This window comes from Odocoileus virginianus, chromosome 6 (assembly GCF_023699985.2).
Source record: "Odocoileus virginianus isolate 20LAN1187 ecotype Illinois chromosome 6, Ovbor_1.2, whole genome shotgun sequence".
In the NCBI taxonomy this organism is placed as follows: domain Eukaryota; kingdom Metazoa; phylum Chordata; class Mammalia; order Artiodactyla; family Cervidae; genus Odocoileus; species Odocoileus virginianus.
This window is the reverse complement of record NC_069679.1, coordinates 63041372-63329729: the sequence shown is the minus strand read 5'-3', so window position 1 is coordinate 63329729 and position 288358 is coordinate 63041372. Positions and strand designations below refer to the sequence as shown.

At 39.5% G+C, this 288358-nt stretch overlaps 3 protein-coding genes, 1 long non-coding RNA gene and 1 pseudogene across 10 annotated transcripts in view; 3 read left to right on the top strand and 2 right to left on the bottom strand.

Moving 5' to 3' along the window:
- WDR89 (WD repeat domain 89) overlaps positions 1 to 34664 on the top strand; it is a 43308-nt gene extending 8644 nt beyond the window's left edge. For 2 of the 5 annotated variants that reach the window (XM_020914291.2, XM_020914293.2), the window contains exon 2: positions 33351 to 34664. In XM_020914291.2, the coding sequence (XP_020769950.1) occupies positions 33381 to 34541 (1161 nt within the window). In that variant the 5' untranslated portion in view covers positions 33351 to 33380 and the 3' untranslated portion in view covers positions 34542 to 34664. Of the gene's footprint in view, positions 1 to 7723; positions 7849 to 32712; positions 32790 to 33350 lie in introns of all 5 variants that reach the window. The other 3 variants (XM_020914290.2, XM_020914288.2, XM_020914289.2) reach the window with 3 other exon arrangements.
- On the bottom strand, positions 34020 to 41680 carry LOC139035657 (uncharacterized). The gene is made up of 2 exons (XR_011488338.1): positions 41538 to 41680; positions 34020 to 34425 (listed from the first exon to the last, which is right to left on the bottom strand). It is a non-coding gene; the product is annotated as an uncharacterized lncRNA (long non-coding RNA).
- Positions 41681 to 74608: 32928 nt separating this feature from the next.
- On the top strand, positions 74609 to 224876 carry PPP2R5E (protein phosphatase 2 regulatory subunit B'epsilon). 3 transcript variants are annotated; one of them, XM_020914283.2, is made up of 14 exons: positions 74609 to 75228; positions 77439 to 77599; positions 151488 to 151684; positions 179547 to 179648; positions 185887 to 185979; positions 203320 to 203450; positions 203603 to 203662; positions 206105 to 206213; positions 207860 to 207913; positions 208017 to 208067; positions 209737 to 209856; positions 213197 to 213324; positions 215358 to 215459; positions 220174 to 224876. In XM_020914283.2, exons 2-14 carry the CDS (start codon positions 77443 to 77445, stop codon positions 220271 to 220273), a joined length of 1404 nt encoding a protein of 467 aa, XP_020769942.1. In that variant the 5' UTR covers positions 74609 to 75228; positions 77439 to 77442; the 3' UTR covers positions 220274 to 224876. The 3 variants fall into 3 exon arrangements, with proteins under 3 accessions (XP_020769942.1, XP_020769941.1, XP_020769944.1); XM_020914282.2 differs by having other exon boundaries at positions 77436 to 77599; XM_020914285.2 differs by lacking the exons at positions 74609 to 75228; positions 77439 to 77599 and adding an exon at positions 139909 to 139996.
- LOC110151047 (Golgi apparatus membrane protein TVP23 homolog B pseudogene) lies at positions 188471 to 190248 on the bottom strand (annotated as a pseudogene).
- A 49055-nt stretch (positions 224877 to 273931) lies between the features above and the next one.
- On the top strand, positions 273932 to 277821 carry GPHB5 (glycoprotein hormone subunit beta 5). The gene is made up of 2 exons (XM_020914300.2): positions 273932 to 274135; positions 277633 to 277821. The coding sequence occupies exons 1-2, from the start codon at positions 273932 to 273934 to the stop codon at positions 277819 to 277821; spliced, it is 393 nt and encodes a 130-aa protein (XP_020769959.1).
- Positions 277822 to 288358: the final 10537 nt, after the last annotated feature.

Sequence of the window (288358 nt, the reverse complement as noted above, 5' to 3'; positions counted from 1 at the left end):
TCTCTGCTGTTTAATATGCTATCTAGCTTGGTCATAACTTTCCTTCCCAGGAGTAAGCGTCTTTTAATTTCAAGGCTGCAATCACCATCTGCAGTGATTTTGCAGCCCAGAAAAATAAAGTCAGCCACTGTTTCCATTGTTTCCCCATCTATTTGCCATGAAGTGATGGGACCGGATGCCAAGATCTTAGTTTTCTGAATGTTGAGCTTTTAAGCCAACTTTTTCACTCTCCTCTTTCACCTTCATCAAGAGGCTCTTTAGTTCTTCACTTTCAGCCATAAGGGTGGTGTCATCTGCATATCTGAGGTTATTGATATTTCTCCTGGCAATCTTGATTCCAGCTTGTGCTTCTTCCAGCCCAACGTTCCTTATGATGTACTCTGCATATAAGTTAATAAAGCAGGGTGACAATATACAGCCTTGATGTACTCCTTTTCCTATTTGCAGCCAGTCTTTTGTTCCATGTCCAGTTCTAACTGTTGCTTCTTGACCTGCATACAGGTTTCTCAAGAGGGAGGTCAGGTTGTCTGGTATTCCCATCTCTTTCAGAATTTTGCAGCTTATTGTGATCCACACAGTCAAAGGCTTTGGCATAGTCAATAAAGCAGAATTATTGTAGAAGGTGGGTCAAAGAGGATCTTGCTGTGATCTATGTCAAAGAATGTACACCTATGTTTTTCTCTGAGAGCTTTATTGTTTCTGGTTTTACATTTAAGTCTAATCCATTTTGAGTTTATTTTTGTGTATGGTGTTTGGAAGTGTTCTATTTTCATTCTTTTACATGTAGTTGTCCAGTTTTCCTAGGACCACTTATTGAAGAGGCTGTCTTTTCTCCATTGTATATTCTTGCCTCCTTTGTCAAAGACAAGGTGCCTGTAGGTGTGTGGGTTTATCTCTGGGCTTTCTATCTTGTTCCATTGGTCTATATTTGGGTCTATATTTCTGGTTTTGTCCCAGTACCATACTGTCTTGATGATTATGGCTTTATAATATAGTCTGAAGTCAGGAAGTTTGATTCCTCCAGCTCCATTTTTCTTTCTCAAGATTGCTTTGGCTGTTTGGGGTGTTTTATGTTTCCGTACAAATTGTGAAATTGTTTATTCTAGTTCTGTGAAAAATTCCGTTGGTAGTTTGACAGGGATTGTATTGAATCTGTAGGTTGCTTTGAGTAGTATAGTCATTTTGACAATATTGATTCTTCCAATCCAAGAACATGGTATATCTCTCTATCTGTTTGTGTCATTTTTTATTTCTTTCAACACTGTCTTATAGTTTTCTGCATACAGGTCTTTTGTCTCTTTGGGTCGGTTTATTCCTAAGTATTCTTTTTGTTGCACTGGTGAATGGGATTGTTTCCTTAATTTCTCTTTCTGATTTTTCATTGTTAGTGTATAGGAATGTAAGGGATTTCTGTGTATTAATTTTATATCCTGTGACTTTACTGTATTCATTGATTAGCTCTAGTAATTTTCTGGTGTCATCTTTAGGGTTTTTTACGTATAGTATCATGTCATCTGCAAATATCACCATTTCTTAAATTTCAGCAGAGCTAGTGAGGTTAAGAACACAGATTCTTAAACCAAACTACCTGAGTTGAATACTGGCTCCAATTATAAGTACTTTGTAGGCTGTTAGGAGAGTTAAATGAATAAATATTTGTGAAGTGCTTGATGCTTGAAACAGGGCCTGACACACACTAATTTTTTAAATTTATTTATTTTAATTGGAGGCTAATTACTTTACAGTATTGTAGTGGTTTTGCCATACATTGACATGAATCAGCCTTGGATATACATGTGTCCCCCATCCTGAACGCCCCTCTCCCACCTCCTTCCCCATCCCATCCCCCAGGGTCATCCCAGTGCACCAGCCCTGAGCACCCTGTCTCATGCATTGAACCTGGACTCGCAGTCTGTTTCACATATGATAATATACATGTTTCAGTGCTATCCTCTCAAATCATCCCACCTTCACCTTCTCCCACAGAGTCCAAAAGACTGTTCTATACATCTGTGTCTCTTTTGCTGTCTTGCATATAGGGTTATCATTACCATCTTTCTAAATTCCATATATATGCATTAGTATACTGTATTGGCTGATGCACACTATTAAGTAAATTCCTTCCTTGATAATTTTATTCATATGTCATTCATCAAGTATTAATGTGAAATAATAGCAAGAAGAGAAGAAGCTCTAAATGATGGCTTATATTTTAAATTACATCTTGTACCTGACATTTCTTTTTCTGACATTATTTTTAATCTTTCTTTAAGCCTGTAAATACTTGGAAATGTGCACATCTAGGCATCTAAAATTGGCACTGCATTTCACATCATTGATATTACCACTGTCTTTTTAAAAACTTCCTTAGTATGAAGACTTTCCACATACATATGCTTTAAATATTTTAACTATATGTCACTTGGTTGTATGAATTCATTTTTCTTAGTGCCAATAAGAATTATAATAGCACCACTTTATATTAGACTGTTTATTTTTAGTTTGGCTATGCTGGGTCTTCATTGCAGCATGCAAGATCTTTTAGTTGCAGCATGTGGGATCCAGTTCCCTGACCAGGGATAGAATCCGGGCCCCCTGCATTGGGAGCACAGAATCTTAGCCACTGGACTACCAGGGAAATCCTGAATGGCCATTTTAGAATGCTTTGTGAAATATGTTCTTTATATCATTTGGGAGGTAGTATAAGGAAGTATTTAAGACTGTGGACTCTGAAGCCAGATTTGAGTTCCAGTCCCTGTTCTACATTTGTGAGCTGAGTGACCTTTGTCATGTCACCTACCCTTTCAAACTTTACTTCCTAATTATAAAATAGGGAAAGTAAGTGTATCTACATTGTAGGGTTGTCTGGGAGGTTAAATGAGATATTCATATAAGACATTTAGAACAGTGCCTGGATTATAGCACAAGTTCAGTCCATCCTTAGTTACTGTTAATGTCACTGATGTACACAGAAGAATCAGTAAACACAGTAAGTAGAAATGTGAGGAAACTAAGAATCAGACCGAATCTGTGATTTACTGAGGGTCACATGCAAAATCGAAAAAAGTAAGGCCCCCCCTCACTTCTAGTGCAGATGTTTTCCCATGAAAAGAGTGTCTCCTTTTCTACCATTAACACCTTTTAGCTCACTCATAATGACTAGGTACATCCCAGAGACATGTTCCTTCATTTTCCATTGTGTTTCCAACTTTTGGCTGCTTGTTAGAGTATTTTTATCTTGGTTCTAATTCTGTCAGACTGCTCTTTCTTCATGAATCCTTCTGTCCTGCAGCATGCATGACAGGCATCTATTTTCAAGAAAGGAGAATAGATATTGAAGCTAGATTTTTCATAGTGGTTAGTTTATTTTAAAACATTTGACTTCATTAGCCTATGGTTAATTTGTATTTCATGTAGCCCTGAATTATTTTTGCAGAGCTATTTTATTCTTTCTAAACTTACCCTCCCCGACCCTGCCCTGCAATTGTCAAGTCGAACTGAAGTTATTTCTTAGGAACTAAGAAAGGAGCTTGAAAATCACACAAATACCCTGAGCCATTCTAAAAATAGGAAGGATGCAATTTGTGAATCATTAGTTTATTTTTGAAAATTTTGAAAGATTATAATTTGGATGTATTTTTTTGGCATCAAAAACATGTTTATATCATATGAACAAAGCAAGTAGTATTTAGTGCTTTATACTGGAATTTTGAATTTTTTTGATCCTGTAACATGTTTTGTGAAAGAAGAGTTGCATTTTGAACATATTTGCTCCGAATTTGGGTGTGTAGGACTAGTTATTAAATTACATTCAAATCATCAGGTGTTTGTTTGCTAAATACTTTCTGCATATGGGGTGATGTTCCTAAATCTTAGCCCATTCTTCAGTTGTGCTTTCATGGTGCTTTCTAGGAGGTCGAGTGAATTGATCTTCTCAAAACTGTGGTTATGGGTTATTGTTGTTGTTTATAATCAATATTGATAAGATTATTACTATTTAATTTCTCTAGAAAGGGGATAGCTGCTTCTCAAGGTTGGTCTGTGTGTGCGTTTCCTGTCTTTGGCTGTCATTGTTTTACATCTGTGGGTAGTTCCTTATCTTTGCCACCTTGTCTCCCTCTCTAGTGTGTTTCGTATGTGTTTGTATTTTTACACTCCTCTTATGGGAGGTAGGATTTCCTGAGGCATGCTGTGGAGTTAGTCTCCAGCTGATAGAAGATTGATATTAGAGAACTGAAAAATATAGTTCCTGTCCTTAAGAAATTTCTACTTTACACTGGGGAGAGAAACAAATATAAATATATAACACATACAACTAGGGATAAATAACGTTTTAGTATATTTAGCATGTGATTGCTAAATGAGTAACAGTTGGTATTTTGGCATTCAGAGTAAGTAGAAACACTTTAGGTTGAGTTAAGGATTTTGTAGTACTGGTGAACTTTTAGCTAGATCTTAAAGCATGGGTATTATCTAGATAACTCAAGAAAATGATGTAGGATTCTTGGGAAGAGTAGCAACTCTTTTAGCAGCTGTATTGTGGAGAAAATATTTTGCTTATTAAAATATTGTTGAGTCTAGGGATGCTATAAAATGCACTGTGTAATTCACATGTTCAAATGTCTGCATGTGAAACAACAATAGAATGTATGTCATTTTTATGGAAATTATTTAGTTTTATGAACTTAAGAATATGTTCGTGAAATCATATATTTGCTTTTATTTCTGATACACTGAATGTCAATATTTTTTACAAGATGAAGTTGGCATCTAAGAATAAAACTCTTACATGCTGTTTCTCCTGTGAGAAGTAAGAAATTTTCCCATTCTTGCCATCTTTGTTCAGGAGTCAGTTAACTGTTGAACCAAGTGTTTCCTATCATGCTCCATGTCAGACGCAGAGGAAGTTATTATAGTTGCAGATTAGAGGTAATGGAAAACAGGAAGACAGTGGCAGGATAAACAGTGAAGAGGTGGATGTGAAGGGCGATTTTCAAGGTAGGCTTTATTAGCTAGTGGAATCTTGTCCTTGGCCTCCCTTTAATCAAAGGTAATTCTGAGATTTTGAGTCTTGGTGACTGAGAAGACTGTGCAGTTAACAGAGATGAAGAATATATGTTTGAGTTACATTTTCAGTATATTTAATTTCAAGTTTTAGCAGCATGTTCGGGGTAGAGGTCTAGGCACATTAGAAAAACAGGATTAGAATTTTGAAGAGAGATCAGTGTTGAGGATAAAATCTAGGAGTTCACATAGAGGTAGTAATTTATATTGCCAAGGGAAGAGAGGAAAAGAACAACTAAGAAAGTCCTAGTTGTCCTGGAAACAGTTTAAATTTCTTCTGTTTAGAGACTTTGTAGTTAAGTCCTGAATGATGTTTTTGTCATTCTCTAATTTTTGCACCTGTTGCTTAATGGCTCTAGTCATTGGTGCCAATAACAAAGTAGGCAAGTATTAAAAAAGAATTTGAGAGTTTAAGTCCAAGCTAAATGTTTTCATGTTTAGTAAAGTTAAAATTGACAGTACATTATTCTCAGTCCTCTTTATCCTTCACATCAGATCTATATAGTAAGTGTGGAATTTTTTTTCTCTTAATATCCGGCTTTTGCAGGATGGTTCAAGAATTACGCCTTTTGTTGGTTATTTCTCTGATATCAGGATCTTTCACTGTGTTCAGAGGAAAGGAAATGAGTTTAGAACTTAACTACGTTCTTATCTTCCTGTGATATGGCACAGAGTGATTAAGAGCACTGCTCTGTCCTATTGAATCTTTACACAAACATAAAACTATAAATATTTATGTTTAAGGGTTTTTACCACTCTTTTGATTTCTATTTCAACAGATCTCTTTGGCTATTCACCTAATTTAGAGTAATAAATAGTGAACCTAGACTTTGAAATGTAAAAGATGTCTTTAACTATCAATTTATAAACATTTATAAAATACAGCCTTTTGTATGAGAGATATGGTGACATGATCATAGGTTCTCCAGTATCAGGAAGCCTCATTCTGGCTTAATCTTATTTTAAGTACTGATTAACAGTGGAAATTAAAAGAATGTTAATACTTTTATTATGTATTTAGTATGTATGTTAATACATACTCCCCACAGTATGTATATTCAATTTGATGTCAGTTGTCATGGTTAATCATGGGCTTCCCAGGTGCTGCTAGTGGTAAAGAACCCACCTGGCCAATGCAGGAGACAAGAGACACAGGTTCCATCCCTGAATCTGGAAGGTCCCCTGGAGGAGGGCGATGGCAACCCACTCCAGTATTCTTGCCTGTAGAATCCCATAGACAGAGGAGCCTGGCAAGCTATGGTCCATGGTCACAAAGAGTCAGACACAGCTGAAGTGACTTAGCACGAACACATTGTTAACAGCATGGGTGTGTGTGTGTGTGTGTGTGTGTGTGTGTGTGTGTGTGTGTGTGTGTGTGTGTGTGTGTGTGTAAAATCTAATAAGTTATTCTGCAAGTTTATCATTTGACGCTTGCATTTCTTTGAAATTTTCTATGCTGACACTTACTAGTCTTATGGGCCAGCCATCATTTTGATCACTTAATATGTAGCAGTTAATTTGTATCTTATAACAACCCTAATAGGTTGTCTTATAACAACGCTATTAGGTTGGAACTGTTAACCCCTGTTTAAAGAATAGAAGCTGAAACACATAGCTAGTGAAGCCAGAATTTGAACCTTGACAGTCTGCCAGTATACTCATCCTCTTAACTATTGTACAGTATCTATTTCTCTAAGTCTCAGTTTCCTCACCTAAAGGGCAGTAATAAAAAGATTGTTTTTTAGGGTTACTGATTGGTAGGACTAAATAAAGTAATGCTTGTGAAGAGACTGATTCAGGATCCTAGATATTAATGATAATACTTATTTGGCTACTTTTTGGGGGGTCCTTCTGTTTCTTTTTTCTTTGTCTCCGTTATAGTTTTTATTTTTCCTCTGCCCATTTCTTTTAACTGGTGTTTCAAGGTTCCATTCTTGACCTGCTGTTGTATGTCATTCCGTATAATTCCCCTTCAGGAGTTTCATCCACTTCCCTAGTTTTTAACCACTGCCTACTTCCTATAGGTCAGTGATCCAATTCTGTACTTTCCTCCCGAGTTGTAAGCTGATGTATCCAAATGTCTGCTGTACATCCTCCTTTGCCTGCCACCACATGTCCCTCCAGCTTGATGTGGATAAAACTAGAAAAGGTTTTAATCGGAGTTGAAACTAAAGGATACGAAATGGAGAAGCTCACACTTTAGCTCTCAGAACAGTGAAACTTCAAGACTAAGAGACTGATATTCCATAAATGCCTGATGTATAAAAGATTGAAACTTAACCTCTGGCCAATGAATTGCTCCCCATCTTTGAGCCAGTTAACTCTGCATGGCCGCTAATTGGGCTCTCCCCTTTTATACTCCTTGCCCGTGAATGCAACCCATTCTTAACCTTCTTCAGTGGACTCACCTATAGCTCACTGCAGCTGCATGTCCTGAATTACAGTATCTCTGCTACTCCAGAATAAACTTGATTTTTGGTATCTTGTGAAGAAGGAATTGGCAATCCAGTCCAGTGTTCTTGCCTGGAGAATTCTATGGATGGGGAAGCCTGGCAGGCTACAATCCATGGGATCACAAAGAATCAGACCTGACTGAACGACTAACATACACATATGTTTGGTATCTTGAGTTTGCCTCAGCTTACCTCTTTTCTTTTAGGTTGACCTTACATGGTATCATAAGTGGGATCTGAAGGCACCAACCACTTGAACCTCTGGAATCAAGTGAGTTTCTTGTAGTTGAGTCCTTTGCACTGTTAACTTCTGTGAGCCATTCTATTTTTGGTAAGTCTCCTCAGAGCTCAAGCTGCCTTCTTTTGTTTGAGCTCTCCTACTTTATTCAGGATCTAGATAGAGACAGATTGCCCTTCTGGTAAGTACTCTTGTTTCTGATAATTGTATCCAGTCATCTGAATGTACTAAAGTACCCCCCACAACCACCACCTTGAGTGATCCTAGCTGGTTTTATGTTAAAAAAATGTATGGCCTTTCCCCCTGTGCATGTTTGACTAAACAGACCAGTCTTACTTAGGATAGCACAGAACTCCAATGGCCATTGTGTGGAAATTTGATCTCTCCAAACTTGTTTTCTTTGAACTAAGTTAGAAGACCATGGCTACCATATTAAGCAATCTGAGTAGGATAGTTATTTTAATAGGTATCTAGAGGCTACTAAATGTTCAGGGTTCTAAAATTGCCTCCTTACTGTTTCTAAATTTCTGAGGCAAATAAACAACCAAAGATGGATTAAAAAACCCCAGGTCCCTTCCTCAGTGCCCACTAAGGGCCTTTCTAACCCCGCTGTTCCACCTCCTCCTCATCTCCCTTTTCCCTTCCTGAGTCTCTTCTCTGGATTTACTTTCCTTACCAAACGGAACCTATTAAGACCTTCTTTTTCAAAATTAGACCCTTTTAGGATCCTACTAAAAACTGCCCTGGGTTTCCTACACCCCATGGACAAAGGGCAACATAATGGCTATAATAAAGGATTTCCCCTCAGTAACTGAAGGTCCCAATATATTTGCTGAAGAATTCAGTGCTGTAACCCAAACCCACCAACCTCATCTTTCTCATCTCTCTTAATAGTTTACTTGCTTGTTGGAGAAGGTCAAGTCCCACAGTGGATTGAAACTGCAGCTTGGGGAAACCCTGAACAATTTCTAGGGTTTCAGTTAAACCAACCATTAGTCCTTTTATATGGTTAACCTCATGGCAGAGCCAAACGGCTACACAAAGCCATCCTTGGAGCCTTTCCAAAACCTGTGGACTAGAATTAAAGTCAGGTATGCATCCAAAAGCCTGCTGAATCCTTCCATGACTATTACAACAAACTCCAAACCATTTCCAAAGGAAATTCTGGACTCCCTGTAGATGTTGAGTCCTCCCAGGCGGCTTTTAATTCCATATGTGTAAATGGCCTACATAAGGACTTATCCTTGTTGGTCAAAAGAACCTGTATCAAAGGGGAGAGAGTGTTCACCCCTGACCTTGTCAATCTGGCTATATATAGCTCACACCATATAAGATGACTCCAGAAAGAAAGAAAAAAATGGTAACTAAGATTTTGAATCTACAGCACCAATACATGGAAACTCCAAAGCAAATCCATCCTACAAGAAGGTGTCCTTATTATAGAAAACCTGATCAAGGGGAAGGATTGCTACAAATTGAACTCCAAATAGTTACAACCTTCTCAGAACCATGGCCAAATCCAGGCCAACGATGGGGCATCAAGGACACACAGGAACTGTTCCTCTTCTGCCATTAAATAGGTGGAAACTACTCTCCAGATCAGGGACAAATTCCTTACAGTTTTAAGTGACACAGGGGCTGCTCCTGTCAGTGCTCCATCCCACTGCAATTAAACAGTCCCTTCCCTGGAGTAGTAGACTTATTCAAATAGTGGGAGTCTTAAGTAAACTGCAATGTGTCCCTATTTCTCAGCCCATATTTTTTGGTCTGGACCTTTTGTAAGGCAAATGTCTGCTGCTTCTCAGTGATTTGGGTCCCAAACATTTATTGGGATGAGATTTTCTGGAGAAACACAATGCTGCCATTGTTTTCTCTTAAAAGGTGGAAGTAAAAAAAAAAAAACAAAACAAAAAAGTGGAAGTATCTCGAGTTTAAGTTCAACACTCAGGGAAATTCAACCCCCATTGCCATTATTTGCACTCTACAAACCAAGGCAGTCCAAACTTTGCACTCATCTGCTCTACTAAACATGGAATTCCCTGATCTTTGGGTAAAATCCTTAACTGAAATAGGCACAATTCATAGTGCCCCTCCCATTATGATCCAGGTGGACCCCACAAAACCTCTCCTAAGAATAAACAAATACCCTATAAATAAAGAAGCTTACAGGGCATAAGGCAAATTATAGAGAACTATAAAGCCCAGGCACTTAGAATCCTTTGTACTATCCTTGTGTTAATAATACCCTTATTTTGCCTGTAAAAAAAAATACCAGTGGCTGAGAATGGAGATTTGTCCAAGACCACAGGGCAATAAATAACATTGTAATTCTCTGCCATCTTGTCGTTTCTAATCCCTGCATGCTGTTAGTATCCATCCATGCTGGAAGCACCTTTTACGTTTTGATCACTTTAGGCAGTGAGTTTTTAGTATCCCTGTTGAAAGGGATAGTCAGTGTCTCTTTGCCTTTACCTGAGAAGGACAGCAGTACATGTGGACAGTCATGCCTCAAGGCTCTACTGAGGCCTTCTTACTTCTCACAAGTTTGACAGGCTGATTTAAATGACATAAAGCTCTCTAGGGGCTCCACCTTACTACTACATTTGGGTGAGCTTCTTTTTTGTTTGCCCTCCTAATACTTCTTTCAAAAAGAAGCATTTGCTGAAAATCTCAGCCCTTAAGGGACACACAGTCTGGAAGGGGAAATTACAGTTTGTCCAAACTCAGGTTCAATCTTGAGGACATTTAATCTCAAAACAGGTGCTACACCTAGATGCTGATAGGCTTCAAGGTATTTTAAACTTTTCAAACCATAAAAGCAAATGTTTCTTGGTTTTGGTTTTTTGGCCATGCCATGCAGTTTGTGGGATATCAGTTCCCCGACCAGGGGCTGAACCTGGACCTTGGCAGGGAAAGCCCAGAATCCTAACCCCGAGGCCACCAGGAAACTCCTGAAAGCAAATGTTAATTGTGAGGTTTTCTTGGGCTAGCTAGCCATTGTCATAATTGGATCCCAAATTTCTTTTTGTTGGTTCAGCCCCTATATACCCTGCTAAAGAACACCAGCCTGACCCCATAGTTTGGGATGATCAAGATGGCTTGGCCTTTAAAATCTTGAAGGAAAGCTTAATAAGTCTACCTGCCCTTGGACACCTAAATTATCGGCTACCCTTTTCCCTTTTTGTATATGAGAAGGAAGGGAATACCCTCAGATTACTTACCCAAAACCATGGGGCTATCAGCAACCTCTAGGTTGAACAGCCAACAGTTAGATTCAGTGACCTGAGAATACCTCCCTCCCTCCCATGCCCTAGAGCTATGCTTGCTTCCACTCCTTTAGCAAAGGCTACTGAAGAAATCGTTATAGAATCCTGTTTAATCATCTTTGTATCTTAGCCTGTTGAGACTCTCTTAAATTTCATGCCACACTCAACATCTTTCAGCGAGCCATCCTACCACCTATGAAATCCTCTTACTTACCTCCCCTCATCACTCTTATTCCCTCTAACAGTCTCAACCCTGCTGTCCTTCCCTCTTGCACTAATGAAATTCCCCATGTCTCTTTGACTTTTATGGATCACCTCTTGACCCCTCATGATGACTTACAAGAAACCTCCTTGGTGAATGCTAATCTGGTTTATTGATGGCTATTTATTGCCTAAAAAATGAGAAGGGCAAATTTTGTGCCAGGTATGCAGTGTCAGCCATTTTCCAGGTCAGTGGGGCTGCACTCTTGCATTCAGCCATTTCAGTCCAACAAGCTGAATTATATGCTGTCACTCAGTGTGTTTTAGCCAAAGGCAAGATGGCCAGCATCTATACCGATAGTTGGTAGGTCTTTGGGATAGCCCATGACTTTGTAATATTATGGAACAATGGAGTTTCCTTTCTTCTAATGGAAATAAAATTAAGAATGGCTCTTATGTCCAGAATTTGTTGGCTGCCAGGCTGCTGCCAGCACCTCTAGCTGTCATTAAAGTCCCTGAGCATTCCAAGTCTGATTTCTTGAAGCTAAAGGAAATGACCTCACCAATATTCTTGCAAAAAAAAAAAAAATGCCACCCTTCTGGAGATATATAAACCAAATCTCTATCATGGTCCAGAAGGCTACTCCCCCTGTGAAGACCTAAGGGCACTAGTCAGGAAAGTACAGCAGTTGGCCTCTGAAAGGAAAACAGAATTGGAAATCTAGAGGCTATTGGTCCCGTCAATTAAAGGGACTTTGGTTTGGACCCAGTAATAAGTTGGTCCTGCCAAGAAAATCTAAGATTTCCCTTATTAGACACCATACATGAATTAAACCATTGGTCCAATGAGAAAACAATAACATTTATGAAAGAATATTGGTGAAGGAACATTGGCAAGGCTACAGAAAGCACATGTCTTGTTTGTTCTACCTGCCCTAAATTCAACTCAGAGAAGACTCTATCTACGCTGCTGGGGACACATTGATTTACCTAAAAGACTGTCTGAGGTCTGGCAGATGGATTTCATACAATAGTGCCTGTCTCGTGGATACAAATTTATTAGTCTTGCAGGTTTGGAGGTTTTCACAGGGACTAAAGCATTTCCATGTAGAGAGGCAAGTTCCTCTTCTATAGCTAACGTTCTTTTAAGAAAGATTATTTCCATTTGAGGAGCCTCCCTGGAACTCCATGGTGAACCCACTTTACAGAACAAGTACTTTGACAGATCTGTGCCTTTTGGCCAGTTCTGCAACATTTTCATTCTGCTTATCATCCTCACTCTTCAGGACTAGTTGAACCTTCAAATGGAATTATGAAGATCCATTGGCTAAATTAGTTAAAAACCTCCAAATACCTCAGCCAAAACTTTTTCTGCTGGTTCTTCTAAATCTTAGACCCGTTCCATTCAGGATTCATAAACTCTTACCTTTTGAAATAATTACAGGACAGTCCCTGCTTCCTTTGACCTATAAATAATAAAAAGGGGATATATTTCAGTTTTGCAAAGGTGTAATTAAGTCCACTGAGAATAATAATGCTTTGGAAAAATAATCTTTCCATGGCATGCTCCCAGGAGACAAAGATGTCAAATACCACATTTGCAGCTTGGTCTATTGGAAAAGGCATCTCCGTAAAGTTTGCCTCTAACCTTGTTGGAAGGGCCCCTCGCAGGTGTTGCTGACTAACACGCGGGTTGCCAGAGCCTGCCGGCAAATGAACTGGTCGAGAACGCAATTACCAGAGTACCTGAGAAAAATAAGACTTAGACAGACTTAGAAAGACTTAGACAGACTTAGAAAGATGGGGTTGAGAGGGACAGAGTCAGCTTGCGTCTGACTCTGCCAACTTTATTGAAGAATACCACACCTATATATATGCTAACAGGAGTTACTAATAGATCAAAGGTTTGCATATGTGCAGAGCTACAGGCACAGATGTTTTAAATTCCTCCACTTAAGATCAGTAAAGCATCACCCTAGCGCCCAACATGATTAAGATCAATAGAACATTAACTAGATAGAAAACAGGCTTCAATCATGACGAGTTTATCAGCACCAGGAAAACAGGTGAAAGATCGCTACAGCAATTTCCTTGAGGGAGGTGAGAAAGGCCAACCTGTGCTTTAATAAATCAGGGGTGGCGGGACAGAGAGGGACCTCTTGATCTCTCTCAGAGCCAAGGAGCCTGAGCAGTCAGGCTGGCTCCCCGCAGCGGGTCACTAAGCTCCAAGGGTTGGACTCCAGAATTCATGCGTCTCTTCTATAAAAAGTGGATCTGCAACCTAACTGGTGATTCAAAGGTAAAATTTTCTAATGACTGAAGCAGATGACATTAGAAATAGACCGCTTCCCCAAGATAACCAGACCAGGCCTGTGTCATGCTGCTTAAAGTTCTAATGGTCCTTTCTCTGGATTTTTTGCTGCCCCCTCATTTAGCTTTAGCACATCCCTTGGTCCCCTGCTTAGAAAAATTACCAGTTTCTACCAGCCTTACTGATGGTTTGATTTGTGCCAGAGCTGCTAACGCTCTTGATGAACCTGAACTGGTAGCCTGGCCATTATCCTTAGGAGGATGGCAAGGTCTCTCTGGCAGAGATGGAGTATTTTCCTTTGGTCCCTTTGAACTGTTACACATTCTTCCTTCTGGCAAATTGGCACCAGACATTACAACATTCCATTGGGTGCCTCCCACCCACAAAGGTATACCCCTCACCCAAGCCTGGACTCTTACTCATAATCTTCCTTTGTGTTTCAGAAACGTTAATGGGACTGGTAAAAACTTTATGGTGGGGTAACAAAAATTATAATGGTACTGGGGGATGGACAGCGGATGTCATTCCATTCAATGGTAATCCTGTTGATAAGAAATCTAGTAAGTGGTGGGAAGGTACCTTCTCCCTGGAGATTCCCCAGACCTCCATCAGCACCTCACCCACAACAATCCAACTCTCCCATTATTCCAAATATATAGAAATTTAAGGTGTTCTTATAGCCGTTTCCACCATGCCAACTATCATGTGCTATATGTAAATGACTGTTTTTGGTCATGAGAACTCTTCTTTTATCAGAGGAAAAAAAATACTTGGGCTAAGGGGCCCACTTACGCCCCTTCTTTAGAAAACACTGGTTAATTCTTTCTGTTTAGAAGAAATACGCATTCCACATTCCCCCTGAAATGGAAGGGACCCTGCAGAGTTTTTTCCCTCACTCCTGACACCAGAGTCAGGAAAACCCTCCCTTCCACTGGAAGAACCCACGTGGGTTCTCCTCACAACTTACAGGAGCACGTGAACCTTTTGTTCAGTTAAAGTTGTAAAGCAGTCGTTGTGGATTTAAAATATATCCATAAATTCTTAGCTATTCTTCCTTTCAATAGGTGGAACTTAATTGTCCTACCTTAAGTGGGCTGTAGTTAGTGACTCTCATCTATCAAGTAAAATGTGGCAAAAGTGATGGTGTGGTTTTCAGAACCAGATCATGAAAGGCATAGTGGCTTTGTGTGTGTGTGTGCGCGTGTGTATGCATGCTTTCTCTCTCTCTCTCTTGGATCACATCTTCTGGGGAAAGTTGCTACATCTTGAAGACACTTAAGCAGTTCTATGAAGAGGTCCATCTGATCTGGAACTTAGGCATGCTGCCAATGACCAGTAAAGAGGTGAGGCCTCATCCACAGTGAGGAGGCATTCTGGGGAAGGAAGTCCTCCAGCATCAGTCAAGCCTTCAGCTGACCGCAGTCTTCACCACCATCTTGACTGTAGCTTCATGTGAGACCCTGGGTCAGAAACACTCGTCTAAGCCCCTCTCTTACTCTCGGAAACTGTGTGAAATAATGAATGCTTATTATTTTAATCTGCAAAGTTTTGAGTAATTCACAATGCAAAAAAAATAACACACCATTTATCTTTATCATGGGGTTTAATTTTAATAAAATGTGAAAACTGAAAAATCAATGTGAAACTAAATGTGGAAATCAATGTGAAAACTAAAAAAAAAACTAGGATGGATATAGTTTTGGATGGATGCCCTCTAATAACCCTGTAGTAGTTAGGAAGGGATTTGAGTGTGTCTTTGGCTGTCTTTTCCCTCTTGGGTTAGAGTAATAGACTGTGAAAAAGCAAGTCAAAACCTCTCCATAGACATGGGAACTACCTTCAGTGCTTCTCTTACAGCTTTTGAATAGCAGCAAACCCAGATAGACAGCCTAGCAAAAATAGTCTTACAAAACCACAGAGCCCTAAACCTCCTTACTGCACAGTAGGGAGGAACCTGTGCGTTGCTCTGGGAAGAATGCTATTTTTATGTTAACAAATAGGGAAGCACAGTGCACGAACTAAAAATGATGGACAGTATAAATCTCTTAACTGAAATATGCCAAGCCCTAGGATTTAAGACATTTTCAAGCTATTAAGTATAGGTAGCTGGGGAAACTGGTTGAGAAGCTTGTTACAGTTGGTAGCTATAATTGGACTTCTGACCCTGGGTATAATCCTTCTAATGAAATTTCTACTGTCATGTTTCAATAGGCAAATGCCTTTCTCTCAGATATATATACAGAATAAAGTTCCTAAGGCTTATCCTGAGGCTTAATTGACCATGAAACCAAATTGACTCCCTTAGAGGAGTGTGACTGAGATTCTCCATGTTGAAATGAGGCAACAAATCAACTTGCCATGCCATCTTCTGTGGGACAGAGCATCCCAGGGTGGTCCTCTGCAGCTTCAGGGGATACACAGCCCAACATCTAGCAACAGCTCAGAGTAAACAAATACCCAAGGTTGATCAGCAATACTTTTCTATGAGAGATCTTGCTCAAATGAGGAGAAAATAAAAGGATGTTAGTCTAAAATGGATCCAGAGGGTATGAAATGGAGACCCATGCATGTGCCCTCAGAAAAGCAGAACTTAAAGATTGAGAGACTAATTTCCCATAAATACCCAACTTAGAGAATTATCAGTTCAGTTCAGTCACTCACTCATGTCCTGACTCTTTGTGACCCCATGGACTGCAGCATGCCAGGCTTCCCTGTCCATCACCAACTCCCGGAGCTTACTCAAAGTCATGTCCATCGAGTCAGTGATGCCATCCAACCATCTCATCCTCTGTCGTCCCTTCTCCTCCTGCCTTCAGTCTTTCCCAGTATTAGGGTCTTTTCCAGTGAGTCAGTTCTTCACATCAGGTGGCCAAAGTATTGGAGCTTCAGCTTCAGCATCAGTCCTTCCAGTGAATATTCAGGACTGATTTCCTTTAGGATGGACTGGTTGGATCTCTTGCAGTCCAAGAGACTCTCAAGAGTCTTCTCCAACACCACAGTTCAAAAGCATCAATTCTTCGGCACTCAGCTTTCTTTATGGTCCAACTCTCACATCCATACATGACCAGTGGAAAAATCATAGCTTTCACTAGATGGGGTTTTGTTTCCATACATGACTACTTGAAAAACTATAGCTTTGACTAGACAGACCTTTGTTGGCAAAGTAATGTCTCTGCTTTTAATATGCTGTCTAGGTTGGTCATAGCTTTCTTTCCAAGAAGCAAGTGTCTTTTAATTTCATGGCTCCAGTCACCATCTGCAGTGATTTTGGAGCCCAAAATATAAAGTCTGTCTCTGTTTCCATTGTTTCCCTATCTATTTGCCATGAAGTGATGGGACCAGGTGTGATGATCTTAGTTTTCTGACTGTTGAATTTTTAAGCCAATTTTTTCACTCTCCTGATCTTTCACTTTCATCAAGAGGCTCTTTAGTTCTTCTTTGCTTTCTGCCATTAGGATGGTGTTATCTGCATATCTGAGGTTATTGATATTTCTCCCAGCAGTCTTGATTCCAGCTTGTGCTTCATCCACCCCAGCATTTCGCATGATGTTCTACTGTGCGTATAAGTTAAATAAGCTGGGTAACAGTATACAGCCTTGATGTACTCCTTTCCCGATTTGGAACCTGTCTGTTGTTCCACGTCCAGTTCTAACTGTTGCTTTTGACCTGAATACAGGTTTCTCAGGAGGCAAGTCAGGTGGTCTAGTATTCTCATCTCTTTAAGAATTTTCCAGTTTGTTGTGATCCACACAGTCAGAGGCTTTGGCGTAGTCAATAAAGCAGAAATAGATGTTTTTCTGGAACTCTCTTGCTTTTTCGATGATCCAGCAGATGTTGGCAATTTGATCTCTGGTTCCTCTGCCTTTTCTAAAACCAGCTTGAACACCTGGAAGTTCACAGTTCACTTACTTTTGAAGCCTGGCTTGGAGAATTTTGAGCATTCCTTCACTAGCGTGTGAGATGAGTGCAACTGTGCAGTAGTTTGAACATTTTTCGACATTGCCTTTCTTTGGGATTGGAATGAAAACTGACCTTTTCCAGTCCTGTGGCCACTGCTGAGTTTTCCAAATTTGATGGCATACCGAGTGCAGCACTTTGACAGCATCATCTTTTAGGATTTGAAATAGCTCAACTGGAATTCCATCATCTCCACTAGCTTTGTTCATAGTGATGATTCCTAAGGCCCACTTGACTTCGCGTTCCAGGATGTCTGGCTCTAAGTGAGTGATCACAGCAACGTGGTTATCTGGGTCATGAAGATCATTTTTGTATAGTTCTTCTGTGTATTCTTGTCACCTCTTCTTAATATCTTCTGCTTCTGTTAGGTCAATAGCATTTTTGCCCTTTATTGTGCCCATCTTTGCATGAAATTTTCCCTGGGTATCTCTAATTTTTTTGAAGAGATCTCTAGACTTTCCCATTCTATTGTTTTCCTCTGTTTCTTTGCATTGATCACTGTGGAAGCCTTTCTTATCTCTCCTTGCTATTCTTTGGAATTCTGCATTCAAATGGGTATGTCTTTCCTTTTCTCCTTTGCCTTTAGCTTCTGTTCTTTTCTCAGCTATTTATAAGGCCTCCTCAGACAACCATTTTGCTTTCTTGAATTTCTTTTTCTTGGGGATGGTCTTGATCACTGCCTCCTGTACAGTGTCACAAACCTCCGTCCATAGTTCTTCAGGCACTATGTCTGTCAGATCTAATCCCTTGAATCTGTTTGTCACTTCCACTGTGTAATCGTAAGGGAGTTGATTTAGGTCATACCTGAATGGTCTAGTGGTTTTCCCTACTTTCTTCAATATAAGTCTGAATTTGGCAATAAGGAGTTCATGATCTGAGCCACAGTCAGCTCCTGGTCTTGTTTTTATTGACTGTATAGAGTATAGAAGATTATCAGATGTAACAGATTTATTGAAGCTTAATCTGTGACCAATGAGCATCCTCCAAAACTTTCTTCCCATCTTTGAGCCAGTGAACTCTCTGCATGTCTCCTACCTGGACTGTCCCCTTTTGCACACTTTGTTCATAAAAGCAACCCACCCTTAACCTTAACAGACTTGTCTGTAATTTGCTACAGCTTGGTATCCCGAATTGCAGTTACTCTGCTGTTCCCAAATAAACTTGATTTCTGGTAACTTGAGCTTCACTTCTTTTAGACTGACATTTTATTATCTTAACCAATTTTCAAAGAGTAAAAGTTTTAAATTTTAATTAATTCAGACTTTTCTTTGCTGGTTTGTGCTTTTTATACTAAGAAATCTTCGCCTAACCCAGGGTCATAACTTCCCTACTTCTTTGCTAGACGTTTAGTAGTTCTTACCCTCACATTTTGGTCTATGCCAATTTTAAATGAATTAATAGTCCTTATTCAGACCTCTCCTTTATCTGATATTAATAAGCCACTGCAGTGTTGGGTTGTAAGTTAGTATGTTGTTGTTGTATTTAGTCACTAAGTCTTGCCCAACTCTTTTGCAACCCCATTGACTGTAGTCCACTAGGCTCCTCTGTCCATGGTATTTTCCAGGTGGTTCAGTGGTAAAGAATCCGCCTGCCAAGGCAGGAGATGCAGGTTCAATCCCTGGGGTGGAAAGATCCCCTGAAGGAGGGTATGACAATCCATTCCAGTATTCTTGCCTGAAAAATGCTGGGACAGAGGAGCCTGGTGGGCTACAGTCCATGGGGTTGCAAAGAGTCAAGCACGACTTAAGGGACTGAGCCTGCAGTGTTGGGATGCTGGAGAGCTTGCCTCGTTGTCCCTCCTCCACTCACAACTTTAGGCAGGCACTGCTGTGCTGTGCCAGATAGGGGATTTCTCACCTCACCCTTCCTCCTCCAGCGGTAGACTTGTTCCTTTTTACTCAGAATGAGAATCTTGATGGAAGCAGAAGGTCATTCTTCATGGTGGCCTGTTTTTTCAAATTTGTATACATCTGTGTATAATCACCACTCGGAAGTCCTCTTGCTCTCTTTCTCAATCTGGATCCCACCAAAGGATAAGCAGTATTCCTATTGCTACCATACAGATTTGTATCAGTGAAATCCTGTAGCACCCTGTTGTGCCAGACTTCTATCACTAAACAGTTCTGAGGTTCATCCAGAGGTTCATCCACCTTGTTGCATGTAGTGGTGGTTTGTGGCTTTCTGGTTTCTTTGCTGTGTATAATTCTATTATATTAATAGATCAGTACCACAATTTATGAGCTTCCCAGGTGGTGCAGTGGTAAAGAACCCGCCTGCCAATGCAGGAAACATAAGAGATACAGATTTCCCTGGGTCAGGAAGATCCCCTGGAGGAGGGCATGGCAACCTACTCCGGTATTCTTGCCTGGAGAATCCCATGGACAGAGGAGCCTGGCGGGCTGCAGTCCACAGGGTCGCAAAGAGTTGGACACTGCTGAAGTGACTTAGCACGTACGTAGGCTTCACAGTTTATAAAACCTGTTTAAACAATTGGATGATTAATTATCTAATTAATCATCTTGTAATTGTCCTAAATGCTTATAATTATCCTAGAAGTAACATACCAATGGTCTATTCACCTTGTCCCTGAGGCCAGAAACCTAAGAGTCATCTTTGACACTTCTTCGCATATTCCTCTTGAAGTCTAATGAGAAAATTCTGTTTATTCCTCTTTCGTAATTATGGCCACAATCCAGCCACTTCTCCCTGTTTTCGTATCTCTTGTCCACAGTTGTGCACAAGGCTTTTCACTGCCTGATTCTTACCCAAAGGTGTGTTCTCCAGGCTGGAACCGGCCAAGGAATCGGTCACAAACGTATCTCACCTGCCGTCAACCTGCAGTGGCTTGCTTCCTTCCCTGAGAGTAAAAGCTGAAGTCCTTACCATGGCCTGCAAAGCTCTTCTCTGACTCCAGCTACCTCTTCAACCATAATTCCTACGCCACTTTCTTTCCCTGACACAGCTTTAGCTGCTCCAGCCCACCTGCTGTTTTTCTTTGCCCAGGATGCTCTTGGCTCACATGGTCCAATACTTTGCTTCCGAATTTTTTTCTGGTGTCGGCTCAAATGTCACCTCATGAGAGAGGCTTGCCTCTAATGACCAAATCTAAAAGACTCTTCCTGGGACTCCCCTGACTGTCCGGGGGTTAGGACTTCACCTTCTAAGGCAAGGGATTCAGGTTCCATCCCTGGTCAGGAAGCTAAGATCCCACACGCCATGTGGCCAAAAAAAACAAAACATAAAACAGAAGCAATACTGTAACAAGTTCAATAAAGACTTCAAAAATCATCGACATAAAAAAAAAATCTAAAATAAAATAAGTAAAAGGCTCTTCCTGTCTCATGTCTTGACTTACACATTATTTTTTTATAATACTTATCACTGTTTCCATTAGGACTTCCCAGGTGACGCTAGTGGTAAAGAACCTGTCTGCCAATGCAGGAGACAGAAGAGATGCAGGTTCCATGCCTGGGTTGGGAAGATCCCCTGGAGAAGGAAATGGCAACCCACTCTAATATTCTTGCCTGGGAAATCCCATGGACAGAGGAGCCTGGCAGGCTACAGTCCACAGGGTCTCACAGAGTCGGAAACGACTGAGGTGGCTTAGCATGCACGCACAGTTTCCATTATAATCATCTATATATCTGTCTGTCTCCTCACCACCCTGTTTTGAGAGCAGGGATTTTGCCTGTGTTCTTTGCTAAATCCATTGTGTTTTAGGCCTGTCAGGTCAGCCATTCGAGAATTATTTCTGAATTATTGAATAAGGATTTAATGATATTTCTTATCAGTTTCTAACTGTAACAGTATTCAAATAGCTGGTTCTTTGATGTTAACATCATTCTATTATAAGCCATGATTCTTTTTGTTATCCCTCCTATCTTCCTTTTTCTTTTCACAGTGATTAAAGAGAACGTTAACTTAATTTTTAAAAGCATCTATTGAGAATTATAAAAAGAAGTAGTAAACATAGAGTACCAATTCAAGATTTGAACTCTTCCACATTGCTACTGTCTGTTCCAAATTAAGACATCTGGTGATTGGGGAAGTTTGGTTCCTCTCTGTTTGGTTCACCAGCTGGTTGTTCTGGAAAGGCAAAGGCAATTTATTGTTCTTGTTGAGAGAAGCTGGGTGTTCATAGACTTACTATAAAGGATGGATTTGGGGTGGAAGATTTACTGGAGAAGCTGGACACCTCAAGATGTTACTGGGGGAAATGTCTGTTTTTTTTTTAATTTTTTTTTTTGTTTTTTGTTTTTTTTTTTTTTTCCCATTTATTTTTATTAGTTGGACGCTAATTACTTTACATCATTGCAGTGGTTTTTGTCATACATTGAAATGAATTAGCCATGGATTTACATGTATTCCCCATCCCGGTCCTCCCTCCCACCTCCCTCTCCACCCGATCCCTCTGGGTCTTCCCAGTGCACCAGGCCCGAGCACTTGTCTCATGCACCCAACCTGGGCTGGTGATCTGTTTCACCCTAGATAATATACATGTTTCGATGCTGTTCTCTTGAAACATCCCACCGTCGCCTTCTCCCAGAGTCCACAAGTCTGTTCTATACATCTGAGTCTCTTTTTCTGTTTCGATATAGGGTTATCGTTACCATCTTTCTAAATTCCATATATATGTGTTAGTATACTGTAATGGTCTTTATCTTTCTGGCTTACTTCGCTCTGTAAAAATGTCTGTTTTTTAAAAGGTACTTTGAGTGTTCTATCTGGAAGCTGAAGGGTAATCTCATACTGCTTGAGAGAGTGCATGTGTATCATTCCCTCCTACCCCCTCCCCGCTTTCCCTCGGTAACAAATTCCTGCACTTTGAACACTGCTCTCCCTAAGAATCTTAGTGTATTTAATGCATGAAGTACCATATGTTGCTGCAACCCGTATCTTTAACATTTGTGTGAGTAAGAATAGCATATTCAGCCTCACTAAGGAGGATTAATTTACAAAGACATTAAGTCTCAGTCATTAATGAATATGATATATGAAATTACACTGAAATTGCAGCAGATGTCAGTTTAGCATACCTTCCATTAAATATGTAGCACTTCTGCCCAATTTAAAACAAATGGTTCTTTGACAACCTTGAGGGTTGGATGGAGTGGGAGGTAGGAGGGAGGTTGAGGAGGGAGGGGGACGTATGTTTATCTGTGGCTGATTCATGTTGACAGGTGGCAGAAACCAGTATTGTAAACCAGTTAGCCTTCAATTAAAAATAAATTTTTAAAAAATTTTAAAAATAAAACATGATTTCTTGATAAATTGTTTTAAAGCCAATTCTCTGTTAGTTTAAAACATACACACAAATTTCTCTATATTTGTTATATAAAAGTTTTCTGAGAAACGTTCAGCTGACGTTAAGCCAACGTTTGCTTTTTATCCCAAGATATTCTCTAGGACATATTGGTAATGCATATGAGTGACTAATCTTTAATGTCCAGTATAGAACTTTTGTAACTACCATTAGATTTTTCCCGTTTGCCATTGACCTTGCCAGTAACACATGTCATGAGATATCAGCAGTTACTTCTTCCAGATTCTCTGCTAACACCCCTTCTCTTGAAAAAATAAGTATAGTGTATGTTTATTATACAGATAACATAGCCTACAGAGAAGGAAATGGCAACCCTGTCCCGTATTCTTGCTTAGGGAATCCTGTGAACCGAGGAGCCTGGTGGGCTGCTGTCTGTGGGGTCGCACGGAGTCGGACACGACTGATGCAACTTAGCAGCAGCAGCAGCAACATAGCCTACACCTATTTCTAAAAAATACGCTAAGTGCTTACGATAGAGACAGTATAGTATAGGAGTTAATTGTATGTGTATGGGCTCTGGAATGAGAATACTTGAGTTCAGAAACCAGCATTTTCAGAACCTCCCTCCCACCTCTCACCCCATCCCACCCTCTAGGTTAGCTGCATGTTAGCTGTGTTTTTCTTATCAGTTTAATGAACATAATAGTACTTATGGGATTATATCATCATTGTTAAAAATTTTAACAATATAGAAAACGTACTGAAAAGGCAACATATTCCCTCCATACACACACACATACACACACACACTCCAGATAATTGAAATACATTTTATGAACATTATTCCAAGACCTTTCTTATGTATATACAGATAAGCTAAACAGAAGCATGCATGAATAGGAATAATTTTATTAAATATAATATTTATATATTTTATATAATATTTATTAGTATACATTTTCTCTGAATAGTATTGCATTTAACTTGGGTTTAATTAACAAAAACATAAAATGAAAGAAATAGCTAGAATTTAGGTGTTTCTTTAATATGAGTTCCTTTGCAAATTCCCTTTGAGTTAACCCAAAGAAAAGATGAATGATATTAAAAAATTGGAGTCATTATGCTGTGGAGTTTTTTAAACTACATCTTTCAGGTAGCATCTACACTGCTAATTAACTGATGCAGTCAGATGTAGGTTCTTCTGTTCTGCAGCTAGCCTTTCATGTGGCGATGGGCAGAATCAGACTCCTTTCACTTTTTGACTCAACCATCCCTTTTCTTTGCTCACACTGAGTCTTCCGTGTAGTGCTCAGGTTTCTCATTGCGGTGGCATCTCTTGTTGCAGAGTACAGACTCTCGGTGTGTGGGCTTCAGTAGTTGTGGCACTCAGGCTTAGTTGCTCTGTGGCTTGTAGGATCTTCCTGGATGAAGGATCGAACCCGTGATTCCTACACTGGCAAGTGGATTCCTATCCACTGCACCACCAGGGAAGTCTGACTCAACCATTCTTTTGGGCCTTGGAATCCTCTGCATCCAGCCAGCAGATGGGTGAAGAGAAGGTGAAGAAGGCATCACCTTTTGATCACCTGACCCAAACACAACCATTGCTTCACTATTACTGGCAAAAAGTCATCACAGGCTAGGCTGAGGCAATCTTTGCTTGGGGACCTGGACTCTTTTCCCTTCTGGGATACCATGAATGTCGTATACCAAATCCCAGGTATATCTATTCCTGTGGGCTGCTTCTCATGTCCTAAACTCAGTGTGGAGACCTTAGAAACATAGTGGGCAGCCCTCCTTTACCCTTCTGTACCCTTCAGGTGACCATGATACATTAGTCAGAACCAGAATTAACACTGGTATGATACTATTGACAAAAGTACAGAATTTAGCTGAATTTAACCGGTTTTCCCACTGATACTCTCTTTTTGATTAAGAATTTAATCAAGAATATCACTAATTTAATCAAGAATACACACAATCACAGACAGCTAGCCAATCTGATCACACAGATCACAGCCTTGTCTAATTCAGTGAAACTAAGCCATGTATGTGGGGCCACCTAAGACAGATGAGTCATGGTGGAGAAGTCTGACAGAATGTGGTCCACTGGAGAAGGGAATGGCAAACCACTTAAGTATTCTTATCTTGAGAACCCCATGAACAGTATGAAAAGGCAAAAAGATAGGACACTGAAAGATGAACTCCCCAGGTCAGTACGTGCCCAATATGCTATTGGAGATCAGTGGAGAAATAACTCCAGAAAGAATGAAGGGATGGAGCCAAAGCAAAAACAACACCCAGTTGTGGATGGGACCGGTGATAGAAGAAAGGTTCGATGCTGTAAAGAGCAATATAGCATAAAAACCTGGAATGTTAGGTCCTTGAATCAAGGCAAATTGGAAGTGGTCAGACAGGAAATGGCAAGAGTGAACATCGACATTCTAGGAATCAGCAAACTAAGATGGACTGGAATGGGTGAATTTAACTCAGATGACCATTATATCTACTACTGTGGGCAGGAATCCCTTAGAGAAATGGAGTAGCCATCATAATCAACAAGAGAGTCCGAAATGCAGTACTGCATGCAATCTCAAAAACGACAGAATGATCTCTGTTCGTTCCCAAGGCAAACCATTCAATATCACAGTAATCCAAGTCTATGCCCCAACCAGTAACGCTGAAGAAGCTGAAGTTGAATGGTTCTATGAAGACCTACAAGACCTTCTAGAACTAACACCCAAAAAAGATGTCCTTTTCATTATAGGGGACTGGAATGCAAAAGTAGGAAGTCAAGAAACATCTGAAGTAACAGGCAAATTTGGCCTTGGAGTACGGAATGAAGCAGGGCAAAGGCTAACAGAGCTCTGCAAAGAAAAAGCACTGATTATAGCAAACACCCTTTTACAACAACACAAGGGAAGACTCTACACATGGACATCACCAGATGGTCAACACTGAAATCAAATTGATTATATCCTTTGCAGCCAAAGATGGAGAAGCTCTATACAGTCAGCAAAAACAAGACCGGGAGCTGACTGTGGCTCAGATCATGAACTCCTTATTGCCAAATTCAGACTTAAATTGAAGAAAATAGGGAAAACCACTAGACCATTCAGGTATGACCTAAACCAAATCCATTATGACTATACAGTGGAAGTGAGAAATTGATTTAAGGGACTAGATTTGATAGACAGAGTGCCTGATGAACTATGGATGGAGGTCCGTGACATTGTACAGGAGACAGGGATCAAGACTATCCCCAAGAAAAAGAAATGCAAAAAAGCAAAATGGCTCCCTGAGGGGGCCTTACAAATAGCTGTGAAAAGAAGAGAAATGAAAAGCAAAGGAGAAAAGGAAAGATTATATCCATTTGAATGCAGAGTTCCAAAGAATAGCAAGGAGAGATAAGAAAGCCTTCCTCAGTGATCAGTACAAAGAAATAGAGGAAAAACAATAGAATGAGAAAGACTAGAGATCTCTTCAAGAAAATCAGAGATACCAAGGGAACATTTCATGCAAAGATGGGCTCAATAAAGGACAGAAATGGTATGGACCTAACAGAAGCAGGAGATATTAAGAAGAGGTGGCAAGAATATACAGAACGTACAAAAAAGATCTTCATGACCCAGATAATCATAAAGATGTGATCACTCACACTCACCTAGAGCTGGACATCCTGGAATGTGAAGTCAGGTGGGCCTTAGGAAGCATCACTGTGAACAAAGCTAGTGGAGGTGATGGAATTCCAGTTGAGCTATTTCAAATCCTAAAAGATGATGCTGTGAAAGTGCTGCACTCAATATGCCAGCAAATTTGGAAAACTCAGCAGTGGCCACAGGACTGGAAAAGGTCAGTTTTCATTCCAGTCCCAAAGAAAGGCAATGTCAAAGAATGCTCAAACTACCACACAATTGCACTCCTCTCACATGCTAGTAAAGGAATGCTCAAACTTCTCCAAGCCAGGCTTCAGCAGTCCGTGAACCGTGAACTTCCAGATGTTCAAGCTGGTTTTAGAAAAGGCAGAGGAACCAGAGATCAAATTGCCAACATCCGCTGGATCATCGAAAAAGCAAGAGAGTTCCAGAAAAACATCTATATCTGCTTTCTTGACTATGCCAAAGCCTTTGACTGTGTGGATCACAACAAACTGTGGAAAATTCTGAAAGAGATGGGAATACCAGACCACCTGACCTGCCTCTTGAGAAACCTACATGCAGATCAGGAAGCACCAGTTAGAACTGGACATGGACCAACAGACAGGTTCCAAATCGGGAAAGGAGTACGTCAAGGCTGTATAATGTCACCCTGCTTATTTAACTTCTATGCAGAGTACATCATGAGAAAGGCTGGGCTGGAAGAAGCACAAGCTGGAATCAAGATTGCCAGGAGAAATCAATAGTTTCTAAATAGGTATAAAATGTGTGTTTTCTTTTTATACTTTTTTTCATCTTGTTTAAATGAGAAAGCTACTTCCTCTTCCATTATCGGCTTCCCTTGTGGCTCAGCTGGTAAAGAATCCTCCTGCAATGCAGGAGACCTGGGTTTGATCCCTGGGTTGGGAAGATCCCCTGGAAAAGGGAAAGGCCACCCACTCCAGTATTCTGGCCTGGAGAGCTCACAAAGAGCTTAAAATGACTCATCGACTTTCACTTCCATTATGGAATTATTTAAGCTAGCTAGGCTGTCCTTCAGATTTCATATTCAAACTTGGTCAATCCAAGAATAAGAGGAATGCCTAGTTGCAGTTAGATGTATTTAGAATGTACTTTTTGTATAGAAATAGCACTTTATTGAGTTTATTTTAATAGGAAGTAAAATAAAAGAACATTTTGATTGATAAAGATAATATATCTTTAGGCAAAAGCCCCAGAAGAAATACTTAATATTTAGGGATGTTGTTATCAAGTAAATCAGCCCTCAGTTATCTAAGGACTGTTCCTCAGATTAGAGATTAATGAGCATTTTCCATCTAATGTGTTTCAAGATGGCTTAATGAAAACATTTTAGCCAACATAGCTTTAGACTCTACTGAACTTCCTTTATCTGGACTTTTCTTCCTTGTCTCAGTATTGGGGAAGTACAAAGTGCAGTGTGATTTTTTTTTTTTTTTACAGAGAATTTTTTAATGTAAACACAGTACATAATTTTAAAGTGAACAAAGTATGGGTATACATTTATTCAGACAAAATATATAAAATGAAAATTGGTACATTAAAAGATGCTCAATATCATAATTCATTAGGGAATTGCAAATCAAAACCACCATGGGATATCACTTTTTATGCAGTAAGATGGTTATTTTTAAAATAAAATATTTTGTAGAGTGAAAGTGCTGGTCGCTCAGTCATGTCTGACTCTTTGTGACCCCATGGACTGCAGCCTGCCAGGGTTCTCCCATCTATGGGATTCTCCAGATGAGAATACTAGAGTGGATTGCCATTTCCCTCTCTAGGAGATCTTTCCGACCCCGGGATCAAACCCCCGTCTCCTGCATTGCAAGCAGACTCTTTACCATCTGAGCTACCAGGAAAGCCCTTTGGTGAGTATCCAGAGTAATTTAAATTCTCAGAAATAGCCAATCAGTCTATAAAATGGTACAACTACTCTGGGAAATAATTTGGCAGGTCCTCAAAATATTAAATGCAGAATTTCCATGTGACTCAGCAATAACACTTGTAGGTATCTACCCAAGAGAATTGAAAGAAAAATAGTGACACAAAAAGTTGCATGCAAATGACTATTCATAATAGATAGTAAATGGAAACAAAAGAAATGACCCTCAATTGATTAAAGGATAAACAAAATGCATTTGTTCTTATAAAGAAATATTATTTAGCAATAAAAAGGAAAGACACACTACTGCTGCTGCTGCTGCTAAGTCACTTCAGTTGTGTCCGACTCTGTGATCCCATAGACGGCAGCCCACCAGGCTCCCCCATCCCTGGGATTCTCCAGGCAAGAACACTGGAGTGGGTTGCCATTTCCTTCTCTAATGTGTGAAAGTGAAGTCGCTCAGTCATGTCCGACTCTGAGCGACCCCATGGACTGCAGCCTACCAGGCTCCTCCCTCCATGGGATTTTCCAGGCAAGAGTACTGGAGTGCAGTGTGATTTAGAAGGTAGTGGCAGTAACTCCATTCCCTTCTCTTTTCTGTTTTGTCCTCTTTAGGCTTATCTTCATTTCTCTTCTTTTCTCCTCCCTATTCTTTGCTTCAGTATTCTTTTCTGTTCGTGCCCTTTTTCATTTGTGTGTGTGCATTAGTATAAGAAAGGCGTCCTCAGCTCTCACTGGCCTGTTGAGATCTAAAATGCTAACTTAGCTTCCTTTTATGTATCTAACAGAAACAAACAGAGAAAATATTAAAATTATGGTTAGTCTTATTTGTTCCCTTTATACATTTTTGTTAGGTTGAACTATATGCAGTTGTCAATATTATTTTGATCTCCAGAAATAGATCGAACCTTATACTTCAGTTACTAGCCTGCAGCAAAAGATTTGAAAGGGATTGGTTGAGAGCCCTGAGTAGGAGAATTGGATTTTCCCCAGAGATTCTGGCTTAGGTAACTGGGTAGATGAGAGTGCTGTCGTGATGCCAGTACCATCAACCAACATGGAGAACACCGAAAAGCATAATTTGGTTTTGTTTTTAAGGAGAATGTTTCATGGAGGGGAAGCATAAATAATCAGTTTAACTTGGAGTTGTAGTGGGATTCAAGGAGAGATGGCTAGTTGACACTTGGAAATATGGACTTGTAATAGATAAGCTCATTGGCATGTAGGTGGCACTTAAAAACATGAGTTTCAATGAGCTTACTGAGTGAGAAGAAAAGGGAGACCATGGCTTATCTTGAGGAATGGGAAGAGGATCATGCCAAAAGAAAAAAAACTCAGATAAGGGCATACATAGAAGTAAAAAGGCTTATTTATCATTTTACAATGATTCATTAGTATGTAAAATTAAGATTGTGTAACCTTGGAAGTTATATTTCAAATGTGTCTCGTTTGCATATGCATATTAGTGTGTTAAAGCGTAAGTCAGAGGTTTTCATCTTTTCCCAAGGAGATTAAAGTAATATTTTACTATTTGTATCTGTGGACGAATGAATATAAGCTCTATAATATGAGAGAGTTGTGGGATCTGCCTGTCTTCTAACATCTTTCTCTTTTTTTGAAGCACTATACTGCATTTAAACAGTAGGTCAGGTGGAACACCAGTGAGATTGTTACCATTACTGCCGTCTTAAAATGTTGGTTTGCTGTAGCATTCCCTCTGGGGCCCACTCTGCCTGCATCATGAATCCCAGAATCCTTTGGATTAAAGCCTTGCAGGGGACTGTTCCAATGTGAAGCCGACTCTCTGGGCAGCACTGTTGGGGGGAGCAGTACAGCACTGCTATGTTGCTTGAGGGGAGCAGTGCACAGCCATAGTCCTGTAACTTACTGTTAACTTAAAAGTCACATTAAACTTTCTTATTGTTTACAGTTCTCATCAATCTGATATTTCATATGCAGAGATCAATATGAAACAGTAGCAAAGAATTGTTTCTTTTGTAATCTTATTAACACTTTGCTTATTTCAGGAATGGGTAGTTGATTTTTGTCTGGAATTAAAAAGGATTTTTTCCTTGAAGTGTGTAGGCAGTATACTCTTAAGTGAACACACATTTTAGAACATATTTGACTAGCTTGTAGTAAAAAAAAAAATTATGTTAAATAATGTTTCTTTCACAAATAAAAAGTCTTTATATTTCCTTTTTGTGTTTTATTTAAAACACAAAGAATGCCATTATGTTACTAATTTCCATAAGCAGAGCTCTCCGTGCAAACATACAGACATATGACATATCATTTTAGGTTTATTCTGCTTTTCCTGGAGCTCTTCAGCTCTTTATGCATGAAAGCTGAATCAATTATTCGTTCATTTATTCAACAACCGTATTGATAACAACAGAGCAAGAAAGTCAGGTAAAATCAAGTTTTTCAAAAATATTGAGTGAAAAGAGCAAATTGTAGCAAAGATACATATAAATGTGATGCCATTTTTAGAATTTCTTAATGATAGAAGTTGTATCTATCATTTCATTTCTTTAAATAAAAAACTGAGGCAAATTTGGCAAAATGTTAACATCTGTTAAATCTAGGTAATGCATACAGTATTTGAGTATGTTTCCTTTTTTCTACACTTCTTTGTACATTTGAAATAGTTCATAAATTAAAGCATTTCTAATTTTTTATTTAACAAAATGGGCAATATGATTGGGAGTGACCGGCCGCTTTAGGTTGGTTGATCAGGGAAGTTCTCTCTGGGGAGGTAACATATTGAGACCTGAATAACAGGCAGGAGTTACTCACAAAAAAAATGTACAGATGGTATTCCAGACAGAGAAGCAGCTACTGCCACAGTTCTGAGACAGAAGCATGACGCGTTCAAGAAGAGAAGACCATTTAACCTATCTGGTTGTAAAACCAACAGTTACACTGTGAAGGTAAATGGTCTTTTAGTCTCTGAATACTTAAAGGAAGCTCACTATTTTCGTACTTAGCTTATTCTTATACAGAGTTGTTCTGTGTAGGGACTTAACAGACTAATTGTGATAATGACATATCAAAAGCACACAGAAGCTGGCCTGAAGAGTTTCTCAGTGGTCAGGTCAGAGACAGTTTGAGCACCAAGAACTTAAGGAAGTGACCAAAGTTGTTATGAGCCTCTATGATGTGATGCAATAAGTCCTCAGCATCACATAAATTGTGTCCCTGATAACAATGTTAAACTGGAATCTAATCCCAAAGAGGAGACAATTAGAAAAATCTAGAATATAGGACATTTTGAGACAACTGGCCGGACTTTTCAAAAAATTCAGTGTTAAGAAAACAGAAGATTGGGGAGGTTCTCTGTGTCAAAGTATTTAGAAGTGAAATGATATTTTGTCCGCAGTTCACTTTCAAATAGCTCATCAAAAATGTGTGTGTCTGTGTTTATAGAGCTAGAAGAAAGCAAGTTGGTGATCCTCGGAGGTGAAAGACTGTGTGTATGTGTGTGGGTGTTCATTGTACTAGTCTTTCAACTTTTGTAAGTTTTAAAATATTCAAAATTTAAAGTTGGAGAAGATGCTTATTCTTCTTTTGAACCTCAAGCCAACTTTTAATGTTTTTTGTCTGTTGGTTTAATTGTGCTGTGTGGAGCCACTCTGATAGATTTAAATTCTCCACCATGTGGTGTTAGTGGTATTAGTAATGGTAATCCTGGTCATTTTTATGTAACATTGGTTGAATGTGTACAATGATATGCCAGACACAGTATTTCAGTTAATCCTTCTAACCACTCTTGAGTTCATATTCATTCCTCCTTGTAAAGATGAAAACACAGACAGTTAAAAAGCTATCACTAAAGCAACAGAAAAAAAAAAAAGCATTTCAAAGATGAAAGAATGAAAATGTGAATTTGTGAGGCTGGCAAGAATACTCATTTGGTGAAAGCAAGATAGAAAAACTTCTGTGATAAAGTCACTGGACTTTATGCATATTTTTCTGGCCTGGAACTTGTTCTGTATACCATTGAGAAGCAATCTATTGTGGTGGTGAAGATCACTGTTCCTGAAGCCAAAATGCCTGGGTTTAAATTCCAGCTCCACCATTTGCAAGCTGCTCCTGCCTGAGAAGCACATTTCTGCAATTCCTCCTGGGTACCTGTATTAGTTTTTTTTTTTTTATCGCTGCTGTAACAAATTACTGCAAAATTGGTGGCTTGAAATGACATAAATTTTTTCTAGCTCTGGAGGTCAGGAGTTCAAAGTGGGTCTCACTGGGCTAAAATCAAAGATTAGCAGAGTTGCACTTTCACATGGAGGCTCTAAAGGTAGCTATTTCCTTGCCTCTTCCACTCTCTAGAGGCCACCCAATTATTGGTTTCCCTCATCCGAACCAATAATGTATCTCTCTGAACCTTTCTTCCACAGGAACATCTCCCACTGATTCTCATATTCTGCCTGCTTCTACTTTTAAGGGCACTGGTTTTTACTTTGGGTCCACCCAGGTAATCCTCAATAATCTATTTTAATGTCAACTGATTAGCAACCTTAATTCCATTTATGACCTCAATTGTCTTTGCCATGTAACCTAACATATTTATAGGTTCCTGGGATGAAGGCTTGAACATCTTTGAGGGACTATTTTTCTGCCAACACATCTGTGTTTAGATTCTATAGCTGTATAAGGTAGCTGGAGCCAGGAGAAAATGATCCCGAAGTAGAGATCCTGGCTAATGCTGAGGACCATGAGTAGGACCAATAACTAGGTTTGAGCTGAAAGGAATTACTATGCAATGTATGTACATGTACATACATTTTTATAATCTCTTACTGACAGTAGATTCAGTATATAAAAAGTGGTTGAATTAGAAGGAAGCAGCTGAGTTTTAGATACATCATGGTAGGTAGGGGAATGATTAAAATATTAGATTTTATTTCTATCTTCTTGTGCCAGCTCTCAGAGGGAAATGTTCTTGATTTAATTACAATGTAGAGATACTTTGGGTTTAATTTCAATTTTTGTTTTTATTACAGATTTTTAATTTCAATTTTTGTTTTTATTACAGATTTTTACTACCCTTGAATGCACTCCTGATATGGAGAAGATTGAAGAACAATTTGCCAGCTTGAACATTGTTAAACGTTCCTCAGAAACTAAAGAGCCTACTTACCTGCTTGGCATAGACACGTCAAAGACTGTACAAACAGAAAAAGGAAGCTTGGTTGCTGTTTTATGTTCTAATGGATCAATCAGAATATATGACAAAGAAAGGTTAAATGTACTACGAGAATTTAGAGGGTATCCTGGACTTAATGGAGTCAAGTTTGCGAATTCCCGTGACAGTGTGTATTCCTCATGCACGGATGGCACGGTTAAGTGTTGGGATGCTCGACTGGCCAGTGGAAAACCTGTCCAGCTGTTCAAGGGTTACCCTTCCAATACTTTTATCAGTTTTGATATCAGCTCTAATGATCATGTCATTTGTGCTGGTACAGAAAAAGTTGATGATGATGCACTGTTGGTATTTTGGGATGCAAGAATTAATTCTCAGGACTTGTCTACTGCCAAAGAGCCACTTGGTGCATATTCAGAGACACATAGTGATGATATCACTCAAGTATGTTTCCATCCCAGTAATCCAAACATGGTAGTCTCAGGATCAACTGATGGCCTGGTAAATGTATTTGATATTAGCGCGGATAATGAAGACGATGCACTGGTCACAACCTGTAACTCAGTTTCATCAGTAAGCTTTATTGGTTGGTCTGGGAAAGATTATAAACAGATTTACTGCATGACACATGATGAGGGATTTTGTTGGTGGGATCTTAATCATCTGGATACAGATGAACCAATTACATGTTTGAACATTCCAGATGTCAGAGAAGTAATTAACGTGAAAGAAGGGAATTTGGACTATTTGATTGGTGGCCTATATAATGAAAAGATGGACAAATTGTTTGTTGTTGGAGGGACAAACACAGGAATTATTCACATAATGAGCTGTATGACATCAGGATTGGTCCATGTGACCAGCCTTCAAGGAGGGCATGCTGCTACAGTCCGGTCCTTCTGTTGGAATATGCAGGATGATTCTTTGCTAACTGGAGGAGAAGACGCACAGTTGTTACTTTGGAAACCTGGAGCAGTAGAGAAGACATTTACAAAGAAAGACAGCATGAAAATAGCATCCTCTGTATACCAGCGCGTTCGCGTTCACAGTAATGATTCTTATAAGAGAAGGAAAAAGCAATGATGTTACATCGGGCATTTACTTGATAGGTTTTATAGTTGCAAATGATTATTTCTGTGTACTACCTGTGGTAGACATGTTAAAAGTTCATATATAAATAAAACAAGCCAGTTAGCAAACAAGAAATGCTGAGAATGGTTTAATTCAAGTCTTCATGTATTCTAAAATTATTTTTTTAAAGCTGCCAGTTGAGTATATAATCAGTGAGTTGAAAGTAAAATTACATTCCTCATTTAAAAAACCCATCTGTTGAATTAGTAAATGTTGGGTTTGAAGAAATAGCTTTGATAAGGGTTTTTTAGAAGTATATGGCTGGTGTGACTTTTAAAAACAGGTGGTTTGGGTTGTGTTTTTTAAGCTCAATTTTTTACTTTTTTAGTCATCTTTATTACTTATAAAACCAAATCAGACTGTTTTTTCTTTATTTGAGAAGCCCCTACTTGCTTAATACATGTAGATTACACTAGCATTGTAGTTGAGTCCCAAAATCATGTTCAACTCTTTGCGACCCCATGGACTGCAGCACGTCAGCCTTCCCTGTCCTTCACTGTCTCCCAGGGTTTGCTCAAATTCATGTTCATTGAGTCAGTGATACCATCCAACCATCTCATCCTTTGTCATCCTCTTCTACTTTTGCCTTCAATCTTTCCAGCATCAGGGTCTATTCCAGTGAGTTGGTTCTTTACATCAGGTAGCCAAAGTATTGGAACTTCAGCATCAGTCCTTCCAGTGACTATTCAAGGTTGATTTTCCTTAGGGTTGACTGGTTTGATCTCCTTGTAGTCCAAGGGACTCTCAAGAGACTTCTCCAAAAGCGTCAGTTCTTTGGCACTCAACCTCCTTTATGATCCAACTGTCATATCCGTACATAACTACTGAAAAAACCATAGCTTGACTATACAGACCTTTGTTGGCTAAGTGATATCTCTGCTGTCTAGATTTGTCATGGCTTTTCTTCCAAGAAGCAAGTGTCTTCTAATTTAATGGCTTCAGTCACCATCTGCAGTGATTTTGGAGCCCAAGAAAATAAAGTCTGTCACTGTTTCCACTTTCGCCCCATTTGCCATGAAGTGATGAAGCTGGATGCCATGATCTTAGTTTTTTGAATGTTGAATTTTAAGCCAGCTTTTTCACTCTCCTTCCTCCAGCCTGGCATTTCACATAATGGACTCTGTATATGGGCTTCCCTTTGTAGTTCAGTCAGTAAAGAATCTGTCTGCAATGCAGGAGACCCGGGTTCAATTCCTGGGTCAGGAAGATCCCCTGGAGAAGGAAATGGCAACCTACTCCAGTATCCTTGCCTGGAAAATCTCATGGACAGAGGAGCCTGGTGGGCTGCAATCCATGGGTCGTAAAGAGTCAGGCGTGACTGAGCAACTAACACTTACTTATTCTATATATGTTAAGTAAGCAGTGTGACAATGCACAGCCTTGTCTTACTCCTGCCCCAATTTTGAACCAATCATTTGTTCCATGTAGGATTCTTACTGTTGCTTCTTGACCTGCATACAGATTTCTCAGGAAACAAGTAAGGTGGTCTGGTATTCCCATCTCCTTAAGTGTGTGTGTGAGTCACTCAGTTGTGTCCAACTCTTTGAGATGCCTTGGGACCATAGCTCACCAGTCTCCTCTGTCCATGGAATTCTCCAGGCAGGAATACTGGAGTGGGTGCCATTCCCTTCTCCAGGGGATCTTCCCGACCCAGGGATTGAACCTGGGTCTCCCTCATTATGGGCAGATTCTTTACTGTCTGAGCCACCAGGGAAATATTTTCAACAATTTGTTGTGATCCCCACAGTCAAAAAAAAGCAGACTGGTGGCACTAGTAGTAAAGAACCCTCCTGCCAATGCAGGAGACATAAGAGATGTGGGTTCGATCTGTGGGTTGGGAAGATCCCCTGGGGGAGGAAATGGCAACCCACTCCAATATCTTTTCCTGGAAAATCCCATGGACAGAGGAGTCTGGCAGGCTACAGTCCAGGGGTCACAAAGAGTCGGGCACGACTGAAGTGACTTAGTACCAAAGTCAAGACTTTAGTGTAGTCAATGAAGCAGAAGTTTATGCTTTTCTGGAATTCTGTTGCTTTTCCTATGATCCAGTGAATGTTGGCAGTTTGATCTCTGATTCCTCTGCCTTTTCTAAACCCAGCTTGTACATCTGGGAGGTTTTGGTTCACATGCTGCTGAGGCCTAGCTTGAAAGATTTGAGCATAACCCTACTAGCATGAGAAATGAGCGCAGCTGTAGTTTGAACATTCTTTGGCATTGTCCTTCTTTGGGATTGGAATGAAAACTGACCTTTTCCAGTCTGGTGGCCACTGCTGAGCTTTCCAAATTTGCTGACATATTGAGTGCAGCACTTCAACAGCATCATCTTTTAGGTTTTTAAATAGCTCAGCTGGAATTGTATCACGTCCACTAGCTTTGTTTGTAGTAATGCTTCCTAAGGCCCACTTGGCTTCACACTCCAGGATATTATATTTAAATATAAATACTCTAAATAGAATTAAACTTTTTCAGAAATACTGATTTGCGTTTTTGAGAAAAATATATTGAGTAAATTTGCATCAATACTTTTAATATCATTGGTTAAACAGGTGTTTCACTGATGAAAAGGAAAATATCTTACAAAATTCATTTTGAAACTAAAAGTAAATATACAAAAATTAAAGTGTTTATAATAGCAGAATGACTTTTTATTTTCAAAAGATTCCAATATTTTGCTATAAAATTTTCTTCTAAAGTGTTTCCTTCATCTGTAATTTTAAACTTGAATTTTTGTTTACTGCTAATTTTTCCATACTTCCTTTTAACTATTTCTCCAAAGAATCTTAGTTAAAAAGTTGATCTTTCTAAAGGTTTGGTACCTTATCTATGAGACTGTAGCACTGGAGAAATTTTTTTTCTATGGAACATTTGTAACTTACATTTAGATATGATCTAACTTAACTCAAGTGAGACTGAACAATAGGTGAAAATGAAAGTTCTCAGTCATGTCCGACTCTTTGTATGGTTTGGATAATACCAAGCATAGTTGAATTTCTTGAAATAAGAATTATGTATTTTTAGTATGTTTAATAGTTACTTACGTATTATTTGGGCTTCCCTTGTGGCTCAGCTGGTAAAGAATCTGCCTGCAATGCAGGAGACCCAGATTTGATTCCTGGGTCAGGAAGATTCCCTGGAGAAGGGAAAGGCTGCCCACTCCAGTGGTGGGTGAAAATGAAAGTTCTCAGTCATGTCCAACTCTTTGCGACCCCATGGACTATAGAGTCCATGGAATTCTCCAGGTCAGAATACTGGAGTGGGTCCCAGGTATTATCCAAACCATACACCTGAGGGTAACTTAGTACTTTCCCTTTTTCTCTTAATCACTCACCAAGTCCTGTGCCATTCTACTTCCTAATAGAAGTAGGAACTTGTCATCTTTTTTTTGCTTTACCCCCTACCACTACTGCCTTAGATAAGACTTTCATCGTTTCTCTCCAAGATTATAGACTCTTATCCACTCCAGTTCATTTTCTCTACTCTTCTTGACTGAACATCAAAAACACAGGTTTGATAATGCCTCATGCTGCTTAAAATCTTTGATACATTTTGATCTTTTGATAGAGGACTATGTAAAAATGAAAAGCCATGTTTTTAACATATTTAGTATATGAGGTAATGCTGACTATGTTGTAAGTGGGAAAAAATTAAATTATTAAAATGACACAACTTAAGAGGCTATCCCAGAACTTCAGTCTTGAGGTTGAAAGGCCCAAAAAGAGTGTCAAGTGTAATGACAATAAGACCGCCCAATTTTTTTCAATGGTCAAAGGTTCTGAATAGACATTTCTCCAAAGAAAATATACAAGTGGTCAATAAACACACAAAAAAAGATGTTTAATATCATTAGTCAGTAGGGAAATGCAAATTGAAACCACAATGAGATACCATTTCACACTCAGTAGGATGGCTATTTTTTTAAAAAAGTATTGGTGAGAGTGTAGAGAAAGTTTCACACGCTGCTATTAGGAATATAAAATGGTATAGCTGCAGTCTGGCAACTCTTCAAACAGTTGCTTTGATACAACAGTTTCACTCCTAGGTTTATGCTGAAGAGAATTGAAAACAAATCCATACAAAAACTTGTATATGAATATTCATAACAGTATTCACAATAACCAAAAGAGGGAAATTCAAATGTCCATCAGTTGACGAATGGATAAAAGTACACATATGATGGAATATTATTCATCCATGAAAAGGAAAGAAATATTCATCCATGTAGTATTGAGTGCCACAACTCTGATGAATCTTGAAAACACTAAGTAAAGATAGCTACAAAAGACTACATATGTATGATTCCATTTACATCAAATGCTCAGAATAGTCAAAAATCTATAAGGAGAATCATATATACAGTATTTGCCTGGGGCTGGGAGGTGGGGGGAAAATGAGGGGGTTGATGGCTGATTGCTGATAGGATTTCTTTTGGGGATGATGAAAATATTCAAAAATTGATTGTGGTTATGGTTGCATAACTCTGGGCATATTAAAAACTATTAAATTGTACACTTCAAATATATGAATTTTATGTGAAGTACATCTGAATAAAGCTGTTGCCAAAAAAAAAGATACACCAAACAGATATGAACCAAAAAGCTAGGGGGCAATCTTAATTATTGACAAATGGAATTTACAGATGTAATTATTGACAAATGTGGCATTGATTCCAAAATCAGATGAAAATGAAGAAAAAGGTTTATTTTGTTTGTTATGAATATATATTCACAGTTTAAAATGTTGGCTACCAAATCCAGTGGTGTATTTTTTAAAAACTTGACAAATAGGGTTTGTCTCAGGGATCCTAGGGTGACTCAACATCAGAAAATCTATTGGAGTGATAGACAAAGAGTGACAGAAAAACATGTGGTAAGACTTAATACCTATTTATGAAAAATCTAAACCTCAAGCTATCAATAGAATAATTTTAACTTGGTTAAAGTTTATATATAAAAAAATATGCACTAAATATTATTCTTGTGGAAAAATGTTAGATTAAAATACGTTTTCTTTGAGAAATTGAGACTGGAATGCAATGAGGAAGCCTATTGGAGTAGTACAGATTCTGGCTAATACTATAAGGAAAGATTTAAAAAAAAACTATAATGTGTAAGGATTGGAAGAGAAGAGGGAAAAAAACTCCTTTGTAAATTAAAAATACTGAAAAATCCAACAGTCAGCAAACTATTCGAACTATAAAGAGGTTCAGCAAAGTTGCCAGATGACGGTCAGTCCACAAAAATCCAAACATCATGTAACAATAGCAAAAGTTAACGACTATCCCAGAATTGACCAAGATTATAGGATATCTATTTGAAAGTGAAAGTCGTTCAGTGGTGTCCGACTCTTTGCGACCCCGTGGAATTTTCCAGGCCAGAATACTGGAGTGGTAGCCTTTCCCTTCTCTAGGGGAAATCTTCCCGACCCAGGAATCAAACCCAGGTCTCCCGCATCGCGGGTGCATTCTTTACCAGTTGAGCCACAAGGGAAGCCCAAGAATACTGGAGTGGGTAGCCTATCCCTTCTCCAGTAGATCTTCCTGACCCAGGCATCAAACCAGGGGTCTCCTGCATTGTAGCTGGATTCTTTATCAGCTACCAGGGAAGCTACTGTATGGCCATAGAACAATGCAAATGAATAGAACTCAGAAATAAAGCATGGATATATGGCAACTTAATATTTTATAAAAGCGACATAATGAAAAAGGAAAGTTTTTTTCATTAAGTTATTTAGAGGATACTAGCTTACTATATTTGAGAAGGAAATGACAACCTGCTTCAGTACTCTTGCCTGGAAACTCCCATGGACGGAGGAGCCTGGTGGGCTGCTGTCTGTGGGGTCACACAAAGTCAGACACGACTGAAGTGACTTAACAGTAGCAGCAGCTTACTATATAGAGAAAAACAAAACTAGATTCCTTAAATGATAAATGTTGTTCAGTTGATAAGCTGTGTCCAACTCGTGTGACCCCATGAATTTCAGCATGCCAGGCTTCCCTGTCCTTCACCATCTTTCTGAGTTTGCTCAGACTCATGTGCATTGAGTCAGTGATACCATCCAACCATCTCATCCTCTATTGTACCCTTCTCCACTTGCCCTCAATCTTTCCCAGCATCAAGGTCTTTTCCAATGAGTCAGCTCTTCACATCAGGTGCCCAAGGTATTGGAGCTTCAGATTTAGCATCAATCCTTCCAATGAATATTCAGGGTCGATTTCCTTTAGGATTGACTAGTTTGATCTCCTTGCTCTCCAAGGGACTTTCAAGAGTCTTCTCCAACACCACAGTTTGAAAACATCAATTCTTTGGTACTCAGCCTTTACAGTCTGGCTCTCACATCTGTACATGACTCCTGGAAAAACCATAACTTTGACTATATGGACCTTTGCCAGCAAAGTGCTGTCTCTGCTTTTTAATATGCTGTCTAGGTTTGTCACAGCTATTCTTTCAAGGAGCAAGCATCTTTTAATTTCATGGCTACTGGGACTGTCCGCCTTGATTTTTGAAGGCCAAGAAAATGAAATCTGACACTGTTGCCACATTTTCCCCATCTATTTGCCATGAAGTGATAGGACCAGATGCCATGATCTTAAATGAGAATAGCTCTAATTTAGAGGTGGTAAATGCCTTCTTAAACTTCAAAAGTATACAGTATAAAGCAGAAAAAAAATTATTATATCAAAATTAAGCACTTCTGGTCACAAAAGATCTGTAGATAAATGACTGATGGAAGAAAAGATATTTGGAATCAATGAGTGGTTAATGTAGACTATAGAAGGAATTCTGCAAATCAATAAGGGAAAATACCAATGGAAAAATTAGCAATGAATATAAAAAGGCAAATTTCAGGTGAAACCCACAAAAATTGTCGAACTTCATAGCAATCAGAAAAATAAAGACTTAATCACCTTATATATTTTAGAATTTTAAAAACTAGGAAATTAAATGATACCAAAATGTTGGAGACATGTGGGCACAGAGGAACCCAAAGCACTGCTGATGGGAGTGTAGACACACAGATACAGCTATTCTGGATAGCAAAAACACGTGTTCATGTACCCTCTGACCTAGCCATTACACTGCGCGATGTGATAGCCCAAAGATATTTGCATACAGGTTCATTATTGGGCATTGTTTGTGATGTCATAGAGTAGGAGACAACCTGGATATGTATCCCTGGGAAGCAGGTAAAAATGTGATGGATGTACACCATGAAGTATTCTGCAACACTTAACAAGGCACAAACTAGATCTATATACTTTAGACATAAGGCTTAATCATAAAAATATAGTACCCAATGAAAATAGTAAGAAATGGAATGCATGTGTGGGAAAACCATTTATATAAATTTAAAATATACAAAAAGCAATTCACATTTTGCAAGCACATACAGATAATTATACATGTTAATCACCATAGAGTGGTTGCCTAGTATGGAAGGAGAAAGTAATGGAAGAGGGTTTAGAAACAGGGAGAATGAGAGAGAGAGGAGAGAAAGCAAAGACAATAATTTTAACTGGAAAGAAAAAGATCACATTGATGGGATATTACAACCCCATTTCTACAGTTTGTGGGTCATCTGCTTGGCGGCTGTATGGTGGGTAGGGTTAATGGTGACCTTCTCCAAAGGGGTTATGCCACAGGCTATGTCACCCAGGTAGCTGCATCCTTCCTTCCAAGGACATTGCTATTCTATACCTATGCCCCTCATGACTTGCAGAGCTTCAGGCTCTGGTCCTTTCATCAATCTCTAGCTCCATCAGAACCCCATTCTTTGCAATGAAGCCCCATCCAAGCCCAGAAATGCAACTGCAACCCACACAACAAACCACATACATGTAAGTTTTGCGTCTACTGCCCCAGACTTCCTCGACCTCTGCCTCACCTTTCTGATGACAACCACACCCTGAACCGAAGACTCCTGCAACAGATAGCCATGGCTCCTGCTACCACACTGATTATATTCTTTGCAGCCAGAGATGGAGAAGCTCTATACAGTCAGTATAAACAAGACTGGGAGCTGACTGTGGCTCAGATCATGAACTCCTTATTGCCAAATTCAGACTTAAATTGAAGAAAGTAGGGAAAACCACTAGACCATTCAGGTATGACCTAAACCAAATCCATTATGACTATACAGTGGAAGTGAGAAATTGATTTAAGGGACTAGATTTGATAGACAGAGTGCCTGATGAACTATGGATGGAGGTCCGTGACATTGTACAGGAGACAGGGATCAAGTCTATCCCCAAGAAAAAGAAATGCAAAAAAGCAAAATGGCTCCCTGAGGAGGCCTTACAAATAGCTATGAAAAGAAGAGAAGCCAAAAGCAAAGGAGAAAAGGAAAGATATATCCATTTGAATGCAGAGTTCCAAAGAATAGCAAGAAGAGATAAGAAAGCCTTCCTCAGTGATCAGTGCAAAGAAATAGAGGAAAACAACAGACTGGGAAAGACTAGAGATCTCTTCAAGAAAATCAGAGATACCAAGGGAACATTTCATGCAAAGATGGGCTCAATAAAGGACAGAAATGGTATGGACCTAACAGAAGCAGGAGATATTAAGAAGAGGTGGCAAGAATATACAGAAGAACTGTACAAAAAGATCTTCACGACCCAGATAATCATAAAGGTGTGATCACTCACACTAACCTAGAGCTGGACATCCTGGAATGTGAAGTCAGGTGGGCCTTAGGAAGCATCACTGTGAACAAAGCTAGTGGAGGTGATGGAATTCCAGTTGAGCTATTTCAAATCCTAAAAGATGATGCTGTGAAAGTGCTGCACTCAATATGCCAGCAAATTTGGAAAACAGCAGTGGCCACAGGACTGGAAAAGGTCAGTTTTCATTCCAGTCCCAAAGAAAGGCAATGTCAAAGAATGCTCAAACTACCACACAATTGCACTCATCGCACACGCTAGTAAAGTAATGCTCAAAATTCTCCAAGTCAGGCTTTAGCAGTCCGTGAACCGTGAACTTCCAGATGTTCAAGCTGGTTTTAGAAAAGGCAGAGGAACCAGAGATCAAATTGCCAACATCCACTGGGTCATCAAAAAAGCAAGAGAGTTCCAGAAAAACATCTATATCTGCTTTCTTGACTATGCCAAAGCCTTTGACTGTGTGGATCACAATAAACTGGAAAATTCTGAAAGAGATGGGAATACCAGACCACCTGACCTGCCCTCTGAGAAATCTGTATGCAGGTCAAAAGCAGCAGTAAAATTGGTCATGGAACAACAAACTAGTTCCAAATCGGGAAAGGAATATGTCAAGGCTGTATATTGTCACTCTGCTTGTTTAACTCACATGCAGAGTACATCATGAGAAACGCTGGAGTGGATGAAGCCAAGCTGGAATCGAGATTGTTGGGAGAAATATCAATAACCTCAGGTATGCAGATGACACCACTCTAATGGCAGAAAGTGAAAAGGAACTAAAGAGCCTCTTGATGAAGGTGAAAGAGGAGAGTGAAAAAGCTGGCTTAAAACTCAACACTTAAAATACTAAGATCATGGCATCCAGTCCTATTTCTTCATGGCAAATAAATAAGGAAACAGTGGAAACAGTGACAGACTTTATATTTTGGGCTTCAAAATCACTGCAGGTGGTGACTGCAGCCATGAAATTAAAAGACACTTGCTCCTTGGAAGAAAAGACAGAATATTAAAAACCAGAGACATTACTTTACCAAAGGTCCATCTAGTCAAAGCTATGGTTTTTCCAGTAGTCATGTATGAATATGAGAGTTGGACTATAAAGAAAGCTTAGCGCAGAAGAATTGATGCTTTTGAACTGTGGTGTTGGAGAAGACTCTTGAGAGTCTCTTGGACTGCAAGGAAATCAAGCCAGTCAATCCTAAAGGAAATTAGTCCTGAATACTCTTTGGAAGGACTGATGCTTAAGCTGAAACTCCAATAATTTGGCCACCTGTTGTAAAGAACTGGCTCACTGGAAAAGACCCTGATGCTGGGAAAAATTGAAGGCAGGAGGAGAAGGGGACAACAGAGGATGTGATGATTGGATGGCATCACTGACTCGATGGACATGAGTTTGAGCAAGCTCTGGGAGGTGGTGATGGATAGGGAAGCCTGGCATGCTCCAGTCCATGGGATCGCAAAGAGTCAGACATGACTGAGCAACTGAACTGAACTGAATAGCCCCACTGGAGGGTTTGAGAACTAATCATAGACACATGAAAAACTATGCAAATAAAAGAGGTGGGGGGTGATTTGTAATTCTCAGGGGTGGGGGGGATTGTATGAGAAAAGAAACAGAATTATAGTATACTGCTTGACCCAGTGGTGAATAATATTTATGTAGTCATCATGGAAGCACAATGTTGATTTAATCAAAAGTTGTAAAACTATGTTAACAGCAGGGAAGGGAAGTGGAAGGGGTGTACAAATGCTTAGTTTCCTTTTCCATAGTAAAATGTTGGCATTCTTTCTATGGATAAATCAAGAAAATAGCAAGATAAGCGTATTATCAATATTTAGAAGTATGTAAGTAAATCATCTGCCAAAACAGTTAAAAGTTGAAAGTGATCCCCTCTAGAGAAGAAAGGCAGAAGAGAAAGGAAAGGAGATTTCTGTTTTTATTGTTCTTTGATATTTGTTATATGTGGGCTTCCCTGATAGCTCAGTTGGTAAAGAAGCCACCTGCAATGCGGGAGACTGGGTTCGATCCCTGGTTTGGGAAGATCCCTGGAGAAGGGAAAGGCTGCCCACTCCAGTATTCTGGCCTGGAGAATTCCATGAACTGTGTAGTCCATGGGGTAGCAAAGAGTTGGACACGACTGAGCAACTTTCACTTATACCTTGTTGTAGAATATCAGGATAGTTTTGGCTGCAAATAACAGCTCAATTCAAATTAACCAAACGAGGACCATGTTACCTGGCATAAGTTCAGAAGTAAAGCATTGCCAGGGCTGATAGCAAGAATGCAAATTCTTTCCATTTTTCTTCTCTACTGGTTTTCATCTTGTCAGGTTCAAGTTCACAAGATGACTACAATCAGCCAATGAGCACAGCTATACTCAACAATGTTTAGTGGGAGAGCAGCTGCTTCTTTGCTTGTGATACTTTTTAATAATGTTTACAAACATTTACTGAGAAGCCTTGTAGGAAGTGTCATTGGCTGAAATTTCATTGTGTGCCCAAGCCAAAAATAGTCACTAGCAAGAGGAATGCAATCACCACCAACTGGCCCAGTTGTGATTCACTGCCTGTGGGGTTGAAGATAGCACATGCCCCTTGGAAGCACATGAGTTCAGAGAAGGGTATGAAAAAGTAGGTTGGGCTTGATGAATAAGTTGTTCTTCGACAAGAAGACTACTTCAATTCTGTGTATGTGTTATTTCAAAACAATTTTCATTTTATCACTGAGTCAATATTTGTGAGGGAAGAATTAACTTGCACGGTTTAATCAACATGCATTAAATGCAAATTATTACATCTTTATTGGACTATTGTTTAGAGGAGAGGTAGACATTAAAAAATTAAAAGGAAAACTACTACATATAAAATAGACAGTGTCCAACTATATAGCACAGGGAAATATATTCAGTACTTTCTAATAAACCATAATGGAAAAGAATGTGAAAAACAATATATGTAAAACTCAGTCATTTTGCAGTACACAATAGACTGACAAAACACTGTAAATCAACTATGTGTGTGTGCTTGCTACGTAGCTTCAGTTGTGTCCGACTCTTTCCGACCCTGTGAACGGTAGCCTTCCAGGTTTCTCTGTACATGGGATTCTCCAGGCAAGAGTGCTGAAGTGGGTTGCCATGCCCTCCTTCGGGGATCTTCTCGACCCACCAGATCGAGCCCTCATCCCTTATGTCTCCTGTGTTGGTAAGTGGGTTCTTTACCACTAGCACCACTTGGGAAGCCCATAATACATAAATGAAATAAAATTTAAAAGATAAACTGAAAAATATGTCAGATGATTTTTGTGGTCTTTTTGGCAAAGTTTACAATACTGATTGCTTCTGAAGTTGGTAATATTATTTGAATTAACTTATTCAGTTACTGACTCATTAGTAAATACATCTCTCAGATCCACAAACTAACTCTCAGTTATCTAGCTTTGAGATTACTCATGCTATATTTCTTCTGCACTTTAGTGCTGCCTGGGTTTTGTGCTTTTCACTACCCATTACCTTTTTGATCATGTGACATGTCAGAATTAAAATCATATAAATTTGCAGCCTCATCACCTTTCATTCCTCCCACTTTTACACTTGTGCATCAGCCAAAAGAAACTACTTGAAATCCCTGAATGCACCATGAAAATAATGTAACCACACTTTGCATCAGTTTTATTATATGAAAAATGAAGATCAGTTCAGTTCAGTCGCTTAGTCATGTCTGACTCTTTGCAACCCCATGAACCGCAGCAAGCCAGGCCTCCCTGTCCATCACCAACTCCTGGAGATCACCCAAGTCTATGTCCATTGAGTCAGTGATGCCATCCAACCATCTCATCCTCTGTCGTCCCCTTCTCCTCCTGCCCTCAATCTTTCCCAGCATCAGGGTCTTTTCCAATGAGTCAACTCTTCGTATCAGGTGGCCAAAGTATTGGAGTTTCAGCTTCAACATCAGTCCTTCCAATGAACACCCAGGACTGATCTCCTTTAGGATGGACTGGTTGGATCTCCTTGCAATCCAACGGACTCACAAGAGTCTTTTCCAACACCACAGTTCAAAAGCATCAATTCTTCGGTGCTCAGCTTTCTTTATAGTCCAACACTCACATCCATACATGACCACTGGAAAAACCATAGCCTTGACTAGATGGACCTTTGTTGACAAAGTAATGTCTCTGCTTTTTAATATGCTGTCTAGGTTGGTCATAACTTTCCTTCCAATGTGATAAAAACTTAATTGTCTCCCGTTATCTATTCTTCCTTTCCATAGTATGGAACCCCCACATTTAGGATGGGGATGTAATGTCCAGAATAAAGATTGTATTTTCCAGAGTATTCCTTAACTGTTTGTGGTTATAAGATTTCGTTGAGGGACTTCCCTGGTGGTTCAGTGGCTAAAACTGCACTCCCGATACAGGGGGCCCACATTCAATCCCTTGTCAGTGCACTAGATCCCACACATCACAACTAAGAGTTTGCATGCTACAACAAAGATCAAAGATCCCATGAGCCTCAGGTAAGACCCAATGCAGCCAAATAAATAAGAAATAAAAATAAATATTAAAGAAAAAAAAGACTAGTTTGGGTTGGGAGTTCCCTGGTGGGCTGGTGGTTAAGATTCCAGGCTTTCACTATTGTGGTCCAGGTTCAATCCCTGGGGAGGGAACTGAGATTCCATAAGCCGTGTGTGGCATGGCCAAAAAAAAAGACTAAATTGGGTTAATGAAACATATGTAGAACTTCCATAAAATGACAGTTGAGTTCCTTTGCTCCCTTCTGCCATCTGGAATGTGGATGTGATGGCTGGAGCTCTAGTCAACATCTTGGACCCGGAGGATGAAGGCCTAGGGTAGTTGGCTAAAAGAAACCTGGGACTCTGAGGTTTTGTGGAGAAAGGACCTATTAAACTATCATTTAAGCCACTGTTATTTTAGGTCTCTGTTATAAGCAATGGAACTTGATAATGTTGTATCAACTCTAAGATTGTTCAAAACATTACATGAACTGACATGTCAAAGCTTTTAGAGCAGTGTCTGAGAATAGAGTGAGTGCAAAGTAATATTTATAATATTTTAGACTGCAGGGAGATCAAACCAGTCAATCTTAAAGGAAATCAACCCTGAATATTCACTGGAAGGACTGATACTGAAGCTGAAGCTCCAATACTTTGGCCACCAGATGTGAAGAGCTGACTCACTGGAAAACACCCTGATGCTGGGAAAGATTGAGGGCAAGAGAAGTGGGCAACAGAGGATGAGATGATTAGATAGCATCACCAACTCAATGGACATGAATCTGAGCAAACTCCCAGAAATAGTGGAGGACAGAGGAGCTTGGCATGCTGCAGTCCATGGGATCACAAAGAGTCTGATGCGACTGAGTGACTGAACAAGAATAAAACTATTTCCATGATTTGGTAAGGTTCTTCTGTCTGCCTGGGGGTTTATTTGGCAAATTTGTATTTGTTCTTAAGCCCCAGATCAATCATTTCTCCTTCTGAAACTTTTTCTGATCTCCACCTGGGGAGGTAATCATTCCTTTGCTTTGTACCAGTTCTTAATCTTTTTTTTCTCAATCTTGTGTATACTTTTATAGCAGCTTGACATTTCAGTTTACAAATTTATCTCCCTACTAAATCACTTTTTCTCATTCAAAACAAAACAAAAACAATTGGAATCCTCTCTCAATAAACATAAAAATCTCATGGCTCATGTAGATTCCAATACTGCCCATAAACCTATTACTGCCCCTAAAGCTTTCCTGGTGGCTCAGACCATAAAGGATCTGCCTGCAATTCAGCAGACCTGGGTTTGATCCCTGAGTTGGGAAGATCCCTTGGAGAAGGAAATGGCTACCCACTCCAGTATTCTTGCCTGGAAAATTTCATGGACAGAGGAGCATGGCAGGCCCCAGGGCATGGGGTCACAAAGAGTAGGTAGGACACGACTGAGAGACTTTCAATTGCACTTTCAAATCTATTACAGTATTACTATTCTAATCCTGCAACCCCATCCCCACTCCCCACCACTGCTGCCTAAAGACCCTGATGCACCACTTAGAGGAGACGTATCCCTCCTCCCCTCTCCTGGCTGACTCAGCTGATGAGTTAGGATGAATGCCTATTGAACTGGACACTGTAGCAGTTGATACTGGAGGAAGAGATTTGGTCTTATCCTTGTAGGGCTTGCACTGTGCTAGACAAGACAGGGTCTCTAATAAAAATAATACAATGTACAGAGTGAACAAGTAGGCGGGATGGGAGTGTGATTCATTCTGTTCTCAGGCACAGGTTAAGAAAAGATGATGCCTGGACTGTGTTTGGAAAGAAAAATAGTTTACCGGATAGACTGGAGAACGGGGAGAAAAGAGCAAGGAAGATAAACTGGGCAGAAGGAACAACATGTGCACAGGCGCAGAAGCATAAAATTCATGGTTAATTTTAGTCATGAGCATTGGACTCAGGTCTTTCTGAGACTCTGTGCAAACACATTCACAAAATGTTTCGAGGGGTGAGCTACCTCTGCAGATGGTTCATCACATCTCTTCTGTCTTGATTTTTCACTGCTTTAGTCTGAGAGCTGTGTTTCCCTGAGCCTCTTTTCTGGACTCAATAACACTATATAATAGCTGAAATTGTTAATTTCTTTTCTGGAGAAATATTCCTTGGTGCCAGTTCAGGGCCTCACTGTTGATTCATCCTGCAACTGTGCGTATTCAGAAGCCCTTCCTTCTAAGGCTCATGCTCTTCTCTGACATTCAGAACATTTGCAAGATTACTTCGTAGAAACTTACTGGTTAGTGCTTAGCTTTCCTTTTCTAGTTAACAGCAGGTTGGTTAGTTTTCTACCCTCTGTCTTTAGACCCTAGCCTAGGGACAATACTGTGCTCATTTAGCCTTAGTCTTTCTGTGTTTTTTTTTTTTTAATTCCAGTAGCCTCCTCGTTTATTAAATTAGACTGTATTTATAAAATTGCTCTCTGTGCCTTGATTTCTTTTCTCTTGGAAGGAACAAAGGCTACATATTTCCTTAAGGGATTTACAAATAAGGTAGCTTGGTTCAGGTGTTGAATGAGCTCCTAAAAGGAGGTTTAACCCAGGACTTTTTCCTTGGAGACCTTCAGTGGCTGTGAGTCTCACAGTGCACTGGACCTGGCATGATTTTACTGTCACCTGGCTGGATAGAGCTGCCACACTCCACCTGGCAACTCCTTTTAAATTTGGATTGAGTTTTGTGAGCCCTGAAGGCTGTTTTGAATCCAGGCACCAACTGTAAGCACCCGCCAGTACGGGGTTCTCTCTGCTTCCTTTGTGGTTTGCTCACAACCTCAGCTGTTACATATAAATAATAGTTTACATTTCTAACTGTACTATTAACTGCTGCTAACATTTGTATTGGTCAAAGCCAAAGAACTGAATTATTAAGAAGTGAGTCTTGGGATTTCCCTGGCAGTCTGGTGGTTAAGCCTCTGAGCTTCCACTGCAGGGGGCTCGGATTCGATCCCTGATTGGCGAACTAAGATCCCACCTGCTGGGCAGAGTGGCCAAATAAAAGAAAAAGAAAAAAAGAGGTGAGTTTTGTGAATGCTCTCTTCCCTTCACCAAGCCTGGTCACTTGGCATGGAGTCATTGATAGGCCCAACTTTGAGTACTGTGTTCTCGGCATCATCAGGACCACACAAATGTACCCATCAATAGATTTTTAGCTCTTCCTAGATTCAGAGTACTTATTCCCTGCAGCAGTGTGGTCCTTTTGCTTCTCTTTCCTGACAGATCTGTTTTGATGCAGTCAACCACTTGCTCTAGGCTCTAGGTCTGATCCCCAACCTGACTTTGCTTTCTGAAGCAGTTTTAGAGAGAGTCCTTCAGGCAACTTTGTGCAATAGCAACCACTAATCCCAAGAGGAAACACAGGACACAGGAGAAAACAGAGATTTGCAGAGGTAAAGTTAGTTATGGTTCCAAGATAAGAATAGGAAGTAGCTGGCTTATGTTCTGACCTGGTGACATTCTCAGGATTGTAGGTAGGAGGCTGTAATGTGATCTATGTGGTTAACAGTGTGGACTCAGATGTCAGATTGCCTGGGTTTAAGTCCTGGCTGTATTAATTGTTGCTTCTGTGGTTTGAGGGGCAAGTTAAATAATCTCTCTGTGCCTTGGCTTCCTCATCTGAAAAAAAAAAATGGAGCAATTAATAGCCTTTACCTTTTCAGTTGTTCTAAAATTTTAATGAGTTGATACAATTGAAGCATGTAGCAGAGTGCTTGGGACCTGAAAAGTCCTTGATAAATGTTATCATCATCATCATTGTCATCAGTGGAACTGAGTTTGTCAGGTAGTAGAAGTCAGATAAAATGAGGCCCATGGCTGTTTGTCACTGATCACACAAACTTGTTGCTTCCACAATGTTTTTCAGTGTTCAGAGAAGTTTCACATTTATTATCTTGTGTGATTCCATCACTATTGACTGGTGTAGTCAGTTATGCCATCTTCATTTTATGGAGATATTCCCAGGCATTTATATGCCAGGCACTGTTATGTTCTAAACTCAAAGATAGAAAGATAGCATGGTTCCTGCTCTAGGTCAGTAAGAGTTATCTTTGGGAGTGGGTTTTGAGAGGCCTTTTCTTTTTCTACACTTAATTTGAATTTATATGATAAAAATATATTAATTTTATGTTCAAAAAAGTAAAAGCTGTGGCATAGAGGGTGTGTCTAATGGGGATACAGGGGTGCAAATTACTAATTATAATACAATTGTCACAGTGGAGGTGCAGATAAGGGTCAATGGACATGTAGGAGTTTCAGGAGGAAAGTCAGAGGAGTGGCGTTTAACCAGGGACAGGCACTGTAGGAAGTTTGCAAGTAAATGAAGAGAGGAAGGTATTCAAGCAGAGGAAGCATGAATGACTGTGCTATAGCTTGAGGAAATTATGAACCATTCAGTGTTGCTTGACGTGAAGTGAGCAGCAAATGATATAAATTGGTGCGAGCTACACAAGCAGGAGGAGTCAGATAATGAAGGAATGTACTAGGACAGAAGTGTTCAGAATTTGCCCTGTAGGTGATGGATTTTGTGTTGAATTTTGTGTTGGAGAGTAGCAGGATGAGAATTGCTGGCAGTGTGGGGCTTCCCGGGTTGCTCAGTGGTAAAGAATCTGCCTGCCAATCAGGAGACACAGGTTAGATCCCTGTGTTGGGAAGGTCCCTTGAAGGAAATGGCAACTCACTCTAGTATTCTTGCCTAGGAAATCCCATGGACAGAGAAGCCTGGTGGGCTACAGTCCATGGGGTCACGAAGAGCCAGACATGCCTTAGTGACTAAATAGCAGCAGTGGCAACAGTTGGCAGTGTAGACAAGGTGGCTGATTATATTCTAAAAGGTTAAAACTGTCGGATCAATACCAATATCAGAACTCAAGTCTTTTTGACCCAAATTTAGCATATTTTCCATTAAACTATGCTGACCCATCTAAAGAGCAGTTTATCAAAGTTCTCACTCTTTATTGATTTGCTAGTGTGAATTTAAATTCTGAACTAAGAGAATGGGAAAAGATTTCATATAATCAGTAAACAATTTAACCCCATCTTTCCTCTCTTTGGGGAGACGTGCCTATTAGAAGATAATTTTCTCTTGAATTCCATCTGTTCATCTGACAGGAAGAGAGCTACAATTCATTCATTCTTCAGATATACACAGAGCATAGATTCTACCAAGCAATTTGTTCTAGTGCACATGTCCTTTAAAGTGTAAATTTAATTTTCTTTGATACATCGTAATCCCACTTATCCTTTCATAAGATATATAAAGTCCAAAGATGTATGGACAGCAGCCTTTCACAGGAAAAGCTTGCTTTCTCCATGTCACAATAACTATCCTCACTATGTTTAACACTCTTTGCTTCTACACCCCTGTCCCCAACAGAGGGCATCAGTCAGCCTAATGCACAGCAAACTGGTCATCATGAATTCTTCCATTTGGGGTGACGATGCTTTTGCTTCTGATGCTCTCTACCCAGGGATCCTGCTATCTGGCAGGAGAAGGGAAAATACAGTCCTACACTATTAGCACCCTCTCTTCGCTTTTCCTACCTAAAGCACTATCCTGTCAATTTGGCAGGACTTTGTTAGTATTCCAAGGGCTTCCCTGTTGGCTCAGATGGTAAAGAATCTCCCTACAATGTAGGAGATTTGAGTTTGATCCCTGGGTTGGAAATATCTCCTGGAGAAGGGAATGGTATTCTTGCCTGGAGAATTCCATGGACAGAGGAGCCTGATGGGCTATAGTCCATGGGGTCACAAAGAGTAGGACATGACTTAGCAACTAACACTTTCACTAGTTTTATCAGAATACCAAGGGTTATCTGAGCTCCCCAAATCCTCGTGGTTAGTATGATCCTATGTTATCAGCAGAGATTTAGTCTGAATTCATCCTAAGGGTGGTATCATCGTCTGGCAAAATTCATTGAGTGTTTCTTTGCCATCTGTGTTCTACTTCCTGCTTGTTGGAACAAGAAGTGCTAAACTATTCTCTCTCATCAGTGACAACACCCACTTCTGGGGTTAAGTTCAATCTTTTAAACTATACCCAGAAGCAAGGTCTTTTACTCATATACTCGCTCATTCATTTATCCATTTTTTAACTGCTTATTCAAAGCCAGCCACTGGCAGCCTTAAGTAACTACTTGAGGCGCAGTGCTGGACAAAACAGAAAGATCCTTCCATCATGAATCTTCTGACCTAGTGACCCTGATGTGGGTGGGGAGGGTATTAAAAGTGAGGAACACTGGGAAGACCCAGAGGGAACGGGTGGAGAGGGAGGTGGGAGGGGGGACCGGGATGGGGAATACACGTAAATCCATGGCTAATTCATTTCAGTGTATGACAAAAACCACTGCAATGATATAAAGTAATTAGCCTCCAACTAATAAAAATAAATGGAAAAAAAGGAAAAAAAAAAATACCAATATCCAAAAAAAAATAAATAAATAAAAAATAAAAAATAAAAGTGAGGAACAGATTATTAATTGAGAATGGGAGGAAATGGAAGCATTTACATTTACCATCATTGTAATTGGTGCATTTTAAGTAAAAAGTTTAAACAAATTTTAATTGTTATAGATGAGCATGGATTGCTATTTTCAATTTAATTAAAGGGAAGGCAATATACTGCCTCTTAACATATTGCAGGAGAGTTCATGAGAATGGGGCTATTTGTTTAAAAGGTAACTGCTTCCTTAAAAAACTAAATATGGTCCATAAGATCCAGCAATTCCACTTCTGGGTATATGCTGTTGTTCAGTTGCCCAGCTGTGTCTGACTCTTTGCGACCCCATGGACTGTAGCACTCCAGGCCTCCTGTCCCTCACCATCTCCCAAAGTTTGCCCAAGTTCATGTCCATTGCATTCGAGATGCCATCCAGCCATCTCATGCTCTGATGCCCTCTTTTCCTGCTGCCTTCAATCTTTCCCAGAATCAGAGACTTTTTCAATGAGTTACCTGTTCACATAAAGATGACCAAAATACTGAAGTTTCAGCTTCAGTATCAGTCCTTCCAACAAGTATTCGGGGTAGATTTCCCTTAATATTGACTGGTTTGATCTCCTTTCTGTCCAAGAGACTCTCAGGCATCTTCTCCAGCACCACAGTTCAAGGGCATCAATTCTTCGGTGCTCCACCTTCTTTACAGTCTAGCTCTCACAACTGTATACGACCACTGGGAAGACCATAGTCTTGACTATACGGACCTTTGTTGGCAGAGTTATGTCTCTGCTTTTCAACACACTGTCAGGTTTGTTATAGCTTTCCTGCCAAGAGGCAAAATCTTCTGATTTCATGGCTGCAGTCACCATCTACAGTGATTTTAGAGCGTGAGAAGAGGAAATCTGTCACTACTTCCACCTTTCCCCCATCTATTAGCCATGAAGTGATGGGACCAGACGCCATGATCTTGGTTTTCTGAATGTTGAGCTTTTAAGCCAACTTTTTCACTCTCCTCTTTCACTTTCATCAAGAGGGTCTTTAGTTCTTCTTCACTTTCTGCCATAAGGGTGGTGTCATCTGCATATCTGAGATTATTGATATTTTTCCTGGCAATCTTGATTCAGCTTGTGCTTCCTCCAGCCCAGCATTTCTCATGATGTACTCTGCATATAAGTTAAACAAGCAGAGTGACAACATACAGCCTTGATGTACTCCTTTTCCTATTTGGAACCAATCTATTGTTCCATGTCCAGTTCTAACTGTTGCTTCCTGATCTGCATATAGGTTTCTCAAGAGGCAGGTCAGGTGGTCTGGTATTCCCATCTCTTTCAGAATTTTCCACAGTTTATTGTGATCCACACAGTCAAAGGCTTTGGCCTAGTCAATAAAGCAGAAATAGGTGTTTTTCTGTAACTCTCTTGCTATTTCGATGATCCAGCAGATGTTGGCAATTTGATCTCTGGTTCCTCTGCCTTTTCTAAAACCAGCTTGAACACCTGGAAGTTCACAGTTCACGTATTGCTGAAGCCTGGCTTGGAGAATTTTAAGCATCATTTTACTAACTTGTGAGATGAGTGCAATTGTGCGGTAGCTTGAGCATTCTTTAGCATTGCCTTTCTTTGGGATTGGAATGAAAACTGACCTTTTCCAGTCCTGTAGCCACTGCTGAGTTTTCCAAATTTGCTGGCATTAAAGTGGTATCATCCTCATATCTGAGGTTGTTGATATTTCTCTCTCCTTATCTTGATTCCAGGTTGTAATTCATTCAGCCCAGCATTTCTCAGAATGTGCTCAGCATATATATTAAACAAACAGGGTGACAGCAGACAGCCCTGTTGTACTCCTTGCTCAATCTTGAACAAATTAGTTGTTCCATACAGGGTTCTAACTGTTGCTTCTTTACCTGCATACAGGTTTCTCAGGAGACAGGTAAGATGGTCTGGCATTCCCATCTCTTTAAGAATTTTCCAGTTTGTTGTGATCCACACAAAGGCTTTACCGTAATCAATGAAGCAGAGGTAGTTTTTTTTTTTAATTCCCTAGCTTTCTCTTTGATTCAGCGAATGTTGGCATTTTGATCTCTGGTCCCTCTTCCTTTCTAAACCCAGTTTGGACATCTGGAAGTTCTTGGTTTGCATAATGCTGAAGCCTAGCATGCAAGATTTTAAGCATGACCTTAGTTAGCATGGGCGATGAGTGCAATTGTCTGATGGTTCCCACATTCTTTAGCACTACCCTTCTTGGGAATTGGTAGTACTAAATTCCCAAGTCCTGTGGCCACTGCTGGATCTTCCAGATTTGCTGACATATTGAATGCAACACCTTGATGGCATCAACCTTTAGGGTTTTGAATAGTTCTACTGGAATTCCATCACATTCACTAGCTTTATTAACAGCAGTGCTTCCTAAGGTCCACTTGACTTTGCTCTCTGGAATGTCTGGCTCTGGGTGGCTGACCACACACCATCATAGTAATCCGGTTCATTAAGATCTTTTTTGTACAGTTCTTTGGTACAGTTCTTCCATGTATTCTTTCCATCTCTTCTTGATCTCTTCAGCATCTACTAGGTCTCTACCATTTATGTCCTTTATTGTGTGCATCTTTAGGTAAAATGTTCCCTTGATATCTCCAATTTTCCTGAAGAGATCTCTAGTCTTTCCCCTTCTGTTGTTTTCTTCTAGTTTTATACACTGTTCATTGAAGAAGGCCTTCTTGTCTCTCCATGCTGTTCTTTGGAAATCTGCATTTAGTTGGATATACCTTTCCCTTTCTCCCTTGCTTTTGCTTCTCTTCTTTCTTTAGCTATACGTAAGCCCCCTCAGATGGAAGGGCTTCCCTGATAGCTCAGTTGGTAAAGAATCCGCCTGTAATGCAGGAGACCCGGGTTTGATTCCTGGGTTGGGAAGACCCCCTGGAGAAGGGATAGGCTACCCACTCCAGTATTCTGGCCTGGAGAATTCCATGGACTATCCATCGGGTTGCAAGAGTTAGACACGACTGAGCGATTTTCACTTTCAGATAACCATTTTGCCTTCTTACTTTTCTTTTTCTTTGGGATGGTTTTGTTTGCTGCCTCCTGTACAATATTACAGACTTCCATCCGTAGTTTTTCCGGCACACTGCTTACAAGTTCTAATCCCTTGAATCTATTTGTTACCTCCACTGCATATTCGTAAGGGATTTGATTTATGTCATACCTGGTTGGTCTAGTGGTTTTCCCTGCTTTCTTTAGTTTAAGCCTGTATTTTGCTGAGATACTGAGCCACAGTCAGCTTTAGGTCTTATTTTTGCTGACTGTATACAGCTTCTCCATCTTCAGCTACAAAGAATGTAATCAGTTGGATTTTGGTATTGACCATTTGGTGATGTTCATGTGTGAAGTTGTCTCTGGTGTGGTTGAAAAAGGATATTTGCTATGAGCAGTGCATTCTCTTGGCAGAATTCAGTTAGACTTCGTCCTGCTTCATTTTGTTCTCTGAGGCCAAACTTGCCTGTTACTCCAGCTGTCTCTTGACTTCCTACTATTTCATTCCAATCCCCAATGATAAATAGAACATCTTTTTCAGTGTTAGTTCTAAGAGGTCTTCTAGGTCTTCATGGAACTGAACAACTTCAGCTTCTTCAGCATCAGTGGTAGGGGCATAGACTTGAATTACTGTGATGTTGAACAGTTTGCTTTGGAAATGAACCGAGATCATTCCGTCATTTTTGAGGTTGCACCCAAGTACTTCGTTTCAGACTCTTTTGTTGATTATGAGGGTTACTCCATTTCTTCTGTGGGATTCTTCCCCACAGTAGTAGATATTATAGTCATCTAAATTAAATTTGCCCATTCCTGTTCATTTTAGTTCACTGATTCCTAAGACGTTGAAGTTTATTCTTACCATCTCTGGCTTGACCACGTCCAGTTTACCTTGATTCAGGGACCTAACATTCCAGGTTCCTATGCAATACTGTTCTTTGCAGCATAAGATTTTACTTTCATCACCAGACACATCCACAACTGAGCATCATTTCCGCTTTGGCCAAGCAGCTTCATTCTTTCTGGGGCTGTTAGGAGTTCTCCTCCACTCTTGCCCAGTAGCATATTGGACACCTTCAGACCTGGGGACTAATTTTTCAGTGTCATATCTTTTTGTCATTTTATGCCATGAGATTCTCCCGGCAAGTATCCTGGGGTGGTTTGCCATTCCCTCCTTAAGTGGATCACATTTTGTTAAAACTCTCCACTATGACCCGACCGTCTTGAGTGGCCCTAAATGGCATGGCTGAAAGCTTTATCAAGTTACACAAGCCCCTTCTCCACGACAAGGCAGTGATCCGTGAAGGGGGTGTATTCCAAAAGAATTGGAAGCAGGATCTTGAAAAGGTATTGGTACCTCTATGTTTGTCACAACATTATACAATTGCCAAGAGGTGGAAGCAGTCCACCATTCATCTGTAGACAGATGAATGAATAAAAAAATGTGATATAAATATACAGTGGGACTTCCCTGGTGGTCCAGTGGCTTAGAATCTACCTGCTGATTCGGGGATCATGGGTTCTATCCTTGATATGGAAAGATTCCACATACTTCGGGACAACTAAGCCTGGGGTGCCACAACTACCGAGCCAGTGCACCCTTGAACCTGTGCTCTACAACAAGGGAAGTCACTGAAATAAGAAGCCCACACACCACAACAAAGAGTAGCCCTGCTTTCCGGAACAGGAGAAAACCCTCACGTGGCAATGAAGATCCAGCACAGCCAAAATTAAGTAAATAAGTAAATAAAAATTTTTAAAAGATCCTGCCTCTATCTCCCCAAATACTTTAAAGAAAATACCGTACAATGGGATATTATTCAGCCTTAAGAAAGAAGGAAACCCCATCATATGCTACAACATGGACAAACTTTGAGGATATTATATTGAGTGAAATAAGCCAGTCACAAAAGGATAAATACTGTATGATTTCTCTTATATGAGACATCTAGAACAGTCAAAGTCATGGAAACAGAAAGTAAAATGGTGGTTGCCAGGGACTGAGGGGAAGGAGAAATGAGGTGTTGTTTGATGGCTAAAGAATTTCAGTTTTACAAGAGAAAAAAATTTTAGAGATCCATTACAGAATAATGTGATCATGGTTAACATATTGAACTGTACAGTTAAAAATCATTGAGGGAGAGTTTTATACTATGTCAGTCTTTTGCCACAGTTAAAAATTTTTTAAAATAATTTTTAAAAGTTAACATGGTTACAAAGGAAACAACTATGGGTATGATAGAAGGAGTGGTGAGTTGGGGTCAGTTAGAAGACTGGAGTTGTAGACCTAGCCCCACCAGTTCCTAGCTGTGTGACTGTGACCTTGGACTTGCATTTAACCTCTAAGTCATAGTGTCCTTCCTGATAAAATGGAGATGACATCACTACTTCGAAGAGTTTTGCAGATAATCATCTTACAATTTTTAAAATTGCACTATTTAATTTTCAGTGTTTATAAAAAGATGAGTTTTTCCCAAAAAAACTCAAAAAAAAAAAAAAGTTCTTCAGGGTTAGGTGAGATAGTGGGATGATGTGTGTGCAAGTTGGCAGACTTAAAGCACTGCTAGTTGGTATGATGATGAGTTTCTCTATTACCTGGCTTCCCCACTGTGGCATCTGGCCATACCTGGACTTGGGAGGATGTTGAGGCACTGTGTGAGATAACTGAGCATCTCTCTTCCATTTGTCCTGCTATTTTCTTCAATTCCAGGTTACAGATTTTAAAAGTAGAGTTCCTAACCTGGTTGCTGATCCTGTTACCAGAAACCATTTTTTTTTCCTGGCTGCACGAGGAAAAAAATCTTTGTTCCACAATCAGGGATTGAACCTGCACTCTCTGTAGAGGAAACACAGAGTCTTAACCACTGGAACACCAGGGAAGTCACTCAACAACTGTTCTTACTGACTTCTCTCCAGGCAACTTCTACTTGCCTCCTTTTTCTTATTTTAGTTAATCCAGTCATAGAGTTGGAGAGATTAAGTACAAACATGAGGAAATAGAATTGCAATGCAACATAGTGGGATAACTAAAAAGACTCTTAAAGTAGCTAGGACCCTTTCTTTGGGGAATGGAAGGAAGGGCTGGCATTTCTGGTGGGAGGAAACCTCATGAGCAAAGTTTGGAGATAAAAATAGATGAGAAAAGTTTAAGGGACAAAGAGGAAACAAGTCTGCTTGAAATAATAAGCTTGAATGATGAGAAAGAGGTATAGATAATGGGAGGGACTTCAGTAGAAGCTGAGGGTACTGGATTTTGTGCAGTGAAGAGTTTAGTCATTTCAGTTTGAAAGTGGAAGTTTGGTCTGTTTAGTGTGGGTTTTAGACTAAAATTATTCTTGGACCTAATGCAATTACAATAAAATCTAGATAACCTATTTAGGAGAGCTACAACATGATTCCGAAATTCAAGTATGCAAGTTATCAGGTGAGAACAAGGCAGAAAAAGACTTAAAAGTATAATGAAAATGGACTTGTCATGACAATAAATGATGGTGGGAAAATTGGTTATTTATAAAAAAAAATAAATTTAGGTTCTTATTTTATACCATATGCCAAAATTAATTCAAGCTCAATTAAAGGGTATAGTATAAGAGAGAAATAAAAATTAGAAGATAACATTGACAAATGACTACTTTCTGAATGATAAAGGATAATTTTGGACATTAGAATCTCCTGTATGCTGCTGGTGAGGTTGTAAATTGGTATACACATTTAGGAAAGCAGTATGCCCCTATCTTGTTGAAGTTGAAGAGGACATAACCTTTGACCTGATGTCTCTTCTAGATATGCACACTGGAGAAACCACAGCACACAAGGAGATGTGCCCAGGAATGTTCACAGCACCGCTCTTCAAGACATAAAACGCTGGGAAACAATCCAAACATCACAAAATAAGAGGATGAATAAATGGCAGAACATTTGTAAGCAGAATGCTATATAGCAGGGAAAGTGAATGATCCAAAGCATCTCTATCAACATGGTTAATATCATGTTGAGTGGATAATTATGTTACAGAAGATAATGCACAATATAATACCAATTATATGCAATCCTAAAATATGAAAACTAAAGAGCCTCTTGATGAAAGTGAAAGAGGAGAGTGAAATAGCTGCTTTAAAACTCAACATTCAAAAAACAAAGATCATGGCATCTGGTTCCATCACTTCATGGCAAGCAGATGGGGAAACAATGGAAACAGTGACAGACTGTATTTTCTGGGGCTCCAGAATCACTACAGATAGTGACTGCAGCCATGAAATTAAAAGATGCTTGCTCCTTGGAAGAAAAGCTATGACCAACCTAGACAGCATATTAAAAAGCAGAGACGTTACTTAGGCAACAAAAGTCTGCCTAGTCAAAGCTGTGGTTTTTCCAGTATGGATGTGAGAGTTGTACCATAAAAAAGCTGAGCACCGAAGAATTGATTTTTTTGAAATTGGTGTTGGATAAAACTCTTGAAAGTCTTTTGAACTGCAAGGAGATCAATCCAAAGTCAATCCTAAAGGAAATCAGTCTTGAATATTCATTGGAAGGACTGATGCTTAAGCTTAAGCTCCAATACTTTGGCCAGCTGATGTGAAGAACTGACTTATTGGAAAAGACTCTGATGCTGGGAAAGATTGAAGTCAGGAGGAGAAGGGGATGACAGAGGATAAGATAAGATGGTTGGATGGCATTACCGACTCGATGGACATGAGTTTGAGCAAGCTCTGGCAGTTGGTGATGGACAGGGAAGCCTGATGTGCTGCAGTCCATGGGGTCGCAAAGAGTTGGACACATCTGAGTGACTGAACTGAACCGAAAATATGAAAAAAGTACTATGTGATGTTTAGGAACATGTAGTTAAATATGATGTCATGAGAATAAACGCCCCCCAGATTCAGGGTCATGGTAACCTCTGAAAAGAAAGGACGTGATGGGAGACCATTACATAAGAGACTTCCACCATAATTTTTTTTTTTACCAAGTCATGAGGCATGTCGGATTTCAGTTCCCTGACCAGGAATTGAACCTGGACCCTCAGCAGTGAAAGCTTGGGGTCCTAACAACTGGACCACTATTTACGAGAATTCCCTAAAATGTTTTGTTAAATAAAATGTAAGATGATACCTATTATTTATAAAAATTAAAACAATATCTCAGTATATAATTTAAACTTTACCATCTTCCTCTGAGCCATGCCTTCAAATGTTCACTGTTAATAGTTCTAGGTATATTCTTCCAGATCTTTTCTAGATATCTATATATCTATTTATACATCAGGTTTCTCCTAATATAAACGGGGGACTACCTTATCTAAAATTTTATGATTCTTGCTTTTTTCACCTACTGCCATAGACACCTTATCACATGAGGGTATATACATCTCCCTTATATTTAATAGCTACATAGTATTCCATAGTATGAATGTACCACAATTTATTTTACTATCCCTCAACTGATACATATTTAAGTTGTTTATATTTTTTTGTTATTAAAATTCTGCAATGAGCATCCCTGGTAAACCTTAGGAGTGTTTTCGTTTGAATTATTTCCAGAGGGAGGAATTTTTAAGGCAAAGACTTTCTAAGAATTTATGCTTAGCAATGAAAGAAATCCCAAAGGAAACCTGGTATATTCCTGTATGTAAATTGATATGTAAAAAATTCATATAAGTAGATCATAAAAGCATTAAAGCTATAATAGAAAAACAAGCAATGAACACTAACAAACAATTTGCAGGAAAACAAATATAAATGACTACTAAATATGGAAAATATTTTAACTATTCTAGCTCTATAATTAAAAAGATGGAAGTTATAATTAGTTTCAAATTTGGGACCTATCAACTTAGACAAGATGGACAAGGGAGTAATAGTTTTGGCAATGTGGCAGAACTTAATCAAGGACTTAACGAATACTCTTTTCCCTAGACCATTAACTCCACTGTTATAAATTTATTATGAGGAAAAAAATTAAAGATGTCATAAGCAGACAGTCATTGCGTGTGTCTTGGGGTAGTGGCTCCTTTTTTTTTTTCTCAACACACATGAAAGCAACAGAAAACCTCATTGCTCATTTTGTGCAACAATCCTCTGATGTCCTGACCACAGCTGACAGGACCAGACATGGGCAGGACCTAGGTTGGACCAGAATCCCCTCCCCAGGGAGTCTAGCTTCACTTCTGGATGCTGGTAAATGGAGACAATGAAAGCGTGAGAGCTTGATCTGCCATTTTGCACCATGTAACCTGGTCTTCAAAGAAAGTGCCTCTTTAATGAGAGAAAAAAATAGAGTACAATCACAGCAAGGGACAGAGAAAAAAAAGACCTCAGGGCTTTCCTGTCCTGCTGCTAGTCCCTGTCTGCTGAGGCTGTATATCCCTGCCCAGAATTTTAATAACAATTCATCCCTTTTTACACCGGCTAAATCCCTGATAAGGCTCCTGCTGCTCTTTTTTTTTTAAATTATTTATCTTTATTGAAGTATACACTTTGCTGTACAGTAAAGTGAATCAGTTATATGTATACATATATCCACTCTTGTATTTTAAAAAGATTTATTGATTGATTTTATTTTTTGGCCGTGGTGGGTCTTCGTTGCTGCATGCGGGCTTTCTCTAACTGCGGCAGGCAAGTGGCAGACTAGTGCAACTCACTAGGTGCAGCGCATGAGCTTCTCATTGCGGTGGCTTCTCTCATTGTGGAGCATGGGCCCTAGAGAACTGGCTCCGTAGTTGTGGTGCATGGGCTTAGTTGCTCTGTGGCATGTGGGATCCTCCCAGACCAGGGATTGAATTGGTGTCCCTTGCATTGCAAGGCGAATTCTTAACCAGTGGGCCACCATGGAAGCCCATATCCACTCGTCTTTAGATTTTCCTCCCATTGAGGTCCCCACAGAGCATTGAACAGAGTTCCCTGTGTTATATAATAAGTTCTCATTAGTTATCTATTTTATACATAGTACTGTGTATATGTCAATCCTAATCTCCCAATTCATCCCACCTGCCAGGCCCCTGCTGCTCTGATTCAAGAGAGAGAACCTAGTTTCTACCTTGTTCTGCAATATCCCAGCACACAGAGAGTAAAGGGAAATGAGTATCCTAATTCCTAACTCTGAAGGTGGACTGGGGAAGAGGAGAAGGAATGGAAGGAAGAATTCAACATCCGTTGAGCACTTATTAATAAAATGAAAATAATTTATGTGACTCATTTGGATATTTCCTGGCTATAGCAAAGAATACTTTAAACAAACAAGCAAATAAATAAGATGCCGAGCCAGGAATGAATGAGAGCTCTGAGTGTCACAACGTTTAGCTTATATACCACGTCCTCTCTTTCTTTTAATTTTTTTTCCCATTTGCCTCGCCTGGTCACAAGATTTTACACTGGACTCAGATGGTAAAGAATCTGCCTGCAATGAAGGAGACCTGGGTTTAGTTCCTGGGTCGGAAGATCCCCTGAAGAAGGAAATGGCAACCACTCCAGTATTCTTGCCTGGGAAATCCCATGGACAGAGGAGCCTGGTGGACTTTGTACACAGAGTAGTTACTTAAATATTTGGAATGAATGCACAAGGCAATGATTAAGTAAAATAATTGAAATTTTGTTAGGAACGTTCTCTGATATTAAGTGTTTGAAAGGCTTATTGAAATGTACTGACTTCGATGATAATAATGATTTCTCTTGAAGCTAAGCATTTGCCTCCATCTGCCTCCAAAGCCAGTGATTTTTAGTTAATTTTAACTTTTTCTCTCTAAAGGTCAACACAGCTGGAATTTTATATTTTGAATGAGTCTCTTCCAATGCTTGTTCTTCAAAAATACTTTTTCATAAATAGTTTGTTCCAGTTGCCAACTGATTTGTTAAGCGGGTCACTAACCATCGAAATCTGAGAATACAAGCTTTACTGACTTTGAAACCCATCAAACAGAACGTTTTCAAATATTAGAGGTGGCTGCTGCCATTGTCCCTGTTTCAAAGCTCTTTAAGACTAAGGTCTCCAAAGCAGATCTCTTCAATAAAAAGGTTGATTTGGATCCACACTGCAACCTAACTCCACCAGCAAAGTGTGCTTCTCACTAAAGACAGAATGGGGCTTCTTTGTTGTTTTGGAAAAAGGCTTGAATATCAAGGGAAATGAGTGAGAGAGTTTTCATGTTTTCTATATATTCTATAAAGCACTACATACAAACCAGATTGTATAGACCACTTCCTAGGGGAGACAGGCAGTAAAACAGTGCATTTCAGTGCCTGTCTTCTAGTCTTAACTCCTGCCCAAATTCTGCCACCTGCTAGATGCATGATTTTTGAAAAGAAACTGAACGTTTCTGTGCCTTAATTTCTGTATCTGTAGAATAGGATAAAAGTACTTGCATTAACAGGTTATTTTAAGAATTAAGAGAATACATGTAAAGCATCTGTTGTAATTCCTGGCTTATAGAGTGGGAGTTCACATTGATGATGATGATGGAAGACTTGATCCATTGTTTATGCCATTTTTTTTCTATATGACATTGTATAGGATATTTAATCTCTGTGTCTTATTAGTCTTTCCTTCTGTAAGATCAAGAAAATAGTAGCCTTGTATTCAATTACTTGGCCCTATCATTAGCAAACAAGGATTTAAAAATAGAGGTAACTTGGTACAGTGTGAAAAGGCCTGGCCCCTGGAAGAACTGGATACAAATTGTGGTTCTATTAGTTACTAGCTATGTGGAACTGGACAACTTCCCCATCTCATCTTTCTTATTTATAAAACGGAAATAATATACATCTACAGAGATAGGATTCAAATTAAGTAGTGCACAGGAAAGTGAGCTAAATTGCTATACATGTGTTTGCAGTTATTATTACCAGTACCATACAAGATTGAGTATATTGTCCTTATTGTTGTTTGTTTTGATAACAGTGTATTCAGATTTAACTTCTCACCCTCTTGGTTGTCTTGCCCACTGATAACATTTTAGCAGTGATTTACCATCTGTTCATAGGTTTTACCCAATTTTATTGATATCTCAGAAGCAATGCTTGCTCTCTATGACAGGTAAGAATCCTGGATGCAATATTCAACCATAGGCTACACTTTCTAAAACATAGCCTGGTGTCTTAAGTGATACAGTAAAAATAACCTACTGAAAAGCAGCGGTTTGCTAAGAATAAAGCTTATTTTCGTGTTTGGTAGGTCACTGCACTTTCTCCTCATGTAGGTGTAGTCTAAGGAAACTTAACTCTATAGGTATAATTCTTAAAGATATCTGCTTTTAATTTTAAAAATAAAACCCAACAAATAAATTTGACTTGATAAATTACATCATGAAAGAATTTCTGGCAAGGTCACTTTAAATAATTTTCTCTCACACATCGGATCAGAGTTCACCTAAAGATTTCATCCCGTAGAAAACCCCAGATTCAGGGACTAAGAGTAAATTGAGGCTTGGAGAGGTTAAATAACTTGGCCTTGCATTATTATCCAGGATTCCTTTGGGTATAAGTTATAGAAATTCAATGCCAAAGTAGCTTAAACAAAAGACAGACTTCACTGAATCACACAACAGAAATTAGTTTCTGACATAGCTGAATTAATTCAGCAGCTCCAATCAGGTGGTTAAAACTCAGCATTTGCCAATGTTTTCCCCTCAGCATTGGCTCCCTCCAGGCTGGAGGAGAGGAAGGGAGCTGGTCAGAAGTAGCTCCAACTTACATCATTTCTATGGTTTAAGGTTCAAAAGAAAGAGAGGCATGCTCTCGGTTTTCACAGAGCAAATCTTGCGAAAGATCCAGGTGATCCCCTTGGGTTGTGTGCCCATCTTTCATGGTTAACGGTTCCACCAAGACCACATGAAGTGAGGAGTGTGGTCCTCAAAGGAAAAGTGGGTATTCGTGGGAAGTCAATATCCACCACACCAAGGCTAGGCTATTACTAGAAACAGGCCTAGGACCTCAGTCTTAGTGCTGTTCTGAAGGTTACAAGGAGAAAGAGAAATAGGTAAGTTTAGAGCAAAATAGTTTACACCTCTTTTAAAGGTATATAAATTAGAAATGAACATAAAGCTCTGAAATGTTAAATCAAATGATCATTTTTTATTACCTTCAAAAGTATGCAGATATTGTACAATGCAAATCCCTGTTATTGCTAATGAATGCTGCCACACGCACATGATAATTTAGTGTGGAAATGGATTGAAAAGCATGTGGCTCATTTCCTTGCTCCTTGTTTTCTTTTTATCATATAAGGGTATTTCAGAATATAATTTTAGGGGGAAAAAAGACAAAACCTCTTAAAGAAAAATTTCAAAATGGATAAAAAGTATTGAAATGTGAAGAAAGTGGATGATTATGGTAATAACTAGTATTTATTGAACAGTTAACATGTGTCAGGCACTATAGTAAGTGCACACATGAATGCATGCTAAGTTGCTTTAGTTGTGGTCTGACTCTTTACCATCCTATGGACTGTAGCCTGCCAGGCTTCTCTGTCCCTGGAATTCTCCAGGCAAGAATACTGTAGTGGGTGGCTATGCCCTCCTCCAAAGGATCTTCCCAACCCAGAGATCGAATCCATGACTCTTAAGCCTCCTGCATTGGCAGCTGGGTTCTTTACACTAGTGACACTTGGGAAGCCCACAGTAAGTGCATCGTTGTTCAGTCCCTCAATCGTGTCTGACTCTTTAAGACCCTGTAGACTGTAGCACACCAGGCTTCCCTGTCCTTTATCATCTCCCTGAGTTTGCTCAAACTCATGTCCACTGAGTCAGTAATGCCATCCAACCATCTCATCCTCTGTTGACCCCTTCTCCTTCTCCCTTCAATCTTTTCCAGCATCAGAGTCTTTTCCAATCAGTCAGCTCTTTGCACCTGGTGGCCAAAGTATTGGAGCTTCAGCTTCAGCATCAGACCTTCCAATTAATAGTCAGGGTTGATTTCCTTTAGGATGGACTGGTTGGATTTCCTTGCAGTCCAAGGGACTCTCAAGAGTCTTCTCCAACACCACAGTTCAAAAGCATCAATTCTTTGGCACTCAACCTTCTTTATGGTCCAACTCTCACATCCATACTGGAAAAATCATAGCTTTGATTATATGGACCTTTGTTGGCAAAGTGATGTCTCTATATTTTAATACACTGCCTAGGTTTGTCGTGGATTTTCTTCCAAGAAGCAAATGTCCTTTAATTCCAAGGCTATAGTCACCATCCACAGTGATTCTGAAGCCCAAGAAAATAAAGTCTGTCACTGTTTCCATTGTTTCTCCATCTATTTGCCATGAAGTGATGGGACCAGATGCCATGATCTTTGTTTTTTGAAAAGTAAACATGAAAATCACTCAGTCGTGTCTGGCTCTTTGCAACCCCATGGACTATACAGTCCATGGAATTCTCTAGGCTAGAATACTGGAGTGGGTAGCCTTTCCCATCTCCAGGGGATCTTCCCAACCAAGGAATGGAACCCAAGTCTCCTGCATTGCAGGCGGATTCTTTACCAGCTGAGCCACAGGGGAACCCATGTTGAAGTTTAAGCCAGCTTTTTCACTCTCCTCTTTCACCTTCATCAAGAGGCTCCTTAGTTTCTCTTTGCTTTCTGCCATTAGGGTAGTGTCATCTGCATATCTGAGGTTACTGATATTTCTCCTGGCAATCTTGATTCCAGCTTGTGTTTCATCCCACCCAGCATTTTGCATGATGTACTCTGCATATAAATTAAAAAAGCACGGTGACAATATACAGCCTGATGTACTCCTTTCCCAATTTTGAACCAGTCTGTTGTTCATGTCTGGTTCTGACTGTTGCTTCTTGACCTGCATACAAGTTTCTCAGTAGGCAGGTAAGGTGGTCTGGTATTTCCTTCTCTTGAAGAATTTTTCACAGATTGTTGTGATTCACACAGTCAAGTGCTTTAGTGTAGTCAATGAAGCAGAAGTAGATGGTTTTCTGGAATTTTCTTGCTTTTTCTGTGATCCAGTGGATGTTGGCAATTTGATCTCTGGTTCCTCTGACTTTTCTAAACCCAGCTTGAACATCTGCAAGTTCTCGGGTAATGTACTGTTGAAGCCTAGCTTGGAGGATTTTGAGCATGATCTTGCTAGCATGTGAAACTAGTGCAATTGTGTGGTAGTTTGAACATTCTTTGGCATTACTCTTCTTTGGGATTGGAATGAAAACTGACCTTTTCCAGTCCTATGGTCATTGCTGAGTTTTCCAAATTTGCTGGCATATTGAGTGCAGCACTTTAACCAGCATCATCTTTTAGGATTTGAAACAGCTTAGCTGGAATTCCATCACCTCCACTAGCTTTGTTTCTAGTGATGCTTCCTAAGGCCCACTTAACTTTGCATTCCAGGTTGCCTGGCTCTCGGTGAGTGATCACACCATCATGGTTATCTGGGTCATTGAGATCTCTTTTGTATAACCTTATTTAAATCTGATGACTATCCTGAGTTAGGAAGTATTCTTCTGTTCATTTACAGGCCAGGAAACCCAGGCCGTGAAGAGTGAGGAATTTGGCCCAGTTGCTGGCTCTTGGCACTGGAAGTCTACCTTGAGTATAGCATCTGATTCCAGAGTCTGTGTTCTCACCATTATGATTATAATTAGTTACAACTTTAGTCCATTTTTTTGTGGCTTCCTTGGTGGCTCAGATGGTAAACAAACTGCCTGCTATGCAAGAGACCTGGGTTTGATGGCTGGGTGGGGAAGATCCCTTGGGGAAGGGAATGGCAGCCCACTCCAGTATTCTGCCTGGAGAATTCCATGGATAGAGGAGCCTGGCAGGCTATACAGTTCATGGGGTTGCAAAGAATCAGAGGCAACTGAATAGGCACACACATTAGTCCATTTAATTGTATATAAGTTGACAATTTTACCAGCAAAATTATTGCTTGTAGTACATTGTCTTTTAGCTTATGTGAAAGAAAGTGCACTTGAAGCATAGGCTTTCTTGTTCCCTGTTTTTTTCCCCTTTTTTTGTTAAATTTCCTTCCCCATCAGCAACATAGGGTCCCTCTTCCTGTTTGATGCATTAGTGACCAAGGACCTCTCACTGCTAGGAATGGAACTGGAACAGCTAAATGTTTTAAATCTCAAGCTATAATTATACACATTAATCACATAAAAAGCCATGCATAACCTATGACTTTTGAGGTATATCTGAAAATGCAACTGCACTGTTTAAATTGTGACCCAAGAAAATGTCACTGCGGAGGGTGTTTCCTGTGTAGGTAAATGTTGTTGAAAGAAATATAGCACCAAGCTTTCTTGTCTATGTAGCTGTGTATATAATCCTTTTATTGCTTTCCTAAGACAGCAGCTCTTGTCTCAGGCTTTTTCACTATTCTTCCCTCTTAGCTCACAACCAGCTTCATGTACCCTCTACCCCCACTCACAAATTGGGCTCATGTACCTCTGATGGTACTCATGACACCTCTGATGGTGTCATTTTATCAGCATAAGTCTTTCTCTCCTGTGGTGGTAGTTTAGTCACTCAGTCGTGTCTGATTCTTTGGGACCCATAGACTGTACCCTGCCAGGTTCCTCTGTCCATGGGATTCTCCCAGCAAGAATACTGGAGTGGGTTGCCATATCCTTCTCCAGGGGATCTTTCTGACCCAGTGATCGAACCCGAGGACACGTGTCTCCTGCAATTGGCAGTAGGGTTCTTTACCGCTGAGCCACCATGGAAGCCCTTTCCTCCTATGCTGGTTGACAATTGTTTTGCTGATACTTCTGCTTATTATCTTAACCCTTCTCTAGTTCACCGGTCAGTCTGGTGAATTTCTTTAGTTCACCCAAAGATGATAGTCTACATCTTCCAGTCTCATCACATGGTCAGTAGATTCAAGATAAGCTCAGCCTCGGTCTGGGAACTGAATGCTTTCATCTGATACGACGCAGTGTTTTGTCACTTGATGATGGCTTCCCAGACAACTATAATGTATTTCTTTTTTGCTGTTTGTTTTAATATTTCTTTTTGTGCAGAGTAGACGTCTCCAAACTTTTTTGATCATTCATTACCATCAACATATTTTGGGGGAGCAATTATTAACCAAATATATCTATATTTATTTATAAAGTATATACATATGCTACCAGCATTAGCTAATAACTCAATTATGATATATGTTCAGGATGAAATTCATTGTTAATGACAGTGGATATAAATCCACATCCAGAATCTTCTTGATGAGTTTGGTATTTTTTCAAGCCAAAATTTGGTTGAATATTTTGTATTAATTTTGAAATGTGGCTACCAAAAAACCTGATACTAGAAGATGTGTCAGTTCTGCCATTTGCTTGTTTTCCTGTGGTTTCATTGCAGAGAACCCTGTAAAGCAACTAGGATATTTTCTATGGATTAGTTAGGAAATGACAACCCACTCCAGTATTCTTGCCTGGGAAATCCCATGGACAGAGGCAGGCTACAGTCCTTAGGGTCACAACGAGTCAGACATGACTGAGCAGCTGAGCTCAATCATGAGTTTCATTAAACCTAGGTAATATATTCAGTAACTTCTCTTAACTGAACCAAACAAACTGGAATAAGTCACTACATGTTGACAGAGATTGACAGAGTGGGACTACCACTGCAAACCGCTGAAAATGGGTAACTCCCACTTTTCCTTGATATCATCTCCTGTGCTGTTCTAGGCCAAGAGATCATTCCATTGACTGGGTGCAGGATCACTCATTATATATATCCAATATTATGTAGAATATTATTTTCTTTTTTGATTAGAACTAGGCATAAAGAGATGTCCCCATACTTTTTTCTCCTGCAACCCAAATGAACTGGGTTGACTTTATTTATTTATTTTTACCAGAGAAGTCTTGGGTTGACTTTAAAAATAGTCACAAGCTAAAAGTTGAGAATTATATTTTATTTGGTGGGAATTTTTAGGACTTTAAGCCCGGGGAAACAGCATCTCAAGTGACCCTGAGAGAACTGCTCCGAGGGTGGGGGGGAGGAGTCAGGTTATATAGAATTTTCCAACAATAAGCAGGTGGTTTAAACATCAAAAGATTATTGTTAATTAAGGAAAACCAGATATCTCATGAGTTTGAGTAAACTCTGGGAGTTGGTGATGGTCAGGGAGGCCTGGCGTGCTGCAGTCCATGGGGTGGCAAAGAGTCAGACAAGACTGAGCGACTGACCTGGACTGAACTGAAGATATCTCAAGTTAAGGAATTTAATGCTTTTCTATATATGGAAGATGGAAGAGTCTGGGTTCACTGAAATCACTTCTTCCATTTGCATCTCAGCTATCTGGGGCCAGTATCCTGCATGTGTCGCATCTTCCCGCCCCCCCCCCCCCCCCCACCCACCTCTGCCCCCAACAGCTCCTCAATGCTCATCTAGGGAATGACTGCAGCCTGAGAGCTTCCTGGGGGCCCTCCTGGCTCAGAAATTCACATTTGGAGGGCCAAAATCACTAATGGTTTTGACTCCTTGTTTACTGATACGGCAGGAAACACTCCATTTCTCAACTGCTTTGTACTTTTCTGGAATATACATACCCCTTGGATGCGTGGACCTCCTGTAGAAAGTATCAGTTCAAGGAACAATCTCTCACACAGGCAAGGATTTTTCCATTTAAAAAGACCTACTCATTTCAGTTACTCAGCCATTTTATAGAAAGTGAAAGAGTTTTGAAATGAATTGTCTTTATAGAGATCCGTAATTTGCAAGCAAAATCCCCACTCTACAAAATGTGAAATATTCTAAGCAACAGCTGTGAGCATTTCAAACAAGCATACTCTTTGACAGTTCAATTGTTGCCAAGGGAAACTGAGTTGGTTTTAAAATCTTCCCTGGTTTAAATTCTGCATTTACTCTTAATCAGAAATTGAGCAAAGAAGTACTGCATGGCTGGGACACTGAATTTTTCATGAAGACTGGTATGGGAAATTGAGATGTGGAAATGCAAGTTTCTTGAAGGTGGGAGGAAGACTGGTATTCTAGCCAGTTTTATAATGCTTAGGGGAGATGGAACTTTTCAGCGCAAACACAGACACTATGTATAGCGGCCAATCATCTGGAGCCAGTAGGGGAAGCCCGCTTCCATCTAAGAGCACCAACATTTTCGGCTTCCTATATCACTTAACAATTTCTTTTAATGACAAATTTTTTTCATTCAAGACTCATTTCTGGGGATGTGCATAGAAATTTGCAACACTTGAGTGTTAAACAACACAAGAGAAATAAAAGCATTTTTTTCCCCCCTGCTGTCAGTTGTATGCATGCTTCTTTTTTTTTTCATTTTCCAAGTTTTGAACATTTGGTACCTTGGCATTTGTACTTAAGAATTTTTTTTTTTCACCCTCTCAAAAGACAAATGTAGCATGCACTCGAATAGAGCAACGGTTCAAGAATATTCTCTGGTAATGCACCACTTGGCCTGTTATTCAGTCACTCGGTCGTGTCCGACTCTTTGCGACCCCATGGACTTCACCACTTGGCCTAGGGCTCACCAAGAATGCAACCATGCCTTTAAATATTTAATCACTTGTTCTAGCCAGAGTTAAGTGAAGCCTTCACCACAAACTCTTTCGGATCCAACTTGCCAATTAAAAGCTCCCAAACTCCCACAGTTTGGAGCTGGGTTTCCCTGAGTTCTGTGCAGCGGGTGAGCCCAAGCGGCTGTTCTCGGTAAATGATCTCGGGGCTTAGAGACAGCGTTCCCACCTGCGCCCGCCACACCGACCTGGCCCCAACCAGGCTTGCAGCAGCTCCAGGGAGCTGACATTCAAAACAGAGGTTCAGGAAAAAGGAGACGAGGACGAGAGAGAATTCGAAGCGATATCCAACCCTTGGCCGGGCCCCAGGGGTTCGGATTTCGGTGCCAGGCCTCCCACAAGGTGGAGCGGTGAGCGACTGCTGGCGGTTTACGGCCGCGAGGCGCGAAGGTCCCATTTACATGAGCAGCGGCGCTGGTTCCCGTCGCGAGTGGGCTATTCGAGCCCAGACGGTCCAGTCTCGCAGCTGAAAGGGGCGGAATCCAGGGCCGGATTACCCGACCCTTGCCCTCGGAATCCTCAAGTTGCAGACGACCACCGCCCAGAGGTTCCGCACTGCACGGAAATCCTTCGTATTTATGTCAGCTGCACACCTCCTGAGCTTTAGCAGCTCCAGTTAGGCCTACTCGCTGAAGCAGTTCTCTTCCTCAGCCTACCCTACCGCTTGGCGGAAGCGGCGGCCGCGCGTCCGGAGAACGCGGCTGCATCCGGGTTCCTCTCGCCTTAGTCCAATCCTCGGTCTCCTCTCTTCCCACCCTCCTGTTTCTCCGCCCCCCCCGCCGCCAATCCGCGATCGGCTCTCAGCCGAACTTGCTGACAGGGGAGTGAAGGCGAACGCCGACCAATGAGGCATCGCTTCCCGTTTGAAGTCTCCAGTGAGTGGGCGCCGGAGGCGGGCGCTGCTGGCGAGAAGGTTCGGTTGCGCGTGTGCCATGGACTCAGCCGCCCGGTGATATTGACAATAGGAGAGAGAAAGGGGCATTGACGGGGACCCACCGCGGGTACCGAACGGCGGCTCTGGCAGCGGCGGCTCCAGCCCCAGCGACTCCTCCTCTTTCTCCTTCCTTCTCCTGGTGCCGCTGCGGCTTCAGTCTTCCTCCCTCCCTTCCCCCCTCCCCGCGTCGTCGCTTCTGCCGCCGGGTCCGAGGCAACGAGCAGAGGCGCCGCCCGCCGGGAATGTGAGCGAGGAGCCACCGGCGGAGCCGCAACGGGGTCGGTGCCGATTTGATGGGACGGGCCCGCGGGGGAGGATCGTGAGGCCGCCGCCGCCGCCGCCGCCGGAGCGCTGAGGTTCAGGTCCGGCTGTGAGGCCTAGAGGCGCCGCCGCCGCGGAACCGGAGGGACGCCGCGCCGGACAGCCGTCGCCCCGGGCTCCCTGCCGCTGTCCGGACCTCCCCCTGCACGTCCCAGTCCCGCCACCCGCCCCCGCTGCGGCCCTCTCTCCCGTCTCCCGCCCCTCCGAAACCACAGATCATCTTTGGATTCTTCTCCAGAAGCTTCAAGGTAACTTCGTCCCTCCAGCCCCGCGGCTTGTCTGCTTTCCCTTTCTCCTTGCTTGCCTCTTCCCCGTCCTCCTGGAGAACCCGCAGGGCACCGGCCTCGGGAAAGGCCTGGCCCGAGCTGGCGAGGGGTGCGGTGGGATGAGGTGCGGGAGAGGGAGCGCCGGTCCCACTTGTCTGATTTACCTGCAATTGCTTCTGATGTTGTCTCTCTTTCTGTTTGCCCCCTCCCCCCCTTTTTCTCCACCTTCCGGCACTGGAGGCGTATTCTTGTCCCCCTTTATCCACTGACGGAGGCGGAGGGGGGAGGAAAGGGGGATTGGTGTAGTGAGAAGGATTCTGTAGCAGCTTAGCTTCTCCAGGGCTTGGGGTGGTGGGGGGATGGGGTGGGTGGGAGCAAAGGGAGTGTGTGAGCATCCCTACAGACCAACCCCTAGTCTGTCTTTCTCCTCCACCCCAGCACCCACTTTGGATTATCCTGAGCCTTGGAAATGCCCCGTGCCCGCTGCTCAGAGGATGATAAAGCTTGGGCGCCCTAGTCCGGGGCGAAACCTGTTTCCCCGGGCTTTGCACCGACCCGCTGCTACTGCACGTTCAGTTCTGCAGCGCTTTAGGGTTGAGATCCTTGACGTTTATCCTGGGCCGCGGGCATAAGGGTCAAGTGATTAAAAAAAAAATTTTTTTTTTTTTTGCTACCAGTAACTTATCTCTAAGATGAGACGTGAAGAATAAAGGGGAGACAAAACGAGTGATGGAGGAACAGGATTTACGGAAATTTTGTGTTGTGAGGGTTACATGTAATCTAAATAACTCCCATACCAGATTGGAAAAACTGCCCCTAAATTTACAACATACAGATGTGATGTGGAGCTTGTTGTAGATGCAGTCATTATGAAAATTTAATTTTAAGTGATATTACTTCTCCTACAGTCATTCATGCTTTGCAATTATCTATCGCATTGTATTTGAGGCTAAATTAGGTAGATTGCTAAAAAACTTTTTTTAAAAAAAAGAGAGCCAAATGGGACTTCAGCATCCCAAACCTCAGCAGTATAAGGTTTTGTTTGTTCTTGGTTTCTGTTTTTGTTATTTTTGCTCTGTCAGAATCCAGCTAATCCAGGTAACTTTTTATTCTCACACGTTCAGGAAGAAACTCCCTTAATCTTTTATTTAGAGGTTAAAAACCGTTCGGGTTATGTAGGGATGACAGGTGAGTGATTGCATTTCAGCATTTCCACTATGTGCCTTATTTCTATTCAGGACTGCCATTCGTTTTGCATGGGGCATGGTGGAGCCTCAGTGCCATGGAAATGAGGGCATCTGTTTAAATTGGTGAATGAAACTGAGCTTAATGCTTGTTACTTTTAGGAAATAGCCTTCATTTTAATAATTTGAGAAGGTTAAAAAAAATCTCAAGGAACTGTTCTGTTCCATTAGTTTACGGAATGAAAATTAATATTTGATGATGAACTTCAAGGGAACTCAACTTTGTTGCCTAAGTAAGCTGTGAATTTAGGTTTCTGCATCAATTTTGCTGCATGATTTCATCATAGTTTTTAAGCTTTAGTAACATCAGATGGCTTCATTCAAAAAGAAGACTTCTTTGAAATGATTTTAATTATGCCCTTTATGTGTTCTGTTTAAAGTAATCTAGCCTGTCATTGGTGGTATGGTGTCGTTTATCTTAGCTAGCACATTGCATTAAAAAGTCATGCCTTGGTAGTTCAGAATTTGTAAATTTCACCTTGCTGTGATCCATTGGTGTAGATTCTTGAAGTACCATAAGAATTTCAATTCCAGAGCCCATTCATAATATTAAATATCTTGGGAAAATGTATCGATGGAAGTTTTCCAGTTGCAGAATAGCTCCAAAATTAACTTAGGATCTCAAGATGAGAAGAGCTGTGCAGTTAAAAAATGCGTACATGGCTTAGAAGAGTTTTTTCAGGTATAAACGAACATCTTTACTGCATATTGTAGAAGCAGCACAAGGCATTAGCATTACAATATTGTTTATGTAGTACTTATATTCTATTTTCCACCAAGTTTTTCTGCTTTCCCATTGAACATAGAATTGTTAATTGATTTTATTTGCTTTCTTTTCCCCATATTCCCATTTTCAAAAAAAGTGTGTGGGAATTTTAGAATTTGTGTAACTCACTTGTTTGCTTCCACCTTGGGGGTGTGTGGATGATACTTCTTTCTCTTCAGTAGGGATATGTCCTCAGCACCAACTACTCCTCCATCAGTGGATAAAGTAGACGGATTTTCTCGGAAGTCCGTCAGAAAAGCCAGACAGAAGAGGTCGCAAAGTTCCTCACAGTTTAGGTCTCAAGGCAAGCCTATTGAGTTAACACCTCTGCCGCTGCTAAAAGGTAAGGCTCATGACCAGGTGATGGATTCCTTTTCAGTTGATCTTTTTATATCTGTATATAATTTTCTTTTTGTAAGTTCCATATTTGTTAAAATTCTTTGTTGCAAGTTGAAGGAATGGGAGACTTTTCAGACATGTTTAGACAAGTTACTGGTCTGTGACCAGGTATACCCACTCCCACTTTTAGAGGGCTCAATTGAACCTAAATAGCCATGGACGGATGAAAAAAACTTATTATCAGGAGTATCTCTCACATTGATAAGTAGAAAAACTGAATACCACAGAAACTTTAAGATGTCTGGGTCTGGTGCTCGCTTCGGCAGCACACATACTAAGATGTCTGGGTCTGTGTTTTTCTTTTTTTCTTCTGTTGAGATTTAGATGTGTACATTGTATGCAATGACACCTATACAGTCTTAATCACAGGAAGTAGTAGAGGATATGGTACCATTAACTTACATATAGAAAAGGATACTCGAAATAATTCATTTTTTAAAATTGAGAAAAAATAGTCAGTAATTGATTACACACATTCTTGTTTTCAGATAGTACAAACAGGAAATGGATTTGATGATCATTCTTGTTTGTGGAATTAATTATGGATAAGTTCTTATGAGAACTGTTTTTTTCTAAATTAGACTTTATTCTCAAAGGAATAAAAAAAACTTGGTTTCTTTTAAGCTCAAAGGAAATAAAAAACTTGGTTGCTAGTTAGTGAACATTTATTTCTATAATGATTTGTGAAATTGTTACAAAGGTAATATAAGAAAGGTATCATAAGAAAAGCTGGAGTGTGACTAGAAAATGTAGCGGAGGATATTTTAAGCTTCTGTTTTTCCCATATGAATTTATGCTTATGTTTTTCCCAGTATAAACTTGAAGTTGGTGGACATGAAATGAATATTGATTACTGTAGAGATGATATATCTACAGTTCATGAAGATGATCTCATATGAGTTTGGTGGAGAAAATTTTTGACTAAAGATTTTGCTGGTAAAAATGAAAATAGTCTTTATGAGATTTTGAAAGAAAAATGAAAGGAAAACTTGCTAGGGATAAAAGTAACCATGCTTGAACTACAAAGTTGGGAGGTATATTGGGTTCTTTACTAATTTATTTAATCTGAAATGGACAGATGATAACTACTATCATCTCTGTCTGGCAGAGGACTTTATTCTGAGGAAGCAGTTTAAACTTTCTTAGAACAGATTTAAACTTTGTTATATTAATTTCTTGGGATCCATGGTAAATATTTAAATTGGAATCTAACTGACCACTCAGAGCCATGATGTTGGTTTTGTGAGTAGTGAAAGAGGCATGCATGGGGCAAATTTGGCACGTTTCAACACTTTGTTGTTTCTTACCTTATTTAAAAAAATGTAGTAAAATATATATAACATAATATTGATCATTTTACCTATTTTTAAGTATGCATTAAGCATGGCATTTATCTTTGCATTGTGAAGGCATCCATTACCATCTCATATCTCTAGGACTTTTTCATCTTTGCGCAGCTGAAATCCTGTGTCCGTTAAATAAATACTACCTCCCCATTACCTCTGCCCCTGACCTCTTTGCAGCCATCATTCTACTTTCTGTCTATGAATTTGAATACTCTAGATATCTTGTATAAGTGGAATCCTACAATATTTGTCTCTCTTGTGGTTGGCTTATCTTGCTTAGTGTCATGTCCTGAAGATTCATCCATGTTGTAGCACGTGTCAGAATTTCTTTCCTTTTTAAAGGCTGATTAATATTCCGCTACACATACACACACACAGTCACGCACACAAAACTTACTGTTTGTCCACCTTTTGGTTATTGAGAATAATGCTGCTATGAACATGGGTGTGTAAATATCCGCTTGAGTCCCTGCTTTCACTTCTTTTGGGTATATACCCAGAAGTGGAATTACTAGGTCGTATGTTTAATTTTTTGAGTAATTACCATGCTATTTTCCACAGCAGCTGCACCATTTTACATTCCTACCAGCAATGCCCAAGGCTTCTTCCAATTTCTACACATTCTCATTGACACTTGTTCTTTTCTTTTTTTGATAATAACAATCATAATGTGCATGAAGTGGTAGTTCATTGTGGCTTTTATTTCCCTAATGATTAGTGACACTGAGCATCTTTTCATGTGTTTATTGGCTATTCGTATTTCTTTTTCTCATATTTTAAATGTAGTTGAGTAGTACTAAAAATTTTCCAAGATTTTTGCTCTCCAAAGATGTGATTTTTGTGAACTTGTATATTTTGCCAGCATAGGAACATTGGAGAGCAACAAGATCATATAATACTAGATACATCTACAAGCTTAATTCCAGACAGACTAAAAGTGATTCTTGTGTAATAAGCATGTTTTGGGAAAATATATAGGAAGCATTCCATAAGTTAGATTTCCATATCTGTAGAATAACAAAGAAGTACAGTCATGTACAGACTATAGAAATGTGTGTATGTTCTTGATGATTATAGTGAATGTAGAGAGTTTGTTGAATGACATTTGTTGTCCTTAAAATGGATTGACTTTTGTTTGTGTGCCTTCTTACAACTTTAGGAAGTGGTTTATGAATATAATGAAAATGTAAGACGAATTTCTTTTCTTTTTTTTTTGCCATTTCCTTAGGAAAAACCAGAATAAATTATATATGCATGCCAAAGGCTAGTTATTGATTTAATTTTCTATAGAATTGTTTTGACTAACTTGGAAGGCTTGAGTTAATTTTATTTAGGGATGCAATATAAAGTGCAGTTGAATTTTGGGAGTTGCTTTAAAGAATAAAGTAAAAACATGTCCTTAAGGTCTTTAATTTTAAGGGAGTTTGAAAATGGAAATTGTATAAACATAGTAATTATGTAATAACATTTTTAATATATAATTTTTGAAAGCTCAAAAATTAGGTATTCATTAATGATGACTTATTTTGTGTGTTTGCCCTATAAAAATTTTTATTGTAGATGTCATAGTATTTGACTGACTTTAAGTAACACTACCATTATTGCTTAGTATTTTAAAAGTCTCTTTACTTGCAGAACTGTAAAAAAGCGAAAGGAAAATTTCATCTCTTTTGCTCTTTTTCTAATAGGTGGGGTTTTGAAATTTGTATCAGTGATTTTATTTTCTGCAGAAAGCAGCACCGGCATGTAGTTCTGTCTGTGTTAATATATTAGAGTGACCTGGCTTTTCCTGCAATTGTGAAATTGCAGGATAGACCTTGACATATAGACATCTGAATTTTCTCCATGAAGTACTTCTGAAAGTATTTTCAGAAGGTCCTAAAGTTTTTAAGCTTGAAGGACTTTTCCTCATTTTCCTGATAAGGGAAATTCAGTAGAGGTTGAGTGCCTTATGAGCTTCAGAAGAAAGTAAAGACTTTGATGCTTTCTGGGTTCCTGCACAGCAGGACATGAAGCAGACTTTGACAAGTACCTAGACCGAGACAAACACTTAGGCAGATACACACACACACACCCATGAATAATAATTGCAATTATAATAATAACTTCTAGGAGCTGTTATCTGGTTAGGTGGTTTATGTTCTCTACCCACTCCTTATTTCTTTCTCTTTTTAACTTTAAACGATTATATAAATTTAGATTTGAGGGAGGTGTTTTTGAAAACTACCACCTCTTTGAAAATGTGATTATAATGAAAGTGGCATCATTGTTGCCAGGCTCACAATTCATCATACATTTCTGAGACATTTTGCTTCTAGTTTGAACAGTCGGTATCAAACATTCCAAAAACTTTGATGCCTGGAGGTACTGTTCAGCAGAAAGAAACTTCCTCTTGATAGTGAAACCTTTAGATGGGTAACGTTTCTGTGACACTAATTCTCTGCTTTTTTTTTTTTAACTTTAAGTTTATGATTCAGCATACATTTTTACTTTATAGGGTGACAGTTTGTAAGGACTTAAATAATTTCAAGTTAAAACTAGTTTTTGTGCTTTTGAAATTGTTAGATGGATAATCCCTCTCTTTCATTTGTATCTGGTTTGTGTAGTGTATAGGAAAATGCAAATGGAATTCCCAGTTCTTATAATGGACTAGGTCTCTAAACTGTATTTATGATGAGAATGATCGCCTGAGAAATAGTGTCCTTGATTTTAGGTTTCACCTTCCTCCTTGGAGGTTACGCTGCAGTGTTGCATGGGAGGAGGTACAGAGGCTTTGTTTCCTGCAAGAGTTCTAGCTAACTTCTAGCTTTGTTGCCCAGGGCAAGTGAGTTAACTTCAGAAAGCTTGGTTTCCATATCTATCATATAATGAGAATTAAAATCAAGAGATATGGCAGTACCAAATCCAATGCATTACTAACTAGTGTCATTTAACTGAGGTTTCAGAAGTTAGAATATGAATAATGTGAAATTATTATTTGACCTTTTCTATTTTTGCAGCAAAAAGTTGAAACGGGAAATTTCTCTGAAAATTAGCAAACAAGAGCATAGTTTTGTGGTCTTCAACCTCTTTCAGCCCCCAAATATGAAGAAACAGTGTGCAAATATGTTGAATTTAGTAGACTAGTTATTTTAAATATCTTTATTTGGAGATTTTTTTACCTTCTGCATTGGTATCCTGCCACATATTTGAGTGTAATGCTTTTTTATTTTTAACTTACTAGTGTTTTGAATAGATAATAGAGTTACGTGGTTCAAATTTGAAAAATACAAAAAGATATGTAATGAAAAGTCTTCCTTCCAAGTTGGTTTCCTAATTAGTTCCCCTTCCCAGAAACAGGCAGCCATAATATACTTGTATTGTAGGTATAGGCATTTTTAAACCCTTGATTTAATTTGAAATGCCCTGAGCAGACTGAAATTATATGCACATTTTGTATGCATATGTCCATTTTTTTTTTAAATGGGAGAATTCTATAGCATTTTTCAAATTCTTGAAGGGGTAGTGGAATCAAAAAAGGTTAAGAACCATTGATCTAGTGATCTAGTTTGTACCTTAGATTAGTGATGTATATTCTTTATTTTCTTTTCCATTATGGTTTATTACAAGATATTAAATATAATTCCCTGTAGGGCCTTGTTATTTCCTTGTTTTATAGTAGTTTAAATCTGCTAACCCCAAACTCCTCTAATTTATTACCCCCTTCCCTTTTCCCCCTTTGGTAACCATAAGTTTTTCTTCTATGTCTGTGAGTCTGTTTCTGTTTTGTAATTTGTAATTGATGTATATTCCTTAGGCAACTAAATTGTAGTGTGTGTGTGTGTGTGTGTGTGTGTGTGTGTGTGTGTGTGTGTTATGTGTGAATGGCTTAAAAAAAAATAATCATAAGCTTTGCTTTTGAACCAGAAGAACATCTGTAAGTTAATAGGTGTTAATGTTCAGCTTTGCAGCCTTTGATGCAATGTGGTAATATTTTTCTTTGGGGGAAGAAATTATAAGATTTTGTACAAAACCAAATCTCAAATTACACTGTTATCATGTGTGAAAGATTACAGTAGTTGTAGTGAAGAGGTATTTCATTCACTTTTAGGTGGGAATTTATCTATCTTTGTTCATACATGTATGTATATAAATTGTGTGTGTGTGTGTATCTGTATATATCTAACTATATGTATCTATCCTAATAGTTTGTTTCTGTAGCATAGAGAAGATTCCTGTACAGAGTCTTATGTGGGCCAAAATAAATTGAGAGTAAGCATTCCTGATTTGTGAATCATTTAAAAGTAGAGTGGCAGCTTGCATTCATATCCATCTCATATGAGTATGATAATTACTGCTTAATTCTTATCATGGACTTCTGGTTGGGGATAGTATGTATGTGTTATAGATGAGCTTCAGGGTTCTAAGAACCTCCTAAAATTTTACGTAAAATTTCTGTGTATGTGCATTTTTTTGGGGGGGGGAGGAGGACAGAGTTCATTGCTTTCATCAGATTCTCAAGGATTTAGCATAATCATTACTGCTCTTTCCCCAGAGTTAAGAGCTTCTGGCTTAGACTGAAAGATTGGGAAATTATTATTATTACTGTTTTTCCTGTGTATCAGGTTAGCTTTGTGTGTGCACAGATGCGTTGGATACTTATCAGTAAATATTGTAAGCTTTAAACAGACTTCATCATAAAGTGGGTCTCTCCAGGATACAACCCATCCAAGACATAAAAATTAATTAAATTGCGAAATAAAACCTCTCATAAGGTGAGGTGGTCGTTTTCTACTTAGAACTTTCTTTTTTGTGTCATTCTTCAAATTTCAGCTCAAATAGGACCCTCTTATGGACCATCCTGCATCACTTTACAAAATAATCTTCTTTGACATTTCTATCATTTTATTGTTTTTTTGGCATCGTATTTATAATCTGAAATTATTTTATCTTTGTTCACTTGTATGTTACCTGTTTCTCATCCCCCATGAGAATGTAATCTTTGGTGTGAATACCTTGTGTCACTTATCTCTAGGGTCTAGACCTGTGCCTCATACATAGTTGATATTCATTAAGTATTAGCAAATGAATGAACATTGTTAGATCACAACATTGAGGTTATTAGTAATAGCAGTATAGGCATTTGTTTTTCCTTTCTAAATACTAAAATTCTTCCCCTCAAATCTAGGCCATGCAGATTTTAACTAGCAATTTACACAAAATGGTAAACTTGTTTAGTGAAGATTTATCAGTTTTAAAGGATCAGATTGCTAAGTGTTCACTTAAAATGCTAAGAATGGGTTTATGTTCTGTGTAATTCTCCGCGTTTCAGGCTAAAAACAGAAGTGGTATCTTGTGGAGAGAGAACAGAGGGGATTACATGTATGGTACACAAAAAGTCATTCCTTTTACTTAGGGGATTCATCACTTTGATTTTGCACAAGTTAAGATGTTAAGTACAAGGAAATTTCTTTTTTCTGCTGGTGTTTGGGGACTGAATTATGGACTGATCAGATCATCAGATGTTCTTTCTTAATATAGTTTGAGAGAATATCTGATTTATAATGAACTTTCAGAGCAGTGTTTTATGGTCAAATTTTCTTGTCTTTAAAACATTTATTTTATAATAATGTTAACTCTTAATATTAATTAGATTTTGTAGCACTTGAAAAAGAACAGTAAAGTTTCTCGATATCCCATAAAGGCTAACTAAAGTAATTCTTTGATTTGTTTGCCAGTGACATTCTCTTTTGCCACTTAAAAATACTTTTCTACCTTTGGTATTATAAGATTTTATTTAAAAAACCAGGCATCTTATTTTTATATTATAGTACAATTATGCATAAAAGAACTTATGCATATGTTAACTGTATATTATTATTGTTACCTAATATATAACAGTGTATACCTAATATATGTATCATATATTACTTGAGGGAGGCAAGTGCCCTCCCTGAGGTAAGAATGGTCTCTGGGGTCACACACATGTAGGTTTGAATTCCAGGTCCATTCACAGCCATGTGACTTCTGAGCATTGGCTTTATATCTTCAAAATTGGGAGTGTATTAGAACCCACCTAAGAGAGTCAGATTAAGTACCATCAGGCAGGTAAAACATTTAGCTTAGTGCTGGAGACATTGTAGGAGTTGAAGAGTATTAACTACTACAATTATGGGTAAGAACTGCGTAGTGGAAAATGCTTACCATTGTTTTCAGTTGATTTTTCATTTCTTTAATTCATTACATGGATTATTTCCACTTAGGTAGAAAAATACGGAGTGAATGGAGCTATGAGAATTAGACTTTCAAAGCAAAAAAGGGAACTGGTTCTTGTGGAACAATCTCAGCTTTATTGTTGAGTCATTTTGAAACAAACTTCTCATTTCAGGAGTAAGAAAGACGGCTAATGTGATTATTTTCAAGGGAAATTCCATTTGTGGAGAGTTACCCAGGAGAAACTATTGTTAGGTAAACTAATTTTGGAAGTTGTCTAGTAGGACGGGATTTACAAACTTTTTTTTGTGATTGCTTACTCCTGTCAGTAAAAATAGCATGTATTTCTGTTTATATATACATGTGCTATTATGTAAATATGTAATGCACATTGAGAACATACACAGACATAGAAAATTAAAAAGGATGATACTGAAAAACACAGTGTGTAGATGTTCTTAATACTTTGTTTTTTAACCTCCTTTTCCCTTGCCCGCCCTCCCAGCACATTCACTAGCCTTGGGCATCTCTTTATTTTGATGTTTTGCTTCAAAGATAGAACCTTCTTTTCAGGTTTTGAGCCTTATTAAATTTATAGCATTTTATTTTGAGCCAGAAAGAGTTGACACTGAACCCAGATGTGGAGAGTTGAATGTGAAAACTTCTTTCTTTATCTTCTTGAGGTTTTTGTCTAGGCTTTTGAGTTTATTGCCCTTTAAAGAAACAAAATCTAAATGGACGATTTTGCCAGTTTGAATATCGTAGATGGTTCCTTGTTGAGGGCTCTTTGCTGTTGATGGGTGGGTTTCAGAGGGCTCTTAACCCTCGTGAAATTCCAGGCAGTATTTTGTGTCTCAGTGCAGATTGACATTTTTCTTGGCACAGGGTTTAGAGTGTTCATCAGATTCTCAAAGAAGTTTCTCCCAAAGGCTAGCAACCATTGCCTTGGGTGGTGGGTGTCCATTTGCTCAGAGCAGAGAGAGAATTTGCCATGTGACCCCTTTCTATAGAAAGGAGATCTCATGTCAAGAGATTTCTCCTGCATATGTCTTCTGATTTTTAATTCTTTTTGGTATCAAACAGAATTTTAAAAGGTGTTTGAAGGTAGATGTTGCTACGTGACTCCAGTGTGGTTGGCTGGAAAATTTTTGATCAGTGTCTTTTGAAAAATTAAGCTGAATGCATGTAACTACCATTGGTAAAATTGAGAATGCCTGTAAAACAGCATTTTCTCTGAAACAGCTGTAGACCAGGAAGAAGTCGGGTGGAGAAGCTCAGGTTGTCTTTGCTGGTGAACAAATGATTTAGTAACCACTGAAGCAGAAGAGAAGCACTATCTCTTGGCTCTGCCCTATGCCGGGCGATGTACCACATGGTGTTGCAGTGACGCTTCACAACAACACGAAGAGCATGGGATGTTTGCTCTTGATAGAGGGTAGAGAGAGCCTGAGTTGGGACCCCAGGCCCATCTGGTTTCAAAGCCAAGGCCTTCTCCATTATATGCATTAGTGGTGGATGAACACAGGTGGCACTGGACCTAACAACTTTCTTGCTCATGCTATGCTAAGATGACTTCCTAGGTGAATCATCTTACTACCTCTTGGAACAACCCTGAAAATTGTGAGATGAGGTGATGAGAAAGAGAGGCAGAGAGTAGAAGAGCAGGGAGCCGCCAGGCCGGCAGTAGCACTATGGTGATGGGGAAGAGTCGAGGGAGCGTCACAGGCCTCCCAGACTCAGCTCCTTGGGAAGGCCCAGGCCATGCCACTGAGAGGCAGACAGAAAGGGTAGTTGGCACCTCACAGAGGCGGGAAAGGGAAGATGCCTCCCCTGGACCCCTGTTGTCCCGGTCGCCATAAAGTCCAGATAGTTGATAAACAGGTAGCATTCTTGCCATGGTGGGTTTTTTTTTTTCTTGTTTCTTTTTCTGGCTACACAGTGGCATGTGGGATCTTAGTTCCCTGACCAGGATTGAACCTGCACCCGCTGCAGTGGAAGGGTGGAGTCTTAACCTCTGGACTACCAGGGAAGTCCCTGGCAGTGTTTTTGTTTTTGTTTTTTTTTTACCATTCATCTTCCCATCTTTGGAAACTAACATATTGTAGGAAAGGGTCTGGGTTCAAGCCTGGGTGATATTTAGATTTATGAATTGAGATCAAGTATTTAACCTCTTTGGAGCTTCAGTTTCCACTTTCGTAAAAGGGGACTCATATGTCCCAAGGTGTTTGTGAAGAATGAGATCGTGTGGGTAAACTGCTAATGTGTGGTTGGTGGCTTAATAAATAGCCCTTCGCTTGCTTTCTGGTTGCCATTGATCTTTCTTTGAGTCACTCCTGTGGGCCTGCATCATGTTTCAGAGTACACAGTGTTGTGAAGGAAGAGGTCTGGCAAAATTCCATCCATTCTATGTAGGCACCATGAAAGACTTTTTGTCTTTTCAAAAAAATTTATTTTTACTGGAGGATAATTGCTGAACAGTGTTACATTGGTTTTTGCCATGTGTCAGTGTGAATCAGCCATCAGTTCAGTTCAGTTCAGTTGCTCACTTGTGTACTACTCTTTGCAACCCCATGAACTGCAGCACGCCAGGCCTCCCTGTCCATCACTAACTCCCGGAGTTTACTCAAACTCATGTCCATTGCATCGGTGATGCCATCCAACCATCTCATCCTCTGTTGTCCCCTTCTCCTCCTGCCCCCTCCCTCCCAGCATCAGGGTCTTTTCCAATGAGTCAACTCTGCACATCAGGTGGCCAAAGTATTGGAGTTTCACCTTCAACATCAGTCCTTCCAATGTACACCCAGGACTGATCTCCTTTAGGATGGACTGGTTGGATCCCCTTGCAGTCCAAGGGACTCTCAAGAGTCTTCTCCAACACCACAGTTCAAAAGCATCAATTCTTTGGCACTCAGCTTTCTTCACAGTCCAACTCTCACATCCATATATGATCACTGGAAAAACCATAGCTTTGACTAGATGGACCTTTGTTGGCAAATTAATGTTTCTGCTTTTTAATATGCTATGTAGGTTGGTCATAACTTTCCTTCCAAGGAGTAAGTGTCTTTTAATTTCATGGCTGCAATCACCATCTGCAGTGATTTTGGAGCCGAAAAAGATAAAGTCATCCACTGTTTCCCCATCTACTTCCCATGAAGTGATGGGACCAGATGTCATGATCTTAGTTTTCTGAATGTTGAGCTTTAAGCCAACTTTTTCACTCTCACTTTCATCAAGAGTCAGCCATAGACACACACATGTCCACTCCCTTTTGAACCTCCCTCCCACTCCATCCCCCTTCTCTAGGTTGTCACAGACCACTGGGTTGAGCTCCCTGCACCATACAGCAAATTCCCACTGGCTATCTATTTTACATATGGTAATATATATGTTTCAATGCTGCTCTTTCAATTTGTCCCCCCTGCCCCCCAAGCTGTGTCCACAAGTCAAAAGACTTTCATCTTAAGGTGAGGTTACACCTTAATGTAATTAATTTGTAGTTGCCAGTGTCTGGAACATGGTTCAGAGTAAAACATTAAAGCATGAAAAAGAACTGGGAGAAAATTGGGACTTGCTACCATTTCAGGAAAAGTGCTGTCTTCTGACAGGAAAGATACAGGCTTTGGAATTAGCCTCTCACCGAAATATGCCAGAAGACCCCCTCCATTGAGGGGTTGCACCTTAGCCATACCTTATAAGGGTATGCAGTGAGAGTTCAGAGTGGTTTCAGGCTCTCAAGGAGCTCTTGGTGTATTCTTACATTAGCAGTTTGGAAATCATAGCCACACTGTACCTTCCACATTGTAAACTTGTAACACTTTTTTTGAATGAATATTTTGAAATTCAAGGACATTTGTAGCAAAAATGATGCTTCTTTTAAGGGTCAGAAGGCTGTTTCAACCTTTTGACTCATCAAGTTAAGTTTTCAGAAAGTTATAGTGATCAATCAGAAGGACTGGTGTTTTTCCTTAATTTGTGAGCAAAGTCAAAATGACTTGAAAGCACATTGATACAAGGGACTTTCTAAAAGTAAAAGGAAGTTTCAGCACTCTCTGTTCCACCTGTCTTCCATGCGTCCATTTGTGTTTGCCTCTTCAGCTACATCTACACATGATAGAACCACCTGGCATTTTTAATGGTACCTAGTGATTTAGACGGAGAAGGCAATGGCACCCCACTCCAGTACTCTTGCCTGGAAAATCCCATGGACGGAGGAGCCTGGTGGGCTGCAGTCCATGGGGTCGCTAGGAGTGGGACACGACTAAGTGACTTCACTTTCACTTTTCACTTTCATGCATTGGAGGAGGAAATGGCAACCCACTTCAGTGTTCTTACCTGGAGAATCCCAGGGACAGGTGAGTCTGGTGGGCTGCTGTCTGTGGGGTCGCACAGAGTCGGACACAACTGAAGCACCTTAGCAGCAACAGCAGCAATGATTTAAAAGGGCTTTCCTGGTGACTCAGAAGTAAAGACTCTGCCTGCAATGCAGGAAATGTGGGTTTGATCCCTGGGTGGGGAAGATTCCTGGAGAAGGAAATGGCAACTTACTCTAGAGCTTCCCTGATAGCTCAGTTGGTAAAGAATCCACCTGCAATGCAGGAGACCCTGGTTCGATTCCTGTGTTGGGAAGATCTCCTGGAGAAGGGATAGGCTACCCACTCGAGTATTCTTGGGCTTTCCTGTGGCTCAGCTGGTAAAGAATCTGCCTGCAATATAGGAGACCTGGGTTCCATTCCTGGGTTGGGAAGATCCCTGGAGAAGGGAAAGGCTGCTCATTTCAGTATTCTGGCCTGGAGAATTCCCTGGACTGTATAATCCAAGGGGTTGCAAAGAGTCAGACACGACTGAGTGACTTTCACTTCACTAGTGTTGTTGCCTGGGAAATTCCATGGACAGAGGATCCTGGTGGGCTACGGCCCCTGGGGTCCCAAAGAGTCGAATCCGACTTAGGGACTGAAATAACAGCAACAACAACAGTGATTTAGGAATAAAATACATCTCACTTTAAGAAAGGATTCCCTGGTGGCTCAGATGGTAAAAGAGTCTACCTCAGTGTGGGAGACCTGGGTTTGACCCCTGGGTCAGGATGATCCCCTGGAGAAGGAAATGGCAACCCACTCCAGTATTCTTGCCTTGAGAATTCCGTGGATGAAGGAGCCTGGCAGGCTGCAGTCCATGGGGTCACAAAGAGTTGGACGCAACTGAGTGACTTCTCTTTCCTTTTCTTTAAGAGAGCTTAAAGATGTTTCAATCAATAACAGTTAAGATGAAGTTCTAAAACTCAGTCAGTTCAGTCTGGAATGTGACTGGATCTTGGAAGAGATCTGTCTGTAACTTTTCAGGTATGAGAAATCTTGGCATAACCTTTGGCTGTTGAGAAAAGCTTGTGCTTTACTACCTAAACTTAGTTATTTCCTAAAGATTTTGAATAGAGCTATATTTTATTGTGTTAAGACTTATAACTTAACATTGTAAAAGGCATTTCAGCTAATGGTGGAATTTATTTAGGCATTTCTGGTTTAGTGGCATGTTCTAGAAATGGTATATATTTTAAATACCCTTGGCTTACGAGTGGTAGGCCCTATACTCATGCTCTTGAATTTCGGTGATATCTGAATGAAATAAATTGTGTGCAGGTATTTTTCAATGTGTATATGAAGCAAATACCTATGAAAAGAGTCTGCATTTGACCTGGCTAAATCAGTCACATCCAAGAACTTAAATTCTCATTTTTGAAGTTGTTTTGTGGGCTCTTTAATTCATTTTGTTCATTTGTTCCTTCATTCATTCATCAGATTTCTACTTTGTGGTGTGATGTACCAGGCACTGTTTTGGGAACATGGTGATGAGCAAAACAAGAAGACTGAGGAGGTGCTTCTTTTCAAAAGGCCATTGTAGCTGGAGGTCAGAGACCGATGGAGCTCTTCAGGTTGTTGGGCCAAATAATTCAGGCTAGGCTAAAGTTTGTCCTTGATCCTCAGGTTGTTTGTTATCTGTTGTTGTTTAGTTCTGTGACCCCATGGACAGTAGCCTGCCAGGTTCCTCTGTCCATGGGATTTCCCAGGACATTTCCTTCTCCAGGGGATCTTCCCAACCCAGGGTGTTTCCTGCAATGGCAGGCAGGTTCTTTGCTATTGATCCCCCAGGGAAGCCCAGGGGTATTTGTACATAGCCATAAATATACAACGATAGAGTATATACGTCACCCAGAAATAAACTTCCTTCTCAGTCAGGCGTATTTTCCCCTCACGTTTATATATTCCCTTTAAAAAAAGTCACTTGTTTGTTTGGCTGTATTGGGTCGTGGTTGTGTCATACGGGGTCTTTTGTTGCAGCCCATGAACTCTAGCTGTGGTGCTTGAGCTCTGGAGCGCACAGATTCAGTAGTTGCGACTTGTGGGGTTATTGCCTTGCAGCATGTGGGGATCTTCCCGGGCCAGGGTTCGAACCCGTGTCCCCTGAACTGGCAGGCAGATTCTTAACCACTGGACTACCAGGGAAGTCCTTCATGTTTAAATAGACTTGTGTTATGCTTTAAGATTTTTTTTTGTTATATGTGATGATTAGTAATTATTTTGAGGTAGTCTTATTATTGGAGTTGGAATTTTAAAAAGTTCTTTTTTCTTGTCATGGTAACATTATGCTTGTCATTTTCTGACACTGAAGTTTCTTTGAAAACAAATCACTTAATCATTACTTGCTTTTTAAAAATTTTTACCAATTTACTTTCAGACTATAAACATGAAATGTACAAAATGGAAAAAAGTCCTTTTAAGACTAAGTAAAGTCCACTTGGAGGTCCAACTACATGCTCTATAGACGGCACTGTGTTGTTAAAGTGCATGGTCTTAAGTTTTCATGTTTTAATTCACTCTTCTGTGAACTGCTGCTTGGAATAGTGGGGGACATAATACAGTAGATTTAATTCATTAATAGAAGAAAGGTTTAGAAAGATTAGAGCTAGATTTACTGTCAACACCACTTGAAGCTCATTACATGAGAATGTAAGCAACAGTAAACCGCAGTTAGGCAAAGCAATTAACACTGGTAAGCATTATGTTACTGTGAAGATTGGGAAAAACAAATAATGGAAAGTATTTTAAATTTGACAAATTGAATGAAGTTAAAAATTGAATCCACCTCTTTATCACTTGCTAATTTTAAATTTTCCCGAGCTATTATGATTTAAATTATTGGGTGTTATCTGTGCTGCGTTCTGTGGGTGGTGAAAATTGAGTGGAGTGAGTGCTTTTCAGTACCAGTGCTTGAAGCAAAACTGGATTTGTGATAGTTTGTGATGTCTCAGACTCTGACTTGTGGGAGTGTACAACAGAATAAATAAAAGAACTGTAGAGTTTGGAGTTTTTGACAGTCCGAGCTTAAAGGACCACTCTTGTACGTCAGTGGTTAATGAATTTCAAAATGATTTTAAAATCAATGTACACTCCTCTAAGTGCAAATCTATATTTAATATTAGCATGCTCTTGGTGAAATTATATTTCTTTGCAGTTTTACTTACTGGAAAATTTTCTTTTAGTTGTTAAAGTAACACTTTACCTTCATATATTTCCTGGCTAGAAAGATACACCCTTTTTATTCTGTACTATCTCTTAAGGGAATAATTTCTTCACATCAGAGCATTATAGTTAATAACTGATACTCATTTCTCCATAAATACAAGGATACTTGTGTAGTTATTTGCCCTGCTTGGTGAGATAGTTGTAATGTTTTGCTTGACTCATGTGGACAAGATGAGAGATCAAGAACTTCTCCACAGGATGGTTTTGAGTGTTGAATGAGTTGAATGAGTGCTAATGCTCGGAGCAGGGCCCAGCTCATGCCAAGTATTATATAAATGTTAGCTAGCTTTGTCATTGTTGTTAGTGTTATTATCATTTATTTATAGATAGTACTGAATTGTATCTTAAGGCTTGGGTTTCAAGTGAATCCTGTGAAGATGATCTATTTTTGAATACCATGTTTAGGAAGTGGGTGTTTTGTTTTTTGAAATCTATTTAGTCTATACATAGACAAAATTGTTTAAGCAAAACAGTGTATCACTATGTATTACATTTACTAATGAACTTTAGAGAACATTTAAAATGAGTTTTTGAATGAAGAAATATTTGGAAGCTGTAAAAAAAAAAAGATTACTGAAGCCAAGGACTAGTTTAGCCAAGAGTGAGCTGCATCGTGTTATGATGGATGCTGAAGCATTGTGCTCACCTGTCTTCCCCAGCTGTTGTGTCGGTGCTTTGAGGGGAGGGAGGCTTGGGGAGTTGCATGTGTGTGATGACACTGAACATTGTCATGTGAAACATCAGGAGGGACCGTAGGTGGTTGCTAAATGGAGTTAAGACGTTGGTGGATGCTACCTGGACAATTAGGAAAGAGTTATCAGCCTAATATCTTTCATTTAGTGGGAACGTTGGAAAAGTGTAAAAAACCAAAGCAACCCCCAAAATCTAAAGAATTTGCTAGGAGTTTTGCAAAAGTATCTTTGGAGCAGGTGGTTTAGAGTATGATTTCAGGTGTGTTAGAAATTTTCTTTCATCTGTGAGTTTTTACCTAAAGCTGTTTTTATGAACTGAGATTATGAATTTGTTATGTGTGTATAATTTTGATTAGCAGTGAACCTGTATTTAGTCTTTCTTCAGGCCTAAACCTAGAAAGTTTTTTTTTCCCCTTTTTCTTTCCCATGGGAAGTTATGGTTACTACAATGTTCAGACCAGTCTTTTCTCATCAGATGGTAAAGAATTTGCCTGCCATGCAGGAGACGTGGGTTTGATCCCTGAGTGGGGAAGATCCCCTGGAGAAGGAAATGGTTACCTACTTCAGGATTCTTGCCTGGAAACTTCCATGGACAGAGGAGCCTGGCAGGCTACAATGGGGTCACAGTCAGACCTGACTTAGCGACTAACAGAAACCTAGAAGGTTTTTTTTCCCTTTTTCTTTTCCATGGGAAGCTATGGTTATTACAATGTCCTGACCACTCGTTTCTCATACTTGTCTCACGATAATGAGTTTTCCCATTGATATGTCTTCAGTTTCTGTTGAGAAATAATGAATTCAAATAAGTGACTGTGAATTGAAAACATTCATGAAAACAGCATGTACATACATTGAAGTAGGTATATAATGAGGGAAACCAAAGCTCCAAGAAATTACTGGCAGTTCAAAGTTCAGTAAGTGGAGTCGAATTGGAATGCATTCAGAAAAGAACTCTCTCTTCCGAGTGATCTGTCTCCTTGAATTGATAGATGATGATGATTCTGTTCTACCTTGAATTTTTACTTTTTATCTTAAAGATTTAAAGTGAAGACTCAAACTCGGAGAAGTGAAAGCTTCAGTCAAGGCAAGGCACTTTAGATGTATACTATACTGTTTGACTTCAGCTTTGTTGAAGCAAGAGATAATTCCTAGACTTTTTTCCCTGCCATCTGTTAAGAAAAAAATTTTTAAGACAGATTTTTGACATTTATTTTCCCAACTCTTTTTATTTTGCTTAGTTTCTTTTTTTTTTTGTCTTTCAGGTGAGTTTACTTCAGGCCATATAGAACTAGCTGTGACTGGGTCATAAATACACAGGTAGCATGGGAAGCTAGGGAGACTGATGATTAAGACGTGAAGATGTTGCATAGCCAGCAAGGTAGGGTTACAGGTAGAGGCTAGGTTTGTGAGCCAGTCAGCCCAATGTCTTGGAATTCTAGCCAGTTTTCCTTGCAAACTGGGTGACTTTGGACACATAACCTTCTCCGAGCCTCAGCGTACTCATTTGTAAAGTGTTGATAATATCTGCCTCGCAGAATTAGCTTGAGCGGCCATGTCTATATGTCTCGACCAGTACCTCACGCATGGCAGACACTTGCTGATTGACCCTTGTCATGGTATTTCCATCTTTGGGGTCAGGGACCATGTCCATTTATGATTCTATTCCCACTGTCTAGGATAGTGTCCTTTCACATTGTCCCTGTTGATTGAGTACCTGTTGAGTTGAAGCTATCCTTCAGATAGGAAAGGAATTCTTTATGTATGTAAAGCAGTGCTGACTCATTCCTTTTTCTTTTCTGATTTGTATCTTAAATATTCTTTTAAACAAATGTACATATATATTTTAAATGAAGAGTCTTTTATGTAACAGTTGTTTAATAAACTGAACATTGCTTTAAAGACAGATGTTTATGACTGTGCTTGCCCTGGTTAGGTGAAAAGGTGCTGCTTTGGATAGAGCAGAGTCTCTGAAAGGATTATCAAAAGTTGCCAAGTGCTTTGAAAGGCTTCCTCTTCTGGCTTTATCTTCAGTCTCTTCAGCTGTGATTTAGAGCTGTCTGTGTCTGGTGTGTTGGAGACATAGCACGAGTGCTCACAGAGTGAATGAATATGGTGATGGTTCAGATATCAAAATTTTGTGGGATCTTCATTGGGTACTATTTATTTAAACATCTTTGCAAAGCAGAGAGAGTATGCAAACATTAAAAGAATTTTAGTACCTTCTTGACAATAAAACCTCCTCAGTTTCCTGTCACATCTTAAGTGTAGACCAAACAGACTTGCTGGTTCACAGTAATTGCTGTTGACACTAACCTGGCACTTTACTGCTCTCCTTAAAATACACCCTAGAGAAGTTTCCACTGGGTTAGCACCTAGAGCCTGAAAAGCGTCACATTTGTAGTCTCCTTTGGGTGGATATGTGGGGGATGTATGAGTGAAAGAGTGAGCTGCAGGACAGAGTGTGTATGTTCTCGTCTTTTCTCTCGCTTTGGCCCCACTTTTCTTGTAGGCATTTATGTCATCTCAGGTGCACTGATTCTGGCTCATTTGTGACTAATGAGAAGAAATGCTGTAAAAGTTACTACTCTGGTCCTCTGTGTAGTTTCTTTTTTCTCTTAAATGGACTTTTTTTCTTCACCCAGTCTGTCGTTTGTTTGGTGTGTGTTCAGGAAATCTAAAAAGCTTGTTTTAATTCTAGCCTTAAGCTAACATAATTAAAAAGGAAAAGTTTCTGTTGGTTATTGCAGGAAGCCCTCCCTACTTCTACTCCCTGCCTCCCATGCCCTACCATCAGTATATTTTTTAATAACTCAGGAAGAAGTGAATTTTAGGTTTTCCATGTTTCTATCCCTTCATTAGGGAGTATAATTAAGAGGTGAAAGGATTTGATGTGGCTTGCTAAATTTTTGAGTAACATGAGAGGCACACTGAGTGGTTCATAGTTTTGAAAATCTGTACAGTATTTGGGAACATTTTCTTTTACTAGAAACTTTATTTTCTGGGCTCTTCATTTTTCTGTGCATACTTTGATGACTCAGTCTGTCTGTCGTTGTTCTTTATACTTGAAAGGAGATTCAGTGTATATTCTGAATAGACCAGCCTGTGACCCTGGGAGGCCTTTCTTTGGTGAGCATAGCTTCAGAAACAGAGGTAATCAGCATCTGTCCCCAGGAATTTCCTTTCTTCCCGGAGACACATTTCCAAATGCAAATATAAACTAAGCCCATAAACTCTGGCAAGTGCTTTCCTTTAACCATCCAAACAGTTTCTGTTTCAGTTCCAAAAAAGGTAATTTGCCCCCTCCCATTAAATCCTTAGGCTTCCAGATTTTTTAAAAAATATTTTGTGAGGCAGAGTGGATTGTTAACAGTGATTATCTTTGGGGAAATAAGAGGGTTTCACTTTTACCTTGACATTTTCAAACTAGTGAAAGAAAGTAAGCATGTGGGAATAAAATGATCCATTTAACATTGGTGATCATTAGATTAAGCCTTTATATAGTTAGTTGTAGCATGAGAAAACATGTATAGGAGCTTATCCATATAGCATAATATAGCAGTTAATAGTGGAAGTATTATATGTATGTATGTCTGTCTGTCCTTCTATCCTTCTGCCTTCTATCTACCTATCTGTCTATCAGTCAAGGAAGCGTGATCTCAGGTTGTGATCTTTTTAATATAATTGATTTCTTTTCTATAAGGAAAGAGTTTTAATTACTCATCTGTCTAGACAACCTTGAAAAAGTATCATTTTTAATGTTTAGAAGGGAGGTAAAGTACTTTGTAATTTTCAGAAATGGTGTGTAGGACATTGCAAAGAAAAAGTCTATCGGTGTGAAATCTTTTATTCTCAGGGTTTTCTGAGATGCTTATCTTGGTGATTCTATTTCACAAAGAACTCAGCTCCCTGGCTCTCTCATACACCACACTTTAATGAGCTACACAGTAATTTGTGACTTGTGCTCTCTCCTTTTAATCAGCTTATCACTCATCAACATCATACCCATTTTGTATCAATTTACTTTACAATCGAAACTTTTTGTGTAGTGCCATTAGAGAAACCAGGAGAGCTTAGTGGTTTGCTTTCTGTTTAGGGGATCAAAAGGTATTCAATTAGCTTTTGCTGTTTAACAAATGATTCCAAAACTTGGTGGCTTAAAGCAGCCATTTAGTTAGCTCACCATTCTGTGGTTTGGCAGCTGGGGTTGGGTTCAGCTACATGATGGTCCCGGCCTCTGCTGGGCTCACTTGCACCTGCAGTCAACTGGTGCATAATAGTGTCATTCACATGTCTGATCGTTGGCCAGCGGTTGACTGGCTGTGGCTGCAGGGGTGTCTGGGCTGTGTTGACTCTCACCATGTAGCAGGTTAGCCTGGTTTTCTTTATGTGGTGGATTGTGGGGTGCTGTGAAGCAGCGAGAGAGGGCAATCATTAATGCTTCAGTACTTTTCAAATCTCTTGCAGTATTTTTGCTGTTATCTTATTGGTTAAAACAAGTTACAAACAAGCTGAAATCCTAAGGGTGGAGAAAGACTCCACCCCTTTGTGGGAGGAGCTCTAAAATTGTACTGCAGCGTCGTGAATACAAGGAGGAAAAGAATTTGTGGCCATTTTTGCAGTCTGCGAAAAATATTCTGAGGACTTCAGGTCTTGGTTCAGTGGATATTGTCTCTCTTTTGAAATACGTGTGGAATCTTCCACCACTACCTCCGATCACCTTCTGTCTCCTAACAGGTCCCTTGCTTCCACCCTTGCCCCTGTATTCTACACAACAGCCAGAGCAGACTTTTTGAAATAAGAATCAAATCATGATTAAAACCTTCTATTCACTTCTCATCTCTTTGAGAATAAGCTTTAAACTCCCTCCTTGGCTGTAAGACTGCACGGTGTGGCCCTTCCTCTAACCTCATCTCACCCCGCTCTTCTCACTCATCCAGCTCGCTGCCCTCCTGGCTGTTTCTCAGACACACTCATCTTGTTCCTGCCTCAGGGCTTTATCTTTGCCCTTTCTCTGCCAGATTTTCTGCACAGCTCCCCGCTTCACTTCTGTTAGATCTCTGTTTCTGTCCTCTTGCAGAGAGGCCTTCACTGATATCCCCACATAAAATAGTATTCTTTCCTGCCAGTCTCTAGCTGGCACTATTTTACTCCCTAGCTCTTATCATCACCTGATGTGTTGTTTATTTCCTCTCTCATCCAGGTAGAATGTAAACTCCTTGAGGGCCAAGAATGAGTGTTTATTCCCAAAGACTGGAACAGTGCCTGGAGCAGGGTATATGCTCCCTGAGCCTCAGTGGAATGACCATTAAGTGATATTCATCACTGGGCCTTGTTGATGGCCATTCACTAGAGCTAGTGTCTCTGTGTCCCGTTGTTTCTGGGCTGGAAGCAGCCTCTCTCCTCCCCTTGCCTGATGCTCAGCTGGGCCAGTGTCATGATATTTAATGAAGTTGTCATTCAGTTTCCCTTAAAAAATGTTTAAACAATCTAAATATAATGATTTTTGGGTCATATTTCTTTATGAATACCTGTATGGACTCAGGAAGATTATTATTCTCTTTTATCCTGATGGCTTATGTAAATGCATAAATATTCATTCATTCTTTTTTTTTTTTTGCAGAAGGTGGCAAAGAGCAAACTCTCTAGGCTAAACAGGGAGGTTCAGCTGTTGTGATGTTAATACCTTTTTTTTCCCCAAAGATAATTGTCAGAGGTATTTGTCAGAAACTTAAGAGCACCTCACAGAGAATGACAGTACTTCCTGAGAATTGTTAACGACAAGAAAAATGCTCCTACTTAAGTGACAAAACAAAGCAAGAAATAGCAGTTCCATACTTTTGTTCCCAAGAATATATAAGCTGTTGTTTTTTCAAAATAATGTAAACTATCATTTGCTGGTGGGATAAATGATTACCTTCTTTATATGTTCATATTGTCTAAAGAAAGTACTACCTCTGCAAACAGTACATTTAAACCTGGAAAATAAAATGGCAAAAAATCAACAACATGATATTTTTATTAAGTAAATCAAGCAGGAGAATGAAACAGGGCCCATAAATTCTTCACAAGAGACATAAACAGGTCTTGAAGACTGCCAGGATGCAGAGAATGAGAAAAAAGTCTAGGGTAATTCCAAAGTCCCAAGCTGGGAGGGATACAAAACAAGAGCTTTGGGGAGAGTTGTATTCTGCTTTGGACCTAAGGAGTTTGAGGAACCTGTAAAGTCCAGTAGAAATGTATAGAGAGCCACGTGTGTGTGTTCAGTCATGTCCAACTCTTTGTGACCCCGTGGCCCAGCCTCCCCAGTCCATGGGATTTCTCAGGCAAGAATATTGGAGTGGGTTGCCATTTCCTTGTCCAGGTAACCCCTTCTTGTATGCTGGAAATTCCTTCAATCCCCAAGCCCCCTTATGTTAGGCCTGTGTACCAAATTCAGGTCCTGCTGAGCCATACTTCCCCTGCACTTTAGCTGACCCAGGCACAGGTTCCTATCCTTCAAGTGTAATTTGTCTCTCAAATGGCTTTCCTATAGCCACCGCTAGGCTCTGAATCTGAGTTCTGTTAGTCCACAGGAGTTTACCATCTGCAGGTATTTGTTTGTAACATAGAGTCAAACCTCTAATTTGGAATAATGAGATGGGATGGGGCTGAGTAGGAGGAAGGGCATCTGGCTTAGTGAAACCTCTGAATCACAGAATACTTAAAATACTTAAAAATAAAGACAATTATATGATTCTTAAATTATAGTGCATATGATACAGTAATATATAACTGAAACATAATGAGTGGTGCAAGTAGCAATAATGGAAATATTTACCATTCACAACAGGGGTGCAGAATAAGCTAAGAATGGTAAGCAGCAAAGTCTTTGTGAGAGTTATTTGACTCAGAATTTGAAGGCTGACCTAAAAAACCCAAGAACTCATAAATTTCCAGAAAGCTTTGATTTGAACATATCATTGATTTTTATATAGAGTGTTCTTAATTTATGAAGACCTGAAAATGTGCAGGTATGGACTGACTTGTATTTGATTGTAATCACAATCGTCAAGTTTAAAATGAAGTGTGGAAAAGGAAAAGCTGAGACAGGAGGTTTCACTGCTTCACCTTCCTTCCTTCTAGCCATTCAGGTAATCCTCTGTGGAAACATCTTCTCCTATCCTGGAAGGTGGGTGGGTACATATTAATTTCTGTTGCCCCAAAGCTGATTGAGTTAGGAAGCTGGCAAGCAAAACAAGATGGGGTTTTAAATAATTTAGTGGAAAGAGAGTGCTCATAATGGCAGCAGGGACTGGGGGCCTTTTCTTCACTCTGGCTTCTTATGATGGAATGGCCAGGGTTAAGAACATGCACTTTGGAGACAGGCTACAGTTTTAGTCTAGTTTTTGCCATTTACTGTTGGAGTAATCTTGGGCTTCCCAGGAAGCTCTAGTGGTAAAGAACCTACCTGCCAATGCAGGAGACCTCTAAGAGCCGCAGCTTCAATCCCTGGGTCGGAAAGATTTCCTGGAGGAGGGCATGGCAACCCACTCCAGTACCCTTGCCCGGAGAATCCCCATGGACAGAGGAGCCTGATGGGCTACAGTCCATAGGGTCGCACAGAGTTGGACACAACTGAAGCAACTTAGCACTCACACACACATTGGAGTGATCTTAAGTTATTAAGATCACTAATCTTAATAATCTACATCTCAGTTTCCTTTGCGATAAAAAGGAGGGTGCACATAGAACTTGTATTTTAGACTTGTTGTAAGGAATAAGTGAAGTTAATGTATGCAAAAGACTTAATACTAGAAAAGGCACATAATATATACTCATGAAGTACTAGCTAATTTATAGAGAAGGCATACTTTCTCAAGTATCTAGACAAGTGATGGTATCAGAAGGGTGTAGAAATGGGCATCAGGGTATAGTCTTTAGTGACATTTAAGGCCCTATGAAAATACTGAATATGTGCAGTTAGTCTGTGAGAGGGACAGGGTGAGGGGCGACAGGGAGGGGGCAGGGGGTGTCATAGCATTCACAAGGCCTGTGGCTGGGTGGGTAGCCAGTAGTTTAGCAAGGAATGGGCAGGGCCTTTGATGTGTGCAAAGTGGCTCTGAGGAGCGGAGTATGAGGTTGTGTGAAGAGAGAACACACGCATGATAGTGGGGACAGAGAGCTACAGGGCAGGCGGAGAACACTGGTGTGTGAGGGGTGTGTAGGGGACAGGGGTGGGAGGGCAGGGGGTGGAGTAAGGACTTGCAGGCTTCAATCTGGCAGTTTCATTGGATTCCAAAGACATTTAGGAGCCCCTCAAGCAAGGCGGATGGTACAAGGAGGGATGATACAAACTAAGGCTGTCCTGTTGGTGTGATACTAATAGTGTAAGGATAATGCTCGAGTATGTCTACTCAGGTACCTAGGCATAAGAGAATTACCCTTGCCACAATCCTGTGTTTAACTTTTGAGGAGTCACCAAACTTCTTCCCAGGGGTGTGCCATTTTGCATTTCTGTTAGTACTGCATAAGGGATCTGATTTGTCTATACCCTCGCCAACACTTGTAATTCTTTGTCATTTTGATTAGGGCCATCCTATTGGGTGTGATAGGCATTTTTCTGATGGCTTGTGATGTTGAGCATCTTTTCATGTGCTTATTGGTCATTAGTGTATCTTCTCTGGAGGCATTTTTGTTCAAATCAGTTGCCTATTTTGTTTCTTTGGTTATTGAGTTGTGACACTTGCTGTAATATTCTGAGCACAAGTTTCTGACCAGATACATGATTTGTAGGGATTTTTTCCTGTACTGTGGGTTGGCTTTCACTTTTTTGATGTTGTCCTTTGAAGCAGAGAAGTTTTTTATCTTGGTGAAGTCCCACTTATTTATTTTTCTTTTTCATTGCTTGTGCTTTTCTTCCTGCTTTATAAGCCCAAGCTTGTTGGGATAGGAACAAGAGAACCTGGGTTTTAGTCCATTTTACCCGTAATGAACTGGTTGACAGCAAGTCACTATCTATTTGCTCTGTTTACACCAGTCTGTCCTCCACAAAAGAGATCTTTTTCTAAAAACTCCACAGTGATCATGTAACTTCCCTCTTCACAAATGTCTGTTTATTATTGTCCATAAAGGATAAAATCTAAATATTTAAGACGTTTATTTAAAGCTAGTCCTCTGTTCTTTAGCACATATCCTTTCTGGATATGCTGAATACCTCATCAGTGTTTAAATCTGTGCTTAATATTTTCACCTGCGTCTCAATCTGTCATAGCTTTTTCCTACTTCATGACTGTGTGCTTTTTTCTTAACTGAGAAATCTTTCTCCATCCCATATTCCTCTTTATTTAGTAAACTCCCTGCTTTAGTCTTTCAAGATCTACAGCAAATGTTCATTGTTGTGCCCATGCAGTGCCTGGTACGCAGTACATACTTAATAAATAATTGTTGAATAAATAAATGAATGAAACATTACCTTTTCTTGAAAGCCTTACCAGACTTTATTCAAAACTGTACTTTCCTCTTTCAGATTTCCAGAGCATATACTTTTTTATGTCTGTCATGATATTCCCACACAGTTTTGTACTTTGTGATACTTTTCTCTCCCACCCAGGGATCCCCTCTATGGTCCCAGCTGAGTTTCTGCCAAGTGCAGCAGGATAGCTTAAGGTGGTCGGTAAATGTTGCCTGTGAAGGGACGAGTTTCTCTGGGGAACTCTGTAAAGTGTAAGAGGGGATATAGACTGTTGATTCTCAGCTTTTATGAACCAGGCTATAGAATGATTGTAAAGCTGGTGTAAAAGGATGTGAGGAGTTAAATTCTCAGCCAAAGATATTCCTCCAGACTTTGACAGAGACTGTTTGGAGACACGCAAGCTCCATGGACCCAGCCTCCCTTGCATAGTCTTTTGCGTGTGGGGAAGGAGTTGGGGGAGTGAGTGGGAAGAGTGCTTGAGCAGATAGGTGGTTATTATTAGGCTTCTGTAATCCCTACCGTTTATGTGGATTTCCTCAATTCTAAAGTAGTTACTACGAGTTTAATTATCTTTTTAACCTTAGGGGGGTGTAAAGCTGCTTTTGGCTTCTTTAGAAACTTCCTTGGGAGTAACCAGATTATGTGATCCTGCTAATGCTATAATAAGATCTCTTCTAGTTCTGAGATTTCATGGTTTAAGACTTTGTCTTGCCTGTGAAATATTTCTTGATTAGTCCTCAGTGATCTCTGTCTTCTTATCCTAAGTCATGCAAGACCTATTTATATGTACTGCACCCTGTCATTCATTCATTCAATAGGCCTTCTCCTGGGAACGTGCTAGATGCTGGAGTGACCAAGATGACTAAAACAGCATCCGTTTAACTGCATTTATTGAGCATATATTTTATACTGTGTCATGGGGGTAGCATGTGAATAATACAGGCAAAGCTTTTACATTGCACCGGTTGTTGCTTTTCATGGGTGTTGGTTTGCTCTCCCTAATCAGATGGTAAATTGTGTGTTTTGTATTTCATTCCCCCAGTCATCTTAATACACTGAATAAATAGTTTGCAAGAATTACCTGATTGACTTCTTGGATAGGGTTCTTTTGATTGATTGCCAAGAAAAATTCTACTTGCCAAGAAAACACATGAGCTGTTTGGATAAATCAGAACTTTGAAGTTTATAATCTATACAATGTGTCCAGGTCTTACAAGTAGTAAGGTAGGTAATGTGATAGGAATAATCTATACCTGTAGTTGAGTTTTATTTGGAAGAAAAATTGGAAATAACTTAAACTTCTGGGCTTTTTATTCAGATTTCATTTCTTAGTAATGAACTTGTATTCAAAGTTTGGACTCAGGATCCTGGCATGTGACTTTGGTATTGCATGCTAAATCAGAACTTCAAAGAGTTTTTCTGTTTTTGTTTTGCTTTTAAAAACAGGGCAATGCCCTTCTTAGTAAAGTAGAATCTTTTTGTTTGCTTGTTTGAGTTGTATTGGGGTTTTCCCAATATTTTTTCCTTGCATTCTGCTTTTAGTAAGGGCTCAGAGCCCTCATGCTGTTCTCACCAGTTCATTATTTAATACCTAAGAGGAGAGAGACTATGATTGTTGTATCAGTATCATTTGCAAATATTTTCTCCATTCCGTAGGTCATCTTTTTAATTTGTTGATGGTTTCCTTCACTTTGCAAAACCTTTTTATGTTTATCGAGGTCTCATTTGTTTATTTTGGCTTCTGTTTCCTTTGCCTTAGGAGACAGATCCCAAAAGATATTACTATGTTTTATGTCAAAGAGTATTCTTCCTCTGTTTTCTTCTAGGAGTTTTATGAATTCTAGTCTTACATTTTAGATGTTTAATCTGTTCTGAGTTTATTTTTGTATCTGGTATGAGAAAATATTCTAATTCCATTATTTTACATGTAGCTGTTCAGTTTTCCCAGCACTACTTATTAGAGTTCTTTCTGTTGCACATTCTTGCCTTCTTTGCCGTAGATTGACCATAAATGAGTGGGTTTGTTTCTGGGTTCTCTATTCTGTTCCCTTGATCTGTGTGTGTTTTTGCACCAGTACCATACTGTTTTGATTACTGTAACTTTGTATGCATGCTAAGTCGCTTCAGTTGTGACGACTCTGTGCGACCCCATGGAGAGCAGCCCATCAGGCTCCTCTGCCCACGGGATCCTCCAGACAAGAATACCGGAGTGGCTTGCCATTTCCTTCTCCGTAACTTTGTATAGTATAGTCTGACGTCAAGTAATGTGGTACCTTCAGCTCTGTTCTTCTTTCTCAGGATTGCTTGACTATTCAGGGTCTTTTGTGCTTTCACACTACTTTTGTATTTTAATCTTCCTACTAACTTTGTATGTGGTTGATTTACTACAGTTACTGTGTTTCTGCCATTACCTGTGAGCTTTTTCCTTTTGTACCTTTCATGTTTCTAGTTGTGGCCTTTTTGTTTTTGCTTAGAGACCTCCCTTTAACATTTCTTGTAAAGCTGGTTTGGTGGTGCTGAACTCTTTCAGCTTTTGCTTATCTGTGAAACTTTTGATCTCTCCATCAAATCTGAATGAAATTTCTTGGTTGTAAGTTTTTCCCTTTCATCATTGTGCATATATCATGCCACTTCTGCTGGCCTGCAGAATTTCTGCTGAGAAGTCAGCTGATAGCCTTTGGGAGTTCCCTTGTATGTAACTTGTTGCTTTTCCCTTGCCACTTTTTATTATTCTCTTTATCTTTAATTTTTGCCTTTTTAATTACAGTGTATCTTGGTGTGGTCTTCTTTGAATTGATCCATTTTGGGGCATTCTCTCTGTTTTCTTTCCAGGTTAGGGAAGTTTTCAGCTATTATGTCTTCAAATAAGGATATATTTTCTGTCCCTTTCTCCTTTCTCCTTCTGGGACCCTTGTAATACGAGTGTTAGTACCCTTGGTGTTGTCTCAGAGGTCTCTTAAAACTGTTCTCATTTCTTTTTATTCTCTTTTGTTGTTGTTCAACTTCACTGAGTTCCACTACTCTTATCTTCCAGCTTGCTGGTTCATTTCTCTGTATCATTTAATCTACTGCTGATTCTGTCTAGTTTTTTTTTTTTAATTCATTTATTGTATTCTTCATTTATTTTTGGTTCTTCTTTATATTTTCTAACTATTTGTTAAAAACTTCTAACCTCTCACTCTATTCATCTATTCTCCAGGGTTTTTTGATTATCTTTACCATCATTGCCTTGAACTCTCTACTGTGTAGATGGCCTGTCTCCACTTTTTAATTAGTTCTTTGGGGGAGTTTATCTTGTTTCTTCATGTGCAACATGTTACTCTGTCACCTTGCTTTGTCTGATTTGCTGTTTTTATTTCTATATACCTGATAGGTTGATAATGTTTCCTCACCTTGGAGAGGTGGTCTTTTGTAAGAGATGTCCTATGAATGTCAGCAACTCATTTCCCTCTGGTTACCAGGGCTGTGTGCTTTAGGAGTATCCCCTATGTAGGCTTCATGGGTCCTTCTGTTGTGGTGGGCTGACTCCTATGGGCAATCTGGTAGGCATGACTGGCCCCCCAGCCTGGTTGGTTGCCAGGCCTTGCCTTGTGTGGAGCCTTGATGGCCATTGGTTGGTGGGTGTGACCAAGTTACAGGGTAACTGGCTGTGGAACCCCAGGGGTTTCTACAACTAGTGCTGGCTCACTGGAAGGCAGAGCTGGGTTCTGGGGTGAGGCGTTATAGGACCAGGGTTCCTGAATCCATTGTTGGCCTGCTGGTGAGTGGGCCAGTTCCTGTCATGACTGACTGCAGGTTTCTGGGTGTTCCAAAGCTAGTGCTGGCCTTTTGGTGAGTATGCAGGATCCTGGGGTGACTGGCTGAGGAGTTTAAGATATTTCAGAGTTAGTGTTTGCCTGCTGGTAGGTGGGTCCAGGTTCCAAGGTCCCTGGCTGCAGGGCCTGAAGGGTCCTGAAGTTGACGTTAGCTGCTGTTAACCCACGAGTGGCTGTGGCCGCTGGCTGATGGACCCAAGGTTTTCCCAGAGCTGGTGTTGGCCTAACGGTGGGCAAGGTCAGGGCTCTGGGGGTCCCAGGGCTTTTGCTAGCCTGCTGGCATGTTGGGTGGGTCCTGGTAAGGCAGGCTGTGGGACTGTGGTGGTCTTGGGCTTGTGCCTGCCCACTGATGTGTGAGGTTGGTCCCTGGTCTAATGCTGGTCTTCTGGTAGGCAGAGCCAGGTCCTGGAGTCTCTGAGTATAAGACCTGGAAGTTGCAGAATTGATGTGTTACTGATAGGTGGGGCTGCGGCCTAGTGGGATTTGAGGCTGCTGCCTGGTCCACTGGTGCGTGAGCTGGGTCCTGGGCCCTCTGGTGAACAGGGCCCATGTTCAGGGCTATGGTTTCAGGGGGGTTTAAGGCAGTGAGCCTACTGGTGGGCGGGGCTGCGTCCCTGCCCATCCAATTGCTTGGCTTAGTACTGGTGCTGACAGTCTGGTAGGCAGGGCTAGGTCCCCAGTGCTACTAAGCTAGAGGGAGGATTCCAAAATGTTGCTTGGCAGCACTAGTGTCCACACGGTAGAATGAACTCCCGGTGATGACTGCCGCCAGTGTCTTAAGTCCCCAGGGGCACTCCAGTTGCCTCCTGTGTCTCTGGGAGGTTCTCCAAGATCAACAGGTGGGTTTGACCCAGGCTGCTTTCAAATTACTGCCTCTGCCTTGGGTTCAGAGTGTGTGAGGTTTTTGTATGTGCTCTTTAAGAGTAGAGTGCCTGTTTCCCACTGTTGTCTGGGTCTCGGGAAAGTAAGCCTTGCTGGTATTCAAAGCCAAACATTCTGGAGGCTTGTCTTCCTGGTGCACGATCCCTGAGGCTGGGGAGCCTGATGTGGGACCTCAGATGTTGCTTCTTGTGGAGAACTCTGCAATTGTAATTATCCTCCTGCTTGTGGGTTGCCCACTCGGGTCTGGGTTCTGACTATATGGGTTTTGACTATACTGCAACTCTGCCCCTCCTTCTTATTTGTATTGTCAGTTGTAGATGATCTTTTCTGCCAGATTCTGGTCTTTCCCATCAGTGGTTGCTCTCTAAATAGTTGTAATTTTGGTGTGCCTGTGAGAGGAGGTGAAGTCAGGATCTTCCTACTCTGCCATCTTGCCCAAGCTCCTTGAGTATGTAATTCTTGATATATGGTATGTATTGTTCATTGGATCATTCCCATATACTGGACTGCCTTACTAGCATACTTTTCAGGGCTCCCACATAGAGCTTTGCAAATTTTATACTCACTGCATAATGTACAGTTGTTTTAATGCAAAAAATAGCCCATTTCTCTTATAAATATTTTCAGTTCCTTGAAAGTAGGAATAATCTTAGATTTTTATGTTCTCCATAGTACCTAGTTAACTGTTTATGTTCAACCTATTTCTTCTAATGATTTTATCAATTTCATACAACAAAAATACGGTGGTACTGTTTTATCTTTTATTTAGGAAATAACTGTGCTAACAAATGATTTAAGATTAGTCACAGTCTTAAATTTGATGAATGTTCTTTTTTAGCTTTTAGAGTTCTTTTGCCACCATTGCTTCGTTTCCATTATAATTTAGTATGTGATGAGTAATGTTTTAATAACCATTAAAATTAAAATACTATTGATTGAATATTGTCTTATGAAATATACAGTTGCTAAAGGAGATTATTTTTACATAATGATTCCAGTTAGAAGCCTTGAGCTAAGTTTTTCCAGATCTTCCCCCCTACCACCTTCCAAGTATACAGATTATTCCTGTATGAATAGTTGAATGTGTTTTTTGGTCTTCTGAAAAAGAAAAAAGAAGAACAAAAATGGCAACTTTTTCAGTTATAAAAGTCACACATATATCATTATAGAAAATACAGATGAACATTATAGAAGGACATAAAAATAATCACCCCTACTGTCAGCTCCAGAGATGGTTACAATTTCAAGCATTTTGTTGTTATGTTCTTCAAGCTTTTGGTCGGGGGAGGGGGTGACTTTATATGGACTCATGGTCTTACAAATCATTCTGAATTTATTTTTAAATTGATCCCCCATTTTTTGGGGTAAGGGCTAATTCTATCCTATCCACAGCTATGAGTAATTTATATTAATTTGCCTTTTTTTTCAAGTCACATCAAGAAATTGACTTAGCCAATTAGTAATATGTCTCTTGGTTAGTTCAGTGCTTATTGAGCAACAAGACTGAAATACAAAGAATATAAAGCAGTGCTGTTGGAATATTAGGTCATTGTCTTCTGCTTCAATAGACTACCCATTTTGGGAACCACTGACTTTTTTTTTTAAATATTGGAAACTGAGCCAGAACGTTTTGCTTGTACTTTGAGGAAAGAGAGTGCTCATGCTCAGCTTTTCTGCATTTTGGAGGATCATGGTTTATGACTTAATGTATACATTTCTCCAGCTCCCTTCTTATCCTCCCGCCTTCCTGGCAGAAGAAATCCAGGTTAACTGCTGACTAATGCCAGTACAAAGATTTCTTGTGTTCATAGAAGGAGTCCCGGGTAGTGGAAGAGAACAGGCTTTGGAGGTTTGCTGTTTTTGCCCTGTGCATGACCCTTAGCAAGAGCATAACCCTTTTGAGTCACAGTTAACTCATCTATTGGAGTCTGCTCCAGTGGTCATCTCTGCTGTTGTCCTGGCTCTCTTTCCTCACATCACGTTTCATTTGGTCTTCATGGCATGTGGGGGAGTGAGGAAGATGAGGATTATCATCCTTATTATTTAGGTAAGAAAAGTTATAGGTGTTAGGAGGCAGGCCCTCTTGCCTCTAGCTGTGGTACCCTCTACTTTATGCTGTGCTGATGCTTCCATTAAAAACAAAGAGAACAACAACAACAAAAAACAGAACTTAAAATAATTTTTGATTTAAAGTTCAAGAATAGAGAATTCAAATTGCTTTCCCTCATACTAGCAATTTATATAAACATCATCTCCATTTTTTTCTACTGAATATGGTTCAGTTTTGGATATATTTCACCACCATCTTTTCATTTCATTTTATTTATTTTGGCTGTGCTGGTTCTTTGTTGCTGTGCATGGGCTTTCTTTAGTTGTGGTGAGTGGGAACTACTCTTGCTTGTGGTACGTGGGGTTCTTACTGTGATCGCTTCTCTTGTTGTGGAGCACAGGCTCTTAGGGTGATTGGGCTTGGTAGCTGTGGCTTTTGGGCCCTAGAGCTCAGGTTCAGTAGTTGTGGAGCAGGGACTTAGTTGCGCCACGGCATGTGTAATCTTCCTGGACCAGGAATCGAACCCATGTTCCCTGCATTGGCAGGCAGATTCCTATCAATTGCTCCACCAGGGAAGTCTCATCTTTTTCTTTTTTTAAAACAGCTTTATTGAGATAAACAGTTTATTGAATTAAAACTGAGGTTCCAAAACTGCAGATTCAACCAACTGTGGGTTGAAAACATTCAGGAAAAAGAAAACATTCCAGAAAGCTACAAAAAGCAAAACTTGAATTTACTTCATGCTGGCAACTATTTACATAGCATTTACGTTGTATTTACAACTATTCATATAGCCATTTACATTTTATTATGTGATCTAGAGACTATCTAAAGTGTAAGAGAGGATGTGCATAGATTATATGCAAATGCTATGCCATTTTGTATAAGGGATTTGAGCACACATGGATTTTGGTATGGAGGTGGGGTTTGGGTCCAAAAAATTCCCTGAGGATACCGTGGGTTGACTATGATATGCACACCATATAGTTTACCCATACAATTTACTAGTATTTAGTGTAGTCACAGATTTGTGTAACCCTCACCAACAGTCTAATTTTAGAACATTTTTATCACCTCAAAAATAATCCTATACCCATTAGCAGTCACTTTCTCTTCTTCTTTCTACCCCTTTCCCCCAGCTCCAGGCAGCCGCTAATCTACTTTCTGTCTCTTCTAGATTTGTCTAGATATTCTGGATATTTCATGTACATTTTCTACCATCTTTGTATCTTGTTAGCATTTTCTATACAGATTCCGGAGCTTCACTTCCTGAATTTTAGTCCCTTACTAGAACCTAACAGTGAACTTGTCATTTAATTTGTCTCTGCCTTGATTTTTTAGTTTGTAAAATAAAAGATAATTATAGTACATACATACAGGGTTTTAAGAATTAAATGAGTTATTGCGTGGAAGTTACTTAAAATTGTACCTGTCCCCAATAAGTACTCTATAAATTTTAGCTGTTGTTATTATGGTATGATCTGTCATATTTCTAATTAATTCATTTTGCAGTCTTCTGTATTAGTATTTATTGTTTATGTGTTGTAAACAAACTTAACTTTAAAGTGTATAAAAGTCATTCAGGTCAGTTTTAGTGTTCTAACTCCAGAGTTTAGAATTTAGTCATAAACTATTTCCTGTCACAAAGACTTAGTTGGTTAAAAAGAAATTACCACCCCCCCCCAACATAAAAAACCTGCAACATTTTGCAGTGTAATTATGCTTCTTCATTTGGCACCTTGATGTGTTTATTTGAATGGGAGATGGTGTACCCATCTGATTTTAACGTAAAGTAAATCTTGGGCATTGGTTTCTGAAAACCAAGTTGGACTTCATTAAAGGAAGTTTGTTTCTTGGAAAGTTGTGTTTGAAATTGATTTTTTGGACAGTTATTTTTCATACACTTCTGAAACCCAAGAGGAGATACGTTCCTATCAGAAGAATTCACAGAGCCCAAAAAGCATATCTACCATCACCACCACTTCATAGATGGGTAAACTCTGAGGCTCAGTTGAAATGATCTGTAGGATAGTAAAATGAAGCGTGAGAAATGTCTGTTTAAAGTAATTATCTTTGTCAAAATAATTGTCAACATAAATGCAAATCACATCTAGATTAGGACATTCAAGAGGGATTGTGAAATACCAGATAAGACACTAGAGACGCTAGGCTAGGAACCAGAAGTTCTGGGGCTACCACTTGCTATATCAGTCAGCTTAATGACCTGGAACATGCCACTTAATGTTCTTCGGGTCTTCTCATTTGTAAAATGAGACAGTGGGTCCCGAATAGATGGTCTCTTGGGGCTTATCCAGAGGGAAAATTCTTTGGTTTATTTATTAGTAACAGACAAGATGCTGGCAAACATCGATCAGTTCCCTGTGTGCTATAAGGGAAGGATAGGGCAGAGAGATGACTAAACGTGTGTTGTTACTGCTCTTTCCCCATTCTTGTAATTATTGCCTCTTTTCTTCTACTTTCATGGTGAGGTGGCTGCTTTATGATTTGTATTTATGCATTTCTGTAATGTGTCTGTCTCTCTCACTAGCAGCTCTGACTTGTGATACCTTCAAAGTCTTGTTAAGATTTTAGTTACAGGTGGGCTGGCTGGGCAGCATAGCTCAGGACTAAACTCAGCCTCTTGGTGGTGGAAATGGAAGCTGGCATATCCCATGTTCTAGAGTGTCCTGAGGCCTTTTTATGAGTAATTGCATTTCTTAAAAATTGCCTATGAAGTAAATGCTTGTATGTAAATGATTTTTGTGACTAATTTTTAGTTTAAATTTGAAATTGTAATTTTAGAGGGAAATAGTATAGTCATGCCTGACATACAATAAATTGTCACTTCAGATTCCAAATACTTAAAAAGCTATACTGTTTGTACCTAGGCAGTTTTGTGTTTCCTATTCTCTGCCAATGGTTCACCAAATGTGGCCTTCAAAAGATGAGGGATATGTAGTAATTGTAAGGGGTTCAGTCATCTATGCAAACCCCTAAGCCACAGACTAAATAAATAGGCCCTGGGCATAAATGTATTGTACTAGTATTTTTTAGATGTTTACAGGTGCTTGTGATTAATAAAGTATAGATTTATTTAAAAATACATACTGAATTCAGAAAACCATTGTCCTTATATTTTCCTGAATGATAAAATTACTAACGTGTAAAGCTCCCCAAACACTGTAAAGCCTTGTAAAAATTCACATATGTGAAGCTTGGAAAACCTTGAAAAAGTTTTAAAACCATGTCAAGAAGGGAGTTAAATGCTTAGATTAACCATCTGATACTACGTATTTGTTTATAAATATGTGTATTAAACAGTTTCTGTCTTAAGTAAAACAATTTAAGCAAGCTTTGCCTTTTCACTTAATAAAACCCACAGTATTTGTCTCTAATGGATTTAGGGCATTCAGTCTCAAGACAAAATGACAAACATTCAGAAAAGTTCTCAAGACTTGGTTGATACTAACTAAAAAAGCCATCTAACTCATAAGGAAAAAATACTAACTTCTTTTCTAAGATGATTATTTTGTTGACCGAATGATATTGTACTTAAAATAAGACATAAGCCATAGAAGCTGAATTCAGTTATTGCCAAAAGTTCACCAAATGTATTGTCTTCTAAGTGAGTAAGGAAATGAGATTTATTGATATTTGTGATGAAGGAAATATTGAACAATACCAGGTGGTACCATTAAACCGAGTGTGTTTTGGCCATGAAAGAAGCAGTGTTTAATGACAGGTTGCAGTGATCAAGTTACCTTTCCAGTTTCTGGGTAAACTTTGAGCAGTTTCCTGTGTTTATACCTGGTTCCTTACCCCGTACACTGTTAGTTACTTTCGGAGAATGAAGGAATGCGGTTTATCTACAGATGGTGCTTTGTCTTGATAGTGTCAAGAAAGAAGAGGATTGTATGTAGCCTTTTGATGTAGACCCAGGTTTTACAAAATCCCATGGATCCAGTCTTCAGATCCAGCATTCTAATTGAATAAAGACCTTCAAGGTTCTTTGTTATATTGTTCTTTCAGTGGAAAGGAAATAGTATCATGCTCACATTTATGCATCTCTGTATAAAATAATTTAGAAGTGATATCATATCATCATCATTATAGTCACCAAGATGTGTCCAACTCTTGCGACCAGTGACTCCTCTGTGCATGGTATTCTCCAGGCAAGAATACTGGAATGGGTTGCCGTTTCCTTCTCCAGGGGGATCTTCCTGACCACGGAATTGAATCTGGGTCTCCTGCATTGCAGGCAGCTTCTTTACTGACTGAGCTATGGATATAGTGTATTTGAGATAAATGCCCTAATAAAGGTTAAACTATCTTGGAAAAATGGGAAAACTTAAACAGGAGGAAATACAGTTATTTTTACAATTTAGAATGTTCCATTTAAAAGCAGTTAAACTGGTTAGAGCTGAGGGTAGAGGGTGGTGTGCTAAGATGGTTTAAAGGCCATAGCTATTATGGTTCATGCTTGACATTTTGTTTTGAAAAGTGTCTGCTCGTTTATTTTAGAACCAAAAAAATTTTTTTTTGAAAAAGTACCTTTCCTACTGTGCACCCAGATAAAATGGTTTGTTACTCTAAATCTAGAATTGAGGTTTTAATTTTTGTTTATTATCAGGTCTATCAGTCCTTCAGATGTTTGATTATTAATTGAAGATTTAAGTAGAAGGGGAAAAGCCACATCAATAAGTATGGCTCATTTAGATCAATAAATTGAAAAGTAAAATTAGAATCAAATTTAAATTTGTATAAGATCAGAGTCTGCTAAATTAAACAAACATTTATTAAGTTTCATAAAAATTAAAATATTGTGCTAAATTAAAATATTACTTTCTGACTCTGTTCTTAGTTATCAACTGACTATGATTCAAGAGGGCATCTTGGTGAGATTTCTTACCTCTTTGAAGTTGACTTGGCAAAGTGAATTAAGCCTTAGGTGACTGCTTTGAAGGATCAGCAATGTCAACATTATGTGGTTGACAAACAGCGGACTCTAATACATCCCAGTGTGTGATATAGAATTATCCACAAAGCCTGATTTATCGAAAAAGTGACATACAGAAAAAAGTTTTTAATAAGCCTTAAATTTGAAAAATGAAGATAGCCCAACTCTAACTTTAAGTCTGTGTCTTGAAAATTGTTAGTGGCTTAAAAGAACACATACTTGTTGAAAAAATCAAAACAAATTGGTGTATATTCTTTCAGACTTTTTTCTGTCTGTATCTACACACAGACACAGACAGAGACACAGACAGACACACACATATACATGAAGCCATACTTTCTCTCTCACTATATGTATTTCTTTGTCCATTCATTTCCCACTTAAAAGTTTGTCTTATTATTGCTTTTTTAAAGAAAAATGGCTGTATAGTCTTCCAAGGTGTGAATATACACTAATTTATTTAAAACTATTTCCTTATTGACATTTGAAGTATTTCCAATTTGTTGCTGATGTAAACAGTGCTGTGGGAACTGCTTTATGCATCGCTCTCCTTGTGTAGAGGTGAGTATATCTGTAGGATAGATTCCTAGAAGTGGAATTTTGAGTAAAAAATAAAGTTTGGTAGATGCTACCAAATTGCTCTACAAGTTGCAGTCTACATTCCTAGACGGTTATCGGAGAATACCTGTTTTCCCACAGTCCTTGGATATTCTCAGTCCTGTTAATTTCTTGCTAACTATATGAGTTGTGTGTGTGTGTGCATGCTAAGTTGCTTCAGTTGTGAAGCACCTCTTTACGACCCTATGGACTGTAGCCCGCCAGGCTCCTCTTTCCATGGGATTCTCCAGGCAAGAATACAGGAGTGGGTTGTCATGCCTCCTTCCAGACAGTCTTCCCAGCCTACTTATTGAATCTGCGTTTCTTGCGTCTTCTGCCTTGCAGGTGGATTCTTTACCACTGAGCCACCGGGGAAGCCTGAACTATATGGGTCACAAAGTGGTTTCTTATTTTTATTTAAAACCATATTAAGACAATAACCATCTGAATTTAGGAGTTAGAACATCATGTCTTCTGAATAATCAATGTTGGTTAATCTAATAAAAATGTTTACCAATTAAATTAGTTACTAAGGCAGGAAGCTTTACTTCCACTGTAGTTGAAGAACCTTGTGTCTGAAGCTTGGCTTGTTCCGATCCCTGGAGTACTTCATTAAATTGTGACCCTCCATGTTTGGTCGTATCAGAGACTTTGTCAGAAGTACTTCTTACCAGGTGTGCAAGACCAGCTGTTTGAATACAACTTGCCGCCCTACTTATACACAGAGAACATTGCCTCTGATGTGGTGCAGCTTTTCAGGTGCTTTTGCTCTCTACCAGTGATTCTTGGCTGGGGGCTTTTTTTTTGTCTCCCAAGGGATCTTTGACAATGTCTGGAGACCTTTTTGATTGTCACAGCTCGTGGTGGGGGTGTGTGGGAAGGAGGTCATGGCTGGCATCTAGTGGGTGGAAAGTCTGCAGATGCTGCTAAAGTATGCTACAATTCACAGAACATTGCCCACAGTAAGGAATTTTCTGGCCCTAAACTCCAATAGTGCGAAATTGAGAAACCCAGCTCTATACAAAAAAGTTAGGGTGTTTAGCCTTAACAGCTATTTGATTTCTTAAACTGTACCTCCATTTCTTGCTCCTTCATGCCAAGTCAGTCTTTAATGTATCAGAATTTTTTACTTAGAGTGGCTGATGGGCGGATGACCATCTAGTTAGCCCTTAGCCACCTTTGGGGACTTTATTGTTAGAATGTCTACCTTCTTCATGTTTTGCTCAGGGGAATAGACAGGCACAACTTGGCCAAGTAAAACCTGGTATAAAGAGTCAACTTCTAAGTTCCAGTGAGGAGACTCTGGTAGTTTCTGTCTTGGATTTGGCTTTTTTTATTTTGCTGTTATTTTCCACTCAAATGGAGAAGTAAAACAACCCCTCCCCCCCAACAAACAAACAAACAACGCAAAACCCAATCAAACAAAAATGCCCCCATAAACAAAAACAAAACACCTGAGGAGAGAGCCTAAAGTAGTTATCTTTAGTTCACATTTCGGGTTTGTACTTGACTTGGGTTAGCGTAAAAGAAAACTAACTGGTATGACTGTCCGGAGTGCGTTTCCAGCAAAGAGGCTGGGAGAGTCCACAAGAATGTTTTGAGTCATCAGATCCTTTTAAAATGCCAGATTCTTTCTGTGGGGTTAATTTAAACCTGTTGTGACCCTTTAAAAATTTTCACAAGAGGCCGCAGAGTCATAATAACGTGGAATACTGCTTGTTTAGTAGAAGTTTCTAAAGGGCACCTTTATACTTGGCCAATTTTTTACATGATTAGCCATCATGTAAGAGAAAAACAGATGGAATTTTGGGGTCCTTAACAGGAAAGAACAGTTGCTTAGGGAGAGCCTCTCATGGCAACGTTTTCTTTTGAGTAGAAAGGACGCTCTCTGATTGAAAAATAAGGTATTTCCTTCTTTCTTCTTTCTCCCTGACAGTTTAGGTTTAAGCTGAGTGTATGGAGTGTCTGTGAAGGTGTAGCAGCGCAGCGTGCTGTTTGTTTAGGGTTGCCTGCACTTCTTGTTCAGCGGTGGTAAGCTGTAAGTCAGGCTATTGCAGAACAGAGAGTGACTGGGTTTCTTTTATGATCACAGAGTAGAATGGCTGTGGGCTCTTCCAGGTCCAAGGGAATGGCAAGTTTTCCTCTTTGTTTTTTGTTATAGCAATTTGTCTCCTTTGTTTCTTGTGTTAGTTTAGCACTTCCCAGTAAAAAAATAGGATGCAGACCTCAACCTGAGTCACATACATAATTTAACATTTTCTAGTAACTAGATTTTTAAAAAAGGAAAAAGAAACAGATACAGTTAATTTTGATTTCTTTAACTCAAGGTATCTAAAATATCATCATTTAAATACATATATGATATAAAATGAATTATTTCTGTTTTTCATACTCAGTCTTTGAAATCTCATGTGTTTTTTACACACTTACAGCACACCTCACTTAGAACACCTGATATTTCAAATGCTTAATAGCTGTAGGTGGGCTACTGTATCGGACTGCACAGTTGCTTTTTTTTTAAACTGAAGTATGATTGACAAATAGAAATTATATGTATAATTAACGTGTACAATGTGCCATTCTAATACTTAAGCATTGTGAAATGACCAGTCAGGCAGTTAACTTATCCATCACCGCACATAGTTAACTGGTGTGTGTGTGTGTGTGTGTGTGTGCGTGCGTGCGTGTGAGAGAGAGAGAGAGAGAGAGAGAGAGAGAGAGATGAGAACACTTGTATAAAATAAATTATTTGTTACAGAAACAAGTGGGTTTGAGACAACTCAGCTCTATTCATGTTGTGTGTTGCTCTCATAGGGGCTACATGGCACAAATACAATTAAATATAATTCCAAGAGGGCAGATATTATCACATCCTGTAATCTACTTAAGTGCAGTAAGAGAGTTACAAGCAAGGGACCCCTGCAAAGGCAGGGAAGGATGACATCAGGTTGAGCAAATCACCAGGAAAGGTTCATGACCTTTGAAAATGACATTTGAGAGGGACATCTAAGGATGGATAGGGGTAGAGCCTGGAGGAGTATGGGGCCAAAATGAAGAGAGTGAAGACTTGCTTGGGGTCTTTTAGCTGAAACACAGGTAACGGTTTGGGGCTTAGAGTTTATACAGGAAAGAGGAAGGCAGGAAAGCAGAGATAGGATAGGAAAAAAAATGAAAGAGGAAGCAAATGGTAGAGCATAGTGGATCTCATGATTTCTAGTTTCATATTCTGATATATCCCAAATGATGGTGTTGGTAAGCAGTTTGTGATGAGAATTTAGTATATTTGCACAAATAAACTAAATATGTAATTTAGTATACATCTCAAGGGGTTTCCCAGGTGGTGCTGGTGGTAAAGAACCTGCCTGCCAATGTGGGAGACTTAAGATATGTGGGTTCGATCCCTGGGCTGGGAAGATCCTCTGGAGAAGGGCGTGGCAACCAACTCCAGTATTCTTGGCTGGAGAATCCCATGAACAGAGGACCCTGGCAGGCTGCAGTCCATAGTGTCACAAAGAGTCGAACATGACTGAAGCGACTTAACATGCACACATGCATACATCTCAAGATAAGAATGTTGCCGTATATAGATAATGGATCTTTTTGTATGAGAGAGATCTGGTAGAGAGAAGAGAGAAACTTATTACCGAGAAGAGTGTGTCTTTTGGTATTTGTTAGAGAACCTATTGTTTGTCACTTAAAAGTGTCATGGGAAAAAAATTGCTTCCTGGTGAAAATGTTTAAAGAGTGTGTGTGTTTATGAAAGAGAGAGTGGAAGAGCCAGAAGTTAGAAAGGGGCAAGGGGGAGAAACGTGAGGAGGAGAGGAGAGAGGTGCAAAGGGGAGTTGGAGAGAATAGGTAATACCAAAGTGTAATGAGGACATATTTTTTTAGAGGAAATGCCTTTGGGAGGCTTCTCTACCATAAATGTTTGTCAGTATTTACACAACCATAGATTCATCACAAGTTGTTGCTGTTAATTGCTGTCATTTTGAGTCATTGCGACCCTATGGACTGCAGCATGCCAAGCTTCCCTGTTCTTTATACTATCTCCTGGAGTTTGCTCAGATTCAAGTCCATTGAGTAGGTGATGCTATCTAACCATTTCATCCTCTGCCACCCCATTTTCCTTTTTGCCTTCAATCATCTTTCCTAGCATCAGGGTATTTTCCTGATTAAGTCAGCTTTTCACAACAGGTGGCTTAAGTATTGGAGCTTTCAACTTCAGCATCAGTCCTTCCATTGACTATTCAGGGTTGATTTCCTTTAGGATTCACTGGTTTGATCTCCTTGCTGTCCAAGGGACTCTCCAGAGCCTCCTGCACCACAACTCAGAGCATCAGTTCTGCGCTCAGCCTCCTTTTTGGTCCAACTCCCACATCTGTACATGACTACTGGAAAAACCATAGCTTTGACTATACAGACCTTTGTTGGCAAACTGATGTCTCTGCTTTTTAATATGGGTATCTAGGTTTGTCATAGCTTTCCTTCCAAGGAGTAAGCGTCTTTTAATTTCTTGGTTTTAATCACTGTCTACAGTGATTTTGGAACACAGGAAAATAAAATCTGTCACTTTCCTACTTTTTTCGCTTGTAGTTGCCATGAAGTGATGGGACAGGATGCCATGCTGTTAGTATTTTTCATTTTGAGTTTCAAGCCAGCTTTTTCATTCTCCTCTTTCACCCTCATCAAGAGACTCTTTAGTTCCTCTTCACTTTCTGCCATAAAGGTGATATTATCTGCATATATGCATCACAAGTTATATATCACTAATAATGGAAACACCTGTAGATTTTTTCCCCTGCTTTTTAAAAAAGTAAGAAAAGCATGGAAAATAGCACTCACATTTCATAGTCATCTTGTTGAAAAGTATGTAAAGTATGTAAAAAGTTATGTTTTTACATGCATACCATAGCAGTAGCTCTTTTCTGTGAGGCAGAAAGATTTAAGCCAAAATCTTACAAAAGAAGTTGATACTTACTTTGGATGGAACATTTACTTTTATGAAAGCAAAGCAGGTGAAAAGCTGTTCAAATAAATGAATGATTGAGTTTGGATATAATAATGGCCTTAGAAGAAAAATTATTTTTTCCTTTCTTTTAAAGTGCTGAAAAATTTTTATTTTTAAAATAAGAAATGTGGTTACATCGTCCCTTCCTACAGGAGTGTTTTCAGGGGTGCTCCCACTGAGAAAGATGAGGCAGCTCTTTGCTGCCTTGGTCTCCTGCAAATTTAAAATAATTTGTTGGCTTATCTATTTTTATTGTGAATTATTGAAATCTTAGGATATAAAAATTGAACTTGGTGGTGCCCTGGTAGTATTTTTAAACTTCCTGTATCTTTATCTAGCTTGAGAACGCTGTGAAGGACTCAGCAAATATACTTGGCCTAGTTAGAACCTTGTTGTGTCTGGCTTTCCTGATCTTTTGAGTAGATTCTGAATACTTTTCTTTGGTTTGAATTATAACATTGTTTCTTGTGGTTCTGGAAACTATCTGTAATAGCCTCATTCTTGTAGTTGCCTCATTCTTAAGAAGTTCCTTTTTTGCTTTTGAGTAATTGTGTTTGACACTGTGCACTTAGGACAGATAAAATATTGATAGTCGTGTTGTTGCAGGCTGCTTCTTTCTGAAAAAGGGAATGATCAGAAGATCTTGGTGCTCTCTTTATAACTGATGTACTTGTGTACGTATATAGTATGTATGTGAGAGAGAGGGAGGTGAGGGGAGGAGAGAGGAAAAGATTGATAGTATCCATTCTGATGCCTTCAGCTGCACCTCCCCGACTGCAGTTTATATTTCCCGGCTAGGATTTTTTCTAATCGAGATCTGCGTTTCTCGCTACTCCATGGTCCCTTTCACAGGTCCCTTACATTGAGCGTGTCCTAAATCTCTCTAGGATCTCTTCTGAGTGTCCCCATTTTAGGGAGTGGTACCTTCCTCTCCAGTGTGGCCTTCACTGCATCTGTTTGGGCTCCGTGTCTTTCTGCTTCTAGCTCCTTGGTAGATGTTTTGAGTCTGTCCTGTCCTCTCCTTTCCCCATCACTGCCTCTGCTTTTTCATTTCTTTCCTGGCCCCACACGAAGCTGCCTTTCAGCTGCCTGTGTGAGCTTTCTGTAGCATAGCTCCCTGGTAGAAAGCACCCCTTCGAAGGCGGAAGCCCCTTCCTCTGACCCCTGCCTGCCTTTCTCACAGCTGCCTCCTCCCCCATCACATCAGCCGTGGCTTCATCCTGGGAGGCTGTCCACTCCTAGCTCTCCTCTCCTGGCCACGGCACATGCTGTTCTCTGGACATTGAGAACCCATTGTCATCTCATGCCTCTGGCCAGCTTCTCTTGGTCTCTCAAACATTGGTTCAGATGTTCCTTCCTCTGGGAGGCAGAATTAAGGGGTTCCTCCTTCCCATTGAGCCTTGATCAGATCTCACGTAGTACGTATTATCACATTGATGTCATGATTAGGTAAATGTCTGTCTAGGCCACAAGTCTGTGAGCTCATCCTACTTAAAATTGTAACCCTGCTGCCTTTCCGGTTGCTCTTTCCTGCTTTCTTTTTCTTTTTCCTGTTGCACTTATCCCTCTTTAAAGTACTAGCTAATCTTCATATTTATAATAGTATCTGTGCTAGAACATAAACCCCATCAGGGCAGGAATCTTCATCACTGCCTAGAGCAGTGTCTGATGCACAGAAAGTCCTCCAGAAATATGTGTTGAAGGAAATATGCCAGGGTCCATTTCACAGCAGGCATTGGATAAGTTAAACTGCTGGTGAATAGTACATTCTGTTAGACTTACCAGGAGGTATATGCCTGTGCCTTTGTGTGGTGCATAGAAGTAAACATAATTAAATACTTTTCAGGATTTTATGTGTTCAAGTAATTCTTTTATTTTGTAAAAGGCTGACTTACTCTTTGTTAGTTTCTTTGTCCTTGTCGATGAGAGATATTTTGTGCCAGCATATATTTACCCCTTTTTCTTGTATAATCCAAAACTCAGCAACTAAACAACCAAGAAAATATTTCACCAAAACTCATGCTTTGAGAATACCATCTATATGCCATCCAGGATCACACATGCCTGATGGCAGCAGTTTTCAAATATTTTTGGTCTATAAACCTGACAGAATTTTGTAGAACATTGAATTTTTGAATTGATTCTGACAAGTTTATCTTGTATGTTTAGACAGTTGCATAGCGTGTAATTTCCAGGATGTTGTAAATATTGACATTTAGAGAATGTCAGAAAGAGAAGTTGGATGATGGGTTTATGGGGATTTATTACACTGGTTTCCTTTCAGGTATATTTCAATACAAAACACAAAGTAAAACAAGACAAAGCAAAAATTCTCTGTGGAAAGTGTTCTCGCATGTGTATTCTGATTTGAGACCACTGTCCTTTGATGCTACTAATATTATTAGTCTTAGTGCTATTAACAAAGTAAGGCATTCTCTTAGGTTGAACCAAATGAAATTGCCTATATTTCATATAGGCCTAGGATCAGTTTAGACATATAAAAAATTTACTGTTTTATTTAATTCAAACTTAGCAAAATTTGATCATATGTATTGGTTTTCTCTTCACATGTTTCATTTCACTAGTTGGAAAATTTCCTTTTACTAGCTTGATGGCTTAGGGAGAATTTTTTTCAGGCTCTTTAATCCTTATAGACAGTATTTTTAGCTAGGATTTGTCAAAAGGGTTTTTAATTTGATGTCAGTGTGATGCTCGGTGCTGTTTAGATTGACATGTAGCCGTGTCTTACTCTGTTGTATCAAAGACTACGTTTTGTTCAGCTCTTGATTCCTAAGTGTAGGCAAACAGACAGGTCAGTTCATTTAGCGAGGTGTTGAGTGAATAGAAGAGACTGTTTGGGGCCAGACAGCTGGAGCTGTCACCTGAATAGTACTTGACAAGTAGACTTTAGAGGGAAATTAATCTGCTAAAGAGCTCAGAGTGTGTGTGTCTCTGTGTGTTTTTGTCTTTGTTGTGAAGTATGGGAATAACAGACTGGAGACAGATATTGTTCTTAATGTTTTCTTTAGCCAGAAGGAGATTAGGATCTAGAGGAGATAAGTGATTTAGTCTGCTCGTATGCTAAATCAGGGATAAGAGTCAAGTTCTCATGGATTCTCATACCCTGGACTGGTTGTACTGAGTGTGCTCGCTGCCTTAGCCCGCTTGGCTGTTGTCACCCACGAGATTCCTGGCCCTCTAGTTAAATGTGTTACTTATATACTTTTTAACTTAATGGCGGGTAAATAGTAAGCATTTAATGCATTTTTTTTTTGGCCTAGTTAAGTATCATATGGCATAAATTACAACAGAACTCTGGCTTTTGTGATGTATAGAGCTAGCCTCTGAATTTTCTTTTTAGAGAGCTCATAGAGGGCTTTGCCCGTGGTACAATTTGCTTTGCTATGTCAGCCTCACTGTAGAGAATCTCGGACATATGATTATTTTGTGGTATCTCACGAAAGAATAATAATGCTCAGAATTTATCTTGAGTTTATAGTAAAGTAGTGAATTTTTTTTCTATTCACTAGAGTAAATTTTTGTGTTTTGATTGGGGAGAAAAGTTAATATGGTTTAGAACTGTTAGACCATATGATTTTACTGTCGCTTGAGTTTTTTAAGGTGAGTTCCTTGGTGCACTTTTGAATGTATGTTTCAAGTTCTAGGTTTCCTGTAGGTACCATGTTTGTATTTTCCAAAGCAGTAGTTGGAAGTTCGGGTCTGGCAAATATTTAATTTTTCTTCATGGTATTTGACACACACATATATAAAACTCAGCTACTATTTAGTTAATATACTTCCTTTTACTTTTATTGAAACTTCACATAAGAGTGAAACTATCTTAGAAAATCTAAGATGGTGGTTTTCTGTTTTTTTTTTTTTTGTCACCTCCAGTAAAAGGTTCATTTTGCATTCTGGCTGCAATATATGGGCCTCTCCATATATGCAACAGGGTACGTGTAACCAATATAAAAGTTAAATGAAGTAGAACTTACATTTCATATGTTAGATGCACTTGTTTATATTGTTGTTTCTATTCTGCTTCATTTACAAATATATGCTGTTGCAATTCCCTAAGTTGAGATTGAAAAAACAATGAAATGGTACATATTGTTATTGTACATGTGGTATTAAACACCTTCTAGACAGAATTTTGAAGGACTGTGTTGAGTCTCAGTTCCGCTGTTGATTATTGGTGTAATCTCTCTCTCCTCCCTGCCCAGTATTCAGTGGCTACTCTATGCTAGGCTCTGTACCCACTGTCTAAGGCAGATGCAGTCTTTGTCCCCTGGAAGGCTGTATTCTTAATAGTAACTGATAACTGTCACCTACTGAGCCGCTTGCAAGGAGATTGGACTAACACTAAAACCACTGTCTCCCACTTACTGCTAAGTCACTTCAGTCGTGTCCAACTGTGTGCGACCCCATCCCTGGGATTCTCCAGGCAAGGACACTGGTGTGGGTTGCCATTTCCTTCTCCAGTGCAAGTCTCCCACTTACTGAGCACCTATTACTTGGTAATGTTGTACATTTTGTTTTCTTTATTTCTTATCAGCTTGCTAGGAGAGTGGTATAATTCTCCCATTGGATGAGGAAAGTGAGGCAACACTTAGTCAGTGAGGGAACTTGGATTCTACTCTTAAGTATGACATTTCTTTATGTTCCTGCTTTCCACTGACCATCTGGCTTTTTTAGACTTAACCCTCTAGGTTTCAGTTTCCTTATTCTTTTTTTCAATTTTCTTATTCTTAAAAAAAGGTTGGATGTTAGGTTGCAGAAGACCAGAAGTTGCCATTTATTTGGTTTGCAACTTGAAAACAATAGTCTCAGTGTTCAGTTCTACAGGGTAGGTGTCCACATTAATGGTATCCAAATCTTTATTCAATTTTTCCTTTTTTTGTTTTATTAGTAGTATCGACAGATGATCAAGTAATAAGCCAGATATTAAATGAAATTGAACTATGTCTTTTTTTGTTGTTATTATTTCCACCTTTGAGATGGGAAAACAGCCTTGAGAGTGTTTGAAGGATCTCAAAGCTAAATCATATTGATTCATTTACCTATGTTTTGCATAAGAGCAGTATCACTTGGGATTCATTGTTTCTAATGTAGATTTTTGGGTTTTTAACTCTAGTATGCATGTTAATTAAGTGCTTTTTTTTTCTGTAGGAGTCGGTAGTGGATAGTGACTTAACCCTCTGCTAACCTACACTTACATTTTCTTTGAAAGAGCCTTCCTTAAAATGAGGATTTATTTGGCAGTTAGTTTTTACAGATAATGTATCTAACTTCTCTTTCCCTCATTTTCCTAATTCCTTCTTCTCCCCTTTCCATTTCCTTTTAGTATTATTGCATTTTTAAAAAGAAGATAAATGAGTCAGTAAAATAATAGAAGATGACATTTTATGACAAAGAGATAAAACTCTGGACAGTCATCACTGAATTTGGCCTTTCTTTCTGAAAGCTTTGACTTGTTTCTTCCTGAGGTTTCGCTTATGGATCTGTTACCTTCTCTCTTCTCAGTTTCCTCTTGTCCATATTCTTTTCTCATGTTTTTATTTTAGTAGTTTATTTGATTGTTAGAAAGATTGACTAATACTGGTAACAATTACTAGCGTCTGTGGAGTGTTCACCATGTGTCAGGCATTGTTCTGAGCGCTTTCCTTAAATTAGCCCATTTTACTCACACGTGATGACGAGAGGGCAGAGGCTGTGGTGCTGGGTTCTCCCTAACTGCCAGTGCAACCCTGGGCAAGACGCCTAGTCTCTGTGGACCTTAGTTTCTCTGTCTGTAAAGGGGGGGTATATATGCCAAAGCATTCGACTCTGTCGATCACAATAAACTGTGGAAAGTTCTGAAAGAGATGGGAATACCAGATCACCTGACCTGCCTCTTGAGAAACCTGCAGGCAGGTCAGGAAGCAACAGTTAGAACTGGACATGGAACAACAGACTGGTTCCAAACAGAAAAGGAGTACGTCAAGGCTGTATATTGTCATCCTGCTTATTTAACTTCTGTGCAGAGTACATCATGAGAAACGCTGGCCTGGAAGAAGCACAAGCTGGAATCAAGATTGCCAGGAGAAATATCAGAAACCTCAGATTTGCAGATGACACCACCCTTATGGCAGAAAGTGAAGAGGAACTAAAAGCCTTTTGATGAAAGTGAAAGAGGAGAGTGAAAAAGTTGGCTTAAAGCTCAACATTCAGAAAACTAAGATCATGGCATCTGGTCCCATCACTTCATGGGAAACAGATGGGGAAACAGTGGAAACAGTGGCTGACTTTCTTTTTCTGGGCTCCAAAATCACTGCAGATGGTGATTGCAGCCATGAAATTAAAAGACTCTTACTCCTTGGAAGGAAAGTTATGACCAACCTAGATAGCGTATTAAAAAGCAGAGACATTACTTTGCCAACAAAGGTCCATCTGGTCAAGGCTGTGGTTTTTCCAGTAGTCGTGTATGGATGTGAGAGCTGGACTGTGAAGAAAGCTGAGCACCAAAGAATTGATGATTTTGAACTGTGGTGTTGGAGAAGACTCTTGAGAGTCCCTTGGACTACAAGGAGATCCATTCAGTCCATCCTAAAGGAGATCAGTCTTGGGTGTTCATTGGAAGGACTGATGCTGAAGCTGAAACTCCAGTACTTTGGCCACCTGATGGCAAGAGCTGACTCATTGAAAAAGACCCTGATGCTGGGAGGGATTGGGGGCAGAAAGAGAAGGGGATGACAGAGAATAAGATGGCTGGATGGCATCACCGACTTGATGGATATGAGTTTGAGTGGACTCTGGGAGTGGGTGATGGACAGGGAGGCCTGGTGTGCTGCGGTTCACAGGGTCGCAAAGAGTCGGACACGACTGAGCAACTGAACTGAACTGATATATGAGTCTGGGTGAAAGTCGCTCAGTCGTGTCGACTCTTTGCCACCCCATGGACTATACAGTCCATGGTATTCTCCAGGCCAGAATACTGGAGTGGGTAGCCATTCCCTTCTCCAGGGGATCTTTCCAACCCAGAGATCGAACCCAAGGATTGAACCTAGGTCTCCGGCATTGCAGGTGGATTCTTTGCCAGATGAGCTGCCAGGGAAGCCCAAGAATACTGGGGAGGTCATGTCTGTAAACTGCAGAGAACATCATCTGGTATTCTTTTGTTGTTTTTGTTATCATTAAAGCAGATTGACAGTTCCTAGAATATATCAAGTGCTCAGTAAATGGTAGTTATTCATATCATATAATATTGTTTTATTGCATATTTGCTTTTAGATGGTGTATTGAGTTTGGCTGAGGCAAAGGTGAAATAGTAGTTTCAATGCTCTCTTAATTTCTAGGTGAAATTTCTTTTTCTTATGAAATGATGCAGGCACTGGATCATGCCTGTGATCCAGATATGTAGTAGATATTGTGGACTTCATAAAGGATACTCCTGAGAACAGCCTGTTAAATTAAATGGGAAGTGGGGAGAAGAGATACTGGTTAAGTGACATTTCAGGTTACAAGTCTCGGGCTGTTTGAATCAGTGTATTTCCATGCCCTGTGCTTTCTTATTTTCCTAGAGAGAGAACGTGAATAGCAGAGCATGGGGCCCTGAAAAGGGAAGCAAAAAGGCATCTCAGTGGCGAATAGAAGAATACAAGAATGACAGTAGAAGGACAAAGTTCTGGCACATTCTAATTTTGCCTGAGGCCTTTCTTGAGTCCTTTAGTTGTGCTCTGTCTGATATGGTGGCCACTACATGCATGGTATTATGCAACGCTTGAAATGAGGCTGATACAAATTGAGATGCTCTGGAAGTATAAAAATACACTGAATTTTGAAGACTTAGATATGAAAAAAAGAATGCAAAATAGGTCATTAATGTTTTTACACTGATTACATGGTTAATGATAATATTTAGAAATTTTGGGTTAAAATGTCTTATTAAAATTAAAAGAAAGATTTGATACTTGTTAATAAGCATCTTAAAGTGAAGAGGTGTTGGATTTTTTGTTCGTTTTTTGGTGTGTGTAAGTCACAAAACAGGTTCTAATACTTTACAGTCTAAATGGTTCACCTTGTTCTTTAATTTTCAGCTATTAGTGGACTCTTAGTTAAGTTTGTGTTAAATATATGATCTTATTCATGAATGTCGTGAATGAGTAGTTTATAGATAACTTTATGACTGCTAATTATTAATGGACTTGAAATCAGTGGAACTTCTAGGAAAGGATGGAAACACAGTGACCACCAACAGTCTTACAATGATTTCTGTGTGCTCATTAGGAAAAATAATAGCATAATGAATGAACTGTCAGAATTGGCTTTCTGGTAATACATCAGTGTAGCTGGGCATCTAATGCCTCAGAACTAATCATCAAAGCTTGGATATTACTTGGGTGAATAACTGAGTCTGTTGAGAAGTCACAGTGTTTTGTGTGATATTTGAACCAATTTTGGCAGGGGTTTGAAACCCTTTAATTAAAGACTACGTTACGGTAAACTCTGGTGGAGGGAGAAGTGGGCCTCTTGAAGCCTGTGAGACATGGGTTTGAATGTGTCCTTGTTGCCTCTTAGGTGTGTAATTTTGAGCAAATTGTGCCTCTTTGGTGCAACTCGGGTTCCTCAGCTGCCAAATTAGTATCAAACTTAGCCTAACTCATAGTTTTGTTAGGATCACTAAATGAGGTATTGTATTTTAGGGATGCCTTAAAAGTCTTCTGAGTACTATACAAATATAAATTAATGTCAGTCCTCCTTTCAAATGCAGAGGCATTGTTTGAGAGTATTCTGACTCCAGCTTGTGTTTATGGTTTTAATTTTTTGTTTAGGTTCATCAGTGGCAGGTATAAGCTTTAAGTATCATGATCTTCTATTTTTTTGACCACTAATTGAAATGAATTTTTGACCACTAAATGAAATGTATGCATTTGTGTCTGGCTATGTAGGCGTAAGTAATGATAGCAGTGCTGTTTATGACGCTACAGTGAAGCATTTGTCAGAGTTTCCACTGTAAACTTTATATTAGTTTTTTTTTTTTTTTTTTTTTCATTTTAGCTTGGCTTTCCTGTGGGGTGAAATTATAGAGGCCTGAGTGTTTTGGTTGGAAACTGTTTTTCTCTTTAAAATAGAGAGTGAATGCATACTATTAAAAACTTTTCCTGCACTTTGTTTTATTGTAAAGGTTTTAAAATATATGTATGTATTTTTCTTTCTATAATAATTAAAAATGTACTAGATACTTTCACTCTATATAAGTAGTTTTTCTTTGTTGTTATAGTTTTTCCACTTAAAATGATCACTGCCTTCATTGTATTATCCCAGTTAAAAGGATGTAAATTGTTTTTATAAATTAATGATAAGGTCTAAGAACGATGTCTTGAACACCTGCATACTTATTCCAAACTAAGAAAAACTAAACTACTTACAATTTTAAAATTTCCTTTGACCTTCATCAGTAAAAATATTCATTGATTTTTGTTTTTTAAAAATTTTTTATTTATTTGGCTGTGCTCAGGTTTAGTTACGGCTTGTGGGATCTAGTTCCCTGACCAGGGATCAAACCTGGGCCCTCTATATTGGGAATGCAGAGTCGTAACCACTGGACCTCCAGGGAAAGTCATGATCTTTGTTTCAAATTTAAGTAGAGTGCAGTGTATTAGGGACCGGCCAAGACTTAGAATACCCATTATATTCACAGACCCTCTCATAATGGATGTCATGTAGAACCTTGTGGTCTGGTCTCAAGACCATGCAATGAATAGGCAGGCCTTTGATCCAGCCAGGAAGGAATCCAACGCAGAGGCTCTGCCCAACAGATGAGAGTGACGTGTTGTACCGAAGTCAGAATCCCTAAGTTTGAACTTGGCACAGAACAACTGAAGGCAGGAATAGAGGCTGAAAAAGTAGCTATGGCTGATTCATGTTGATGTATGGCAGAAACCAACACAATATCGTAAAGCAGTTATCCCTCAATTAAACGTAAATAAATTGAAAAAAGTTATGTTAATGGTGGGGCCACAGGGTAGGATTCCATAAATTCTTGCCTTTGTGTGGTCCTGCCTTTATTGTTGCTTTATTGAAATTACTCATCAAGGCCATCCCCAAATCTTGATGGACACGTGTCTGTCAGCAGCATCTGCTGCTTGTCCCCATTCTCCTTGGGGAAACATACTCTCCTTTGGCTTTTGTGACACTCTGGACATTTTCTTCCTAACTCTGGCTGTTTTTTCTCATTATCTTTGCTGCTTCTTCCTTCTCTCCTACACTTACATGTGTTGGCTTTTTCAGGCTTCTGTACGTCACTTTCTGTACTTGCCATAGGTGATCTCATCTGTTCGATTGACTTTAAGACCATTTATGTGCTGTTTGCTTCCGCATTTCTATCTCCAGCTCTGACCTTACTTCAAATTTTGGTCTTGTATGTCCAGTTACTGACTGGACATCTTCAGGTTATATGTCTCCTAAACACCTCTAATTAACACAGTCTCAGTGGAATACTTGATTTCTCCCACCAAACTACTTCTTTTCTTTTTTGCTTGACGACTCCTCCATTCGCCCAGCTGTTCAAAGTAGACAACCAATAGTCATCATTGATTCCTATCTCTCACTTTCAAGTCACCTTCATACCCTCCCCAAGGAATGGTTGCTGTCAGTACTTGCTTTTGATGCCACATCCAGTATATATCTCTAAGTCCACTTTGTCTCCAGTCATTATGGCAACTCCACAGCAGTAGCCTTTTATATACCAGTGGTCTGAACTGGTTTTCCAACTTCTCTTGCCCCTTTTCCATTCATTCAGCTCATAGTGCCCAGAGAAGTGTTTTGAAAAATAGAAATTATATGCTGTGTCTCTCCCTCAGGCTTTAACATTGCCATGCATTTTCACTGCATCTGGAATTAAAACCAAAGTCCTGACCTTCACCTTTTGCTCTTCTCTCTTCACCTTGGCTTTTTTCATGCAGTTTTCTTGACATTACTAATTAAAATTTAACGTTGAAATCAATAGCATGTGGGCTAAAACTGCTGAGTTCCTAAGAACTTGAATGGACTTGATTTTTTTCCCTCTTTCATCTTGTCTCTTTTTCCTCTTGTTTCTTCCTTAATTTGATAAAAACCAAATCAAAACCAAATTACAACCAGCCTTGTCCCAGTTCCCAAGTTTTTGAGTTCATTGGGTATCTCTCAGACCTTTTGGGAACTTGTTTTGTTTCATTAGTGTCAGGAGAATTTCTTGAAGGCTACAGGAGTTTTTTCCACTTGTATGTCTGTTGTAAACTGTTGGCATTGGATGTGGCTTAGAAGTTCTGCTTATTGTTATTGGTGATCATCTTCTTGTTTTTCAGCTCCCTTACTGAGTTTTCTGCCTTGTCACTGAGTTTTCTGTATCTTGTTTCTAGCCACTTTATGGTTCCATTTTTAATCTTTTGTGCTTAGTTCATCACTTACAGTGTCATTGAGCTTGTTTATTTCTCTGACTTTCACTTTTATGGGAAAACTCTGGAATCTCTATTCTTTAGTTTAGCCTCATGTTTTCAGTACCATCATGAATTTTTCCTCCCTTGCATGCCCTGGAGTTAATCTCACACTCCATTGTCCCCAACAGTGACATACATGAGCTTCCTTTATAAATTAACCTCTCTAATGATTCCATTTTTACCACCAGTATCATTATTCTCTCAACCTGGAGACATTAATAATCTTTGACTATCTTTCCTTTGCGTTACACGCAGTATGACAAAAAATCCTTTTGACCCCTTTGTTCCTGTCTTTTAAATGTATCTCAGACTTTCCTCCATTCCTCGGTTGCCGTCAGCATAGTATTGACTGTCATAACTCCTCATGTTTGGTTATGGTGACAGTGTTTTTGCTAACCTTCCTTCACACCTCTCTGAAACACTGATTGTGTTTGCTCGTGCTCAACAGATCTCTGTTGTCACCTGCATGAAACTCAGATTACTGTGCATTTTTCAAGGCCATTTGAGGCCTGGTCTGTTCTAATTCTTCACTCTGGTTTCCTACTCTTAACCAGTCAACTATGTCCGCTATCCAGTCAGTTGTACATTGTTGTTCAGTCGCTTTGTCATGTCTGACCCCGCAACCCCATGGACTGCAGCATGTCAGGCTTCCCTGCCCTTTATTGACTCTTGAGTTTGCTCAAACTCATGTCCATTGAGTTGGTGATATATGCCATTCAACCATCTCATCCTCTGTCTCCTCCTTCTCCTTTTGCCTTCAGTCTTTCCCAGAGTTAGGGTCTTTTCCAGTGAGTAGGCTCTTTGTATCTGGTGGCCAAAGTATTGGTGCTTCAGCTTCAGCATCAGTCCTTCCATTGAATATTCAGGGTTGATTTCCTTTAGGATTGACTAGTTTGATCTCCTTGCTATCTAAGGGTCTTTCAAGAGTCTTCTCCAGCACCAGTTCAAAAACATAAATTATTAAGTGCTCAGCCTTCTTTATGGTCCAACTCTCACATCTCTACATGACTACTGGAAAAGCCATAGCTTTGGCTATATGGACCTTTGTCAGCAAAGTGATATCTTTGCTTTTTAATATGCTGTCAAGGTTTGCCATAGTTTTTCTTCCAAGGAGCAAGCATCTTTTAATTTCACGACTGCAGTCACTGTCCGCAGTTACTTTGGAGCCCAAGAAAATAAAGTCTGTCACTCTTTTCTATTTTTTCCCCATTTATTTGCCATGAAGTGTTGGGACCGGATGCTGTGATCTTCGTTTTTTGAATGTTGAGTTTTAAGTCAGCTTTTTCACTCTCTTCTTTTACCTTCATCAAGAGGCCCTTTGGTTCCTCTTCACTTTCTGCCTTTAGGGTAGTATCATCTGCATTGCTAATGTTATTCATACTTCTGGCATTCTTGATTCCAGCTTGAGCTTCATCCAGCCTAGCATTTTGCATGATGTACTCTGCGTCTAGGTTAAATAAGCAAGGTGGCAGGTAGGGTAGTTTGGTATTCCTGTCCCTTTAAGAATTTTCCACAGTCATGAGCATCTTCTTATGTTTCCCATATAACGTGCTTGAGCGTAACCGCAGCATCCTTCTCGCCTGAAACGTCTTCTTCCCCTTCCTTTGTTTTCCCCTTGCCCCATCCATGGTTCCCTTAAGTTCCATTGCCCTCCATCTGCCGGATGTCTTCTTGACCTTAGGCCCTGCCAGTGGTAACAAAGGATTGAGCACTCAATTTGAAGGATCAACAAATGTCAGGTGTTCCAGAACAAAATGCAACAGCTAAACCTCTGTGTCCTTACATTTCCTTGAAAAGTAAATTAAATCCAAACAGAAAGAATGTTGAAATCTTAAAGGTAAAGCAACTCAGGTGCAAACGAGGATGTTGGGAGGCCAGAGAAGACTTCTAGTAATCATTTGAGAGACTTAGCACCAACATAAAGGGGTCCTTTAAATTTTAATAGAAATAACAGTCCAGCTAGAGAATCTGTATAACTCCTGAGTACTTGCATTTTGTTTGGTCCAAGTGGAGGTAGATCACTGAACTTGTGCCTTTGTAGACACTATATTAAAGAATCTATTAAGAGGATTAACCTTTTCAGGTTGTCCCTCTAGCGCTGTGGTCACCAACCTTTTTGGCACCTGGGATCAATTTTGTGGAAGACTATTTTTCAATGGATTAGGGGAGTTGGCAGAGTGGGGGGATAATTTCAGTATGATTCAAGTATACATTTTTGTGCACTTTAAAAAATGTTTATTTATTTGGCTGCCCCAGGTCTTAGTTGCAGCATTCAGGATTGTCGATCTTCATTGTGACATGCCAGATCTTTAGTTGTGGCATGTGAGATCTAGTTCCCAGACCGGGGATTGAACTCAAGGCTCCTGGATTGGAAGTGTGAAGTCTTAGCCACTAGACCACCAGAGACATTCCTATTGTGCATTTTATATCTACTATTATTTTATCAGCTTGACCTTAGATCCTCAGGCATTAGATCCTGGAGGTTGGGGACCCCTGCTTTAGTTTATGTTGTATGTATGAGATGAAAAAACAAAAGTGGTTATTGATAAGCCAACTCATATTACTCTCTGGCAGAGGTGATAGAGTGTTCAGGTGCCAGATTGTTTGAGTCTGAGGCTCAGCAGGGCTCCTTTCCAGCTGTGTGACCAAGTGCAAATTAGTAAATCTCTCTGAGACTGAATTTCCTGTATGTAGAATGAGGATAATAATGCCTCCTGTACAATATTACAGAAAGGATTAAATGAGTTAGTACATGTAAACTGCTTAGAGTAGTGACTGTCTCAGAGTAAGTGCTTACTAAGTTTTTACTATTGTTATGTATACATGATATGGCTGGGAAATGGTGACTCATTAAAGATTTTCAGAAAGAACTATTTATTGTGAAACAGGAAATGGCTCTTGAGAGTGTTTCTTTTTTTTTTCATACCTGACTTGTCCTTGGTGACTCTTGTTTATTTTGATTTATTCATTCATGAACAAATATTTTTTGACATTGTTTATAGTGTTGTGGATCCTAAAAGGGCAGATTGTCTCTAGGAGATTATGGTATTTTCAATAGAACATGGATTCTGAAAAATACTCTAATGAGGGGTGTGAATGAGGTTCTTCTGGCCCATCTGGATCTGTGAATCAGCTATACAGATAAAGCATCTGGTTTCATCGGAAGCTGGAAACATACACATTTTAGCATGTGCTTTCTATTCTCACAGAGACTCTGGTGCATATTTTTCCCAGTTTACGTAATATGAGAGTTTCTGAACTCTGGATGAATGTCATTCAAAACTGCTGAGCTTGCTGCATGTTAAACCCTTTCAAAGAGACATTACCCTTTGCTTGCAGTGCTTGGTAACTCTTAAGACTTTGGACTTCAGGAGGAGCAATGGCTCAGGAGCAATGAATGACTCAAGCTGTTGCCTGGTTAACTTTTTGAACTTGGGGTGTACTAATAATATAAACGAACAATGTGATTTGTTTGGACTTCAGAATAGATATTTCATCTTTTTAAGACTGGGACACAGGTGAGAGAAGGGGGAATTGGGTGAAGGCAGTCAAACGATACACACTTACACTTACAAGATAAATAAGTGCTAGGAATACAGTATACACAGGATAAATGTAATGAACACTGTATATGTCATGGGCTTCCCTGGTGGCTTAGACAGTAAAGAATCCACCTGCAATGTAGGAGACCTGGTTTCAATCCCTGGGTTGGGAAGAAGGGATTGGTTACCCACTCCAGTATTCTTGGCTGGAGAATTCCATGGACAAAGCCTGGTGGGCAGCAGTCCATGGGGTTGCAAAGAGTTGGATGTGATTGAGCGACTAACACACACACACGTTACATGTGAAAATCGTCAAGAGAGTCAATCCAAAGAGTTTTTGTTATGAGAAAATATTTTTCTTTCACTAACTTTGTACCTGTGTGAGGTGATGGATGTTCACTAAACTTATTGTGATAATCACTTCATGATGTATATAAATCAAATCATTATGCTGTGTACCTTCAGGTCATTTCAGTTCAGTTGCTCAGTTGTGTCCAATGTTTTGTGTCCCCGTGGACTGCAGCGCGCCACGCTTCCCTGTCCATCACCAACTCCCGGAGCTTGCTCAGACTCAGGTCCATCAAGTCAGTGATGCCACTCAATGACTATATACCTTAGACATGTCCAATTATATCTAAGTAAAACTGGAAGAAAAGAAACATATTTTCTCTTTTTATCAAGATGTGCTTTTTTTGTTTTTTTTCCTGCCCAAGATCTATTGATAAGACTTGCCTTATGAGGATGTGAGTAGTGTAGATATAACTGGGGAGGAGCAGTCTCCAAGTATCTTGCCCATTTTGTTTGAAATGTCCATTGTTAAAGTTAGACCATCAGGTGAGGCCATTTTGTTATTATTTATGAAATCTTTGCAATAGTATAAATATGTTTCTTTATGGGTGTAAACCTGTTAGCCCTTTAGCATTCAGGGTAATCCACTATATTTTTCAGAGGATAAGGAAGATATTTGCGGGTGTGGAAAGGTCATGAGTGTGCAGTGTGATTATGCTAAAATATGGTCTGCCTCAGAGGTTGGAGATGGACTATAAAAGAAGAAGTAGAGGATGTGGAGAACAGATTCATTGCTCTGTTCTCCACATTCCTGCTGCCACATGTATCTGTTCAAATAGTGTCAAAGAAGGATTCCGTTTTAATGTAAAATTTTCATACCTTTTGGTTCTGTACAATGAAACTGCTTTTACATCATGGTTATTGGCCTATATTAATGAAACTGAATAGCTTGCAGCCTCAGTTTTCTTGTCTGTAAAATGGGACAGTTAACGCCTGCCTTTCAGGATTTTTGCAAGGTTTCAATGAGAGAACTCATGAAAGGATCCTGGCTGGAATATTTTAGGTCCTCGGTGAATGCTTTTTACTTTTCTGTCTCTTAGTCAGTGAAATTTAGGTACTTAATTGCATTGTTCTTAGATTTTTTAACTCTTATTTACACATGTTAATTTTGCTTCCCACCAGGCTGAATTTCTTTGAGGACAAGCATCGTTTCTTTTTTATTCTCTGTAGTTTATGTTCCTATAGTATCTTGTACCTTTTCTTCATCGTGCAACCTGTCTTATATTTATTTACATGACTGTTTAGTTAGATTTTCTTCCTTTTTGCGCCATGAGCTTCTTGAAGGGTAGAATCTTGTTTGATCTTGCTCAGAAATGTGTACTTAAGGCCTAACTAGTGCCTGGCATGTAAAAAGTGTTCTGTAAATATTTGTGGAATGAATGAATGAATGATTGATTATTAAATTAAACATACTAGATTCTAAGCCAGTTCTGTTCTGGGAAGGCTGAAACTACCTATCATATTCCTTCCAGACTTAGCTTGAAGCCTTGTAGGAGGCTATAAAAAGTTTGCAGAATTTTAACTAACACCTTAGATCTTTAAATAACAGAGTATGTGGAAAAGAAAAAAGGTTTGCGAGGTGCTTTGAAGTGGTTCAGTACTTAATGTTATTTTTGTGGGAGGTCAGTAATGTTTGTTACAAATATGTTATTGTAAAGAACTCTTTAAGTATAAATTACTGTTATTGCTTTTAGCTAATATTTATAAGTATTAACATCTGTGAGTACTAATGTTATTTTAAAATTCAGGCTTGAAGGACAACACTGTGCAACATTGTTTATTTTTCTTTCCTTTGCGAACCTGATTGTTTGGGAATGTGTGAGAACTGGGTGTGTCCCAGTCTGGGCAATGCTCCTCCAGATGGTTGTATTTCTCATAATTTCTTGATTTTCTATCCCTGATGCTCTCTTAGGCTCTCACACATTCAATCAAACGCTGACTGTCTTCACCCTCCAGGATTGTGACACACTTCTGAAACATGTCCTGACAGATGAATCAGTTCATGTCTTGAATTGAGTCAGCATCTTCACCTTCCTTCTAATCAAATTACAGTTTTATTTTGAAGTAATCTCACTGGATATTAGTAGATCAAAAGCTCAGTATTATATTCTACAAATATGGCTTGCACAATTAGACACTTAAACACACTCACATGCAGAAGAGAGGAGGGAAGAAATCCTGCATGTATCATCAACTTATGTTTTTCATTTGTTAGGTATTTCTTAAAAAGCTGATATTTTGGAACATTTCCCATATGTCAGGCATTGTATAAAACATTTTATGTATTATCTCATGAAATGCTTGAGCTCTCACTGTGACAGAGCTACTATTCTTAGATTCATTTTGCAAAGGATTTTAAGGTTCAGCAGTGCTTTTTAGCAATAGCAATGTAGCAGCTAAAGTTTATTGAGCACCTAAAGTGTTCCAGACATTGTTCTATGTGTTTTTATTTTTATTCACTCACTTAATCCTTAAGTCAATCATATGAGGTAATTACTACTCTTAAGCTAGGGAGGTAATAGAATTCCAGCTGAGCTATTTCTATTCATAAAAGATGATGCTCTTAAAGTGCTGCACTCCATATGCCGGCAAATTTGGAAAACTCAGCTGTGGCCACAGGACTGGAAACAGTCAGTTTTTATTCCAGTCTCAAATACGGGTGATGCCAAAGGATGTTTGGCACAGTTGCACTCATTTCACATGCTAGCAAGGTTATGCTTAAAATCCTCCAAGCTAGGCTTTAATAGTACGTGAACTGAGAAATTCCAGATGTTTAAGCTGGATTTAGAAAAGGCAGAGGAACCAGAGATCAAATTGCCAACATCTGTTGGATCATAGAGAAAGCAACAGAATTTCAGAAAATCATCTACTTGTGCTTCATTGACTATGATAAAGCCTTTGACTGTGTGGATCACAGCAAACTGTGGAAAATTCTTAAAGAGATGGGAATACCAGATGGAAACACTGTACCTGCCTTCTGAGAAAACTGTGCAGGTCAAGAAATAACAGAACCGGACATGGAACAATGGACTGGTTTAAAATTGGGAAAGTAGTACATCAAGGCTGTATATTGTCAGCCTGCTTATTTAACTTCTCTGCAGAGTACATCATTGTGAAATGCCAGGCTGGATGAATCACAGTCTAGCATCAAGATTGCCAGGAGAAATATCAACAACTTCAGATACACAGATGATACTACCCTAGTGACAGAAAGTAAAGAGGAACTAAAGAGCCTCTTGATGAAGGTAAAAGAAGAGAGTGAAAAAGCTGGCTTGAAATTCAGCGTTCAGATAACAAAGATCATGGCATCCCGTCCCATTACTTCATGGCAAGTAGAGGGGTAAACAATTGAAACAGTGACAGACTTTCTTTTCTTGGGCTCCAAAATCACTGCGGCCGGTGACTGCAGCCATGAAATTAAAAGACGCTTGCTTCTTGGAATAAAAGCTATGACAAACCTTGACAGTGTATTAAAAAACAGAGACATCACTTTGCTGAGAAAGGTCTTTCTAGAAATGCTATGGTTTTTTCCCAGTAGTCATGTAAGGATGTGAGAGTGGGACCATGAGGAAGGTTGAGCACTGAGGAGTTGATACTTGCAAGCTGTGGTGCTGGAGAAGACTCTTGAGAGTCCCTTGGACAGCAAGGAGATCAAACCAGTTAATCCTAAGGAAATCAACCCTGAATATTCATTGGAAGGACTGATGCTGAAGCTGAAGCGCCAATACTTTGGCCACCTGGTGCGAAGAACTGACTCATTTGAAAAGACCCTGATGCTGGGAAAGATTGAAGGCAGGAGGAGAAGGGGATGACAGAGGATGAGATGGTTGGATGGCATCATCAACTCGATGGACTTGAGTTTGAGCAAGCTCCGGGAGATGGTGAAGGACAGGGAAGCCTGGTGTACTTGCAGTCTACAGGGGTTGCCAAGTCAGACAAAACTTAGCACCTGAACACCAATAACTGCTTTTAAGGGATTTCCCTAGTGGCTCAGTGGTAAAGAATCCACCTGCCAAAGCAGGAGATGTGGATTTGATCCCTGGGTGGCAAAGATCTCCTGGAGAAGGAAATGGCTACCCGCTCCAGTATTTTTGCCTGGGGAATCCCATGGACTGAGGAGTCTGGTGGGCCACATGCTGTGGGTTTGCAAGAGTTGGACATGACTTAGTGACTAAACAACAACTGTTATGCCCTCATTACTGAGGGAATTGATACACTGAGTCTCACCTCTGATTCTCTGGCTAGGAAGTGGCAAGGACAGGCTTAGAATCCAGCAGTCTGATTTTGTAGTCCATTGCCTTAACTGTCACCCAAACCGACAAACTGGCAAAGTGCTCCAAACTGACAAGCAGCAAACAGTGGAGGCTGCTCAGAGCCCAGACCCCCGACTTCAGAGTGTGGAACCCACAGAGGCATCTCAGCCATCTGGTAGAGTGAATGCAGAAAGTTTCCACTTGTGCTGAAGACAGTCAGTTTAATTTGAAATTGTAAACATTTGTGTAATGTTCCTTCAGAATTATAACGGACAGACTTTTGAGATAGTAGACTTAAGTGTCCAGTCTAGTGTTTATCACTCTTATTAATGCCAGATCTTATTTCTCACATTTGGTCTGCCTTCTTAAGTGGAAGATACAATTATAGAATATGTTCCCAAAAAGTTGTTTTTAGTATAACTGAAGAGAAAATATTTGTACTACCCAGTGACATTAGCTAAGCCCTAGAGTACTGCTTTGGTTGTAGAATGCCGAGTTATATCTAGATTCAGTAAAAACGCTTGTGCTTAGAGTTGCATCATTAGCATGCTTATCTTTAGGTTTCAGTGACTCTTCCTACCTTTGGTGACAGATTTTTGTGGCTAGGAAGTCAGTAGCAAAGAAGGGAGTTATGTTGTAAATATCCTCATTCTAATTGATATATCTTACCATTCAGTGTTTTCAAAATGCTTCTCTGCTCTGAAGCTGTTAAGCTTTCCAGATTCATTCTGTGTCTTTACAAAATCTTTGTATTACTGTTTTCTAAGTTTCCATTTTGGAATCATGCACTCACAGTTGTATTTATACATACATATGTACATGATATATGAACACATATGTGTAAGTTCCTGTTTGTTGTTTTATACTTAATTACTGTTTTTATACATAATAGGAAATAAGTTTTCAAATTGACTTCATTTTTCTCAGTATGGTGTTTCAAATTTGAATTTTGCATTTCGTCAAACCTTATATGTATATGGGCTTTACATTTATCTTCAATTTCTATTCATTAAGTAATATCCTTTGCATGAAGTATAGGCACATTCCACAATTAGCGAGGTGTACTGCATGCCATCGCTGGATTTTATTGTCCAGATTGTGACTTTAATTATACATATAGGCCCTTTGTTACTCTTGGGATTAGAGGTCATTTCACTGTACTCTGTCCTGTGTCACTCTCAGGAGCTTAAGGTCTCATATTTAAAACTCCCAGCTGAGGTTCAGAAATAGCATCTCTAAGCTGGCATTGCAACATTGGATTGACTCTTTTTTTGTATTTTAAATCTTTTTTTTTTTCTTTTTTTAAAGTTTAATGATGTCTTTGGTGTCAGCTCTAAGTTGTGAAATAGAGGTAGTGGTGGTTAAATAGCAGACATGGGCTTAATTGATATTAATATGATGTCTATCTATTTAATTTGTTTTTAACTTCATATCATACCGTTAAAATAGCTGAGGTTCATCTCATTCTGAACTGATTCCCACTGATGTTAATCCTCAAAACAAATGGAAAGTAGATAGGCCATTTTTTATCCCTTGTAGAACTAATCCCTGGGGAAGAGGTGGGGGGTAGTTGTGCTCAGTTAACTCAATACTTGAAAGTAATGCATTGTTTTTTCTTTTGGTGGGGGAGGGTCAGCTGAAGGGTAAGTGCTTGTTGAAAAAATGTGTAATCCCATTAATTTATTTCTTACCTTATAATCATGGAATAAGTGAAAATAGTCTTTTAGAAGATTTTTGTTACTCATATTTGAACCTGGCTGAAATTTGGGCATCAATAGTGCTGACTCTTGGACATATCCCGGAAATTTGTTCTATTAGTTACTTTTTATCAGAGTATGATTTTCATAATTTACTCCTTGTCTTAAAATCCAAATGTAGAAGAGAAGACAAATTATCATTATCTTAGGGTTTTAAAGAGATGGCCTTTGTTTAATTGAAGTTTGATATTATTAGAATAAAATTTCAAAAATTAATGTTTCTGAAAACACTTCAGAATGTATTTTGTATATGTTTTTAAAATACTAATGAAGATGTGCTGAAAAAGCAAATGTAAGCCTTTCTATACAGAAAACAGTTTTAATAGGATTTAAAATAGCGAATTTATTCGATACCGTATGCTGTAGATACGATATTTGTGAAGTAAATGGTAATTTTTTGAAAGTGCTTTTGGAAGGGACTTAACAGCCTACAGAACACTTAATTCATTTACTCCTCGCTGCACCCTGTGCAGTACGTTTTACAGACAGGGAGACTAATGCTCAAAAAGTAAGTGGCTCGTCCAGTGTCTCTTATTAAACTGCAAAAGTGTGATTCCGCTTCAGAACTGGAAGCCTTGTGTGCAGGCTCAGTGGCGTCTGACTCTCTGTGACCCCATGGACTGTAGCCTGCCAGGCTCCTCTGTCCATGGGATTCTCCAGGCAAGGATACTGGAGGGGGTTGCCATTTCCTCCTCCAGGGACAGGAGTCAAGGCCAAAGTCCTTGCTGTGGTTTTCAAGACCTGACATGATCTCCTGCAGCCCCTCATCCCTTACTCTTCTGACCCATCACCCCACTTTCCGCTCAGGCTCCAGCCTTGTTTGCCTCTTTGCTGATACTCAGATTCATCTGCACACCCTCCTGCCATGGCCCCTGGGTTTATTGGCCCTGTGCTCAGGCACTTGCCCCTCAGACACTCTCTGATGACCTCATCTTCCAGTATTTGCTCAAAATCCATCTTCCAGGTGGCTTAGACGGTAAAGAATCTGCCTGCAATGCGCAAGACCTGGGTTCAAATCCCTGGGTTGGAAAGATCTCCTGGAGAAGGGCATGGCAGCCCACTCCAGTATTCTGTTTGATTTTAAAAGTCAACCTTTTTTTTTTTTTTTTTTGAACAAAGTGTTAGAAAGTGAGACATAATCTTTTTATATAGTAATAGGGGCAGATGGTTCAAAGAACTTAGGTTTTTGTCAAGTAAGCTGCACTTTTTTAAAACATTCATAAATACTGTGTCATTAACAACCAACCTAGTTTTAAAATTTTATTTATTTCTAGTTTTCTTGAGATATAATTGATCTATAACATTGTATAAGTTTAAGGTGTACGGTATGTTGATTTTCTATGCTTATATTTTGCAAAGTGGTTACCACCGTGATGTTACCTAACACCTCCATCTGGTCACATAATTACATTTCTTTTTTGTGGTGAGAACATTTAAAATCTGTTCTTTTAGCAGCTTTCAGGTATATAATATAGCCTTATTTACTATTACACCATGCTTTGCATCAGATCCCCAAAACCTGTTTATCTTATAACTAGAAGTTAATACTCTTTGACCATCATCTCTCCATTTCCTCCACCCCTCCACCTCTGGTAACCACCGTTCTAGTTTCTGTTTCTTTGAGTTTGACTTTTTTAGATTTCACATATAAATGGTAACCTCCAATATGTCTTTTTCTGTCTGACTTATTATACTTATTTCATCTTAGTTTTAAAATTTGCATTTTGTGACTTGATATTATTAAAATATTAGGAAATAATTTATTCGATTAAATATATTAAACTTTTTCCTTTTCAGTATAATTTTTTTTCTAGGGGAATAAAGCTGTAATTTACCATTGAAAGTAGAGGAAAATAAGATTTGGTTTATAAAGTCAACCTGCATTTGTTATGTACCTACCAGTAGGTTCCAGAAACTTCTTTTGGGGGCTGTTAAAAGAGGAACAAGACACATGATTCATTGGCTTAAAAAAAAAAAGTGGTCCTAATGTAATATGGCAAGTCCTTGAATGGAGTTATATGTAAAGTTTTACGGGGGGTTTTTATGTGACGGGGTTTCGGGACTTCTTGGCTGCTATAAAGTGAGATAGTCTTATACTCGTGCAGGGTGTATGATTATCTTCTCAGTGTTTACAGCTGTCTGAATACAGTTGAAATTAGTACAGTTGTAATTAGTCATTACAGCTGAGGCTGTTATCCACACTACTAGAGAAATGTTGACACAAAGAAGTGATGTGGCCCAGAGGTCCCCAAATGCAGAAGACCAATTGGAAGAGTTGTTGCTGGTACTGGGCAAGATGAAAAATAAGTAGAAGGGAAAGAAGATTGAGAGAGAGTACATGACTGTGTGTGTATGTGCTCTCACGTGTGTAGATGTGTATGCATGTGTGTACGTATGTGTGGAGAATTGTGTGTGCTCACACGTGTGTAGATGTGTATGCCTATGTGTACGTATGTGTGGAGAATTGCCACCCTCCTTTTTAAGGAAGGATTATTTTTTATTCTAAGTTTGAGCTTCCTCTTCTTTTTCTGTCCTTAACGGTCCTTTCATTAGGAAATTATAGTGGAAATAAGTGGTATCTAGTTATTATTTTAATGTCTTTTCCTGAAATAGAAGAAAGTCAACCTCTTCTTTTTAATAATTTTACTGGTAAAATCTTCAGAGGGAGACACTGTCAGGTATACTTTAGAACATTCTATAATTCTTGCAGCTCTTATTTTATTTTTTTGACGTAGCCCAGCATGCTTCAGGAATTCCTTTTATTTAAAGGGCCTTGGTTCCTGTTTTCCTAGTCTCATCTCTGCAAATGGTAATGAACTGATAGTAGAGAGACTGGGTTAGTCAGAGTCTGTGGTGGCTTCTATCCTGAGAATAAGTTTGGTGGCAGAAAAGTAATCTACATCTGTAACTAGGCATTTTTAAATGTTTTATTTTTCTTGTTCTTACAAGTTATAGTGCAGGCCTTGGCATTAGAAGGTAGAGCATGAGGGAGAACTGTGAAAAATTGGAAGCATGTTTATTAGAAGTTTTGTATGTGTGGGTGCATGTGTGTGTTTCCCATTTATTCTGATTAGAACACAGTGTTGAAACAATATGATAACTCTGAATCCTATGGTTTTGGTGCTGAGGGCACAATTCTGCATTAGTGGAGACCTCTGGGTGTTGCTTGTAAACTGGCATGTACATATTTGTCAGCTTTGGGGAAAGGATAACTGGAGAGATCCATGAAAGAGTAATAACACATGTTGATTGTCCAAATTATTATTTAAAACTTTGTCCCCCTGCCATTGTTTACTTATGTTAAAGTTTTAAAATGTGTAAATACTTGTAGAAAAGTCTATCGGATTTTCCTTTACTTTTAGATACTTTTCTTAAACAGATAACTAGTCATGATAGTTTATCCATTGCTCCGGTGGTGGTGGTAGTAGTGGGTTGCTTTTCTTTATCCCAGTCATCGTCATCATTGCTATTGGTGTGGGCACTGGATTAAGACTATCTGGGTTTGGATACTAGCTACAACCCTTAGTAGTGGGTGATATTGGGCAGGTGACTTAGCTGTCTAGGCTCTGTTATTTATTTATTTTTTTTTTTCATCTGAAAAACTGGGATATTAACAGTGGCCACTCATAAGATATTCTAGGGATTAAATTGGATAATGTGTGTCAAGAGCTTAGTACAGCGCTTTGCAGTAGTGAATGTTCCTTATCATTGTCATCATTCTTTTAACCTTAAAATATCAGTACTGGTCTTAACTGCCTTTCAGTTTGTTGTTTAATACTTAACACCTTGGTATTCTTTTCATACTATTTTTTATTATTGTAGTAGTTCTATGTGACATGTTTTTGAATCTAAAAAATGTGTGTGCTAATAATCACCAAAGTGTTTTTTTGACCTTTCTAATAGATTGTGAAGAGTTGTGAAAGCAGCCAACTCTAAATTCACATATTTATAGTCAGTGCCAAGAAGGAATACTTTCACTGTTGTAGGTGTTGCCAGGGACCTTCCTTTGCTTGAAAACCAGAAGTTTTCAGTGTTAGCTTTAAATAAACTGAGGGCAGATTTCAAAGGTGAAGGAGATGAAAGAAGGATTTTAAAGTGATTACTTTAAAAACAGTGGTCTTCAGCTGTGGTCACACATTGAAATCACACCAGACACTTTTATAAAATATAAATACCTTGTAGTGGAAGCATCATCAACAATAAATGTTTTTGGAGCCTCTACTTGGAACACAGTAATAAAATAATTGGAATGGTCAGATACTTAATACTTATTTTAGCTCACGTCAGTTTCTTATTTGCTTATTTATATGGGACTGTCTTGTGTCACCAACATGTTATGTTTGGGTTCAGTTTATAGGACATGAAGTCTAATTTTATTATTTGGTTCATTATAAGGATTTATAGTGGTCTTATTTTGATGAAATATTGTTGGCTATATCTGATCTTTTTTTTTCAAGCATCAAAAGCAGTTCCTAATAGAAGCATAGTTCCATGAGTAAAATAGGATTCTTTTTAGGTTTGTTTTTGAAGTAGGTATGACAAAAGTGGGGGCTTCCCTGGTGGCTCAGTAGTAAAGAATCTGCCTGCAGTGCAGGAGACCTGGGTTTGATCCCTGGGGTGGGAAGAAACCTGGAGAAGGAAATGGCCACCCACTCCAGTATTCTTGTCTGGAAAATCCCACGGGCAGAGGAACCTGGCAGGCTGCAGTCAATGCAGTCGCAAAGAGTCGGACACGACTGAGGGACTAACAGTTACTTTAGGTATTTTACTGCATCTGCTCACACACCCCACGTCAGTCTTCAGCGCTCAGGCAAGCTCTTCTCAGTGCTGTGAGACCAGTTTTCTGTAAATATATTCTCATATACCCATACGGATACAATTCTGTGACTTTGTTGACGTTTTGAAGGGTCATGTGTAAGGGGCTGATAGCACTCTTGGATGGGGATGTGTTTGCCCTAGGGAAAGTTCTAAAGGAGGAGGTGGAGGGATCAGAGACCACATTGACATGCTGAGTGCTTTCGATTTTTTCTGTTGTTGTTTGAGTGAGTTGGGGAAATGGATGTAAAAGGGCTACAGGAGTAATAGCTTAGGGTGTTTTCAGGTGAAAAGCATTGTTAATTTAGAATTTTTTTTCCAGATCTTTTGAATGGACATAACTGATTATAAATATTATTCATTAGGAGCTCAAACAATGTTACTGCTTAACTTCCAGTACAAACAAGACCATTTTATGAAAATATTTATCTACATACATTTAAACAGCTTATGTGTAAATGCATTATCAGCCCACATCTCTTATTTTATTTTGTTTTTCTAAAAACCAATCTGCTTTCTTCCTGTGAGATCGTGGCTAATGAATTTAATGATGTGGGCTTTGTTTATTTACTCAGTTGGCATATTTATTTGCAAGTTGCAATGATTTTCTACAATTAAGTTTAACTGGAGTCCCAGAGTACCAAACCCAAAGGACATTGAGCTCATGTTTCATTTCTTCTGCCTTTGCTGCTTTCTTCTCTGCAAAGTCCAAAATTGAGTCAGGCCCTCAGAGAAGATGGGCTGATATTGGGTCCATGATTCTGTGTTCCAGACTTTAGAAGGGGTGGAATAATGTAAGCTCTTGATTAGGGAGGAAAGAATGTTCTTCCAGTTATAAACAAATAATAAACATCCATCCCTTGAAATCATAATGAGGGTGAGTGGTATGTGTGTGTGTGTGTCTGCATGCATGTATTACATGTATAACTAAGTGTGTATAACACCTGTTGACTATTCTTTAGATATAAGGAGAATCTTTGGCTCTTAATCTGAACTTGCATCTTTTCTCTACTGTTGAATTCTGTGCCTGTTTTCCCATTACTTTGGGGCTTGTAAATTTTAAAATTCTTTGGGTGTGAACACCTTGGAGGTGAGAGTAATCAGTTCAGCTTACTAATGAAAATTGATAGGAGGATGCTGAGAGATGGTGATAGAAAAAAACGTGTGAGAAAATGACTAATGCTGAAAAGGAAAGATGAGGACACTACAGTTCGAAATGCAAGTGTCATGAAGTCGACCATTTAACTGGTCATTACATTATCTTCTTGGGTGAGGAACATATTCTGGAAATCAGCTTGAATTCTAGGAGTTGTTCCAGAATAGTGGAATCTGACCTTACGAAATCTTATCAAGCTAAGATCATTAGATCAGTTAACTCTTCCCTTCAAACAAATACTAACATTGGATGGATGGGTTGCTGTGCTAATGACCTTCATGGTATTATATAACCACTTACTGATTCTTCATTATTTATGGTTATGGTTTTATGGAATCCCTCTCCTGGGGGTAGGGACGGTCTGTTGGGGACGGAGGTTCCCATGGAAGAGGGACTACACAAGCACCCACTGCCTGGCGTGCTTTGGGACTCTGCAGTGACCCTGAGTTTTTCTAGTTTACATTTATTTTGAAATGTCTATAATTTTTTTTTCTTCATATAAGTTACTGAATGTTTCCATTCTCAGGTGGCTTGGATTTAGGAGGTGGGTAGTTTTGAGTTGCTAAAATCTAGTGTTACTGCGTGTAGCCAAAATGTACTGCTTGTCTGATTTCTTCCTTTTGTCATTTATGAGATTTTCTTTATGGGCTAGTACCTGATCCTTTTTTTACTCATGTTTCTTTAAGAAAGAATATTTGTATCTGCTCCTGGGACTGGTTCTGTAGACATTAAACTGACATCACTGGAACCATCTGCGCTGCTCAGTGTTCTGTCTCTGATCCTGGCCGGTCCTCGCTTTTCACGTTCTCCTCTTTTACATCCTGCTAGAACTAGGGGAGATGAGGGCAAGGCGCGTAGGGCAGCACAGCCATGTGGGGCTGTCTGAGGGCCAAACCAAGAGCCCTGTGCTTGGTCCATTGTGGGTTAGGGCATCCTTCAGCACAAATGAAAACACAATTTTTAAATATTGTTATAATGGGATTGGTTCTTTGAGGACACCATTCCCTTTTTTTCTGTCTTGACTCTCCTTTTTTTCTTCAGTCTTGATTATCTAAGTTCTTACATTTAGGGGAAGGAGGTTATTTTAGAGGAATTTAGTCTGTGATAAAGGATAAAACATAGCTTGTTGCTGTATGTGTTAATCTCTGGGAAATGGGCTGGCGGGGTTCAGCACCATACTTTATATTGAGGGTATGTTGGAAATTAATTGGTTGTTTTCTTTCTGTGTTCTTCCTCTTTTCTCTTTGTGCATACCCTCTCTATGGAATATGGTATTACTCCCGTGTTTCACTGAGTTTGATTGTTGCACAGAGTGAAGAGTTCAGGCTCTGGAGTCAGTTAGCTTGAGTTTGAATCCTTTCTCCACTGCTTATTAGCTCTAAGACTCTGCGTAGGTCACTGGATCTCTCTGTGTCTTGGTTTCCTCATCTGTTAAGTGGGAAATAGTACCTCTTGCATAGGGTTGTTGTTGGGACTGAGTGACATATAAAATATGTAAAGTGCTTAGAATATTACCCAGTATTTGTATCCAATAGTGGTCAGTAAATGTGAGCTAATTATCATTATTGGGCAGTTGGATAGCCTGCTTCACATTTGTCTTTGACATTGTAGCAATTTGGATTAAAAGAGAATAAATTTCAGTTGTTTAAAATTAAGAAAGAGGACTAAATGTTAACTGTCTGCATTTTTTTAGATAGCCAAATGTGAATTATTTGAGTATCATTGCACTGATCACAAAGAATAATCATCGTTGTCACTACTTAAATGATGATTTGCTTTTTGGAGGAAAAACTGTCATTTATACAATGCTTTTATAATGCATATGTGCTGAGTTAAGGAGTTCTCTTTGTACATGGTCTGGTTTTTAAGCTTTATCAAAATTACTGTATCAAAAATAAGATTCATTAAAATTTGTCCTAAAGACTTTAATGCATTAATAAGCCTTTTCTTGTTCTCTGTGCAGCGTCAAAACTCTTCCGCTTTGAGGTGTGGGATCTGATTTAGAATTTAGAAGACTTCAGTAATTAACCATGATGGTTATGTTGATGTAGTTAGCCATTGGATAAGGATATATAGTCATGTTGATAAGCAGCCTTGTTTAGTTTTTGTTTGTTTATGTAAACACCTGAAGGAGATAACAATTAAAGAAAACACTTGGTTTGTCTGATTTAGTCCTTATAAAGCTTAGATGTTTTGAAAGTGTTAAGTTTAGGGGAATAGAATAAGACATCTCATGGCTTAATTCAAATTCTTTGATGCTACTAAATCAATATGTTAGACTTTTGGGGGAACTTTGGGGGGTGGTGATGAGAGAGGCAACTGGTTGAGAATACTTTGTAAATATTTAACTTGTTTTTGCTGAGAATAGCAGTGGTGCTGTATACCTTTAAAAATGATCAGCTGTTTCTTCTTCCCTTATATCTGGTAGAGAAATGTGATACTTTCAGATACCGTTGTGCTTCACCTAAAGTTGACATCAGTTTTGGGGAGAATGATCCATGAGGTCCCGGGTCCATGGGCTGGCACTTGGGTTGTGGGTTGTGAGGAGGGGGGGGGCCTGGAGAGGAGGAGCCAGGTGGATCCTGTGACTAGCAGTCTAGCCCTGTCTGCCCCCTGCTGGGGCTGCTGGTGACTGTGTAAGATGGGTGCTGTTAGCCTTTGCACTCACTCCAGGAATCAGGTGGCCCGTGCTGCAGGGCCATCGCAGTGCACTTCCTGGGAGATTGGCAGCTGGGGGTGGTTGCAAGTGACTGGACAAACATGGTTCCAGCCCCTCTTGAACTGTACAGAAGGAAGACGGGAGTGTGGTTAGAGATGCGGCTGCTGTGCCTAGCTTCACAGCTCATTCATTGTGGGACCGCCGTGATTGTTTCTAATTTTCTTTGTGAAAAATGGAGAAGAATAATAATGATGGCACCTGCTTACCTCAGAGAGTGTTCTGAGGATTATGAGTTAATCGCCTTGGATGAAGGCAGCAGCAGTTCTCTTGTCATAATATCATTACCTTTCCAGAGAAGCTCCAGTTTGGTGGAATAAAGTAGTAGAAAGAAGATAGAAGTGGAATGAACTATTTACCATTAGTTGGTGTCCTTCAAGTCCAACTCTAGGTCAGGTTTCCATTCTAGCTGGGGAATTTAGTGTTGAATTTCTACGTATTTTTTAGCGACACCAAACCAAATGTCTGACCTGCTGTTTGTAGGAAGAGAACAGATGTGTATTCTGAGAACACATTAATGAACATGTTAGTGGTTTTCTCCCCGGTAAGAGGAGAAGATGGGTCAAGAGGGAGAGCCTGGGTTTAAGTAGAGTTTGCTTGCGTTGTCCTATTACGGATAGGACTCTTTCTGAGACTCTTTTTGAGAGAGTCTATATTGCTTCATTCTGTTGATCTTTTGAGTGTCTTTGACAAGAAAGCTTCAGAGATACCAAGCCAAAACAAAACAAAAAATATAAATACTCACAACAGTTGCCTTAAATACCAAGGATGTCAGCGTGAAATTAAAATGAATCAACTGACATTTCTACTTTTAAATTTTTTAGTAAAATTAATTTAAACCAACAGTGAAAAATTCTGTGTCTACCTTATAATGGAACGTTTGATCTTTTCCAGTGTTTTTGGCTTAAGAGTGTAGACATTGGGATGTTTTTGGTTAAAATTTGCTTCAACTCTCTAAGGGCTCTTGGGATTTTGGTCAATCTTTGGTGGCGAAATAGCAAATGCTGTCAATTGTGTTGGTACCATGTAGTTTCTGAAGACAAGGTCTCTGAAGTAGTGGATGTGGTATTTCCTCCTGTCCATGTGTAACTGTTTTAAAAGAACACTGTTGTCATGTGAATTCTTATTTTTTTGAGCTTGCTTTTGAAGTTAACTTTCACAGAGAATTCCTGTTACCTAGAAATTGATGACAGACTTACACCATTTCCTTTTTTTTTCTTAGACGTTCCATCCTCAGAGCAGCCTGAACTGTTCCTAAAGAAACTTCAGCAGTGCTGTGTCATTTTTGACTTCATGGACACGCTATCTGATCTTAAAATGAAAGAATACAAGCGCTCCACTCTTAATGAACTGGTGGACTACATTACAATAAGCAGAGGCTGTTTGACAGAGCAGACTTACCCTGAAGTAGTTAGAATGGTGAGTTTCTTTTTTTCGCCGCGGACACATGTAAGCACCTTCCATAAGGACGCACAGGTGTATTTACTGCAGAGTCAGGTCACGGGAGGTCACCTCCACAAATGAGAGCCAACCTTCTGAGAGCTAAGCACAAGTAGTCGGCACAATGCTAGAATTTGAAGAGCATGATTTCATGAGAATGAAATCCAGAACTTTTCACCTACAACAGTGTTGGAGGAATCATTGACTTCAAAATACGAAACCAAGATTGCCAGAGTGTTACTGGATTTCTGGCATTGGGAAAAGAAAAGACACAGGAGAATCAACAAAAGTTTTAGATCTGTGTTCAAAAAATACACAAGCCTGTTGGATGCCTTGATTTCCGCCCCCCCATTCATTGTGGTATATTAGAAATGGCTTTAAACTTCATGAAATTGTGATATGTAGAACCTAGATAAAGCCTCTCTTGGCTTTATAAACTAATCATTCATTTTATAATCTTACAGTCAGGAATGATGTCTTTCATTAGTTTTGAACAGCGTCTTGTACTTTGTGTGGTTGTTAAGAGTTATGAGAAGAAACATTATTAGTATAATGTAAGAAATTATGTTCTTATTGTATCAATAATTATATTAGTTTTTCAAAAGCTGAGCCAAAATACAGTCTGCTGTTAGATTTCCGTGGCTTCCTAGAAGATCTTGGGTCTAGAGAACACAAGCTAATTGGAGGTGGTGGCTCTGGTCTACTAACTCCTGAAATTATGCCGAAGAGATCTAAGGGGGTCGGTGCATCATTGGGAAGCCCACTGGGGAATCTGGCTCACCCTCTGTGTACTGCTGAAAATGTATTTAGTCTTTTTGTGTAACTTGTATCACTTGTATTCAACAAATGCAGAAAAGAGACATCTGTGATGGAGTAGTTTTGGTTAAAAATGAATAGCTTTCAGATTTGGGAAAGGACCTAAATTATCACAACTTGAGAAACTATGATACATATATGAAGGTCATTTCAAAACAATATCCAGTATAGTCCTCAGATCCATATTGGAGTGTATATTGCATTTATTAATTTACAGGAATGTAAAACAGTGTTTTGTACATTAACTGTTCACATGTTTACACTGTGGCTCTTGAGCAGTGCTTCTCAACCGGGGGTGATTTTCCCTGCCAGGGCACCTTAACATCGGAGACGTTTTTGGGAGCTGCAGTCAGGGTTGGGGCAGGGTGCTACCAGCATCTAAGGGGTGGAGGCCGAGAATACTGTTAAACCTCTTAAAATGCACAGAACAGCCCCTGTAACAAAGAATTATCTGGCCTCAAATGTCAGTAATGCCACTGGTGAGACAGCTTGGCTCTAGAGTTTGCCTGCTCTCCAGCCCTCTTACCCTGATACCTAGGATCTTCTCTAGTCCACCTGCTTCTTCAGAGCATAGTCCCTTGGTTTTAACCTACCTGTGTTCTCAGCCAACAGAGTTATCCTCCGTTCATAACTTTCTCTGCATCTTTCCGTGGATAGTCTGTGAATATTGAAGCATATCCAAGCCTATATGTATAAATATTATCTTTTGTAAACACACAAACGGTAGTATACTATACACACTCTCTGTATCTTGCTTTCTTTGCTTGCATAAGTACATCAGTACATACAAAGCTGCCTCATTCATTTTTATAGCTGCATTTCATTGTGTGGATGTGCCATAACGTGTTTAACCATAACCCCATGAATATCTTTGTACGCATATCAGTCTGCCCTTGTGTGAGAACATCTATATATTTGTGGATTTGTTCTCTAATAGCCTGTCTTTTCCCTCTTCCTGGACCTTTGTGAATTCCCTGGCCTCTAATTTTGGTTCCCTCCCTTGCCTTCAAGAGCTGGCTTAAAGTGCTACCATTGGTTCCTGAAAAGTCCAGTGTTTTCTCCTTCCTTCAGTTCTACCATTTCTTGACAACCCAGCCTTTTAGGTTCATTGGCTGCTCTTTAATCCTTTCAGACATTTATTTGATTTTTCTATTTAGATTATAACTACTTCAAGGGGTCCCTAGCCTTTGGGCCACAGACTGGTACCTCCTGTCAGATCAGCGGCAGCATTAGATTAGAAATAAAGTGCACAATAAATGTAATGTAATTGAATCATCTTGAAACACTTACCCCCGCCCTCTAGTCCACGGAGAAATAGTTTTCCATGAAACTGGTCCCTGGCCAAAAAGATTGGGGACCGCTGAATACTGCTCAGCAGGAACTATTGCCACGAACATCTCTGTGGCCTCTGTAATATCCTAGTCCAGGCCTACCTGGAGATTGATGAATGAGTGAATGAAAGCATGTTCCCTCTTAAAATATGGGCATTTCATGCTCTCAAATTATGATGAAGATATTGGATTTATTGGATTATATCCAGTTTTAAACCCAGTATGTGGCATAATTCAAAAATTCATTCATTCCTGTGAATCATCTTGGTCCTAAAGCAGCTTGTCTCAAAGGAGAGACTGTTTTCTCTTCTCTTTTACCATCCATCCCCCCCCGCCATACCCACCACAACCCTCAAACCTCAACAAAAAAATGTAAAAAAAAAAAAAAAAAAAAAGACTCCTGTCATTTGCTTGTGAGTGTATACCTTAAAATGTACTTAAGTCCTGTTTTAGGAAGTTTTGAATCTGTAGCATGCCTGCTATTCTAGGGCATTAGATAATTGACTTTGTAGATGATAGTTTAGGGTGCTAGGAAGTGTAATTTATTTTTCACATCTTGTGATTTGTGAAATTGCTACTAATTTTACATGATTCTCAGACAGCGTGGGATTTAAAGAGAAGGAAGTAGTATGGTAGAGTAGAAAGAGAAAGGGCTTTGAAACCACACAAACTTGGGCTCAGATGTCAGCTCTTGGCACACTTACTTGCTCCATCACCTTGGACTGAGCCCTCCGTCTCTTAACGTCCTCAGTTTACGTGAGGTCCAAGAGATGGGTAGGATGGAGGGAAGAGTGGCTACAGCCCCTCCCACCCTGCTCCATAAATAGTCCGCTAAGGAAAATTATTATGCTTTGTTTGTACGTCTAGGTTCTCACCACCTCAGATACACATACAATCTAGTAAACAGGGATTTACCTCTGTAAGAAAGGTTGGAACTACATCCCTCCTTATCCTCTATTCCCTTCCATTTTGCCACCTGTGAGCCCCTTGTATGTAGAAATCCTGGTGCTGTTACTGCTGATTTTCGTCATCTGTATTATACCTACCCTTTGGTTACTTTGTGAGGATTGGAGATGACATATGTGAAGCTCTTGGGATAATCCCTAAAGGGCTTCCCCAGTGGCTCAGTGGTAAAGAATCCGGTCCACTGTAGGAGACGGGGTTTCATCCCTGGACTGGAAAGATCCCTGGAGAAGGACATGGCAACCCACTCCAGTATCTTGCCTGGGAAATCCCATGGACAGAGGAGCCTGGTGGGCTGCAGTCCATGGGGTTGCAAAGAGTCAAACATGACTTACTGACTGAAGAACAACAGTAGTCCCTCACACATGGCAAGTGTTTAGTCAGTAATACTATTACTAAACTTGGATGATTTCATTATTAGGTACTTGACTTTATAATCATTGGAGGAGCCCAGAGTTCCTGTTTGCGGACTTAAAATGCGCTATTGGCTAGATGTGTTATATCCCACTGCTTCTGGTCTTCAGATGCTCTAATTCCAATCCTGCCTGTTGAATAGTCACTGTTCCCACCTGTTCCTCTTTCTTATTACTGTAAAATGAAATTGCTTCGGTAGGATTAGTGAGAGAAATGGTGGTACTTTTAATGAAATATCAGTGAAGTTGATAGCTAGGTTTTACAAACGAGTATGACTGATGCCTTAAGGTGGTATGTTCTGATGTCAGCATTATTACCAAAACCCGATGGGACTGTTCTGAAAGCTGCTGTTCCTGTTAGGGTAAGAAAAGAGTGGCAGATGAAAGAAATCTAGGAGTTGTAGAACCCATTTCTAACATTTAAATAAAGTCTAGTTACCACCTACAGACTGTTAGAATTAAGAAATAAAAATGATTCTTTATGTGTAAACAAAAGAAAACAATATAGAATGTAACTCACCTTCGGGTAGTGTGGGTAATGGAATAGCCCCAGATAAAGTGGAAGCCACTGTCCTCATTTCTTATCTTCCAATTAACACTGTGAGACTTGGGTAAGTTCCCTCTTAAACCCCTCATTTCTCCCCTTGTAAATGAAGGGAGTTGGTGGTGGGAGTTGGTGGTGGTCTCTCGTGTCCGTTCAGCTCCAGAATCTACCAACACATTTTCAGAAATTTAGAATGGATCTTGCCATCCTTAAAGTTTACAGAACACTGTCCAAAGTAGTTGCGTCTACTCTACTCTGTCAGTGGTTTCTTCCATGTGTTTCTTTCTCGTGGGGTCACATCTGATGGAAAAATGAGAACCAGTACTGTTAGTTCCTCAGGCTTTGGCACATATTGGCCTTGTATCATTTCAAGTGTCAGGCTTCTGTCCTTGAGGTAGTGTTTTTACCACATTTATGCTCATGTTTTCTTTCTGGTTCTATTGCCATGCATCCATTTGAGAAATTTCTTAGCATTTCTAGCTCTTTCAAAGGGTTGGACATTACTTGCCCGCTGAGCAATAAGTAATCTCGGGTTAATTTTTTTATCCAGACTTAAACTCTGTCTTTTATACTCTTTATATTAACCCATCTTCCTTTTCAAAACCATCTCTGGGAATAGTTCAAATATGAGAGGAAATCTTACAGGTGAAGGCATTGTTTTAATTAGCCCCGGGTAATATTTATTGGCTGGTTTAGAGCCACACCTTTACATTTTGATGATTAAAAAAAGACAGGGCCCTGCTCTGTCAAAGTCTGGTAGAAAGGGCACCCATGTGAACAAATTATATGTCATCCATGTATTAATAGAAGTTTGTAGAAGGCAACAAAGGAGCAGAGAGAAAGGGGGAAGGGAGGAAGGTCAGGAACGGCTTTACAAAGTGAGGAAAGCCTGGCTATTAAAAACAATGGAATACGTATTTTCCAGCGGTTGAAATAATGTTGAAATGAAAAAGAGAATTACATGATGCAAAGGCATCCCCAAACCACATAATATATTCAGAGGAACACAAGCAGTGCTGTGTGTGTGGGGGTGGGGGAGTGGGAACAGGTGAGTGGTGGCAGCTGAAGATGTAGGTGTGGACTGGAAGGACCTGAAAGAACCTCTGGTTTATCTGCAGACAGTAGGTGACCATTGAAAAGTTAGGAACAGTGGACTGATGTGGTCAGTTTTGTATTGTAGTGGCAGTGGGCCAGGTAGATTGGAGAGAAGGCAGAGGAGAATTGATTAGGGGTTTGTTATATTAGAGAAGTTGTAGAGGGCCTGAACCAAGTACAGGGTGGAAATAGGGAAGGGGAGAAAAGTTCAGTTCAGTTCAGTCGCTCAGTCGTGTCCGACTCTGCGACCCCATGGACTGCAGCACGCCAGACCTCCCTGTCCATCACCAACTCCCGGAGTTTACTCAAACTCATGTCCATTGAGTCGGTGATGCCATCCAACCATCTCATCCTCTGTTGTCCCCTTTTCCTCCTGCCCTCAATCTTTGCCAGCATCAGGGTCTTTTCAAATGAATCAGTTCTTTGCATCAAGTGGTGAAAGTATTGGAGTTTCAGCTTCAGCATCAGTCCTTCCAATGAATATTCAGGACTGGTTTCCTTTAGGATGGACTGGTTTGATCTCCTTGCAGTCTAAGGGACTCTCAAGAGTCTTCTCCAACACCACAGTTCAAAAGCATCAATTCTTTGGTGCTCAGCTTTCTTTATGGTCCAACTCTCACATCCATACATGACTACTGGAAAAACCGTAGCCTTAACTAGATGGACCTTTGTTGGCAAAGTAATGCTTTTTAATATGCTGTCTAGGTTGGTCATAACTTTTCTTCCAAGGAGCAAGCGTCTTTTAATTTCAAGGCTGCAGTCACCATCTGCAGTGATTTTGGAGCCCAAAAAATAGTCTGTCAGTGTTTCCACTGTTTCCCCATCTATTTGCCATGGTGATGGGACCAGATGCCATGATCTTAGTTTTCTGAATTTTGAGCTTTAAGCCATCTTTTTCATTCTTCTCTTTCACTTTCATGAAGAAGGGGAGGAAAGGATGGCATTTAAAACTCATTAGGGCACTTCCAGTGGTTAATAATCTGCCTTCCAGTGCTGAAGACACGGGTTTGATCCATGGTTGGGGATCTAAGATCTTGCATGCTGCAGGGCAGCTAAGCCCGTGCACTGCAGCTGGAGAGCCTGTGTGTTGCAACTATAGAAAGCCCCCCCACCACTGCTGCAACTACTGAGCCCCTGTGCTGTAGAACCTGTTCTCCACAATAGAAGTCCGTGTGCTGCAGTGAAGACCCAGTGCAGGTGCACGCCGCCCTCATTAGGAGGTAAAACTGAAGCCACTTAGCGTTTGCATTGATGTTGAGAGAGAGAGAGGGAGAGAGAGAGAAGTCTCCAATAGCTTTGGAAATCAGATAGTCTGTGAAGCCGCTATTTCAGAATGGTACAGCAGGATTAGCAGCAGGTTTTGGATGGAAACTGAATTGAGTTTTGATGTGTTACCTTTGAGGTTATAGGAGTCCTTGATGGGAAGGTTAGAGATGGTTATCTGTAATTATCAGCGTGAGCGTAGAGCAGGGGAGAAAAAGAACGATGCTGGGACCCCAGGTGATAGCAGAGAATCGTTGCGCTTCAGTGCAGTGGTTCGGGGGGGAGCTAGTGGGTTGAAGTGATGGCTGTGGATAATGATTGCACACACAGTAGTGGAATCTCGGGTGTACTATCCTTATTAGAGTAAAATCCTATCCCTTCTTTCCTGAGTGAAGGATGTTTTATCGCATTGGTCGTTTATTATTGTTTTCATATTTTCTCTCTACATCTTGGCTTTTCTTGATTTTAGAGTCTGCTCCCCTTCTGCCTCGTTTTGGTTAAATATGTATCTCAAGTTATAGAATGTATGGTTTGCCAAAGTGAATGTAATTTTAAGATAAAATAGAACCTTTTCTTCTTTTCTACTGAAATCTTGCCTTGAGTCCTTTATGTTGTTTCTTGTCCACACATTGGGTTTGTTTTTTCCCACTCTCTAATTATGCCCTGACACTTAGTTATCTAAGTGTTTTATTAATTTTTTTTGGCGCTACTGGATCTTCGTGGCTGCGGGTGGGCTTTCTTTAGTTGTGACCAGCAGGGACTGTGGTGCCTGGGCATCTCATTGTGGAGGCTTCTCTCGTTGGAGAGCATGGACTCTAGGTTGCACGGGCTTCCGCTGCAGCACGTGGGCTCATAGTTGTGGCTTTTGGGCTTCAGAGCGCGGGCTCAGGAGTTGTGGAGCATGGGCTTAGTTGTTCTGCAGCACGTGGGCTCATAGTTGTGGCTTTTGGGCTTCAGAGCGCGGGCTCAGGAGTTGTGGAGCATGGGCTTAGTTGTTCTGCAGCACGTGGGCTCATAGTTGTGGCTTTTGGGCTTCAGAGCGCGGGCTCAGGAGTTGTGGAGCATGGGCTTAGTTGCTCTGCAGCACGTGGGCTCATAGTTGTGGCTTTTGGGCTTCAGAGCGCGGGCTCAGTAGTTGTGGAGCATGGGCTTAGTTGCTCTGCAGCACGTGGGCTCATAGTTGTGGCTTTTGGGCTTCAGAGCGCGGGCTCAGTAGTGTGGAGCATGGGCTTAGTTGCTCTGCAGCACGTGGGCTCATAGTTGTGGCTTTTGGGCTTCAGAGCGCGGGCTCAGGAGTTGTGGAGCATGGGCTTAGTTGTTCTGCAGCATGTGGGATCTCCTTGCACCAGGGATTGAACAGTGCCCGCCCTGGCAGGCGGATTCTTAACTACTAGACCACCAGGGAAGTTCCTGTTTTGTCTTTTAAAAGTTCTGTGATTTAACTGGAAATCACCGCTCTGGTTAGCCTCTTAATAGAATAAAACAGTTTTGTGGAAAAATATGAAGTCCGCAATTTAAAGATCTCAGAGTCTCCCTACACAGATTCTTATGGGTGCTTTGTTAACTTCACTGCATCCTCTCTAGGCTGAAGGATGGAAGATTTCTTTTCATAAAATGACAGCCATCTAAAAGTAGCTTTGGGAATGATAACTGCCAGAGGGAGCATGAAATTGCCATTTTTCATCTTCCTGCACCTGATAAGGACTTTAGCTCTACATTCTGGCTGGATTTGTCTTGAAGGTGACTCTTTAGACCCAGAGGCGATAAGATCTGTAGGTGTGAGCCTTTGGGTGTGGTGGGATATGGGAGGTGGGGGAGATTAGAAATATAAATAATGGAGGAGAATTGAGTGACATCTGAGAAAGGCATTTAGGAAGTGATGAACTTACTGGGAAATTTTAAAGGATAGGATAAGTCTAAAAGATAGGACCTAATAAATTAGAAGGTAAATAATTCATCGGTACTTTGAATATACAGTGGTGGTGGTTTAGTCGCTAAGTCGTGTCCGACCCTCTGCGACCCCATGGACTGTAGCCCTCCAGGCTGCTCTGTGCATGGAATTCCCCAGGCAAGAATACTGGAGTGGGTTGCTGTTTCCTTCTCCATGAATATACAGTGAGTGAGTGAGTGAGTGAAGTCGCTCAGTCGTGTCCGACTCTTTGCGACCCCATGGACTGTAGCCTACCAGGCTCTTCCATCCATGGGATTCTCCAGGCATGAATATACAGTAGGTGCAGACAAATAACTGTCGACACCACTTATACGAGGTCCCTAGAATAGTCAAATTCATAGAGTCAGAAAGTAGAAGCCAGGGGGCCTGGGGGTGGGGTGGGAGTGGGGAAGGGGGAAGGGGGATGGGGAGTTAGTGTTCAGTGGGATCAGAGTTTCAGTTGAGGAATGTGAAAAACTCCGGCGATGGATGATGGTGAGAGTTGTGCAACATTGTGAATGTACTCAGTGCCACTGAAGTGTTAAATGGTTAAAATAGTATGTTTTATATTATGTGTAATATAATATACATTGTGGACTTTTACCACAATTAAACATTAAAAAGAAAAGAATTTCTTGGTATTTTGTAAAGACTGTAAGGTTATGATGATGAAGATTGCCAAAAGATATTTTTAGAATGAGATCAGGAAAAAAATCACTGCTCAAGGTTAGGAGTAGATTGTTACCATTCGTAATGTATCAGCGGGTAGAGAAACTGGCAGGCACTCTGTCCTATTATTAAACTATCACTGTGCTGCATCTGTTAATGCTCATTTAATAGTATTGTTTAGCGTGTTTGGGTGTCCATCTAATATTTTTGTGGGGGTCAGTGAACCTCTTGATGTTGAGCACAGAATTTTGTGTGTTTTACCTGTTTTTATGGGAAAAGATCTGTAGTTTTTGATTAAATTTTGAGACATAGTCTGACTCCAGAATGGTTTAAGCTCAATTTTTACATGTGCAGTGCTCCACTAGGTGCTGCTCCCTAAATTATAGGATGAGATTAGAGGGGAGCAGGGTCTTCCTGTTTATGGCAGTAACTAAAATGAAGATGAAATTGTTAGAATGATTTCACCAATGAAACCATCTGGACTTGGAGTTTTCTCCATGGGAAGGTTTCTGGCAGTGAATTCATTGTTTAAAAAAATTTATTGTATTGAAGTATAGTTGATTTATAATGCTCTGTTAATTTCTACTGTATAGCAATTATGTGTATCTCTCTATATATACATCAATTATGAATATATATATACACATTATTTTCATATTCTTTTCCATGATGGTTTATCACAGGATATTAAATATAGTTCCCTGTGCTTACAGTAGGACCTTGTTGCTTGTGCTTATCCATTCTATACAAGTTTGCATCTGCCAGTCCCAAACTCCTAATCCATCCTTCCCCCACCCCCTCAATTTTTAAAATACATATGTGACCTATTCAGGTTTTTGTTTTCTCTTGTGTCAGTTTTTTTTTTTTAATTTTAATTTTATTTTATTTTTTTCTTTTATTTTTATTAGTTGGAGGCTAATTACTAGTTTTTGTTGGTTTTTATAATGGTTTCATAATTAAGAATTGTGTTTGAATTACTTAATCCGTAGTGGTTCTTCATAAACGTGTGTACTAATGAAAGATGACCAGCACCTGTACAACTTCCAGTATTAGCATAATTATCTGCAAATACTGTGTGAGTAAATTAAGTCTTCACAACAACCCTGTTGTATTATATGTTATGTTATTTTTAGATTATATGAAGGAAGTCGAGAGAGGTTAAGAAACTTTCCTGAAGCTACTCATCTGGGTAACTGTCAGGACTGAGAACTGAACCCAGTCTGGCTCCAGAGCTCGTCCTCTTGATTGCTGTGCTGTAATACTCTCCTGGGATCAGTCTTTCTAATAGGAATGGAGACTAAAATCTCTAAATTTGGACTCTTGCCTCAGTACTGTGTCATTTTCCTTGAACCCCTCTACATAAGTAATAAAGCTTTGATGCTTTCCCTGGAACCTTTTCCTTGCTTGTTATTTTACCAGATAATAAGCTCTGGGGTTAAATGTTCATTTTTGCTTAAGGAACAGTTTCCTTTTCACTCCCTCTCCTCCACCACCACCCCCTGCCTCCCCCAAACCTCACTACCCTATATAATAACTACGTTGCCTTTGTTATTCTCAAATTAATTTTTTTCCCCTGCCCAACCACTGCCTCCCAGTAGGCAAGAGTACATGGTCATTGGGAGTGAGGAGGGGCTCAGGAGGAAAACTTTGTAGTGCAGAACTCTCCTCTGTTCCACCCAAACCACAGTCCTTGAGATGGTCACATCCCCTAAGTTCGTGTGCTCCCTGAATGACAGTTTTCCCCACCTCTCCTGATTAGAAACAAGAGAGCCGTATCAGCAACCAAAGGGATCCTTAAATTGCTTGGTTAGCCTGGATTCAGAGCTAGGAAGTTAGATATTTAAATGTCCTTTCATCTCTATGTTGGTCCCTAATCCTTGGAAGTATTTATGATTACTTATGACTGTACAACCTGCCTATTTGTGGTCCTTCCTGGGTCAGTGATACAGATGGAATAACCTGGGCCACTTACTTAACTGTGTGATCTTAGATGAGTCTTCATCCTAAGATTGTTACGCACTGTAACTTTATAAAGTTGTTGTGATGTGATTATTGTTATCATTTATGGTACTACCTTTGCCACCTCTGTTAGACTTACTTTTTCTTTGAATGGATTAATCAGTTTTTTTGGTTACAATGAAGTCTTGCTAGCATGAAAGCTCTTTGTGTCATTAAGGTGACTTTTCACATCTTTGACTATTAATTTTAAACTTTAATTCTCTCTGGGAAGTCTTATTTTCAAGTCTGTTTTTTTGGGATGGGGTATGGCCCTGTAAATCTGCAAGTGCCCATGTGTATATAATTATATTAGGTTGTCCAAAAAGTTTGCTCGAATTTTTCCATAACATCATAGGAAAAACCTGAACAAACATTTTGGCCAACACAATATATACGTATGTATGTACTGTCCTTAGTTCACCTATATAACATTTTTTTCTGATATTACTTGCATAGTAATATCCACACTGTATTAATAATTTACCACTTCTCTTCTGCAAACATTGTCTCTTTAAATATCTGATAGGGATTTTAATGGGTTTAGTTTAATTTAAACATTCTGAGGAGCAGGTTTTTACTCAGGAAGCAGTGGGCCACTCATGATTGCTATTTGCTTCATTTACAAGTCCCTCTGGCTTAACTGCTTCACAGATTGTTGAGAGTTTTCAATATACTTAAAATGGTTTGACAGCTGTGACTTGTCTAGTGCTGATCTATCCAATACTATGATTTCATTGAGATGAGAATATTCCTCCTCTTTCTCCTCCCTCCTTGCCCCCAGGCTGGCAGCAGAGTTTGCAGGATAAGTTACAGTACTGCATTCACATTTTGATTTCTCTTTTATCCCACCTTATAATTTAACCTAGAAACTGAAAATATGGTTAGTTGTGTAAGCAATACTTCTGGAAAAACCTGCCAAGAAAATGGATGACAAAATGATTGGAAAATATTGCTGATTGTATATTTAAGTGGGTCTTACCTCTAGCATAGCAATTGATGTTAGTTTCTATGGCTTGGTCTTCTCTTTACTGAAGAAGGACAGAAATGAGAGAGAGAGGAATTTATTGGTTGATTCTCTAAGGGAAAAGCCGGTTACACCATAGTGGTGCATTATTAGTAGGAAAAAGTGTAGAAAATGAGTGTCTTCCATGTGGAATTCTGAGAGACAGTGATGCTTGAGGCAAGAATTTGGCAAGAAAACAATGAGCAGGTCCTTTCCAGGAGGTAGCTGGCCTCTGACCAATAGTAAAAGCCAAACTTTGATCTGTAGATGAAAACAAGAAATATGCTATCTAGTGACTTCTGCAGAGAAAGTTGCCTCTGAAAAGTGAGGGGAAGATAAGGGACGTTATTCTCTGCAGTTCCAGTGATGAACAGAGAAGTGGCCAGGGTTAGCCTGACAGCGGAGGAGGGAGACAGTAAAGACCAGAGCCTGAGGCAGAACTCAGGGAAGAGCCTTGCCAGGAGACCGGGGCAGGGGTGACCCAGAGGAGAGAGGATGTTTCTGAGTAGAAACAGGACTGGGCATAACTATCCGGTAAGTTGGAGAGCAAATTTATTTTTTCATAAAATGGACAAGCAAGGTATTTTGGAGCGTATGATATTTCCTGGCCCTCCAGAAATGTAGGTTACAGAGTGGGGGGCTGGGCAGGTGCTTACATGGGGCATACTGTGGATTTTCCCTTCCTGAAGAAGTTAAGCCTTTTATGAGAACAGGGTAGAACATTCTGGAATAACCCCAGCTGCTTTTCTTTTGTGGGACTTTTGGATTTTTCTCTTAGAAGTTAGAAAAATTTAGACAGTAGGTAAGGTGCTGGAAAATGGAGTTTTGTATCGTCAGGAACAAAGCGGGGTGTCTCTTATGCCTTATTCTGGAAAGGAAGTGCAGTAATTTGAAGGATAAAATAATTGGAAGACAGTGGTCTTTAAGAGCACATTTAAAATGGAAGCTAAAAGGGTTGGTAGACAGTGCCCCTAGAACCCTCTCTTGTTTTTTTTCTGAGGAACTTACACCCACGCTTTTGCCTCCCCCTCCTAGACCAGCTGGCATGCCTCTGTGAGGCTGGTGAGGGAGGGCTGGCTGGCTGGAGTGGCGTATCTTACTCAATTTATTATGAAGCAGTAGTATCTGGTAAAGAGTGATGTTCATCTCTGGTCAGAGGTAGGTCAGGTGTGTTTTTGTTTTCACTGCTCGCCCTCTAGCTCAGGGCTTTATTTTACTAATGAAAGGTCACAGAGACAAGAGAATTACATACAGACACAGAGTAAGGGGCAGTGACAGTTTGGGCAATTTCCTGTTTATTTTCAGTAATTTTATGTAAGAACACATACTCAGTAGCCAGAAATGCCCCATTAGGAGCCTCCAATAAAGTTTTGTGTGTTTTTTTAATTCAAAATTCAAGAGGTTTAATTATTCCTTTAGCACTGGCTGATTTTGAAAGTAAAGTGTTGAAAGCAGATGTTAAAAGACTCTGTGTGTTCTCAAAAAAGCCCCATGTTGTTATTGTTTTATCAACTTGGGCACCGTGGATCTTACTGAAATCACTTAATTTAGCAGTTTTGGTACCTTTCTGGGATGTTAGGACCTGCAGTCCGTGCATAATGAAACATAGTGAAAACCTGGTATCACAGGGCTAGCCTGAGTGTGGGGTGTGAGCGCTTGACTGCCAACAGCAAGACAGCCTGCTCTGTATTTATACACAGCAAGCACCATGACTATTGCAGTGTTTACACCTCTATTTTTGGGTTCCAAGATTTAATATCAACAATCTTCACTTTTGGATTCACTGCTACATTTCCAATTTTGGAGACGGTGCAATATAGTTGTCTCTCTGTGGGAAATACTTCCCTGTGATGGTTCGTGTGGGGATAATAGACTCTAGAGAGAATAAATTTAATATTACTGTCAGCATGTCAGCAGGTAAAAAGTTGCTTCTTTGAGCGAAGTCTAGTCTTGAAATAGAAGCTTAATGGGAGTGGAGGGTTCATGGTTGGAATTTGTGGGAAAAGAGATGGAGCCGCAGGGATGGCTCTGGATTACAGAGGTCTTGGCAGGCTAAGTAGAGGAGAGTAGGCTTAATCTCATGGATAGCAAGCAGGAAGTTGCTAAGGTTTTTGAATAGGAGGTGAAATGTAAATGATATTCTTATTTTTCTTTCTCCTCCGACAAAGAGAGCTTCCTGCCAGCTCCTATGTGTAGATTTTCAGTGAGCCGATTCAACCCATGATGGCCAATGGCAGAGGGCTGTTGTCCCAGTCCTGTCGGATGGTGGCAAAGAAAGAGGAATGAGAGAAGAATATGTAAAGAAACTCCCAACCTTCTCTATTTTTTTCTGTGCTCATCAAAGAAAGTTCAGAAACCGGAGGAAAACAATGATCTATAGTTTCATTATTTAAATTCAACCATTGCCCACATTTTGGCCAGTTTCCTCCTATCAGTTTTTTTAAAATGAGATTTTTTTCTCTTAAGTAAAAAACTTTTTTAAGATATATGGAATATAATTTTAAGAATAGAGCTTAGTCAGTGAATGTTCAGTGAATTTAACAATTCTTTATGCTCATGTAACCATAACCCCAAATCTAGAACATTGCTGTCACTTAAGAAAATTTCCTGTTTCCTTTCATTTTTTTCCCTTGTTAAATTTTTTTCTAATCTTACTATATATGTAATTTCTATTAAAATTTTTCTTTAGAATTATTATGTAAACATGCTTTCATGTAGTTAAATATCTTTTAAAAACATCATTCTAATGTTTGCCTCATACTCCGTCTTATAGATATACCATTGTTTACTTAACTTTTCCTATTTGGAAGACATTTAAACTGCTTGCAAATTTCCACTATTAGAAGTAACACCACCATTAACCCCAAGAGACATTATGAAGGAATAAATAAAATGACTTCTTGATAAGTTGCATAAAGCAGATAATGAAGAGGAAGAGTTAAAGAAAATTCTCAAGAGTTAGAATGAGGAAGGTGAAAGGAGAATTCTCTTATGAGGAAGTGGAGGATGTGATTGGTTTTGACTAGAGTGAATTTGAGATCTACTGAGATGTCAGAATTGCTTTGTATGTAATTGGAAATAATGGAGCTAAGGACATCCTAGTGCCTTGGAAACAGAAATCATAGTAGAAAAGGTGACAGAAAACTGAGATGGGAACTTCCTGCCGAGGATTCAGCTTTGCTCCAGCTTGAGTTTTAGTGATCTCTTTTTTGAGATGTGTGTACTTGTTCCTTGGGTGAAATTGATGACTTTGAGGCATTCATTGACTTCTGTATTTAATATTCCAAGGCCCAGAATGTGCTTTGCCTTCTGTTCTGCTTCACACTAAGGCCTTTTACTGCAATTGGTGCTAATGCTGAGAAAGAAAACTTGATGTGGGGGTGTCTCTCACTTTTCTTTGGCTGAGGTCAGAGCAGATGCCATTTAATTTTCTTGACCTACGATTCTTTCCCACTAATGGAGGATTGATGTATTTGCATAAGAAAATTAAATTGCTTGAATTTGCAGAAGTTATTGAAGAATGGAAGAAATAATTCTGTAGGAAATGATGGCTAACTTTTGAGTAAATAGCAGGAATGGAACACATGCTTACATATGTCTACTTTCTTTATCTCTGAAACCACACAGAAATTACTGAAAGGAAATAAAACCCACAGGAAAAAAGTGAAACAGAGAGATCTCAGAGTCAATATTTTGGAACCCATAAAGCAAATGAACTGGTGATCACTACCAAGACTGATTAGAGAAAGCTGAATCTTAGTCCATAGCAAGGATAGTTTGGAAATGTCCAGCTCACACTGCATTAACTCCAGAAGGTGCAGAAAGGTACTTTTCAAAGTGAGGGTGCTTGGGGTGAGAACAGATGTGGTGGACAGTCTGTGTAAGAGTCTGTGTAAGATACAGCTGGAACTGCTTCTCTCAAACCAGGCAGCCAGACGACTGCTCCTCCCAGTCCGCAGCAGAAGACTGAAGGGTTGCTCTCTGGAGAGGCTAGACTGGAGGGAATCCGAACTCAGGGACATTGATTCAGAGCAGCAGTCAGTACCTTTCTGAAAGCAGGGAAGCATATTGAGTGAAAAGATCCTTAGCCTTCTTCCCCACTCAGCTCCCAGATCCTGTATGCCACTGCTCTAGAGGTGGATGCTGCTTCTCTGGAGAATTAGGTAAGCCCAAGAGAAAAGATCCAAAGGCACCAAAAAAGGAGAGTTCTGGGAGGATGAAAGGATGGTTGTGGTAAGAAAATAGCGCAGCCAGTCTCACTGCAGGGAAAGCCCACCGCTCCGTGCCATCCTGTCACGTAGGTCTCCTGTTTTAATGTGACTGGGTGTGACACTGTGAGCAAGAGCACCGATTCTGTGGGTTTAAATCCTCTCTTCCAGTTGGTTTTCCAAGATTTTGAACTTTATGTAAGTGTACCTGGAGGGGTTCTGCTCAGATGTCTTCCTTTTTCCCTTGCATCCCCCTCCCCTCACAGTCTCTTTGCCACTGGTCTTTGCTGTCTTCTGTTGGGCGTAGTTCGGAGAGAGCGGACCAAAAAACAACGGACTGCCCTTCACACACTTTCTCCCTTTTGTCTCCTTGTAGCTAAGTGTTGATGTTACTCCTCAAAACTGCACCTGGTACTTGTATTTGATCTGTATTCAAGTTCTGTTGATTTTCTGTCCTTGATCTCTCATGGACAGATTCCTTTCTTCCTATACAGTTGTCAGTGCTCTGATCCTTCTAGAAACTGATCGTCTAAAGGGATCAAATTATTTTCAGAAAAATCCAGTTATATCTGTTGATCATAAAGGTTATCAACTACTGCCACCACCAACAGCAGCAGTAATAACATCACTGAAAACAGGTGGTTCCCCCCACCCCGCCCAGTCTGTGTAATCTGAATAGTGTGTGTACCTAGTAGATTTTGAAAGGAAAACGTGATTAAGGAAGTATTGATATAAGTAAAAATGTTGGTATCCTTGTGAGTTGGGGAAATGCTTAAGATTTCTATTACTCTAATCTTTTGAATTAGGCTCAACTCTAATTGGGCAACATAAGTTTTTAAGCTTCCTTTTGTTGTTTGTTATTTGTTACTCTCTTTCTTCAACTGATTGCTAAGCTTCTTCTTCTTTTTTTAAATCATTTAAAAATGTTCTTTCTGCCTCATTTCAGAAATCAGTTTTAATAGAATAGCTGCTATGTCCTAGAAAGCCCTATTAATACAGATTTAAAATATGGTGGTGAATGGGTAACAATAATTAGGTTGTAATCGTTGACTTTAGAAACCTTTTAAATCCTCTTTTAGATTTCTGGGTCTTGTAAAACAAACTGCGCAGCTGTCTCACGGGCATATTTCTTAGTCACATGGAAGCAATGCTCTCGGTCTTGGTTCTGGTTTGGTGAATGTTTTCTGAAAGGTATAGAGCTTGGTCCACAAAGATGGTTTCATGATAGAAATGTGAACAGCCTTACTGGAGTAGCTTGACACCCCTGTGTATCACAGTATTTTAGTCCTTACTGTGTTGCTGAGACCTGTGCTTGGGACTTGTGTGGCGGTGGTTCTGGTTCACGGAATCATATTCTAGTGAGTATGTCTGGAATGATAACTTGTGGAAATGCTTGTCTGAAACTTCTACTTTCATTGACACTTACCACATTTAATATATTAGAGAATAAAATGACACCTGTAGTGGATGGCTCATAATCTAAGAAGTTGTTATATGGATTTAATTAAATTTCTCCTCTTTAGAATTAGTGCTAAGGACTTGTCTTTATGTTAGAATAAGAGATTTTAATGATTCCATGAGTTAGATAAGTTTTAAACAGCCTTATCCATTCATGTAGACAGTGAGGTTTAAAAAGAAAATTTGTACCTAGTCTGAAGGGGAGACTACAGGAGATTTATTATAATTAAAAGACAGTTTGTCTTTCAAAATGTTGATTGAAGGGATTGCCAGTGAATTAAATTAAGTGCTAATTGAAAGTTTAAAATGTTGCCATTTGTTTCCTAATCAGAGCATCAGTTTAAAAGATAGTTTATCTTCTGCAGTTTCCTTGAGCATAATTACAAATGCTTTGGGATTTTCCCCTTTGTTTTTATTTATCTGTAATTAAAAGGGGCTGAGAGTCAGGTTTGGAAGGTTCTTTGTAATTAGGATCACTAAGAATTCTTAAATTTGGTGTTACCAAAAGTAACTTGACATTATATATGTATATGTTGTTACTTTTATGTTACAAAAATTATATAGCATAGCACAGTGTACCTAAACAAATTTTGTTAGAATTTTATTACTTAGAGTTTGAATGTTTAATACAAATTCTAGTGTGTTTGGAAATCAGTCTTCTCTGTTCAAATGTCTGATTTACAGATTTAAAGTAAGTTTTATTTCAGTTTATTTTGTTTTATTTTTTATTTTATTTTAAAATATTTCAGTTTTATTTTGGATGTGATTGTTTTTAAAAATTGCATCCATGGCAGATGTTGATGAACTACTATGAAATTTTCTTTCGAAATTTAGTTTTAGTGTATCTGTTGAGATGTATCTTTGGGCTGCCACAAAATACTATGAGAATAATGCATGATGACCTAGCTTCAACATTGTTTCCTGGGTCCTGCCTCTGCTTATAAATACTTGATTAAGTCATTTGTTTCTTTTTAATACATGATGGATTATGGAATTATAAATGAAGAACCAGATGAAAAAATTCAGGAATATTATTGAAATTGTTACTTGCATGAGGTCTTGATACAAATTTTGCTAGAGGAATGCTAGAGGAATAATGGCACTTTGAATTTTGCTTGACTGTTCTCTTACTTAACATCATTCATATAGCTCTTTTTTTGTTAGAAAACTTACTTCTTAGATGTAATCCCAAGAAAATTTATTTTATAGTTATGATGTCATTTTTTGTATTTACAGCTAGTATGATTTCAGTATTGCATAAGTATTTGAAATTACAGTTTCACAGATGAAAGGGGGAGAAACCTTTCTGATGTTAACTAGTTCACCTGCTTTTATTGAAGAAAGATGACAGTCATCTAGAAAGTATTATTTTAAAGCACAGGGAAGATAATTTAAGTTACCTTGTTATACTTGGTGGAAGTGTCCCTGATTACATACCTGGTTTTCCCAAGCCTTAAATATTAATAGTGCTAGCAAATATATAACCAAAGGAAATAAAAAGTATTCCTTTAATACCTTTAAAAAGTACTTTTTAATACTCCTTTAAGTTAAATAGGTTTTTTTTTTTTTTAAGCAGTACTGAACTGTATTATCCTTACCTTCTGTTTTGTTCATTATTAATCCTGGCAGATATTTAGTGAGTAGTTACTAGGTGCTTCCACATTCTGTTCTTTTGTGCTAGGCTAGTTATTTTCCTTAAGCAATAACAATAGCAAGATGTCAACTAAAATCATGGTGTAAAGTTAGTAGTTTCTATGGAGAGAAAGAGATTGAGGATATTGAGTTTTCCTTTTTTTCCTGCAGTAATTTAACTAATTATTTAAAATGTTAGCAGTTGTATTTAAGATTGCAGGTTAAAATGAAATAAGTTGTTTAATCAAAAACTGGTGAAAATATGCCTAAACAGTTCTTCTTTTGCTTAGAGGGGCTATGTACTTAGAAACTTTTTAGTCTTCTCTTTCACATTTGGTCAAGACTTCAAAATTTATTTCTTTACACCATAGTTAACAGCAATCAGCAAGGAACCAAAGAACTGAAAAATAAGAGCAGCCAGTCCCTCAAAGCAAGCTCCTGTCGGGTCCTAGGCCTTGCCTAGCATCTCCCGCTTTCATCCTCTTCCCCAGTGTGTTACAGTGCCTCTTCTGAGTTGCAACTGGTAGAGATTCTTAATTAACATTATTTTAGGGTTGTTGGATTTAGGAAATAAAAATACAGGGCACCTACTTCAATTAGAATTTCAGATAAACAGTGATTAACCTTTTTTAGTTTCCATGTAGTGTGTGGGATGTATTTGACCAAAAAACTGTTTATGTGAAACTCAGACTTAACTGGTAACCTGTATTTTATCTGGAAACCCTGTTTGTTTCCATTTTATCTCTATTAGGCTCTAGGCATTCAGAAATTAGGGATTCCCAGGTGGCTCAGTGGTAAAGAATCTGCCTGCAAAGCAGGAGACCCCAGTTCAATCCCTGGGTCAGGAAGATGCTCTGGTGAAGGGAATGGCAACCCACTCCAGCATTCTTGCCTGGAGAATTCCATGGACAGAGGAGGCTGGTGGGCTATAGTCCGTAGGGTCATAATGAGTTGGACACCACTGAGCGACTGACCACACACATGCCCATGCTTTCAGAAATTAGTAAAGAGCCCTAGAGGGACTCAGAAGCTAACTGGGCAGGGTGAGAAGGGATGTGAGGAGCAGGAACACCAGAGGGAAGACTTGCAGTCATCCAGATGTTTGATGATGGGGCTGTGAACCAGACAGCAGGGATGCAGAGCTTGTTTTATTTCTATGTTAGTGCCGGGTAAGGACATCAGCTTGTGTCTGAATGCTCTCAGAAAAAGTGTGTCCATACATGTCATTGAGGGCCACTAGCAGACCAGAAACCTAAGAAGGGGGTGATGGGAAAACAGAGTAATAAAAATGGTAAACAAACAAACAGAAACTGGTGAGGGGAGTGAGTGAAAAAAGAGATACAAAGAAGGCAGGTCCATCCATGGTCCTCAGTGGTGGTGGCAGAGGTGAGGTGTCAAAGAACCCCAAGAACCCTTTGACAGATCGTGGCACTGTTACCTTGAAAAACTCACAGAACTCTTAGGACCTCACTTTTCTGATTCCTTATAGTGGGACTGGATTTTTTTCTTGCTCTTATGTTGCTCAGTCATGTCCAACTATTTGCTAACCTGTGGACTGCAGCACATCTGGCTTCCCTGTCCTTCACTGTCTCCTGGAGTTTGATCAAATTCATGCCCATTGAGTCAGGGATGCCATCCAGTCTTGCATCGTCTGCTGCCCTCTTCTTCTTTTGCTCTCAGTCATTCCCAGCATCAGGGTCTTTTCCAGTGAGTCAGCTCTCTGTATCAGATAGCCAAAGTATTGGAGCTTCAGCTTCTCCCTCAGTCTTTCCAGTGAATGTTCAGGGTTGATTTCCTTTAGTACTGACTGGTTTGATCTCCTTGCAGTTCATGGGACTCTCAGAAGTCTTTTCCAGCACCATGGTTTGAAGGCATCAATTCTTCTAAGCTCAGCCTTCTTGATGGTCCAACTCTCACATCTGTTTATGACTACTGGAAAAGCTGTATCTTCTTTTACTATACAGACCTTTGCTGGCAAAGTGATGTCTCTGCTCTTTTAATACACTCTCTAGGTTTGCCACTGCTTTCCTTCCAAGGAGCAATCACCTTTTAATTTCATGGCTGTAGTTACTGTCTGCAGTGATTTTGGAACTCATGAAAATAAAATCTGTCACTGCTTGTTCTTTCCCCCCATCTGTTTGCCATGAAGTAATGAGACTGGATGCCATGATCTTAGTTTTTTTAATGTTGAGTTTTGAACCAGCTTTTTCACTCTCCTCTTTTCACCTTCATCAAGAGGCTCCTTAATTCCTCTTTACTTTTTGCTCTTTGAGTAGTGTTATCTGCACATCTGAGGTTATTGATATTTCTCCTGGCATTTCACATGATGTTCTCTGTGTGTTAAGTTAAATAATCAAAGTGACAACACACAGCCTTGTTGTATCCCCATTTTGAACCAGTTATCTGTTCCATGTGCGGTTCTAAGTGTTGCTTCTTGACCTGCATACAGATTTCTCAAGAGACAGGTAAGATGGTCTGCTATTCCCATCTCTTTAAGAATTTTCCACAGTTTGTTGTGATCCACACAGTCAAAGGCTTTAACGTAGTCAGTGAAGCAGAAGTAGATGTTTTTCTGGAATTCCCTTGCTTTCTCTATGAACCAGCAAATGTCGGCCATTTAATCTCTGGTTTCTGTCCCTTTTCTAAACCCAGCTTGTACATCTGGAAGTTCTCGGTTCCAGTACTGCTGAAGCCTAGCTTGAGGAATTTTGAGTCAAACTTTGCTAGCATGAGAAATGAGTGCAATTGTCTGGTAGTTTGAGCATTCTTTGGCACTACCCTTCTTTGGGATTGGAATGAAAACTGACCTTTTCCAGTCCTGTGGCCACTGGTGTGTTTCCAAATTTGTTGCATGTTGAGTGCAACACTTTAACAACATCATCTTTTAGGACTTTAAATAGCTCAGCTGGAATTCCATCACCTTACTAGTCTCTTAACACCATCTGATTCTAGAAGCATTTCAGTGGAATCACCTACCCTAGGTTTTCTGTCTTTAAGGAGAAGTATTAACATCCAGATTTTAATACCTGTTCCTCGCACTCCCCCAGCTTTGCTTTCTGTCCTTATCACTACTTTCTAGAGACCAAGCCAGTGCCTTTAAGCCTTTATTTTGGTCCAACTTTCAGTGTTTATTTTAATATTGTTGAAATGAAAATGAATTAGACTTACCTCAAATACACTTGTTTCTTAATTTTTTTCTTTGCATTGACCCCAGTATAGATTAAAATAAAATAGTGATAGTATACATTAAAAACTTTTGTTCATTTCTGGTAATTCATTTTGAAAGAAAGAAAACAGAAGGCTTAGGGCTAGAACCTCATACATTTACATGTATTAATAGTGACAATTTGTGACTTTATAAATACCTGGATGCATTTTAATCTTGCTACATAGATGCTTTAAAAATTTCTATGCAGTGAGGAGTGATGCTGGTGGCTACTTGTGGTCATGATATATTTGCATAAGCATGCAACTGCCAGTTCATTTTAATTCAGTCGCTCAGTCGTGTCCGACTCTTTGTGACCCCATGGACTGAAGCACGCCAGGCCTCCCTGTCCATCACCAACTCTTTGAGTTTACTCAAACTCATGTCCATTGAGTCAGTGATGCCATCCAACCATCTCATCCTCTGTTGTCCCCTTCTCCTCCTGCCCTCAATCTTTCTGAGCATCAGGGTCTTTTCAAATGAGTCGGCTCTTCGCATCAGGTGGCCAAAGTATTGGAGTTTCAGCTTCAACATCAGTCCTTCCAATGAACACCCAGGACTGATCCTTTAGGATGGACTGGTTGGATCTCCTTGCAATCCAAGGGACTCACAAGAGTCTTCTCCAACACCACAGTTCAAAAGCGTCAATTCTTCATCACTTAGCTTTCTTTATAGTCCAACTCTCACATCCATACATGACTACTGGAAAAACCATAGCCTTGACTAGACGGACCTTGGTTGGCAAAGCTTCTATTAGTTACCTATTTAATTGTTACCTACTTAATAATCCTTTTAAAACCTGGCTGTAAATCAGAAGTGACTGCCATGATAAAGAAAGATTTAATGGAAGCATATTTATTATTTTGGACAGTGGTTTTTAACCATTTTAGAGTCTGAAAGTCTTTCAGGAATCTGATGAAGGCAACTGGGTCTTTTCCCAGGTTGGACTCACACATACATAGTGCTGGCTAAGACTTCGGGAATTTAGAGAACTGTCTCCCTCACGCTTTTCATCCAAGGATGACCCAATTTTAAACTCATGATTTTGCAGCTGAGCTGTATAGTTCAGCTGGTCCATTCATTCAGTCCTTCAACCATTCATTCATGAGGTAGACCCTAGACATTGTAAGAGGCTCTGATTTTTAACTCTCCTGACAATCATAATCTTTTTCAAACAAATTCAAGAGCTTGTTTTTATCTTGAAATTAAAGGCAAAATGCACATACTGCATGTCTCTAACTTAGGCTTTTTATGGATTTAGAACTTACTTGGTGTCAAGAGGATGAACAGCAGCTACTGAATTTCATCCATATTCCTCTTGCTTTAATACAGCTTTTCTTAATTTCCTTTTTGTTTTTGTGCTGTGTGATCAGTTGTTTCTGACTCTTTGTGACCCCATGGACTATAGCCTGCCAGGCTCCTCTGTCCACGAGATTCTCCAGGCAAGAACACTGGAGTGGGTTGCCATTTCCTCCTCCAGGCAGTCTTCCTGGTCCAGGGATGGAACCTATGTCTGTTGTGCCTCCTGCATTGGCAGGCAGATTCTTTACCATTAGTGCCACCTGAGTTATCCGTATCTGCTCTTATCTGTGTCGTTGCAGCTGACGCCATTATAGCTCAGTTGGTAAAGAATCCGCCTGCAGTGCAGGAGACCCTGGTTCAATTCCTAGGTCAGGAGGATCCTCTGGAGAAGAGATGGGCTACCCATTCCAGTATTTTGGGGCTTCCCTTGTGGCTCAGCGGGTAAAGAATTCTCCTGCAATTCAGGAGACTTGGGTTCCATCCCTAGGTTGGGAAGATCCTCTGGAGAAGGGAAAGGCTACCCACTCCAGTATTCTGGCCTGGAGAATTCCATGGACTGTATAGTCCATGGGGTTGCAAAGAGTCGGACATGACTGAGCGACTTTCACTTTCATTATAGTCACATCATCTTTCCCTCTAAATCTTTACTTCTGACATCTCTTTGTGTTTCAGTATAGTGATTATCTTTAATCCTGTACAGTGTCCTACTGAATCGATGTGCTTCTCTAATGTTGGACTTAAAGGTTATTCCCAATTTTACACTCTTTGGAGAATGTTGCAAATGATTGCTTTAAATAGTTTTATCAGTCTTGTCTTAGATTAATTTCTTAGGATGGATTCTCAAGGATGGGAACAATGGTTCATTCATTCACGACATTTTTATTAAGCAACTATGATGTGCCAGGCAGAGTGAAAGGCTGACTTGATTTGCTTTGACATTCTTTCCATTTGTTCTAGAGAACTACTTAATTAGTTGAGTTGGCTATTAATTGTCCAGCCCAGTAGATCCTTGCTTCCTCATTACTCACGGTGAATGTTTAGGAGTATACTGAATAAAGCATTGTAAGGAAGGCAGATCTGAAGACGTGGCAGTGTGTGGCTAAGTGAGATGTACATGCCTTTAGAACTCTTTGCTGTTTGGATTGCTTACACAATTCAGCATTCTTTTGATGTGACAATAATTGAGAGATGAAGCTTTGACCAAAAGCTGTGCAGAGCTGAACATCTTAGGTTAAATAACCTACGCTTATTTAAGTCACTCAAAAATTTAAATTGAAATTTGGCTAAAGCAAACACACACACTTGTATTATATATCCAAACCTTTTTGTGAACATTTATTGGGAGACTCATATGTGCCAAGAAAACAAATGTGAATATGACATTGCATATTCCTAATTAGTGGAAAGAGACAAATATGTAAACAAATATTTGCTGCAGCCCAATATTTCCCCACCATAAAAGAGTTTGAATGTCAAAGAATACAGAGGAACAGAAATTTCTGTCTTTTTACCCAGATTTTTTTTTACTATAGAAGATGTGTTTCCTTTCTCTCTTTTCTCTTTCTTTTTATAAATTAATTTTTATTGAAATATAATTGTTCTTCCTTCTGTGTTTTACTTTTGCATCTTGTGGGGAGGAAAATAAAACTTGTTACAGAGTACAGTAAATATAAATGATGTAGTAGAGATGAAAACTCAGTTTCTGCAATAGACGCATAGTTGAATGAAGATTCAAAAGCAAGTAATTAAAAGATTTTTGCTCTTTTGATTACACAGTGTGACTGGCTGGTTGAAGAGAAGTCATTTATTATTATCTGAAAAGTCACTGGTTTCTTTGTAAACATAATTTCTAATAATCATTAGAAGGGACAAAAGTAAAATAACTGTGTGTGCTGTATAAGCTATAATCAGTCACTGCAAAAATATTCTAGCATGATAATTTTATTTTTCAGTCATCTAAGTTAAAGAGGAGCAAAAGAATTAGTCTACCCACTTTTCTAGAACACTGGAGTGGAGCCTGACAGCTTGGGTTCAGTCCTAACTGCTGGTTACGAATGTTAACTTCAGCTCTCAACACCTGTGCTTCTGTTTCCTCAATGGTGAATTGAGGGTAATGATAGTACTCGCTTTATAGGGCTTCTGAATCTAGTAGATTCTGCTCTGGAGGAGGATCTTGGTCCTTCTCAAGCAGCATTTGCTGCTTGGTCATCTTCTTTCCCTTAAGACACTCATTTCTCCTAGCTCTTAAGATTCTCAAACCTTTTTTTTCTCCTACTTCCTACTCCTTTCCTTTTGTCTTTCTTGTCTCCCCCTACACCCATGTCTGGTTTCTAAATGATGGATATCTGAAGGTCCTTTCCCTTCTTCCTATTTATTCCTTTCAAGAAGATCCCTTAGTCCCGTGGTTTCAAATATCTCTACATGCTGATGAGTCTGTATAGATCTCCAGTGCTGACCTGTCTACCTCTGAGATTACAGGTTCATGTGTCTGGTTGGCTCCTGGATATTGCTCTTTTAACATATTTCTAACTGGATCTCTGGACGTCCCCACTAAAGCCAGCAAACAAAGGAAACGTTTCCCTTTCGCAGTCATTTTCATCTTGACTAAATGACCTTGCATCTATGACTCATTCTCGAGTCTTTCCTTCCGTTCACCCCATACTTCCAAGCCAGCAGCAAATACTACCTCCAGAATATATTTGAATCAGTCTATTTCTGTCTTCTCTGCTAGCCATCATCATGTCTTGCCACTTTCATAGTCTTTTTACCTGTCCCCTTCCTGTCTGTCCTATACATAGCTGCCAGAGGGATTGTTTTAAAAGTAAAAATTGAACTGTATCCTTTTTCTGTTTAAGATCCACTAATGGCTTCCCATTGCACTTAGAGTAAAATCAAGTCTTTCCATAGCTTACACATCTGAGTTCAGTTACCATATCTAGAAAATAGAAATAATTGTGACTTTAAACTAGAATATAAACTCCTGGAGGGCACAGATTTTTATCTACTTCATTCACTGCTATTGTCCCAGTGCCCAGAACAGTGTGTGTACGTAATGAGCACTTAACAATTATTTGTTGAATGAGTAAATACATTCAGATTATATGAGCCTTTCCTTTTCCCTCTTTTAGAACAACATATTATAGCCTAGTATTTTCTCTACTATATAGAAGGTTCAGCAAAGGCTTCTGGTACAATATCTACCCACCCCTTCCTTGTTTCTTTTGCATTTGTTTGTTGGCCCTAAGGCTCCAAGATCTTAGTTCCCCAAACAGCTATTGTACCCTTGTGCTCTGTAGTGAAAGCTCAGAGTCCAAACTGTTGGACCATCAGTGAATTCCCTCCCCACCCCTGTTTTATTTTTTAAATCTGAGGATGCATTTGAGTCATTAGGGGAGGATACATAAGTAATAGAACAAGGAACAGAATAGAAATTGGAAGGAACCCTGGGAAGGTCACTGCAAAATAGTAGCAGCGACATTACACAGATGTGTCTTACTCTGGTCATTTTCACTGTTGTACAAACCAGCTGAGAGCAGATTAGATATGATTGTAAGGACTCTAGGTTCTGAAATAGTTTTTCTGATTTGCTTTTTGTAAATGCCTGAAATTTATCGTTAGTGTGACTGTAAACCCGCAAATTGTGAATAAGCCTGAGAAGGGAAATACATGAAGCCCATTAGCAGTTATTTATATTTTAGTGGAAATTGATTAATGAGAAGCTTGCTTGACGGGTAAGTAATGCAGCATAAGCTTTGATGGAAGGCATAAAATCGCAGGGACCTGGGGTGGAGATGGCTTTGTAAGCACTAGGAATACTGTTCAAGAGGGTGGAAGGTCTGCTCTATTTCCCAGCTTTTCTTGGAGCTGGTCCTGGCCTCAAAGCTGGGTCTCCTCCCAGTTTGGTGGTGTTCTTGTCATCTGGGTTCCCTTTGGCTGGCCGCAAAGACCTTGTGTAAGGCTGCCGAGGAGGTGATTCCATTCCAGCTAACTCTGCTGCTTGTTTATTTTTAGGTATCTTGCAATATATTCAGAACTCTCCCTCCTAGTGACAGCAATGAATTTGATCCAGAAGAAGATGAACCTACCCTTGAGGCATCATGGCCACACTTACAGGTACTTTGAGCTAACATTTGTTCTAAAAGAAAGATCCATTAATCCATGAGCTGATTAGCATGGGAATTCCTTGACGGCCTTTATTCACCAAGAAATCAGATTAAGAGTACATTACTGGAAAGCTGAAGGATAGTTTTTATGTTTCTTACTCTTGATAATTGGATGCCAGAACAAAATAGTAAGTATTATAATGCTTTAGGGTGGCCCCTCCCGGGTTGCACACTCGGCCAGCAGTTTTTTTTTAGCATTTCTGTGATCTTCCCGCTGGAGCCTCAAACAAGAACAGAACTATTTCACGTTAATATTAGTTAGATGTGATTAGGTCACAGAGTACATACCTCATTTTCAGCAGTTAGGTACCCTGGGGACTTTGAATGCCTATCTTTGTGATAACCACGATTGTGTTTCTTTAGCCTGGAAGGACAAAAACAAATTGCAGTAGCTGTTTCACAGTGTCATAAGGAGGAGCAGTAGCTGAGAAAAAGCTTGTGTGAAGGCCAGTTTTGCTCTGTTTCACTGAGAAGGCCATGTTTTCCAATTACCCTCATGTGCCAGGACAGATTAGGACCATCCCTGTATCTCCTTTCCCAGCATTAGGCCCATTTGTACTGTGTTGAGTTATCCACACCAGCCCTTCATCATCCTCCTTTCTTGACTGCCTTCTTTCAAGACCAGACTTTCTCAAATGAATGGAACAAGGAAATGTGAGTACAGTGAACCTTAAGGCCAGTTTTTCCGCTCAGTTAGGTTGTTCTCCAAGGCTGGCTAACAGCTAGTAAGGAGGGAGGGAATGATGGAGAAGGAATATGACCTTGTACATTTTACGGGACGCCCAAGCCACTGCATCTTTGTAGCAGTGTGCTTATGGTTACTAGTTGACTTTTCTGAAGGGCAGAAAACTGTAGCAGGGAGAGTAGGTCTAGAGAATTCTAAGGGTTTATTTTTTTCCCTGCTTCAGAATTTTTGACATACATTTGCAACTTTCCCTGTCCTGCTTTGGCAGCTCAAGGTTGCCGCAGATATATACGTAATGCTCTTTCGCCTAGTTATATGGAGAGCTTTCAGGGCTGTTTTCTCAGCTCTCACCTAGGCATGTCATACATATATATTCCTGCTATGATTGCCACATGGAGTAAATTAGTTAAAACCCTATAGTCGATTTACTATCTTAGATGCTTGATTTTTTTTTTTTCCTCAAGGTGCCAGACATACTTTCTGCAGTCTAAGAAATTTGGGAGACTGATTTGTACTTTTCATGGTGGATCCCAGATTGTGACCCAAAAAAAAAACAAAAAACCAAAAGCAATAACTCTTGGGGATTTTTTGTCATGTCTTATTCTTCATGCTTGGCATCAGGTCACAGAAGTGCAGTATTGTCTGGAAGAAATTTAAAAAACAAAGCAAACAAAAAGATAATTTTCTCAGAAAAGTCCCACATTGTGTAGTAGAAAAGACGAGGAGGGAAATGCCTTCAGGGCTTCAACTTGTTGTCTGGTCTACATTCTGAAGAAGAGACAGTAGACCATTCTTACTATTTGCAAGAGCTTTTGAATACTCTAAATTATGATCGCCATAGATATAAATTTCCCCTAAAGTATGATAAAGTTTAATTCAGCTTCCTTCGTAAGCTTAATGACTCTATAAAACATGGGACTAAATTAATTTCTAAAGCTGTTAAGCTGAATTCCACCACCACAAATGTCAGGCTTACACCGTGTCATCAGTACAGAAACATTAACCATTAGTTCATCTGAAACTCTTAAAACCAAAGCAACAGTGAAGAGTGATGCTGAGATCTGTGCCTTTGGAGATCTAAAGTAACAAACTGTTTTCCAGAACGCGCTGGTTTCATCTCTGTTGACATGTGTTTCAGCCTGTAGTTCTCTCAGCCCTTCTTTAGCTCAGGGGAAAACATGACTTAGACTAGATCAGGTTCCGCGAAGGCTCAGTTGTAAAGAATCTGCCTGTTAATGCTGGAGACTTGGGTTCAATGCCTGGATTGGGAAGATCCCATGGAGGAGGAAATGGCAACCCCCTCCAGTATTCTTGCCTGGGAAATCACAGGGACAGAGGAGCCTGATGGGTGTAATCCAAAGGACCGCAGAGAATCAGACACAACTGAGCACACACAAACATACAAAAGAAACCTACATCAGAAAAGATTCTAAAAAAGAGAGAATATATATATATGTGTGTCTGTATCATTTTGCTGTACACCTCAAACTAATACAACTTTGTAAACAAATTATACCCCAATAAAATTAAAGAAAAAAGAAACCTCTTAAAATTCACAAAGCAACCTTCATTCATAGCAAAGGTCAAGTCAGTAGGCACTCTGGCCTTCACTCTCTTTGGCTTTCTGTATGTCTTTGTACTGGTTCCTGACTTGTCTCATGAATTCTGTTTTCTTTGTGCATTCTGACTCCATGAATCAGTCACTGTTCCATTTTTACTGATGGGTGGTTTTAGCACTGAAAGACCCTCGATGGATGTTTCAGAAATCTCCCTTTCTGTCCGTGATAGGTCTCTCTTGTTGCAGCGAGCCATCACTACTATTCAACATCTTACTTTATGATTGATCAGACAATTGATTTTTCCTAACCGAAACTGCATGTTCTTCAACCTTTTCACTTTTTTGTAACTCCAGCATGTACAGTGTGTTGCTGCTTCTGGACCACATTTTACAAGGAAACAGTGAAGTTGCTCAGTTGTGTCTTGACTCTTTGCGATCCCATGGACTATTGCCTACCAGGCTCCCCTGTCCATGGAATTTTCCAGACAAGAGTACTGGAGTGGGTTGCTGTTTCCTTCTCCAGAGGATCATCCCGACCCAGGGATCAAACCCAGGTCTCAGACATTGAGCCACCAAGGAAGCAAAACACAGTAAACACAAGTGTTTATTACCAAATCTCAGACAATAGAAGAGAAGAAACCACACTGGTTGTTGGGTGCTTGGCTGCGTTCATTGCTTCCACTAATTGTCTGCTCCTGCACACTTTGATTTTAATTTAGGCTCATATAGTATTACTCATAACAAATTATGAATATTTGAGGATATTTAAAAATAAGAAAAAAGGTTAAATCTGCTCTGTGTGTTTTGTTTGATCTTTTCTGTTAGTGGTATCTTTGAAACTTTCATCCCATGGTTACCACGGTTATTCTTTGCATATTTTCTGAAATTTGTTCTATATTTCTAGTAGAATATGATTTTGTAGGACTTCCATTTACAATTAAGGGGTTATTTGTAATATTTTACACTTTAGACTGAAAATCTGGAATGCTTAAGTCTTCTTACTTATGTTCCTTGGAGAATTCACTTATGTGACCTTGAAAAGTAATTTATTCTCCCCAGTTCCTAGTCTTTTCCTTTAGAAACTCAAGGGAGATTTTTGATTCTGAGGTAAAATTGGTAAAAAAGAGAGCATTTATGCTTATTAATAAATGTGTCTGAAGTATTTCCACCAAACTTTTTTAAACCATAGCCGCTTTCAAGAAGGGAGAAGATGCTTTGCCAATCCCACCAGAAAGCCCTGCCAGCCCACAAGTCGGGTCTGGAAGATGGAAATCTCTCCATTTTGTGGGAGTCAAAAGAGAGTTGAAACCCTCTTTCATGAGTTATTTGAATAATGCTGATGTAAAACTATTGGTAAAACTATAAGTTGAAAGATTAGTATATTGAAGAAAAGAAAAATTCTTCTAGGGCACGTTTGAACTCGGGTGTTATTATGACTAGAAGTACAACTTGGCATTTTTCAGATCACAGGGAAGAAGTTTTTCTGAATCTAGAGTTTCAGAGAGCAAAATAGAATTTTATGGAAAATTTAAATGCTAATGTGGACACCTAATGTAAGTGTTACATTAGAGTCTAAAGTCACAAGATCTCATTTAGGTTAGTGCTATCTGCAGACCATTAGGGGGATCCTGAGATCAGATTTTCAGTGGCCTGCAAAGTCAGAATTAGTTTTATAACAATACTGCTTTATCCTCTCTTTTTACTGTGTTGGTATTTGCCCTAATATTTGTAAAAGCGATGGTGGTTGAAATTGCTGTTTCCTTATTAACAAAAATCAAATGTCAAACTGACTTAGTAGTTGCCTTCTCTACTGCCATGCACTTACAATTTAAAAAAATCCAATTTCAATTAAGAATGTCCTTGAAGAGCAGCAAAAATTATTGATTTTATTTAATCTGGACCTTTGAGTACATATTAAAAATAACATTCTTCATGGTGAAATGGAAAGTATGCATAAAGCCTGCTGAATCTTTGTCTTGTGCTAAATAAAGCATTTGTGTGATTGTCTGAGCTGCATATTAAAGTAACTATTCATAAAGTATCATTTTTACCTGAAAGAATACCTGACAAACTATGGTTATTCTGACTTGGGTACTTAGTAAATGTTTTCTGTGAAACAAACAAAGAAAACAGTTGTTTTCCCACTGATAAAATTAGAGCATTCAAGCAAAATTTAGAATTAGAATTTTGGAAAATTTGTATCTGTCCTTTATCTGTCACCTTGAGCTTTATAGCTCCCCAAAGCTTAAAGACTTAAAAAAAAAATTGGAGATATTAAAAAAAAAATTGGAGATATTAAGGAATGTGACTTTTATTGATACTGTGTAATAAAATGTGCCAACATTTGCAGTAACTCAGTGAACCAGTATTTTCCAGTTGACCAATGAATGATGTTAAGTAACCATGCATGGGTAAATATCATCCAAAGTGCAAGATAGATGACTGGTATTTAGTGTAACAGTGTAACAGCTTGAAGATAGAGCAGATAAGAATCTGTCTTCTAATATGACATTAAAGAGATGTATAAAAGCAAAAAGTAATATTCCTTTTCTTAGTAACTTTTTTGAAAAATAAAGTTGTTTTTCACAAAAATATATTAGTTATGTTAGCGTGTGATATGTTTTATTGTTCTGAATAATAAATATATTAAAATAAATATAAATTTGCAATTATATATTTATAAAATAAATAAAAATATATTAAAGGTTTTGTGTTTATTTCTACTTCTATATCTCATGTAAACAAAAGCGTTTTGGAGTCTTCAGTAATTTTTCATTATGAAGGGGTGAGACTAAAAAGTTTGAGAATCCTGTTTTAGGCAGTAATGACAGTAGTGATATATGTTAGCCACTGTGTAGGGGCTTTATGTGTATATTATTACATTTAATCTTAGGGATTATCATTTGCATTACACAGTTGAAACAACAGACTAGGGTTACACAGTAAGGGGTAGAGCTAGGTTTTCAACCCAGTATCTGTCTCTTGAAAGTTCTGGTTTTAATATACTTTTGTATATGTGCTACACTACTATTTAATGTATGCTTTAACATAGGTTTATTTTGCAAAGCATGTAAACAGTGATGCCCCACTGTTTTCTCAGAAGTTATTTGAGGTTGACTCTGTGGATGAGAATATTCTTACTCTTTGCAGATGAGAACATCCTGACACACTCTTACATATTATTGTTGTTGCTAGAGGAGCGTAAATTTCCATAAACTTTCTGAAAGGAAATTGGTAATGAATGTTGATAATCCTGACATGTTTGGATATCTTTTGATCTACCAATTTCCCTTTAGAAATATTTTCTCATGAAATAATTGATCAAGTGCTCACTGATGTATGTTATATAAGGTACATTGTGGTGTAATTTAATTGAGTAGTAATTTAAGAACTATTTACATGTCTAAGCAGAAGATATTGATTAAAGTAATTACAAATAATGGAATTATTCATTATAAATTATCTATAGTGGACTATGCTTCTGGCTACTAAGAATGGTAGCATAGATATTGTTGGCACAAATTGACTATATTGTTTAGATGGTAAAAATAGTTTGAAAACTATATTTTATATATGTGTGTGTGTGTGTATATATGTGTGTGTGTATATATATACATATACATATATTTATAATACATTGGTATGTTGTAGAGGTATAGAAAAAATCAGGAGTTTTATACATTAAAATGTTAACAGTGGTTAACTGAATGATGAGATTTGGGGAGGTTTTTATTTGCTTTCTTAGGCTGTGTTTTCAGATTATAAATTTAAAAAGCTAAAAATCATAACAGCAACTGTGAGCTTCAAGAAAGGCTAGCACTGCTAGTTGATTGATACTTAAACACACTAAACCCTTGTCAGTTTTAGTATTAGAGCTTTTTATGGTTTTTAATACTGTTCTCAGTGAATTATAGTTTGAGATTAACAATAATCTGTTTCTTGCAGCTTGTATATGAGTTTTTCATACGGTTTTTGGAAAGCCAAGAATTCCAACCCAGCATTGCCAAAAAATACATAGATCAGAAATTTGTATTACAGGTAAGTATATTCTTGTCATTGTGTGTATTTGTTTTTCAGTTGATAATACTTTATCTCATTTTCTGTAGATGTTTGTTAAAAAATCTTATAGTGACAGTTATATCATCCCATGAACAAATATATATACGTAAATTTATTATTGCCCATTAAAAGTAATAGGTACCTCTTTAATTTATTGTACTGGAAATTAATTACATTTTAAACAACAAGGAATTCTAATGCCTAAATCCCTGCAATTTTCTTTCTTAAAATGTAATTATAAAGGAATTTCATTTATATAACTCTAGTTTGTGACTCTTTATATAATTTGAAAACTTCTATTTGCATAAGGATTTTAAACTGTTTCATACATCTGTTAAAACTGAGTAGGCATGGTCTAGAGCATAAGTAAGCTTTGGTAAGTAATCAAAGTCAGGGTAATAGTAAGCTTTCATAGCTAGGAAGTAGCACAGGTTAAGACTTAAGATTCCCTTGAAGAGATTAACTCTCACCTGTCTGTTTGGAACTTCTCAGGTACCTACATATTTTTCTTGAATGTCATTTTACATTTATAATTATGGATCATATCTGTTTACTCCAGACCTGGGGTCCGTTCTTGGTGCTCTTGTTGACAGTCATCTGTAAAAATGGATACTTCAGCCAACTGATGTATGGATTGTTGTAGCTTCTTTCTAAGTGATGAATGAGATGCCTTATGTAGAAAAAAATAAGTATCTCCTAGTGAGTCAGTATGCAGAACTTCAAATTTAAAACATTGCTTTGGCAGGAAATTGATCTTCTGGTCTTACTGGATAAAGGTTGATGACTCAAGTGATGACCTCATTCCCCTTTCTTAAATTAATACGTTTAGAATTCTGGACATATGAGGCTGAGAAGTTTTGGAAGAGTGAGATTTGATATTTGTTGTTCAGTCGCTCAGTTGTATCTGACTCTGTCACCCCATGGACTGTAGCATGCCAGGCTTCCCTGTCCTTCACCATCTCCCAGAGCCTGCTCAAACTCATGTCCATTAAGTTAGCAATGCCATCCAACCATCTTGTCCTCTGTCGTTCCCTTCTCTTCCTGCCTTCAATCTTTCCCAGCATTTGATATTTAGAGAGGTAGATAACTAAGTAGATTGATGGTTCACTGGGAAATAGGTAGATTGGTCCAGATCCTTATCCCAAAGAGGTAACATGCATTTCAGGCAGAACAAAAAGCAAAACATAACAGGTCTGTGTTTGTATTGGAAAGTCCTTGCATTTCTACAGCACTGTATAGTTGTCAAAGCACCTTTATATGCATTATTTAATTTGATGTATACAATAATCTAAAGCAGATATGGCTAAGTTTTATACCCATTTTGTAGATAAATAAATTTGAGGTCTAAAAAAGTTAACCAGATTTCCCACACACATGTCTGTCTTATTCAGGTTTTCTGTCTCTTATACCATGATGCCTCCTTGTGATTCCCTTCACTATAACTTGGAATGACCTCAAGGCAGGAGTAGCCCCCATCTCTCAACATGGGCGAAATGATAAGGTTCTCTTACATTTATGGTAAATTGAAGTGCCCAAGAGGATCAGATAATTATTCAGCAGTAGACACTGTGTTTAGTTGACATGGAAACAGTAAATCCTGCAATCTTACTATGAAAGCCAGTGCTTTTCTTACATGAAAAACATGCAGGGCCCAGTCAGGGTGCTCTCTGTGGTTGATGATACTGATGATAATAAAGCTCCTAAAATTAAAACATCAGAGAAACCCAGACTTGGAAGGGACATTTTGGTTTGTCTCTTCTAGTTCTTTATCCATTGAATCAGTTTCCTTTGAGGCCCTGGTCAGGGGTAACTTCTGCTGGTTCTTTTTCAGTGAGGAAGGGTCACATACTTAGGCAGGTTCTTCCCTTTTTGTTAGAAAGTTGTTTTTTATGTTGAATCTCCCTATACCTCATATGCCTTTGGCCTTATTTCTTCAATAGAGTCCCTCAGTGTATCACTAGCCCAGGCATAACCTTTTAGGTCCTAGAACACAGCTTTTGTATTTACCTCTCACCTCTTTTTCTCTAAAGCAGCAGTTACAATTCAGATGCTTGTAGGCTCATTTAAAATAGTCTGGGGGCTAGATTCAGACGATAGGCGACTAGTTGCTACTGAAGGGAGCTTTGACTGTACCTCTTTCATCAGTTCTTGCTAAATAATGTTTTTTTCCAAGAGAAATTTTTTTCTCCCAAATTTGCTTTTTTGGTGAAATTTTCTCATAGTTTAAAAACCCTATTCAGAGTGAAGTAAAGCCATCTGCCTCATGGATCTAGCCTTCCAGCTGTCAGTATGCATTCTTTGCTCTAGACTGAGTCCTTAGTATCTGTCTCATTTGTTAGTTTTTGAAGTCTTCAAACATGTGTCCGTTTGTCTTTAAGGATGACATCTAGATCTGAACACAGAGCTCTGAGCTTGGTCAGTCCAATGGAACTTAGAGTTGGGGTCTGCATTCCTTGTCTGGATACTAGGGTTCTTTTTTTTTTTTTTTTAAACAGTAGAGTTTTATACAAATATAAAGTTATGCACCTTCAAAGCTCTCACTCCAATAAAGACACTCATTCAATTAAACAAAACATCTTCAAAAAATTTTTAATAATGTATAAATACAGTCACAAAATAATCCATTGATTAAAACAAAGTTTATAGTACCTAGGACAGAATTCACAGATGCCTACAGTATTTTGCAGATTGCTACATATGTTGTTTTAAGAAATACCATTAATACAAATGCATGATTTACAATATCCCTATCACAGCAAGACAAAAAAATAGATTCATAAAATAAAACATCTTTTAGGCATTTACAATGCCAAGTATCGAAATAATTATTCTCACTATGACATAAGAATAATACTCTTTAAGTGGAGAAAGACTTCATTAGGCCGAGGACCACTGAAGAGCTTCTGGGAGTTTCAAAGTAAAATCTGGCTATTCTCCCCCAAAAATAAATAGAACAGCAGCAATCCCTAGGAATCCCATGAAAATACACTATTAATGTTCCTGTTATGTTAACTGGGTCTTGCAATAAAAGACTCATCAATAAGCCAAATTTTTGAAACTAGTTAACACCAACAGCCCAAGTGTGGTTTTTACCTGCCTGTGAATGCCTACGATAAGAAGTTTCACCATGAAGTATATATTAAATGTAAAATTAACCATTATTTCTAATGTACACATTAACCAAAGTGCTCACTCTTACCATGGAAGCAAAAACTTCTAAAATAATCTACAGAAACAGTAGGTAAACACAGAGAGTTTTGAGATCGACTAACAACATCCTTCTGTGTTCTATGAACCAAGACGCAAAGGTCTTCATTTACATGGACATGAACACAAACACTTTAACTTAAGACACAGCGATCTCACAAGACTATGGACAGACACCTATGTATACCATAAACCAAATGCTGACAGTGTTTCTAGCCATACCACAACTTCAAGGCCCAGGTGCTAAAAAGAAGACAATATGGAAAACTACTTTTCCTTTTTCTTAAAGTAAATTTTTAAATGAAAAAACAAACCCCACACTCCTCTTTGCAATAGCTTCTGAGTTCTGAAGTTTCAGTCGAGACCTTCCCTGGGCGGTTCCCCGTGAAAAAAGCACGCAGGCTTTCACTCTCCTGGGGTGGTCTGAGTGTCGCCAGTTGTTTGTCTTAAAAACTGCCTCCCAAGGTACGAGGTGGCCATGCTGGTTAGGTTCTTCCTGCTTCCCACTTTGCACCTGATGTAGCCATACAGGTTGGCCCCTTGCAGCACCAGGCCCATGATAACCACCGCCAACCGCTTTACTCTGAAAGAGAAGAGGGCACTGAAGGCAAAGACCACCCACAGCACAGGACAGGCAACGAGTCCCAACCAGAAGATCCTTGATTCAGCCTCGGAGACGGTCTTACCCTCTTGAGGGGAGGCCTTCCGGGACTCAAACACCCAATGGCTTTTTCCATCTTCATCAATATGATTCCACCAGCGCAGGCCAGCCATTAGTCTACCTGTGACATTCTTGACTGCCCAAAAGTCACATGACAACAAGAAGATAATTGTCACCATACAGGCAATAAAGCTGCTGCTGAACAATTCACAGAGAAGATAGACTATAATTGCACTGACTCGAAAGAATAAATGGAAAAATGATGCCACTGGGTGTCTGATTTTGGATTTTTTCGATCTGTTAGTTGTCTCCTCTTCCGCGTCAAACAGTGAAACATCTTCAGTGTCGTCATTACTGTCCTGCTGCAACATGACGGCTCCGCGCCCGATACTAGGGTTCTTAAAGGAGTCATCTCATTAGCTCTTCTTGCTGTTCTATGACACTGTTAATTTAGGTTAATAAGCTTATGGTCTTAACTGACTTTTTTTTTAAAAAACTTTTTTTATATTGGAGTATAGCCAGTTAGCAATGTTGTGATAGTTCAGGTGAACAGTGAAGGGACTCAGTCATACATACACATGTATCCATTCTCCCCAAATTTCCCTCCCATCCAGGCTGCCACATAGCATTGAGCAGAGAGTTCCTTGTGTTATACAGTAGGTCCTTGTTTGTTATCCATGTCCATCCCAAACTCCCTAACTATCCCTTTTCCCTATCATTCCCCCTGCCGCCCCCACCGGCAGCCATAGTTGACTGACTTCCAATTTAGTTTCATGCATTTTGTCATAAACCCATTTTCATTCTCCCTTGTTCTTGTTCCTTTTGTGATTAGCTTTTTTTATCTTGATATAGGATCCGACATATATTCCTATGAAATATCTTATATCCTCAACCTTCTGAAGTCTTTCTGGGTCTTGATTCTATCACCAACCTTGTTCACTCTGACTTCCATCTGTATCACATTTGTGACTTTCTAAATATGCTAGCTATTGGCTTCATTAAAGCCACTGATTAAAATAGTTAAACTAGCCAGGATGGAGGATAGATGCCTGTGGAGTGCTTTTAGCAACTTCCCTTTATTTTAGCACAGATTCACTAATCAGCAGTCTTCGAATTCCATCCTTGAGCCGGTTAGAAATTGACTGTAGAATTTCATCCTCCTCTGATTCCAAATTTTGTTTATAAAGATAGAGATTTTGTCCAGTGCGATGGTAAAAGCTAGGACTTCATGTTTACACGATTCCCCTCCTCTGTGGACCTTGGAACTTTATCATAAAAAGGAATGCCGGAATTCTCTGGCTGTCCAGTGGTTAGGACTCCTGAACTCTCACTGCCGAGGGCTTGAGTTCGATCCCTGATCAAACACTGCCACTGAGTGGTACTTGAATGTAGTCATGTGACTCAAACCATTGCATCATGTTAGAGATGAGCTGTCGTTCTGCCAGCTTCCATCTTCCATATTACCCTGTTCATTCATGTTGGTAACCTGTACAATTGGCCTCCCGTTCCTTTTCCTTCCTTAAGTTTACCCAGCACCTTCTTGGAGAAGGGACTCAACTGTCTACCTGCTTCTCCTGAGATTCCTTCCTTGGACCTTTGGCCCCAACCTGGGACCTTCTGGCAATGGTGAGCCTTCTGGAGCTTGAGGTGTTATTGCTGCAATTCTGTCCTGTTACCCCCATTCCGCCCAACCTCCCTCTTGCTCTGACCACCACGCCTTACCCGTCCTTGAACTGGCAGGTCCTTTGTGTGTCTGTGCTCCGTTGTCAGCTCATTCATTTTGCACACCCTCACTTTTCTCTGCCCCACGGACTCGCGTGGCACAGCCTGGTTCTAGTCTGTTTCTCTTGTGACATGGGAACCCTCAGAATTTTCCTTTTTACAAATCAGAATGACACTCACCTTATTCCTTTTCTTTGAGCAGATATCTTATTCTCTGTGAATTCTCAAAGATCTCAGAGAGTTTTGATGATCTTAATGCAGAACTTTTTTTATTTAGTTAGATATAATTTATTCTAGTTATAAGATTTACACTTTTGGTAGCAGCTAGCTAGATTCTTTACAGTCTGATTCCTCCATCCCCTAAAGCAAAATAAGAATTGGGCTACTTTAGCATGATGTAATGGAAAGAAAGCTAGAAAGCTATGGATTTGAACCCTGACTCTCCTGTGTATCTACTTATATTTTAGGAGCTGAGAATATGACTGTGGCATAAGAAGAAACTGTATTTAAACCCTGTTCCTGCCTACTTCAGTGTAACTTTCAGCAAGTTAATAAACTTGCTACCAAGCATGGATTTCCTCATTCATGACATAGGGATAATGGAATAAGTGAGATACTGTTCAGTAAAATAGAATATACCCCAAACTGACAGCTGTTAGATTTTCTTAACTGAATTGGTACGACAGATAAAACACAGGCTCCCTACCTTCAATCTTAAATAGGTACTGAAAACTTGAGCAGATTATTGACTATTCTGAGCCTGTGTTTTCTTCAGTAAAGTGACAATAACAGTCATCTCTCTTATAGCAAGTTAAAACAAAGTAGTAGGCTTTTAAGATGATAAAATAATATGACATATAAATGTCTGCTAGTATTGTATATGAGTCCTAATATTTGCTCATTAAATATGAATTCCTCTTTTCATATATCCTCATTATATTACCTGTCCACATTGGCAGAACATCTTATTTTTCTTGATTCCAATATTAGCTTTATAATTTCCACCTTTTGAAATAATTTTAAAATTTATGTGAAACATAATAAAGATTTGCAAAGGCGGCTTGCATAAATGCAGAAATGTAGCATTCCTGGGTGGGGAGACTTGCCATCAAAAAAGTGTCCATAGAATCTCCAGATGAATCTGCACATTTAGTGCACTTCTGATTAAAATTTCAGTCTGTGTGTGTGTGTGTGTGTGTGTGCTACATCACTTCCGTCGTGTCTGATTCTGTGCAACCCTATGACCTGGAGCCTACCAGGCTCATCTGTCCATGGGATTCTTCAGGCAAGAATCCTGCAGTGGGTTGCCATGACCTCCTCCAAGGGATCATCCCGACCCAGGGTTCAAACCCACGTCTCTAACGTATTGTGCATTGGCAGGTGGGTTCTTTACCACTAGCACCACTTAGGAAGCCCAAAATTTCAGTAATTTCTTTACTTGAAAATTTCAGCGTTAATGAAATAAAACATTTTTTAAAAAGGAAACTAATGATACTTTATTGGACATTAAAACATACTATAAAGGTACATTAATTATAAAAGTACGGTATGGGTACAGGAGACTAGAACATAATAGAGATTTGGGTAGAAAATACTTTTTCTTGTTAGGGTTTTCCTGGTGGCTCAGATGGTAAAGAATCCACCTGCAATGTGGGAGGCTTGGGTTCGATCCCTGAGTTGGGAAGATCCCCTGTATGCCATAAAACTTTTAAAAATGCACAAATAAATAGATAGGTACCTACATCCCTATATATTAAATTGGTATAATGCTCTGAATAGGAGATCTGATGGTATTCTATTGATGAAGATTGTGACTGAGCAATTCCATGAGAAATAGATATGTACACAAAGCAAAATATACAGGGATATTAAATGCATCATTGTTAATGATTATTAGAAAGTTGGAAACAATTCAGCAGTGCCTCAGTAGGGGGTTAGTTGAATAAACTGGACATTCATTTAACAAAATATACATCACTGAGTAAAAAGAATGAGATAGAGTTACACAGGATCTGTTTGTAAGTGGAACATGCACATTGTGGAACAGTAAAATATTTTGAACCTGCGTCTGTTATTTTAGAGAAAAAGATTATTTGTCTCTGCAATAAAAAGTGTGAAAGGAGATACAGTACATTTTTGTTAATTATCTAGTAGGGTGTCAGATTAAGTATGATGATCTCTTTAATTTTTGTGTTTCTCTATTTTTTCATTTTAAAGTATGAATGTGTATGTTGTAATTAATAAGAATAGTCAAAATATTTCCATTGCAACTACATTGTCATTTTGTTGCCTTGCATTTTTCATAAACGTCAGCTGATTCTGTGCGTTATCTTTCCTAAGACTACTTTTATAAGATTGGGCCATTCTTTTACACTTAACATTTTTTATGTGTCCATCCGTTTATCTTTTGTGTATGTCCTTTTAAAGTCTGAATCTCAGAGGAAAGCTTCCTGTGTTTCCTCAAAAGTCTCTTTCAGTGACTCTTTTTTAATTGATAATTCCTCAGCAGGAAGCAAAGTAGATTAGTGGTTAACTGTATAGACAGGTTTGGATGCAGACTGCCATTTTTTAGTGCCTGACCTTGGGCAAATTATATAACCACTGTGCCTCAGTTTCCTCCTCTGGAAAGTAGATTCAAAATATCCATAATATGATAGTAATTACAAGGTTTTTGTGTAGATTTAGTAAGTGTATTCATGTGTAAGTATGGAGAATAATTTCTGATCATTGTAACGATACAGTAAATGTTACACTGCTGTGCTCACTACTGTTTTTGTTAGGATCACCTCTTGTTTTGAGAAGTTTCTTTGTCATTATTTTCTAGAACAGCCTCAGTCCCCAAAGTTATATATTAGTCTGTCATGTCTTACAGACATGTTATCAATTTTTTGAGATCTGACTTTTACTAGTCTAAAACATCAAAAAGCCCTTTGGACTCTACTTGTATGGTTCTTCTCTGGCTGTGGTTTTTTTTTTTTAAGATGTTTAATATGGTCTCTTATCTTTGAATTCTTATCATTTCCACTTCACCAGCTGATTTCTTCCAGTCAGTGTTAGAAGTAAATGTTTAGTGCCAAGAACGTGTACTTTTCGGTATGTGAGAACCAGGGAAAGCACATTCAAATCTTCATAGAGGCCAGACAAGTGATATATAATGTAGTAGTCTGGGTTTGACAGAGAGGAGTTGATGGAAACAGTGGTGACCTAGAGAGCTTGGACCCTGCTGCTGCCAGTCCACTCCAGTCAACTGTTGGCTAATTGCTAAGTGGGCCAAGTAATGCTAGATTCTTTTGATTTTTTTAGGAAAACCTGGAAGTCTAGATTTTTGTATGGGCCAGTCAGAACTATCTGTGACTTGTACCTTTGAAGGGTTTGCTGTTTTTTATTTCAGAATGGACTTCTGTTGTTTAGTTGCTAAGTTGTGTCCAACTCTTTGTGACCCTGTAGACTGCTGCACACCAGGCTTCCCTTTCACTATCTCTTGGAGTTTGCTCAGAATGATGTCTATTGCATCAGTGATGCCATCCAACCATCTCATCCTCTGTTGCCCCCTTCTCCTCATACCCTCAATCTTTCCCAGCATCAGGATCTTTTCTAATGAGTCGGCTCTTTAAATCTGGTAGCCAAAGTGTTGGAGCTTCAGCTTCAGCACAAATCCTTCCAGTGAATATTCAGGGTTGATTTCCTTCAGGCTTGACTGGTTTGATCTTGCTGATCAGGGGACTCTCAAGAGTCTTCTCCAGCACCATAATTCGAAAGCAGCCATTCTTTGGCACTCAGTCTGCTTTGTAGTTCAACTCCCACATCTGTAAATGACTACTAGAAAAACCACAGCTTTGACTGCGCATCTTTGTCGGCAAAGTGATATCTTTGTTTTTAAATGCACTGTCGAAGCTTGTCACAGGTTTTCTTCCAAGGAGCAAGTATCTTAATTTCATGACTGCAATGACCGTCCACAGTGATTTTGAAGTCCAAGAAAATAAAATCTGCTACTATTTCCATTTTTTTCCTCATCTATTTGCCATGAAGTGATAGGACCATATGCCATGATCTTAGCTTTTTTTCATGTTGAGTTTTAAACCAGCTTTTTCACTCTCTTTCACCTTCCTTCAGAGGCTCTTTAGTTCCTCTTTGCTTTCTGCCATTAGAGTGGTATCATCTGCATATCTGAGGTGGTTGATGTCTCTCCTGGCAGTCTTGATTCCAGCTTGTGATTCATCCAGCCTTACATTTCACATGACGTACTCTGTATAGAGGTTAAATAAACAGTGACAATATATAGCTGTGACGTACTCAGAATGATGTATTAGCTAGCTTAAAGTTCATACTAATTTTTGTTAAATCTAGGTTTACATATCATTTAGCATTTGTTATGTGCTTAATCTAAGTCTTTACATAAGGAAGCTGTCAAAGACTTCAAAGATAGTCGATTGATTATATAGTGCACTGTGTCCAGGGTAATGTTGATTTTAGACATAGGTAACTTAAGCTATAAGTGTGTAGGCTTGCCTCGACTTATGAAACAACCTTGTCTGTTCCCAATAAAGATAAATTTCACCTGTGTTAGTTGGGCAAATGGTTCGTTTTTGACACTTCACACCCCCAAGACCAAAAATGAATTGTCAAACCTTGAATTATTTCACTGGGTGGATTATTGTGGCAGGAATTGAGTAGTGAATTTCTAAAGAGTGCTTTCAACCACTCTGCAAGTCTGAAAAGTAGTCAGTGGTTGCTAAGAGACATACTATTCAAGTATCTCCATAAACATATGTACTGTTGGAGATGGCTGGCTAATAACTTATTCTTCACATGTGCAGTTATATTTAGCTGAAAGGTGCTGTAAGTTTCATGCAAATTATGCAAATCTTTCAGCCTGTCCTTGATAGTGCCCTTTTGTTATTGTGTTTTAAAAACTGAAGACAAATTGGACACGACATAAAACCAACTTGTGAAAGAATTTTAGATTCTAACGTGAAATAAAATTCACAAACCTTGAATCTCAGCCCTAATACAAAGAACTATTTTCCAAACAAGTTCCCTGAGTGTGTCAAAATGTTTACATTTCTCTCTCAATAGTCTTTAGCAAATAAAACTTAAGAGTTTATTTCCACCAGGAATTTTATCAGATAGCCATTACCAGTGAACAGTAAATTACCCCATCTCATCTGTCCAACCTGTAACTCAGAAACCTTAAAAAAGGGCTTTACTGCTCTGACTCCTGCATCAAAAGCCAGCTTTGTGGGGATGCAATTCATGGTGGGGCAGAGGGCCCTGTGCTTAGAAGGCACTTGTTCATGGTTTAATACTTTCCTGTTGCTGTCTTGAAATTCTTAACACTTTTTGAACAAAGAGTAAGGCATTTTCATTTTGCACTGGGCCCACAAATTAGGTAGCTAGTCCCTGCCTGTATCCCACTAAGTGCATCATTATGTAGCATAACCACTCTTTCTTGAGATGCTGACCAAATTGATTGTCTTAAAGTTTTTAATTGCAGGGTTTTCTTAATGCTTAAGGGAGAGAGAATGGACTTCTCTACTTTGTAGGAAAAATGCTGAAATTAGGAAAATAAAAGCATGTGACTTGGTGGAGTTGTTCATGTTTGTGTGACTTAAACCTTTGAAATTTTTATACTGAGTTTCAAAGTTCTTGAAGTCAGAATTTCTAGAAGTTTATAATGTGAGCTTGTGTACACTGTACTTGCACATTGGCTGCCCCATAGTTCATTTCATATGTTGGTCCTCTTGAGTTGTTATGACACCTGGGAGTCAGGCTGCTGTTGGCTCTTGTTTCTTGGTTCTTGGCTCTTTTCTCTAGGTGCCTTTTTATTTGATTGAGGTGAAGGTATTACGAAGATAGTATTTTTTCATGTAGCAGAATTTGTTCTTCAGTCACTCAGTTGTGTCAGACCCCTTGCAACCCCATGGACTGCAGCATGCCAGGCTTCCCTGTCTTTCACCACCTCCTGAAGCTTGCTCAAACTCATGTCCGTTAAGTCAGTGATGCCATGCAACCATCTCATCCTCTGTCTTTCCCTTCTCCTCCTGCCTTCAATCTTTCCCAGCATCAGGGTCTTTTCTGATGAATCGGCTCTTTGCATCAGGTGGCCAAAGTATTGGAGTTTCAGCTTCAGCATCAGTCCTTCTAATGAATATTCAGGGTTAATTTTCTTTAGGATTGATTGACTTGATCTCCTTGTAGTCCAAAGGACTCTTTTTGTAGTCAAGCACCACAGCTCACAAGCATTGATTCTTCTGTGTTCAGCCTTCTCTATGGTCCAACTCTCATATACATACATGACTACTGGAAACACCATGGCTTTGACTATACAGACATTTGTTGGCAGAGTAATGTCTCTGCTTTTTAATATGCTGTTTAGGTTTGTCATAGCTTTTCTTCCAAATAGCAATGTAGCAGAATAGCTTAAGTTAAGTAAAGCCTGACATGTAGAGATCTGATTTTAGTTTAGGTTTAAAACATTTAGAAGGCACACATTCTGCCATAATGACATTTGTTTTCTTGTAGGGTGTTTTTTTTTTTTAAATAAAAACCCTAGAATTAGTAGTTACCTGATTTTTCACTTGCTTGCTTCCTTATGTCGTGGTCATCAGTTCATTCGTTAGTTCTGTGGGAGTGTTGTGCAGCTCTTAGTCTGGCCCACACTGACAACTAGTCTTTTGCTTTTGTATTTTTCTTGGAGGCCTTCTTCCTGGAGCCCAAGTCATCCTGCTCTGGTTGGCACTTCAGGCTGTGTCCACAGTGGCCATCCTGGGACTTCCCTCTGCAGCTTTTCTGACTGTGTCTTTACTTACTTCATTTCCTTTCATTTTGGTGGGCTGCATCCTCTAGATGCTTCCGAGGAGAGCATGGATGGGATGTACATTTTTTGATACCCGCTTCTCTGCCCTGGTGGCTTAGACAGTAAAGTGTCCTCCTACAATGTGGGAGATCTGGGTTCAGTCCCTGGGTCAGGAAGATCTCCTGGAGAAGGAAATGGCAACCCACTCCAGTATTCTTGCCTGGAAAACCCCATGGATGGAGGAGCCTGGTAAAGTACAGTCCATAGGATCACAAAGAGTCAGACACGACTGAGCGACTTCACTTCACTTCTCTGAAAATGTCTTTATTCTGCCCACATAACTTGATTGACATTTTGATCTGCTAGTTTTCTTATCTTCTTTCTTCTGTATACTTTATCATTTGGTTATACTTTCAAGCTAGATTTGCTCACTTTAAGGCACCAGACCTTCTGAAATTTTTATTTCTGTTGCATCTTAAATTTTAAGTGTGCTATTTTATTTCCCGAATATTCATCTGTAATAGCATTCTGTTTTTGTTTCAAAGATCTAGTAGATTTATTTATTTTGAGGATGTTATAGATTCTTTTATTTCCAGTTTTTTCCACTCTTGAACTGTCTCCTCTGAATTCTTTATGATTTTTTTTTGAGGGATGTTGTGTATCTTTTATGTTAGAGTCTTTGGTGATCTTAGACTATATTCGTAGTTGTTGTTTAGCTGGTAGGTCGTGTCCAACTCTTTTGTGACCTTGTGGACTGTGGCCTACCAGGCTCCTCTGTCCATGGGATTTCCCAGGAAGGAATACTGGACTGGGTTGCCATTTCCTTCTGCAGGGGATTTTCCCCAACCCAGAGATCAAACCTGCGTCTCTTGTGTTGGCAGGCAGGTTCTTTATGACTGAGCCACCAGGGAAGCCCTATATTCGTAGTTAACATGTTAGTTTTTTAAAAAAAGACCTCTTAAAATCTGTATGTGTGTGTGTATTGTGTGCATGCGTGCATGTGTACACAGATGCACAGGTGGGAAACACCTGGCACCTTGGGCACAGGCCTTGCCATTTAATTGGGAAACCTTCAGATAGTAGTAAATCTGTAGCTGTTTCCTCTTGAGACTGTCCATTTCCCCCATAAGGAACTTTCTAACCTCCTGCCTCAGTCAGAACTGAGAACTTAGTCAGGGAACGGCCTGGCAAAAATAATGCTCTTCAGCGTGCAGAATTTTATTAAATCCCATTGTTTTCAATAAAGTTTTACTTCAGCCTATATCTGATGTCCTCAAGACTAGAGACTTGCTCGTTTATTCTCTCCAGGCCTTGAGTGTAAATCTTCAGTCAACTGCATAGGACGGAGGATCTGGGAGATCTTGTTACTCTTCCTCCAAACTTTCAATCAGCTCTCCTGTTTCTAGCTCCTCACAACCTTGCCATCAAATACATCTGGTGCCTTCCGTTCTTATGCCTTTTAAGGGTTCTCTGGTGTGAACTGGCTTGCCTCTTGTTGGCTTGCCTCCCTGCTGGCAGAATGGAAAAACACTTAGCAGAGTGGAGAAAGAGGAAACCTAAGATAGTGACCCCTTGCCATCCACTTTCCATCTTTGAGAGATGTGCAGATTTGTCTGATCTGCTCCCCAGTCCTCTCTGCCCCATGGATTTCTTGCATTTTTATTCCTTTACTCTCATTTAAGAAGAGAGAGGTTCAACCCCTCTAGTCTAACTGACAGACCCTGACTACCTTTTTCAATTTGTCCTTTACATTTCACTGTAGATTTATGATGAGGTTCAAAGGAGGTTGTTGGGCTAAGTCACTGGGCAGTTATCTCTGTCTGTCAACTCCAGGATGGCTGGTTTTGTAAAGTAGGAGACAGCATGTTGACAGGTCTGTCTTTGCTCTGTAATCACCTTGGAAACTCTCCAGCTTCATTTCTTTGACAACAAGTTGCCTGTTACATTGTAGAGAGCACAGTCTACCTAGGCATTTACAGATACTGGATTATATTTTACATTGCTTTTTTTTTGTGGGGAGTATTTGGAGTTTATATATGACTATGCACACAAATATTACTTGGTTTTGGAAATTAAAACTCATCCTACTCCCTTCTTTTTGGGCCTACACACAATTCTATCTTTTCTTTTGCCTCATATATCATGAAATAATTGAGTGTGTTTTGTAGTGCCACAGAAAAGTAGTTTGTATACTACAATTCATCTTTCTCAAAGAACATAGTATATATATATATAATTTGTGCCTTTAAGACTGGCTCAGGTTAGGTGCCTGGTAATACATTTTCTTTGAGGACCTAATGAAAACACATTAGTTAAATAATTTTTGTTTAATTATTATGTGTTCATCAGACTCTTAAGATTAACAATGAACAATACATAAGCATGGTTGATTCAAGTTTTGCTAGCATTACACCCCCTCAAACCTTCCCCTGTGTTAGTTACAGATTACTCATTAAGCCTTTTTACAACACTTAAAAATAGAAACCAAATTAAAAAAATAGAACTCAAAGGTTAATTATTTCTGTTAACATGGAATGGAATGGGTCAGTTAGAAATCTGTCATTTTCTTCAGGTAGCGGTAAGAAATAACAAACCCATGGGGCCTTTTTTGCCCATAGGGTTCACATCTTTCACTGTTTCCTGTGGAAATGTGTAGTTGACTTTCTCATTGCTTTCCTGTGGGCTCCATGTTTGTTCATGTGTGTGTGTATGTGAGTGTGTGCGCGTGCACGTGCATGCACCCAGCAAAGGAGATGGTCATGGTCCCTGGTATATGCAGAGATTGATTGATTGACTGGTTGGTTGATTGTATGACTAAGTAGGCAGAGAGGTGGCAGGTATTTTAACCACATCTTATATTTGGATAGGCTGCAGGCGAAGGTATGTACTATTGAATCTGCCATGAACACTTTCTTCACCTCTGGCTCCTAGTTTCTTCATGGCTGTCACTTCGTGTAGAAGTCTTGATCACTCCACTTCTCCCAAATAGAGTGGATGTTGCTGCTGTGTATTTATCTAGTGTCCCAAGTCACTTGCCATGGTGTTCAGTTCCGTGTACTCCTCATTACACTAGGTCTGTAAAAGCAGTGTCTGTATTGCTCATCATTTTGTCCCTGAGACTGTGCCCAGTGGCGGGTGACGTGCTCATTTGAAATATTCAAGTTTTGAATGGATGGATGGATGACATTGTACAGTTAAAAATTTTGTCTGTCTCACTGCCCAATTTTGAAGACTGTTCTTCAGTTTGTGCTTTCTTTTGGCCTGTTATTCAAACAAAAGTAGATAATTTATTTGAATCCTGCCCACCAAGTTCTTCTGCTGTCAGTCCCAGGCTCAGTCTTTATTTATTTATTTATTTTTTCATTTTAACTAGTTTATTTTATTTTTTATTTTTCCATTTATTTTTATTAGTTGGAGGCTAATTACTTTAATCACTGCAGTGGTTTTTGTCATACATTGAAATGAATTAGCTCAGTCTTTAATCACCTGAAGTCACGTTTAAGTGTGTCTTGACAGCTTTTTTTTGGTAATCAGGGTAGTCGAATTCATTTGTATGGTGTCTATATGCTCATGAAATGTTTTGCTATAAAGTTAACATTAGAAGTATGAGTTCTGTTTTATTGCAATGATAATGAAGGTATGAAGAATTCAGTAAAATTCAAACTAGTCTCCAAGTTTGTTCTTAAGGTAGAGGAACCTTCCTATTATCATTAAAAAAAAAAGTAGCCTTACTGAGATATAATTCATATACTGTAAAATTCAGCCTTTTAAAGCTTATAATTTAACGTTTAATATTTTCTATAGAGTTTAATCATCACTGCCATGTAATTGCAGAACACTTTCTATCATTTCAAAAACAAACGCCATGCTTGTTAGTGGCCGCTCCTCATTCTTCTTTCTGTCTCTACGGACTTGCCTGTTCTGGGTATTTCAATGAAATCATACACTGTGTGGCCTTTTTGTGTCTGGCTTTTTTTTTGCTTGGCATGATGTTTGAGAGGCATATCCATGTGGTAACATATTTCAGTACGTCATTCCTTTTCATGCCTGCATAATATTCCACTGCAGCACACTTTGCAGCAGTTGATGGGTGTTTGGGTTGTTTTACTTTTTGGCTGTCATGAATCATGCTGCAGTGGACATTCATGTGCAGGTTTTTGTGTTGGCATATGTTTTCAATTCTGATAAGATCTGATCTTATCAGGATTTAGTTATCGCCTTTAGATTATAAATGATTGGAAGCTTGAAAAATGTCATTCATGTATAACATACATATGGAAATTATAACTATTCACATCAGTGGGTATTTATAAAGTGAATATACCCATGTAATAAGATCCAGGATCTCAGAAGAGAATGTTGCCAGTGTTCCTGGGAACTTTTTGATGTTTGCTTTGGTTTAGTAGGTTATCTCAATTTACTTGTATGCTCTGGGAGAGCTGAAAGCCTCGCTGTATCTTTGAAACATAAGCTCAGAAGATGGCTTATGCCACAAAAGTGTGGTGATTGAAATAATGGACTCTAGGGTCCCAACTGCTTGGGTTCAAATTCTAGTTCTACCACTTCTCGTCTTTGTGCCCCAATTTCCTCTTCTGTAAAATGGGAATAAGACTACCTTATAAGGAGTATTAAGTAGGTTGTTTAGAAAATTGCCTGCTGATCATACTAAGTGCTATATGTGTGTTACCTAATATTATAATTACTGTTCTGATTATTGTTCTTTTTGTGCATCTCTTCTCTATAGAGTATGAGCCCCTTGTCTGGCTTACTTATCCCTGCATTCCCAAAGACTAGCGCTATGCTTGTCACATAATAGATTTTTAATAATGTTTTGAAGAAGGAAGGAAGAGATTTTAAATAACATGTGGCAGAATTTCTAAATCCTTTGCTGAAACCGCTTTTGACAACTACACTATTTTTTTATTTACAACAGCTTTTGGAGCTGTTTGACAGCGAAGACCCTCGGGAACGGGATTACTTAAAAACAGTCTTACACAGAATTTATGGCAAGTTTCTTGGTCTTAGAGCATTTATCCGAAAACAGATTAACAATATTTTTCTAAGGTAAGTGGAGGGAAGAGAAGCAAAGTTGATGGTTTTATAGAAGTATTAGGTAAACCTCAAATATTTGAACATAGCATACTGACTTTTTCTCTTTTTCTTTCTCTTTCCTCTCTTCTCCCCTTCCCTCCCCTTTCTTTCCTCTCTCTTTTTAGGTTTGTTTATGAAACAGAACACTTCAATGGTGTAGCTGAACTGCTGGAAATATTAGGAAGGTAAGCACTATTGCCACTCTCAGGTGAATATTGTTGTGATGGTTAGGGTCAGGTGGCATGGGGAGACGCTGCCCCGGATCCCAGCTATATGTACATCAGGTCTCATTTGTGCTCATAGCTTGTTTCCCAACTGACTCTACAAAACATAGTTTTGTGTTCCCCTTCTTTCATAATTATACATTGCTAATTATTTTGGCAAGAGAGTTCCAGAAAAACATCTATTTCTGCTTTCTTGACTATGTCAAAGCCTTTGACTGTGTGGATCACAATCAACTGTGGAAAATTCTTAAAGAGATGGGAATACCAGACTACCTGACCTGCCTCTTGAGAAACCTATATGCAGGTCAGGAAGCAACAGTTAGAACTGGACATGGAACAACAGACTGGTTCCAAATAGGAAAAGGAGTACGTCAAGGCTGTATATTGTCATCCTGCTTATTTAACTTATGTGCAGAGTACATCATGAGAAACGCTGGGCTGGAAGGAGCACAAACTGGAATCAAGATTGCTGGGAGAAATATCAATAACCTCAGATATGCAGATGACACCACCCTTATGGCAGAGAGTGAAAAGGAACTAAAGAGCCTCTTGATGAAAGTGAAAGAGGAGAGTGAAAAAGTTGACTTAAAGCTCAACATTCAGAAAATCATTATTTTCTGAAACAGAAGATCATGGCATCTGGTCCCATCACTTCATGGGAAATAGATGGAGAAACAGTGGAAACAGTGTCAGACTCTATTTTTCTGGGCTGCAAAATCACTGCAGATGGTGACTGCAGCCATGAAATTAAAAGACGCTTACTCTTTGGAAGGAAAGTTATGACCAACCTAGACAGCATATTAAAAAGCAGAGACATTACTTTGCCAACAAAGGTCCGTCTCGTCAAGGCTGTGGTTTTTCCAGTAGCCATGTATGGATGTGAGAGTTGGACTGTGAAGAAAGCTGAGCACTGAAGAATTGATGCTTTTGAACTGTGGTGTTGGTGAAGACTCTTGAGAGTCCCTTGGACTGCAAGGAGATCCAACCTGTCCATCCTAAGGGAGATCAGTCCTGGGTGTTCATTGGAAGGACTGATGCTGAAGCTGAAATTCCAATACTTTGGCCACCTCATGCGAAGAGTTGACTCATTGGAAAAGACCCTGATGCTGGGAGGGGTTGGGGGCAGGAGGAGAAGGGGACGACAGAGGATGAGATGGTTGGATGGCATCACTGACTCGATGGACATGAGTTTGAGTAAACTCTGGGAGTTGGTTTTGGACAGGGAGGCCTGGAGTGCTGTGATTCATGGGGTCTCAGAATCGGACACGACTGAGCGACTGAACTGAATTATTTTGGAATGACAGAAAGAGCCAACAGTTTATTCATTATTCATCTAATCACCGTCAGACCAGTTACTCAAACATCATCTTGTCAGTTTCGTTTCTCTGCCATCATTTTCAAAAACAGGTTTATAGTAAATTAGAGGGATATCCATGGTGGCACAGTGGCTGAGAATCTGCCTGCCAGTGCAGGGGACGTGGATTTGATCTGGTCTGGGAAGATTTCACGTGGTGTGGGAAGCTAAAGCCTGTGTCCCACAACTCCTAAGCCCATGCTGTAGTGCCCACAAGCTGCAATTACTGAGCCCGTGTGCTACAAGTACTGAAGGCTGCACACCCAGAGCCTGTGTTCCGCAACAAGAGAAGCCTATGCACTGCAACCAAGAGTAGCCTCTGCTAACTGCAACTAGAGAAATGCCGCACACAGCAATGAAGACCCAGCATAGCCCAAAATAAATAAATACATTATTTTTTAAAAAATTAGAAAGATTGCCATGTTCACAGGGTCCATATACCAGGTGTAGTTCTTGAACAGCTGATGCCTGGAGTAGTGAAATGAACTGGGGAAAGACAGCTATGGTTGGGTTTCCACACACAAGGGAGTCTAATGTAGCTGGACAATGTGATTACTTAGTCTATCATCCTGATATGAGGAGAGAGAGAAGGTGGAATCACTTGGTTCCCTTTAGGACTTCCCATGGGTGGGCTTTATACCTTGGGGTATTCTTGGCATGAGCAGATTTCAGGGATGGGAAGGAACACTGTCTGGAAATGGAAAGGGTCATCAGTGAACCAGGCTGGTGATTATTTGGGGAAGAATAAGAAGGAAGGAAAAATAAAGAGTTGTTGTTACAAAAGCTTTTGGGAACTATGCATCTAAGTGTAAAAGCTCAAGAGCCTTTGCTGGGAGATCAGAAGCAAATTTCCTTCTTTTAAATTCTCTTTCTACTTAAAGATATTCTTTAAAGCAACTGAGAGGACTTGAATGCCACTGGGGGGGGGTTTGGTTTGTTCTGGATCAAACATAACCTGATTAAGATATAGCCTGATCTCACAAGAACAGCATCTCAATTTAGCTTGTTGTGGTAATATCACTAATTCATGTCTCTTTTCTTTTTCCTAGTATTATCAATGGCTTTGCTTTACCTCTTAAGGCAGAACACAAACAGTTCCTGGTGAAAGTGTTGATCCCTTTGCACACCGTCAGGAGCCTATCACTCTTCCATGCCCAGGTAGAATTTTGTACAACTACTTTTGGAAGCAAAATAAATTTTGTAAACCCAGTGTTTTGTTGTTCTTGTTATTTACTTAATTTAAACAAAAGGCTTGTGAAAGTTAAAAATATTCCCCAAAGCAGATAAAATGTGTATCTATTTGCCTGTGTATAGGAGAATCATGGGAATTATTTCTTAAGTGGGAACAGCAGTTGCTTAATCATCTCATCTTACAGAGAGAACTTAGATAGTTGCCCAAGTTCACAATCATATATTCAGCAGGTTGCATGTGATAAACATGTATATGGGCTTTTCAGATTTAGACCTTTGGATGAATGTAATCATTTTGGAATGTTCTCAGATCTTTTAGCCCATCCTCATCTTGGGTTAGTCTATCCTTGTTCTTTTTACAACCCCTCTTCTAGTTGATTCACCGTTTCTTTCTCACCTTCTCTATACAGATAACACTCTCACAAGAAAACAAATCAGTCAATATTTGCACTTTAGCCTCCATTACTTTAAAAAGCATACCCTGTGTAATCCCCCCATTCTAATTTCCCTGCTAACACTGCCTTGCATGGTAAGCATGTCACTAGGAGGTAGATATATGATATCATGGCATTTTAATTTTAGCATTTCAAACCTCTGACATGCCCCCTCCCTGTAATGGGAATGTTTTGAGTTTTCATAAAAATTTTACACATCTTTCAGAGTAGTGTTCCTGTTTAAATGTGAAATAGTGTGTTTCGAGGAAAAATTAGTCCATATGCTTCTAATTTAGAACACCATCAAAATGTTTCACAAGAGTGAATTTCTTGTCCAAGAATCTTTCCGAGCCCCTTTGCTGATCTTGCCTTGAGTTTTTGAAATAGGATATCACACTTCATGATCATTTAAAAAAAATTCTTACCTTGGTGAGTTAGCATCAGATGTAGAACTCTTCTTGTTTGTTCAAGGTTCTATCCATGGCAGGTACAACCTTTTAAATCTTTCCATGAAACTATTTCAGCTTGCATGTGCCATTTCAGGTGGTAAGCAATGTTTTCAGTTAAGTGCCTTCTTCTCAGATAGGACTCTCTGGAACCCCAGTAAAACCCCATATCGTTAAAGTTCCAGCAAAGAGAAAAGAAACCCATGAGATGTGGCTCAAACTCTATGTAGACGAGATATTTTAAGAAATATACTGGACCAAAAAAAAAAAAAAGAATATACTGGATGTGGTATTTCACCTCTGCTTTTCATTAACTGACTATTTCATATCCCCACATTCTTTTTAAAAAAATTTCCCTGGAGCCTTATTAGTGTCAATCTTTGAGTTGAAAAAGTAGCTTCTTCTTTTTCTTTATATGTATTTTATTTTTTAAATGAATGTGAAGTTATTAAAACCAGACTCTGGAAGCTTTTTAGAGCTTTTTAATAATACATCTTTGAGCCTTGAGTATATAGAATTTCTTTTTTTTTCTTCTCATTCATTTTTTATTAGTTGGAGGCTAATTACTTTGGGAAGACCCAGAGGGATCGGGTGGAGAGGGAGGTGGGAGGGGGGATCGGGATGGGGAATACATGTAAATCCATGGCTGATTCATGTCAATGTATGGCAGAAACCATTACAATATTGTAAAGTAGAATTTCTAATTTTGTCTTGTGTTTGCTTGTTTTTCCAGCTGGCATATTGCATAGTACAGTTTCTGGAAAAAGATCCTTCACTCACAGAACCAGTAAGTATTTTTTCCATAATTTTAAAAAACTTCAGAAAAACCACTTTTCATGGAGTATGTAAGAAAAATTAAGTGCAATTTGTTTTTCTCCTTTTCATTTTAGGTTATTAGGGGATTAATGAAATTTTGGCCCAAAACATGTAGTCAAAAAGAGGTAAGTGTTCCGTGTCAGTATGTTAATAACTTACTAGAGCACTGAGATAATAGGCGTCTGTAAAAATGCATTATCTTAGCTAATCCTCATGGTAACCTCAGAATAAGGCAGGGCTGTAAATATTCTCGTTTTACTAGTTATGAAATTAATATTTAGAGGTTAAGTAGCCTTCCTGGGTACACTAAGTTTAGGTGGTTAGGCCAGAGCCGACCCCCCCCGCTCCCCCGATTCCTGCACCCTGGGCTTTATCCTGGTCTGCTCACTGATGTCCGCTTCCTAGTGACCACCTCCAGAGTATGGAGGCTTTGCTGTCACTGTTGATAGATGCTGTAGCAACCTGCCCAGATACCCACTTTAAAGCATCATGTGGGTGAGATCTTACTATGCACAATCTTAAAATATATTGCAGACCTTTAGTTTCAGCTGTTCACAAGTGGCCCTGGAAATCTCTGATTTATAATCATTTGTAATTTTGCCAAGACCTCACTGGGCATGTGCAGTGTGAGGCTGTGGCGGAAGCAAGTCTCTTTGCAAAGTGAGCCTAGCTGAGCGCCAGATCTATACCACCTTTTCTTAAAGGTTAGAAACCATGTGGAAAAGGGTCCAGAAACAAAGGTCAGCAGTTGGTTTTATATTTGGAGAGTGTTTTAGAAGAAATTCAGAATGTTTCTTAACAAATGGCAAGGCTCGACTATATTTCACTTTTGATGGAAACACCCTCTTCCTCAAATCAGCTTCAATTCGCCAAAGCCCTACTTTACACATTTTCAGAAACTCTTCTAATTTCTTAATACCTGTTAGGTAAAATTAAACCAGTCATTGCTACCCAGATGCATCTTAAGATATGAAAAGATCATTTTTCATATTTTAATTGCATACTTAAGTTTTTTCTAGGCAGTCATTTCTTCATACCTAAATAGGAAAATGGTTTTTATTTTTCTGTCAGTTTCCCATTATATTTAAAACGAGCCGCTGTACTATTGATTTGGCTCCATTGTGTGATCTAAAAGCTCTGGGTTTGGAAGCACAGGGTACTGAGGCAACCAGATTCATTGTGCTCAGTAGTGAGCGAGTGTGTACATATGTACGTGTAAGCGTGGAGAATGGGTGTGCGTGTGCTGAGGAGTTAAGTGGCATCTGTCTGTGACTGAAACTGCGCATCGGTGTGTCTCTGACTTTGTATGTTCTGTGAACTGGTGTCTCCTAGAGGAGCACCTAGCTCATGGCACGGACTGTGAATGTTTGGCAAATATCTGCATGTGCCGCTGTGGACTTTGTCCATCATGCAAGAGGGCCACTCGCCCACTGTTTTAAAAATATGGAGGAGGGGAGGCAGGCCCTACAGGGACAGTCCCGTTTCCCAGGGCCCTGCTGCAGTGTGGAAGTACCCCGCTGCTCTATGAAATAGATGTAGCACATAGAGTATTTTTTCCAAAGTAAATAGAATCACATCTTCAATGCTGTAGGAAATTTGTTCTTAACACGTACTCTCCGGTGAGTTTCTTAGGAAATAAACATCTAACATAAGTTAAATTCTGATTTGTTCATGTTCAATTTTATGCATAAATATTCATTATATTAAAACCGTGCATAACTCTCATTTTCCTCATTGTCCGTAGGGATTTTTTAATCAAGCACCTGACACTTGGTGTTTTGCTTGTACTTCTAGGTCATGTTCCTTGGGGAGCTGGAAGAAATACTGGATGTGATTGAACCTTCACAATTTGTTAAAATCCAAGAACCGTTGTTTAAACAAATCGCCAAGTGTGTGTCTAGCCCCCATTTTCAGGTTAGTTAAAAAGAGGACATGAGCCAGAGTGGCTTGTACAACATGTATTACTTTGGTCAAGTTTTATTTCTGTTGAAAGAAATGTAATGGACACCAGCTACTTGTTGTTTTTATTGGCTGTTTTTCCACACGATAATAATACTTTTGATGACCACCACCTTCATCTTGAAATCTTGCTACATGACATCCACTGTGATGGTGCTTTCTGTACAGTAACTTGAATTCTCACGACCACTCTACAGGCAGGGCATCCTGATTTTTACAGATGTAAACACTGACCTTCAGAGTGGTACAATAACTAGTCTCAAATAAAAGGGTTGAAAAAGAGGTGGACAGGTAGGGCTCCTATGGTGTGAGAGAGAATGGTGAATAAAGCTTAAGAGGGAAAAAGAATGCTCATCTTTACTGTGTTAGATGTTTCACATATATTACTCCTGAACTTCATATTATCCTATGAGACTCCCCCCCTCCACTTTCTAGATAAGGAAAAGGCAGTTCATAAAATGATTTGCTGAAGTTCCCAAGTTGAGAGGGAGTGAGGAATCACATGGCATAGCTTCTTGTGAAAGCCTGTGACCTTCCTGTGGCACCAGTCTGCCTCCTTGTGGCCACTCCGAGAGATTACAGGGAAGGTGAGCCTGGGCAACCCTTTTCTCCACTGGGGCCATTTTAGTTGTGCTGTGGTACCCACATTGGAGAGAAGGATGGATGATTAGGTTTTATAATTTGGTTGTCTCATCAAGGGTCCAAATCACAGACCTAGAGAACTGACTCTATATACTGCCTCTTGCTTGGAAGAGATTGTTCAGATTGCAGTTGGCAGTACAAAGCCCCACTAGTAGCATGATGGACTTGATGGTAGACTTCCCTCTGAGCTGTTATTATCTTGCATAGTTAGAGACACTGGTTGTTGTTCTAATTTTTGACCTAAAGACATCTTTAGTATGTCAAGTCAGTAATCTAATCTTGCAGTTGTACCACAGAGCCAAGAAAAAAAAATAGAAACCATTCCATGAACCATCACATTCAGATGATATATGACACATGTCTGCTGCTGCTGCTAAGTCGCTTCAGTCGTGTCCGACTCTGTGCGACCTCATAGACAGCAGCCCAGCAGGCTCCCCCGTCCCTGGGATTCTCCAGGCAAGAACACTGGAGTGGGTTGCCATTTCTTTCTCCAGTGCGTGAAAGTGAAAAGTGAAAGTGAAGTCGCTCAGTCGTGTCTGGCTCTTAGCGACCCCATGGACTGCAGCCCACCAGGCTCCCCCGTCCTTGGGATTCTCCAGGCAAGAACACTGGAGTGGGTTGCCATTTCCTTCTCCGGACACATGTCTAGATTTCTTTAAAAATGCAGGACCGTTTGTAGATGTTTTACATATTACACATGGTCTATGTTGCTCAAATACTTGGATCGTTTACCTTATTATTCAATTTTTATTATGTGTTTGGGGGTACTGGAGGGCAAAGAGCAGGAATCTCTTTCCAAATGAGCATTATCAGGAAGACTTAGACTCAAGTGAAGCTCAGAAGCATTGAAGGGAGACAGAGTGTCTTAATCCACTGGGGCTGTGTCTTAGGGCTACTTAACAAAATACCACAGACTGGGTGGTTTATGAACAACAGAAAACTTTTCTCAGAGTCCCAGGGGCTGGCACTCTGAGATCAGGGTGGCAGCATGTTTGGGTGAGGGCTCTCTTTTGGGTCACAGACTTCTTGCTGTATCCTTATGTAGTAGAAGGGGCTAGGGAACTCTCAGGGGTCTCTCTGAAAAGGCACTAATTCTATCATCTTTGGAAGTTAGGATCTCAATGTAGGAGTTGTGGAGGATACATTTAGACCACAGCAGACTTCCATAGCGCTTCCCAGGTGGCGCTGGTGGTAAAGAATCCACCTGTCAATGCAGGAGATGCAAGAGACATGGGTTCGATCTCTGGGTTGGGGAGATCCCTCTGGAGATGGGCATGGCAACCCACTCCAGTATTTTTGCCTAGAAAACCCTGTGGACAGAGGAGCCTGGTGGGCTGCAGTCCATGGGGTCACAAAGAGTTGGACATGACTTGAGCACATGTATGTCAATTGACTCCTCCTAGTTCTGTAGGCTGGAAGTCTGAGCTCAGAGTGCCGGCATGGTCTGCTGTCGGGAGGGCTCTTTCTGGCTTGTACATCTCCTCACTGTGTCTTCACGTGGTCTTTCCTTGCTGCATGCTTGAGGAAAAAATAAAATCTCACGCTTCCTCTTCATAGAAGGTCTCCAAGCCTATCTGATTAGGGCCTCACCCATATGACCTCTTTTAACCTTAGTTACCTTCTATCTCCAGATGCACTCACACTAGAAGTTAGGGCTTCAGCAAATGAGTTTTGTGCAGGGGGTGGGGACAGATTTATTAAATGTATTTAAATGAAGCATAATTTCTTTAATCTGTGTAAATGAAAGAAGCAACTCTTTTCCTTTCCCCATATAACTACTCTTAGAGTTTTTGTGGTTTTTTTTTTTTTTTTGATACTTTGGTTTACTTGAATTATTATTGTTATCTTAGATTGCTTTTTAGAGTTTTTAGGTTTTCTTTGAAGCATTCCTTTGAGTTCAGAGAGTCAGTTGGTAAATGTGGCAGTCAGAAAAAAGAGGTCTGAGACAGCAAGTGTGTGTACATACATATCCCTAAGTCCAAAACTGAGTGACTTCCTCCTGGCTTACCCAGTTCAAAAGAGGGGACCAGAAGTGAACTCTGGAAGGAGCCTGGGCGCTGGCCTCACGTCTCTGTTTATCACTGACAAGCAGCGTGACTCTAGCCAGGCTCCCCATCCCTCTGAACCTCAGTGCCCTCGTGTGAAGAGTAGTGCCCACTCCTCGGGTGGTGGTAAGATAACACATTCTGCCTGCAGGCTGGGCACAGTCTCTGGCCAAAAAGGTGTTTAGCAAATGCGCCTGCTCTGCAGAGGTGGGCAGCTGCGTTTTCTACAGCAGCTATTGACTGAAGGCCAGCTACGTGCTGGGCCCTGTGGTTGATCTGAACTGTGTGGGATGAAAGAGGTGAGCCAGGAAGGGAATTAAAGTGATGGGGAAACAGCATGGCATTTAGAAGCAGGGTGAAGGTGTCTGATGCTTGCGAGCTGTGTAGGGAAAATGTGGAATCAGGAGAATAAATGTGTTAAAAGGAGAATAAAAATAAGCAGGTAGCAGATCTTCTTTTTCTTCCCCAAATTGATTAACCAGTTTGGAACTTTGTGAAAGATTTTAAACCCACAAAAATGTAAAGTGTGATTAATACTTAGTTTTATACTTGTCTTTATACTTTTGTCTTTTTCTCTCTGTTAACATTTTCTTTTTCTTTTCTCAAAGGTGGCAGAAAGGGCACTCTATTATTGGAATAATGAATACATCATGAGTTTGATAGAAGAAAACTCTAACGTCATCCTTCCCATCATGTTTTCCAGTCTTTATAGGATTTCAAAAGAACATTGGAATCCGTAAGTTTTCAGTTTCCCCTCCTTCTCTTTCTTCCTCCCTCCCCACTCTCTCCATACCTCCCTCTCGCCTTCATCTTGCCCTCTCCTCCTCTCCTTTGGCCTCTCTTCCTCCTTCCTTCTCTCTTGCTTGATAAAATGTTTTGTATGCATGCTGTGTGTCAGATGTTGTGTGTAATGCTGAAGATATGCGTGCGAAAAGGTAAAATGTTTACATTTTAGGAATTCACTGACTGGTTGGGGAGACCCACAAGTAAACAGATTTTTTATAAAACAGTATTTTGAGTGTTGTTATGTTCACATACCTGTTTACTTGAGGGCATCTTAACCTGTCTTTGAATATTGCTAAGATCTTTTGGGGATGCTCTGGATCAAGTGGAGAAATTTGTATATTGATGGGGGTGATGATGCTCATGCTGAATCTTAAAAGAATTGGGCAAGTGGATGGGGTGGGGTAGCCCATTCAGATAGTGGGTTTACCCGTCACCTAAAAAGGCACAAAAGGTAAGAAGCACCTGTCATGTTCTGAGACCTGTGAATGTGGGGAGCTGAAGCACATGGTCATTTGAGAAGTTTGCTGGAAGATTGGGTCAGAAAGTAGAGGAGTGCCTACGTGAGGCTTCACCAAGTAAATAATAAGGAAACACTAGAGAGTTGAAGGAAGGGAAGTGGTCTGAATTGATTTGCATTTTAGCAAGATCCATTTTTTAAAAACCCACTCAGTCATTATACATGTTCTGTAGAGGGAAAAAACATTTTTGAATGTTTTTTATCATCTAGTCTTATGAAAGTTAAAGCATTCTGTGTTTGAATGACTTTACATATTTCTGTATGACATAGAAAGAAAATTGACTGTGGCATTAAAAATCAAATATAATTTGGCATTTCCATAGTTTGTCTACAAGTTTTGCATACAACTATAAAATATCAAATTTTTCACTTTTCACATTTGTCAAATTTGTGACTAAAGCTTATAAAAATATAAGAGTTGGCAAACCGTTAACTCTCATTATGTAGATAGCCTCTTGAGAACCTAGAGAGTGGTTCTAGCATGTGTTCTTAACCTCTCAGCAGACTGTATTTGCCTTTTCTCCGTCACAGCTCCATCACTGTCATATCTCAGAAGGTCTTTCTTTTCAACAAAAGACAGCTGAAGTTTCTCTTTTAATGAACACAGGGCAGAAGCAACACACTTTAGTTTTAGAAACTTCACACCCAAGGAATGCCTTTTTCAGTGGTGTTGGAAAACATGCAAAATGGAGAAATGTTGTATAGTTTTGTACGGGGAAGTGTTATTTAGATTCTAGTCTGAAGATACTAAGCTCGTCATGGCAGAGTCCTCACACTGCCAAGAGCTTATTCTTAGACTTGATAAGCATGGGCAGCCATTTGGCTCTTGAGCTGATTAGTGTTCTATCGCTGATAGCAGCGATCACCAGCTAGCCAATTACCTTCAGCCTGTGCGTTGAGTCAGCAAGAGGACTGATGCAAATCACCACTAGAAATGTAACTCATATTAAGCTGCCCAACTTACAGGGGCCTGGTATCATCTTTGAATATGAATTATAGATATATAAAATTTGTTACCATGGGAACAGCCTTTGATTTTGATGAATTATGTATATTATCACTTTAAAAATAAAATTCTATGCAAATTCAGGTCTCAAAGGTTGGTCCTGCCACAAGTGTTCATTTTTAGGGTGAAGTTGCTTTATTTTTATACTTGCCTTTTTATTAATTGAAATTAACAAGTGCCCATAGGCAAGTCTATTCTGGGTAGCAATGATTCGAAGGGCAAAATTAGATTTTCTTTTTCTAATCCTGCCAATCCCTCAGAAAGATTCTCTTGTCTAAAGAATGTAGCTCTCTTCATGTGGAAATGAATTGTAGGTCATTTCTAGTTGTTGTGACTAAAAAAGGGATGGAGACTATGCAGTGTGAGGAGCTCATGCAGGTAAAGATTGTACATCCATTTTCTTCAGGCAGTAACCCTTTATGTAGGACTAACCAACATGTTCCTTTCTCTCTGCTTCCAGGGCTATTGTGGCGTTAGTGTACAATGTGTTAAAGGCGTTTATGGAAATGAACAGCACCATGTTTGATGAGCTGACAGCCACATACAAGTCAGATCGTCAGCGGTAACTTTTTAAAGCTTTTTTGTCAGCTGCACATAAAGCTATTGAGTTCTTTCCTTGCTCTTTGCTGAATTTGCCTAGTTGTACCTGAAATCCTAAGCAGCACGATTTTATTTCCATATTCATTTTTGCGTGTGCATTAGCTGTGTCTTTATTAGTGTGCCACTGGGTGACAAAGTGTCATTTTGGTTAAGGCTGCTTTCCTCCTTCCCTTCCCTTCCGCATCCAGGTTAGAAGCCTGGCACATAACTGGTGTTTGAGGATCACATAAGGGGACCCATCAGGTCATTAGCCATCTGGATTACTCCCATTCTGAACTAGAATTGGGCTGATTTGTCCTTCACTCCAGCAGCAAGAGAGATAGGGCATGTTTTTTGTTTAGCTCTTTAACCCAGAACTTAACTTTCTATACTAGAACCCAGCACATTCCTGTGATTTAGAGGGCAGTGAAAAAAACAAGGAGGTAAAGAGTATTATGCAAATCTTGATATGTTTAAGGTCAAAAGGGAGTAGAAACCAGTTGAACTCATTATAATAAATGCTTCTGGTTTCATGGGTCTTTCTTGATTTCATTTACATGATTCTTCAATTTTGTTATTTCCTGTTCAGTGTATTCAACTTTCCAAAAGATGTGTCTTAGTCTGTGTGGGCTGCTATACCACATTATAGGTATCTTGTGGGTAGCTTCCAAACAACTAAAATCTTCTGGAGTCCAGAAACCCAAGAGCATGGTGCCACCATGGTTGGATGAGGGCCCTCTTTCTGGTTCAGAGCTGGTACCTTCTCACTGTGTCTTCACAAGGTGGAAGGGGCAAGGGATCTCTGTGGGGTCTCTTTTATAAGAGCACTAATCCCATTCATGAGGGCTCCACCCTCATGACCTAATCCACCCCAAAGGCCCCACCTACTAATACCATGACCTCTGGGTTTAGGATGTCAACATGTGAATTTTGGGGGCACAAAAATATTCAGACCCCGACTTTATGTACTTGGAGAGGTTGAGGAAAGTCTAGAGAGCTCGCTAGTAGTTGAACTGCTGGGTTGCCTTTTCTCATCCAGAAGAAAATGTCAGCTTTGTGTATATTATAAAACCACAGACCTTCAAGGCTCCCAGTGTTCATACTCAGGACCTGGCTAAACCTCCTGAGAAAAGCTGCCTGTGATTCCCTTGCACCTTTTCCTGATTTTTAATATGTTACTTGGATTTTAGATAAAAGGAGCAATGAAGGGAAAGGTTTGGTGGCAGGGGACAGAGGATCGTCATAGTGATTTTTTAAAAAATGACCAGGATGTGGTATACAAGAGCAACTTCATGGCATACGAAAAGTGTTTAATAGTAGAGAGAAGAGATTTGAGTTTTTTTTATACCACGTTGAGGTAAAAATCAGTTATTGGATATGTTGTACCAGACTTAAAGAATTTTTAATTTACTATATTTGTAGTTGTTGCAAATCATTAGATTTATAATAACCCTCCATGTTTCAAACTTAAAATCTTTAAAAAATGTTATTTAAGTGAAGGAAATACAGGGCAAATTTTCATACTGTGATATACCATTAAGGAGTGCATTGTACATAATATCCTTCTTTTTATAGTAACTAAAAACCCATTTTTATTTTCCTAGTTGAATAAGGATTAAATCTGTAGAAATCCATTAAGACTACTGAAGACCTATTTCTAAAATATTCAAATCATTTGAATTAATTTTGTTCATTTTTATTGAATTTCAAAATTGTTTTATGATCATTTATCATTTAAACTAAATAGGTCAGACTCTTGAAAAAGATAATTAACAGCAAATAGACACTATGAAGCTGACTATGACAGTCTGGTGTTTTAAAGTGATTTATAGTGAGTGGACTTTCTTAATGACAGAAGGATTATTTAAGAACTGTAGTATTTTGTCTAATTAGCTATACAAGGGTATACTTAGTAGATGGAAATACTGGGTTTTTTTGTGGATATAGGAAGAGAAAAAGAGACTAAAGAGATTTGTATTGTCCGACAAGAGCTTCCCTGGAGGCTCAGATGGTAAAGAATCCACCTGCAGTGCAGTAGACCTGGGTTCCACCCCTGGGTTGGGAAGATTCCCCTGGTGGAGTGCATGGCAACCTGCTCCAGTATTCCTAGCTGGAGAATCCCCATGGACAGAGGAGCCTGGTGGGCTACAGTGCATGGGTCACACAGAGTCCCGACAAGAAATGAAAAGAGGATTTATTTCTAGAAGGCAAGAAGTTAGTAACTGTTGCAGTTCAGATCAACATTTTTTTAGTATTACTCACCTGAAAATGGTGGGTGGAATAAGTAACTAACACTGGTGGATACATATGTCAACATTAGTGCTCTGTGAAATTGTAACAGGGAGTTTCACATTATCCCTAGTATGACAGCTAAGTGAAGTGAAGTTTTAAACTGCCACCTACAGAGAGAGAGAAAAGTGGGAAAGAATAGGGGTGACAGAAGCTATATCAGAAATACTTAGGGTTTTTGAAGATAAAGCTGTCAGTATAAAAGATGTATGATAACTCAGCAAAAAGTTTACCTAGAAGAAAAGCCCCCTAGGGTAGACTGCATTGATTGCTATACAACTCTTGATCAAAGATTGGTGAAATACCTCAGTAACAAGATTATGAGTGTTTAATCATGTCAGCTCTTCATTTAAACTGCAAATTAGGGCAATAAGAACCTAACATATGTTGAAGTTGTTTTTTAGTTGAATAAAGTCTCTAAAGCCCTTGCTTACTATCTTCCTCCTCTTCCAAGTAAAAAGCTCAATGTGCATTGAAACTCAGCAGGATCAGCAGAATTTACTTTCAAATCCATATTCTATCATAACATTTATTTAGACCTAATGTTGGGCTTCCCTGGGAGTCCATTGTTTAAGACTCTGCCTTGCAGTGCCAGGGAAACCTGTTTGATCCCTGGTCCAGGAAGAGCCCACATCCCGCAGAGCAGCTAAGCCCGTGTGCCATAACTACTGAACCCAGCCCTCTAGAGCCCGAATCACAGTGACTGAGCCCACACGTGAAACTGCTGAAGCCGAAGTGCCTGGAGCCTGTGCTCTGCCACAAGAGAAGCCCCTGCATTGAGAAGCCTGTTCCACAACAAAGAGAAGCCCCCGCTCACCACGACCAGAAAAGCTTGCAGAACAACGAAGACCCAGCACAGCCAATAATAAATAAATAAATCTTTAGATGGGCCTAATGTTATCCCCAGATTGTACTGAGAAACCAAGTGATAATTGACCAGTTTTGCTTTGCAGTTAGGTATCTAGGATCCATAATGGTTGGAGAATTATTGCCCTATAAATAAAATTTCTCAGGGTCAAAGTTACCAAGTAGGTAATTGTTTGAAAAACTATTATGCCTACTAAAATTCATGTTGTGTCAAGTGTATTTGAGCCAGTTAAAACTAGTTGCAGTAAACAAGGCTTAAATTGCCAAAATACTAATTATAAAATGATGGAATGGGGATGTAAAAGTCTTTAGATATTTCTAGAGGTATTTCGGCGGGGGAGATGAAGATTAATTTCTGTTGCTGTAGATAATCAGTACAACTTAAAAAGCTGGTAATGACTTAAAAAATACAAGGCAGTGGAATTATATATACATTTCACTTATGTGGATTTCCTTCCCTGAATAAATATACTGTACTACAGTGAAGTACAAAAGTCTTGCTAAGTGAAGTCAAATTCTTCCCAAGTGAAGTAGAGCCCCTATTTTTAGGAATTATCTGAATTTATGGATTCACAAATATTATCAGGTCTGCTGTTTACTGGTTCGTCACAACATGAAGAAATTTGGAACAGGGTAGTGAGTTATTTTTAATAAATATGAATTTATAGTGTAGCCATGTATTCCTGGATTCTGTACTTACTACTTCATAGTTACTACTTCATACTTTTCTTTTATAAAAGTATGGTAATCTAAAAATGTCCTTGGCAAAATAAAATTTGTTTACCCTATTTTGAACATCTAGTTTTTGGGAAAATTTTAACCAAACAGTGAAATCTGAAGTCTGTTAAGTCACAAATTGATATTGAGCCAAATTCAAAGGCTTGGAACATTAAAAATTTAATAACTGATAATATCAACAAAGTTCTGTTGAGAATTAAATTGTAGAAGAAAGGATGTTTAATTTTATATATAGGTATAAAATAAATTCATAATTTGGTTTCTTTTGTTTGATATTTTTAAGAACAAGATTCTACTAAAGACTTTACATACATATAATGTAGAAAAAAATGGACCATAATAAAGAGGAAGTATGTTTTCTTGACCTACTACATTCTCTATATCAGTGTCATCTCTAGCAACCCCTTTGAGAAACTATTCAGAGATAAAAAGAAAATCAGATTTGAACTAGACCCAAAGTAAAAATGATTAATATGCCATTGGATTTAGGGTAACAGATACTTATAAATGTTGATCATTTTTTTTCTTGGTATTCTGAAGTTAATCTTCCTTATTAAGTCAAGTGTAAAGGAATATTAATGTGAAATGAAATCTTAAAATATTCTTGTCATTTCCTACTCTATGTTTCTATATATGTGTCAAGGAAAAAAAAAGAGCAGAAAACCAAAAAGATGAAACACCTACAAGTTTTCAGAGATATTTAAAAAGACTGGATTAAAGTATGTCAAAGGGGCAGTTATTGTTGGATAATCTTTTTAAACTTTCTCAGTTGTTTACCTTATATTCTATTTTCTTTTCCCCAGTGAGAAAAAGAAAGAAAAGGAACGTGAAGAATTGTGGAAAAAACTGGAGGATCTGGAGTTAAAGAGAGGTCTCAGACGTGATGGGATAATTCCAACTTAACGAAAACAGCACCACCACCATCGCTAACCTGTGGAATCACACGTTTATGTCGTAGGAGATGGAGCCACAGTTTTCTGTATTGTGCAACCTTACAGTAGATTTCACATTTGTTTCATTATTACAACAGCACTGTATATACCTGTCTCTAAGTAAAGGAAAAAAAAATAAGGACTTCAATCCAAAGTTTGGACAGTAGATGGACTTCTCAGAACTTGGCAAACGTAATTATTGTTCTAACCCTCTTTAAAAAAAAAAAAAGGAGTCTTCAGAGATCTGTTGATGAAATTGCTATATTAAAATTCCATTATTGGGAGTTCCTTATTTATCATTAGCAGAGAGTATGAAACAATTTTCAAATGTGAACAATCTTAAATTTAGCTTGTCTTTCTGCTAAGCTGTTAAATGTATTTATAGTAAAGAAAGGAAAAAAAAAAAAAAGACTGTCATTTCCTTATAAGTTTGTATAACATCCTCCTCTGGATAACTTGACTGTAATTTGACATCTTTTCCTTTTGCACATCTTCATGAGTTGAATGTGGAATGGGGCTATGAATTATAAAGGTCCCGTGGTAAAAGTTTCATTTACTGGAATGAACATCTTTCCAGTAACCAGGTAGTCCTGGTACTCCTTTAGTTTTAAAATTAGGAGTAAAAGAGAACAGGTGATAAACATAGTAGGGAAGGGAATTTTGGATTCATGCATGAGTTTATGGTGAATCCAGATCAATGTCTTGAATCCTTTGAAAACAGGCACTGGGACAAGATAGGGTTCAGTACCTGACCAGTATTAGTTATGTACATCATTGAACACACATACCAGAGATGTTTTAGAAATGTCAGGAGACATCCTTTTGGACCATTTTGAAATAAGAAAGACAAACACTGAACAGTACAACCATGAAATTGATTGCCAGGATTGTGAATCTAATTGGGAATAGAGTTGAGCAAACAGCTTGGACTGTTTGGAGTTGTTGCCTTACTTTTTAATATGTATTTATAAAGTATTCCAGCAAAAAGAGGATGTAGCCTCTGGGGAAAACAAACAAACAAACATATTACAGTGTTTTTTGTAGATTCTCGTTCTATATCCCATCACAGCGCCAGCCCTGTTTTTAGCCAGAAAGGATTCAGGATAAACGTTATTATGCATTCTGAATTGGATGCGTATTCCTAACTACTGTATTTGTTACCAAAAGTGGTTCTACAAATGCTACTGAAAAAAATCTGGAAATTCCTAATGTCCTGAGTGTTAATAATAAAGTTTAAAAATGCTTTTATATCAAAGGTGCATTGTGACCAAATTGTTTAAGAAAACAAACAAAAAAAAAAACCACACAAAATCTAGGGCTGTATTATAGATATATCTTACTGGCTCTCTGCTTTGTATTTGAAAGAGGAATCTTACATCTTGGGGAGTTAAAATGCTGATAAAACTTGTGTACATTGTGTACTTAACCTAATGCAGTTGCATTATCATGTACTGAAAGATATGTGTTTTGGGATTTATTTCCAGGATGCTTTTGCTTGTTATGGACATGGCAGCAGTGAGTTGATAATCCTAAACCATCCCTTCCAGCAGTATTCGTGATATGGAGCTGACTCTGCGTTCATGTGTTGAGTTGTGATAGTAGCAAACAGGAACATATGAACTGTTGTTGCTCTTAATAGAAATATGGTATCAATATGGGCTTGTATATCTTCTTCCTTCCATTTAAAATATAAGCTAGAATATGCAGTTTTATTCTTTATAAGAAAAAAGGAAAAAAAAAAGAAGCCGCTGACCTTTCTCCCCTATTAAGTGTTTCAGGATTATCAGGTCACAGTTTGTGCATAAAAAGTCAGCCAACTATGGACATTGTCATCTCAGTAACTTTGTAAAACAAAAACAAAACTTGGCATTGTTAATTCTGAAAAAGAAACAGCAGTAAAAGAGTTATATGCAATATCAAACACAACATGGTTTAGTGGAATTAATAGATTTTTTTTTTTTTTTTTAAAGAACTTTAAAGGGGATTCAATGTAAAGCTGGCAGAAGCTGCCAAAGATGAAAGAACTTACTTTAAAAGTGCTGGAGCAAAGGTGCAAGTTCAGATGCTAAAGATAAAAATAAATTTGTAACAAACCATCTCCTTCAGCCCTTTTGATTTTAGCCCATGAGTTTTGACTTTGCTTTATATTTAATTTTGACAATGTGAACTTTTGTTTGCTATCAAGGTCACAGGTTTATGAACTATATCTCTGCCCGTTAGAATGAAATGCAGTCATTTGAAATGAGAAAGACCAGGATTCTTTATTGCACCTTACCCTGTCCTCAGAGTTAAGGTGAAAGCTGTACCGATATCCTTGATGTCAATTTCGTATGTTGAGCATTCCAAACTGAGAAGAATAAAGCCAAATTTTAGACATATTTAAAGAAGCTATTATAGATACATGTCTAAAATTCATAGGGCAACTTCTGAGAAGAAACACTGTCTTTTCTATTTTAACCGAAAGTGACAATGTGACATGTGTCATGTTGTACCCAGTGACGCAGAGTGACTGAGGTAACCCGACTGTTGCACTGTGTGACATATTTAAGGACGCACTTGCTGCGTTTGCAGCAGCCCTCTCTCTTTGTCCTTTCCCACATTTCTGCTGTTGCTGCAACTTGAGTTCATTGTGACAAATGCATCTTTGTGTTATATTTTGTTTGCTTCCTAATTTCCAGAACTATATATAAATATATTTTTTAAATAGCAAATATTGTAGTTAGTGAGTGAGGATCACTCCAACCTTATCCCTACCATATTGGTTTCAGGGGTAGGATTAAGAGTGTCTTTGGAAGAAAAGCAAAAAAAACAAAACCCTGTGGTTTAGAAGGATGCTGAGGCCTTAGGCTGTGGGCCTAGAACAACCATGTGAGTGAATTGACCCATCTCATACTTTGAATCAAGCATGCATTCCTTTTCTCATTGTGCAGGTGTCCCCAGTTGTTTTCCCTCAGTGTTTAGTTTTTGTCCTTTGAAATTTTATTATATTTTGCTCTCCCTAACATCTGTTTTTTATAAAATAAAATAAAAAACAAAAAAAGTGAGATATAAGTAATACCCTCAATGCCTCTGGATACTCACAAGCAGGGTTATACTCCTTCATCTTGGGCTCAATTGCCTAAATGGAAGGGTTTAATTTATTTTGTACCTCCTTCTATCCGTGGGACAGTCCAGGGTGCAGAGCCAGGAATTGCTTATAATTGCACCTGCTATACTTAAATGTATAGCCCTAGGCTCAATCACACTATGGAAAGAAAAAAAAAAGTATATTTAGAGCTTTAAAAGCTTTTTTATTTTTTTGTGGGGGCCGGGGGGGTGGGTGGGAAAGGGAAGATGTATGGATGTTATTGGCATTTTTAAGTGTTCAGAGGTGTTTCTGTTTTTTTTTTTCCTTCTGTTTTGTTTTTTCCCCTTCAATTGGATGCACTGACCTGGCCCAAGAAATAATAAAGAGATTCTCTCTTTTGATGCTATTACCAATGTTATGACAAAGTGACAGTCACCTAGAACAAAAAAGGTGGCACCAGACATGATCAGTGATATTTTATTTGCACATCGATATTTTTATTTTTATATTCTGGCTCAGCTGCTTCTCTGAGTGGAGTTAAGGAATGAGCCACAAAGAATTTTTGTAGTAGCTATATTGGCAACGCATTTTATATTTCTCAGTATTTAATTTTGAAACTCTAAAAGGATGGTGCATCTTGAGAGAAAGCTGAGCAGGTTTTAATCGAGTGGAATGTTAATTTGTGCTGCTTCTTGTGCACGACTGCAGCAGTAGCATCTCTCTTGGAAATAAACATCCCAGATTATGACGTCTATGAATATAGGTTTCCTTTTCTACCCCACTCCTTCCCTTCCCTCCCCCGTCTTTCCTTCTTTCCCTTCTCTTTTCTTTACTTTTTTGGAAATCACTTATTGTATATAAGTTGTAATCCAGACCTCATGTATCAATGGGGAACTTTCAAATATAAATATTACCAATACATTTTCTGGTTGTTGTCTGATTTTTGATTGAGGTATAATGAGAATGACATGTCCATTGCTTTTGGTTTGAGGATTTCGCTTTAGCTTCATGCATCTTTTGGTATTTTAGTATTTCATTGTTTTAGCAGGAGAGGGCAGCAAAAGTTCATTTTCCCTGTTAGAAATGCTGTGATTCATGACTGGCTTTAAATTTAGTTGTGTGTGTGTTTTTTTAAACAGCATCTGTTTGTGGGTAGAGGTAAAAAATGAAGCATTTTTGATATGAAAATTTTCATATGAAAATTATAGGCTGGTTCAACCAGACAGTGAAGACTTCTGATCCACATGAAAGTTAAAAGGCCACAAAACAATCTAATGGCACTGGCTAAAATATGCTACTTCCTTTTCAAACACAACAAAATGCAAGCTGAATCTTAAAACACTTGGAGTTTAAAATGTCTTTCTTTGGAAATGATTTACTTTCTTCAAAGTGGTAACAGAAACAAAAATGAAGGTGCTCCCAAAGGAAAATGTAACCTTCCCCTTTCACAGATGTGTGAGAGGTTCTGTACTGTGGGTGCATCCTAATAAAGAAGCAGTGAAGAGTTTTCAGGTGCCTGGCTATGTGTGTTTGTTCATCTGTTTCTGACCTCCATGACCTTTTCGAACCATACAAATAGTAGATTTGATCAATATAAATGTGAGACTGGTTGGTATGTTCAGGCTTTCAACTTGAGAAAATCAGTTTGTGATTAGGGTGTGCTCCAGGGTCTATTGCTGGGTATGCAAATACCCCAGAACTTGGTGGCAAAATCGAAGTTATTTATTTTGTTCACAAATATACCATGTGGGCAGGACTTGGCAAGAATTCTTGTCTTTGCTATTCAAGTGTCAGCTTGGGTTTGTCAGGTGGGACAGGAGAACTCCCTTCCCACATGGCTCACTGCATGGCTGGCCAGTCGGTGCTGGCTGTTGACTTGGGGTTCAGCCAGAGAAAACTGTTTTTGACACAGACCTCCTTATGGGGGTGCCTTCCTTTACTTCCTCAAAGTATGACAACTAGGAATGAGCGTTTTAATTGACAGGAGGTGGACACTGCCAGTTCTTTAAAACCTGGGCCCAGAAACTGTCACAATGTGATTTCTGTCATATTTTGTTGCTCACACAGTGACAAAGTCTACTCAGATACAAGTGCAGGGGATGTGGGCCTCATTGCTCTGTGATGAGAGGAATGTCGTAAAGTCTACTCAGATACAAGTGCAGGGGATGTGGGCCTCATTGCTCTGTGATGAGAGGAATGTCGTCTGTAGCCAACCATGGGATACTTTCTTTGTAAAGCATTTGATTTTGGTGTGGTTTACTCTCTTGACTAATTAGACTTGCAACCATGTAGAGTTAACTAGTTAATGTTTCATGTTCAGTTAAACTGAGTTGGGAGGGGGAAAAAATCCTTGTAAATTCAGTAGTTTTGTATTTCAAAGTGTGACAATTTTACATCTGAAGATCACCTTCTTGGAACTTACCAAGAAGAAACTTGTAACAAAGAATTTTAGGGTTCATAGAAATATGAGTTGATTTCCATGGAATAACCTCTTCTATAACATTGCTTCCTGTCTTATAATGAAGCAAAACAAATGTATAGTCTGGATTTTTTTTGTTTGTTTTAGCCGAGACCAAGTGTGGAAAAGTATGAAATAATTGACCAAGACTATGGGATTAGGGGAATTAAAATTTGATTTTTTTTTTTCTGATTATGATACATGTTCATTGTATATTCTTGAGAAGGAAGATTTTAAGAAACAAACTGAATACCTATATGCTACTCCCCATACCAAAAAGACCATTAAAAGTCATGTACATTCATTGATTGACTGGACCAATGTTAATTGATTACCTCTGTCCAGAGTTTTGCCCATCCTCTGTTGTTCCCATTTTCTTCATCTTTATTGTCTCATTTAATGTAGTTCACAGTCTGAATTAATTATACAATTTGAGTCAAATTTTGCTGCTACCAGATGATATGGGGCCTCAGAACCAGGATGGATATCAGTCACGGCCTGCTTTCTCCTCCCCAAAGCTCTTCAGGCAAGGTGTCTTCAGCCAGTGTCACCCAAGATGATGACCATGGACTTGGAAGACAGAGACCCCTGGAATCATTTGGCTTCTAACATTTGTCAACGGTGTGACTTTGGGAAAACTGCTTGAGTTAAGCCTCGAATTCATTTGTAAAGCGGTACTTATTTTTCAGTGTTGTTATATTCTATTAGTATATGTAAAATAACAAAGTGTGACACATGGTAACCTGAAAAATATTATTATGTTTGATGAATACTTTATTAAACCCAAAAGTGAAACCCACAGCAGAAGAATGAAAGTAATAAAGATTATTAAGCAGAAATAAAGTAGAGAATAGAAAAACAACAGAAAAATGAAACCAAAAGTTGGTACTTTGAAAAAAATCAGCAAAATTAACAAACCTTTAACCAGATGGACTAAATAAAAGAAGACTCAAATTACTAAAAATCAGAAATGAAAGTGGAGATATCTTTACTAATTCTATAGAAATAAAACATAAGGGCACTGTGAACATTTGTTTGTCAAAAAAGAAAGAAAAAATGTTGGGTAGTCTAGATGAAATGATTCAATCACCATGAAATAGAAAATCTGAATAGACATAATTAGTGAGAGGATTGCATTGGTAATCAAAAATCTCCCAACAAAAATCTTGGCCCAGGTGGCCTCACTAATGAATTCTACCAAACATTTAAAGAAGAATTAATACCAATGCCTCTCAAATGTTTTCAAGAAATCAAAGAGGAGGGAATAGTTCCTAACCCATTTGTATCAGGTCAGTATAACCCTGATACCAAAAACAAAGATACTATAAGAAAGTGAAACTAAAGGCCAATATCCCTTATAGACATCGATACAAAAATGTCCAGCAAATTGCTAGCAAGCAGATTCAGCAGCATATTAAAAGCATTATTCTCATGACTAGTTGGGATTTATTCCTGGAATGCACAGATGATTCAACATACAAAAATCAGTCAATGTGATGTACCACATCATCAAAATAAAGGGAAAAAACACCACTTAGTCATCTCAACTTATGCAGAAAAAGTGTTTGATAAAATTCAACACCCTTTCATGATAAAACACTCAACAAAATAGGAATAGAAGGAAATTGCCTCAATATTGTAAAAGCCACATGTGAAAAATCCTTAACAAACATTGTATTCAATGGTGAAAGACCGAAAATTTTTCATCTAAGATCAGGAAGAAGGTGAGGATACCCACTTTTTCACTACTTCTATTCAACATAGTGCTGGAAGTTCTATTCAGAGCAGTTAGGCAAGGAAAAGAAAAAGCATCCAAACTGGAAATTACAGGTGGTGTGATGTTACATGTAGAAAACTGAAGACCACAAAAAGTTGTTGGAACTAATGAATGAATTCAGCAAAGTAGCAGAATACTAAGTCAACACACCAAAATCAGTTTCATCTCTATACAATGAACGAACTGAAAAGGAAATTACAAAAATAATTCCATATACAATTAGCATCAAAAAGGATAAAATCCTTAGTAATTAATGGTGAGACTTGTACAATGAAAACTACAAAACATTGCTGAAAGAAATTAAGACATAAATGGGAACATATTCCATGTTTATTGATTGGATTACTTATTATTGGCAAAATGTCCATACTGCTGAAGTGATCTACAGATAGAATGTAATCATTATAAAAATCCAAGTTGATAATGATTGATTGATAAAAGGTTTTTTTTTGCAGAAATTAAAAAAAAAATCCTAAAATTTATATGGAATCTCAAGGGAGCATGAATTGCCAAAATGATTTCGAAAAAGAACAAAACTGGAGGACACACTATTTCTGATTTTAAAACTCACTATAAAGCTACATTAATCAAAACAATGTGGTGGTTTTGGCATAAAGCTATATAGGCCAGTAGGATAAAATAGAGAACTCACAAGAAACTCATGTATGGTCAAAAGACTTTTGACAAGGTTGCCAAGACCATTTGATGAGGAAAGGAAAGTGTTTTCAAAGAATAGTGCTGTGAAAACTGGATATCCACACTTTGAAGAATGAAGTTGGACCCTAATCTAACACTATATACAAAAATAACCTCAAAGTGAATCAAAGACCTAAATGTAAGACCCAAAATAATAAAGCTCATAGAAACATAGGACAAAAATTTCATTGTACAACATTGTACAGTATTTGACATGACTTCTTGGACATAACATCAAAGGCACAGGTAACAAAAAATAGATGAATTAGACTTCATGAAAATTTTAAAAATTTGTGCATCTTAAGATACTATCCACAGAGTAAAATGGTAACTTGTGAAATGGGAGAAAATACATATATACATCATATATCTGTAAAAGGGTTAATATCAAGAATATATAGAGAACTTTAAAAAACTCAATGACAAGAACCTAAACAGCCCAATTAAAAAATGGGCAAGGATTTAAATAGATATTTCTCCAAAGAAGGTAATAACTGGCCAAGAAGCACTTAAAAAGATACTCAACATCGCTAATCATAGGGAAACTGCAAATCAAAACTTCAATGAGGTATACCTCCTCATACCCATAATGATGACTACTATCAAAAAACCAGAAAACAAGAAGAGCTGGCAAGGATGTGGAGAAACTGGAACATTTGTGCACTATTGATGGGAATGTGAAATGATACAGCTGCTGTGGAAAACAGTATAGCAGTTCCTCAAAATATTAAAAATAAAAGTATCATGATCTGGCAATTGCCCTTCTGAGTATATACCCAAAAGAAAGCAGGGCTTCAAAGAGTTATTTTTACACCCATCATTATTCACAATAGCTGAAATGGGGAAGCAACCCAAGCGTCCACCAGCAGATGGCTGGATGAGCAAAATGTGGCATATACATGGAATGTTATTCAGCCTCAGAAAGGAAGGAAATTCTGCAAGATGATACATCATAGATGAACCTTGAGAACCTTATGTTAAATGAAAAATAAGCCGTCACACAAAGGCAAATAGTGTTTGATATTCCACTTAAACGACGTACTTAGATGAGTCAAAACCATAAAGACAGGAAGTGTAAGGGTTGTTGCCAGGGGCTGAGAGGAGGAAAGAATGGGGATATCTTCTAACAAGTATAGAGTTTCAGCATTAAAAGATGAAAAGAGTTAAGAGGATGGGTGTTGGGGATGGTTGCACACTAAAGTGTACAAACGACCTGTACATGTAAAAATGATCAAAATGGTAAATTTAGTTTTATGTGTATTTTACCTCAATAATAAAAAATGCTACTAAACCATTTTCCACAGTGGATATGACATTTCACACTGTTACCAACAAGGTATGAGAATTCCAGTTGCACCACATTTTTGCCAACATTTAGTGGTGTCACTTTTAATAGTTTTAGCCATTCTGGTGAATGCATATAAAGATAATTTATTGAGGTTCTCATTTGTACTCTCCTGATAACTAATTATATTAAACACCTTTTTCATGTGTTTTTAGCAATCTGTATATCTTCTTTTGTGAAGTGTCTGTTCAAATTTTTGCCCATTTTGCTTTATTGGGTTGTTGACCTTTCTATTATTGAATTGTAGGGCATCTTTATGTTTCTTAAATAATAATTCTTTGTCAGATATATGTTTTGTGAATATTTTCTCCATACCTAATGAGCAAAAAGTTTAAATTTTGATGAGATATAATTTAACTTTTTTTCTTTTATGATTATTGTTTCTTGTGTCCTATGAAATCTGTCTTCCTGCTTCCTTTCCTTCCTCCCTGCCAGTCCAGATTATACTCTTTCATATATCCCCTTTGAAAGCTTTATAATTTTTACTTTTATGTTTAGGTTCATGGTTCATCTTGGATTATTTTTTTGTGCACATCTCTGGCTATTTTCAAAATTTTCTTTATCTTTTGTTTTCTGTTTGCTTCTGATATGCCTAATGTTTTGCTTCATATTTATCATGCTTGGAGATCACTGAGTTGCTTAAATCTCTACATATTTACTTATTACTGATTTGGTAAGTATTTTGATCGTTATTTTTAAGATATTTTTTCTGTCCCATTCTTTTTCTTTCTTCTGGAACACTAATTACATGTACTTAAATCTTATAGTATCATACATCACAGGTACTGTTCATTTTTTATTAATAAATTATCTTTTTATTGAGATAGAATTCACATAAAATTAATCATTTTATTTACTTTTTAAAATTAGCCATTTAAAAATATACCATTCACAGGCACTTTGTACATTAAAGATATTGTACAGCTTTATTTTCTATATCATTCCAAATATTTTCACCATCCCAAAAGAAACCCCCATAATCTTGAGGTTTCCAATTCCTCCCTCCCAACATCTGTCAACCACATTAGCCTTCAGTCTTTATGCATTTACCTACTCTGGATATTTCACATAAGTGGAATCATATAATATGTAACCTTTTTGTCTGGCTTCTCTCACTTAGCATATTCTTTTTGAAGTTCATATTGTATGTATCAGTACTTCTTTTTATTGCTGAGTATCTCATTGCATGATATACCACATTTTATTTATCTATTATCAATTCATTGATATTTAGGTTGTTTCCACCTTATGGCTATTGTGAATAGTGCTGTGATGAGTGATCATTATGAGTTTTTGTTTAAATACATGTTTTTAGTTTTTTCAGTAAATAAGGTTGGATTGAAATTTCTGGGTCATACGGTAATGCTATGATTAATTTTCTGAGGAGCTGTCAGATTCTTTTCTACAGCAGCTGCACTAATTTACTCTCCTTGAGCGATGCATGGGGGTCCTGATTTCTTTCCCTCATTGCTAATGCTAATTGTTTTATTGATTTTATCTATAGTTGATTTTATCTATAGTCATCCTAGTGGATGTTCTGTTCATTTTTAAAAAAATATCTTTTTTCAATGCTTTTTCAATTGATAATATATGATATTCCTCAAATTCTTTTTCCTCTGTCATCTCTATTAACTGTTATGCTCATATAACAAATATTTTTATTTTAGATACTATATTTTTTAGTTTTAGAATTTTCTCATGGTTCATTTTCTGGAGTCTGTTTCTTTGTTGAGATTTCTATCTTTTCATTCACTGTATGTTTTTCTTAATATCATTGTGTATAATTATCATAGCTATCATAAAATTCTTTTTGCAAATTCCAATATCTGAGATTTGTCTCTCTTACTGGTCTTTTTCTTGAGAATTTGTCACATTTTTCTGGTTCTTTGTATGTTGAGTAAATTTGAATTTTTTCTTGGATACTTTAAATTTTGTGTTATGGGAACTCTGGATTGTGTAATATTTTTCTGAAGAGTATTAGTTTTAGCGAAAACTAATTTGGTGGGACTCTACAAACTCCATCTCTTGGTAAGTAGCTCGTATCATCGTTCACTTGTTTTATCCTTCTCTGGAGTTTGTTCCACGCATGTGAGGGTCTGGTGTTAGTCATAGATTTGGGTTAGGTTATACACACAAAATTTTGGTTTCTCCTCTCTAGTGCTGTCGTTTCTGTGACATAACCCTCACTTTCCAATGGCTGTGGCTGCCCTGCACCCTGTGGTTCTTTAGGGCAGAAAAACAGTTTTCTCCTGTCTTCTATTTGTGTTCTCCTCTTCACCTAGTATTGACCCTCAGGCTAAAACTTATAAAAATGGAAGATTTACCCAGTGTCGTCCTTTTTCCCAGGTGTAGGCTATCCTACAGAATATGCCTTTTAGTGCTTTTTCCAGTTGTTTTCCTTTTTCCTCTCTGTGTTTTTGCTAATTTCCCTGTTTTTATCTGCATGAAGAGGTCTAGCAGAATCCTGATCATATATTCTTAAAGCAGATTTTCCCTCAAGGGCTATAATTTGGAGACACATGATTCTCTCCCTCCCCCACCCCAACACATTCTACGTATCAGGTATGGTACTAAGTCAGGTAAGTATTTCCCACACATCAGTAATTTACATATCACTGCCATTAATTTTGCCACTTTAATATTACACTTGTAATGTGTTAGCTTATTTTTAAATGCATCATATTTTCATTTAATTTTATTTATTTGCTTTTAAAACTTTTGAGACAAATTTAGACTTATACAAGAGTTGAAAAATATTACCTGGATACCCTTCTTCTAGCTTCCCCTTATGTTACCATCTTCTGTAACCAAAGAAGATTTATCCTTGGCACAAGTGTCCTAGATATAATGCTGTCAACTAAAATACAGACTTTATTCAGATTTTACCAGTTTTCCCATTAACGTCCCTTTTCTGCATCCAATTCAGGACTCCACGTTATAAGTGGCTGTCACGTCTCCTTGGTCTCTTCAACTTGGTGACACTTCCCCAGTCTTTCCTGATCTTTCATTACTGACACTTTTGAAAACACTGGTAAGTTGTGTTTTAGAATGTCCCTCAGTTTGGGGTTTCAGATGGTTTCTTATGATAAGATTGAAGTTATAGGCATTATTTCAGGATATTGATAGGATGCTTCAGAGATGATGCTCCTCCCTCAGTGCATGATATCGGGGAGTACATGGTGTCACTGTTTATTATTAGGCTAGAGAGAATATTTACATACTCATATTAATGCAGTCCCTGATTACTGACTTAATTAAAAGAATGATATATTGGGAGGATGGGAGAGGGGAGACCCAGGTTGCGCAAAATTAAGCTGAATCTTTGACAATGTTTGTAGAATTTCCAAATCAAGAAATAACGGCATAAGCAATTGGACATGTGGAAGCAACTACTGATAGCTTGCAGACATAATATAGTTAATATTAGCTAAAGGTATTCAAGAGGAGAGAGATCATTAAAAAAAAAGGCTTGATTGTCTTTTATCAAAGTCTCAGTGTCTGAGAAATAAGTCAAATAAATAGTGTGCATTCTTTCTTCAAAAACTCAGTGGAGCAGACCTACAACAACCTCCAATGCAAGTTGAGACATGCCTGTTAGTATAAAAGGAGATTTCTTCAGATCACAGTGATTACATATGTATGGATAGAGCATGTCCCGGTCAAGAATTAGGATGTAATGGGTTGAGCTGATATCCCTCAAGATGCATACTTCTTTTTCTGAGATTCTGAGAATGCAGGGGTCAGGAATTGACCTCTGCCACTGATTAGAAAGAAATCTGGCACAGATAACCTTCTAGTTTGCTTGAATGAGAAAATTTGAACATCAGATGGTGTTAATTAGGCGTTTACAGGCTATTTCACTGACACAAAAAGGATATTATCGCTGTTCCCCCTTGCACTTCAGCACCTGGAGTGTCTCAGACAATAGCGAATTCACATAATGAGCAATGTGAAATGGCAAGTGATTATGATGAACAAATTGAGCTTGTGGAATCTCAGAGGCAGACTCATTTCCTCCTTACAACTCTGGAATAGCCCTGTCTCTTTGGAAAGCCTGCTGCTTGTTCCAGGAGCCTCAGCAATCCAGGAAGGACCATCTGGAGAAGCCCAAGAGGGGCCAGTCAGCAGAGAGAGGAGAACTTTCATTACTTCTTCTGCAGACTCTGAAAATCCAAAGGTCAGGAGGCATCCTTGTAGGGGTGGAGTCCTGTACTCTTCTTTTGGCTAATTTGATGAGAATCATCGCAGGGAGAAACCTCTGAAGATCCATAAAACACCACATGAACGGTCCAGCCAAATTACAGCAATGGGAGAGGGAAGGGAAGTGCTGGGGAGAATCATTTTAAAAGCTCATGAATAAAAAGTATATCAATTTTGGAGGCTTTATTTTCATTATGAAATTATATGTACCCTTTCATTTTTACTGCTTCTTGAGGTATAATATGGAGTTTCCCAGGTGGTGCTAGTTTTAAAGAACCCACCTGCAATTCAGGAGACATAAGAGGCACGGGTTTGATCCTGGGTCGGGAAGATCGCCTGGAGGAGGGCATGGAAACCCACTCCAGTATTCTTGCCTGGAGAATCCCATGGACAGAGGAGCCTGGTGGGCTGAAGTCCATTGGGTCACAAAGAGTCAGCCATGACTGAAGCAACTTAGCACGTATGCACAAGGTATAATATCTTTGCCAAAAAGTATACATATCCTACATGAACAGCTCACTGCATTTTTTACTGTTTTTTTTTTTTTTTTAGAGAGATAAAAAAAGAAGCCAAAGTGAGACATAGAAGACAGGTTGGGAGAGACTGCATTCTGCTGTTACCATCTAGGGGCAAACAACTCGATGCTTTGATGTCCACCTGATAACCACGTATGGCTGCATCTCCCTGAAATTGTCTCCATGCTGCTAAGGACCAACCAGGATCACCTCAGGCTGACCTCCTGTGAGGATACCCATAGCAATGGAAGTCCTGCCAAGTTCGGGGCTGCACCCAGCAACACCTGGGAAGACATTAAGTCTTCAGGTACAGGCTATAAAAGAAATAGGACTGTGAGAGATTAAAGGAATCATTACAAAGTCTCTGCTATGGTTTCTCCATGAGCTTCAGGGTTTGTTTCCATCCCATGACACATCACTGATTCAGATAAGTGAAAGAAAGCCTGAAGAAAAGGCAGTGGATTGCTCTGAATATCAGATCATGTCAATATTCTTCCACAAACCCTCTCCGTGATTACTTGATATACTGGGAATAAAGACTCGACTCCCAAGCGTGGTATACAAGGCGCCAGGTTATCTGGCACCAGCCAGCTCTCTGACCTTCTTGCCTGCTACTCCCTTCCCTTACTCATTGATCCTAGCTCCATTGGCTGCCATCTTCTTCCTTGGCTCTGCCTCAGGACCTTTGCATTTGCTGTTTTCTCTGCCCTCGGTACTTTGTGTTGTTGGCTGCTTGTCACTTTTTAGTTCTCTGCTTAGATGTCATCTCATCAGTGGATTCCCATGACTGGTCTACCTAAATAAACAAGTCCCTTCTTCTGAATCACTCCTATCTCACAGTCCTCTTTATGTACTGAATTTAGTGGCTCATAGCCTGAAACTACCTTTTATTTCTTAACTTTTTTTTACTTATTTTTACCTCCCCTTTCTAAAAGGTCAGTTCAATAGGGCAGACTTTATCTGCCTCACCAATGCCTATAAACTAGCCCTGAGAATAACAGTGCCTGGCAGGTAGTTGGTGCTCAGTAAGTCTGTGTTGAATGAATGAGTAAATGAATAGTGAGCAATATGCATAATACACATATCTATTACGCTAAGGTTTCTGTGAGGAATGAGCCTATGCTCTTCTTCTTTGGAAGCCCCCTGGAGTCTTGAGTATAGAGATCTGAGCACTGTGCTCTACATGTAGACTTCTGGAAAGCCTAGGCTAGCTTACTGGGCTCTGTATTAGTTATTTATTGCTATGTGACAATTTTCCATAAACTTAGAAACTTTAGAGACTTAAATCACATTTATTAGCCCCTAGTTTTTCTGGATTAGGAGTCTGGGCGTGGTTTAGCTGGGTCTTTTGCCTGGGATTTTGCATCAGGCTGCCGTCTGGGTGTAGGCTAGGGTTGTGGTCTCTTTGTTCTCAAGGGCTGATGGGGAAGGAACTGCTTCCAAGCTCACGTGGCTGTTGGCAGAATCCTGTGCTTTGCAATTTTAAGGCCAAAGGCCTCAGTTTCTGGCCGGTCACTGGCTGGGTGCTCTCCTCAGTTTCTAGCTGATTGTTGACCAGAGACTGTCCTCAGCTCCTTGTTCTGAGGGCCTCCCCAATCTGCCTGCTCCCTACAGTGAAGACAGCAAGGGAGAGAGTCTGCTACAAGATGGATGTTCCGATCTTATGTCATGTGGTCACCAAAGTGACATCTCATTTCTGTTGCCATATTCCAGCCTAAAGCAAGTCACAGGTCCAGGCTGTACTCTAGGGGAGGAGATGATGTGGAATATGAATGCCAGGAAGCAGGGCTCCCTGGATCATCTTAGAATCTGTTTGTCACTGTCTAGAATCTAGCTCCCAATGGTTTACATCCTCTTGCATGTCCTCCTCAACCCCCCCCCCCCGCCCCCCCGCATAATAACATCCACCTCCTTCCAAGAGGAGCCACAAGTCTCATCCCATTTCTCATTACAGCATCTGTTCAAAGTGCAGCATCTCGTGATCCAAATCAGAAAGTGCACTTTGGGTAAAATTCCTCTACATTGATGGATTTTTAAAACTAGAGAGACAACTTATCCACCCCTTGTCCCTGCAACCTACAACTGTGGAATATAGGCAGAGAGTGAAGGCTATAGATCTGTTCAAAAAGGGGGAAATGGGAGGTACAAAGGGGTGTTAGGAATCATTCTCATTGGCCCTGTCCTTTGAGTTCTTGATTTCATCCCCTCAATGATCCTTTTTTTTTTTTTTAAAGTGAGAGACAGTACTCTTTGTAGCTTAATAGTCCTATTAGCCTACTTCTTGTGAGTAGGATTTTGTGAGTTCAAATGCCTCTTTTCACTTAGTGGTGGTGATTTAGTCACTAAGTCATGTCCCTCTCTTTGTGACCCCATGGACTGTAGCCTGCCAGCCTCCTCTTTCTATGGGGAGTCTCCAGGCAAGAATACTGGTGTGGGTTGCCATTTCCTTCTCCAGGGGATCTTCCCAATCCAGGGATCGAACCCAGGTCTTCTACGCTGCAGGCAGTCTCCTGCATTGCAGGCAGATTCTTTACCGACTGAGCCACTGGGGATTTATCTCTAGTTCCTTCAGTCCATTTTGGCAGTACTTTTGCTAAAATAACTTTTTTGAAAACATAATGGGTCTTCCTTGGATTCTGCGAGGACTGGGGTTCACTTCATTAAACGAATCGACACTCACAGATCTTTGTGAGGGAGCCCTCCTCTATCTGTGCCCCTGGTGCAATGGCTGAGATAGGAGGCTCCTACGATCCCCACTGAGCTTCCTTGGTAGCTCAGCTGATAAAGAATCTGCCTGCAATGTGGGAGACATGGGTTCAATTCCTGGGTTGGATTCTTGGTTTAATTCAATAACTGTTTGGTGTGATTAAGAGAATCTGGGAGACACAGCCTTGGTGTCTTGAGAGGGTATTTTGTGTGACTGAATACTATTCTGCAACTCTGATCTGTCTTGAGATTTTAACAAAAGGGGTATAGTCATGTCCTTGGCTTTTTTTTTCCATGCCACATTTTCCTGACAGTGCAAGGAAGCTATTTCTTAATTTTAGCATCTTTCAACATACAAAAAGTCTAATAATTTTAAAAAGTCAGTAAGTCTTGGTTCTTGATTTAACAGTTCTGCACCCCCCCCAATTCACTGGTCTCCCAGTGCATTTTACTGTTGTACAAATGGCAAGAAGCAGCCAGGTGTTACCTTCTTTATTTTGCTTGGAAATCTCTTTGACTAAATAACCAAGGTCAATCCTTACACTTTTTTTTTTTTTTCATGTAACTGCAGGAGACAACTTTGTGAAGCTTTCTGCCGCTGCACTGCAAGCATCTCCCCTTCACCAGTTTCCAGTAACTTGTTCCTCACTTCCTTCAGAGCCTTAACAGGATCTTCAAGTCTCTTCAACTAACAGTCTATTGGAGTCAATTCAGGTTTTCTTTCTCATGTGCTTCAAAATTCTTCCAGGCTCCAAGACCAAGCTCATATTTGTTATGGCAGGACCCCACTTCTACATACCCAAATCCATGTTCATAGGTTTTATGTACGCTTTCCACCAAGCTGAATTAAGGGAAGTTAACAGTTGACTCACTTTGATTCCCTAAGTGCTGAGTTAAACCTCTCATGCTCCCAACAGTATGTTAGGTACACGGAAAACTATCTGGTGACAGTTACCTTTTAGGACAAGTTTGTTGCTATTGTTCTGACTCTGCTGTTCCATCATCATGGATAGGTTTCTTCTCTCTTCACATTTATTTGCCTGTGGGGTTCTGTCCCTCTGCTGAGCAAATAGAGCAAATTGAAGCCAAACCACTGGGTGAAGATTTGGGCTTGGGTTTCTGGAAAGTTTTAGCAGCAAGGAGGACATAACTCAGTGTGAGTGGCCTAGAGGGGTATTAGGGATGGATCATTTGGTGTTGGGTTTGTGCTTTGTGATTGTCAACCCATTTGAAAACAGGTTTTCCCCAGCAGGCTGTTGGGCCACTGCCTGTGTGTTCCCTCCAGCAGTCTGACCTTTGAGAGGATGAACAGTTCCTATGATGTTTGTCCCCTAGGGTGGCAGCCAGGCTGTCCAAGCATCCTGACACGTGATAAAGATGCTTCAGGCTAGAAGGCCCTCATGGCAGCCCTGTTCTGCTGCCAACAAGTCAGGCTGGCCATGGGATTCCATGACTTTGTCCACGTCTGGGGACACACCTGGAAGGTGAGCCTTGGGGCCCCAGCTTGGGGTCCTCCCAAGGCTCAAGAGTGCTGCTTGGCATTCATGTTTGGTCTCTACTAATCTGGAATGTTTCTCTATGGCAGATGCCAGGATGAAAAATCTATAGACATTTGAGTGCCCTAAGGATCACGCCTGTCTAATTTGGTTTGTATCTCATGAGTTTAATTCAGTATGATCTCCTGAATGCCACGGGCATGTCCTTATATCTTAGTGTCCTAACATCTCAGTTGACCGAATGACTCATTCTTCTGCTTGGGAAATTGCTACTGCATCTGCAGCATCCCTCCTTACACATGTTTCCATTTCATCTAGGTCAATATATTCCTCAGTTTCAGCCAGGCTCCTATTCTCCACTGTCATGTAAATATATTCTTTGTCTTTTGAAAGATTCACTTTTTACCTTTTTATTAGGAAAGTGCTCTCAATCGTGAGTGGCCTTGCTTTGTAGTTATTCCTAAGAGCCTTTGTCCAACTTTCTGATCAACTTTAGTTAAAACTGTGCTTTAATTTTTTGGGTGGATAGGAGGCAGGGCTTCCAGGGACAGGACTGTATGGTTAACAGTAATTTCAGCTGATGTGGGAAAGAGGCAGTCTTAGAGTCTCTTGCTGAGTAGAACCTGCCAATTAAAAAAAAAAAAGACAAAGGTAATTTTTATTTTATTAGCTCCATTGGAGTAGGTTCCTATTCAGGTCAAGTTATATCACATGATTTTTGATCATCAAGCCTTCAGTGTCACTTGTCCAGAGACAAAGGATAGATCCAGCCAGAACTTGTGAATGTGACCCTACATGGAACGGATCTTTGCTGAGGGAATTAAGTTAAGGATCTTGAGTGAGATCACCCTGGATTTAGGTTGGATCCTAAAATCAGTGTCAGGTGCCCTTAGAAGAGAAAGACAAAGGGAGACAGAGACACAAATTGGTCTCCTTAGAGTTCTAGGATGAAACATTGGAAACTAAAGGGATCAAGTTGTTGGCTGTGGGATCAGAATACAAGTATGCTTATACTTTCCTCCTGATCAGGAGGTGAAAGTCTAGGTTTAAGAAGCAGCCACTATGAAGAACAGTATTAAGGTTCCTTAAAAAAGTAAAAATAGAGCTTTCATATATCCCACTCCTAGGCATATATCTGGAGAAAACCATAATTTAAAGGATGCGCAGGGAACTCTTCTCAATGATCTGTGGTGACCTAATTGGAAAGGAAATCTAAAAAAGAGAGGATATATGTATATATATAACTGATTCACCTCGCTCTACAGCAGAAATTAACATGACATTGTAAAGCAACTATACTCAAATAAAAATTGCTAAAAAAAATCACACACAGATGCTATTTTTAGACTCTGTGCACATGTAAATAACTACTAAAAACAAAACTTAAATGCTAACTACACAGTTGAAATACAAGTGAAATAAACTATACCTGAAAACCTTAAATAAAGAAACATTCATGTATGTGTTCAGTTATTCGTGAAAGTGTAGTTTGTGGCAGCAGAAGATTGGAGACATTGAAGCAATAGGGGGATAAAGGACGATACTATGGCATGACATGCAGATGGTAATAAAGGATGAGGGGAATCTCTATGAAATGATAAGATGAGATCTCTAGGACATATTATTGGGTGGAAAAAGCAATACTGGAAAGAGTTTATATAGTAGGGTTATTTAAAAAAAAACAGAGGAGAGAATAAGATTTTGGGGGTTATTTCTCTGTATTTGCCTAATGAAATACTAGAAGGATAAGTAAGACATTAATATAAATGATTCCCTGTAGGGGGTGAGGGCAGAACTGCGTGGGTGGGGGACAGGGTGGGAGTTAGACTTCTAATGTTGATTTTTTTAAAAAAATAATGTATATATGTTATTTTTTCAAGAAAAGGAAAAAATTAATAAGTCTGAGCCTGCCAGGCTTCTCTGTCCATGGAATTCTCCAAGCAAAAATACTGGAGTGAATAGCCAGTCCCTTCCTCAGGGGATTTTCCTGACCCGGTGATCAAACACTGCATTACAGACAGATTCATCACCATCTGAGCCATCAAGGAAGTCCAATAGGATTTAGGTTCTCTTTTTTTCAAATATAACATGTAAAATCTATGATATATAATAATATAGTGTCGTTGTTGTTCAGTTGCTCAGTCACGTCCAACTCTTCGCAGCCTCACGGACTGCAGCATGCCAGGTTTCCCTGTCCTTCACCATCTCCCAAAGTTTGCTCAAACTCATGTCCACTGAGTCAGTGATGGCATCCAACCATCTCATCCTCTGTCATCCCCTTCTCTTCCTGCCTTCAATCTTTCCCAGCATCAGGGTTTTTTCCTAATGAATTGGCTCTTCACTTTAGGTGGCCGAAGTGTTGGAGTTTCAGCTTCAACATTAGTCCTTCCAATCAACATTCAAGGTTGATTTCCTTTAGTATTGACTGGTTTGATCTCCTTGCAGTTCAAGGGACTCTCAAGAGTCGTCTCCAACACCACAGTTCAAAAGCATCAATTCTTTGGTGCTCAGCCATGTTTATGGTCCAACCCTCACGTCCATACATGACTACTGGAAAAACCATAGCTTTTACTATATGGATCTTTGTTGGTAAAGTAATGTTTCTGCTTTTTAATATGCTGTCTAGGTTGGTCATACCTTTTCTTCCTAGGAGCAAGCAAATTTCATGGCTGCAGTCACCATCTGCAGTGATTTTGGAGCCCAAGAAAATAAAGTCTCTCACTGTTTCCATTGTTTCCCCGTCTATTTGCCATGAAGTGATCAGATTGGATGCCATGATCTTAGTCTTTTGAATGTTGAGTTTTAATAATATATATAAAGCTATATATATCTACATATGTATATATATTCTATCATTTATGTATCTAGAATTTTAAAATTCAGCCTGACAATCTAGTTTTTTACTTAGAGTAAACCCTTGAGAATATGGATTTATTCAGAGAGAAGAGAGAGCAGGGAGTAAGGCTGGTGTGGGAGGCAAGGGAGTTAATGGCTAGATCACACACAGCTTTTCAAATTGCAATAAAGCATTTGGATTATATCCCCAAAACTATCCAAAGTTACTGAATGAATTTAAGAAGAGGAAGGACTGAATATAATTTCTACCACTTTGGATGCTCAATTTTCTGGCCATCTCACTGATAAACTGAAGTTCTTTGCAACTCCCAATACTGTATCACAAATTATTATGAACTGACCATATTGCAGGATAAAACATTTTTGAAACTTAAATAAAAGCCAACACCATTAACAGATTAATAATCTAATATATAGACAATTCTCTCAATTAAAACAGCTTTGCCTGAAAGCTTTAGGGATTTGATTTTGTGATTCAGGGAGAAATCTTGGTAACTGGTGCCAGTCAATATGTTACTGACTTCATAAACATGAATGCAAGTTGGTGCTTACCCCATTAAAAAGGTATTGAGATGTGTTTCATTAATAGTTCTACTGTTACTAAGTTTAGGTGAAAAATGATAGTGATTTCTAGTAATTAACCAAAAATCAAATTTCTCTCTTTCTTTCTCCTGCATCCCCATCTTTCTAGTCCAGCTTTAGTCTATTGTTTTTGTAGGGCGGTGCTCCTCAAAGTCTGTAGGGCAGTGTCTCTTGGACACTGAGACCCTTTTAGGAATCTGTAAGGTAAAAACTATTTGCAGAATAATATTCAGATGTTATTCACTCTTTTCACTGTGTTGACATTTCCACTGGTAGTGTAAAATCGATGGCAGATAAAAGTGCTGAATTAAGGCAGTGTACATCAAACCATAATAGTAGTAATTGAAATTTTCACTCAGTTGAAAAAATAATGCTAGTTTCAGTTAAGAATGTCATTAATAGAGCAGTAAAAATGATAAATTTTACTAAAATCCTCAGTAAAATCCTTATTCCTAGAACAATGTTAATATTGGTGTGATGATATGAAAAGTGTATATACAGCACTTCTGTTACATATTGAAATATGATTACCTTGAGAAGCAGCACTTGTGTGACTGAGTTGTGAGTTGAATTAGCTGATTTTTCATGGGGCATCATTTTTACTTGGAAGAATGAAAGACCAATTGTGGTTACTTAGCATTGGATATTTGGCATATATTTTCTGCCCCAAATTTCAAGTGAACCTATCACTTCAAGGAAAATAACTGATAGTGTTGGTTGGCAAAATGAAATTTGAGATTTTAAGGGAAAATTAGAATTTTGGAAAACATATCCACTACTGTGAACTTCTCAGCTTCCAGAAAATTGAAAGACTTTTCTGATCAGAGTGCTGATGAAATTAATGGATGTGATTTTTTTTATGTTGTATGATGAAATTTATGAACACTCAGAACATTTGCACAATTCAGTCAGCTAATGTTTTCTAAATCACCAATGTAGTATGTGATGATATCATGTCTGGGTAAACTATTTAAAGTGCAGGAGAGACAAATGGATTTTAATGTAATTCACTACAAAAAGTTCATTGATGTAGTTTCAGATTCTACATTACAAACCAACCTTAAAGAAACTACCACTGGTTGAGAATTTGGTTTAGTATCAAAGAATATGCTTTATAATCATAGTAATGTTGTCTTTTTTTTGGCTAGGTTTTCTAGGGTAATGGAAATAAAAACTAAAATCAACAACTGAGACCTAAATAAAAGAGAATCATTAAAGAATGCAAATTAAAACTATAGTGATGTATCTCTCCACACTAGTCAGAATGGCATAATTAAAAGGTCTATAAATTATAATTGCTGAGTGGGGTGTGGAGAAAAAGGAACCTTCTACACTGTTGGTGGGAATGCAAATTGATATGGCTGCTATGGAGAAGAATATGGAGGCTGTTTTAAAAAATTAAAGATAGAGCTAATGTATGACCCTGCAATTCCACTCCCGGGCGTATATCTGGAGAAAACCCTAATGAGAAAAGATAAATGCACCCTAGTGTTCATAGCAGCAATATTTATAATAGCCAAGGCATGGAAGCAACCTAAATATCCATCAACAAATGAATGGATAAAAAATGGTGCATATATTATATATGTATGAATATATATATATATGCACATACATAATGGAATATTAGCCATAAAAAGAATGAAATAATGCCATTTGCAGCAAATTGGATGGTCCTAGAGATTATCATATTAACTGAAGTAAGTCATACAGAGGAAGACAAATATCATATGATATCACTTATATGTGGAATCTACAAAAATAATACAAATGAACTTCTTAACAAAACAGAAATAGACTAACAGACATAGAAAACAAACTTTTAGTTACCTAAGGAGTATAGCAAGGAGGGGTATAGGGGAGGGGAGGGATAAATTAAGAATTTGGGATTAACATACACACACTACCATTTATGGAATCGATAAATGATCAAAGACTTACTGTATAGCATGGGGAATTATATTCAATATCTTATAATAACATATAATGGAAAAGAATCTGAAAGAGAATAGCTGTATACACACATGTATAACTGAATCACTTGGGTGTATACCTGAAACTAACACAGCATTATAAATTAACTATACTTTAATTTTAAAAATGTTAAAAATAAACATCTGAAGAGTATTAGAATATTTCATTCCCAACTATGTATCATTATGAGACTAGCTTGTCTTCATGTACATCAACATAAGCAATGTGTTACAACAGATTGAATATAAAAATATCTTTAAGAATCCAGATGTTTTTATATGCCAGCTATTATAGCAACTTGTGAATGAGTGAAACACAGCAGTTTTTCTTACTACTTTTTTTGGAAAATATATTTTTTCCACAAAATGTGTTATTTATATTAACATGTAATGAGCTTTTTATTGTTATTTTAGAACTAATTAGTAGTTGAACATTAAAGTATATCTATGGATATGTGCCATGAATGAGAATGAAAGGATGAAATGAGGATTAAAGGTAGAAATGAAAGGATTTAATAGTCAGAACATACATAAACAAAAGCTCTTGGGAGTCTTCAATAATTTTTAGAGAATAAAGGGATCCTGAGATCAGAGTTTGAGAATCTGTGGTCTAGAAAAAAGTCTGTGTTCCTCATGTGCATTCCAGTATTACTCTTGTTCTCAATGATTTCATGTGAGAAAGTCTTTAATTTCAAAATTCTCATCTGAAGCAAAGTACAAACTAATATGTACATAGAATAGGCAATGATTGAGATATTTAAAATTTTAAATATTACTCTTGGTAGTTTATTATTCTCTCTTCCTGTAAAAAGGGGTTAACATCACCAGTTTTATGGGGCTGTTGTTGGGCCAGATGATGTATGTAGAATGCATGGTATGATTCACTTGTTTCTCAGTGTTGTTGATTATCATTTTTCAAGTAGATGCATGTGTGTGTGTGTGTGTGTTAGTTGCTCAGTCGTGTCCAACTCTTTGTGACTTCATAGACTGTAGCCTGCCAGCCTCCTCTGTCCATGAAATTCTCCAAGCAAGAATGCTCGAGTGGGTTGCAGTTCCCTTCTCCAAGGGATCTGCCCAACCCTGGGATCGAACCCTGGTCTCTCACATTGCAGGCAGATTCTTTACCATCTAGATGCATAAATATCCTTAAATGAGTTTATGTGGGTCTTAAACTCCTCTCTGATGTCTTTGCTGGCACGTTTCTGTGTGACGTCTGTGGTCCTGCAGCTCTTCCTCTCATAATCAAATAAAACTTCCATATAAGGAGTTTGATGTGTATATTTCTTCATATCCCCTAAGGAGAATGAGTCCAAGAGGCAACATCTAAGCAACAATCATTGCTTTTCTAAACAGACTAAATGATGAGGACTTCTATAGAATATTCCTTACAGGGAACTGGAAAACTTATTAGGATACCACATTACCCCAAAGCCATCTTGGAACCTTAGTGAATTTGAGTGACGAGTTCCTAAGAGGAAAGATTATGCAATTCTATTACTGCACTGAAAAATCCCTACTTACAACCTTTTCTTTTCCCCCCCACTTGACAAATTATTCCTAAAAACCATGGCCCATTACTATTATTTTCTGATTTTCCTGACTCACCTACAACCCCTCTCAAAAATCCTTGGCTGTGATGTCTGAGATTTCAGAACAGTCTGGCTCATTATTGTGTAACTAGAAACCAGGTAATGAAATTTCTGTTTGGCTTAACTACCAGGGAAAAGATTGTGGAGAAATAAGCCACATGTAGTCCTAGTATTTTCCTTTGATCAAATGTCATAGTCATGAATAACAGGAATTCTGATTTAGTTGGGAAGTTGACTAATTAGCAAAGAGTTACCATGTTTTTCTAAAGTAAACAAACATGTCTTTTGTTGTCTTTTTACAGACGGGCTTTTTAAAGTTTTATATTTTAATGATATGGATTTCATTACTATTGATGACATCTGATTGGCAGCTTATGAACATGAATTAGAAGAAGATTAATTCTCTAGGGGAAACTTTGGAAAGGACTGGAAATTTTTTTTGTTAATAGCTAGGTATCCTTTCTAAGGAAACCTTGCCAGTATCTAGTCATGGAAGAGGTGAGATAGAAACCCACTCAGAGCCTGCTGGAGAGAAACTGAATAATGGAGTTGGAAGAAACTTATGTAAAGTGGATTTTTCCATATTAGCTTATTCTAAGTTCTGAACATGTTGGCTTTGTTTGCCAAAGCACTGACTAACTTATTCTAAGATTGGGTTATTGAAGTCTCTTGCTTTTCTGTCTTCTTTCTCTTGCGTTCTGATATTTGTGTATTTCATTACTCATTAACATTTATATCAAAGGATGAGATTATAACAGAGAAGAAATTTATGGCAAGATGGAAGTCTGATGGTTCCTTTCAGCTTGCCTTTCCTCATTTATAAAATGAAAATGATAATATTCCCTACTTCATAGGGTTGTTCTGAGGATCAAAGAGATAATATATGTAGAGTGCTTAACATAGTGGCTGGTACAAGGTAAGATGAACAAATACAGACTGCAAACCATTTTATGTGGGCTTACCTGGTGGCTCAGACAGTGAAGAGTCTGCCTGCAATGCAGGAGACCCAGGCTTATTCCATGGGTTGGGAAGATCCCTGCAGAAGGAAGTGGCAACCCACTTCACTATTCTTGCCTAGAGAGTTCCATGGATAGAGGAGCTGGGTGGGCTACAGTCCATGGGGTCCCAAAGAGTCAAATATGACTGAGTAACTAACACTTTCCCTTTTCACTTTACATGAATTAGTTTTATTGATTCCTTAATTAAAAAAAAGAGAGGGTCAGATTATTGGCTGAAATGAGGCTTAGATTTTATCTCTGTTTACATCAGGTTCTCCTAAATTAGCTGGTCAGAAATATTGTCAACAATATACTTACGAACCCACCTAAGTTACTGTGGTTCTAAACTTCCTGACCTAAATACATGACTATTTCAATTTAGGTAAATTCAGTGCTACCTCCTTGTTGCAACAACATCGTGTGAGTTACAGCTGGTAGGTGAGGATCCCACTCTGTTGGTCTCATTGTAACAGGTGGAATAGGGCGGCAACTAACAGAAAAGTGGACTAACAATGGCTTAGATACTGAAAATATTTATAAATTCACACAAGAAGAAGTCTGAAGGGTTGATGCAATGACTTTGATCTTATCACACCACTGTTCTCAACACGCTGGTTTTCCTTCCCAAACTTTTCTCTTGCTTACTAGACGGCTGCCTCAGTTCCAGGTGTCATGTCCTCATGTTACTGCATGCAGAAGAAAGAATAATTTCTCTTTGTAGGTCTCTTTCCACTAGAGGGGAAATTCTTCTCTAGAAGCCTCCCAGGAGACTTACCTGCCCTTGCTTGGGTTCCGCAGAAAGCAGAGTTTGAGCATCAAAGTCTTAGATTTTAAAGGGTCAGAGCAAAGGAAGCAAAGAAGTACCCATCTGAGACAGCAAGAATTAACAAGGATGAATAATAATGGTGAATTTTGTCTAACAGTGATCTTAGTGTTCTAGATTCTAAGCCCCCCCATTCTCTCTCTGTGTGTGCACATGTGTGTGTGTACACTCACGGTGTATATGAATTCATTCATCCATTTCTTTCATACATCATAAATTCAGTATGTACTGATGAACACTGACTATGCCGGAAGCTGGGATTCAGAGACAAATGTGACCTGGCCCTTGTTGTAAGGACTCCATGGCCTGTTAGCTCTCCCTCGTCCGCATTCCCTCATCTAGTTCAGACTCCCGCTTCATTTCCCAACTCACTTTGTCTGCAACCTCTCAAGGCCCTTGCCTTAGAGCAGTCCTGAAAGTGAAAAATGAAAGTGAAAGTCGCTCAGCCGCGTCCGACTCTTCGTGACCCCGTGGACTATACCGTCCATGGAATTCTCCAGGCTAGAATATTGGGGTGGGTAGCCTTTCCTTCTCCAGAGGATCTTCCCAACCCAGGGATCAAACCTAGGTCTCCCACAGTGCAGGTGGATTCTTTACCAGCTGAGCCACAAGAGAAGCCCAGAGCAGTCTTGGAAACCTCCTAATCTTGCCTCAATCTGACTCTCTGCTTTCTGCAGTTTGGCTGACCTTGGTCCCTGATCTCTGCCAAAAAAATCAAGTAGCCCTAGGGATTAGTTTCTCTACTAATGTGTAGTTTCAGTCCTATCTGAACTAGGAAAAGCTGTGACTCTTTTGAACAACTTTAGGTTGGATATATTTATATATATCCTCATGGATATATACATATATCTCCTTTTGGATGTTTAAATCTTCACTAGGATTTTGCTTTGGATGAAGAAAACTTAGAGCTGCATTTGTGCCTGGCTGTAGCACATACGCAGAATCCCACTATGTGTGCAGAAGGGTACACCAGAAAGGGATGAGGCTGCCTGGCTGAGGGGCGAGCCTGCCCGTGGGGGGAGCCCTGTTACAGCGGATGACGCTCTGGGTTGGATCCTCCAGCTCTGTCGCTTGCTGGTTGTGTTCTGGGGCAACTTGTATCAAATTTTCTGGCTAGTAAATTTTCTGGCAGTGTTGGGCATCTTTAAATATTCTCCAATTCCCTCTCATTTATTACAAAATTAGTGGACATTTTTCATAAAATAGCTTATAAACGTTGGATAATATTTAGGCCCATGTCATGTGAGTAAACAGTAGCCCTTTTGAAGATACCCTTGCAAGATAATTAGAAAGAAGCAAGAAAGTTTTACTCAGAGTCTTATTCTTTCTGTGTTAGAAACAAAATATGTGCCTTTGCTATAGTTGTTTGCAGCCTCCAGTGCCGAGGGTCGAGAAGGAGGCTGACTTAACAATAGTGTGGATGTATCAGATGTTGAGAAAATAGCATTTTCAAGGCATGTGAAATATTCACCCCAAAATAGCTTAATATAGTTAGTGACAACTCAACAGCTAATCAAAAAGAAAATAATTATATGAGATTTAAAGCATCTCACTGTAAAAGGAGTCGCTAAAAAATGATCAAATATTTTTTACAGAGGCTACATTAGAAGTTGATTTGTGCTTTTGCAGCAGGTTACATTGGATATTGTAACTTTGTTCAAATGATAGGCAATACTTCAAATGGTTTTCAATGTCTCGTTGGGGCTCTCTTTGCTAGGAAATCACCCTAATGTCAGAGTTGTGACTAAAGCAACTTTTAGTGAAACTATTGGTTTACCAGTGTAGGTATCTGCCTGGTGATATTGTCTCAGTAACTTACAGCCTGGCTGATTTTGCTGACAAAATATTTTCTCCTGTGTTGAAACGCTGCCTGTCTTCATACTGCCTGAATAGGAATTAAATGACTTTTAATTACTGTGGAGGAATATGGCATTTTGTAGATGCTTCATGTTTTGATACTGATTTGTGAAAAATGCTCTCAGGTGAAATGTGTTTTGCACTGCTGTTTCCGTCTCCTTTTCCCTCGAGAAAGGATTATATCTGACTCTCTTTCCCCCAGTGCTCAGTCTCTCCCAGGAGGAAAAGTTTTGAGACAGCTCTCCTGTCTAAGAGTGGTACTTTACTCAAGATATCAGTTCAGTTCAGTCACTCAGATGTGTCCAACTCTTTGCAACCCCATGGACTGCAGCACGCCAGGCTTTCCTGTCTATCACCAACTCCCGGAGCTTACTCAAACTCATGTCCGTTGAGTCAGTGATGCCATCCAACTATCTTATTCTCTGTTGTCCCCTTCTCTTCCCGTCTTCGACCTTTCCCAGCATCAGGGTCTTTTCCAGTGAGTCAGTTCTTCACATCAAAGTGAAGAACCAAAGCATTGGAGTTTCAGCTTTAGCATCAGTCCTTCCAATGAATATTCAGGATGGATTTCCTTTAGGATGGACTGGATGGATCTCCTTGCAGTCCAAGGGACTCTCAAGAGTCTTCTCCAATATCACAATTCAAAAACATCAATTCTTCGGCACTCAACTTTCTTTATGGTCCAACTCACATTCATACCTGGCTACTGGAAAAACCATAGCTTTGACTAGATGGACCTTTGTTGGCAAAGTAATGTCTGTGCTTTTTAATCTGCTGTCTAGGTTGGTCATAGCTTTACTTTCAAGGAGCAAGCATCTTTTAATTTCATGGCTGCAGTCACCATCTGCTGTGATTTTGGAACCCAAGAAAATAAAGTCTCTCATTGTTTCCATTGTTTCCCCATCTATTTGCCATGAAGTGATGGGACTGGATATCATGATTTTCATTTTCTGAATGTTCAGCTTTAAGCCAACTTTTTCACTCTCTTCTTTCACTTTCATCAAGAGACATTAGTTCTTCGCTTTCTGCCATAAGGGTGGTGTCATCTGCATATCTGAGGTTATTGGTATTTCCAGCTTGTGCTTCATCTAGTCCAGCATTTCACATGATGTACTCTGCATGTAAGTTAAATAAGCAGGGTGACAATATACAGCCCTGACATACTCCTTTCCCCATTTGGAACCAGTCTGTTGTTCCATGTACAGTTCTAACTGTGTTTCAAGATTCCCAAGAGGCTCTGTCAGAAAGGGTCTACTGGGCTTGAGAGTTCTCTGAAGTAGAGATTATAGTTCATGGTTGGTTGTCTGTTTAGGACAGGGATTCACCTACTTCTTCCTCCTTAAACTTCTCCATTGTGAGACAGTAGAGGCTGATTCTAGCCCTTTTCTAGGGACGGGTCCTCATTCATGTGAGCCAAAATTAGAATTCAATCTTCTTTTTCAGTGGTTGGTCAGGGGTGGGCATCTGAACAAAGGGAGCTCAATCAGATGGAAGGGAAGGACTTTTATTTCATAATGGGTGAGGAATGATGGTTAATTTTATGTGTCAACATGAGAGAACTCTGTCTGGTATAGAGGGAGAGTCTTGCTCTCTCTCAAATGGACATGGAAGAGAAAGTATGTTGCTTCAGGTGCTGCTGCAGCCATCTTGTGACCACGAGGGCAGCCTCTTTCTAAGGATAAAACAGGCATGCTAAAGGAGGAAGACCATAGACAATTTCAGAGAAAGAGAAAAAAAGCTTTACTATTTCCTGGAGCTAGTCCTACCTTGGGGATTTAGCTTTGTGAAATAATAAGTTCCTTAATTGTTTAAATATGTGTGAGTCATATTTTCCTCTTTATTTCAACAATTTGCTTAACCTATTGCCTACTTAGCAGCTACTATGTGCCAGGCGCTGTCCCAAACACTATGGTCAAAGTGCCTATCCTCATGAAACATAATTTCTGTTAACAGAAAAAACAGTACACACATGAATACATAGAATGATATCAGGTAAGCCAGCAGGATAAGAAGACAGGTAGTGTTGATTGGGGGTCATATAACTGAGAGGCTTGCTATTTGGTCAGGCAAGTGAATAAAGTGAGGGAGTGGGCCATTAAAACATTTGAGGAAAGAACTTTCTAGACAGGGGAAACAGCAAGTTCAAAGGTCCCAAGGCAGGAATGTGCTTGATATGTCTTTAGGAAAAACCCAAATTACCTGTACAGGTGAATGAGATGGAGATTGGTGGTAAGAAGGAGGCGATGGTTAGAACATGTGGGTCGATAGACTTGGAATTGCTTATCTGCATAAAGCAAAGCTATTGGAAAATATTGAGAATGGGAGTAATTTGCAGCTCAAAGCATTCTAATGAGTATAGAGATAAAGTAACTTGGACCTAAAGGTACAATCTGCAAAGATCAGGACAGGATTTGCCTTTGAACCTTTGAATAGTCATTGCACTCAGTCTTTAAGGAACTCATCAGTTCATCTGTTGCTGCATTCTTATTGTTCTAAATAACCAAAGCTCAATATAGCTACATACATATGTGTAGATATACAGATAATTGAGAAAAAATACCTATTTTTCCTGTTTTACTAAGAATTTAATTATTTTCAATTGGGAATAACTGTTGTATTTATTTTATTACATGCTTTTGCAGCCTATGTTGAGATGACATCATGTGTTTTTCCTTCTTTGATCTATTAATATGGAGAATTATATGAACAGATTATTTCCTGTTACTGAATCATCCTTGTATTTCTAGAATAAACCCAACTTGGCTTGTTTAGTATGTTGCTGGATTCAATTTGCTCAGTTTATTTATTATTTTTATATCAGTATTCATAAGAAAAATAAGATTATAGCTTTCTTTTCTGGTGCTCTCTTGTCCTGGTTTTTGTATTAGGGCCTTTGTAAGGGCACTTTGTTTTCCTTCTCAAGTGCTTTCCCACATGCTACAGTCTTTATAATAACTTTAATTAATAAATACTTTTCTATTGTATGGCTGCACCATGGTCTAACATTTTCTTATCCTTGCATGGTTAGGATATTTTCCTGTTGCTATAATAGTTTGTAAAATAATGCTACAATAAGTGCACTTTGCACAGTTATATCCTAATTTAAAAATTTTTTTCCCCACTAGGATAAATATCCAGGAATGAGAGGGTAGAAAACTTTCTATGACTTTTAAGATCTATGAGCAAATTATTTTCCCAAAGATTTGTACTGATTTATAGCATCTCATAATTTTGATGTATTATCTGTACATCATTCTTGTCAGCACTGGATGTCATTTATATATATATATTTTCTGTTGTCAGGTATGGAATAGCAACATAGACATCTAATCTCCAGGCTCAGGGGCAGAACAGTGAGGAGAGTATTTTTCCATTAAACGCTGACCCTCCCACTGAAGCTGCAGGGTTGATATAATCGCTGTTGTTTCTTGGGTTAGTCTGAGACTGGGACCCCAGCTCTTGCCTGCATTGTATTGACTGAAGCCAAAGCCCAGTACTCAGATTTGGTCACCTTTTTGTTTTTATTTTTCTTTTTAGGTAACATTGATTGGGCTCTTATAAATATGCCAAATACAAAGTCTTAGCTGCACTTGCTTATCACCAAGAGGACCCATAACTGGGGAATATGAGGACTTCTATGGACAGATAGGGCAGGCGCCTGCCTCTGGTAGCCTCTTTTCAAAGACAAATGCCTTCCAGCTTGACTTTCTCTTCAATTCAATTTAGTGACTGTAAACACGTATCACTATCTTCTGAGCAGGCTGGCTCAGGGAGGGGAGAGAAATCTTGGCTCTTTAACACTGAACTTGTGGTTCTTCCCCAGTTAATCTGTTTTAAACAAAACAGCACTTGCCACCTTAGCAGAGAAGACCTCTTATGTTTGTGAAATCAAAGTGCTCTGTAACCATGACGAACTTCCAATGTCAGTAAACTATCCCCAGAGAGAGGTTCTGGTTACAAAAGCCTCATAGAATAACCACGCTGCTGGAATTGTCACACAGGTGCCCGCCCCGGGGCGGGGTGGGGGGGGGGGTGTCTGATCTCCCTCGACAAGCTGGGGCCTCAGACAAGGATTAACTGAAGAGCAGAAACCAATCAGGACCCTTCCTATGGTATTTAAATTTAGCTGTAAAAGTGAGCACAATGAGAACCTACTGCATAGTTCAGGGAACTCTATTCAGCACTTGTCGGTGACCTAAATGAGAAGGAAATCCAAAAAAAGAAGGGTTATATGTATATTTTATATGGGCTTCCCTGCTGGCTCAGCTGTGTGTATAGCTGTATGTATAGCTGATTCACTTTGCTATACAGTAGAAATGAATACAACATTGTAAAGCAATTATGTGTGTATGTGTGTGTGTGTGTGTGTGCGCGCGCGTGCGCGCGCACGCACAGTCATGTCTGACTCTTTGCAATCTCGTGAACTGTAGCCTGCCAGGCTCTTCTATCCACAGAATTTTCGAGGCAAGAATACTGGAGTGGTTGCCATTTCCTACTCTAGGGAATCTTCCCCACCCAGGGATTGAACCCACATCTCTTAGACCGCGTGTACTGGCAGGTCGATTCTTTACCACTGTGTCACTTGGGAAGCCCACTATACTCCAAAAAAAAAAAAAAAAAAAAAATTTTTTTTTAAAGTGAGCACGCACAGTTCAAAGAAAGAGAATACCCTTGTTTTCATGATGATGGAAAAAAACAAGTGGCAGATTCTAGAAATCAGATTTCTGTTCTTAAGTGAGTAAAGAGAGGGGGCACAGGGAAGAGGTGTGTTCCTAGATTAAAATTTATCCTGAGTGACGTGCTAAAGCCTTGTACCTCCCTGAATTTGAAACACATCAGACTTGCTGTTTTTGTCTCTTCCATGAACTATGAGTTCACAATCATTATTTAATAAACATGTGTTGAACATGTAGAATATTGTAGAATATTCTGAATTGTGCATTTAATCCTATAGACATGAATAAACTAAGATTTTGTCCTTACCTTCAAGCTCACTGTGTCTCAGGCAGGAAAAAACTGTACACAGACATAACAATGATGGATATTAGGTCAGTGTGCTGTGGGAACCCTAAGGAGATAAATACTTTGGTTCCAGTGAACTAAGTACTAAGCTCTGAGGCTCTTTATATGATTTCTTGCCCCTTCAGTTCAGTTCAGTTCAGTTCAGTTCAGTCACTCAGTTGTGTCTGACTCTTTGCGACCCTATGGGCTGCAGCATGCCAGACTTCCCTGTCCATTACCAATTCCCAGAGCTTACTCAAATTCACATCCATTGAGTCGGTGATGCCATTCAACTATCTCATCCTCTGTTGTCCCCTTCTCCTCTCTCCTCCCACCTTCAATCTTTCCCAACATCAGGGTCTTTTCTTTTCTTTTTTTCTTTTCATTTTATAATTAATTTTATTTATTTATTTTTTTTTCCCAGTATAGAATTCTTTATTTTTTTTTTTCCATTTATTTTTATTAGTTGGAGGCTAATTACTTTACATCATTACAGTAGTTTTTGTCATACATTGAAATGAATTAGCCATGGATTTACATGTATTCCCCATCCCAGTCCCCCCTCCCACCTCCCTCTCCACCCGATCCCTCTGGGTCTTCCCAGTGCACCAGGCCCGAGCACTTGTCTCGTGTACCCAACCTGGGCTGGTGATCTGTTTCACCCTAGATAATATACATGGTTCAATGCTGTTCTCTTGAAACATCCCACCCTCGCCTTCTCCCAGAGTCCACAAGTCTGTTCTATACATCTGAGTCTCTTTTTCTGTTTTGCATATAGGGTTATCGTTACCATCTTTCTAAAGTCCATATATATGTGTTAGTATACTGTAATGGTCTTTATCTTTCTGGCTTACTTCACTCTGTATAATGGGCTCCATATGACCCAGCAATCCCACTTCTGGGCATACACACCAAGGAAACCAGATCTGAAAGAGACACGTGCACCCCAATGTTCATCGCAGCACTGTTTATAATAGCCAGGACATGGAAGCAACCCAGATGCCCATCAGCAGACGAATGGATGAGGAAGCTGTGGTACATATACACCATGGAATATTACTCAGCCATTAAAAAGAATTCATTTGAATCAGTTCTAATGAGATGGATGAAACTGGAGCCCATTATACAGGGTCTTTTCTAATGAGTCAGTTCTTCACATCTGGTGGCCAAAGTATTGAAGTTTCAGCTTCAGCATCAGTCCTTCCAATGAATATTCTGGACTGACTTCCTTTAGGATTGACTGGTTTGATTTTGCAGTGCAAGGGACTCTCAAGTGTCTTCACCAACACCACAGTTCAAAGGTATCAATTCTTCGGCACTCAGCTTTCTGTACAGGCCACTCTCACATCCATACATGACTACTGGAAAAACCATAGCTTTGACTAGATGGACCTTTGTTGGCAAAGTAATGTCTCTGCTTTTTAATATGCTGTCTAGGTTGTCAAGTATTTAGGACCAAGTAAATGATGTTCTAATAGATCTTGCAGAACTAACAGCAGAACAATTGTTGGTAAATTTTTAGAAGCATGAAGGGTAGCAAGAGAGCCAAGAAATGGACAAACGTTGCCTACAAACACTAAAGGTGAATTATTGAAATTAGACAGGTAAGACTGATAGCTGTTACCATGACTTTGGAAGACAATACTTATGGGTGATCACCAAAACAGTCATGTCAAACTAGATAAAGAGCACATAGAGCACATAGATTTCAGGAAAATGCCTAAAATGTCTTATTTTTCTTTTTTTTTTTGGCAAGATAAAGGAGAGGCAGACATGGGTGGTGGTCACTAGTGATATACCCGGGGCTGTGTTTATGGCCCCATCTGTTTTCCCCTCTTCCCTTGAACCTACTCAGGAAGATGGGACCATTGGCTGGTGTTTCTTTTTGAAGAATTGAAAGAACTGGATGAAAGTGAAAATACTCTGTTTGGGGTTCAAAGAAGGATTTACCCTGTCTCATTCTTCCCTCTTGGACATTTTGAGGCCATAATAAGGTCCTTGGTGGAGGGGGGAGCTTTGGGTAGAATGAAGGAAAAAATTATGAAAACTTCTTTATCTCTTTTTCCTCTTTATTTAAAAAATATGTAAAATTTTAGCCAAGAAGTACATTACATGGTTAAAAACTCAAATACTCTACCAAGAGCTAGCTAGGATGACAAATGGCATCCTCTGGCTGTATCCCACCCTCCTTCCAAGTTCAGCCCACCCTACTTCCAAGTTCAACTATCCTAGAGCAATACTTTTCAACTCTTTTTAACTGTTCCATTTGTCATTTACTTCTCTGTTTCTAAGTAATATGCCTATATTGAAATTTCTAGATTTATAAATTTTTGATGTTGTTTATTGACTTTCTATAATGAAGACGAGGGAGCAGGCAGTATGTCATCCATTTATATCATCAGCCCCCTTCCCTTTTCCCCATCTTCGAATGTGGTCCCCTTATACCCTTCTGCTCCAGTTTGGGTTTGCTGTTCTCTGGGCCTTTTTTGACTATTATTCTGGATTCTCTTCAACTCTCTCCTGCCTTGGATTGCTCATTCCTGAATTTGATATTTTCTTCTTCCTTTATTGACTTTTTTGTTTATATTTCTTGGTTGCTTCCTGAGAACAGGCACATTTGAGATGTTGCATGCCTGAACACTTCTTTATTCTACTTTTATGCTTGACTGAAAATGTGTCTAGGTGTACAATTCACTAAGACGAAGATACTATTCAGTAGAATTTTTAAGGCATTTTCCCAAATTACTGTGAAGGAGCTCTTGTGAAAAGAATATTATGTGTTCATCAAATTTATTTCATCTTCTTTGTGGGCAAGACAGCCTCATTTCTCAGCCTTGTTTGCAGTTAGGTCAGAGCCATGAGATTGAGTTATGGTGGGGTGTGGGTGGGAGTGATGTGCCTACTTCAGGCTTGCACTGTCTTCCAGGCGGTCTCTTTCCCACCCATGGAGGTCTTCCAGGCCACACCTCAAAGATGATGTTGTCACAAGATGGACTCTCTGTCTCTGAATGATGGCAGAGCCCTGCCCTCAGCTTCTGCTGATGGTGAGTCATTTTATTGTATTCAGCCATTGAGACCTGGGGACTTTTGTTAGCTAGTCTGATTAATATGCAAATCCTGTGTCATTCTGATTCTAGTTCCTTCTTCTGTGACTTGTTTTCCATGTGACCTGTTTTTCTCTTTGGAAGATGGATGGAAAGCACACAGCATAGATACAACATCTGAGCACATGCCTAAAGGAGTAGCAGGAACCTGCTGGGCAGAGGGAGCTGTGTAAGGTGGGGCACAGCAGCGTGGTGGTGTAACAGAGTCTGTTTGGAGAACATTGAAGAGTCTGCACAGGAAGTCATTTGTTCATTCATTCATCCATCCCTTAAGTATTTGTTGAGTGTCTATTTGCTGTCAGATATAATACTGCATGTGTGCGTGCTTGGTTGCTTCAGTCCAACTCTTTGTGATCCCATGGGCTACGGTCCGGGCAAGGATGCTGGAGTGGGTTCCCATGCCCTCCAGGATATTGTCCCAATGCAGGGATTGAACCCACATCTCCTGCATCTCAGGCAGATTCTTTACCATTAGCACCACCAGGGAAGCCCCAAATACAATACTAGTGGGTAGAAAAACAATGACCCCTATGGATTAGTGGTAGAAGTAGAAATGTATAGAAAAATTTAAAAAATAGATACTGTCAGAGAAATAGAACATAGTGGTTAAGGGCATGGGCTCTGGACACAGACTGCCTAAATTCAACTTCCAACTCCATTACATTTCTCTGTGTGACCTTGGGCAAGTTACTTAACTCCAGTTTTTTCACATGTAAAATGGAGATATTAACATTCTAGCAATATTCTTGTTGTGAGGGTTAAAGGAGACAATGACATGAAAGTGTTTAATATGTATTGAACAGGGAGTAAGACTAAAAACATTAGCTGTTATTATTATGTATGAATAGAAGCTGATGCTAGGAACTTGTATAAGCTATGTCAAGGCATTTAGGCTGTATCCTGTAGACTCAGAGATTATTTCAAAGCAGAGATGAAGGAGAGACCCGTTTTTAGTGCCTTGTCATTCTGCTTGTCTTACAAAACTTGATTTCAAGGGAATAATAATTTTCTAAAACTCTTGTCAGCCCATTACATGGCTACACTGAACAACAGGCTTGGGGCATATTCACAAGTTCCTATTTTTATTAAACTGACACTGGCATCAAAGTTCATCCTTATTTACTAGTTTTGATTCCTTAAGGCCAGAGTAAGTCAATGTGAGTCAAATTGTTTCCTTTCATAACATTTCTTAGGCTCCTTGTGATTTGATTCACTGCTTGGAGACATTTGAATGCACAGTCATAGAACCAGAGAACATCAGATCTGGAAGGGGCTTCAGAGACGCTCATGCAAACCCCTCACTTTGCAGGTAAAGAAACTGAGGGTACTGGTTTATTTTCCTGTGGTCAACAGTGTTCCTGGCAGTAACTGTTAGTGTTTGAGGGTGATAAGCAATCATGACTTTCTCCTAGCTCTGAACCTGGGACTAACAGAAAGATAAGACCCAGGAATCTGACAGGAGGAGGTACAGACACTGAATTTCCTACTGAGAGGGATTAAATTAGAGAGCAGGCCTTGGCCTGGTCTTTGCTCTGACTCCAACCAACACATGGTTCAGGCACTGATGGTTGTCTACCCGACACCAGTAGGTGCCTTTCTCTCTTGTCAGCAGAGCTGGTCTTCCCCTGTAGAGGTGGGAAATGCCAGGTACTCCCATCCCCAGCCTTCCTTACAGCGAGGACTTGATTGTGTGGCCTGATTCTGGCCAATGTGATTAAAGAGGAAACCAGCGGGAAATGGTGGTAAGACCTTTCCTCTCTTACAAGAGAAATGCCGTGACAAGGTACTTTCCTCTTCTTCCTCCTCCCCAGCCTGATTTTTTGTTTTTGGACACTGTTGCCTAAGGACACTGAGTTTGGAGCTGGGGCAGGTCATGAAGGCAGGCAGTTCGACATGCTCGGGATGGCAGACCAGGCAGATGGGCCGCACCCAGGTCCTTGATGACAGTGTTAAGCAGCCACACTAGTGCTGGATCACCCTGACTCTGGACGTTGTTACTTAAGCTCAAGTATGCTTATGACACCTTCAGTGGCTTGTTATTTGTAGCCAAAACCATTCCAATTGATAAATCTACCTGAACTCTAAATGTCCAAGATGGTGAGTCACCATATTTGTTTCCCAATCTCGTCAATTGATCAGAAAAGAAACACAGGTGGGATGTAGAGTAGAGAGACAGAGGCCTGAAGCATTCCATTCATCCTTTTCCCTCTTACCTACTGCAGACAAGTGAGAATGGGAGATAAGTCTCTCTCCCCACCCTGATCTTAACCTTGGAAATTAGAGTCTAAAATACAAGGGTCTTCTAATTTTTGAAGAGTTAGATCCATGATTTTACATGATGAGCAGAGATGAATCGAGAGCAAGTGTATTCTGATAGCAGTTCTAAAGCATCACACTTTCGGCTCAGTCTTCTGCAGGCCTCACCGGTCTTCAAGGCAGTGCAGAAAACAGCACCAACAGCAGTGTCAGGCATGCCTGAAATACGCATCTTGTTTCCAGAGCCCTGGACATGAACAATGCAGAAAGGATGAACCTAGCGACCACATCTTTGAGGCACAGTAATTTCATTATGAAGTTTCCTTCTTTACTTTTGCCCCTGAGGGAAGAGGATTATTAAAATTATGTCATTACCCATCAGGCTGTCAGAAAAGCCCAAACTCCTTTGTCCAAAGAGAGCTGCAGAACAGCAGAAGTGATCGAAGCAAAGAGCTGGCTGCCAATCAAATCTAGTTTCCATAGTCTCCACATTTCTTTGATGAGATATTTCAAGCTGCAAAGAAGGAAAATGTTTTTTCCTTTCCAAGTAATTGAAGTTAGTCATAAAACTCAGCCAAACAGACCATGGTGCCAAGGAGTTCCAAGAAGCAGATATGTGTGCCCTGCCTGACCACTCGCATGGAGGACTCTGTTCCGACTGGTGGGGGGTGGAACCCATCAGGTTACTGTCCTGTTATGGGGAAGAAGATAATGGGAAGGGTCCTGCTCCCAGGGCCTAATCCTTCTAGAACTTCTTGTTGCCTGCCTAAGTTCATAGCCCCTCATGTGGACCCCACTCCACACTAGCTCGAAGCTCGTGGAATTTCATGGTGACACCTGCACTCGCCCACTGAGCTCTCATTTAGAAATCGAAAGGCAGAACTTATTGGATTGACTGCTTTTCCAGAGATACTTGCCAAACTTTAATGGAGGCTGACTAAGTTTTGAGTTGGGGGAAAGTGGGAATAAGTGATATTTGGTGTCCTCCACAAACATTCAGTTCTCCTCATTTAGTTCAGCATTTATTGCTCACCCCGTAAGGCACTGGGGTTGGAAGATTGAACAGGAGAGTGATGGGGAGCTACTTGCAGGGGTTGGAGACAAGTGAACTGTTGATGAAAGGGGCTGCAGTAGGGGAGGCATGAGGAACGATGAAAGTACATGTCTTGGGTGCCCATCTCTGTCTTTGAGGATCAGGGAAGGCTTCCTGAAAGAAGCTAGCAGCGAAGCCAAGTCCTAAAGGATGAATAGGGGGTGAAGCAAAGGTAGGGGTGGGGGAGAGGAATGGGCAGGTGTGAAGGCCAGATGGGAGAGAGGGTGGTCCTTGGTTCATGCAGAGAGACCCGAACTTGGAATGAGAATGGGGAGGGGCTAAGGAGAGAGCTTTGTTAAAGAGCTTGTGTTTTGTCTTGGGTGGCATGAGAAGCAATGATAAGTTTAAACCAGAATGAACAAGTATATTTAGACTGACATTTAGAAAAGATCTTCCCAGGTACAGTGAACAGAGAGTCAGAGGCATTAGGAGGAAGGGTCTTCAAGGGTTTTGAATTTGGAAACTGAGTCACAAGGTATTTAGGAGATAAAACTGATAGAATTGTGCATGTTGGGTCATGGGGGTCCAGGGGGTGGGATTGGGAGGTACTTAGAATGAATCTCAAAGGTTGCGTTTACAGAGATGAGAAATGCCAGACGAAGTGGGTGGGAAAGACCCTAGGGAGAAAGATAAAGAACTTTGTTTGAGACATAATGAAGTTAGGATGTTTCTGTGACATCAAATGGGCTTCCCAGGTGGCACCAGTGGTAAAGAATCCACCTGCCAATGCAGGAGACATAAGAGATACAGGTTCCATCCCTGAGTTGGGAAGATCCCCTGGAGGAGGTCATGGCAACCCACTCCAGTATTCTTGCCTGGAGAATCCCATGGACAGAGGAACCCGGAGGGCTCTGGTCCATAGGGTCACAAAGAGTTGGACACAGCTAAAGTGACTTAGCACGCACTCATGCATGTGACATCAAATAGAGATATCATGTAGATAGTAAGGACATAAAAAAATGGTATTAGATGTTAATGTACTTAATATTTGAGCTCCCCTGGTGGCTCAGTCGGTAAAGAATCCATCTGCAATGCAGGAGACCCAAGTTTGATCCCTGGGTTGGGAAGATTCCCTGGAGAAGGGAATACACTTAATATTCAGGCTGTTTCAGCTTCATATTCAGGGCCTTAGTTTGCCTTCTATCCGTGGCTTGTTAACTCAGAATTGTGGGTTCGAGACTCTTACTTTATTCAGCTCTTAAAAATCTCAAACTGCTTCTCTAATCCTTGGTCAGCATTTTGCAAAGGCGGGTCCCTGCTTCCAAGAGGCACCTAGGACCCAGGCCCACAGCTACAGAGAGAATTGGGTCTCAGGTCTGCCTTTGATATACTGCTATTCACTCTATCCACAGCCACCATGGCCTCAAGATCTTATATTGTGCTTTCCTTCTCCTCAGGCTTTGCCTGTCCAGCTTATCTTTTAGACTGGTGATTTTGTTTTTTCAAAGCCCATTTTTTATTATTAAATTCTTCTATTCCCTTGGTAATTTTAGCTTCCCATCTCTGGACTTGATTGTTCACTAAATGTCAGGGCCATCTCTACTTAGAAAAAATTTCTCCCCATAATTAATTTTGATGTGAGCTCTTCAGCGAGGTTAAGGTAAGAAGCAGTGATTCAGTCAGGCAGATTAGTGCATTTCTAAAGACTGGGACTCTCAAATCAAGTAATTAGGCTCAGCAGATCAGAAATCAGGTTCTAGATAAATAAGCGTTTTGATAAATTCTGAAAAAAAAATCATCTCTTTAATGGACTCCTTGCTGCTTTAAGCTTTGAAATTTCACATGCATCAGCTGCACGGGCTCAGCTGGCAAGGCCTCAGATGTTGCCATAAAATTGATCTAATGATCCCTCACTGTAGGCCCAGGTTTCTCACTGAACAGCCTAAAAATGTGGCTAAAGCAGGCGGATATAGAAAAAGGCAGTCAGAACTGAATTTGAATCCCAGCTCCATCACTGACTAGCTGGAAAGCCAGGGTCAATTTGTTTAACTTCTTTGGGCCTCAGTCTTCTCATCATAAAGGTAGATAATAATACTTCACAGGATTGTTGTTGCTGTTGTGAGAATTAATAGTCATGCCACATGAAAGGGGTTTAGAAGGAGTTCAGATAATCATTCCTTGCCACTGGGTATCACCATCTATGCATTAGACCTGTGCTGTTCAATATGGTGTAAGTAATTCTTCAGCACTTGAAATGTGGCTACTTTGAATTGTTCTGTCAATTATGCATATCAATACAGATTAGACTCCAAAGACTGAGCATAAGAAAAGGATGTAAAAAGAGTATGGAGTGTTTCATGAATAATGTGTTACAGTGTTTGAAGTGAAGTGAAAGTTGCTCGGTTGTGTCCGACTCTGCGACCCCACCGACTATACAGTCCATAGAATTCTTCAGGCCAGAATACTGGAGTGGGTAGCCTTTCCCTTCTCCAGGGGATTGTCCCAACCCGGGGATCAAATGCAGGTCACATTGCAGGGAGATTCTTTACCAGCTGAGCCACCGGGGAAGCTCTTTATAGTGTTTACATGTTGATTATATGATAATATTGGGTACACTTTTATTTCTAGCACTTAACACGCTGGAATTAATTATTATAATTAATTTCACCCTTTCCTTTTGTTTTTTTAATATGGCTACTAGAAATTTAAAATTGCATATGTGGCTTGAGTTCTACTGCTATTGGACACCTCTATTTTGGACATAGGACTTATCCTAAAGGACTTCTAACATAGCAAAGCACTCACCAGCTGGTGTCTCTCTTCCAGTCTATCTCCTCACTATGCCCACAGGATCTTTCTGAAGCACAGAATGTTTCTTTCTGAAAGGCCTCCTTTATGTTGGAATAAAGACTGAGCCTTTCAGAGTACCTGATCTGTAGCCCATCTTCTGCTACCATCCTTATTCCTGTCTATCCTCCTGAGCACTATGCTCAACCACGACGACTCCTTGTAGCTTCTTGAACTCACCACATCCTCTTCTACATCTTTATGATTCATTCAATGAAAGTTTTCAATAATTAGCTGTGAGCCAGGTAGTGTTTTAGGCCTTGGATAAATTGTAGTGAACAAGACAGATGAAGAGTCCGTTCTTTTAAAAATTTTTTATTGAAGTATAGTTGATTTACAATGTGTTAATTTCTGATGTACAACAAAGTGATTCAGTTATACATATACATGAATTCTTTTTAATATCCTTTCCTATTATGGTTTTTCACAGGATATTGAATATAGTTCCCTGTGCTATACAGTAAGACCTTGTTGTTTATCAATTCTATGTTTACTATTTTGCATCTTCTGACCCCAAATTCCCATGCCTTCTCTTCCCCAACTGCCTTGGGAGTCATACGTCTGTTCTCTATATCTGTGAGTCTGTTTCTGTTTCATAGATAATTTCATTTGTGTCATATTTTGGGTTCTACATATAAGTGATATGTGGTATTTGTCTTTCTCTTTCTGACTTTGTATGATAATCTCTAGTTGAACCCATGCTGAAGCAAATGGCAATATTTCATTCTTTTTTATGGCCGAGTAATATTCCATTGTATATACAAACCACATTTTCTTATTCAATTATCTGTTAATGGACACTTTGGTTGTTTCTGTTTCTTGGCTATTATGAATAGTACAGCTATGAACATAAGGGTCCATATATCTTTGTGAATTATAGTTTTGTTCCAATATCTGCCCAGGAGTGGGATGCTGGATCACATGGCAACTCTGTGTTTAGTTTTTTGAGGAAGCTCTATATTGTTCTCCAGAGTGGCTATAGCAGCTTACATTCCTACCAACAGTGTAGTGGTTTCCTTTTCTCTATGCCCTCTCTAGTATTTGTTATTTGTAGACTTTTAAATGATGGCCATTCTGATCAGTCTAAGGTGATATCTCATTGTAATTTTGATTTGCATTTCTCTATTTATTAGTGATGTTGAGAACCTTTTCATGTGCCCTTGGCTATCTGTGTGTGTTCTTTGGAGAAATGTCTATTTAGGTCTTTTGTCCATTTTTTCAATTGGGTTGTTGTTGTTGAGTTGTATGAACTGTTTTTATATTTTAGAAATTATTATTTTTGAAATTGTTGGTCACATTGTTTGCAAATATTTTCTCCCATTCTTTAGGTTTTTTCATTTTGTGTATAGTTTCTTTTACTGTGGAAAAGCTTATAAGTTTGAATAGGTCCCATTTGTTTATTTTTGCTTTTATTTCTATTGCCTTGGGAAGCTGACCTAAGAAAACATTGATACAATTTATGTTAGAGAATGTTTTGCCTATATTCTCTTCTAGGAGTTTTATGGTGTTATGTCTTATATATAATCTTTAAGCCATTTTGAGTTTATTTTTGTGTATGGTGTGAGGGAGTATTCTAACTTCATTGATTTATATGTGGCTGTCCAACTTTCCCAACATCACTTGCTGAAGAGACGTTTTCCTCTTCCTTTCTTCATATTCTTGCTTCCTTTGTCATAGATTAATTGATTGAAGATGTGAGTGTTTATGTCTGGATTCTATTCTGTTCCATTGATCCATATGTCATTTTTTATGCCAATACTGTGCTGTTTTGATTACTGTAGTTTTGTGATATTACTGTAGCATTGTCCGAAGCCTGGGAGAGTTATGTCTCCTGCTTTGTTCTTTTTCCTCAGGATTGCTTTGGCAGTTCTGGGTCTTTTTGGTTCTATAAAATATTAGAATTATTTTTTCTAGTTCTGTGAAGAATGCCATGAGTAATTTGATAGGAATTTCATTAAATCTTTAGATTGCTTTGGGTAGTATGATCACTTTAACAAAATTAATTTTTTCAATCCAAGAGCATGGGATAGCTTTCTGTTTCTTTGACTCATCTTCAGTTTCCCTTATTAATCTCACATAGTTCTCAGTGTCCAGAGTATTTTACTTTTTTTCTGATGTGTTTTTAAAAGGCACTTAAAAAAAATATTCTCTTTTTGATATTTCATTGTTAGTGTAAAGAAATGTAATGGATTTTTGTATGTTCATCTTGTATCCTGCCTGCTACCTTGCTGAGTTTGATTATCAGTTCTAGTAGTTTTTGTGTGAAATCTCTAGGTTTTTCTCTATATAGTTTCATGTCAAAAGAGACTGCTGTTAACTCCAATGGTGGAGTCAATGTGTGATTTCCACTACCTGAAATGAATTCTCTCCCAACTCACTGGAGTCACCTCAGTAGGAAGTCTAAGGTCACATAGGATCCTTCCTCCATTTTAAAACTGCACTTATCCCACTTAATGGTATGTTGATTTATTTTTTAAGCTTCTGGTTCTTTTGATTTCCTAGCAGTAATACTTAAAATTAACTTCTTTATTTTTTCTTAATGCAGAGTACTTTTTCACTAAAAAATTGACATATAATTGACATATGCCTTGTATTTGTTTTAGTGGTATGAAATGATGGCCTGATATATATGTGTGTGTGGAATGACTACCACATTAGGTTAGCATCCATCATTACACATAGTTACAAAATTTTTTTCTTGTGATTAGAACTTCGAAGTTCTACTCTCATACCAACTTTCAAATATACAATAGTGTTGTTAACGATAGGTCATCATTATGAGCATTATAGCCACAGGATTCATTTACTCATAACTGGAAGTTAGTAACTTTTGACTACCTGCATCCATTTGCCCATCCTGTAAATAAAATGTTGATTTATTTTTTAATCAAACTTTTAATTTTTATGTATTTGTAGATTTATATGCAATTGTAAGAAATGATACAGAGATATTCTGTGTCCCATTAATCCAGTTTCCCTCAGTATTTTTTATACTTAAAACTGTAGTATAATAGTATATTGCCAGGGTATTAACATTGATATAATTACCCATCTTGCTTACATTTACCCAGTTTTACTTAGATTTCCCAGATGGTGGCAGTGGTAAAGAATCCGCCTGCCAATGCAGGAGGTACAAGAGACAAGGGTTTGATCCCTGGGTTGGGAAGATCCCCTGGAGTAGGAAATGACAACCCACTCCAGTATTATTGCCTGGAAAATTCTACAGGCAGAGGAGCCTAGTGGGATACAGTCCATGGAGTTGCAAAGAGTTGGACATGAATAAGCACATGCCTCAACTTATATTTGTGTATATGGGTATTTTGATATTTAGTTCTGTGCAGTTTTATTACATGTTTTGTTCATTTATTTACCACCACAGTGAAGAGAAGAACATTTCCACCATCACAAAAATCCTACATTTGCCCTTCATAATCACATCCACCTCCTTCCTATCTATGAGTCTCCTTAGTGAAGAGTGAAAGTGTCAGTTGCTCAGTAATGTCTGACTCTTTGCAACCCCATAGACTGTAGCCTGCCAGACTCCTCTGTCCATGGGATTTTCCAGGCAAGAGTACTAGAGAGGGTTTTCATTCTCTTCTGCAGGGGATTTTCCCAACCCAGGAATTGAACCTCAGTCTCCCACATTGCTGGCAGATTTTTACCATCTTAGCCACCAGGGAAGCCTTGACCACTGGCAATCCAGTCTGTTCTCTGTCTCTAGAATCTTATCATTTCAGGAATGGTATATAAATGGAACCATATGATAAATATCTCTTTAGGATTGGCTTTTTTCACTCAGCATGATTCTCCAGAGATTCATGAGTTGTGCGTTTGTTCCCTTTAATTGAGGTATAAGATTCCATGACATGGATAGACCACAATTCGTTTAACCATTTACCTAGTGAAGGACACCTGAGCTGTTTCCAGTTTGGGGCTATTATGGATTAAGCTGCCATGAACATGTATGAAAAGTTTTTTTGTGAATATAGATTTCCATGACTCTGGGGTAAATGCCCTAGAGTACAACTTCTAGATCATATATCTGTTGGTTTATTTATCGCCCTTGCTAGATTTTGACTCTTTGGGGCAGGTTCTTAGCTCTGTTCATATTTGCATTACATATACTTAGCATGTGTCTGACACATGGTAACAGTCAATAAAATATGGAAGGACGGAAAAAGAAGGGATAAAATAAAGAAAGGGAAAGAGGAAGGAAATCTATTATTACTCTCAGTTGTTAGCTATTCCACTTTCCCAACACCATCTTTTGGTTTTTAAATGAACCCAGTGACTCCAGTCCTGGACAGTGCCTGGCACATAGTAGTTGCTTAATAAATATGTGTAAAGTTATGTAACGAGAACTCTGGAGAGTGGAACAGCTCTCCACATCTTCACTCTCCCGTCACCCTGCTCCATCACACCAGCAGGAGCATGGGCGCACACAGACATATGCCCGTACTCTGGGGCTGTGATCCTAGGAACCGTTTTCTGGAACAAAGCCAAATAGCTAACAAATGAGGTGCTGTTGCTTCGAAACTTAACTAACAACAACCTTGGTCCTGTGCGATTGCCTAGGGAATCACAAATGAAGGATTTGGGGACCCAGCCGCTTTGTGGACTCATTCCAATGAGAATAAAGGATACACTTGAAATAAAGAATGCTTCTTTGTGACTCATTAAGCTCCTCTCTGTTCCTCTCTATTAGGCATGTGTCTGCCATGCCCTGCAAAGCCATGACATTCAAAAGTGGAAGAGTCAGGCAGAAATAAAAACATTCCGCTTCAGCGCCTAAACCGTGTGCCCCTTAATCTGAAATAAATCTGTGACAACTGACAGATACTTCTTTCAGACAGTTGTGGAGAAAGGCTTGACTTGTCCTAGTAAATCACACACAGGCTTCATTATTTTTAGTCTCGTTAAAAAAAATAGTTACCATGGCAACTGCACCATCATCTAGGGCAAATGTTATCTCTCTAAATCAATAAAATGAAGAGTCCCACAAATACCCAGTGCTTTGAAAGGAAGAAATGACTTTTCAATAAGATTCATTTCTTCAAGACTTTGCCATTCATCTACATTTGTAATCCAAGATCTTCTTCTCCATCTAAATAAGGGATATTAAAAGCAACATCAAACTTTGAAAAGTCCAAGGCTGACCTTGCTTGCATCTGTTTACAGAAAATTGTGAATTCTATCACTTCCTTGAAACACATAGCTTCATTTGTGGCTTCTTTACCCATCCTCAGGAGGTATCATGCTAATTACTTTGGCCCTTGGACAGAGCATTGTGTATTCTGAGAGGACGATGAGGAGAAACATGAGAGCCTGCAAGTCTTTTCTCAACCCTTAACAGATCATTGTAATCAACGCAGCAGACAGCTGCGTTCCTGTGGGCTCTCACTGAGTTACCTGTGGGTATGCCGTTTGCACCGGCTGGCTTAGTTACTTTGGCCCTATTCTTGGTCAGAACTGACATTGTTTCAGAGTATTCATGAAGATTTCTTAATACATTAAAACTTGTTACTGTGGTACACATGAAGTATGAGATTTCAATCTTATAAATTAAATCTAGTATGTCAGACTTTTTTCCTGCTTGCTCAGTCACTCAGTCGTGTCCAATTCTTTGCGACCCCATGGACTATAGCCCATCAGTCTCCTCTGCCCATGGAATCTTCCTGGCAAGAATACTGGAGTGGGATGCCATTTCCTACTCCACGGGATCTTCCCGACCCAGGGATCAAACCCACATCTCTTGCATCTCCTGCATTGGCAGGCGAATACTTTACCAGTAGTGCCAACTGGGAAGTTCTTTTTCTACTTACAAAGTATTAACTTCAATGTCAGATCACAACACTATAGGCTGTGGGAAAGCACAGTTGGTACCCACCTATGTCTCCTGGTTTCAGGATGCTGAAAAGGTCTTCTAGCCACCAAAGACTTGGTTTCCTCTATTTTCAGACTTGTATTTTTTCCACATTTAATACCTTTGAAATCAGGGTATGCCTAATAATGAACAGACATAATTTTTTATTGGCGGCTTCTTTTTTCTTAGGGGTACACACAATGACAATGGGAAAAAAGAGTAAAACATTTATTGCCTGGTTCTGAGGTATCAAGCACTGAAATAAACAATTTCTAGACATCATTTTGTAGAATGCTTATATAAACCCTTTGAAAAAGGCATTTTCAGTTTTGTGGAAAACAGATTCAGTGGGCTATGAGACTTTCCCAAGATCACAAGCTGGCAAGTATGAGTCAGACGAACACAAATCTAGATGACTTTATTATAATATGAACCTTCAGATTCTCTACCTGACTTGCCCTCAGCTTGTTATATTCATAAATAATTTGCAAATCTTTAAGTTCTGGTGCTGGAAAGCACCTCATGAGTCATAAGGTCTGACCCATTCATGTTACAGATGAGGAAACTGAGGCTGAGAGAAGTGACTTGCCCAAGGCAGTCACAAAAGAAGTTGTGCCACTGAGAATCAGCGTGGCCGAACCAGGGGAGAGAGTTACCAGGCTCTTGCAGTGTTTGCATCTCCTTCACAGATGCCCACTCTGGACCAGGCCTCAACCCTTTAAGGTGCTGACACTCCGTTCCTCCCTCCTCTGTTGTGCTGCCCTAGACCTCAAGAGAGGGACCCCTGCTCCCCTCTCCTTACCCCGAGGAAACCTGTATCTTGTGACTCATCCTCCAAGGTAACAATGAATCCATGTGACGATAATGTGACAAGATGAGAGAAGATTCTCTTGGTGGTTGGAGACATTGCCCACATCTTTGCTGTATCAAGAGAATGACTTTAATGGTGGGAACGTCAATGAAAATGGAAGGGAAGCCTGCAGATACAGATTCTGAGATGTTTTGTGGGTATCAGGGCCTTAAGTAACCCTTGAAATCACACAGCAACCTCTCACTGCCTCCAGAGAGGCAGGTGGCATGGCACAGTGCATGGATTGCAAAAAAGTGGCAGCCATATACCACCCCCGTTTCCTACACTCATGATGAAGTTGGTGGCCCCCAGCTTTCTGCACTAGGAATGGATTCAGAGGCCTTTCTTTTCTTATTTATCTATTTATTTAGTTTATTTTTTGGTTGTAGTGGGTCTTCGTTGCTGCATGTAGGCCTTCTCTAGTTGCAGTGGGTAGGCTTCCCATTGCTGTGGCTTCTCGTTGTGGAGCGCAGCAGGCTTCAGTAACTGCAGCACGTGGGCTCCGAAGTTGCAGCTCATGGGCTCTAGAGTGCGGGCTCAGTAGCTGAGGCACGTGGGTTTAGTTGTTCAGTGGCATGTGGGATCCTCCCAGGGCAAGGATCAAACTGGTGTCCCTTGCATTGCAAGGCAAATTCTTATCCACTGGACTGCCAGGGAAGCCTGGGGCCTTTCTTAACAGAGTGTTCCAGGTGGTACCTTCGATTGACTTGCCATATCAGTGTTTCCAAAGGCTTTGGAGACCAAGAGATTACAAAATCACTGAGCCTCCATTTCTCCCAATGGAAAAAGAAGACAGTATAGTTTGACTTACATAACTGATATAAGATTTAGAGGTAACATATGCAAGGGCACATGAGGTACCATGGAGTCTGGTACCTGGCAGGTGCGCAGTGACTATAGTGGCCATTCTCATGAGGTCAGTGCTGATGGGGAGCAGGCAGAATGCCACAGGCCAGCTGGAGAAGAAAGGCACCTCTTGGCCTCTCTTTGTTGTCTGTCTTTATCTTGTGACATTGCAGACACAGATATGTATGTTTCAGGTCTCCTCCAAAAGGGTTGAACAGTCTCAGGTCAGGATGGCAGCTCACCACCGATTGGTTCAGCAAGTTAGGACAATCACGTCAGGTAAGCAGTTTGTCCCTATAGTACCCCAGGTCTGGTTATGCTACTCACAGTCTGAAGGGCTGAAGAAAGTCTTTTATTCCAAGTCTAGTTCTATTTCTATAAAATATATATGATAATCTGACTCTGGGAGATAGGTATATTGATGATATAGTGATGGATTCACTAAGAGTCATTATATATTTTGAAAAAAAAAATCAAACCCTTAATGAGTAGCAAGTCTATTTAAAGAACACCTTTCTTTGTAGGAAATAGAAATATTTGAACTTTATTTGGAATCATATTTATTTAACGTTTATCTTAAATGTCTTGAACTATGTCATTATTATCTATGATATGTAAACTCCCAAAGGCTAGAAAGATGTCTGCTTCATTAATTTTTTTAGCGCACCCACAATAATGCCATGAACAATGAGATTTTTAATCCATTTATATGCTACAATTGCAGACTGGAATATAAACTGTGTCTCATACTCATAAAGAATAGTATGTCATTCTTAGTTTAAACTCTAAGAACCAGAAATTGAATGAAGCAGTTCTATTACAACAGCATTGAATATTCTTACATGCAGCACGAATGGATAATTATTGGGTTATTTTAATTTTTCAAGTATCAATATTAACCAACTTTCTATGAGAGAAGCCTGCCCAAGTAGAAAATGTGAAAGATGCTGAAAACTACATGGGATAAATAAAAAGTCATTTTAAGTCCCATGCTGGAAGATAATAATGTTGAATACCTTAATATTTGTTTCCTGTGTGATTCATTTTAAGGTGTTATTAATATGCTCTAGTACTTAATGCATTTTAAGACATTCAAATGTTTCTTACCATTATTTCCATCCTTTCAGTTAGTGATCCCATGCTCTTCCCAGGAAGAATTATTGTTTTGTTATCTTTCAATGCATTGAAATGTGTTGTGAGTTAAAGGAAAGAGTGCTGTGAGCAGCTGGTGGCTGCCTCCTGTTGACAAGGAAAGTTGTGGTTACTGCAAAGGAAAATCTAATCCATCTTGCCCCAGTGCACTTGGTCTTCCAGAGCCAGGTGAACTACCTTTGACTGTTTCCCCAGGATTATGTCACCCACCAAGGTAACTTTCTTTTTCAGTAGGCGATGTTAAGAAACAAAACAACACCCTTTAAGTTAATCACTTTTGGAAAATAGAGAACGGCTTTATTTTCCAAGGCTTTGATGTGTTGAGTGGTTCCTGTAAGGCTCTGCCTTCCTTTTCATTTTGATTGACAAGACCTTTCCTATATATTTGAGCAATCAAGCAGCCCAGTCACAGAGGGTAGAGGCATTTACCCAGAGCAAGCTTGTACCACTTACTGTGACGTTCCAAAATCTTGAGTACAAGTTTCAGCTTTAGAGGCGAGTCAGCTCCAGTAAGATCAGGTAAGTGCTTCTCCATACAGGAACTTCATTCTGCCTGAGGGTAAGTCCAGAGAGCCTTGCTAAGGTGACTGGTCAGAGATAGGAACTGGGAGATAAGTTTGGGAATAAATAACTCTGCAGTCTAAATCATAATGAATTGGGGGTGTTCTGTAAGTGTAGAGTCCACCCTCATTTCAGCATTCAGGTATGTCTGTCTGGTGGGCCAACCATGAAAGAAGTGATTCTGGCTCCTGAAAAAGCACAGGAAATGATCAAGACCCAGGAAAGACCCTGATGCTGGGAAAGGTTGAGGGCAGGAGGAGAAAGGGGCAACAGAGGATGAGATGGTTGGATGGCATCATCAACTCAGTGGACATGAGCTTGAGCAAGCTCAGATGGATAGTTAAGGACAGGGAAGCCCGGCATACTGCAGTCAATGGGGTTACATGATTGAGCCACTGAACAACAACAACAGAGAGGATAGACAGTCGATTGGTATTTGAGTGGGGTTGTGTTTTAAATACCCTGATGCTTTCCATCATTTAGATTTAAATTTAGTCACAACAAGATGCCTATTACAGTGGAGGCTTAGATCAAAGGGAATTTGTAGCAACTAGGCCACATTTTTATCAATGACCACCAAGTCAGATGTGAGGACTGTTCTGCATATTCAAGCTTTATGGTTTTGTGCTGGGTTGGGTTAGTAACAATACATATGGGGCATGCAATTATTATTTATCTACCCCTCTCCATTTCTCATCCATGACATTGGAAATATAATTTCGAGTGAAGCATGTAGCATTATACCAAATGGATCTGAATAAAAATAATTTGTGTGTGTTCATGTATTACGTTATGATATGCATTACTTTTGGTGTTATTCATATTCTGTATTCATTCTGAAGAGATTATTGGAACAAACTTCTTTAATGCACAAATCCAGCAGTTGGGATACCATAGGAAAAGCCTCAGGATACGCTTGGAGGGTTGAGTGTCTAGTGACCTGAAATTCCAAGGGCAATGTCCCTTTGATAGTGACTGACCCATTATCAATGGAGGTTGTGTTATTGTTCAGTTGCCTGGTCATGTCTGACTATTCGCGACCCCATGGACTGCAGCACACCAGGCCTCCCTGTCCCTCACCATCTCCTGAAGTTTGCCCTCTTTCATGTCCATTGCATCGATGGAGGTAGCTAGATCTAATCATAAATTCTCCCTCCTTTCCCTCTTGGAGGAACAGCATGAGGCTGGTGTGCCTTATCCTTGGCCCCACGGCCCTCCTGCTCCTGGCTGGCTGTGGTTGTGTCATCAGCACCTCCAGCGGGGACCTGCGCACATTTGTGGGCTGTGCAGTGAGGGAGTTTACTTTCCTGGCCAAGAAGCCGGGCTGCAGGGGCCTTCGGATCACCACGGATGCCTGCTGGGGCCGCTGTGAAACCTGGGAGGTGAGTCCCCAAACAGGCCCTGGTGCCAATGCCTTTGTGTCACTTGGACTGATTCTAAAGTACTCACTTATTTTTGGCTGTGCTCAGTACTCATCGCTGTGTGCGGGCTTTCCCTAGTTGTGGAGAGAGGGGGCCACTCTAGCTGCGGTGCGGGGGCTTCTCTTGCTGAGGAGTAGGGGCCCTACGGTGCATGCTCAGTCGTTGTGGCACTCGGGTTGAGTTTCCCTGAAGCACGGGGGATCTTTCCAGACCTGAAATGAAACCTGTGTCCCATGCATTGCAGGGCAGATTCTTAACCACTGCACCACTGGGGAAGCCAAAGGATTAAAGTTCTTAATGAAATGAGATAGAGCTGGGGTAGCTATACTTTGTTATGGGTTAAACAAGCAAACAAAAAACAACTACTTGGAATCCTCCAAAAATAATCTGAAAGAAACATGATGTTGTCCTTCTAATGAAGCATTGGTAAAATTCATAATTTGATCGACATGGTGTCTGTCTATTTGGGGATCATCCCTGGGAGGCCAAGATGTGCTGTTTCTCTGCCCATTTTACAGATGACATGCAAGAATTCAATTGGTAGCTGACTGCAGAGTCAGGCAGGGAGTCAGTGGAAAGTTTGGGATAAATTCTTGGTTCAAGCTGATAACGCAAACCCTTCCCTGTGTTCCTCCCCCTGTAAATAAGCCAGCCAGTTACCAAGGAGGGCCCTGAGCTGAACATCAGGTGAGCGCGTGTCCTCAGCCCCTCCCTCAGCGCCTTACCCTCAGCCCTGCTCTCCTGTCCGCTAGAGAAATCCCTGGGTCTCTCAGGGACCATCACTGGCAGACCTATTAAAGCCCTTCGTACACGGTTATATCCAGCTTTGTTAGAGACAGTATATTTAAAATGGGATAAAAATCTCAATCAAAGTTAGACTGCCATTAGGCTGAGAGGAGATGTTTGAGAGGTGAGGAGACAGAGCGCCTTTCAGCACCCTGTAGGGTCACAACATATAGTGACTGCTGCCTCTGCCCACTAGGGCCTGAATTGATTCCTAATGAAGTACTAGCTCTGATTTTGTCACCCTGGCTCCAAAAACCTTTAATCACCACCCACTGCTGCAAATTCAGTAACTAACTTTTAAGGTCCTCAGCAATATGGCATCTGCCAATTTTCCCAGGCACTGTACGTATTATTAATTCTCCCTAAGAGACTGGATTTTAAAGGTTTTATTAAATATTCCTCATGAAATCTTACTTTTGGTCGTTTCCTCATATTCCTGCTCACATTTATCCCTTGGTGCCTGTCTCCAGAACCAACTCCTCTAAGCCTTTTCTGACTCTCTGGTCAGGCCATGACCATCATCTACCATTTTTGTCTTACTTCCTTCTCCACCACACATTAGGTTTTAAGTTTTTTGAGTGGAGAGGTTCATTCTTGTGCCTTTCACGGCTTTTGTCAAAAGACATGTATAAGCAAGGCATTCAATAAATGTTGAATTAAAAGGGATGAATCCCTTTCTGGAGTTATACATCTTCTCATCAAATTGAGCCCATTTAGAAGCCTGGTGGCTCAGGTGGAAGAATCTACCTGTAATGCAGGAGACCTGGGTTCAATCCCTGGGTTGGGAAGATCCCCTGGAGAAGGGAATGGCTACCCCACTCCAGTATTCTTGCCTGGAGAATTCCATGGACAGAGCAGTCCATGGGGTCACAAAGAATTGGACACAACAGAGTGACGAACACTAAACTAGAAGCCCATGAGCACTATGAAAGGACACAGCCATTAGGAAAAATATCCTTCTATTCAGGGACTCAGAGAGCAACCTGTCATCACTTGGATAAAATTATGGCCCTATGATTGGAATTGGATTATGGTAATGAAACCTGTAACTTAAATAACAACGCCACCAAGCTAGCTTCATTTCCCCATCATTTGGGGGCTAGAGACACAACAGCAAATGAAAATTCAGTTGTTGCAGATACTGTGACTGTCACATGACATCAAACTTGTGTGAGAAATTTTTCTTGTGTTCAGGGCATGGCCTGGCAGTGCCTTCCCCTGCTCGAAGCTGTGTCGGGGCTATTTGGAGCTCTTTCTGGGCTAAAATCTCAAACTACAATTTCCCTTTAATTCAACCCATCTTCTTTTCCTCTTATAAATCAATGAATGGCTTTAACTGGGTAGCAGTCACCCACAGGAGGTCAGGGACTGTGCTGTCACTGGAGAAATGGAAGCACTGAGACTATTAAAGAGCAAGAGTCTCTTTAATGTCAGCCAGCTTTTATTTATGCCTTTATTGTGGTATGAAAATGGAGGCTATGTCTAGAAAGTAAATAAAAGAATGAGGTTTATTTTCCCCATAATCTGAAAGTTTCTGATTGATAAAGCACTTATTTTTGGTAACTTAACTGGGGAGCATGTGTGAAAATAAGGATATGCATGATGACACAGTGGCTGGATTTACTTTGAAGGTGGAACTATTGCTGAAAATAGCCTTTGTTCCTGGCCTAGGTTTAGGGTAGCTAGAATTAGCAAATAACCAAACCAATCAAGCCAGGATGCCAGTTACATTTGAATGTCACATAAACAACCTTTTTTTTTCCCCCCATTTTGGTATAAGTCTATCCCATGCAATATTTGGGACATACTTATACTAAAAGTTGTAGTTTATTTGAAATTCAGATTTTACTGGGTATCCTGTATTTTATTTGGCAATGCTGCCCGGGATTCCAGATTACTGAAAATAAGAGGACATGAAGCAAACTGAGAAAGGATAAAACATTATCTGAGAAATAGTAGGAAGAAGTTGATATTGAGTTTAACTCTTCTACAATGGTCCTCATTGAAGGCAAAGCCATATTCCCATGACATGCATGTAAGATCTGCATCCTGGACCTCCATTAAACATATTTCATTTGCCTGGGACAAATGAAGGTGCTGTCCTCTGAAAGCTTGCTAGTTATTATTTTTATATTACTGTCTTACTCTTGTAATTGCTCTGATAAGAACAATAGACTAGACTTACTGAACGCTTACTTGGTGCTAGTCATCTACCATCTTACGTTATCTCCACAACAATGCTGGGAGGTAGGTATTTTGTTTTACAGATGAGGAAACTGATTTTCCAAGCTCTCCAACAAGTGGCAGATCAGGGATTCAAGCTTAGCGGGTCTGACTGCAGGGTTTGAGATGTTCTGGTTTCTTGATCTGTATGCTCTGTTTATCAAAATTATCTTTGAAGTCATGATTTCTAGAAGGTGAAGGAAGGAAGTGAATCCTTTGATGAGCAGAACCAGCACATAGGGCACTAAGGAATCTGCCTTGCTGTTTCCTTGTATTGATTCAACAGGTGGTTGTTGAATTTGCTTTCTACTGGAAGGGAAACAAGTAAAGAAATTAACAAGTAAAGAAATGAATAACAAGCTAATCTCTTATAGTGAAAAGTGGTACCAAGAAAATGAAACAGGATGGTATGTTCTAACGGGTTTTCTGTTTTCTACCTGTGGGGACAGAAGCCCATTTTGGAACCCCCCTACATCGAAGCCCATCATCGAGTCTGTACCTACAATGAGACCAAACAGGTGACGGTCAAGCTGCCCAACTGTGCCCCTGGAGTCGACCCCTTCTACACCTACCCTGTGGCAGTCCGCTGCGACTGCGGGGCCTGCTCCACTGCTACCACGGAGTGTGAGACCATCTGAAGCTGGTGTGAGCTGCAGACAGAGCTGGAGGGCTCCAGGCTTGCGGACACACCTGCGCGGGCAGCGTGAGCAGCTACACCCCCTGAATCCAGGACTGTTTAATTTTGACCCCACCTTTGCAGGAGGCTATATATCTCCCTATGCCCAGCTCAGGCACAAGGCTGAGGCAGCATACTTATGCTAAAAATGCAAAACAGTATTTGTGCCTTCCCTGACATAATTTCTCTGGTTCACCCACTACAAATTAAATTTTCTTTACCTTGAGTCTCAGAACATAGCTCGTATATCATAACCTGCCTCCAATATGGATTTATAGTAAGCCAATATTTTAAATGCTTTGGGCATAATTAGGAAATGGGGCTAGAAAAGCCTTTAAATTCTCATGTCTTATTTAATGACTGGTCTCCAACTAGATTTATGATCAAAGTGCCAAGAATTAATAAAAACCAACGCTTTAGTCCTCATGCCCTCCAAGTAAATCCAATTGCAAGCTCCCTTAGAACTTTCTTTTCCTTTTAACTGAGTGATTACCTACACAAGATATAGAGACGGCTCAGATTAAAAAAGGGAGGGCAACAGTAGCTCGAATTGAAAGGTGTCTGGATTTAGGGGATTCTTTTCCCAAGAAAAATTCCCAAAGTCCCTTTTAGATTCTTAATAAAGAGACTCCTTTGTGATTAAAAACAAACAAAAAAATCAGAAAAAATATGTAATCAGAGCTATCATTTGATCTTAAAAACTTATGAAACTAAACTTATGCATTTAGACTCAAGTGATACTCTCCCAAAGCTATGTCCCAGATTATCAGAGTAACAAATATTCTTTACTGCTGAGCATATTTTAAATTGTAGTTTTTTAAACTCAAAAGTGTTCTGTGTTTGTAGGGGTAAAACTGCAGTGCTGACTCAGAGGAAAAAGTCTGTGATCGTCTAGCTCTTGCCCTCTCTAAAATCTTACAGCAGCTGATTCTCTGTGACTTAAAAAAAAAAAAAAACAAAAACACTCTAATGTCATGCAGGTGTCTTTAGTTCTGACATTTTGGGGATTGAAATGAGCCTCGCTCCTTTTTCACACTGCACCAGGAAAATCTATATTAATGACAATAAAGCATTTCCTCTGCATTTTGAATTCATGAAAACTTTCAAAAAAGTCTCTTTTATCTTTAATACACTTGGAATTATAACAACAATTCACACTTAAAATGAATTGCAAGGTTATTTTTACTTGCACATTTAGTATGTCATATTTAGTAAGGAATACAGACAGATGACAGGTTACCATGAGTCCCAAAGGTAGCTCAATCTGTATTCTCATCCCTGGCATTTCATCACTAGGAACCAGGGGTCCTTCTTGAATGAGGAACCAATGACTCTCCATGAAAACAGTAAAGCAAATGCTAGGATTGATGGTCTAGGATTGGGATGCTGAGGTGGACATCCCAGAACAAAGGGCATGAGCAAAATCCACCTGACCTTCAGTGCAGATCTGTTGGTCGACAAGAGGGTCACTCTAATGTGAAAAGTGTGTGACTGCCTGCTGTCTCCACTGGGGTGGAGGAAGGGGATTAGGGATAAGACTGGATGGCACCACTCAGGTGTTTTCAACCCATCCCTCAGAACTTCCATCAGGAGTTTCTGGGAGAAAGAGCTGCTTCTTAAAGAAACCCAGGGGAAAAGAGCAGATGCAGGAAGGGCTTGCCAGAATTTGAGAAAAGGTGACTGTAGCAGGTGGCACAGTGGTAAAGAATCCATCTGCCAGTGCAGGAGATGCAAGATATTTGGGTTCAATCCCTGGGTTGGGAAGATCCCCTGGAGAAGGAAATGGCAACCCTTTCTTGCCTGGAAAATCCCATGGACAGAGGAGCCTGGTGGATTACAGTCCATGGGGTGGCAGAGAGTTGGACATGACTGTATGTCATGTAAGCATCTGTAAGGGTCCTGGTGGGAAACAAATAATATACTGCAGTGGGATATTGAGGAGAATTAAACAAAGAGGCTGTTTACAAACATGAAGACAGAATTAAGGAAACCAACTAGGGGGTGGTGAGACACTCTCAAATACTTGTGTGAAGCAGTGGGCAACTTAGGCTGAAGGACCAGGAGAAAGAGTGATTTTCAGATCTCAAAGAGAACTGTAGGAGAGGGATTCTTTGACAGGGGTTGTGGATTTTCATAGGAGGATGTGGCTGTTACCAATATGAGGCCTGGGAGGGAGGAAGGTGGTTAGTAAATACCCCAACCTTACTCTGCTCCTGTGCCCTGATCTTCTGCAAATGGGAAGGCAGAGAATTAGGGAGTCCATTGATTCAGCTCATAAATGTTGGCCACCCAAGAAGCAGGTTGGAGAAAGGTGGGGAGTGAACCTAAGGGGCCCAATGGATAAAATCCCCAGAGGTATCTTTGGGAAACTTAGCCAGAATGCCATAGATAGCAATGCTGGTCTCGAGAGCCGTAGGAGGTGCTATAGCAACACAATTACTAAGACTCTGCTGTGATGAATTGGGATGGGGTGCATGTGGAAAGGTATGTACAGGTTAATACAATATCGACAACATCTGAGAGATGTGGGAACCAAGGTAATGATCAGGACTGTAGGGATTGATTGGTTGTTAAGTGCAATCAAAGTACTTGGGGCTTGGCATGAAAGCCACATTTGAAGAGATTCTCTTCTCCTGAAGACGGAGGGCAGAAGGTGCTGAAAAACAGGCCCCAGGCCTAATTGGAAGATCAGCTGAATCATCAGAAAGGCTGAGTCTCTCACCCTGGCAATCTCCTGTCCTTAAGTTCCTCACAGGGAAGTAGTGGGTCACAGAGACTGCAGTGGGGACAACCCCTGGATGAGCTTGAGGTTCCCTCACCAAAAAGACTGCTCCTTCTTCCTAGAGGAGGCCAACCTCCTGGGGCTCGGAGACCAGGCCAGGCCCCATCCGAGGAGGCTGCTTTCTTTACATGGTGATACCTGCCCTCCTCAAATACCACCCGCAACCCCTCATTTATTCTATGTGGAAAATTAGGGTCAAGCCTCAGGGTGACCCGGCTGGGGAAGGACTTTCCCTCTGGTGGGGGGAATGAGATTTTCCACTGAAGGAATCTCAGGACTTGACTAAAGCAGAGAGGGTTCAGGGTAATGTGCTTGGAAATGGATCTTGAGGGTGTTAGATGGGATGAAGGAGAGGGTGGCAGAATATAAGCTTGTATATCACTGGTGGCTCAGTAGTAAAGAGTGCATCTGCAATGCAGGAGACCCAAGTTCAATCCCTGGGTCAGGAAGATCCCCTGGAGAAGGGAATGACTGCCCATTCCAGTGCTCCTGCCTGGAGAATTCCATGGACAGAAGAGCCTGGTGGGCTAAAGTCCACGGGGTCACAAAGATTTGGACACAACTGAGCGACTCACACTTTCTCACTTCTAGAAGAGCTTCTTGGGCATTCTCCCATGACTCAGGACTAGCATCCTCACAAGGGCACGTGGATTTCATTCCAGTGTGTGTTTGGGCTGGCTCCCTAAATCTTGGGGGAAATGGTGGCTTACATGAATGAAGAGAAGATGCCAGACTGTCCTGGCAGAGTATTTGAGGACTAAAGCCTCAGAGAGGGGCCCTGATATGTTCACCTGGAGAGTTCAGAGGACCCTCCCTTCATTAAAGTGATGAGGAAGGCACGAGGGAGGGGCTTCTGCAACGCAGAGAAGCTCAACAGGGGCTGTCTTTGTAGACCAGGGTTGATGGGCAGGAGAAGCTGGGCTTCCTAGTCTCAGCAGAGGTGAGAGGGGTCTGAACAGTAGAGACCTGGTGGTGACATGTAGCTGCCAGAGGCGAGGAGGACGTAGCTGCCGTAACAGGAGGAGGGTTCTGATCCGCAGGATCTGCGGTGCTGGAGAGGAGTCCACAGTGTTCCTAGTCCGTGGTGTTCCGACAGCTTCTACAGTACGTATTTATTATAATCAGAAATGTTGTTAATGAAAAGGAGGAAAATGTCTGTCAGTGATAAACTTGATTTTTTTTTTCGAATCTCCTCTTCCCCTTTCCTGTGTCCCTCTTTGTCATTTTCTTATTCTCCCTCTTTCACTTCCACAAGTATTTATGAATTCTAATTTTGTGCAAAGCACTATGTTTGGAGGTAAGTATATAAATATTGCTACCGTTTATGGATTTCTTATTGTAAACAGGACCGCTTATATATATATATATTTAAACTTTTTATTTTTATTGGGGTAGAGCCGATAAACAACGTTGTGATAGTTTCAGATGAACAGTGAAGGAACTTAGTCATACATGTACATGTATCTATTCTCCTCCAAACTCCACTTCCATTTAGCTTTCCACATAACATTGAGCAGAGTTCCACATGCTATACAGTAGGGCAGCACCCTTTATATTAATTCTTTGTAATCTTGTGTCAATCGTGCTCATAGGCATTGTTATTGCTGAAGCATTGTTAATGCCATCGCCATTTTACAGATGATGAAACCAAAGTTCAGACAGGTCAGACAACCTCCCCAAGATCTAACAGCTGATTGGCAGCACATGCCAGGTTTCTCTGACCCAGAACCAAATTCTTTACATTGGAGCACGATGGCTTTTTGGAGTGTTCCTTCTGAGTTGTACTTGCCTGGAGAAGTCTTTGAGTTTATTGATGTCAGACTCTTTCTCACCATTGATTAGCATGTCTGCTGTCTCTCCTGGAGGTAGCTCAGTGCAAGCTTAGGTTGTTTTATGGAGACTGTAGTTTTTCTCTAGTTTCCTTTATAACCTCTAGCAAGACAGTGCTTTGCTATAACTCAAACCAAAGTTTATAACAGGAGAGATTGAGAGAGAAAAGAAACAGAGCCTCAAAGGGAAATTCAAAGAGACTGCTGTAGAGATGAAGGCTGTATGCCTTCAGCTCATCTCCCAGGCAGTGTGAACGCTGGCAGAGATAGTGGTCCATGCCGTTGGTGGGGGAGGGGCTCTAGACAAAACTGACTCCCAGCAACTCCTTACTCTTGGAGACATGTTTATTTTGCAACTAACAACAGGTAAGGAGAAGGGGAATTTCCTAGATTTTTTCCCCCCATAAGAGTGTTTTTCAATGGAGAATGTAAATACTCACAACACATTCTACTTCTGGGCTTATTAGTTGTGCTGATTGAATTCACGTTTTCCTTCCTCCCCTGATCAGGAAATGAATGAGCAACCACAAAAGCACCAAATTCTGCTGCAGTGACTCAACTCTTCAAATTAATTAGGTTTTTAATATAAAAAACATTTCTGAGATAGTAAATAAACTGTATATCTAATCAAAAATAATGTGGCATTGATAAAAAATAAATTGCATTTCATCAAGTTTTCCAAGAGGACTGATTATCTTTTTCATTCAGGAGACATTTTCTTAAAAATAATATGTACCTTTTTGGTTTTCTTCAACATGTTAAAGCAACTTATGAAGAAGTAACTTTAAAAGGATTCTTTGGAAAATTCTAAAAATTTTATTTGCTGCTGAAAATTTCTACTAGAGAAACAGTTTGCTCCTTATTGGTGAAATGAATTTTCTGGCATTTTCTTTTACAATGATCTCCCTTTGTTTTAATGAACAGGGTTGTTTGGAATTGTGTACAGGGAGATCTAAAAGGCTCAGTGGCTGGTTGTTGTGGTCCTGGAATATCTGAAGGGGATGCTAAAGACCTCTGAGGAGGTAGGTGATGTCTAATCACAGAGGAAAGAAATAAGAAAAAGGATGAGAAAAAGAGGAGCAGGTTCACAGCACTGTAACCAGTAGTGTAAGTAGAGACATTCCAATGTTAAGGAATTTAGAGGGATTATTCGAGTTTCTGTTCCAGGTCCTCATTAGCAGGAGAAAAGTAAATATTTCCTAAGTTCCTTGGCTTTATTTTTGACTCTAAGTTCCTCTAACTGTAGTTCTTTAGCATACTGAATAATTGAGTTTAAAAAAAAAAAGGCTTCCTGATACACAAGATCAACTATATGCTTTGACCTTGACTGTGGGCCATCAGGGCTTCTGGAAAGTGATTCAAACCCCCAAAGACACACACACCCTTCTTCAAAACAGAAAAAACATTTTGCTTTAACAAAGAATATCAATGTGGCCTTGATCTCTGGGTCAGAAGATTCCCCTGGAGGAGGGCATGGCAACCCACTCCAGTATTCTTGTCTGGAGAATCCCATGGAGAGAGGAGCCTGGTGGGCTACGGTCCATAGGGTCACAAAGAGTCAGACACCACTGAAGCAACTTAGCATGCACTCATGCATCAATACATTACCAAGATGATAATGGTAGTTTTGGTGATGCTCAAGGTATGATTACCATCAAGAAATAAATTTAGTTAGTTAAGTCACTCAGTCGTGTCTGACTCTTTGTGACCCTGTGGACTGTAGCCCACCAGGCTCCTCCGTCCATGGGACTCTCCAGGCAAGAATACTGGAGTGGGTTGCCATTTCCTTCTCCAGGGGATCTTCCCGACCCAGGGATCGAACCCAGGCCTCCCTCATTGCAGGCAGACGCTTTAACCTCTGAGCCACCAGGGATAAATATAACTATCCCTAAGTCATAAATAATAAATGACTTAACTTGAAAGAACATTTATTCACTTAAACTCTTGTTGTTGTTTAGTCACTAAGTCGTGTCCAACTCTTTTCTGATTCCAAGGACTATAGCTTGCCAGGCTCCTCTGTCCACGGGATTTTCCAGGCAAGAATACTGGCGTTGGTTGGTATTTCCTCCTTCAGGGGATCTTCTTGATCCAGGGATCAAATTCGCATCTCCTGCTTGGGAGGTGGCTTCTTCACCACAGAGCTTACCTGGGAAGCCTACAATAAACTCTCTATATATACAATAAAGGATACTGATGAATTATTAGTAGTCATTATCTCTATGAAGTACACATACAGAATTATACAACTGACATGGAAATTTAATCCTGTGAGTTTCCCAGTTCTTTGCATAGGAAATGCATGAACAGATCACACTTCTTTGGCCTCACCCTGTTGCTCACGCAAAGGTTGTCAATACATGGAGAGGTGCACCCTTGAAGGAAGGTGCTCTAAGCTTCTAGGCTGTTCTGAACCCTCATCTTCCATTACCCTCTTGGCATCTGCATATCAAAACTAAAATATTTGGCGGGACCGATTTTACTGAGTGGAATGACGACATCCAGCATTTTCAAATATGTTGGAAATGGCTTTAAAAGGAAGATTTTGCTCAGCTTTTAGCTCCTGTTTGAGCAAGCCGAGGATGCTAATGCTAAAATATCTCCCCACTGAAACATAAACATTAGTTAATGAGAAAGTCCAGCTGAAATCAGTGGCAAATTTCAGCATGAACAAAATCTGAGCCACCTTCGAGATGAACCAAAAGGAACTAATGTACCATAATTTCACTCAAGCCTCTCTATGCTGCAGGCTGCTGGCCAGCGGAGTAGAAGCAACTGGGTTGTGACCAGAGGCTTCTCTCCTTTGGCACTTGATTATTTCAAAGTGCTTAATTCAGTAGAGGACTTTGCAGTTTCTTGGACTGGGATTTTGTTTTGCTGTTGCAATCAAGAGAGTGAGAATGAGACATTTAAAAATGATAAGTAAATGGATTCTTTAAGAGAGATCGATAATTGTTGCCAGTGTTCTTGCCCTATTAGTTTCTTATGAGGAAGATAAAACAGGCTCTATTTTGTGGCCTGGAGAAGGGAGTGAATGGGTGGGGGTGCAGGGCCCTAGGAGGATACACAGCCCCTGGTGTAAGAAGTACTTTTTGGCAGCTTGCACCAGTGGTTATGAGTAAGAGGCTGCAATAATGAAAATCATCTATAGTAAGATTCTGTTTTTGGATTTGGCTAAACTCTTCCAAGAATGCTAGCTGCTTTGGGTAGCCAAGCTGCTCCCAGATGCAAAAACTGTCCCAATTTAAAAGCTCTACCCAATTTAAGGATATCTTGGGACACAGGTGGTTCCTGCAGCCTTGAACATGAAGGAATAGCTGACTGACAGGACCAGAATCAGAGCTGCAGGGGGCAGAAGGTGGTTCTTTCCAGAGGAGGTGGTCCTTTAGTAGTGGTATCTACATAATAGCATCAATTTCTAATTTTGGGATGGAATCACTGATATTGTAGCTGGAAAATTAGTAGGCCATTTGTAGGTACAAAAGAAGTGGTGATCCTTGTGCACTTTCTTTGTTTGAAAGTAGGTATGATTTGCCTTTAGGTCTTCCGGAGCAACAGTGGAATGTGACTAAGATAAGAAGCTTAAGCATGTGTGTGTACAATTTTCAGTTTTTAAAGGGCTCTTGTACACGAGGTGGGATATGGGTGGAGTTAACGAAGCGTGGTCCCCTGTGATGTTTAGTGAAAATGTGTTGAATAAGTGATGACAATTCTGGTCTGTGCTTAGAGCAATAAACATCTAAATCAGGGGATGCTCTTCATAGAGGTCAAGTTGTAGTCAATCCTTATTCTGGCCTCTAGAGAACTGTCTAGAATATTATCTTAAACAGTGAAGAATGAAGTTTTATGCCTCAGAAATTGTTTTATCTTCATCTTATAAGTTTATAATGTTACATGATATAAATCTTTTTTATTTCTTCATGGAAAATCATTTTGGAGGTTTTTTTCTCTCCCTTATATAAGCCAGAAAGAGTTTCAGAAAAGAAGTTCTTGAGATTTATCAGATCTTTCAAACCAGATGCTGCTTTTCTGCTCTGGATTCCAAAACATGCTGTTTCTTTTACTGCAGCTGGGAAGCACATGAAGAGCAAAAGAAAGGACTTCTGAAAGTCTTTTTTTTTTTCATCAAGTAAATGTGGACAACTCAAATATTAGCCTAAGATAGCATCAGAGACAGATGAAGCTGATTGTTTCATCATGTGGCAGCTATATGTTTGGGTGTAAAGACTAAATGATAAACTTGGTTATCTCATAGGACAGTATTCTCAAATTTTAAAGTGCACATAAGTCACATAGGGTCTTATTAAAATACAGCTTCAGATTCAGTGGGTCTGGCCCGGGACCTGAGCTTCTATAGTCCTAACTAGCTCACAGGTTGTGCCCATTCTGTTAGTCCCTGGACCACTCTTTGAGTAGCAATTTTCCCATTCTAACAAAGGCTAGAGAAGGCTGGTAGGGACACCCTCAGATAACCCAGAAATGAGAGTAGGAAAAAAAGAGTGTATAATGAATTAAAAATCAGAAATATAGCACAAGATAAACTTCAAGGTTACAGTGCAGGAAATGACATTTTGTTAATTACAAAAAGTGTACGAAGCAGATGGTAAGAAAGCCAATCTGCAAGCAGCTCATCCATACACCCTGTGTCTATCATTTTCTCTGTCGAGATTACCTGAGGAGGAACGTGGACTGTTTCCATTGGGATAAAATTCTCCTGAGACGTACTTAAGCAGCAATTACTGTGTATTCAGAGCAAACAAAACAATTTAAGCCAGGTGATGAGAGGAATGTAGAATTCATTAACCTTCTGCCCACAGCCCCTCTGTGAGAAAAAATCCGATTGCTTACAAAAATTGATTTAAAAAATGGGAGGTGGTGGCACTTTCAGGTGTGTGTTTACAAAGCTGTCCCAAACATACCACCCTGCTATGAAAGAGTTTCTGTTTTTTCTTTAACAAATTAACATAAACTCAAAAAGACTGACTTGTTCAGGGTCTCTGGGAGGTGAAATGTGCTTCCAGGCAAGATTCAGCTCTGGGTCTTAGGGACCCTCTCCTCAAATTACTCCAGACAACACATCACTGAAACACCGATCAGACCCTGTTCATCCATGATAACTGCATATACTGAGAGGCTTGGAGGACATGGCTGAAAATACAACAAAATTATACCAGCTACATATCATAAAGTTTTTGAGTCACTGCAGAACTCAGAACAAAATGAAATTTCCATGGTAGAACATGTTTAAAACACGCACAAAATCACTCTAGATTTTAACAGAATATTCCCTAAGGAGGAAAAAAAAAAAAAAACATAGATTGTGACCAAGATTAATCATGCAGCTTTTCCTCTAATTTATTGTAGTGGAAGTTAAAAGCCAAGAACTGTTACTGAACTTGCATCCCATGAATTCACAGATGGGCCAAACCCTCCTTGACTCATTTCTGTCCTAACCCCAAGAGATCTCCCAAGAGCAATGCTGAGCCTCTAATGCTTGATGCGCTTGTGTGTAGAGCTTGGTGCTTTAATTTCCTTTTTGCTCTTTGCTGACCATGGAAGCACCATGAATTGTTGCCTTATCTCATGTTGTTGTACTGTTATTGCTGTTGTGCATTTTATTTTTTCATTTTGGAGTTTAGAAATGTTTTATTTTAGAAAGGTAACACCATTGTCCATTTTAAATGCAATCTTCCTATTTAGAGTTATTCCGCCAAGATAAAGAAATATTCTTCATACAAGTAACTGTCTTTCCAGATATCCCACAGTCATCCTTTTCAGGTTTTAAGTCATGTTCATTCTCAAGGAAACTTTCAAACTGATTTATTCACTCATGTTTCTTGGTAAGTTTCCTTTGCCTGCCTGCTCCATGTTAGAAGGCTTGAGGAGGATGA

What these genes read in the sequence shown, in the direction of transcription:
- PPP2R5E (XM_020914283.2), top strand. Translation starts at nt 77,443, where the DNA reads ATGTCCTCAGCACCAACTACTCCTCCATCAGTGGATAAAGTAGACGGA. An exon ending in TATCACTCTTCCATGCCCAG is followed by an intron (nt 206,214 to 207,859) that starts GTAGAATTTTGT and finishes TTGTTTTTCCAG; the next exon opens with CTGGCATATTGCATAGTACA. An exon ending in TCAAAAGAACATTGGAATCC is followed by an intron (nt 213,325 to 215,357) that starts GTAAGTTTTCAG and finishes CTCTGCTTCCAG; the next exon opens with GGCTATTGTGGCGTTAGTGT.
- GPHB5 (XM_020914300.2), top strand. Translation starts at nt 273,932, where the DNA reads ATGAGGCTGGTGTGCCTTATCCTTGGCCCCACGGCCCTCCTGCTCCTG. An exon ending in GCCGCTGTGAAACCTGGGAG is followed by an intron (nt 274,136 to 277,632) that starts GTGAGTCCCCAA and finishes CTGTGGGGACAG; the next exon opens with AAGCCCATTTTGGAACCCCC.